We start from the raw sequence: 260,160 nt of genomic DNA on the forward strand, positions 1-260,160 counted from the left end.
TAGCTGCCATCCTGTGTGCTTCCCCACTGGTTCAACTACAGGAAAACAGAAATCTGCAATTGTTGTTAACACACGTAAATGTGCATAGAATCAGCCACATACGTTGTAAAACACAAATTTGCCTCATGGTATTCATTGTTTGTGATGGTTACAGTGAATACAGCAAACGTTTCCTGGAAGAAGAAAGTAAGAACCTAGCACCCCTCTAGCTGTGTAATTGGTGCCTCTCTCCTCCGCATTCCTTCCCAGGCACCAGATTACTGCCTGTGAGTCCCAAAATAGTCTGGTCTGAGCCCTCTAGCCTCAGGCCCACCCCCTTCTCTTTCCAGGGTGAACGGAGAGGCAAGGGCCCTTCCTCTGGTGGACTGGGACCCGCCTCCCGGGGGTCTCCTCACGTAAGGATTTCACAGCTCTAGGAGGGTGATGCTAGGGGTCCTTGGGGTCTGCCGAGACCATCACCTTCCCTCCCAGACCTGCTCCTCCTCCTGTTCGGTGAATGCTCCCCTGCCCTCCAGCCTCCTGGGCTCTAGACTATAGGGTCTTCTCTTGCTTCTCTCTGCCCCTGGCCTCCCTCTGCAAGGCGCCACATCTTCCTAGTTCTACTTTGAAACATGGTTTGCCTGTCCTCACAGTCCCCCTGCCCAAGTCCTAGGTCACAGCCCCCTAACTGGTCTCTGCTCAAAGCAGAGCTCTGATGTTGCCAGTTCCCACCCAAAACCATCACTGCTTCCCACTGTCTCCAGAATAAAGGCTAACCTCCCACGTGTGGCACGCGACGTCCTCCACAACACGGCCCCAAGGCACATTTCTGGCCTTACCTCCTACTAGTCCCCTTCCCCACTCCTGTGTTCCGGCTGAATGGAATGACCCATTATCCCCATCCCAGCCCAGCTCCAGGCCTTTGCTAACACTGGTTTCTATGTAAATGATTGTAGCAAAGGATGCCCTGTCTGCACAGAGCCCAGTTATTGCTAATGCATCTGTTTTAACTTAGTTTCTCTGAAAGCAGAGCCTGAATAACTTATTTAGGAACATAAGCCCGAGAAGCAGGGGTGAGGGAAAGGTGAAATGAAGCAGGGAAGAAGGGACAACCAATAAAAGGTGCGTTGTCCAGTTGGCCTCTGCTATGGCTGACTGGTTACTTGATCCTCTGGGACCTTCTAAGAAGCCTTACGAAATGTGTCTGAGAACCGTCTGTCCTGGGGATGAAACAGGAAGCATCCGTCCATCGGCTCCCATTCCCGTGGTTTATGGGTTGCTGCACGGGGCGAACTCTCCTATTCTTTGTTGCTAGTATGTGAGAGTTGAGCAGCTCCTGGAAGCACCCCAAGCCTTGGTGTCAGGGAAACCCTGGGGCAGAGGGTAAATGGTACATGGCAAGGCACTGCCTGGTTGCTCCTGGGAAACCAGTCACAGCAGCAGTGGCTGGAGTAGGAAGTGAGGTCAAGAGGACTTGAAGTGCTCACAAGGTGTCCCACCTGCTGGCTTTCAGGAACACATGCTTTATCCCTTCAGCTCTTCCAGCCTCAGATTCCTTTTGCCCAGGGACGGAGGAGTCTAGGGGAGAGACAGCCCCAGGCCCTGTTTGGGAGAACTCGCCTCATACATCCAGAGCCTGGGATCTCCCTTCCTTGACAGGAAGAATTTCCCAGGTGAGACTCTGTGAGATGTGGCCTCTCCGGTTGGGATCATCCTGTGGGCCTCATAGGGAGCCCAAAGATGCTCATTTGGGGGCTCTTTGCCCTTTCTTCACACAGTGCTCATTCTCCTTCCAAATGCTCAGAACCTCCATCTCCTCTCCTGTCTCTCCTACATCATCTTCTTATCCTGGCCAGTGTCCCCATAGTTAGATTTATCCAAACTGAAGAGACAGTTTCTGAGATGCACCAATACTGGCACAGCTTCCTCTCTCGTTGAGTGTACACGTGTGTGCACATGTGCATGCAATTTTTATTTCTACCTGGCCCTCCGTCTTCCCTCCCTGTTTCCTCCAAATACCATCCCTGTGAAACGCATTTCCCTGGCAGAAGCATCCCACCTAGGAGAAGCCCCGGGAAAACAGAGGGCTCCCTGTTATGCAAGTTAAAGTCACAAGAAGAAACGCACATCCGGAAGGTTGTCTAAAATTATAAGGAGCGATGATACCAAGTGTTGATGAGCATGTGGAGCAACTGGAACTCTCATATATTGTGGAGTAGCGTGAGTTGGCACAATCAATTTGGAGAACTGTTTGATCGCTGTATACTAAAGCTAAACCCATGTATATCCAATGACCCAGCAGTTCCACTCAAGACATAAACAAGAACGTCCGTAGCAGCTTTAATTGGAATAGTGAAAAACTGAAAACAATCTAAATATCCATCAATAGGAAAATAGATAATAAATTGTGGTATATTTATACAATGGAATGCTACCCAATGACAAAAAAGAGTGAAGTACTGTTACACACAACAACATGGGTGTCTTGCAGGCATAATGTTAAGAGGAAGAAGCCACACACCAAAGAGTATATATCAATGATTCCATTTATATGAAGTTCAAAACTAGGCAGAACTAATCTGTGGTGATAGAGGTAAGAATGATGGTTTGGGGGAAGGTATTGACTGGAAGGGAAGGCTGTTGAGATGCTGAAAATGTGCTATATCTCGATCTGAGTGGCAGATAATCCTAGGCGTACACACATGTACAAAGTCATCAACCCGCATTCCACTTAAGATTAGTGTAGTTTCCTGTATGTGGGTTATACCCTAATAAGAGAGACAAATGAGTAAATGAACAGAGGGGATTCCCTGGAGTTTCCTACGCTATAACCCAAGGAAACAGGGGTTAGGTGGGAAGGGGCCCATTCTCAAGTCTCCACAAACTTTGATGATTCTCGTCACCTCTCCTGTGGTAACCCCGCCTCACAGAGTCTCACCCACACAGTCTGGACGCACTCAACATTTTGAACATGTTAGAGACACACTCGGAGCCTCAGAGTTGGTATAAAGATTATTTTAAAGTGGAAACATTTGAGCTAAAGAAAATATGGGAAGAAATATTATCTGAACTTCCCGTAACTGACTAAAGCAAAGCCTTCCAAAAATAAAGCTGCCATTAATCCCCCTCTGAGGGATTTTTTCCAGCTAATTCAGTTGCCATGGAGACAGACTGCCCAAAAGAACCTATAGAACCTTCCATACTTTCCCATGGAAGCCCTAAACTGCCCCTCACCCCCTTGTTAAGTTTGATGTATAAGTCTCAACTCTGGTTATTCAGTGAGTTAGTCATCCTCAGCAACTCCCTGCTATACCTGTAAACAACCTTTGTCTTGTCTTCTGTTCATCTGTCTTTTCTCAGTTAATTTGCAGGCCTCCAATGACTGGACTCAAGTTGAAAGAGGAGAAACTTTTTCCTGCCAACAAACCCCAAACTCCATTGCTGTGGCCCATGGAGCTAGGCCACAGCTCAGAGCTCTAGCAGATCTCTAACCTGTATTTCAAGGACACCGAACCAAGTTAAGTCTTCTGTCAGCCCCTTAGCAGGCCAGTGCCCTGGGCTTGACTCGATACCCTGTCCTGAGTCAGATTCATCCTTACAGTATGTACTGGTCTCATTGTCGGGGGAGGGGTTCTAAATACTCTGATGGGAGAGCCGGACCCAAATGGCGCTGGTGAGAACTCCGTCCTTCCAGTTGTTCAGGCTGAGAAGTTTGTAGTTATTCTTGACTTCTCCCTTTCTTTGACATCCCACATCAGTCCGGCAGGAAATCATGTTGGGTCTACTTTCAAAATATATTCAGAATCTGACGACTCCCACTGCCTCCTCTGCTGCCCCTGTGGTCAGAGCCACCCTTACCTCTCGCCTGGACTAGGACAGATGCCTCCTGACTCCAGTTTTGGTCCCATCTTACACAGCTGCCCGAGTGACGCTTCAAAAACCTACCTGAGATCCGGTCACTCCTCTGCTCAAAAATCCCCAGGAGTGGCTCCTACTTCACTCAGTACCAGCCCCCCAACAACTGTTACCCCCCATCACTCTGCTCCCCTGTCCTCCAACTCTGTCTCCTTGCATGGCGCCAGCTGCAAGGGCTCTTTGGTGGTCCTTGAACTTGCTCCTGCCTTAGCCCTCTGGATTCTTCTTGAGCGGTTCCCACCACCCGGAATGCTCTTCCCCAGGTACCCACTTGGCTCACTTTCTCACCAATTTTGAGTCATTGCACAAATCTCGCCATGTTACTTAATGCTGCAACCTGCACCTCCCCCACCCTCCCCACATTCCAGGTTGCTTTTGTCTGTCTTTTTTTCTTTTTTCCATAGTATTCATCCCTGTATAATTCACTTATTTATTAAGCTTATTGTTTGCCCTCTCTCTTCACTAGGAAGTTAGTTCCACAAGGGCTAGAATCTGTTTTACTCAGTGATGTATCCAAATGCCTGGAACAATGTCTAGAATAGAGTAGGTGCTCCATGTATGTTTCTTAAATTAATACGCCTATGCTCATTCAGGGTAAGAGCTGAGTTTGGCTGAAGAAAAGGTCCAGGAAGGGCTGGCCCGGTGGCGCAGCAGTTAAGTTTGCACATTGCACTTCAGCGGCAGGGATTTGCCGGTTCGGATCCCAGGTGCGGACACGGCACTGCTTGGCAAGTCATGTTGTGGCAGGCATCCCACGTATAAAGTAGAGGAAGATGGGCATGGATGTTAGCTCAGGGCCAGTCTTCCTCAGCAAAAAGAGGAGGATTGGCAGCAGATGTTAGCTCAGGGCTAATCTTCCTCCAAAAATAAATAAATAAATAAATAATTAATAAATAATTAGAAAAAAAAAAAAGGTCCAGGAACTTTCTGGGTAAGATTTATTACTGCCCCAGGGCTAACAGTCATGTGCCCAGGCTTGGAAAGTCCCCCAAGATATAGAGGAAGACGGACAAGACAAAATTCAGCAAACCCAGGGAAGTATTCAGCCAGGCTTCTGTCCCAGCGGGTTCCTGGTCAGATCCCATCATAGGCAACTGGGCTGGAGCTGAGCTGTTATCACTGAAGTGGTGAAAGAAAGAGGAAATGGAGGGGGGAGTCCGTGCTGGGGGTGGAAGGCACCTGGAATACCTCAGTCTGTAGATAAAGCCACTGGCTGCTGGAATGAGGAAGTCTCTCTCCCAGCCCGGGTGGGGCAGAGCCCTGGCCCAGGAGGGGAGGGAGGTGGCAGAAAGGAGCTGCATTCTTGCTGGATTTCTCCTCCGTCTTCTCTAGAGGGAAGCTTCCTGCTAGATCACAGGCTACCAGACAGGGCTTGAACAGAATCCAGGTCACTGCTGTGGTCTGGCCTGCTTTCCCCACCTGAAACCCACCTTGGGGAATCCATCCTCCGTTTATGAAGTCAACGGCTGAGGTTGAATGGAGGGTGGAAGGACTCAGCCTGCCAGGAGTACTCTACAGATTAATAGTGTAGTTGAAACTGGGGTCCAAGATCCCGAACCTCAAGTGCTGGGTTGCATCTCCAATGGTTGCCCCTCAGCCTCTCGTAGGATCTTCTTCTCCCTACACCCTGGAATGGCTCCCTCCTCCTTCCAGGCAGCAGAGGTCTTTATCCAACGCAGGGCGAAGTTCCAGAAGACAGTGTCTCACACCCGAAGCAGAACCTCAGACTGCATGGCCAAGAGGACCAACAAGGAGCCCTTGTTGACAGAGGCCCAGAGAAGGCAAATAACTTGTCCAAGATCACACAGCTCCTGATCCACCATTAGGAAGGAGCTGGAAACAGAACTTAGACTTTCTGATTCCACTTTAAAGTTCCTTCCAGCTGTGAGATTTTGATTTCTTGATGCCGATCCAGCAAGCTTTCCTCTACCCAGAGCTGATTTCATCACAAAACTCTTGCCCTGAAATCCCCCAGGTACCTTGTTTGGCCACTAGGCTGTGGCCATAACAGCTCCTCACCTTCGCCCCTTGAAGGGGTACGAGTCTTCTCTAGGGCATTTGGAAATGCGTTCTGCAGCCTGGTTCTCCTTCCTGTGGTCAAATCCCCTAAGCTTCTCTAAGCCTTCACCCTCACACTTTCCCCCTCCCAGGCCCTGTTACTCAGACCAGCACTCTTACTCCTTCCCTTCTCCCAGCCATTGCCTTCCCCAACCCGCACCTCCAGTCTGGCCAGGGCCAGGGTCCTGGCTCTGACTGGCAGAGAGAACCACTGGATGTGAAGATGGAGGGATGTTAGGGATCAGACTCCTGCCCCACACTGGAGAGCTGTCTCCTCCAGACCTCAGGAGGCCGTCCCTTCTCTCTATTGCTTGAGGATCAGGGTGGATGTCAGGGCTCTCACTCACTGAGCACTTACAATGTATATGCTTTTGATGAGCACTGAGCATGTATCAGGCACTGTGTAAGAGCTTTACTATCTCATGTAATCCCCACAAAACAACCCAGGGAGGTAGGGATTATGCCCATTTTACAGTTGAGGTTCAGAAAGTTCTTTAATTTGCCCTAGATCATAGAAGAAATAAAGTCTAGGATTAGGAATGAAACCCAGGTCTATCTAACTAAAAGCGTAAGCCCCCCACACAAGGGGATGGGGTTGGGGAAGGGGAGATGTGTGAGAAACACCATCTTCCATGGCCTCCCGGGCTGCGGCCCCAGGGAGGTGAACATCACCGTAGAAATGATTCCATATCTTCAAATCAAACTTCAGAGTGGAGAGGTCACGGAGGTCACTGGGCAATGGGGACGGGTGATTAGCTCGCTGACAGCCCTTGACTCGAAACCTGCCAGCTCTCTCAGCCTGTGCCTCCGTGATCACCTGGCTGCGTCCTGGAAACTACCCAGTCATACCAGGCAGGTGGCTCGCCCCTCCTCCCGGGGTTGAGGAAGCAGGAAAAGGTGGCAGTGAGAGGCAGTGGGCAGTTCTGCTGGGCTATGGTGGCCGGATCCCCAGCTAGGATGGGCTCTCTCTGGGGCCTGCTGCTGCCCCTTTTCTTCTTCTGCTGGGAGGCCGGGGCCCCCAGGAGCTCTGCAGGTATGGAGGTGAGAGGGGGCCTGTGGGCTTCTCTCCTGATAGGGCTCTGGGGCTGAGTTTCTGTTCTGGCAGCCCTTTGTGGGTGAGAGTAGCTCTCTTGGGTTAATTATAATTAACCTTAAGGCTATATATGAAATATTACTATAGCTGATAAAGAGCGTGCAAATGGCAGTGTGTCAGCTTAGGTATTAACGACACTGTGGTCCGGTCTGTACAAATGAGCGACGTCATTGTGAGGTCGCTGTGGGTGTGTCTTTACGCCTGTGGGAGTATGTGTAAGCGGGGTGGGGAGGGTAGGGGGCGAGGGAGGGGTGGGCTGGTAATAAATCTGACTAAAGCCCAAGAATGTGGCTTGACAAGATTCTAACTCCTCCAAGTTTACTTTCCAGCGCAGATTTCCTTTAAAGAACAGTTTTTGCGTGAAAAGTCTGACTATCACAGACGGCTTGGGGAGGTGGATTCTGAGAGAGGGGGGGCTTTCATGGAAGAAGAGAACTAACACTGATCTGTAACAGGAACTGTGCCAACCTTGTCAAATGCCTTATCTTTTTTTAAATCGACTTTATTTTTTAGAGCCATTTAGGTTCACAGCAAAATTGAGTGGAAAGTAGAGTTCCCATATACCCTTATGCACTATCTTTTTAATCCTCAAAATAACCCTATGAGAGAGATACGATTCTTATTCTTACCCCACTCCCGCATCCTCCCTTAAACGTGAGGAGACTGAGGTTTACCAGGATTCAGTAGCCCGTCTGCAGAGCCAGGGTTTCATTCCAGGCATCCGTAACCATTGGACCACACCGCCTCCTGCAGGTTCGCACGATCTATACGCTTGTGCTGCACATTTTACGTTTAATTTAATTTAATCTTCACAACCCTATGAGATGGAAACCCCTACCTCCATTTCACAGATGAGAAAATGCAGCCTTGGACCCGGGAGGCCTGGCCAGGGTCACATGGTTGGGAAGAGGCAGAGCAAGCAGCAGAGAGGGGACCCAAACTCAGGTCCAAAGTGCACAGGCTTTCTTCTCCACCTGTTTGATGTGAGGAATGGGCCAGGAGAGCTGCAACATTCTGGAGCCGTGAGGGCCCGGCAGGCTTTGCTCTGTGGGAGAAGCCCCCTGGTGTGTAAGAGACTTGGGTGGGGGTTGTGAGAGCCCCAGGGATGAAGAGACTATGGTTTGGGAAGCATCAGGGGCTCTCACAGCAGGATGACACCACGGGGCTCCCAGAAAAAGAAGAAAATGTGTTAGGGGTGGTCCGTGGTCAGACCCCAAGAGCACCACTGTTTGGGCCTCAGGCTGTGTGGGCTGACGCAGAAAGACTGCTTCTGCTGTGTGGGCACCAAGGAGGCTCAGAGAAATGCCTCGGGCTTTGAAGTGGGGAGAAGAAAATATATTCCTGTAAAAGCGTCATTTGCGTGCAGTTAGATTGCACTGGACAGGAAATGCGAGTGAATGCCGTGACCCACTTAATATGCATGTGCGTGCAGTCTGAAATTCTCACTATAGTAAAATTAGGTTGTCGCTCTCGAGTGACTCCATGAGAGGACGTGGTCAGGGAGGGGTGCTTCATAACCCCTTGCAGGCTTTGGAATATGAGGGCTTTCCCACTCCCCTCTCCTCTGGTCCTCACCACCACGGCAAGGCAGGCATCGTGACCCTTTTCACAGGGGAGGAAATGGAGGCTGGAAGAGGTCCAGTGAGTGGCTGAGCTGGTAGGAGGCAGAGTCGGGATGTGAACCAGTAAATCATTAGACTCTAGAGCTCGTAGGCAACAGACCCGGGGCTGGAACCCTGTCTCTTGCTTCCTGGCCCAGTGCTCTTTCATCCTTCAGTGGGAGACACAGGAAGACAAGCTGAGGACCTGGGGCCCCGTCCTGACACCCTAGATAGAGGTGACCAAACGGTCTTGGCCCTCCTTTGGGTCCTTGGGTACTTTTGGGCCAGTAGATCTCAGTAAAGACCATTTTGAATCACCAGAATGCCAGAGAAGGGGGCTTTTATTTTGATCCTTTTCCTTCCAAAAGTAGGGTTACTAGATAAAATACAGGGCATCCACTTAAATTTAAATTTCAAGTAATGAAGTTTTTTTAGTATGTCTCGAATATCACATGAGAAATACACATACTAAAAAAATTATTTTTTGTTAAAGTTATTCCTTGTTTATCTGAAATTTAATTCAAAATTAACTGGTCATCCTGTTAATTATCATTTTTCTATTTGCAAGATCTGGCAACCCTCCCCAAGAGGCTCCTTGGCCCACTTACAGAGAGAGCCTGGCCCCCTTGGTAGACAGGGGAGGCGCCCTTGCCAGCCCACAAAAGACCCCATTGTAGCCTCCCTCAGGGTGGTGAGCGCCCGCTGGCCCTCCATTCCCACAATGTCAGGGGTCGGTCAAGTGAACAGAGACCCTCTGCCCTATGGAGAAATGCCAGGAGCATCTTTCTAAAAAAAGTGAAGTTTTGCCTCACCTGGCTCCCTGTTACCTATGGAAAATGCTTGGTACGTCGTTTCCACAGTTCAGGCGTTCTGTCGTCTTAGGCCTATGTTCAGGAGAGGCTGGGGCGGGGCTGGGAAACTTGCCCCTTTTCCCTTGCTAGAGCCCCAAGGCCCCCGCCTGCTCCCCTCCCTCCTGGAGCCACCACCACCCACACTGCCTCTGGAGGGTCTTCTCCGCCAGTCCTCTCAGCTGCCTCTGAGCACAAAACCACAGATGTTTCTTGTATTCGAAAAGTTTTTTACTTCCATGGGGAAACATTTGCTGGATGAGAAAAGTATCCAAGGGAAAGTGACAAGGATTCTTTCAGAAAGTTCTGAGAGTCGTGGTCCCTGCCCTGCAGTTCTTGGCTCATTTGGACTTCTGACTTCTTTGCTCCCCCTTGAAGCTGGATCCTGGCCCCACACATCCCCTTTGACGGCTTCAGACCAATAACCAACTAGATTCTGGGGCTTGCTTGCCTTAAGTGTGCCATCAGAGGACATCAGTCAGCGTGGTCCCAGTTACGTGGCTGCTGCACAGGACTTCCCGATACTGCCTCCTTCTTCCTTGTATATATAGATGAAAAATAGGTCAAAGCAACTCCCTCTCCCCACCCTCCTCCTAGCTGTGCCCAGGCCATAAACACAAGAGCTTGTGTGAAGTCAGTCCACTGGGACGCATGGCTCACAAAGATGGTTTTACCCAACACAGGCCCCAGCACCAGTGGACCAGGCCCTTTGGTGACAACGAGCCACACAGAAGTGCCTGCTGTGACTCCAGGAGTCAGAACAAGCTCAGAGGGAGCCTTCCAGACCACTGACCTTGCTGAGACCTCTGTGCCAAGCCACATCCCTCTGGAAAGTCATCAAACCCTGAGCACCCAGACCTCTCACAGTACCTTAATCCCAGGCAGCACCATTTCAGAAGCAGAGACCACGGAAACCAGGACCATTAGTCTTGCAGCAGAGACCAGGGCCCTCACAAAAAGAACACCTTCCAAATTCATGGTCGTGATGACCCCTCCTATGGAGACAACAGCCACAAGCGACAACCCCACGAGAACTGGAATGACCACAGTGCAGATTGTTACAGGCAGTGATCTCTTGGAAGCAGCCTTTGACACCCTTTGTACTGATGACAGCTCTGAAGAGGCAAAGAGGATCAGAACTAGTGCCTTGACATTGGCTCAGATCCTCACAGAAGCCAAGGCCCTTACGTTGGAGAGCAGCACCTCCTCTGACAGCTCAGTTCCAGCCATCACCACCTCACAAGTCCTGGCACCTCATGTCACTGCTCCGGCGAAAGCCTTGGTTGCCTCCACCATCTCTGACATTGAGGTTACCAATGGCAGCGTTATGGAAACGGAAACAACTGCCAGCATCCCTAAGACCTCAGACACAGCTTACAGCCCCGCAGGAGGAAAGGCCCTGTCCACTCCTGAGGTGTCAGCTTTGCCCGACCCCACGGAAGCGAAATCACACCTCACCGAGACCACAACCTCGGCGGAGGCCTCGTCTACCGCCAGCACCGCAGAATCGGCCACACATGAGACCACAGTTGAGACCCCACTCCCTGCTACTAGCACCACAGAAAGAGAAACAACAGCAGCTGAGGCCACCACCCCTAGTGGAACTTGGGCGACTGTCAGCGTGAACCCTGTGGAAGAAGTCTCAGCCCTCTCTGCTGAGACGACAAGCCACACTGAGGTCCCAGGAGCATTTACAGTCTCCACAGAGGCTGGGTCGACAGTGGGCAAAGGGACTTCCCTTGCTACGGTCTACAGCCTCTCCGAAGGAATTACCATCAAGAGCTCCACCCGCTCAGAGACTTCCACCACAGACAGCAGGACCAACGGGCCCATCCCCGACTGCACGAGGCCTCTTCCTTCTGTCCATCCGACTACAGCCGACAGCAGCCAAGAAGAAAACACCACCTTAGCCAAGACCACAGCCTCAGCGAAGACCTTGAAGACAGCCAGCACAACCAGAGGGCAGCCCCCAAAAGCCGCGCCCACTACTGCTCAGACAAGGGGGACCACAGAAGTTCCTGCAAGTAAGTGGCTCCCCCATGTGTGATCTTTGGGGTTTGGGGTTTGGAGTCTCCAGGATGTCTACATGCTTAAGGAACAGAAAGGAAAGAAGGGTCTGGATGACTATTCTGAGCCCTGTCTCTGATGTCGCCTCTTCATGATCTTCTAGTGGTTCTTCCCAAAACGAGTAAGAAGCAGAGTGAGGGTGGCGTATGAAGGGAGCGCGGGCTGCAAGTTTGGAGAAATAGTTTGAGATCTTGGCTCTGCCCGCAACAAGCTGAGCGACCTAGGACAGGTCCCTTTCCCTCTCTGGGCCTCAGTTTCTCCACCAGTAGCTGGAGGGGGTGCAGTGGACAGCAATGAGGTCCCTCCCAGCTCTGCCCTTCTATGAAGTTAACTGTTGAGTAACTACTGTGCGCCAGGCAAGGCCCCTAGTTTTGTTTAAAAGACACAGCCCTCGTGCTCTGGAAGCCTCTGTTTCAGCCAGAGCCACACAGAGGGGCCCCATGTGGGCGTCTGGCCCAAGTTGCTGCCTTCTGAGCAGCTAGGACCCCATGAAAGGGCGGCTCACTGGATGTCCTTGCTGGGTTTGGTGCCATAGAGGGTGACTGAAAATAAATAAGCAACCTGGGCGAAGGTTTGGGACTTTAAAGCTGCGTCTCTGAGACAACAGACGGTTCTCGGGGAAGAAGTCCCCTGTCAGAGGCTGCTTGGTCAGCCCAGCTCCTGGTCAGCCTGTAACCTCCGTCCCCGCTTCCATCGCTCTGTCCTTGTACCTCATCCCTGCCATAGCCGCAGCTTGCCCTGCCTTTCTGGGGAGGTGAAATAAAAATATTAATCACTACCACCTTACCGAGTATCTTTTGTATTCCAGGCAGAGGGGATATAAAAATATTTCACAACCAGGAAGCACTGGCACCAGCTGAATGTTCTCTCTGATGCCAGGCAGTGTCCTATGAATCTAGCATGTGATATCTCCTCTGATTAAATCTTCCAAACCACCTTATGAGGTGGCTGTTATCACCCATCTGACAGCTGAGGAAGCAGATTTAAAGATGGTAAAAGACGGCTGTGGGATCCCAAATGAAGGTCTGATTCTAAAACTTATAGTCTCCTATTGTGCTTTTATTTTTAAAAGTTCAATTATTAATATATTTTTATTTTAAAATGCTTTTCTTTATTATTTGTTGATTAGGTGATACACTGACATGATTTAAAATTCAATAGGTAAAAAGGGTACCCCATACAAGGCCTTCCTCCCACTGCGGTCCCCCAACTACCCAGTTTCCTCACGCACATAACCGAGGGTATCACTTTCTTGTGAATCGTCTTCTGGACGTGAAATATGCATTTGGAAGCATAAAAAGGAGGATGGTAGATATAGGTGTAGATAGATGTCTTTCCTCCTTTTTACACAGGTGGAGCATATGATAAACACAGATCTCTGAGATGAAGCCACTCTTTTTTATGGCTGCTCAGTATTCCATTTTGTTTTACCTTAATTAATTTTTTTATTTGAGGAAGATTAGCCCTGAGCTAACATCTGCTGCCAATCCTCCTCTTTTTGCTGAGGAAGACTGGCCCTGAGCTAATATCCGTGCCCATCTTCCTCTACTTTATATGTGGGATGCCTGCCACAGCATGGCGTGCCAAGTGGTCCATGCCCACACCCGGGATCTGAACTGGTGAACCCCAGGTCGCTGAAGCAGAACCTGCGCACTTAACCGCTGTGCCACCAGGCCGGCTCCTACCTTAATTAATTTAACCAGCCCTCTATGGATGGACATTTAGGTTGTTTTCAGTATTTTGTTATGACAAACAGTGTTGCATAAATAGTACATTTTTCACATGTGTGTTATTTTCCGGATCAATTCTACTGATGTTCTAATAGGAAGAAATGACTCCAAGGTGGCAGGTAAAGGCAGGCCAATTAGAGCTCAACAAAACGGAGAACTTGCCTACAGAGCTGCTAAGTCAGGATGGCTTCCAACTTAGAACTGGAAGAATTGGCTGAGGGCATCCCTCAGAAAGCCAGCCTCTCTCCATCATTCTCCCCAGCTGGGCCCTTTCCCAACAGCCCTATCCAGGACCTCCAGGCCTTGAGAACGTTCTAGATCCACTTTCATTTCTCCTTCCTCACACTAGACTTTTGGCTTCTCTGAATGTGAATGGAGCCTTTAACCATCATTTCCCTCACTCTTGTTGGGAAGACACTACACTGGGCCCGATTATTGGAGAGGGAATCCAGCGAATCCTCCTTCTCTTTGCAGTAAGTGTGAGATCCCACATGAACACAGACACATTTACACATGAGAGCGAGCACGTATATACAGAGGGGGGCTGGGGGCTGGGTAGCAGAGTCACGTCTTGCTTCCTGAACTGACTTACCCATATTTTCATCTTCCTACTGTTCTTAACTTGCAGGTGGGGATGGAGGCTTCCTCCTCCTGCGGCTAAGCGTGGCCTCCCCAGAAGACCTCACTGAGCCCAGAGTGGCAGAGAGGCTGATGCAGCAGGTGAGTGGGCGCTTCCTGGGCCAGGGGAGTGGAGGAGAGTGAGAGGTTCCTGGAGACCCCAGGGAAGATCTGCAGGATGAAGAGGAGCAGCTGCTGCGCTTGGGCGGGGTCTAGTTTCTCTCTGGGTGTTAGGAGCTAAATCTAAGGAGCCCTGCCTGACATTTCCTGAGTTCTGAATTTACCTTCTCTGCTTTGTAAAAAATTCTTCCCCTCATTCCCAAGGTCCTCAGGCCCTAGGAAGTTCAGGCCTTCTGGTCCCTGGGAGAAGGTCAATGATATTAATGGGCAGATAGGCAGGATTTTTGGTTGCAAATGGCAGAAATCAACTCAATGTAGCTTACACAGAAAAAGCAAGATATTGGCTGAGAAACCTAGAAGTGGCTGTTTCAACTTCAGTTGTGGCTGGATCCAGCAGCTCAACCATGATCATCAGGATTTTCTCTTTCTCTCCCTCCCTCAGCTCCACTCCCTTCGTTCTTCAGAGTCTCTCTCCATATGTAAGGAAAGATGGCTGTGACAACCCTAGATTCGCAAGGCACTTCCCTGTCCCAAGATCTGCATATCAAACTAGGGAAAGACTGATCTCACTGGCCTGTAGGGGCCCCCATGACTGACAGCCTGACCTGACCCACATGGAATGGGAAGGACAGGCCCCAAAGGAAATAGGGATGTTAGGCAGAAAAATCCCATGGGTGTACGCTCTAGATGGGTACCAAAATTGGGATGTATTTGTACAACAGGTTGGGAAAATTCTCCTAAAACCCAGATCACCGGACACAGCTTACAGTGGTGAAATTCAGGAATCAGGGCTTTGGGGGATGGTGCGAACCAATGGAAGGTTAGAATAAGCCAGCTCAGCCTAGCTCCTGTGCCCACATCTTGCTGCCAGGGGTGAGAAAACAGAAGATCTGGGCTCTTGAAGTTCTCTTAGTGGAAGGGGGGTCCACTGGGACTCCCATAATAAGGAGTTCTCTGAACACAGCATAGGGGTTTTGAAGTAGGACAGCCAAATATAGGACAAATACCCACTGCACATGATGACTAAAGTAGCAAGTGTGAATCCTAACCTAAGAGAGAAGCCAGGCTTGTGTCAGATCCGAGCCCCCCCAACTGGAAGCTATTTCAGGGGTCAGAAAGAAGCCAGGGAGATAGAAGCGGGTCAGGAGCTGAGGTGCAGAAACCAGGCCATGTGGGTGCCGGGCATCAGTTCTTCTTGGGCGCTGGCCACTGGCGTAGGGCTCAGGGGTCAGAGAAACAATAAGCTTTGGAGCCAGATAGATCTGGGTGTGAAGTCCAGTTCCTAACTGTATGACCTTGGGTAAGTGACTCCATAGCACTTTCCTCCCTTATAAAGTGAGGCTAATACTACCTGCTTTATAGGGTTACTGTGCGGTAATTCTACGACATAATGTGCATGAAGCACCCAGCCCTTGCCCAGCCCCCAGGAGGCTCAGGAAGTGCTGCTGGCCTCCTCATTCCTTCTCTCCTATGGTCCTTTCCTGTCCTTGGCCTGTGGTGAGCTCATGGGCCAGATGCGCTGGAGGTACCACCTGTTCCTTTTGCCCTCCAGCTCCTCCATGAACTGCACATCCACATGCCACACAGCCAAGTCTCCCTGCTGCGCATCAGGAGGGGCTGAAGAAGACCAGCTGCAGCCAGGCGTGCCCACGTGCCAAAGGGGGGACCTAGGGCCTAGGCCCCACCGCAGGCTGGAGCCACGTTACTGTGCCGAGATGCACCTGGAAGGTTCCCACAGAGGTCAACTGACCTAAGCTCTTACCCCAGACCTGGCAGCCGGACCCTGGCTCACATAGGCCTGAGTGCATGTGGGTGGGGAGGGGGCCTTCCCAGTTCCAGAGGTGTCCTTGGACTTCCCACAGCACACGTGTTGTGTTTAAGTAAAGAGTGACCTGATCACCTACCTGTCACTTGCTGCATGCTTCCATCCGACGTTAAAATCACATTCAGTGTGGCCTGGAGGTTATCTATTTCACCTGTACATTTCTTGACATTTTATGACACAAGGATTTTGTGCATCCTCACTGCTACCTCCCTCCTTCGTGCTCCCTGGCTGTTGGTTTGCACCTTGATGACAGCGCTGACTGAGGCTGGCCTGGAGCCTGCTGAACTGTGAGCTCCTTCAGATCAGGGACCCTATTTGTATCTCGGTGTCCCTTGAATGTAGGAGGGTGCCTGGCCTGTAGTAAGATCACAGAGAATGTTTGCTGAGTTGACTTGCGTTTCAAATTCTGGATGCAAGCAGATTTAAAAGAAGGTCTGTAATACTCAATTATTCCTCCCCCATAGCTCAAACTCATGTTATTATTTTTTTTAAATTAAAAGTGGCATATTTTTTTCTATTGTAAAAGTAAAACTTGCCCGAGATTTTAAAATTCTGAAAAATTCAAAAGGACCAAGAAAAAAAAAAAGAAATAGGAAGAGGAGGGGAAGAGAAAGAAAAAAAATTTCTAATATCCCACCTCTGAAATACAGCCATTGTTAATGTATATATTCAACCTCTCCACTTGGTCTAAGAGATACCCCATATTCAACATTTCCAAAATCAAAGCTCTAATCTTTTCCCCTAAACCTGCTCTGCCTGCATCTTCCTCATCTCAGTTAATGCCAGTTGCATCCTTCAGTTGCTCAAGCCAAAATCCTTGGAACCCTCTCTGTTTCTCTGTTTCTTTTACATTTTACATCCAGTTCATCAGGAAACTCTGTCGGCTCTACTGTAGTCAAAATATGCCCAGAATCCGACCCCTCCTCACCATCTCCACTGCTCTCACCTGGTCCAGGCTGCCATCGTCTCTCACCTGGAGTACTAATATCCTCCTAACAGTCTCCCTGTTTCTAACTTTGCCCTCCAGCCCTAGTCTAGTCCCAGCACATCAGCCAGAGCTGTCTTTTTATAGGGTCACACAGACCATGCCACTCCTTTGCTCCAAACTCTCCCCTTTCATTCAGAGAAAAAGCAAAGTTCCTACAATGGCCTGCAAAGCTGTACACGATCCGCAGCCCTCCACCAGCCTCTTGAACTTGCTCCCTGCCCTCCAGCCACGCTGACTTCCTTGCCATTCCTTGGATGCATGCTCCCGCCTCGGGACCTCTGCATGCGTTGCTCAGTCTAGAATGCTTCTCCTCCAGGTAGCCACTTGGCTAACTCCACATCCTTCACCTTCTCAGGGGGTCTACCTGACCACCTCCTCTGCTTTGACTTTCTTCATAACACTGATCACAGCCTAACGGAACACATATTTTTTGCATTTGTCTTGTTTATTATCTGTCTCCCTCAACTAGCATGAGTTTGCTCACTGCAGTCTCCCTAGCGTCTGGGACAGTGCCTCGCACATATAAGGTGCTCAGTAAATACTGGTTAAATGAAGGAAGGAAATAACAAGACAAGATGGATATTGCTCTGAAGGAGGGGAGAATGGCCCCCTTCCTCTTGCAGAGTAGGGCAGAATGAGTTCCATCAAGTAGGTTGGGCAAAAACAGTTCAAACCTTCATCCCAGCATGTTTGTTGAGCGCCTACAATGGAAGAGAAGCTATGCGGTGTGCCGTGGGGGACTCAAAGATGTCTCTTCTCAAGGGGATTACAGTTAGTAGGGGAGGTTAGACAGGTACAGAAATAACCTGAAAGAACTTATTTACACCATATACTGCAAACCAGAATGTCCTCAACATACAAAGAAAGAAAAGGGCAAAAATACCAGTAGAAAAGGGAACAAATGGCAAGAACAGATGATTTACAAAAGAAGGAATATAAATGCCTCTTTTCCACAAAAAAGAAATGTTGACTTCACTAGCAAAAAACGGTACAATGTGGTATCGCCTATAGTGTGTCAATAGGTAAAGATTTATAAAAATTATAATATCTATATTGCTGTGGGTGTGGGGAAAAGCACTCAAACACTGCTAGTGTGAATGAAATTGGTACAACCTTCTGGAGGACAATCTGATTATTTATCTAAAGCCTTAAACATGTGCATTCCTTTAAGCCAGCAATTTCATTCCTAAGAGTTTATCTAAGGAAATAATCAAGAATCTGTGCAAAGATCAACAAATAAATATGTTCCTTACAGAACTATTTATAATAACCAGTAAAAGAAAAAGACAAAACAAAACACAAAAAAGATATCCTAAGGGAGCCATTTGGTTAATAATAATGCTATTTTATACAATCTTTAGAAGCGTCGTTGGGAAGTATATTTATTAACATGGAAAGAAGTTCGTGAAATATTATTCTGTTCTCTTTTATTTTCCTAAGATGGAACCTTCTTTTCTTTTCTTTCTCCAAACTACTCTTCACGCTGTCTCCAGAGCTTTCCTCTCCAAAATCACAGCTGGTCCTGTGCCTACCTACAGGATGAAACCTCCAGCTTTGTGAATGAGGGTCTTTGTGATACGGCCTTGGCCAATTTTATCAGCTCTGTGTCCTATGGCCCCATTTCCTGTGTCGTATGTTCCTTCCACAGGGAACTTCTCACTACTTCCCAGTCACACTTGCTTTGATCCAGAGTGTTTGCACATCACAATTCCCAGCCCTGGAATGTTCTCCCTCCTTCTGGTCCCTTTGTCTGGAAAACTCCTATTCATGCTTAAAAGCCTACTTCATTTAGCACCTCCTCATGGTGGTTTTCCTCAAATTCCCTAAAGAGGAGCTAGTTTCTTAGTCTCTTTATGTTTCTGTTATATCACTTAACATGCTCTATCATGATTTATTTATTTACAAGTTTGTTAAGTCATATGTGCTTTAGAACAAGCACCATGCAGTATTCACCTCTGTTGCCATAGAACCTAGCACAGCCCTACACATGGAGGGCACTCAAATGTTTGCTGAATGATCAAGAGGATGGCCACATGAGCAGATGACCGTGAAATATGGGCACCGGGCTCTGAAAGTTAGGAAAATAACATTCACTGTTGAAGTCAAATGAAGTTAAAATTTAATGATATAATTATTATTAAGCTGCACTATAATTAAGCATGAATGGAGAGCAGTTTGCATAAATGACTATAACACCACTGTTATATAAATCAAATTCTCAAATAGTTTTTCTTTTCTTGCTTTGCCCTTATTCAAATCGGTGATACCTAGAAAAGTAGATAATTTAATCTTAATTACGTACATACAAGGACATACAATGCTGATTACTATTATTAAAAAAGAAACAAATGAAAATAAATAAATAAATAAAATGGAGTCAAGGGGCCAGAAGAGAGAACTCTCATGCACTTGACACTCAACACACACTGTAGAACCCAACAAGAAGAGAGGTACCTCGCACCTCCCACAGGAAGTGATACTACTTACACCCCAGCAGAAGGAAGGAAGGAATTCCTCCTCACCCAGTGACAGCTCAGCCAATGAGAGACTTCCGTAACTCAGCCAATGAAAAGCCACCACACTTTCCCCGGTCTCCTCCAACAGACTCTTCCTTTACAACAGCCCCTCCCAGCTATATAAAAGAACCTTTCTCTCCTTTCTTTCTCTGGACTCGCCTGTGATTCACCATAGACCATATGTCCTGAATTGTAATGGTTTGGTGTTCCTGAATAAACCCATTCTGCTGGTAAAATAACTGGCTGTTTATTTGTTTGAGATCAACAGTGCTTAATTCTTTTTACTTAATTTTTATTCTTTTTAAAATTAACAAATGTTATTTTTTTAGTAGTTTTACGTTCACAACAAAATTGAACCAAAAGTACAGAGTTTCCATATCCCCTCCCTCACACAGACTTAAAACCTCCCCCACTATTAACATCCCCCACCAAAGAGCATTTGTCAAAAATGAGGAGCCTACGTTGACACGACATTATCACCAAAGTCCGTAGTTCACATTAGGGTTCACTCTTGGTGGTGGACGTTCTATGGGTTTTGACAAATGTATAATAATATGCATCCACCATTGTAGTACCCTATAGGGTATTTTCACTGCCCTAAAAATGCTCTGTGCTCTTTCTATTCTCCCTTCCCTCCCCTCTAATCCCTGGCAACTACTGATCTTTTTACTGTTTCCATAATTTTGTTTTTTCCATTATGTCATACTTGGAATCATAAGATACGTAGCCTTTTCAGATTGGCTTCTTTCACGTAATAATATGCATTTAAGTTTCCTTTGTGTCTTTTCATGGCTTGATAGCTCGTAGCTTTTTAGTACTGAACAATACATCTCTGGATGTACCATAGTTTATTTATCTGCTCATCTACTGAAAGACATCTTGGTTACTTCCAAGTTTTGGAAATTATGAATAAAGCTACTATAAACATACGTGTGCAGGTTTCTGTGTGGACATGTTTTCTACCCCTTTGGGTAAATACCAAAAAGTACAATTGCTGGATCATATGTTAAGAGTATGTTTAATTTTGTAAGAAACTGCCAAAGTGTCTTCCAAAGTGCTGTACCATTTCTCATTCCCAGCAGCGATGAATGAGAGTTCTTGCTGCTCCACATCCTCACCAGCCTTTGGTACTGTCAGTGCTCTGGATTTTGGCCATTCTACTAGGTGTGTAGAGGTATTTCTTTGTTGTTTTAGTTTGCAATTCCCTAATGACATATGACGTTGAACACCTTTTCATATGCTTACTTACCGTCTATATATCTTACTTGGTGAGGTCTATGTTCAGGTCTTTTGTGCTTTTTTGTTTCTTTCTTTTTTGGTGAGGAAGATTGATCCTGAGCTAACATCTGTTGCCAATCTTCCTCTTTTTGCTTAAGGAAGATTGTTGCTGAGCTAACATCTGTGCCAATCTTCCTCTGTTTTGTATGTGGGATGCTGCCATAGCACGGCTTGATGAGCGGTGTGTAGATCCATGCCCAGGATCTGAACCCGTGAACCCCGGGCTGCTGAAGTGGAGCACACAAACTTAACTACCACGCCATGAGGCCAGCCACTTTTGCTTATTTTTAAGATTTTATTTTTTCTTTTTCTCCCCAAAGCCCACAGGTACGTAGTTGTGTATTTTTAGTTGTGGGTCCTTCTAGTTGTCGCATGTGGGATACTGCCTCAGCATGGCGTGATGAGCGGTGCCATGTCCGTGCCCAGGATTTGAACTGGCAAAACCCTGGGCCACCAAAGCAGAGCACGGGAACTTAACCAATCAGCCACCGGGCCGGCCCTCCACTTTTGCTTATTTTTTAATCAGCTTGTTCATTTTCTTATTGTTGAGTTTTAAGAGTCCTTTCTATATTTTGAATAACAGCCTTCTATCAGGTGTGTCTTCTGCAAATATTTTCTCCCAGTCTGTGGCTTGTCTTCTCATTTTTTTCAGGCTGTCTGTCACAGAGCAAGAGTTTTTAATTTTAATGAATTCCAGCTTATCAATTCTTTCCTTCATGGATCATGCTTGTGGTGTTGCATCTGAAAAGTCATTGCCACAGCCAGAGTCATCTAGGTTTTCTCCTATGTTATCTTCTAGGAGTTTTATGGTTTTGTGTTGGACATTTAGGTCTATGATCCATTTTTAGTTAATTTTTGTGAAAAGTGTAAGGAGGTCTGGGTCTAGATTCTATTTTTCTTTTTTGTGTGTGAAGATTGACCCTGAACTAACATCTGTGCCAGTATTCTCCCATTTGGTATGTGGGATGCGCCATGGCTTGATGAGTGGTGTGTAGGTCTGCACCCGGGATCCGAACCTGTGAACCCCAGGCTGCTGAAGTGGAGAATGTGAACTTAACCACTACACCAGTGAGCCAGCCCCTAGACTCATTTTCTTGCATGTGGATGTTCAGCTGTTCTAGTACCCTTCGTTGAAAAGGCAACCTTCGCTTCATTGTGGTACCTTTGCTTGTTTGTCAAAGATTAATTGACTATATTTATGAGGGTCTATTTCTGGTCTCTGTATTCTGTTCCACTGATCTACTTGGTCTATTCTTTTGTCAACACCACACTGTCTTGATTACTGTAGTTTATAAAGTACTTACTTAAAAATAACTCTTGAAGTTGGGTAGCATAAGTCCTCCAACTTTGTTCTTCTTCAATACTGAGTTGGCTATTCTGGGTCTTTCACCTCCCCATATAAACTTTAGAATCAGTCTGTCAATATCTACAAAAAATCTTGCTAGGATTTTAATGGGGATTGCATTGAATCTATAGATCAAGTTGGGAAGAACTAACATCTTGACAATATTGTCTTTCTATCCATGAACATGGAATATCTCTCCATTTATTTAATTCTTTGCTATCTTTCATCAGAGTTTTGTTGTAGTTTTCCTTAGATAGATCTTGTACATATTTTGTTAGATTTATACCTAAGTATTTAATTCTGGGAGTTGCTAATGTAAATGGTAATGTGTTTTTAATTTCAAATTTCATTTGCTCATTCCTGGTATATAAGAAAGCAATTGATTTTTGTACATTAACCTTGCATCCTACAACCTTGCTATAATCGCTTATTAGTTCCAGGAGCTTTTTAAAAAATTCTTTTGGATTTTCGACATAGATGATCATGTCATCTGTGAACAACGACAGTTTTATTTTTTCCTTCCCAATCTGTATACCCTTAATTTCCTTTTTTTGTCTTATTGAATTAGTTAGGATTTCCAGTACAATGTTGAAAAGCAGTGGTGAAAGGGGACATCCTTGCCTTGTTCCTGATCTTAGCTGGAAAGCTTTGAATTTCTCACCATTAAGTTTGATGCTGCCATAGGTTTTTGTTGTTGTTGTTGTTTTGTTTTGTCTTGCTGAGGAAGATTCATCCTGTGTTAACATCCATTGCTAATCTTCCACTTGTTTTTGCTGGAGGAAGATTGTCCCTGAGCTAACATCTATGCCAATCTTCCTCTATTTTGTATGTGGGTCACTTCCACAGCATGGCTGTGGACGAGCTGCGTAGGTCTGTGCCCAGGAACTGACACTGGGCCACCAAAGTGGAGCATGCCAAACTTTAACCACTGGGCCATAGGGCCAGCCCTGCTATAGGTTTTTTTGTAGTTTTTTTTTTTATCAAGCTGTGGAAGTTCCCCTCTCTTCCTAGTTTGCTGAGAGTTTTGATTATAAATGGGTGTTTGATTTTGTCAAATGCTTTTTCTGCATCTATTGATATGATCATGAGATTTTTCTTCTTTAATCTGCTCATGTCATATATTACCTTAATTCATTTTTGAATATGGAACCAGCTTTGCATACCTAGGATAAATACCATTTGATTGTGGTTCTTTTTATTCATTGTTGGATTTGATTTGGTAAATTTTTTTGAGGATTTTTGCATCTATGTTCATGAGAGATATTGGCATATAGTTTTGTTTTCTTGTGATGTCTTTTTCTGGTTTTGGTATTAGGGTAATGCTGGCCTCATAGAATGAGCTGGGAAGTATTTCCTCTGCTTCAATCTTCTGAAAGATATTATAGAGAATTGGTAGAATTTCTTCCTGAAATGTTTGCTAGAATTAACCAGTTAACCAATTTGGGCTATGCACTTAATTATTGATAAATGAATGCTGGGATAAAATGAATGTGGTTTTATATGGAGAAACTTGGTTACACTTTGGGGCACTTGACATAAAGCTATAGCCTTGTACATATGAGAGGGGATTCATCTGTTAGAAGTCATTCTCTATGTAAAGCAGACAGTTCAGAGTCTCTGCTCAGATCAAAGATCATGCTTCTCTGGGAACTTTCTCCAACACCACTTGTTCACTTACAAGAGTGAGCCTGGGCACCAGGTTTGTATGATGTGACCTCCTTTCCTACCCTATGGCCACACTTGATTGGACCAGGGATAGACAATTGACATAAGCTGGACCAGTCAGATTCTCTCTTCATGGACTTGGGATTTAGGACCAAGAGGCAGGTCCCCAGTTTCTGCATAGAGTTAGAATTGAGGTGCTCTAGACCACAGGAGCTGTGGACCAGTTGTTGTTGGAGTTGTTGCACCAGATAGGTGTAAAGGTCTGCCTGCTAAGAGAAAAGGACCAGGTGGAAACTGATCAGGTTGCTGGGAACAAGCACACAGAGTGGGACTGAGGAACTGTCCGGGGAAAAGCTCAGAAGACTCCACCTGGGACCCATGAAAGGTCACAAAAAGTGTATCAGGGCTTGGGTACCCCAGGTCTAAGGATGGGGTGGGTCGCATGCTTCTCGAGTTGGTTCCTGGAAAGGGAGCTCAAATGGCTTAACCCCTCCTCCAGGGAACACAGGCAGCGGGGACAGGAACCAAACAGGAAAAGGCACTGTGTATTTATGCTCCTGAAACTGATGGACAGAGCAAGGCAGGGACAGGCAGGGAGAGAGTTGAGGATACTCCATATGGGAGCATGTCTACCATCCTCCTCAGAGGGCACAGCTTTGGCTTGTGTTGGGAGGAGGGGAAGAAAGTGCTTTGGAGGCTGAAGCAAGGATCTAAGACTGGGATGGAGCAACTGAACTTCCCAATGTGGAGTAACTGAGGGCCGAAGCAGGACTGGGTCCCACCCACCTCTGCTCTTCTACACCCTGGGCCTAACCCTTCAGCCACCAGAGGAAAATCACGAATGGAACCCAGGGCTTTGGAAACACAAGATGTCTGGAGGCTTTTATTTAAGTAGACTTTAATTAGAAGTAAACTAAAGAGTTTTGAGTGCAAATGCATTTTGGTTTTTAACTTAGAGCCATCACCCCATTATTAACTATGGCATGTGTGTGTAAGTCGGCGTCCTCGTGGGTATGTTTGTGTGAAAATCCATTCATTTACGTAGTGGGTCTTCATGGCCTCTTCCTGTCCGCCTCTGTGTCTACTGACCAGGAGCGGTTCTGCCTTTATTATTATTCATTCCCATTATTCATTCTCTTTGAAGAATCCTGAATCGCCTTCAGTCACCTTCCTCTTTCCAGCCTTCCCAAAGCAAGGGCGCCTAGAAGTGTGCGGGTGAGGCTGGGGTGGGTCCTGAGGTATCTAGGCCACAGCTGCCCCTTTGGGGCGAGGCCTCAGCTTTCTGAGTCCAGGGGGTAGGAGTACGGGGCCTTGGAGCAGCCCCAGAAGCGAAGGACCACAAATGTCACGACCCCCAGCAGCAAGAGGGCGCCCAGGGCCCCAAAGAGGATCCCGAAGAAGGCGCCGAGTTTCATGCTCAGGTGCTCACAGCGCTCGCCCCACGACGTGTAGATGGAGAAGGACACACACCTGGGGACAGAGGGAGGGACGCGGTCAGCACCAGAGAGGCGGGCGCCCAGCCTCCCCACCCCTCCTCTCCGCCGGGCCAGAGGCGGTGTTGCACTCTCGCCTCCGGGGAAAGCGGCGGAGTCTGGCCCGGGGCGGGGCCGAACCGGGGCTCCCGGGCTCGGAGGCAGGCGCGGCGGAGAACCCACGCGGCTCGGACCCCTGAGGACTGCGGGAGGGGGCGGGGCTGGCCACAGGGAGCATGCGCAGTCATAAACCCAGCCCCGCCCCCGAGAGCTGCCCCGGCCCTCGGCTCCGTCTGCAGTCCTTGGACCCGGGAGAGGAAAGGGTTGGGTAGATCTGGAACTTGTGGGGTCGAAGGTAGACGGAGGGCCGTGACATGACGAGAGGGCCCGGGTGGCGCTGCCCTTGTCCTCCTTAGCGGGCCTGCAGACCTAGTGGGCCCCATCACGGGAGCCCTCAGACTTGATGGACAGAGGAGACCGTGCCGCGCCAGTCTCAGAGGGCCTCCCCTGACTGGTCCTCTTAAGGAGGGGCGGGGCCGGGCCCAGACACAAGACAACGCCTTCTTTTTGCACAAGGAGACAGCAGGGTGCCTACCCAAGAAGCAAAATGAGGTGGAAGAGTTTGGCTTAGGAACCTATATCCTTCCACTTCAGTTACTGGGTACCTTGGGTTCATTATCATCTCTGAGCTGCACTTTCCTCGTCTTTAAAGAGGTGATAATACTTACCGAGTAGCTAGTTTGAGTTTCAGAAGTAACATAGCATCCTTCTTCTCCACAGAGTGGGCACTCACACATCTTTTCCATTGTCCCTTTTTCTCTGATCCCTGTTCTCTCAATTACAGAGAGATCGATGCTGATTTTCAGACACTGAGAGGTCTCACGGCATTTCTGGACCCTCGCAGTATCTTTGCCCAGCTTGGATTCCCCAGCACTGCCCTCCACCTCCTGCCCCACTCACTTGCAGCTAGGCCCTTGGGGCAGGTGCTGGCATTGACCTCCGTGCTCACAGTAGCCCTGACTGCACGGGGACACGCAGGTGACGCCGCTATGGGGGCTGTAGACCAGGCGGTAGCCCTCGTAGCCATCGCATTTGAAGTAAGTCTCCAGCGTGCTCACGTTCACTGTCAGGGAGGACACACATGAACACGGAAAGCAGTCGATTAACACCAAATCTATGCCTCTTCAACCAAGAATTGCATTGTCACCCATTTAGCCTGAGAAATGATTGGAAAAGCCCACAAATACATTTGCTCACGGATGTCCAGAGCAGCATGGTTTATAATAGCAACAACGTTTAACAGGAGAGGTTTTGTTAGCTAAGGAATATTGTGCAACCAGCAAGCTCCACGGTGTGGAAATGCTTGGGTTAAGAGCACATGCTTTGAAGTCAGCCAGACTTGAGTTGACTCTACTACCAGCGAGTTGTGTGATTTGGGGGAAATTTCTTAACTCTTTCAGCCTCAGTTTCCTTATCTTTAAAAGGAAACAATAATAGCAGCTGCTGTGCTGTGAGGTTTAAATGAGATCGTATATGCAGAGCAGTCAGTCCAGTGCCTGACACAGTAACCACTTGACACAGGATCACAGTGCGCATAACACTGTTTAAACTACGTCATAACACACTGTATTAAAACATAAAATAATACATCCAATGGGACTCTGTACACAATATGCAAAGTAATATGCTCACAGTCGTTTAAGTAATGAGGAGGTTATGAAACATTAGGTACAATTTGATCCCTTTATTATAAAAGAATATTGATATGTGGGAAGGTTCCTGTGCATAAAAGAAAATTCAGAATGATATGTGCAAAATGGATTCGTCTCTGGGGACTGGTACTACAGGTGATCTTTTTCTCTTCTTTTTGTTAATTTGTGTTTCCTAAAGTTTCTACAATAACATATTGTACTTGTATAATAAAAATTGTGGGGTTTTTTGGTTTGTTTTCTTTAAGAAAAGGCAGAGACAGTTCTGGGGTTGTTGTTGCCTTATACCCAGCCCTCCCGGCGACCACACACACAGAGCAGTTCAGAGGATGTCACACTGCTGCCCCTGGAGGGCGGCGGCTTAGCCTGCGTGCTAGAAGAAGCTCTTGCTTGATCCCACGCCCAAGCAGCTTCTGTTGGGTTTGGCATGTTCTCTGTCTCACTACCCAAACAGGGTAAACTGTTCCTTTCCTTCTCTGGCAAGCTTGCCAACCTGTCTCGTCCGTTCTGGGATAATCAGGGGCTGTCAGAGCTGACAGGGACGTCAGAAATCTCATCCCATTTTCTGGATGCGGGTGTTGAGGCCTGGATTGGGAATGGATTTTGGACAGGGTCACACCCTTTCAAGGAGGGGATACCTCTGCCCCTGGCTCAGGTCTCCAGTCTTCAACTTAATATCCCCCAGCTGGAGGACAAAAGCAAAAGGGATGTCCTTGTTTACGTTTATGAAGTGCAATGGTGTTTTTAACAAAATCATTAACAATTTTATTAAAAGAAAGAAAACCATCAGCAGTGATGGGCAGGCAGGCGGCAGCTGGAGTAACTACTCTGTGAGACTGTACATGCGGGCATTTCTCAAGCAGTATTTTGTGTTCCTGCGCTTGGATCTAGAAAGCTGGTGGGTAAACTGTTCATAATTTCTCTCAAAAATTACACATAAAGCTAAATTAACTTGTTTCTTGCTTGTCTGTGGCCCTCCATAGAATACTTTTCCACCAGGGGTTTATGTGGGCTGAAAATCTGTGACAGGCTCCCTCCCTTTACCTCCTCCCCTCAGCTATGCTGGACTGTCCCCAATATAGTGACTCACGAGCCGTCACACTGCGCACATCTTCCCTGGAGAGGGGGTGGAAGACCACGTTGTTCCTGGGCCCCTCGCTTCTCTTCCACCTCCTGTTCGGGGCCTGGAGGAAGGCCTCCACTATTGCATCCACCAGCCGGTTATTCAAGAAGTCAATGACGGGACCCCGAGGGCGGTACCGGAATGTCGAGGTGACCTTCCAGTGTTGAAGGGTTCTTCCTGTGATGGGATTGCTGTGTGGGAGGGACACAGTGAGAGGCTAAGTAGAGGGGGAGGGGGAGAACCCAGGGACCAGGTGGGGACAGTCCCACTTACATGCGTTCCACTTGGCTGTTCCTGAAAAAGGCCCGCACTTCCAGGTTTCCCAGTCTGTAGGCCACCTAGGGCAGAGGATGGGGGTTGGGGGCGGTAGGGGTGAGGCCCAGTCCATGAGGGAGACCCCTGCCATTTTAATGCATTTATTCATCCCTGTATGTTTCCTCCGTTGAACGTGAGCCCCAGGACCCCAGAACATCTCACCCATTTCTGCATCCCCACACACCAGCCTTGCCCAGTGAGTGGCGTGGGTCCCTGCTTAATAAAGTTTGTGGGTGAGTGAAGGACTTTACATACCATCCCCTCACACCTGCCCCCCTGCGCTTACTATGAAGGGAGGATCTGAAGTGAATGCCCCCTACCTTGCCTCTGATCCCTGATTCGCCCACTCCTTCTCTCCCCAAAGGTCTATTGAACATTAACTATCTTTAACCAAACCTAGGGGGTGTTCGGGTGCTGGGCACGTCAAGGTGACTTAGGAATAGCCCATATTCCAAGACCCATAGTCTGGGGCAGTAGACAAATGTCAACAGATTTGACCACGCAGTGTGGAGGGCTGTAGTAGGAGGAGTAGTAGTAGGAATTTTTGAACACTTATTGTGTTTCAGACACCATGCTGAGTACTTTACATACATTATCATTTAAACTTTGACACAACCCACTGTCACATGTACTATTATTCTTTCGGTTTTTACAGATGAAACATCAAATAATTTGTCTAATTATTGCACCTGCTCTGGTGAGTGGTGGAGCCAGGATTTGAACCCAGGTATGTAGGATTCTAGAGTCTGGATAACTCAACTTCTGTGCTACTTTGCCTGTGACTGGGGAATGGACAGGGGCATGGGAGCCAGGAAGAGGAAGCACCAGTTGCCTCTGGGAAGTCAGGGAAGGCTTCCTGGAGGTGAAATTCCTTCTCGTGTCTCTTCCATGTAATATACCCAAGTGAAGGTCTCGAGGGATGCTCAGAAGGAGAGGCTGGGTGAGGCGGTCACCCTAGACTCTGCTCATTGCAAGTTGGTCATTCCAGTCCCCTCAGAGGTCCCTGTCCTGGGGCTTTCTACCTTTTTGACCCCCAACCCCCACTTCGCACCCCAGAGGGCTCCAGCCTCTGCTGGCAATTGAGTCAAGATGGATGATGAGATGCAGAATGCACAAGCGATGGCTAAGGCCCTGCCCAGAACCTCCCAAGACCCGCGTCCCCACCGAGCGGGCCTGCAGCACTGACCGAGGCGTTGACCTCTGCTGCAGAGGCATTTTCTTCTTCACTGAGCGAGATCTGGATGATTCTCAATGGAAGCTCTGGAGATGGGAGAAGCAGATGCATAACACCTCATGCTTTACCCAGACTTACCCAAAAAGGCCATTGGGCCAGTTGGGGAGACCACCACATTCTACAGGGATAGGTCACCAGAGGCAACAAGAGAAGTGGCCGAGTCTGCTGACCCTCACCTAGTGCTCGTTCAACTATGGTCACGGCTTCCCCGACTCTCAGCTTTCTGAGCTGTGAGGTCGTCTGCAGTCTGTGCTCAGCAGACCCCTCGGGCCTGGGGTTCATGCTGGGACTGCTGCCCCCCAGTAGCTCCCACAGCCTATAACTTACCACCACCGAGAGAAATTGGAGTTCTGTCCTGTGGGTTTGAGGAACTCAGCCCTGGTCCCCAGGCTCCCTCATCTCCCCCCAAGGCAAGAGGCGTGTGGAAGTAGGGATGGCGGGGGCATCTTGGGCTACCTAGACTGATGGTTGGAGTGAAACTGTTGCCGGCCAGGAAGCAGCGGGAGTCGGTGAAGGCTGGGGGGCAGGTGCAGGTGGGCTGGCAGCCCTGGGTCTGGGAGATGTAGCAGTGACCGTGGTTGTGGCAGTAATTCACAGGGCAGGACTTGTTCTGACAGAGCAGAGGGGTCTCTAGAGCTGCAGAGGGAGCAGAGAGGTCAGCAACACCATGCTGGGCAGCACCGGGAGCCCCCAGCCCATGGAAAGCTGCTCCTAGGACAGGCTTGGTTTCTTTCCCCCCAAACCCACTCAATCTACATTCTGCTCTGGGCCACTCTGAACCCCAAACTATCCTTCTCCCTTTGCGGAGCATTTCTCTGCTGGGCAACCCTCTTCCTCTGCTGGGTAGGTATTCTCCCACTTCTGCTGAGGGAATGGAGTGTTTATCAGACCCTCCGCATCAGGAAAGGACCCAGCAGGCTGGCGGGAGAAGGGCACGCCAGCCTGCTTTCTCCACTTCCATCCCCTTTCCTGCCTGGATAAGGCTGTGGTTCTAGCGCTCTGGCCTCTGCTCAGAAGACACAGTGGTCTCTACATTTCACTCGGGTGCTTTAGGGGGCTTGGTGGAGGCCTTGCTGTGATCTTGCTCATCATGACTCCAGTGGCTCAGAGGTTGAGGAACAGAGTGGTGGGAGGAGGACTCAAAGGGAAACTGTGGACCTCTGCCACCGGATGCCCATGACCGCCCCTCCAAATGCCCTGCCCGGGGAGATGCAGAGACCCTGGGCCTTGCATCTCCAAAGACCTCCAAAGAGGAGCCTGAGGGCCCCGGCTTGCCTCTGGTCCCCTGGCTGTTGCTGGAAGTCTCCACCCTTCTCCAGGCCGTCTGCAGCCTTTTAACCTGGATTTTCCCCATCAGTGCCTCAGGGCTGCTCTGCCCTGGCCTCCCCCGCCTGCCTGTACGAGGTCTTCTCCTGCCTCCTCACGCCTTACCATACCCTCCTATACTGAGCATCCTAAAGCCTTGCTGGAAAAGGGAGAAATGGTTTGCCCTTGGCTGCCATAGGCCCTTGAAATGTCACCTGACCCCAGAACCTCCTCCTGCTGGGGCCCTGTTCTGGCTCACCTGCACAGTGACGCCCATCCCCAGTCAGGTGTGGGGGGCAGGCCTCACAGCCCTTCCCACGAACGCATGTCACATTCGGGAAGCACGCCTCCTCACAGAGGTCCGTGGAGAGATTGCAGTAGGGGCCAAAGGTGTTCTTGTCACACTTGCAGCCAGCCACCTGGAATGGGTTGCTGATCACTGGGCAGCCAGGATGCTGAACCATTAAGGGCTTCTGGGGGTTTGTGTATTGACCCCTCTGGTCTGAGAACCCACGGACCCTGAGTCCTGTCTAAATTCTGCCAGCATCTACTGAGCACCTTCTTGACCAGGCCCTGGGCCTGCACGACCCCACCTGAAGGCATACCGCCCTCCAGCCCACTCGGCCTCCCTTGGCCACTCTTCCCCTGACCCCGTTCCTGGCCCCTGCCCCGGGATCTCAGCCTGTTCCTTCTCACACCATATCTCCTTGTCTGAAATCCTTTCTAGAGTAGGACGGGGGCTATATAAGCAAATATTCTACTCTCCCTTGAAAACTGGATCCCGTATAAGCTGCCATCATCTGCTGTACATTTTCTTGCCGACTCTCGAACCAAGAGGACAGAGCCTCACTCAGCACACCGAGAACACGCAGGAACCAGAACAACAACAGGGGAGCTCACGGTTCCAGGAAGCCCCCGGAGCTCCCTGGTTTCTCCTTTCGGGCTCCCCTACTGCGATGACTCTGGAAATCTCCCTACAATGGAACCCGCCAACCATCCTACTTCTGAGACTGCCTGTTTTAGGATATCTACAATAACATATGGATTTTAATCTCTGTTTTTCCCACTCTGCATTTTTTTCCTTTTCCCCCTGGGCTCCCCCACCTCTACCCCTTTCAAGTAGGAATCTCTGCTCAGGCCTCAGGAGACAGGTGAGTGTGTATAAGGGGTAAGGGGGTGGTGGGGCATTGCCAGCCAAACCTTTCCTTTCTAGCTCCCCCTATATAAAAAAATTAGAATTAAAAAAACAGATGGACCAAGATTCATGGACTTAGGCCAAGTATCTTGGCTAGAAACTTGAAGGGAGAAGGATTTTCTTCAAACTGAAAAGAGATGCTTCTTTTAGTTGGAGGGAAAGAGAAAACAAAGGGGTTTGGGGTGCCAAGATGAGAGGAGACCTGCACCTCTTTTCCCAACACCGTGATGACGAGACCCCAGAGAGAAATGGCTGTGAGGTGCTTCTAGGCAGAAGGGACTTTAAACCACCTTACAAAAGGTTTCCTCTGTCTGAGCAAGGCACAGACGCCGCAGAGCACCTCCCTGAAGAGCAGGGAGCATGGATCTTGTGATCTGCGTGGACTCAGCCCAGGGACCACACAGACACCTTCCTACCCTGCATCTCAATGCCTGTTCCAGGACTGTGGAGCTGGGAACCACTGGGAAACTCTAAGAAAGGCTGAGGTGGAAGTGTCCTGCTAGCCTGCCAGAATGAGAGCTGGGAGATAAAAATTCAATTGAGCTATAAGCAGTAAAGAAAGTTCTGTTTCTTATACAGGTAAGTTTGTGGCTTGAGATTGGTATCTGCTCTTCTCACTCACCACCCAACACACACATCACCACAGAGGGGCTGAATTAAGACATCCCTTCAATTCCCACTTCCTTTTCCCCCCAACACAGAAACTTCCCTTCCACCCTCCGCCCAACACTCACCTCCAAGGAGGAATTGCCCACCCTGCTGGTCTGGTTGTATAAACACTGGCTCTCTGCCTTGCAGGCACAGACCACTGTCTTTGGCTGGAGTACAGATGACAAGTTGTTCTTGACATTTCTGGCTAGAATCTCCAGAGTGAATGGTTCCACCTTTGTTGGTGTCCATAGCAATGTCCCATTCTCTGTCCCGGGGAAAATGAGATCATTGAGAGCTGGAAGCCTCGTCTGCTCTGCTGTCTGACATGTCCTGGCATCTGGCATCTAATACCCTGAGTGCTGATGCTGGACTTCCAGCACCTCTCTCAGACCATCTCTTACATCTCATCAGGCATTTCCTAGAGCAAGGCTGGTTTCCTGGGGTGATCCTGGTCACGCTCCAAGCTGGAGGTAGCACCAGCCCAACAAACTGATTGTAGGGTGGAACTCCACAGAGGGGAAGGCAGCTGCACCCTGAAGAGACCCCAAAGGGCAACCCTCCCTGGGCCTGCACTGGGATGGGACATCCAGGAGGGATGGAGGATAAAGGCCAGGATCCTTCCAACACCTCCCCAGGCTACACTGCAGGCCAAACTGGCTTCATCTTCACAGCAGCCCCATCTCTTGCCCTGATTTCTCACCCACCCGTCTCACTTCCCTGACCTTTGACCAGCCACCCCTTCAGAAACCAGACTATAGTGAAACACTGCTACATAGCAATAAGGACTCTTCTGATCAAACTTGTCTTACATTTTTCAAGAAAATAAGAAAGTCTCCTTAAAACAGCAGGTTGAGAGGAGCTGATAGTAGGGAACAGACAAGAGGAAGTTCCAGGCCACCACTCTTCAAGAGAGGAGACTAGTGGTGGAAAAAATCTCCTGATGCCGTGGTCCAGCACCTAGGAGGCAGCCATGTGGAGCAAAAGGGTATAGACAAAGCCATCCCTTCTTGTGCAGAGAAAGAAAATGAGGCACAGAGGTGCTCACAGCTCAGAATAAGGTCCCTAAGGGCTTTGGGTTAAGAACAAACAGATACCAGTATAATTAGTGCAGGCAACAGAAGTCAAGCTGCAACTGTAGGCTTTGACTCTTTGACCCAGATTGTGGTTACAGGCCTGGGGGTGCTCCATGCCTTGACTGGGAGGGAGAGATGAAGCTTTGCTTGGTCCCAGCACAGAAAAGCAGACAAGGAGCGACAAAGTTAGGTAAACGTGGTTGGCAAACATACAAATAGTGAGAAATGCACCAATCGAAGGTATTTGTATTTCTTTAAATCTTGTTTCACATTATATCCTTCTTTTATTAGATATGAAATGTTTTAAATTAGTATTTATTCATTGTTATACTTTATTCTAATAATTTGGTGATTGCATAAAGATGATTAAAGATGGCTGCATATTATTAGATTGAGATGAAGTGATCTTTGAATCAATTGTACGTGCCCGGAGTCAGTCTAGCTAGCTGGCCACATTGCCAGAAGCCCATCACTGCTATTCACTGGGGACACCTATTTGAATTATGAGGATCATTCCTAAGAAATGCTGGTCCTGGTTATTCCAGGGGGAAAGTGACATGAAGTTACACAGGGTATAATAATCCAAAATTACCCAAAGCTTGACTCTGGCCTTCTCTCCCACTCCCCCAGCCAAGCATTCTCACCAAAGAGCTTGCAGTCAGTGTTGTTGTCTCTGAGAATAAAGGTGACATTCTTAGAGCTGCTGGTGTACTGAAACAGCTTGGTCTTCCCGATGTGGGCTTCCACCACGCGATCGCCTTCAATAGAGGGTGGATACTGATCTGAAACACAAAGAGGGGATTCGGGGTCAGAGGCAGAACCCTCCGTTGCCTTAAGGGCATCCTCTCCCTCTCTCTAGTCCTCTGGCTTATGTAGGCATCCCTAAGGCTGTGGCCCACCACTGGAGGCAGGGGTTATTCTGTGTGCCTGCTCTCGGCCCTCCGCAGACTGGGGTGAATTGTCCTGTCCACCTGGCCAAATCTTTGTTCTCTTTATCTTCTCCCCAAACAGGATTCACTTCAAGTTCTTGCCTGATCAGAGTGCTATGCTGGGCATGGTACGAAGTGAATCATAGAACAGAGTTGTTCAGATCATCCCAGAGTTTTACCTTTGGAAGACGGCTGAAACCATGAAGGTAATATCTAGACGGCCACTGCATTTGTCAGGAAACAGGGAGTAAAACCTTTCACTGCTCTCTGTTTTTCGGAGCCCTGCTATTTCCAATTTATTGTTTGTTCATTCACTCAGTCACTTAACACATTTATTGAGCACCTACCATGTGGCTGGTACTGTGTTAGGTAGTGAGGACGCAGCAATGAACAAACAATAAAAAAGATACTTAGGAAAATTAGAAAATATGTTAGGTAGTTATAAATGCTAAGGAGAAAAAATAAAGCAGGGAAGGTGAATAGGAAGTGTGGGTGAATGAAATTTTAGGCAGGCTAGCCAAGAAAGGCGTTGCTGAGAAGGAGACATTTGAAGAGAGACTTGAAGGTGAGAGGTGAGCCTGTGGCTGTCTGGGGGAAGGGCATTCCAGGCAAAGAGAACAGCATGTGAGGAGTCTCAGAGTTGGGGGTGAGCCTGGCGTGTCTGAAGAACACAAAGAAGCCAGTGGGGCTGGAGTGGAGGGAAAGAGGCAGGGATGCTAGGAGGAGAGTTTCCAGAGGCAGAGGGGCCAGACCGGGAAGAGTTTTGAAGGTCATTGTAAGGACACAGTGAGCTGGGGAGTATGGGAGGGTTTGAACAGAGGAATAACAAGGGCAAGAGAATCTGTTAAATTTAAAAATGTGAAGCTGAAAGGAGTGTCCCGGAAGGCGGGCTGGTCATCTGCCTCGTAAGTGCAAACCCCTCCCTGGGCCTCGGGTCGCTTACTGAGCGTGGCGTTCATCTCCTGGTATTGTCTAAAGAGCATGCTAGTGTGCAGTCCGGTGCTTCTGCTTCCCGTGGCCAGGGTGTCGTAGATGCATTGCTGATTTCCGTTACACTCGGAGGCCAAATTTTCACTCAAGGAGTTGTTTCTCAACAGTTGGGAGAAAAAGACAGGAGTGAAGTTGGCAGGCAGCTGGTCGTCTCTCTTGCCGAGGAGGCTTGTTTCGTTGATTCTCCCTGTAACACATGAGGCGCCGCGGTGGTGGTCCCAGGGGTGGGACTCCAGCTCTATTTCTGCTGTGCCCACCCCTTACCCTCACTTTATGTGGCTTGGGGTGGTGGAGGGGGACGTGGAGGGAGAGAGGGGCTTCCTGCTTCTGGTTTGGAAATCCCTGCTTTAGGACGTGAGGGCCACCCACTTCCCTCATCCTCTCTTCTAGATAGAGACGCAGGTGGGATGGGGATGGAGGGGATAAATCTGGGGTGGTACCAGAATCCTCAGCATCTCCTCCTGGCCTTTCCACCCCTCCCTCACAAAGGACGGAGGCCTGGTTCCCACAGGCCTGAGGGAGACAATGCTCCCGGCTTTCTTCATCCGGGCCCTGCTCCGTCTGCCCCGAGGACTCTGAGGCCCAGACTCACAGGTCATTCCATAGTGAAAAAACATCTCTTCAGAGCTGCTTCGGGAAATGGTAGAGCCATTGGGCATCCTGAAGTCGTCATCTGGATTGTTGTTCCAGACCCCTGAGGGACAGAGTAGGAGGTCGGCCACCCTGCAACTGTGGCTCTCCCCTTCCCTGGGGAGCATCCAGTGGGTCACACTCAAGATGTGAGGGGACCTGGAAAGCCTCTTCCAGTTGCATCTGTTCTCAGTTCAGTCCTCCAAGAGGAAGGGAGAGGACCATAGCCTCATAGCCCGCCCTCTGTTTCAGGGAGGCAAGAGGAGAAAATGAAGGAAGAAATAGAGGAAGAAGGGAGGGAACGTGGGGGATGAAGGGAGATATGGGAGGTGTGAGGCTGGAGGCAGGGGAAGGGCAGCTGCTGGCCCCACCCTCCCCAGAGCCCCTCTTCCTTGGCCCCTTGGCTGCCCTGGAATCTAGCTTGGGGAGGACAGGAAGTGAGCCTTAAAGGTAGCTGAAGGGGCCCTTCCCTGCTGCTCTGTGCCCGCAGGGCTCTGCTCCAAGGAGGCTGAGAGGGCACAGCCTGGGATGTCACAGGCCAGTGGGAGAGGGATTTGCCTGCGGACTCGGGGTCCGAGCTCCTGCTGCTGCCTCAGCCTCAGAGGCGGCGCCGAGCCTGCTTCTTACCCAGGAGGCCCTCTGTGCGGTTTTGATACTCCTCTGGGAGGCTGCAGGAGGCGTGGAGGATGTTGGAGAGAGCGATCACTGAGATGGTCACTGTCCCATCGAAGCTGGCTGACACCAGCGAGCCATTGCGGGTCATTACGACTCCGGTGGTGTTGAATGTCTCCTGGCCTAGAGAGTTGGGAGACAGATGAGGAAGAATCCAGGAACCCTGCAGGCCCAAGACTTGGCAGTCATGAAGGTTCAAGATGCAAAGAGGACTTTAAGAGCAGCTCTGGGATGTCTTTCTCCAGAAGCCCAAAACCAAACTCACAGGACCCCCTCAAGGCCCACATCACCACCTTCTACCCAGGGACAGAGGACAGGGGCTGCCACAGAGAGGCTGTCACAGCCCTGGAGGAAGGGAGGAAGTGAGGAGGGAAAATTTAATGCCCGGCTCCTGGGTGAAGGAGATGCTCAGGCACAGCTGCTGAAGGGACAGCAGGGGTGGCGACCATTCTCCTCTGCCCTCCGCCCCAGTGCTGCCTCCATCCCCACACACTGCTCCCAAGTGCAGGCACCCCGCTGACCCTGACCCAGGGAAGCAGGAGAGGGCAGCAGATGGCTGTCCCCAGCCTACCTTCTGCGTCTTCACGGTTAGTCTCAAATGTCACAGTCTGGTTATTGAGCCGCGCTTGGATTGTGTCATTGGGCTTAAGGAGCCATTGAACCTGGAAGGGAATTGGAGGACGCCTAAGCCCAGTCTGCAGGCGGGCCCAGAGGCTGAGTAAGGAGGCTGCAGAGAGCTTAGAACCTGAGCCCTGGACAAAGCTGAAGGTGATGGAGAGGGTACGATGAGGCTATGCTAGCGAATGTGTATGGGGTGCTTAGCATGGGCCAGGCTCTGAGCCAGGCACATTTCTTAGATCATCTCACTTAAATCTCACAACAGCCCTGTGAGGTAGGCAATATTATTACCCCCATTTTACTACAGGAAAACTGAGGGGCCGGCCCTGTGGTGCAGTGGTTAAGTTTGCACGTTCTGCTTCTCGGTGGCCCACAGTTTGCTGGTTTGGATCCCAGGTGCGGTCACAGCACCGCTTGGCACACCGTGCTGTGGTAGGCGTCCCACATATAAAGTGGAGGAAGATGGGCACGGATGTTAGCTCAGGGCCAGGCCTCCTCAGCAAAAAGAGGAGGACTGGCAGTGGTTAGCTCAGGGCTAATCTTCCTCAAATAAAAAAAGAAAACTGAGGCACCAGCAGTTGTCATTTCTTAGTCACACAGCTAGTGGGGCCGAGACCCCAATCCTGCTGTCTCTAGGGAGGACTCTTGAACCCCTACACTGGTAGGATGCGTCCTCCCTCCTTCCTGCTCTCTTCTCTTCTTCCTTCTCTTCCTCCTCCTGGGCCTGGATTTCCAGCTGAAGGTCCCTGAGCTGAAGGCTCCCTGTGAGGGGAGCAGGGATGTCTTGGCACCCCTGCCTTGCTCACCATGATGGGGCCCAGGCTGGTGGAGTTGTATTGAGCGGCAAAGGCGATGAAGTTGGAGGCCTGGGCGGAGCCGGTCAGAGCCGTGCGGCCCTGTAGCAGGAAGGAGGAGTTTCCGTCCTTGGCCCGGACCAGCAGGAAGTCCCCCAGCCCATTGAATGTGTAATTGGCACCATCCAAGGTGGTGATGTGGGGGTCCCCGAACATCCAGGCTGGAAAGAAGGAGATGCCACATTGGCACAGTAGACCAGCAAAGGGTCTGAGGTTCCCCACTGCCCCCAGGCAGGGCATTGGCCTGGGTAGACTGAAGCCTGGGGAGGGTTCATGGAGTTTAGAACCCACCCCAGAAGCTCTTCTATACTTTTGTGCCCCCATCCCAGCCATGTCTGCTCATTATCTCCCCACCCCCCATTTCCTTCCCCGATGCCATGTATGAAGCCCTTCTGTTTGCCATTGGCTGTAATACACTGGACCCGTCTCCATCTTCCCTTGTGGCCACAGACCTGCCCCAGGAGGCTAGTGCTGCCCTGGTCCAGGCCCCAAGAGGCTGCCCCTCCCTGGATCCTCTGCCTCTATCCTGCCGGAGGGCAGGCCTGGCAGCCTCACCGGGCCTCAGGGGCCGGTACCCAGCACAGCCAATGCGGGGCCGCCACTGCTGGTACAGGATGCAGAAGGAGGGCTTGTCGTTCCAGCGGCAGCACCAGTTCTGTGCCTCCAGTTCTTGGTCTGTGGAGCAGAGCAGTGTGTTGAGGGGAGAGGAGGGCTGGCAGAACCTGCTGGAAGGTTTGGTAGGGCAGGGTGATACAGGAGATAAGGGCATGGATTGGGAATCGGGCACACCTCAGCTCAGATCCCACCCTGCTCAATGACAGGCCATTGACCAGTTACTGTCCCCCGGCAGGCTTGCTGGAGCCATGTGCAGCCAACCCCTCAGGGCGGGCACATGGTCAGGGCTGAGGAACTTCCTGTCTTGAAGGGTGGAATGCTAGTCCCATTGCTCTCAAAGTGCTGGGGGTGGGAGGGTGTGGCTGATGGTCTGGGGACTATGAGGGCTGCTGCGATTACAGGAAGGAGGGGGGAAGGCCCGCAGTGTCCCGGCCCCCCAACTCTGTGCTCTCTAGCTCCTTTGGAGGGTCTCTGCAGGAGATGACTCCATGTCTTCCCCAGGCAGCCTGGTAATCTGGGTCCTGAGGGACAGGGTCAGACTAGGCCCCCTCCGCCTCCCTAGAAGGATGCTGCCATTCTGGGCTGGGGCTTCAGGGCCAAGTGGAGATGGGGCAAGAGGCACTCAATCATAAATCCCTAGGATGTGAGCTGGAAGGGATGTCAGAAGCTTCCTAATGTTACAAGATCAGGAAATGGAGGGCCAGAGAAGGGAAGGAGCTGGGAAGGAATGGGGACAAGAGGCTTCATTCTACGGGTTCCACTGCTTGGTGTGGAGCCCAGGCTGGTCTCTGACAGGGAAGAGCAGAGAGCTCCAGAGAAGGTGGGGTTGAGATCTTTATGGACACACATACCAAACTGCCAAGGATTCTGCACTCTCCAGCCTTCGAGAAGCTCTCCCCAGGGCCCATAGCTGCAGCACACGCCCCCACGCCAGGAGGAGAAGCTGCACAGCTGCCTGCTGCCGAGGCCCCAGCCTGCAACAAGTCCAGACATGCTCAGGCCACTATGCCTGTGGTGGGAGTGGGAATGGGGTAGGGGCGTTTCTGGGGAGGGGCTGAGGGTGCCCTGGAAGGGACAGGTCAGGCACGACCAGAAGGATGGTGGGTGGCTTCTGGGGGACAGTGAGGATGCCCCGAGAGACAGGAAGGACGTGTCACCTATGCTGATGGGCTGGAATCGTAAGTCCTGTAGTCCCTGCCACCAGGAGCAAGGGCAGGAGAGCCGGTTCCAGCCCCAGTGGGGCCACTGAGGCTGACTCTTCAACCACTGCAGGCACCTGAGACGGGGGTTGGGCCTTTCTTCCCTGTGTAGCCTATAGACCTGCAGCCCCCTGACACCTGGGGAAGAAAGGAAAAGGGGTTATCTCAGGACCTGGGGCCACAGGCTCTGCTTTAGCTTTAGAGACAACTGAAACTCATAAATGCACCCTCTGGATGCCACTTCCCCCCATAGACACAGCTGTTTCAGAGATGGGACCCAGTCAGATTGGCAGTGATTTCTCCCCAAAGGCCCCTTTGATGTGTCCTCCAAAAGCCCTCAAAGCTTGGATCCTAGGGCGAAATCCAGGGATGAGTGCTAGGCAGGGAGGCCTCACCTGCACCCAACTCAGAGCCAAACCCTGGCCCTGATCTCCAGTCCCCTCATCTGTCCTCTCAGCTCCAACACCTTGCAATGCCCCCAAACCAGTTCCTCCTCATGCACCCATATCTCAGTGAGCGAGCCACCAGCCACCCTCTCAGACACTTGTCTTTCCTCCCTGACCCTCCCTCTCCCCCAGCACAGACATGTCAGTGGCCAAAGCAGCCAGAACAGAGGCCAATGCTCAGAGGGCAGCTGGGGAGCAACAGAGAAGGTGGTATGGGAAGCAGGGGCTTGCTCCAACACCATGAGGCCGAGAAAGCTTCCTCTGTGCCCAGACGCCACCCTTGGAAGGGAGAAGAAACCCTGATGGGGGGTTTCACTTTAAATAGACCTTTAATTAATCATAAGTTATGTACTGCCCACCCCAGCCGCCATGAGTGAGAAGGGGGCCTCCAGAGTCCAATAAGATATAGGAGGACATAGTGTGTTAGACTTTGACCCTGTTCCTATACAAAAGAAGAAATTATCAAGATAACTAGGATATGTTAAAGTTTTGACAAGAATAATCATTATTTGTGATTATCTGTTCGTGTATATTCTCCAGAATAGCGTGGTGTCAGGGGGAACACATCAGACACTCCCCGTTCAACATGTGCGCGCATGTGACACACAGTCGTATTGTGCCCCCTAGGTCACAAGCCGATGTATTTTGACAGAAAGGCCCTAATCTGACAGGGCAGCTCTCTCCACAAGATGGCACCCATGATTTGACTTAGCTTCTGTTTACCAAAAGTTCTTGCCACAGAACAAATAGAACTGAATTTATGATTCACAATTTACATGGCTGATTTCTAATGCTAAAATGTCCTCTGTTCTATCACATTTTGGAAACTATAATTTCTTCCCTTTTGGGGCCTCAGGACAGTACATGGAGTCATGGAGGAGGCCCATGGGGCCTAAAGTACTGGTCTTCTTACCAGAGCGAGAACTCTTTGGGAGCAAACATAGTTGGTCTTTTCTCTTTTTTTCATATTCCTGGTTCTTTGCACAGTGGCCAGCACACAGCAGGTGCTCAATAAGTGATGACTGAATGGATGTCAGACCTCTGGAACTCCTCTTGGTAGGTTCCCCATAAGGGATCTGGTCTGGGTTCTCCTTCCAGCTCTGGGACAGGACACTTGGAGTATTGCCTTAACTTCCCATTCATATCCCCACCTCCCGCCATCCCCCTGGCCTCACTTCCAGGCTCTGGGCCCCCACTGAGAGACCTTCTGGCTTTGGCTCATCCCAGGGAGAGGTAGCTCCAACTGGGACTGTATTGTGCAAGGGCACAGAAGGTACCAGCAGCTCCCTGGTCAGTGTCAAGTCCCAATTACACCCAGGGGAGGTCAGATTGTGCTGGGACGCCCTTCAGGATGGTGGAGATGCTAGGGAGCTGCCCCTCTAGGATTTTCACGGCACACAGAGTAGAAGACAGAAGAGGACTTGCGTCTAGCTCAAGTGTGGTGAGGTGGTGCTTTTACCTAAGCTGGAATTCAGGAACTGGTCTGGACGGTACTTCTCCCATGCTGGCAGGAGCGTCACTGGGCTGTTTTCGTAATGCCCGTCTCCACTGCAGGCAAAGGAAAGAATCATAGGCCTGTGTCACAAAAGGGTCTTTCCTCTCAGTCAGCAACTTATTCGTTCATTCAACCAGTCAGTCAGCCACTCACTCACTCAGTCCCCCTAGTTGTTATCAGTCAGTCAGTCAATTATTCAATCAGTTGCTCAGTGAGTCAACCAGAATCACTGGCTCCCAGCACTAAGAGGAGAGAGGAAGAGATGGATGGGGCAAGGGTGAGAGGCTCTAATTTGCTCCACGTCTGATGGATAACTGCAAGAAACTGGTCATGAGACAGGAGACAGGAGTGTGAAAACAACAGAGTTCTGGCCTCCTTCCTGTTGTTTTCCTTTCGGCTAGGGGTTAGAGAGAGGGTTCCGTAGGGGGCTGCTCGTTGTGAGAGTTAGGAGCTGGTGTCTGGAGCTGGGCAGTTATGGATTCAACTCCTGATTCCAGCACTAGCAGCTGGGTGACCATGGGCAGGTCACTTAACGTCTCTGATTCTTAGCTTTCACATCTGTGTAAGAGGGATTAAGGGGGCATCTACTTCGAGATTTTGCGAGGATTAAATGCAGTAATGTTTGCAAATCCCTCAGAACTGAATGAGGGCCGCATGCGATGCGTGCTCCCCCGCTTCGCCGTGGGGTTCAAAGTGCTGCTCCAGGAAGGAGGAAATGCCTCAGAGCAGTGACTCCTGATCTATTCTCCTCTCTGACACAGGAGAGATGATGCACACAGGCGGGACACCTTCTGTGGGCACACTCAGCATGGTGTGGCGTGAAATTCCTAGCTAGTTGGATAATTCCACTCCTTTCTCTTGAGCAGCACATCAAAAAGCAAGTGAAAGCGACATAATTATAGGGGCAATCCTGAGCGCTCTAGGAGAAAACCATCTATAGCAAGTACCAGTAACAAATTGCATGTGACCTTCACAACCGATTGCACACACCAGCAACTGGAAATACCGTGGCCAAGAACTGCTGTGTCAGAGACTGAGTCATCTCCACACCAGGAACCCACGGCCCCATCCACGTCCCCGTCCCTCCACTCTCCGTCTTTGCCACTGACCCCACACAAGCCATTGCTGCCCCCGAGTGAGGGGTTAATTCTCAGCCCATCAAAAGTCGGGAAGGCAGATTTCAGCCTCATACATCTGGGTTCAAATTCCTGCTTTGCCACTTCCCAGCCCTGTGACTTTGGGCAGTCACTGACCTATTGTACCTCAGTTTCCTTATCTGTAGAATGGGTAATAAATAGAATCTCCTTCGTGGGATTGTGGTGATAATCAAATGAAATAATGCGTATTGCATACTTAGTGTAATAAATGTTGGCTGCTCTTATTACAATATTTGAGAAGTCAAGAGGTCAGCCCACGTTTGTGGAAATCAGAGAAGTCAAAGCTCTGGGAATTATTACAAAGCACGAGGACTGAGATAGAGAAGAGAAGGCAAGGTGAGTAGAAATCTTTTCATCTGAAACAGAGAGAAGTGGGAACTGGAGTCAGTGTGAGGTAGACGTACCAGCAGGGAGCATTCATGCCTCGGCCTGGAAGATGGGAGTGTGTGCGGAACAAAACCCCTGCTCTGCCCCGTTTCCTATTATCTGCTCCGGGCTGACAGGCCCTCCCTGTCCTACCTGGAGAAGCCCATGAGGACCGAGTTGCTCGGGCGCTGGGTCACATCCCACTGCATACCACCGCTTTGATAGAGAAACAGGGCGTAGGACCGGCTCCCATCCGTGGAAAGGATGGCCTGGTAGGTGTTGGTCTAGGGGTTGTTTGGAGACAAACACAAGGATGCCTGTGAGACATCTGGGGTCTCCTCCCTGATGTCCCACCACCCATCCCACACCCCCGCCCCGACGCACACATTGCCTTTCCTGGCCTACCCAGAGCAAAGGCGTGTCCTTAAACTGCTGGCAAGTTTGGGATCACGTAGGGCAGCTTTCGGCCTGGGTGTCAATGCACCTACCATGGTGGGTTTGCCTTCTTTGTGCCTTCTTTCCAGGGAGGGGCGATAAAGGACTCTGGGTTAGAATCCAGTTAGAAGAGGGTTTGTGTGAGAAAGCTACAGGAACCTGAGAGATTAGCCAAGATGCCAGAGAGCTGGGAGAGGCCTACCGAGCTTCCTCAGGGATATTTAAGGCCATTGTCCCCATGTCCCCTCAGCCTGAATAGTGCGAGGACCACAGCCGGTGAGACTGGAGGTTCTCTGAAGGCAGACGCCAAGCACTGTGCTCGTACAAAGTAGGTAATCAGTGAACTTGTTGAACAAATGAATAAAAGAATGACTTCAGACCAGACACAAGGAGGAACTCTGTGATTGTAAGAGACGCCCTCTGTGAGTCCCCAGAGGGAAGACTGAGGAGAATGGTGGAGTGCCCATTTCCATCGATGGCACTGCAGTTAGGAACCAGAGTTTGGAATGGCTTTGTCATTTGCTAGCTGGGTGACCTCCAGCAAGTTGTTTAACTTCTCTAACCATCGTCTTCCCCACCTCTAAATGTGGGTAGCAATATCAAGTTGAGCCATATAAAGCTGCTAATAGCCAGCCATTTTTGACTTATAAATTTCCGTTTCCTATGTTTTACTCTCCTTATACCCAGTGCTCTGGACTGCTGTGAGGTCATGTACGTAAAGGGCTGAGGCAGGCCTGGTGTGTGGTGAGTGCTCAGCAAACAAGGTCGGGGGTTGGGAGTGGGAGGGTGGGGAAAAGGTTGGGGGTTAGGGGTTAGGGGAGTGGGAGTTGGGGAGGAAAGTGGGGTGGAGATGGGGGTGGCTATCGTCAGCAATCTTTCCTTAAGTCAGAGAGTTTAGCAGAGTGGCCCCTGCCTAGGATTCTAGAATGTCTGACTTCCAGATGGTTCACAGAGAGTTGTCTGTTGGTCCACTCACCCCAAAGCTCCTCTGGGCGGGATAGGCGCGGGCACTGTCCCATGTGACCTTTAGGGTCCACCTGGCTTTGTAGTCCCAGGTGTTTATGAACTTTTGGATCCAAGACTCCACCTGCTGGACTAGCGGATGGTATTCACCATAGAGCGTCTCATATTCCTAGGAAAGAAGGCAGATAAGGACGAGGAAATGGGAGTCCCAGCTCAACACTTGTGAGGGACCCCCCTTTCTGCACAGTGCTCCTGCTCACTTTAGTCTCACTCGTGTCTCCCATCCTTCCTTCTCCCAGCCCGCGTTTCCACAGTTAGCTCCTCTGACCTTACCAATTCACATTCGGGCTGCAGGGAAGCCTGGGATGTGTGGAGGGGAGGGTTGAGGCCCAGAAAACAGAATCTTCTGCAGTTGGACTCATGCATCTCTTAGCACAAGAGACGGCTTGGACTGCATAACACCCTGTGCCCATTTGTATCTCCCCGTGTCGGACTGGAAGCTCCTTGAGGACAGGCACATTTTCTCCATCTTTGAACCCTCTACAGTGCCTTGCCCATGGCAGGGGCACAATCCGCATTTGCCTGCAGTAGCTTTCATTACATACTCCCACTGATTGGAATCATTAACCCAGTGCAGGAACACACGCAGGAGGCTTGCTTGACTCAGGCTTGTTAGGATAGACCCCCTACAAGCTTATTCTAAAATCAAATGCTTGATTGCCAACCCTAATCCCTGTCTTCTCGTGGTTGTGTTGGCATATTCCTGAGTCTGTGTAATAGTCCTATTCCTCTAATAGCCTGCTTCCTCCCCGCGCTCATATTTAAGCATCAGTTCCTGCCCACAGTGAGCCCGGGCTCTGACAGCAGTAACACTTGCACTGCCCTCCACACAGCCTTCTGTCTCTCCTTGCTGGCTGCTGGGGGATCCTGAATGCCAGGCTTTGAAAGGCTCACCTGGTAAAATATGGTTCCCCTGCGGCTGGAGAAATCAGCATCGTCCCAGAATGGAGCCACCAGGGCCACAGGGTCCTGGCCTGTGAAGCCTCCAAGGGGAGGGTTGGGATAGGAGAAAATCTTGTACTCTGACTCCGGGAAAATGATCTGGCCATTATCTGTGAACTGAACACAAAGGTTCCTCCGGTGAGCATCAGGGAGGGAACGTCCCAGCCTTGGGCCAGCTCCTCAGAAGCGTGACGCCCGAGGGCCTCACTAAGTAGAACTGTAGAAATGTCAACACTCTCTGGAAGATCATCTCATCTCTCCCTGCCTGCTGGGAGAGCCACCTTTACATAGTTCTCACACAAATACTCTTTACCCTCAGACATTCCTTACCTCCTAAATCCTTCCTCAGGTGGTAGGTTTTCTCTTGCTTCAGTGGCAGATCCTGTCTATAGACCAGCCCGTCACAGAGCAGACACATTTGGGTAAATCCCCCCAGCCCCATCCTGAAGCATGTTGTGTGCCCCATCAGACAGGGCTAAAAGGCTTGATACCCTCACCCCATCGCCGTGTTGTGCTCTCATAGTGTCCTGACCCAGCACCTCTCACTGAGAGCCACAGAGGCCATGACTGCCGTTCCCTCCCCTCCAGGAGACGTGGGCTACTTGGACCAGGCAACCAGGAAATAATTACAGACAATGTCAAGGGCGTCAAATGGTCACATTTCCCAAGTAGAGCTTCTTCCTCATAAAAACGCCCCATGAAAACAGTGGAGAGTTTCCTGGGCCCCAGGACCTCTTTACTAAGGTAAAGACTCTTTTGTCCATGTGAGTAGGGGGAGGTGGGGGGGGTCTTGCCTAGCTCCCTGTCTTCCTCAGCTGGCACCCCAATATTAAAGGCTGTGAATGCAAACTGAGCCAGTGGCAGGGACACACAGGTGCCTAACAGGTGTTGTTTCCATTCTCCCTTCCTCCCAGTCAGTCATGGTCATGGTCACAAGGCCATCTCTGAGCCCTAGAGAGAGAAGCGGGGCCCTGGGAACACAGGTCACGGGTTCTGCCCTTTAGGCTGCAGCCAGGGACTCACATAGAGTAAATCGTGGAGAGAGGAGCCGAGAGGGAAGCCAATCTGGGGCTTGAAGAGCGGCGAGGTGAAGTCCAAAGTCCACCTAACGAATTGCTGGTCTCCAACTCTTGACCCATAGGGGAAGAGGGGAACACCTGGGCCGGTACAAAGAAGAGCAGGAAGTTCTCGGGAGCCCTGAGTTCATTAGGGCTCATGGGGATCCCCAGAGAGCCTCCCAAGCTGCTCCCCCCACCCACCGTGTCCATCTGTCCACAGCTCCCCAACAGGGAGCCATCAAGGACTCCTCTCTCTCCCGTCTCTACTTGAATTTAACCATTTCCTCATTTTAGCCCTTAACCTGGGACTCTCATCCTTCCCCACTTTGGAGAAAAACAGGTCCTGCTGTCAGAATACCAACAAATCATTCTGCATCTGTTGGAGTAGTCGCAACTCTGTCAAGGGTTAAAAAAAACTCCTCCAATGCAGTGACAAGGAGTAATTGAAAGACCGTCTCATAGAACGAGACTTGTTTTCTAAGACATTGTTTCTCTAGATAAACTTGAAGATGCCCTAGAATTTTTCCTAGGATCCCCTAGAGATTCTTGGGCTTTTTTGAGAAACCTTGTCCTAAACATTTCTCAAATGGCCCTCCTCCTTTCCATACCAGCAGCCCTCACCTGCTCTGACTTGGAATACCACAGCAGTCTCTACACTGCCTTCCTGGCCTCCTGCAAACCCCCACTCCGCACCAGCCACTATAGAACCATTCGTAAATGCAAATCCAGCCGTGGTTCCCACTATCTACGGGATTCCCTCACGTGACAACAGCCTCACTCCTCAACACTCTTCACCTTACTTCCAGTAACTCCGAATGCTCTGGGGATCTCCTCTCCATACATCCCTGGGACTACTTTTCACGCCCGTGCCTTTATTCCAGCTGTTCAGGCCCACCTGCCTGCTTGCTTCCCCTCCCCCAGCTCCTTTCCAGGAAGCCTCCTCTTCACTTTGAACCCACTCCCACATCCCCCAGGGGCCTTCCATTGTGTGCGCCTAATACCCTGGGCTTATTCCTCTAATTGTATCTACTGAGGCAGCAGATTTGTCTCTTGCTGAATAGTACCTTGATCATTTCTCTATCTTTAGCTCCTAGCCCAGTGCCATGCACAAAGCCAGCCCTCATCACCCAACTCAGATGCTGTTTCATTGTCCCCTGTAAGGCCCTTCTGACCAGAGTCTGTGAGCAAGGAGGCTGAGACAGCATTCAGTTACATCACCCCTATAAAGGGGATATGGGAGCAGCTGGACTTCCCAAGGCCCAGATGGGGCAGTGGAGACATGCACAGAACTGGTTCCCCCGACTACCCACAAGAGCCCTCATTGCTAGATCCAACCCGGCTGCCACAGCTATAAGCTCCACATCTAGCTCAAGCCTCTCCATCTCAGGGTGGAGAGGCCCCAGCTCTATGGCATCTCTTGCCTTTCTCTGTCTTGAGAGAGACTGGGGCAGCAGTTGAGGTGCCTGTGGAGGTGCTGGGCGTGGAGGTTGTGAGGGTCTTGGAGGTCGTTGAGGGTAGCAACGTTACTGTGCTTCTCTTGCTGTCTGTCCTCAGTGAGGTTGTTGATGAGGATTTTTAGGCTGCTTAATTTTAAAACGGTTTATGATGAAGATTTTTAGGCTGGTTACTTTTAAAACTACAGATGAGAAGCAGGCTCCAAGGAGTGGAATTTGCTTGTCCCTTTGTTGGGAAAGATTTACATTTCTAAGGAAAACCTCTATCTGTGAAGATGCCTCCCTCTCTGTGCCAGGAAGAAGGGGGATGGCCTTATCTCTAGAAACTCTTAATGCCAGAGGCAAGAACTTAAGTTGGTTACTGTCTGGCAACCTCATGTAACTGACCACCCCCACCCCCCCCCCCCCAAATCCTCCTTTGCCTTTAGCTAAGGATAATATTCAAGCGGTGACTTCTGCCATTTACTCAATCCGGTTTGATTCTTATCTAAAAGTTGTGGGACCGCCAACACTGATACCATTTTAACTTTTTTACATATTCTTTCCTTTGTCTTGTAAAGAGATAACTCACATACCTATGCCTTAAATTTAGCCTTACTCTCCACCCAACTTTGCAGCAGAAGCGGCAGCAGCAACATGCTGGCAGCAGCTCTGCTTGCCCATGGGTCCTGTCCCCATGCCAGCAGCGGGTGGCAGCAGCTCCCCATGCCAGCAGCATCTCTGGTGGCTCGTGGGCCCTGTCCCCACGCAGCAGCCTGACTGCCCATGGGTCCTGTCCCCATGCCACTGGGGGCGGCTCTGCCTGCCCATGGGTCCTGTCCCCATGCTATTCTATTCTCTAAATAAAAGAGCACTACTGCCAGATCTTAAGAGTCTAAGAAATCTTTCTTTCTACTCCTCGGCTCACCGACCCCTCATCAGTTGTGATTGCTCCTGGGCATGCAGGAAGAGAAGACGGCAGTGGGCCTTACAGTCAGAGAGCAGCAGAGTCAGAGAGTCACAGACTTTAGGGGCTGAAAGAGATAGCTAGAAACCCTCTTGTCTGTCTGCTGGTCACACCCAAACCAATCCCTGCAGATAAGTGGTTGTCTGCTGGGGCAGAGGGGCTGGTAAACCTCCGCTCCGTCCTCTCGGGGACCTGACCTCAACCCTAGCGTGGTATTGCTAACTCACTGTCTTTGCTCAAGCACTCTTCCAGGCTGGATTGAGCCTATGGGGCCACTGTAACAGACTGAAGCTGGAGTCCCCACCTACCTGACGTCCCCGTCTTCACAGTGGAGCTCGAGGATGATGTGGATGGTGAGAAAGTGCTGGCAACAGACAGAGGAGTGAAATGACCTGTGGATAGGGTGGTGGAGCTCCGGGTGACTGCAGGGCCAGGGGCTGATTGAGAGAATGAAGAATTATTGGCTGAAGTATAGAAAGTCGATATGGTCTGAGCTGTGCTCACATTACCAGAGGAAGGAGAGTCAGAGGAAGCATAGTCTGTGGATGGCCGTAGAGCAGGCAATGGACTCTTAGGATACTTAGATATTGAGGAAGTATCAGGAGTGGTCATGATCAGAGGGGAGGTTGTAGGTGGAAATGATAAAGTCGGTGTGGATCTTACACTCTTGTGATTACTCGTAGAACTCATGTATGCTGGCCTTGGAGTAGAGTTGGTAGCAGAGGTTACTGTTTGAACAGTTGTAGGATGCTCAGGGGTGGGTGTGCCTAACTTGCCCGCTGAGGAATTTGGGACTTGCGTGGTGTTTGTCAATGAGTCACTTTCAAAACCTACAGAGGGAGTGACCGCTGCAGTTATATTTTCGTGGATGACTGAGCTTGAGGTTGTTGTCAGGACTCCTCCACTTGTGGACAAAATGGTGGAAGGAGAATGAGAGGCTACATCACTTAGGGTGGTAGAACTGACTGTACTTGGCCCTTTAGTTGTCCCCGATGACAAGATTGGCATTGCTGTTTGGGTCCTGTGACTGTCACTGACTGGGTTTGAGATAAATGTTGTGCTGGTGTCTGAAGGAGACAGAGTGTGGGCCACGGTTTGTGGAGATGTGTGCACATTTGGTGTGGATGAAAGAGGTAGAGATGTGACTGTTGAGAAGGTGTCAGTCACAGGGGAGACTGAACCAGATCCTCTGGGGGTTCTTGTATTTTGAGTCTGAGCCATCTGGGAAATGACTGACGTTTCCTGAGGAGAGGTGCTGGGAGAAGTTGGAGTTGACTGTCCTGTTGGTCTCCCTGTTGTTGGGACCTCAGAGATGATGATTGAAGTGGTGATGCTGGGGGTTATAGCAGACACCATTCCCATGGTTCTTAGAGTAGTGTCATGACTGGTTGAAATCGAAAACAATTCTGTTGTTGACTGAGTCGTTTGGCTTTCCCTGGAAGGAGTTGGTGAGAAACTCTTGATCTTATCGGAGGTGGACATTTCTGGTGAAGCACTTCCTGGAGTGGTTTGGCTATTTGCTGTGGAAGAAGCTATAGCCGTGCCCACCAAGGTGGTATCTGCTACCAAGGTGGTGTCCATCACCAAGGAGGCTGGTGTGATAGTGTGTGATTCTCCGGTGGTTGCTGTGGCTTGAGTCTGGTGGGTTTGGAAAATGGCTGACGTGGTGTCAGATGAAGAGCTGGTAGCAGGGGATATTGATTGTCCTCTGGGACCTCTTGATGTTGAGACTACAGAGGTGGCCTGAGGAATGACACTTGTTATGGAAAATGATGTACCTCCTGAGGTTTCCAGGGTGGTGTCGGGTCTGGATGGCACTGTCCACAGTTCTGTGGTAGTGGTAGTGGCCTGAGTTGTGCTGCTGTCCCTGGAGGGCGCCTGGGTGAAGACTGTCACTTCACCTGCGGTGGATGTATCCTGAGGAATACTTTCTGAGGGCGAGTGTCCACTTGGTTTGAATGAAGAAGTTGCAGATGTTGTTGTCTTGATGATGTCAGTGATGGAGGAGACTAAACTCATGGTTTGGGCTTCTTGTGTGGTCTGCCTGCCTTGGGTGTGATCTATCTGGGAAACAGCTGAAGATTCTTGAGGAGAGGTGCTAATAGAGAGTGGTGTTGACCGCCTTGTTGGGCTTGCTGTTATGGTTAGTTGAGAAGTGTGTCCACTTAGCATGGATGAAGGAGATGCGGATGTGACTGTATTGATGGTTTGGGTCACATTGGAGATTGTGGTACTGACATGAGTTTCACCAGTGGTCCCTATGTCTTGTGTCCACTGAGTATGGGAAACAACCACTGTTGTTTCCTGAGGAGATGTGCTCTGATAGGGGTGTGTGGATGGCTCTCCCTCTTTACCTGTTGTTGAGACCTTAGAGGTAACCCAAGAAATAGTACTAGCTGCAGAAGTAGATGTGCTTTCTGTGACCAGCACACTGGTATCTATGGTTGGCGCTGATGATGGTCTTTTTTGTGACCGAGTTGTGTGGCTATCACTAGAGGACAAAGAAGCAAATGTTGTTGCTTTACCTGCAGTGATTGTCTGATAAGAAACATCTGTAGAGATTGAGCTACTGGCATGAGGCCATTCCAGGGTCTCTGTGCCTTCACTCTGGTAGGTGTGGAAAACTGTAGATGTTTTTGGAATTGAAGAACTGGTAGAGAGTGGTGCTGACTGTATTTCTGATCCTAATGTTGTAGAAAATTTAGAAGTGAATGGAGAAAAACTTCCAGTTACAGGCAGCTCCCCTATGCTTCCTAGAGTGGTGTCTGCTGAGGTTGCTGAGGTCAACATTTGGGATGTTGTCAGAGGTGTGTGGCTGACACTGGAAGGGGATGTCTCCTGAGAAATTCTCCCTGAGGGAGTAAATCCACTTGGCGAGGTTGAAAGAGTTGATATGGTTGCTAGTGTGATTCTGCTGGATTCTGATTCTCTGGTGGTCTGTATGCTCTGAGTCTGGTGTTTCTGAGCAGATGCTGATGTTTCCTGAGTAAAGGTGCTGGAAGAGGTTACTGTTGATTGTGACTCTAGTCCAGTTGTCCTTGAGTCAGTGGCGGTGCCTGGAGTGAAACCTCGAGTTGCAGTTAGTTGTATGTCCCTTGTGGTTCCTACAGTGGTGTCACCTGAAATGGGTGTTGTGAGTGCCCTTGATGTCATGGGAGGTGATTTGCTTACACTAGAAGGGGATGAAGCTTTCTCTGTGGAGGTTGGTTCGGTCAACAATTCTGATGTTATGAGAGATATAATGTTGATACTGCGAGTGGATGAAGTTTCAAAGACAGGGGATGTCTCCACAGAATCGCCCTCTGTTGGAGTGTGTCTGCTTGGGGAAGATGAGGCAGTTGATGTGCTCACTTCTGTGATGGTGCTGGTTTCAGATTCTGTGGTGGTCTGCATGCTCTGAGTCTGGTGTTTCTGAGAAGACGCTGATGTTTTCTGAGTCAAGGTGCTAGAATAGGATAGTGCTGATTGTGCCTCTAGACTGGCTGTCTTTGACTCTGTGCCCGGAGAAAAACTTCTAGTTACAGTTACTGGTGGAGCTTTTGTGGTTCCTACAGGGTTGTCTGCTGAAATGGGAGTTGTGAGAACCATTGATGTCATCGGCGGTGCGGTACTTACTCCAGAAGAGGGTAAAGTTTCCTCTGTTGTGGTTGGTGTCAACAAAATTTCTGACGGTGTGGCAGTTGTATGGCTGACACAAGAAGGGGATGGAGTATTGGCTTCTCCAGAGTTGGATGTCTCTTGAGAATCATTCTCTGTACGACTGTCTTTGCTTGGACAGGATGAGGGAGTTGATCTGCTGCCTACAGTGCTGGTGCGGGTTCGAGATCCTGTGGTGGCCTGCATGCTCTGAGTCAGGGGATTCTGATGAGAGGTTGGTGTTTCCTGAGGGGAGGTGTTGGAAGAGGGCGCTGTGGATGATTCCTCTAGGCCAGTTGTCACTGAGCTTGCTATGTTGTCTGAAGTAAACCGCGTAGTCCCGGACAGTGGTGTGTCCCCGGTGGTTCCCACAGAGGTGTCTGCTGAAATGGGTGGTGTGAGCAGCTTTGATGTCATTGGAGATGCACTGCTTACACCAGAAGGGGATGATGTTTCATCTGTCGAGGTTGGTACTGTCGACAGTTCTGATGTGGCCAGAGGTGTGCTGCCGCCACTGGAAGGGAATGGAGTGCTTGTTTCCCCGGAAGGGGACGTCTCCTGAGAAGGGCCTTCTGTAGGACTGTGTCTGCTTGGAGAGGGTGAGGGAGTCGACGTGCTCACTGCTGTAGTGGTGGAGATGTGAGATTCTCCTGTGGTCTGTGGGCTCTGAGTCTGTTGGTTCGGAGAAGACCCTGGGGTTCCCCGAGGAGAGGTGCTGGAAGAGGGCGCTGTGGACTGTCTGTCTGTTCCGGTCTTTGCGGAGGCTGCTGAGATGAGTGGAGAACTTGTTGCTACAGGAAGCGTTGTGTGCTGTGTGTTTTGTGAAGTGGCATCTGTGGAGGTAGGGTCTGTCAATGTTCCTGACGTTGCCTGAGGTGTGTGGCTGACACTAGAAGGGGATGAGGCGTTGGACTCACCTGCAGTGGATGTCCCCCGGGAAACGCCCTCTGTAGGAGTGTGTCCCCTTGGGGAGGATGAGGGTGTTGCTGTGCTCACTGCTGTGATGGTGCTGGTGTGAGATTCTCCTGTGGTCTGCGTGCTCCGAGTCTGGTGGTTCTGAGAAGACGCTGAGGCTTCCTGAGAGAAGGTGCTGGAAGTGGGAAGTGCTGACTGTGCTTCTGGTCCAGTTGGCACTGTGCTTGCGGTGGTGCCTAGAGAGGAACTGCCAGTTCCAGGCAGGGATGGGCCCCCTGTGGTTCCTGTGGGGGTGTCTGCGAAACCTGGTGTCGTGAGCACCTGTGATGTCATTGGAGGTGTGTTGCTTACAGTGGAAGGAGATGAAGTTTGCTTTGTTGAGATGGATGCTGTCAAAGTTTCTGATGGCGTGGAATTTCCATCGGTGAGAGTGGAAGGCGACGGAGTCTTTGTCTTCCCAGAGGTGGCGGTCTCCCGAGAAACGCCCTCTGTGCGAGTGTGTCCGTTTGGGGACGAAGACAGACTTGATGTGCCCTCTGTTGTGATGGTGGTGGTTTGAGACTCTCTGGTGGCCTGCGTGCTCTGAGTCAGGTGATTCTGAGGAGACACTGGTGTTTCCTGAGGGGAGGTGCTGGAAGAGGGCGCTGTGGATGGTGCCTCTGGTCCAGTTGTCACTGAGCTTGCTGTGTTGTCTGAAGTAAACCGCGTAGTCCCGGACAGTGGTGTGTCCCCGGTGGTTCCCACAGAGGTGTCTGCTGAAATGGGTGATGTGAGCAGCTTTGATGTCCTTGGAGGTGCACTGCTTACACCAGAAGGGGATGATGTTTCATGTGTCGAGTTTGGCGCTGTCGACAGTTCTGATGCTGCCAGAGGTGTGATGCTGCCGCTGGAAGGGGATGGAGTGCTCGGTTCCACGGAAGGGGATGTCTCCTGAGAAGGGCCTTCTGTAGGAGTGTGTCTGCTTGGAACGGGTGAGGGAGTCGACGTGCTCACTGCTGTAGTGGTGGAGATGTGAGATTCTCCTGTGGTCTGCGTGCTCCGAGTCTGGTGGTTCGGGGAAGCCGCTGATGCTTCCTCAGTGAAGGTGCTGGTAGTGAGAAGTGCTGACTGTGCTTCTGATCCAGTTGTCACTGCGCTTACAGAGGTACCTGGAGTGAAACTGCCAGTTCCAGGTACGGTTGGGCCCCCTGTGGTTCCTGTGGGGCTGTCTGCAGAACTTGTTGTTGTGAGCATCTGTGATGTCATTGGAGGTGTGTTGCTTACAGTGGAAGGAGATGAAGTTTGCTTTGTTGAGATGGATGCTGTCAAAGTTTCTGATGGTGTGGAATTTCCATCCGTGAGAGCGGAAGGTGATGGAGTCTTTGTCTTCCCAGGGGTGGCTGTCTCCCGAGAAACGCCCTCTGTGAGAGTGTGTCCGCTTGGGGACAAAGAGAGAGTTGATGTGCCCTCTGCTGTGATGGTGCTGCTTTGAGATTCTGTGGTGACCTCCATGCTCTGAGTCTGTTGGTTCGGAGAAGACCCTGGGGTTCCCCGAGGAGAGGTGCTGGAAGAGGGCGCTGTGGACTGTCTGTCTGTTCCGGTCTTTGCGGAGGCTGCTGAGATGAGTGAAGGAGAAGCTGTTGTTACGGAAAGTGTTGTGTGCTGTGTGTTTTGTGAAGTGGCGTCTGTGGAGGTAGGGTCTGTCGATGTTCCTGACGTTGCCTGAGGTGTGTGGCTGACACTAGAAGGGGATGAGGCTTTGGACTCACCTGCAGTGGATGTCCCCCGGGAAACGCCCTCTGTAGGAGTGTGTCCCCTTGGGGAGGATGAGGGTGTTGCTGTGCTCACTGCTGTGATGGTGCTGGTGTGAGATTCTCCTGTGGTCTGCGTGCTCCGAGTCTGGTGGTTCTGAGAAGACGCTGAGGCTTCCTGAGAGAAGGTGCTGGAAGTGGGAAGTGCTGACTGTGCTTCTGGTCCAGTTGGCACTGTGCTTGCGGTGGTGCCTAGAGAGGAACTGCCAGTTCCAGGCAGGGATGGGCCCCCTGTGGTTCCTGTGGGGGTGTCTGCGAAACCTGGTGTCGTGAGCACCTGTGGTGTCATTGGAGGTGTGTTGCTTACAGTGGAAGGAGATGAAGTTTGCTTTGTTGAGATGGATGCTGTCAAAGTTTCTGATGGCGTGGAATTTCCATCGGTGAGAGTGGAAGGCGACGGAGTCTTTGTCTTCCCAGAGGTGGCGGTCTCCCGAGAAACGCCCTCTGTGCGAGTGTGTCCGTTTGGGGACGAAGACAGACTTGATGTGCCCTCTGTTGTGATGATGGTGGTTTGAGACTCTCTGGTGGCCTGCGTGCTCTGAGTCAGGTGATTCTGAGGAGACACTGGTGTTTCCTGAGGGGAGGTGCTGGAAGAGGGCGCTGTGGATGGTGCCTCTGGTCCAGTTGTCACTGAGCTTGCTGTGTTGTCTGAAGTAAACCGCGTAGTCCCGGACAGTGGTGTGTCCCCGGTGGTTCCCACAGAGGTGTCTGCTGAAATGGGTGATGTGAGCAGCTTTGATGTCCTTGGAGGTGCACTGCTTACACCAGAAGGGGATGATGTTTCATGTGTCGAGTTTGGCGCTGTCGACAGTTCTGATGCTGCCAGAGGTGTGATGCTGCCGCTGGAAGGGGATGGAGTGCTCGGTTCCACGGAAGGGGATGTCTCCTGAGAAGGGCCTTCTGTAGGAGTGTGTCTGCTTGGAACGGGTGAGGGAGTCGACGTGCTCACTGCTGTAGTGGTGGAGATGTGAGATTCTCCTGTGGTCTGCGTGCTCCGAGTCTGGTGGTTCGGGGAAGCCGCTGATGCTTCCTCAGTGAAGGTGCTGGTAGTGAGAAGTGCTGACTGTGCTTCTGATCCAGTTGTCACTGCGCTTACAGAGGTACCTGGAGTGAAACTGCCAGTTCCAGGTACGGTTGGGCCCCCTGTGGTTCCTGTGGGGCTGTCTGCAGAACTTGTTGTTGTGAGCATCTGTGATGTCATTGGAGGTGTGTTGCTTACAGTGGAAGGAGATGAAGTTTGCTTTGTTGAGATGGATGCTGTCAAAGTTTCTGATGGTGTGGAATTTCCATCCGTGAGAGCGGAAGGTGATGGAGTCTTTGTCTTCCCAGGGGTGGCTGTCTCCCGAGAAACGCCCTCTGTGAGAGTGTGTCCGCTTGGGGACAAAGAGAGAGTTGATGTGCCCTCTGCTGTGATGGTGCTGCTTTGAGATTCTGTGGTGACCTCCATGCTCTGAGTCTGTTGGTTCGGAGAAGACCCTGGGGTTCCCCGAGGAGAGGTGCTGGAAGAGGGCGCTGTGGACTGTCTGTCTGTTCCGGTCTTTGCGGAGGCTGCTGAGATGAGTGAAGGAGAAGCTGTTGTTACGGAAAGTGTTGTGTGCTGTGTGTTTTGTGAAGTGGCGTCTGTGGAGGTAGGGTCTGTCGATGTTCCTGACGTTGCCTGAGGTGTGTGGCTGACACTAGAAGGGGATGAGGCTTTGGACTCACCTGCAGTGGATGTCCCCTGGGAAACGCCCTCTGTAGGAGTGTGTCCCCTTGGGGAGGATGAGGGTGTTGCTGTGCTCACTGCTGTGATGGTGCTGGTGTGAGATTCTCCTGTGGTCTGCGTGCTCCGAGTCTGGTGGTTCTGAGAAGACGCTGAGGCTTCCTGAGAGAAGGTGCTGGAAGTGGGAAGTGCTGACTGTGCTTCTGGTCCAGTTGGCACTGTGCTTGCGGTGGTGCCTAGAGAGGAACTGCCAGTTCCAGGCAGGGATGGGCCCCCTGTGGTTCCTGTGGGGGTGTCTGCGAAACCTGGTGTCGTGAGCACCTGTGGTGTCATTGGAGGTGTGTTGCTTACAGTGGAAGGAGATGAAGTTTGCTTTGTTGAGATGGATGCTGTCAAAGTTTCTGATGGCGTGGAATTTCCATCGGTGAGAGTGGAAGGCGACGGAGTCTTTGTCTTCCCAGAGGTGGCGGTCTCCCGAGAAACGCCCTCTGTGCGAGTGTGTCCGTTTGGGGACGAAGACAGACTTGATGTGCCCTCTGTTGTGATGATGGTGGTTTGAGACTCTCTGGTGGCCTGCGTGCTCTGAGTCAGGTGATTCTGAGGAGACACTGGTGTTTCCTGAGGGGAGGTGCTGGAAGAGGGCGCTGTGGATGGTGCCTCTGGTCCAGTTGTCACTGAGCTTGCTGTGTTGTCTGAAGTAAACCGCGTAGTCCCGGACAGTGGTGTGTCCCCGGTGGTTCCCACAGAGGTGTCTGCTGAAATGGGTGATGTGAGCAGCTTTGATGTCCTTGGAGGTGCACTGCTTACACCAGAAGGGGATGATGTTTCATGTGTCGAGTTTGGCGCTGTCGACAGTTCTGATGCTGCCAGAGGTGTGATGCTGCCGCTGGAAGGGGATGGAGTGCTCGGTTCCACGGAAGGGGATGTCTCCTGAGAAGGGCCTTCTGTAGGAGTGTGTCTGCTTGGAACGGGTGAGGGAGTCGACGTGCTCACTGCTGTAGTGGTGGAGATGTGAGATTCTCCTGTGGTCTGCGTGCTCCGAGTCTGGTGGTTCGGGGAAGCCGCTGATGCTTCCTCAGTGAAGGTGCTGGTAGTGAGAAGTGCTGACTGTGCTTCTGATCCAGTTGTCACTGCGCTTACAGAGGTACCTGGAGTGAAACTGCCAGTTCCAGGTACGGTTGGGCCCCCTGTGGTTCCTGTGGGGCTGTCTGCAGAACTTGTTGTTGTGAGCATCTGTGATGTCATTGGAGGTGTGTTGCTTACAGTGGAAGGAGATGAAGTTTGCTTTGTTGAGATGGATGCTGTCAAAGTTTCTGATGGTGTGGAATTTCCATCCGTGAGAGCGGAAGGTGATGGAGTCTTTGTCTTCCCAGGGGTGGCTGTCTCCTGAGAAACGCCCTCTGTGAGAGTGTGTCCGCTTGGGGACAAAGAGAGAGTTGATGTGCCCTCTGCTGTGATGGTGCTGCTTTGAGATTCTGTGGTGACCTCCATGCTCTGAGTCTGTTGGTTCGGAGAAGACCCTGGGGTTCCCCGAGGAGAGGTGCTGGAAGAGGGCGCTGTGGACTGTCTGTCTGTTCCGGTCTTTGCGGAGGCTGCTGAGATGAGTGAAGGAGAAGCTGTTGTTACGGAAAGTGTTGTGTGCTGTGTGTTTTGTGAAGTGGCGTCTGTGGAGGTAGGGTCTGTCGATGTTCCTGACGTTGCCTGAGGTGTCTGGCTGACACTAGAAGAGGATGAGGCTTTGGACTCACCTACAGTGGATGTCCCCTGGGTAACGCCCTCTGTAGGAGTTAGTCCCCTTGGGGAGGATGAGAGTGTTGCTGTGCTCACTGCTGTCATGGTGCTGGTTCCCGATTCTCTGGTGGTCTGCGTGCTCCGAGTCTGGTGGTTCTGAGAAGACGCTGAGGCTTCCTGAGAGAAGGTGCTGGAAGTGGGAAGTGCTGACTGTGCTTCTGGTCCAGTTGGCACTGTGCTTGCGGTGGTGCCTAGAAAGGAACTGCCAGTTCCAGGCAGGGATGGGCCCCCTGTAGTTCCTGTGGCGGTGTCTGCAAAACATGGTGTTGTGAGCACCTGTGATGTCATTGGAGGTGTGTTGCTTACAGTGGAAGGAGATGAAGTTTGCTTTGTTGAGATGGATGCTGTCAAAGTTTCTGATGGCGTGGAATTTCCATCGGTGAGAGTGGAAGGCGATGGAGTCCTTGTCTTCCCTGAGATGGTTGTCTCCTGAGAAACGCCCTTTGTGAGAGTGTGTCCCTTTGGGGACGAAGAGAGACTTGATATGCCCTCTGTTGTGATGGTGGTGGTTTGAGATTCTGTGGTGACCTCCATGCTCTGAGTCTGTTGGTTCGTAGAAGACCCTGAGGTTCCTTGAGGAGAGGTTCTGGAAGATGCCTTCTGTGTAGTTGTCGTTGAGCTTGCTGTCGTGACTGGAGTAGAAGTTGTGTTGCCTGTTGAGGAAAGTCCTGTCATCATTTCTGATGTTTTTCAAGGTGTTGTCTGACACTCTTAGGGGATTTCTCCTTGAACACACTACTGGTCATTGCGTGTCTATTTGTGGAGAATGTAGCAAGAATTGTCTTCCCTGTGCTGACAATCTCTTAAGTATTAGATGCAAGGACTCATGAGACATCAGCAGTTACCTCTGTGACAGTGCAGAGTTAACTCCTCTGGTATTTTGCACATTTACCACTGAAACACAGTGCTTCAGAATGACTGGCTTTCAGGATTTATTTACTTAATCATGGCTAAATTTTCCACCAACACAAGTGGCATCTAGTCATAAATAATACTGCAATGTATTTTTTTGTGCTAAGATTTTGTCCTCATTACCAATTATTTTGGAAAGTTAGTCCTGGACATCAGTCAAGTACGCTTCCTACTCTTCCCACATCCGGCCCAAAAGCCCTGCTCCACGTGCTTCACTCTCAGAACAGTGTTGTAATTAAAATACACGCACAGTTCATGCAGTCAAAACATTTCAGATTGTTGCATGTCCTATACACACTTTTCTCAAGCACTTCAAAGAGGATGAGTAGCCTTCTCTGTTTATCTTAGCCTCTCTTTCTTCTTAATCCAGTCCATATCTCTATCAGTTTTTCTTCTCAATTTATCTCCTAATCCCATTCCAAAAATCTTTCTATTTTCACCCCTAGTGATGTCTTGTGATCTTCTTTTCCTGCCTCCTTTCTCTCTATTACTCCATCTGAAAAACCCAAGAACATTGCCAGCCTATCAGGACCTTCTTTCTAGAGCAAGGGGAGGGAAAATGTTGTGAACTTGTGTATTTGAATGCTCAACGCGCCTAAATACATGTATTGTTGACAGTACATGTCAGCAAGTTGCACCGTCTTTAACAACCTTGTTTATTCAGTATAAAGCATTTGGGAGTGCACCCAACAATAGAAAAGAATTTATTAGGGCTCAAGTTTCAAGTGATTCCTTGTTCTCTTGATATCATGGGGTTCTTTTTTGGGGGGAGGAGGGTGTCCTCTGGATATTCACATACATAGTTATTTTTATTCATTTCACTTTCCCCAAAGACCTTCCTTGTGGGAGTTCCCTCCACTTACAACCCAGAACCTTCCCTTCCTTTGTCACTTTTTCTTTTTAATTGAGAGTAGAGTGAATTCTGCTTGTTTTTCAACATCATGTGGCATACTGAGCTCGGATAAGCTCCTTTTTACAAACCTCAGCAAGCTGCTTCTCAAGGCACCAGCCACCTTACAAATTGCCATCAGGGCCACAGATAGGTGAGGTACAGAGCCCATAGGACCTGGAGGCCAAGCTACTTTTGGGATCTTCAAAACCATTTTCATGTTAATTTCTTTTACAATCAGAAGAAAAAATCATGTAATAGTAATGAACATGTAATAATGAATCCAGCCTTGATTGCATTACTCCTGAGGCCAACACAGTTGTAAAATAGAGTTTTTCACTTTTTTTTTTAACAGAGAAAAAGGTCCAGGAAGGAAAAAGTGCCAAGAGCGTATGATAATCATCCTGTGACCCTTTTTCCAGACGGTCTCAACAAAAGTCTCAATCCTTTGATGAAGAGACAGGCATAGTAGGAGAAGTTCATCGGTGATAACCTAATTTCATTTTATATTTTACGTTAGTTCTTTATATTTTCTATGAGGTACTTTGTGCTGATTTTTTACCAAAAAATAACCTATCTTTAGCTTCCAAGAAAAAAGTTTCTTAAAAAAACACAGAGCTAACATGTTTTTGACTCAATCCTTATGTGGCGCTAAATTTTTTTCACATACAATTATTGAGATGCAACAACGAACCCAGTTTTAACAAATTTGCAATATTTGGTTCTTTATTGAAAACTCTTTTCCATTTATCAGGAGATGTTGTTCTCTTAAATAATGTGAACATCAAGGTTAAGACACTGCTCCTTCTTTGAAGAGAGCTCTTTTCTCCAAGGTGACAATAGTCAGTTTCAAAATACCTAATCAGAAGAAGGAGATTTTTCACGATTAACCAAATTCAAAACACTCAGAGCATTAATATTTAGAAGACAGTGCTTCGATTGGTGGTATAAGGTTCTGACGTACACATTCAGGGGCTCAAAAGTAAATTTGTCAACAACATGCACTAATTATTTTTTTTTAATCCTATCATGTGAATGTCCTTTTCAAATGGAAAAGGCATCATCAATATTTTTTCAAGGAATGAAATTTTAACAGATTTGATTTGATTTGAAGTGGCCAGTCTTTCTTGCTAAAGTTGCTAAATACTCCTTCCCTTAAGACAGCCCTGGGGCGCGCCCGGTGGCACAGCAGTTAAGTTTGCACACTCCGCTTCTCCGTGGCCGGGGGTTCGCCGGTTCGGATCCCAGGTGCTGACATGGCACCGCTTGGCCAAAGCCATGCTGTGGTAGGCGTCCTACGTATAAAGTAGAGGAAGATGGGCATGGATGTTAGCTCAGGGCCAGTCTTCCTCAGCAAAAAAAAAAAAGAAGAGGTTTGGCAGCAGTTAGCTCAGGGCTAATCTTCCTCAAAAAAAAGACAGCCCTGAGAGGTACAAAAGAGATGAAGACAAATTCCATCACTTGGGAGAATAAATAATACCTGTATAAAGGGAAAATATTCAGTCACACAGTGTGGTGCCCATCCCTGGGTAGCCAAGCAGCACAGGGGCTGAATGAGCCCTGAGGATAGGTCTGGTCAATAAAAGGTGCTCCAGGTCAGAAGTTTAGACATGCCTGGAGGGAAGCTTAAAGAAAAAAAATTCTACTATAAAGAATAAAGGGTAGGGGTGCAGGAGCCCTCAGAGGGAGGCATCTGATGAGGGCTGCTTCAATTGTTAAAAAAAAATCTCAGGCAGGAGCTTTTTTGCCAACCATGGGCGAGTGGTTAAGTTCGTGCTCCGCTGCAGGCATCCCAGTGTTTCGTTGGTTCGAATCCTGGACGTGGACATGGCACTGCTTGTCAAGCCACGCTGAGGCAGCGTCCCACATGCCACAAGTAGAAGGACCCACAACGAAGAATATACAACTATGTACTGGGGGGCTTTGAGGAGAAAAAGGAAAAAAATAAAATCTTAAAAAAAAAAAATCTCAGGAATATAAGAAGTCACAGTTGCCTTCCTTGTGAGGAAGAAGGCAAGGTTAGATTAGAATGGTGAGGAGACTGTTGTAAACCCCATGATGGCAGGGAGTGTTAACTCTTTCAATTGAATTATGGCCTTTTAAAAATGCAAATTAAGTTTCTACTTTGGTTTTTCATTGTTAATATTTGTCCCAATCTCGTGGAGGTCTAAGTGAGTGCATATACTCTAATTCTAGTTACTTCATAACGCGATGTTCATTTAATTGATCATGCCTTTTTTTTTTTTTCTCAATTTATTTGCCAGGCAGAATATTTAACTACCAATTTGTTTTGTTTAAAATATTTGACTGCACCCACACTAGCTACAGACAAAGGCTCCGTCGGCCAGTAGAGCGTACCGTCCTCCTGAACTTTATCTTCAGGGTCCTCCAGGGTTCCAAACCAAGAAACCAAGTCTTTGGTTTTCTTTAGGAACTTACTCTTTTGGGTTTTCATTAGTTCCCTAGCTGTCCTCAAACTTTTTTTTAACCTTAGTGCTCACCACTAGTTGGAGGGATGAAATTCACGGAGACCAACTCCTAGAGAAGAATTTATTTGAATGTATTTCCTGGGCTTAACTATAATTTCACCACATTCTCTTCTTAAGAAAGCAATTTAGACTTTTAAGTTAGTGAGAATGACTATGAATCAGGTCTAATTTACTTGAAAAAGAAGTGACTCACTTGCCAGCTTTTGTACTTTATTAATGGTAACTAATTACAGGTGACACGTTTCTAAGCTGGTGTGGACAATGCATGGCCTGAGCTGCAGAGCTGTGCTAGGAGAGTTCTGGATCCTTACTTAACCCCGAATGACTCAACTTTGAAGGGAGACGTCTTTTATTCGGAATTATGAGTAGATTTGTTTACAACACTCCAAATTCTCTGCCTGCCCTCTCCTCAATAAAGTTCCAAAACTGACTTTCTCCAGATGAGGTTTAGATTGGAAGACATTCAGTATGCAATTATTATTAACCTTATTTCATTTTTCTAAGAACATAAATAAGAGCATTGCTCTATCATCTGACTTTGAGTCACCAGATGGAAGCTGTTTACGTAACAAATTTACTAAACTTATTATAGATTCTTGGCAATTAATGTCTTTTCAGAGCCTGCCACACCTCTGTTAACGTCAATATCAGCAGCAAAAGTTTTATGATAGCACAGTCCAATTTTTTTAAGTAAAGATTTTTGTTTGTTTGTTTATAAAAGTAGTACAGCTCCATTTCCAGCAATACAGCAGAAGAGATAAGCCTTTAACCACAAAACCTGCAAACGCCAGATAATGTATTCTGCGCATGCAGAACCAAGATCAGAAGAAAGGGAAATACTCAGGAGTGAAGGAGTTAAAAACTAAGAGGATGTCAGTGCTCTCGCGAGATTTGCAGATTTCTGAGATCTAGAGTTTTGGATTTTAAGGGTTGCATGGGAAAAGGAGATATGGTCTTAGATCAGACACTGTAAATTTAATATCTTCTGCATAAAAGTGAAACTGTCAGTGAAAAGGTGGAATAGAAAAATCAAAAAGAACAAAGAAAAAGAAAGCTGAATGAAGGATACAATTAAGGAAAGAACAAAACTTAATGATATAGAAACAATTGAAAATAGAATCAATAACACCAAAAGTCGGTTCTTAGAAGATAAAATACACAAACTCCTGGCAAAGTTAATTGAGAAAAAGAAAGGAAGAAAAGAAGATAACAGAAATAAAGAATATTAGGACTAAAGCTAATTTTACAACTTAAGGAACCAGGAAAAGAAAAACAAACTAAACCCAAAGCTACTGGAAGGCGGAAAATAAAGATTAGAGCAAAGATCAATGAAATGGAGAATAGAAAAACAAATGGAGAAAATCAATGGAATCAGAAGTTGGTTCTTTGAAAAGATCAACAAAATTGACTTAGTAACTACAAGTGTATCCTCTTTTTTTAACTTTACCCGATCATGAGCATTGCTTTGTGTTTTTATTCTTTGTAAACATGGCCTGAGGGGAGACAAATCTTTTATATCTTAGATGGTAGTTCTTTCTCATCCTCCTTTTGGAGGATGGAAAAGCGGGCTCAGGGCTGGGTCAGCTAAGCGCCCTCCTGGAGCCCTTCCTCCCGTATGTCCAGCTACACCCGCCTGTCTGTGAGATAATGAGTTCGGGGTCCCGTGCCCTCTATTGCTTCTTTGCTCGTAAGTTCTCCCTTAGTAACCCTTACTTTATGCTTGTTCCATGTGCTGCTAGTGTGTGTATGTGATAGTGTGTGCGTGAGCCCCTTGTGGAACATTGGACATCACCTTTATACATTAAATAATATTCCATTATGGAGATAGCCCATAGTTAACTTTATACATTAAATAATATTCCATTATGGAGATAGCCCATAGTTAACTTTCTGTTGGACACAGGCTGTTTCCAATGTGTTGCTACTATAAAGGAAGCTTTCATGACGAACTTTGTGTATAATATTTTGTTTTGCTTCCATTATTTCAGCTCATTTCCTTAACATGAATTTCTGTGAGTGGAATTACTGGTTGACGCTGTTATAAACATTTCCATGTTGTTAGTACACACTGCCAAATTTCTTCGCAGAAAAGTCGTGCTCATTTACAGTCCCATTAGCGGTATGCGAGAAAGTACCTGTTTCCCCATATCCTTGCCCTTTGAAAAAAAATCTTCGCTCGGTAGTACCAGTTTTAAATCTTGTCAAACAGGGCTGTGTCCTCCTTTTGAGTCTTTATTTAAAGAACTTGCTAGTCATGGGCTGAATTGATTAGAGTCTCCTGCTCCAATGAACCGGAAGGCAAGCGAGCGCCTTCACGTCGATGACGTGGTTTTACTGTGTAGGGGGGCAGGCACAGTCTTAGCAAGTCTCTGAAACTGCTGGGCTTGTTGTTAGGATGCAGACATTAGCATTAGTTACAGCAAAACTTCAGTATTGCATTTGTCTTTCACTGCAATTTAAACAACCTTAAACAACTCCTTCAACGAATTACTCAACTATTTAGGAAAACAGTTTGCAGATAACCCAATCTACTAACCTTGAGAAGGTTATTCTTAGGTAAGAAATCCTGGTAAGGCGGTAGGGCTATAGAGAAGCTCTTTTTGGTAAGAATGTGGTCCACAAAAGATAGAGTGCACCCGAATCCCTGGCAGAGATTGTGAAAATGTATTCTGGGGCTCGCCGCCAGAATCTGCATCCCTGTGTGTGAGGCGGGGCCCAGGAATCTGTATTTGAACATGTGTCCAGGGTGATTCTGATACAGGTGGTCTACGAACCACATTTTTTTTTTTTAATTTCCCAAACAGGAATATCCCACCCCAGAAAAGAGGCCAAATCTCCACTGGAAGACTGTGCACACACGCACACAGACAGATACACACAGATACACACAGACACACAATCAGTGCCCGGTCTGCTCCCCTCTTCCCCCCTCGAATGGCTTAGTCCATCACTTCTCTCTGAGGGTCCCTTTCTGCATTGCTGCTTCTCTTCTGCTGACAATCACATTTAGGGCTCTCTTGACCAAAAAGAAAACTCTTTTATCCATCTTGTGTCTTCCTTATCTATCTTTTTTTCACCCACGAGCATCCTGAAAGAGGGGTCCACACTGGACACCTCTTCTTTATCATCTACTCCTTACCCTCTGCCCTCCACCTCAATCACTTTGCTGAAAACATTTTCCTCAAAAGTTACCAAAAAACTCCTTCCTAATCACCAAAAATAATTTTCTTCTCAATCCCTATTAGTCTCTATAAAATGTGGCACCATCCATTCATTCATTCCTTCAACAAATATTTATTGAGCATCTACCTCAATATTCTCCCATGACCAGTGTCCCCTTGATATTTGGATGGTGTTGCCCTCCTTGAAGCTGAACGGTTCTTCTCCGCCCAACACTTTCCCTGTTCCTTCTGGCCCCTTTCCCGCTTATCTTCTCTTCTCAGCTCCCAGGTGAAGTCAGTCTTCTTGGTGTCACCTCCAGCCCTTTCCTGCTCCTTCTATACTTTCTCTATACAAATTGCATCTACTTTCATGGCTTACAAAGCTACAAATCTACCTTGACTTTGCACCCATTTTCCAGACTCATCTTTGTAGTGATTTCCTGGCTGCCCTGTCAAATGCAACATGTCCAAGTCAAACTTCTCCTTGAACTGTTTCTTCTATCTTCCTTCCTTATGTGTGTTTTTTTTTTTTTAAAGATTGGCACCTGAGCTAACATCTATTGCCAATCTTCTTCTTCTCCCCAGAGCCTCCCAGTACATAGCTGTATATTCTAGTTGTAGGTCCTTCTGTCTGTGCTATGTGGGATGCCGCCTCAGCATGTCCTGATGAGCGGTGCCATGTCCCCGCCCAGGATCCAAACCAACAAAACCCTGGATCGCTGAAGTGGAGCACATGAACTTAACCACTTGGCCACAGGGCCAGCGCCTTCCTTCCTTATGTTAATTGTAACATCAGTCCTCCAGAGATTCAGGCCAGAAACCCCTGAGTCATCTTTGATTCCTTCCTCTTCCTTGTCCGCAATATCACAATTTGTCACCAACTATTGTTCCTCCAAGTTATTTCTCCTGTCATAGTCTCTTGTTCACTTTGCTGTTACTCTAACTATTGCAGCAGCCTCTTAACTGCTTCTCCTAATTCCTCTAGTCCTCACCCTGACTCTTAGCTTCCATCACCCACTGCTGGATTGATCTTCAGCTATGGGAACCAGGAAGGAGAGTTTCTCACATCATCTCCTTAGCAAGGATCACTTTAAATGCCTGTATTGTCTGCACGGAAGGCAGCTGCTTCGATCCTGAGGACGTGGGTCTAGTTGTCTTATTAGAGCCGTGAAGACTGGTGACTGGAATTTTTCCTGTCATCTCACAACTGAGAAAAGGAAACCAGAATCCTGAAGTATGTGTCCTCAGAGGGAGGCCATTTGGTGCTGGCTGACGTTCCTCTGGTTGTGGCTAAAGAGAGGGTTCAGTAGTCCTGTCAATGGGCCTGCCTGCACCGCAGAATGGTTTCTGTAATGAAGAATGCCCGTTACCAGGGCATTTCTACACTACAGGTGGTTTCTGTGGAAGTCATTGTCTTCACTTTGAGTTCTTGAGTCAATTGACTTGGGATTAACTGACCTATACGGTTGAGAATAGATTTATTTTGTACTTCTCTGACTAGGCCCGTTTTGACTCTCTAAATTATAAAAATGTTGATGCCACATATCTGTATAGTGCTTACAGTTTCTCTTAGTTTATAGTAGCCCCGTTTCACAGATGAGAAAGCTGAGATTTGGAGAGGCTAAGTGACTTGCCCCACTTTCCATACTTCATAAGTGACGGGGCTGGAACTCAAAGGTAAGAGTCAAAGCTTGGAGAGTGTGAGCTCTGCACCGCTGTGCGACTGTTGTCAAGTGCATGACCTCGCCACAGTTTGGGCTCTTCTAACCCGACTTCAAGAGAGCTGAAGTAAAGGATAGAGAAATAGTGACTGACTTGTTCCAAGTTCTTGGCCTGCTACATGTAGACTAGTCTGAGCCTGGGGACAAGTCTGCCATATTTTCGGGAGCAAATGATGTGACACCAGGCTATTTCTGCCAATTTTCCTGGTGTTTCCTTTTCTGTGATGATGTCAGAGTGAGTTGTGATGGCTGTTGACTGCTTGGGGTGACATGACTGCTGTCAGAATATGTGTGTGGTGTTGCCTAAAATGGATAGTTTTTAAGAAGTTCTCTCAGAGGAAGAATCTGCATCCAGGGACAGTGAGGGCACCACAGCTGGCACTGATGTGGGGCATTCCTCACTCTGAGTCCTGGAACCTTCTAGATTTCTCTTCTACCACTGCAGTCAGAGAGCTCTCAGCAAGGCAGTTAGTTTTCTCCCTTGAACTGCAACTGGTGGGAGATGTCCAGCAGTTGTCCGAGTCCAGTGAGGGATGCAGGTTGGCAAGGTTGATGGTGTTGACAGGCAACGTTTCTCCTGTGTGGGCCTCTGGTGACTCCACAAGTATGAGGAGGGGATGGGTGTGTTGTTGACTCAGGTAAAGGAGTGGTGACAGAAGTGGTGATGACTGGTGGGAGATAACCTTCCCACAGAGTGGCAAAGTCACTCCCTGAAGAGAAAACAAAGCCTGTGTCTTGTGTGCACGCATGCGTTGCCGGCAGAGGGTTATTCTTAGAGCCTGGTCTATTTGTCTTGAGTTATTCCTGGAACTGGAGGTGAGGAACCCATGAGCCACATCCACAAAGTTTCACTTTTCTGCTGTTACTTCCTGATTGGTGGGGCTCTTTGCCAGGCTGTGCCTAGGTCAGTGTAGAGCCAAGGAAAGCACCCAAGTGGAAGGATAGGCTTGAAGAGAAAACTGACTCATGGATGAGCAGCAGGTGCCCTGAAAGGTGTGATAAGTTGGAGCAGGGAGGCGGAACCCTGGCCTTGCCACCCTGTGTAGGGAGCCAAGGCCATTTGAGTTGTATCAGCCTTAGAACCAGTAGAGCCCCCATGCTCATCACGGTAACTGGGGTTCGGGATGCAGCCTCAGCCCCTCTCAGAGAGGGGGGAGCATGTCGTGGGAACCATTGCTCACGTGCAGCTGGGTCTGCACTTTCCACGACTGAGGATGAAGACTCTGTTGTTCCCTCAGAAATTCTTGGTGACTAAAGACTGAAATTTCTGAGCGGTTCCTGGGCTGTGAGTGATTTCAGGCTTCTGCTCCTCTGTAGTCAGGGTTTGGGAGCTGAAAATTTCCCAGAGCTGCCCCTCAAAGACAATGGGTTGGTGTGAGATGATGGATGTGATGGCTGTTGGAGCCACTGCTGTAGGGACTGTGACAGGTGACAACAGAGGTGGTAGCTATGGTTTGTGTTCCTGCTGTTATTTTAGAGGAAACAGAAACTATGACCAGTGTTGTGTCAGCAAACAGAAACAGAAACTGACCAGTGGTGTGTTGGCCAAGTAGTTTTCCTCCATTTTTCCTAGAATTCAAGATGGGGAAAGACACTAACTCAAAATGCCCTTAGGATAACTGATCTCATGATATCTCCAGCACCTGGAACAGTGGCTGGCATACAGGAATTACTTCACAGACATCTGTTGAATAAATGAACTCGTGTCCCCATCCCCTGGTCTTTGGTTCCTTCAGCTGAGGTTGGAGAGAGGGTGAGGTTGCACCTGTTTTCCTATGACTGTCACGGTGGTCCCGGGGCCAGGAGGAAGCCAACACGATGGTTGCAGCCTGGGAGGTGGGACCACCATTGTGGCAGAAGATAGCCAAACTCCTGGGGGCAAAGCTAGGCTCAAGGGTGTGCCTGCCTTGGATAGGAGCCAGGGAGAGCCGAGCTCCAAAACCAAGGTGGTAGAGGCTGGAAACTGAACTTCTGAGAAGAGGAAGGTGTGGGGAAAAAGAAAGTTGGTGCTGTGCTGGTGAGATATGGTCAAAGCTAGAGTTTGATGTTTCTTGGCTTGGTTCTGGAGCTTCTGGGGTTATCACCAGGGTAACCTTGGTGTTGCCACACCAGACGGTGGGAGAAATTGTATCAAATGACCTGTGGTGATGTCCAAGGTGAAGAAAGCCCTGTGGCTAAGCAGCGTCTGGGTGTGACTTCAGTGGGTATAGTTGGAAAGGAGAGAGACGATTCCTGCCTTGAAGCCAACTGTGAAAGGTGGATTCTAAATTATTTTCCTCTGTGTTATTGACTGGAATTTTTGAGGTCAGCTCAAAGGAGATGGCTCCATTTACGGAGGAGGAAAAGGAAGAAGTGCTTGAGAAAGCTGTAATGATGCCAGTGACTTTTCCGATACCCCAGTTCCCTCAGATCACAGGTCAGCTGGTCTTTGACTTGTGGAAGAAGAGAATGAAGTGGGAAAGTGGTATTGGAGTAACTGTTGTGATTTGGTATTTGCTTGGTTGTTTTAGCTGTGATTCCTGACAGACATGGCACTTCTGACACCCCCTAGCAAGGTCCTTTCTGAGCCCGACATGGACAAGAAACAGCAGAATCTGACAAAGCCATGGAGTGGTTAAGAGCGTGAATTCTAGAGTCAAACTGACCAACATTTGCTGTATGACTTGGGCAAGTTACTTGACTTCTCTGAGTCTTGGAGGCATTATTTATAAAAGCGGGATGATGGTAGATAATAGTAACATCAGTGGGGTAACCTATGTAAAGGGCTCAGTACCTATGCTCAGTAAATGGCACTCTGCGCTGCCTGGTATCTTGGTCTCTACAAAGTTCTGAGATCCCAGCAAAGGCAGCAATCCTGTGACCATGTCCTTATCAGGGTAGAACCTCTGCTTGCTGCTCCATTCCCTTCCCAGACCTCCACTGCTACCACCAGGCCAAGCCACAGCATCTTCTGCCTGGACATCTGCAGCCAGCTCCTAACTGACCTCTCATTTCACCCTTGCCCCCTTTCAATCCATCTTCCTCCACAATATCCAGAACGATCATTCCAGAGTTCAAATCTGATCACATCACTCCTTTACCAAAACCCCTCACTGTCTACCCATTTTAGTTCCCTAAAATCCACAATCAATTCCACAGCTTACAAGGCCCTGCATGATCTAGCACCTGCCTACCTCTTTAAAGTCCTCCAAAGGGCCAAGCTCTCTCCTCACTCTGCACATCTTCCCCCCACCTGGCTTACTACTTGGTGTTTAGGTCTCAGCTCAAATGTACAGCACTTCCTCAGAGAGGCCTTCCTGGACTTACTAATCTAAACGAGGTCTCCCTATGTTACTCTCACCATAATACTTGCTCACCATAGCACCACATTTGTAGTTGGGAATTTTGCAGTAATTCTCTCCCTCTGATACTAGATCCCAGCTCCAGGAGGCTACGCCCTGTCTGTTCCAGTTTCACTGTGTACACGCAGTGCTGCCCTAGAACAATGTTAGCTACAAGGTAGGCACTCCTTAAATACTTGTTTAATTAACAAATGTATAAATGAATGAGTGAACGCATGAATGGATGAATATCTCAGCTTCTGCTCTTCCTCCCTCAATGGGCTGTGTTGGTTTGGAGATTTGTTTGTAAGCAGTTTTGTGCTGCAAGGCAAACCTAGTGAACAAGGAATCAGGAGATATGGCTTTTGGTCCCAGCTGCCCTTCTTATGGGCTATGTGACCTTAAACAGGCTTTGGAGGCAGCAACCATGACTTATTCGTCTTTGTGTGCAGAGCACTTGGCACAAGCAGAAATTTAGCAAGTGAATGAATAACTCTAAACTCTTTCCTATTCTGAATTCCCCAAAACCCAGTCAGCAGGATTTTTGGAACTCAAACTGCAGTTTTATTTGGGAGTATTTAAAGAGAGGATAGATGTCTATGCAGAACTCAAAAATGCGTACTTGGAGAACTGAGCTGCCCACAACCCAAGCCTAACCCTAACGCTAACCCTAACGCTCCATCTGAACATGGCCACGGTTGTAGAGGCCTCGTGCACAAACACAGACAGGCACTCAGATCCTGGGGCCTCTTCAGAGTCTCAAGGAAAACGTTGAGTGTTTAAACCTCAATGAAGTGCCAACAAATTGAATTCACTTCAACTCAACTCCTTGATGCTTTGCTGGGAAGTAAGGACTAAGTATCTGCTTGCCACGAATTCAGCCTAGTAGAAGGAAAGATGAACACTCGAGGAGAAACGTTGGAACTGCGAGGAGAGATGGCCTATAACCTCTTCGGTCCTGGCCTTTGGAGAAGTGGCTTTGCTAGCTGTGTGATGTGCCTATCTGAGGCATCTCACGGTGCCATGAAACCAGGGAACAGACAGGGTAGCAAACCACTTGCGTGAGCACGTAAAGACCAGCCGCTTCTTGGCCTCTCCTGGCAATGAAGGCTTAAATCACTCCCGTGTCAAATACCGCCAGGACAGCCTCTGTGTCCGGAGCTGAGCCCAGAAACCAAGGGCGGGGAGGAGATTGCTGGGCAAGGAACCATGAAGTGGTAGTATCAGCTCAAGCAGGGCCTTTGCCCGATGGCAGAGCTGGCATTTAGGATCTGTTCACGCTTCATAAACTACATTCTGAATAAACCAAGCTGGCCCTTGCAAACCCACAGGAAGGACGAGGTGGCTTCTTAGAGACTCAAGGATCCTTGGATAAATGAAAATGCCTCTGAGCCAAGAGAGGTGCCCGCTCCATGTCTGGCTCCATCCCCCTCTTCACTTCCCATCTCCCCAGCTCTGAAATGGAATGATTTCTCTCTCAAACCAACTTTACGACTCTTCGACTTTATTCCAGAGACTACCTCATTTTACCCTCACCACAACCCTAGGAAATAGCCACGTCCCATTTGACTCATTTTGCCGATGAAGACACCCAGCTAAAGGGACTCGTCTCACCTTTCCTGGGCTGGTAAATGGCAACATGAACACGGGGCCTTCTGATCTCAAGTTCCTCCTCTTTGCTGTACATTTTGTTGAGCCGCTGGCCTAAATTTGATTGATTTTCTTGTCAGGACCTGTTCTTCAGGGATTCTCTCCTTTTGGGTGTCCCCAAGCACAGTGAGGGTTTCCTGGGCCGGGGGCGGGAGCTGATGGCCTGCAGAGGGTTTTGGTGCCCTCTGTGGCTAGTTGGTTAGTCCTCTCCCAAACCGACAGACAGACTGGAGGTTCTGTGAGAGAGGGACAGCAGGAGACCCATCCCTTTGGGGCCCTCTGGGACTGTGGACCGCTCCTGTCCTGCACTCACTACTACCCGGTGAACTCCCAGTGGCCGCGCAGGGCGACAGCCCCTCGGTTACTGGGCCACTGATAGTGTTGGAGACTGAGGCTTACTTTGACCCAGTTTCATTGCAGTAGGGAATGGAATCAGGGTTGCCTTGTGAGTCATTCCTGCCAGGAGCCACCAGTAGCCACTGAGTTTCCACTGGCTCCCTATCCAGCCCATCCCTGTCCATCCTCCTTTTCCCTTTCTCCTTCAAGAGCCAGGGCTTTTCCTTAAGGAAGCCCTTACCACTGCAGTGCCTAGGTGGAAACCCGGAGTTCCTCCCTCTGGCCTGGGCAGAGGCTCTGACACCTGCTCCAGGGATGACCCAGGTCTGGACGAGGCTGCTGGCAGCAAGTGTGGAAACAGGCTCTAGATTCAAATATAGGCAGGTCACCCATAAGCCCCCGTCAGGGATCCAAGGGAACAGGACGGACCAGTTTCCACTTTCCCAGAAGCTCCCCCAGGCAGGTGTGGAGACTACTTTTCCCTCCAAGTCCTCATGAAGCTCAATCAGATGCTTGGGAAACCACCTCCCATCCCATTCCCACCTCCTTTCCTAGCCCTGCTCCATTTTATCCCCCAACAATGCACAGGACTCAGAGCTCCAGGATGTCCCTGCACTTCCTCAGGGTCATCATGGGGGCTCCCTTCCACCTTCATGGTCCTCTGCCCCTTCTCTCGCGCATACCCTATCGCTCACCCCCTTGGCTTTCCTTGCCTGCTCTCACCCAAGTTCTTGCCCCTTTGGGCTCCTTTCCACAGATTTCCTGGCTCCTCCTGAGCTTGATGACCCTAATGCAGGGCTGAGTGCGGAGTTGGTACCGAACACTTTTCGTGTTGACTTTAAATCACAGAACATCAAAACTTAAGAACTTAGGGAACAGAGGTCACGCCGTTCACCACCCAGCTTTTTACACAGGGGAACCAAGGCCTTGAGAGAGATACAATAGGGCCTGGTCACAGGGACCAGATCAGTTAGCGCAAAACCAAAACTAGGCCCCAGGGCCCCTAAATCCAAGCCACATTCTCCCCATTGTCCATGGTCATGACTCCCAGAGACACTCCTTCTTCCACAGCTCTATATTTTACCCCCAGGACAAGACCTTGAGTGGCTGGCCGCTGCAGCCTCTGAAGGCTCCTTCCAGCCTCCATTTCCTTAGTGTGTAATGAGTGGGTGGGGCTGGGGGGTGGCGTGGGGGGAGGCTGTGCTGGGAGGGTGGGGAGGCGATGGTCATTTTATTGCCCTTAGCCAAGCCCTTAAACCTTTCAAGGAGGGCGGAATATTCCACTTCACTGGCATGTGTCTCTCACTCTCCTAAGAGAGTGTGCTCTTTCTGACCCTCTCCCCGTGAAATGATGCCTTGGGTGAAAGCCTCCCAGGCCTGTTGAGGAGGGGAAGGAGCTGTGATTGTTGTATCTTGGTTTGGGCTCCTGACCCCTCACCCTCTCCTGGGCCCCAGAGCCTCTGAGAAGACTCAGACATTCAGAAATACAGAATGAACCCTGGTCCTGGAGCCAGAGGGGCAGCTTGGAAGGTGGTGGGGAAAGGACTGGGCGACGCAGGGGGAACTTCTCCGACAGGCCTTGCTTCCTTCCCCACCCCCCAGCTCCTTACAGAGAGGGGAGGTGGCGTGTGTAGGAAGCCAAGGCCAACACCCAACACGGGGCTATGAGCCCTGCCCTGAGGGCTTGAGCCAATGAGCCAAGGCAAGAAGCTACTGCCCGCATCTCAGCTGCTCTCTAGTCCTTGCCTTGTTTCTCAGAGCCAGTCTGCCTCTTTCCTTCCTTTCGGTTCTGCCTGTTTGTTCTGATTTTCTCTGTGTCTATTTTGCTTTGGTTCATCCGTTCCTCACCTGTCTTTTCTTCTAACTCTACATCTTTATACACATTTTTCTTCCAGTTCTGTCACCCAGCTTTCCTGTTTTCCTGTGTCAGATCTCTCTTCAACTCTCTCTACAGTTCTGCCTACTGTCTCTTTCTCTCCACAAAATAGGCCTGGTTCCCCCGATGGGTTTCCAAAAACCAGGCCACTCTTGTCCCCCAGACATCTCTCTGCTTCTCTCTGTCTCTGTCTCCTCTTTTCTCTGTCTCTGTAGCATTCTCCCTCTCTCTCTCTTCCATCTTGTCCCATCTCTGTCCTTTCATCTCTCTCTCCAAGACAAAGGCCCCAGCTCCGCTGATGGGCTCCCTGACATCAGTCACCCTCGGCTCCCAGAATGCTGCCCCAGGTGCGTCACTTACCCAGGACCACTGGCCAAAAGAGGCAGGAACATAAGCAGCTCAGGAACAGCCAGGGGACCCTCCTCCAATGGGCTCCCCTCATGGCTCCAGAAAGAGTCCCTCAGGCTCCCCAGGGGAAGCTCTTCAGCACAGAAGCAGTGGTGTGAGGAGCAGAGGTGAACCTGTCCCCACCAGCTGCTGGCCTGAAATAGGTGCATTTCCCTGAGGGGCCAGAGTACCAGGGGAAGAGGACAAAAGAGGGCGGGGCCCGGTGCCAATCATCGTTGCTCCGTCTTTTCTTTCCTCAATCTCCACCCTCTTCCCCCACCAGGAAAAAAAAACATTGAAACACCCATTGCTCTGCTGCTAGTCAGCCTGAGCCAAGCAGGGGGAGGGATGGGGAGGTTGGCGATAGAAACTAGGGCACCCTGGAAATGAATGGGCCACCCTCCTGCTGGGATCCTGGGCCCTCTCCTCCCTCTCCAGGGGCTGCCCTTGTCCTGCCGAGCTTTGAACCTCTGCGGTGGGAGGCAGCTGGGTCATTTCAGAAGAAAGGGCAGGGGAGATGGGATAGAAAAGGGCCAAGAAGGGGTGAGTTTGGAACTGTCTGAATAGGACAGAGAGTGAGATTTGAGGAGACTCTAAGAAACATGGGACTGGGGCCAACGACGTGCGGTGAGAGATAGGAATCACAAATACCCTGTGTGCAACCTTTGGAAAGAAGTGCTAGGCTTAGAATATCTGCTCCGTGCCAGGCCGTGGTAGACCCTCACCGAAAGGTGGATGTCTTCTTTCCAGGAGAGGGAGCACAGAGCCAGGGTCCAGATACCCTGAGGCAACCTGGGAAAGTAGCTTGAGGGATCTGGGATGGGTAGTGAGGTTGAGGGTCGAACCTGGGGAAAGGTCATTGTGACCCCATGAGGAAGTGGGGACTGCTCCTGGAGACCTTGGAGCTCCGGTCATCCCAGTTTGATCTCATGGGACTCACAGGCACGACCAGGAAGGGACGGGAACCACAGACAGGGTGAGCTCGGCAGAGTTTGAGGGTGAGAGAATGCGGCTGATGCAGCTCTGCAAAGGAAAACCACGGAGATCTTCCTCCACACTCTGCCACAGCACGAAGCCCTGTTTCTGGCTCCTCAAGACTTGATTCCCTGAGTATGGGGTCTGTGGAGTGATTGGTCCCAGAGCAGGGAGCTCAGGCTCTCAGACACCACACAGCCCAGGAGGAGGAATCGGTATTTCCACATTCCCAGGCAGAGCCAGCCTTGCCCAAAGAGGAATAGACAGCTGGCACTGTGGTGCCATCTCAGAGGACCATGAAGGCTCCACCACCATGTTGGAAACTTGCTTTCTGAAACTAAAAGTCCAATTATAGCCAAAGCCCAATGGTTGGACCTTCCAGGTATAACGCAGATACTACAGAGGGGTAGCATGGTCCCTCCATCTGTCCCTCTCCTCTTTATGGGTGAGTTGATCCCATTATTTCCTGGAAGCAGGAAACTCACAAAGGTAAGAAGGAATTCAGGCAGAGAGCAGCTGGACAGGATGGGAGGAAGATAGCACTGAAGAGAAATCACATAGCCACCAGGTCTGTCTTGGCCTTCTTAATCACTTGTCTGTGTCAGTTCTTGCTCATGAGTTCTCCCTGTTAACTCGGTGTGTGTTTTGTTTGGTGACACTCTCTGGACTACAGTTCCCCATCTATAGAGGAGGAAAAAGCATCACGGGTTAGATCAAAGGAAGAGTTCGACATCTTGTTGAGCTCACACAGATAACCTCCCACCTTCCAGGGCAAGGAAAACCAGAGGCGCAGAACATTCTCCAGAGGCTACTGTGGGGGCCAAGACTCCAACTGGCTATCTGGACACCTGGACTTGAATCCCAGCTCGGCCACCCAAGGCAAGTCACAACCTCTTTGAGCCTTGTTTTCCTCTTCTATAAAATAGGGATGATATGTCAATGAAAAACCAGAGCTGGGGAGTAGTTAAAGTGGTAAAGACAGATTTTACTCAGGACTATTGCAATAGGGTGAAAGGGACCTCGGTGTAGAGCCAGGCTCAACTCTGAATACGGCGCCGGCAAGTGGGAATTGATAGGCAAGAGCAGGGTGGGGGTCACTGGATGGAAAATGACTAAGTGAAAACATCAGGAGTGAGGGGGATTCTGGTTCAACTGACCTAATAGGACATTTTGCTGAAGACAGGCCAGGGTGATCAGACATCACCCAGGGCTACTGGCAGATGCAGAACCTGGGACATGGAGGGTGATCAGATATTGAGGATGGGGCACTCTTGCCAAAGTGACTTAGTAGGGTTCTTGCTAAAGCTGGATTTTACAAGAAAGTACACAGATGGGTCTAGAAGAAGGTTTAGAAGCCTGACTAAAGTTTGGCTAAGCAAAGAATCTTTGTCAAATAGCACCTACCCAGAAGGTTTTGAGACTGAAAAGAGTGCATACATGTTACAGTGCCTTATAAATGTTAAGACACCTGTGGAGGTTCTTGGCTTCTCATTTCATCCTGACATCATCCCTGAAGGTAGAAAGGAACAAGGAAGCCAGGAGATAAGGAGGAGTCTGGAAAAGAATTTTCAGGCCCATCTTCATACCAGTCTTTCCTGAGTCCCTGCCGGGTTTTAGGATATTAGCATGTACACATCTAAGTCATCTTCTCCTGCCCTCCTCCAGTTCCCTTCTCCTTTCCCTTTGAGCCTAGCTCCTTCTCAACTTGCCCATTTTCCAGAGTTGAGATGCTTCTAGGTCTCTGTGACAAATGTCTCTCTCTTTATCTGCTTGTCCTTCCTTCTCCCCTCCCAAGGCATCTGATGGAAATTGAGAGGGGTGAGTAACAGGGGAGGAAAGGAGTGGATTCTCTGAGTTCTGTCTGGTGGAGACCTCCTAGGCCCGCAGACTGCTGGTTTCACCTAGGCGCAGGAATCTGAGACGAAGTTTAAGTTGATATTCCATGGGGTAGGGGGGGCAAGAGAGCTCAGTCTTGACTTGGGGTATAAGTAAATTGGAGCAAGGAAGACACGTGGAAGGAAGACACAGACTTGGTTTAAACAGACACAGCTTGGGTCCTGAGCAGCGAAGCCAATATCTTAAGAGGACATTTCTCTTCTAAGCTAACCAAAGTGGGAGGCCCTGGTTTTTTGGGGACCCCCTAAAATTGCTTACCGCCATAGAATTTGTGCCCTAATAGACTCTCTTGCTGCTAATAAAGTTCCTTCTGGTCAGACTTAAGACACCCCGACTGAGAAGGGGCAGGGAGTCGAGCAGGCATTAAGTCCAACTTACTAAGTCTTGAATCAAAAGACTTGCAACTGGAGTGCCGGGCCCGGTACATGTCTCCACTACCCTGTGGGGTGCATACCATCCTCCCCTTTCACATGGGAGAAAGCTGAGGTTCAGGGAGGTAAATATGTGCTCTCGTCATCACGGAGTCATGGCCCAGGTTGGGTGATCAAGTGAAACTGGAGAACACTAATGCCCTGATCACACTTGTCCTAGGCCACCAGTAAGTCACAAATGTGGAATCTGAGCCTAGATCTGCCTGGTTCCAAAGCAAAAGAAGGGAGTTAATATGCATCGAGTGCTTACTCTGGGCTGAACTATGTTACTTCCCCAAGGCAGACACGGAGATATGCCTTTAAGAAAGGATTCGCTGTCCAGCTGCAAGGAGAGCAATAGTTGACAGTATCCAGCTGTTCGCTCCTTCAGGGCGCACCCCAGTTTCAAGCCAACATCATGCTCATCTTGGGGTGACAGTTGGGACAATGACTGAGCAAGGCAGCAGCGCAAGGTCCTGGCTATGCCCCCTCCCCCGTCTGTGGAATTCTTCTAACAGGCAGTCTGTCCCCAGAGCTTGGCGCAGGGCCAACAGGGACGTTGAGAATTTGTCAGCTCTGCCAGCTCCCCCTGCCCAGTCCTGCCTCCTCCCTTTTCTTTTCATAGGTATTACTCCCTAGTATACCTTTTCATTTCACTCCATCTCAGCTTTTGCTTCCAGAAGGACCCAACCTGAGACGCTCACTTAAAAGAGGATGACCATTTCACAGACATGGAAACTGATCCTCTGAGCTGGGGTTCGCACCAAGATCTGTACAACAGCAAGTTCCATACTCAATCGTTCACCAAGAGGGTGTGTGAGCCTGGGGGGCCTGTTACCCTCCAGTGCACAGTCTCTGTCCATGAGAAGTGTGTGACCTGCTTGCAAACACAACATTCTCACACTACAAAAGATAAAGACCAACGGAATTGATGCTGGGGGCCCATGACGGGACCCTCAACAGGAGAGTGTTGTGTGTTGGTGTCAGTGCCACCGCAGAGGAGGGAGCCAAGGTGATGACGGCTCCCAGGCTGGCTTTGGTGAAATCAGGGGCCCTGGCATTTGGGCCACACAAAGGCCCCCGTCATTCTCCCAGGATTGGGTTTCTCAGCCCCTTTCTCTAAAACTGCCGAGCATTTTCACACCAATTAGCTCATTTCCCTTCTCATTTTACCTCCAAGGCAGAGGGGGGCCTATTCAAGCAACATCCTCCTGGCTTGGGGTCCCCATGAAGGAGGGTCCCCCTGAATGCATAGGCAGGGGTGAAGGGGCAGTACTGACTTAAGGTCCAGGAATCTAAGTTTTTCCATTCACTCAACTTTAAGGAGAAGAAAACCAAGGCCAGGAAGTTAGCAACAGTGCAAGTCAAAAACCCAGCACCAGGATGCTAGATTTGCTGTTTGTGTCTTAAGTTAGGCTTCCCTTTTTAAATTCTGAAAGAAAAAGAATCTCAATGTAATTTTAGAACTGGAAGAGACCTTGGCCATCATGTGGTCCACACTTCTCATTCTACCAAGGAAGAGGTGCAGGCCTGGAGAGAAGGGAGTGTCCAAGTTCACGCAGTTCGTAAGTGGAAGATGCTGGCCTTGACCCGATGTCTCCAGTGCACGTTCTGCCTCCCACGTTAATGTTAAGTGGTCTTTGCTACTCCTAGCACCCCAGTCAGAACCACTGGCCCCAGTCGAAGGCTCTGTCCACAGGCAACACCCAGTAAATGTTGTCACGATGGGCACCGAACAGTGATAGACTGTCCTCTCAGACAGGGCAGCAGGAAGAGATCTCCAACGCAGAGTTCTGACAGAGAGCCCAGCTGAGGCCTAAAATAGTCCTTTAAAATAAAGGTTACTAGTTGTGGTTTTTTTCCTGTTATGAAAGTAATTCATGCTCCTTATAGAAGAAATGGAAAATACTTACAAGTAGAGAAAAGAAAAACATCATCAATGTTTCACCACCCAAGAAAAGCCTCTCAGTACATTGATAGATTTCTAGCCTCTTCCCCATGAGTAGCTCATATACATAGTTTTAATCTATCATATTATAGATAAAATTTGGATTCCTGCTTTACCGCTTAAGGAACTTTAAACCTAAACATTTCCTTCTGTTGTTACAAACACTTCATTTGCATATTCTTAAGGAGTGTATAATATCCCATTGAGTGGGCTGCCACTGTAAATTAATTAGGTTGTACGCTTGGGTTATTCATAGTCATCTCTATTACAAGTAAGGCAGAGATGACATTCTTTGTGCCTAAAGGTCATTGTATATTTAGGCTCATTTCCTTAAGCTAGAATCAGGCCTGGTATGTTTAGCTAGGCCACTCTGACCTTCCTTATCCTACAGCAGGAAGTGAATGAACATGAATTAGCTAAGTCTACAGCATGTGGGGCATATTCTTGGACACTTAGGGTCCATTAAATCTCTTACGCTGACAGTGTAATGGTAGAGGCAAAATTAACGTGGAATAATTACTCGTGTACTCAGATGAGCTAAAAGTGATGGGTGGGTTAAGGACTCTATAGGTGGGTTGGGAAACAGGTGGAGTCACTGAAGGACACTTTCCTGGGTGGGCTCCCAGCCATGAGTCATTACTAACTGCCAGGCCTCTCATTTGCATATCTGAGCCTTGAACATAGCCCAGGTGAATATTCTAGAGAAAGTGATCCAGAAGGATTTTGAAAGAGAAAGGGAGAGGAGGGTCACTTAGAGGGTTAGGGCAGAAGAAAATGGAAATGGTCCTGGAGCAATAACAGCAAAACCTAGCTGGAGAGTGAGGCTTCCTCTCCCTCTCCCTGCTCACTGGGGAGAGGAACCAGCCAAAGATGGAAGGGAGAAGGCCAAAGGGAGAGAAGGGGAGCAGAGCCAGGAATCCCAGCAAGCCCGGTGCCCCGCTGTACAGTGGAGGGTCAGAACTCAGAAGGAGGGTCAGCCTGGCACTCTAACAGCCAAGTTACTCCGTGAACCTGTGTGCCAGGCACTGAGATGAGCAAGACACAGCCCTGCCCTCACAGGGTCACAATCTAGACGGATGTAGACATGGGAGGAGGCATTTAATGACAGGCCCTCTGGGTCTGTGGCCCTGAGGTCTGGGTGTATGTTGGGCCATGGAGGAAGCTCACTGAGCTCAATCTAAGGGGATTTCTGTGTTCATTTCCTAGGGCTGCCATAACAAAGTACCACAAATTTGGTGGCTTAAAAACAACAGAAGTTTATTTTCTCACAGTTCTGGAGGCCAGAAGTCCTAAATCAAGGTGTTGGTAGGAACATGGCCCCTCAAAGGGTCTAGGGAAGAATCCGTCTGGTGGTTGCTGGCATCCTTGGCCTTCTTTGGCTTGCAGCTGCATCACTCCAACCTCTGCCTCCTTCATCACATGACCATTTTCTTCCCTGTGTGTCTGTGTCTGTTTTCTCTTCTTCTAAGGACATGAGTCACTGGAGTAGTGCCCACTAATCCAGTATGACCTCAGTTTAATTTAACTGATTATATCTGCAAAGACTATATCCACATAAGGTGGCATCCTGAGGTTCTTGGTGACGTGAATTTTGAGGGAACACTTAGCCAAACCCTCAAAGAGGGAACTCTTTGAAGAAAGTCTGGGAAGGGTAAGTATATGGGTCATTACAATAGATGATGATCTCTACAGGGAAGCCCAGAGGCTGAGCCCACTTCACCCTGGGCTGGCCCTGGAAATGCCTAAAGACTTGCCTTCATCACCACTGTCACAAGCCAGGCCAGGTGATTAAGGGAAACCACTAGACTGATCCCTTGATGAAACTTTACAGGAAGCTGGGCAGGCCACAGACCCAGGAGCTCCCAGCCCTGCCTGCCTCATTATGTCCATTATGTCTGTCCTGAGACCGCCCCTCCACTGCCAAAGGAAGGCTGGAGTGGTGGCAAGAGGAGAGCAGGGCCCGGCTGGAGCTGATGGCACCTGCCCCCCATGGTTGCAGCCCTGCTCTCTTAAATGTGGACTTGCTGCAGCTGCGTGAAGCTCTTGCACTTCATGATTTCCTGCTGAACCCGAGACGAGAGTAAGGATGGGCAAGGGGAAAGGGATGGGACAGTATACCTAAAAATAAACTAACCCCGCCCCGACTTCGGGCATTCCACAGCCACAGGTCAGCCAACCCCCATCCCCCAGATGACCACTCCTGCTCTCGAAAGGTGGGGAAGCGCTGGACCTAGACGGTTTCTCTTCTGCCTACAATACGCAATCCCAGACTCTCCCTTTATCGGAAAATGTGACTCCTCGCCTTGCCCCGCCCCCTCAAAATTACTTCCTCAGGTGCCCTTGGAATGTTCCCTGCCCGCAGCCCTCCGCTCCCACCCACACTCCCTGGAGCCCTGGAGAGCTGGGAGGCAGGTGGGAGGAGGAGGCAAGAGGATTACAAGTAACAAGCCTGCGTCCCACGTGGGTGCAGTGACTCCAAGATGAAGTTTCCACTGAAATGAAGGTTCAGTTTCCAGGGTCCAGAGACTGCTTTAGCCATGAGGTTCCAGGTGCAAATTAACTGCCCAGGATGTGGCCCCAGGTCCAGGAGATGAGCCTGGGGGAGGATCTCTGGCTGGTTCTCCTTCAGGGGAAGGAGGGTGTGAGAGGGGCTGCAGAGTGAGTGCTCCAGGAAAAGAACAGGGCTTTGGAGTCCCCACGGGTGGACAAGCGACCGCCCAGCTGAACCTTCGTCTCCCCATCTGCACAATGGGAACGGCAATAATAATTCCTATTAGCTTAGCACATAGAAGGTTCTCAGTAAATGTTAGTGTCCTCACCCAGGGAAGGCGGACATGGAAAGGGAGACAAAAAGTTGTTTAGAGCGAGAGTCTGGGGTTCTGGGTGGAGGGACCAGCTCGTGGAAGCGAGGGGGTTACAGTATGATTCTTGCTGAGTGAATAGGGAGCCAGGGGTGGGGGACATACCCAGCTATAGCGCTCAGGAGGCTTCTGCCCCGACCAGGGTCCTGGTAAACTGGGAGATGGTCAGCTTGGCTGGACCAGGTGAGTTGGTGTTAATCATATGCTGAGAAGCTCATTTTATGCAATGATTGTGCAAGTCGGTAAGTGCTTCAAGGACTATGGTTTAGACGCTGGGAGAGAGGGGCCTGTCTGAGAGGAGGTTTTGAGAATCAGAAGCGATGGTGTTGAATCAACCAACTAAAAAGCATAATATGCAAGGACAAGGGCGAGGCGGGTCCTGGAAGGATATTTTTGATTTGAGGGATTTCTTATTCTGACACTAGACTGTCTCACAGAGGAGGGAAAGCCTGCGGGCTGTGGACACAACCGACTGTAGTCCAAGTTTAGGCGTAGGCTCTAATCTCTTATCATAATAGTGAATATATATTGTACAATAATTACTATATTGTGATATGTGATATAATAGCATATGTTATATATGGTTATTCTATTAGCCTAATTTAAGTGTGAGATTGGCTTTTTAAAAATGCTTTAAAAGCTTTCATGACTGTTATTGCCTGGGGAGCCCCTGAGTGTCTGATCCCCTTTGACATGTCCGGGCAGTTGACCCCGAACCCCCGGTCACCCTGAGACAATGAGGCCACCTGCCTCATTGGTTAGTTTGTTCCTCTGCCAAGAGGCAGGCAAGGACCTGGCTTTCAGAGGACTCAGCCTGAGGGAAGACCTACCCCACCCCCACCCCATGCCATCACAGTAAAGACCCCTGTACTTTGCCTGAAGAATTAAGAACACAACACCCAAACTCTTGTTCTTGGGTTAGAGCTTCTCCTTCTTTTCCCCACCAGCCCTCGGCAGGAAAGAGAGGCAAAATTAAAATTCACTTGTGTTTTTATCCATATCGGTGATCGTGCTTCTGTATAAGTGACCGATGCATTTTAAAGGAACAATGACTTTTTGTACCCTTCTCAGGACCTAAAGTCTGGCCTTTCATCAGATGCATACAGAGGGTGAGGGAGGCAAGGAGAAGATGGGGATGTCAGGAGGGGATGCCGAGCAGATTGACAGGTTGCAGCCAGGCATCCAGGCCAGACCTGGACCACCGGAAAGAGCCGCTGTGTGCAGAGTCTGGGACACAGGATGACAGTCGTTTTCCAGTCCCTGTGGATGCAGCCCAGGCCTGGGGGTGGAGGGAGTGTTAACCAGAACAACAAGGAGGTGAAACCAGAGCCCCCTCCGCAGGGTGTGAGTAGTTTAATGCTGCCAACCTGCATGCCACCATGAGAAATGTGAGAATTACTAGTGGCTGATGAACCCAAATTCCCTCAAATGTGAGTAAAGTCCTTTGGGTACTTGGTTGGAATCCAGAAAGTGCCTGCCTGGGGTGGGGGAACCTCAGAAAGGAGGAACATTGCAGAGAAGAGCCTGAGGGGCCGACAGAGCATCCCTTGTAAGAAGCAACATCTCTCATCTGCTGTGCTGGGAGCTGGGTGCTTTGTGCAGAGGGTGCTTGTGTTTAGGGGTTTCCTAGGGGTGAGTGTCTCTATTTTCTACCTGGGGTGGAGGACTCTGAGTTCACGGAGGGGAGTGAGAGAGAGAAGATGGGTGGGACCAGAATGTGAAAGTCATTACCTTGGGGAGAATGGGCTTTCTGCATGAACAACCTTGGCTGGAGACTTCCTGCTTCCTTCTGGTGCCCAAAGATTCTTGGAGACTTCAAGCCCTTCCTTTCTGGCTTTACAGCTACCTCCCACCCTCCTCAGGAAGCTCTGCCCAGGCCCTTAGAAGGCCTACAGCTGGGGAGGAGGCCAGCCCTCATGCTGCCCCGAAGGATTCCTGCCCCGGCTTTCTTCTCCCTGGGTCACTCTTCTGTTTCCTGCTCTCCCTGGCTGGTCTTCACAGTGCCTCAGGGTTTGACTAAAACTCATTCATCAGGTCTTTTTCTATCCCCTAGGCGAACTTTAGCTTCCTTACCTGCCCTCCTGCTCAGGTATTTCCTGAGACAGTCCCCCAGGTGCCCAGTGCCCCAGCCTTGTCTCTCCTTCGGCTCCCTCTTGGACTGCCCTGAGCACCATCACTTCACAGTCCATTCACTGAGCTGAAAAGATAGATCCACCTGATGTCAAGAACTGAGAAGGCCCTCCTGCCACAGTTTCATGGATGCTGGCAGAAGAAATGAGACTCCTGGGTCAGAGACAAAGGACTTTATTACTCCAGGCACAGCATGTAGCATGAACTTCGTGTTCACATTGGCTTCCCTTGCCCCCTAAGTCCCACAGGAGCAACACAGAGGCAGGCCCAAGTGGATTCTGTGACATGGTGGGTTTGCATCACAGCTGAGGAACCTAAGGTCAGGAAACCCCAATCTTTCTAAGGGGCTTCAAGCAAACCTGCCCAACCTTTCCCCAGAGGTAAACGTTATCTTTATTATATTGGACAGCAAACAAATCTGCCCCCTGCCCTACAGGGAGACACTATCTCTGTCTCCTAAGGCTGTTCACTGTGTTCATCCTTGAAAAGCTAGTCTAGAACAAAGGGCTGTCAGGGCCTCTGCTTCTGAGACTTGCAGAAAGGTGAGAGACCGACGGAGAATCGTCTCCCAACACTCATGACCCAGGGAAACGCAGGTCCAACTGGCATGTGTTGCTGGCTCTTCCCCCGCCTCGGGTTTACTGGGGTGACTTGTTCAAGTGCCATAAAGTCCCTTCACCTAGGTCTCCATGCCCAGCACAGTGCCCGACCCCTAATAGGTTCTCAATAAGTGTTTGTCAAATGGATGGGTGAGTAAAAGACTAGGTCTTTAGAGAATTTCTGATTTTCAGGATGAAAATAGCTAAAACATTAAAGAAACCACAATAGTAGTGACTAACATTGGTGAGTGTTTACCACATGCTGGTAGAATCAATTCCACTGTCACCAGAGCTGGCTTCACGGGTCCGTGACCTATACAGCCACACAGGGCCTCATGCCAAGGAGGGCACCAAGCTTGGTTAAATGCTCTGCTGTTACCATCTTGAAATTCTTAATTTTTGAACAAGGATCCCCATGTTTTCATTTTGCATTGGGCCCCACAAATTATGTAGTTGGTCCTGGCTATAACACTACACATGCATTCCTAAAAATTACCGTGCTATGTAAAATCATGCAATAAGAAGCAGAAGGCATATGGGGAAAATGGGGTTAGGGACACAATACTCAAAAACTTTGTTGACTATATCAAAAATCTACCTAGTAAAAACAGTAACATAGTTTTGCGCATTAAATGGTTAAGAAATACGTTAATATTACTATAAATATGGCACTTTTATATATTTATATGAGATTGAAAAATGAGATAAGCCTCACAAACCATAAGAAACTCTGGATTATCTGCTTCTGGAGTGTGCATTTTTTGGAGGGAGGAAAGAATAACATGCAAAATCCAAACATTATCATGTTTGGTTTTTGAATGCATTTGGCAATATATGTATATATATTTTTAAAGATTTTATTTTTCTTTTTTCTCCCCAAAGTCCCCCAGTACATAGTTGCATATTTTTAGTTCTGATTCCTTCTGGTTGTGGCATGTGGGATGCCGCCTCACCATGGCTTGATGAGCGGTGCCATGTCCGCACCCAGGATCTGAACTGGCAAAACCCTGGGCTACTGAAGTGGAGCGCACAAACTTAACCACTTGGCCATGTCCGGCCCCCATTTGGCAATATTTTAAAAGAAGGTTGACCCTGTATGTAAAACAAAAAGCATAAGTTAACTTCAAAGGCAGTTTTAAATAACTCAAGAAAAACATTTGCAATGTATTTGAAAGATATGATATCCTGAATATATAAATATTATATACTTATGTATTATATTTATGTTATTTATATATTCATTATTTATATATTAAATATTACATAATAATATATTATTATTACAAAGTAATAATAATAATACAAAATAAAAATAGGAGCAAAGGACACGAATAAACAAAGAAATACACGGAAGAAATTTTCAGTCCCACTAGTGTTTAAAGAAATGCAAATCAAAATGATATATCAGGGGGCCGGCACCATGGCTGAGTGGTTAAGTTCACGTGCTCCACTTCGGCTGCCCAGGGTTTCGCTGGTTCGGATCCTGGGCCTGGCCATGGCACTGCTCATCAGGCCATGCTGAGGCAGCATCCCACGTGCCACAACTAAAAATACACAACTATGTACCGGGGGCTTTGGGGAGAAAAAGGAAAAAAAAATCTTTAAAATGAGATTTTTTTTTAAAATCACATTCATAAAGATCTGGAATAAATAACAATACCCAGGATTGATGAGCATATGGAGAAATGGACATTCGTAATTGCTCTTGAGATTATAAATTGGTACATTTCTGGAGAGCAATTTGTTAACACATAGTGGAAGTCTTAAGATTTTACTTCTACTCTCCAAAAGTCACTTCTAGGAATTTATCCAAAGGAAGTCACAGACCAAGTAGACAGAGACACGTGTACACAGCAAAACCCAGAGACTGCAGGGCGAGTAAGCACTGGGATTTGCTTACGTTCTTAGCGCAATGGAGTGTAACGCATTCATTAACAATGATCTTTGGAAGAATAGACAGCAGAGAAAAGTTTATAAAACATTGTGAAGTAAAATGTTTGCAAAATAGTTTACGCCCTGTGAACCCAAAATCTTTAAAAGAGCTGTATACAATGAAAAAAAAAAAGCCTGGAATGAAATACACCCACATGTTAACACTGGTATTCTCTGAGGGGTGGATGACTCTTCTTTTTGTTTGTTGGTGTCTTCAACGATAAGTATTATTTTTATGATAACAGAGTAAATGTGTTGTAAGTTTTTTAAATGAAGGTTTACCTTCCTAAATGAGTTTTTCTCAGGTGAGTATTAACAGGAGTTTGAATTCCTTGAAAGGCAGCCACAGAATCCCAGCCCCGACAGGACCTTGGGGCCAGGCAGTGCAGTGCCTTCCGCAGGCTCGTGCTCAGCACCGGCCGGGGGGCCTCACGCCAGGGAAGCGGGTCAGCACCAGCACTTAAAACATTGTATGTGACATGAGTAGAAGACTGCAACGCGAACCGTATTTTTATGTGGGTTGTAGTTTGAACACAAGAAAGTTTGAGACATCCTACCCCACAGTAGCCCCAGCAAGTGCTGCCCAACCCTGGCTGAGCCCTTCTAGCAACGGGGAACTCGCTACGTTTCTGCTGAGTTTTGACAGTACGAACTGTTAGACAGTTTTTCTTTCGTTTAACAAGCTCTGGCTTCTCATCATGCCGGGTCACCCCCAGTTCCGACCTGCCCAGGCATCACTAGACATTGGAAAGCGGCCACCATGTCACGCCTGAGTCCAGGTCTGCCTCATCCTCTCCCCAGCCCCCTAGCCCATTAAACTATGACGCACACACACCCCTCTCCAATAGGACTGAGGCCACCATGTCTGGCCATTTGGCTCATTAATTAACCCATAGATTCATTTAATGATCAGTAAGTGAGCACCCACTGTGTGCCAGCTCTGTGCTGGGTGCAGGGGAGATACCCAGAGAGTAAGAAAAACCCAGCCGCCTGCCATGGGCAGTCCCTGGTCTAGTGGGGTGAGATGAGTTGACACTGGTCATCTTTGTCATGAGCGTTGCCCACAAGGGCTGGCTGAGAGCCTGCTGGACTCACATGCATCCAAGGTCCTCAGCCTGCCATTGTCCTTTCTGCCTGGGCAGAGAGAAGCCAGCTTCCGTGCCCTGTGCGGGCATTGTCTGCCATCTGCCCTCCAGCAGCTCTGGGCCTCGGCCAGCTCCCGGACCAGGCATTTCCCTCCAGCCACAGAGACCTCTGCCCTTCACCCACCCCCACCCGGAGCTGCCGGAGGCTGCTAAGGACCTGCAAGCTGTGCCACCTCATGCACAGGTAGGAGAATGAAACCGAACCATCCACCCAGGAGAATGTACTTGCCACTAACTGTAAAGCTCTACGCCAGTTCTTTTGTGCTGCTTATCTCATTTGGCTGTCATTTTTGTTTTTTTAAGCTACCGTTTATTGGGCTCTTGCTGTGTTTGGCATTTTGAAGGATTATCGGTAATCATTGGAACTTTTTGAAGTGGGTGTTGTTGTCCTGCTTTACAGATCAGAAAATTAAACACAGAGGTTAGTTTTTTGTACAAATAATGTCTATTGAGTTCCTATCTGTCCTAGATATGTGGCTAGAAGCAGAGATAAAGGCAGTGGAGAGCAAGACTGCCAGTCTCTGCCCTCAGCAGTCTGGTCCAGAAGCAGATATTCAACAGAAAGTCAAGCAAATACTTGTAATTGTGATAAGTGCTATGAAGGGAAAGTCGAGATTGTCCTACGGACATATAGCAGTAGCATTTACTTTGGTGGGATGGAGGACAGGCAGAAGGATACCTAAGCTGGGGCTAAAGGGGAAGCAGGAGGTAGCCAGGCAGAGGTGGGGCAAGACAGCTGTGAGCAGAGGAATGGCATGTGCTAAGGCCCTGAGGTGTAGAAACTTTGCCTGATCAAGGGTCTGAAACAAGGCCAGAGGGATTGAGGCTGAGGGGCAGGAATTAGTGAAATGAGGCTAGAGAGCTTGGTAGGAGTCAGATCCTTTGGGTTTTCAAACTCTATTGGCATAAGAATCTCCTGGGGGAGCTGATTTCAATGCTGGCTCCAGAGCCCACCCTCCACCAAGCCTCAGACAGAGGTCCTGCACTTTTACCTATTTCCCCAAGCGATGCTGAGGCAGGCAGCCAGAGGAGGACTCTTCGAGAAATACAGAGGTAGGCCTTATCAGCCATTTGGAGGATCTGGGGCTTTTTCTAAGAGGAGGGGAAGCTGTTGAGGCCAAGCCCACACAGCAGGCTGGCTGGCGCAGATTTGAACCCAGTATTGTCTGATTCCCAAACCAGAGGGACACTGTCTCTTCCTAAAAGGAAGGTGGTGTCAGATGGGTGCACCAAAGGCCAGAGGAAGGACCCTCCAGACAAGGGAACAGTGTCAGGCGCAGAGGTGGGTGGGGCAAGGCCGCCACAGAGCCGCTGGCCTAAGCAGAGCCAGATGTCCCAGATGCAGGTCTCCTCCTCCAGGACCTCGCAGGGCCCTCACACGCTCCTGCTCCAAGTGGTTTTGCATCTGAATCTTGGTTTGCATTTACAATACCACTGTGAGGAAGAAGGGTCTACTGGATCACTCTCCCCTTTCTGTGATGGATATACTGAGGCTCAACCAGGGGGAGCCATCTGCATGATATGGTCAGTGAGAAGAAACATGTAGCACTAGGGCCCAGGGAGGGAGCAGGACTGGACTTGTCAATGGGCAGCCAGTGTGTTCCTTGCCTATACCAGAGGTTATGGGATAGCAGCGACCCCTGTTATCATCAGCCCCTTGGAGGCAGGAGGCTGGACTAAATGACCCCCGGCTTTTGCTCACAGGGGCTCTCTGTGTGGGCGCTGCTTTGGTTCAGGGAGGTCATGGAGATCCCAAACCTGGGCCGGCTCACTGCTCTGTGACCTCAGGCGTCTATTCCCCATTCTATGCCTCGGTTTCCTCATCTGTGAAATGGGGTTGGACTAGTCATTTTCTACAGTCCCTTCCAGCTCTGATGCTGTCAGACTCTGAGTCCGCCTGGGTGCGTCCCTGATTCTGGAGGGTGCTGGCACAGCGGGCATTTTGAGCTGGGACAACAGTGACCCAGGTGCCAAGAGGAACAAGGAAGTAAAGGAATGTTTCGAATTCAGTTTCAATCTGAGCTGCTATGAGAACTGGGTGGGGAACAGGGTGCAGGGGGTGGGGGCGTGTCACAGGACTGCCCTCGCTCTTGTCTACTGGGCAGAGAGGAGGTGGCTGTGAGCTCAGGACCCTGGGCCAGGCAGAGGACACAGAATCGGCTGCCATGGTATCCTAGCAGAGGCAGGTTGGGCGGATCCTCTCGAGAGGGGTTCTCACCGGTTTCTACAGGCCCACAAGGAGCTCTCTCTCCTCTCACAACCAGGATGGGTCAGAGGAGCAGGACCAGAGCAGAGGCTCACGGAAGGGACGTCCAACAGGAAGATGGGGCATGGGAGGCTTTGAGTTCCCAGTCCCTAGGGCTTCTTGCCACCACCCAAGACGCAGCCAGGCCCTCACCATCCGCCGGTCCCTTCTCCCCAGGTGTGAGAGCTCAGAGCAGGTGTCTCCCCCAGGGATTGCCCCCGTGTTCTGTCCAACCCTGCGGGACTCCACGATGGTTGTGCAGACCCCCACCACCTCTCGGCCCTCCTGGGCTGGGACAAGCGTCTCCTCCTGGCTGGTTCTCCTGGGTTCAGCTTGAAGCTGCTCTGGCCTATCTCTCCTCCTCTTTGGTTTTCTGCCCCTTTTCTCACTTCTCTCCTCCTTCATGTACCTCAGGCCATAGCTGGTCTTTTGCCCATTGCTAAGATGGCTGACCCATGACAACCCCTTTCGCCCTCAGCAAATGTAACACTTATGAAAGATCCATGTTTCCTAAAGCCCACAATTCTAGAGTTGGAAGGTGCCCCGTGGGAGGTAACAAGGAGCCTACTGGTCACTCTGGCTGGGCCCATCCTCTCAGCCCAGTGGCTCAGCCTTTGGAGAAATGATTCCTGCTAACCGAACCCACAGGAGGACAACTGATGCATAAACCAGAATGCCAGTTTATTACCTGAAAATGTAAGACAGAATTCCCAAAGTGGCTGAATGCTTGATGCCTATTGGTTTACTCTGCCCTGTTCTGGCCTATTCGTCTTCAGTGGGGGCTGTCCCTTTGTGTCTGACGACAGGGTGTCTGGGTAACTGAAGACTCCATTTAGGCAGCTTGGTGAGCCTAGAGCCAGAAGTAGAGGAGAGGGAAGAGTGAGGCCACATTTCACAGAGCAGAACACTCTTGCAAGAGCAGCTTTCAAAATAAAGGACTCTTAAAGCCAATTAAGTTTGGAGACAGCTGCATACTTGACCTCCTCCTGGAAATTCACAATATGTTTTGGCCTACTCAAGGCTCTGAAATGAAGTTTGGCAAGAAATTTTCCTAATATATTTGACCACAAAACCATTTTCCCCTGTACTCCATAATACTATGGGATGGCTAGCGCTGGGCTACAGCCAGGGATGACTTCTGGGAAGTGGAGAGCCATGTTCCTGTACCCAGGGCCTCCCCCATCAGGCCGCCCCGCCCGGTTCAGCCTCTCGAGCCCCCTCTCTTGTTTTCCTTGTTGAGCAGCCTATGCTGGCAAATTCTTTCTTTCTTTGTGTTAGTTGCATTCTCTAAGCACTGACTGGTCTACACCCTGAGGTCAGCTTGGGAAGCCTTTGTGTGTTTAGTATGACTTCTATATCAGCAACAGAGGAAGAAAGTGCTGTTTGGAAGAACAGGTTGAAGGAACTCAAGAAAAAAAACACCAATTGTGGGTGTACTGAGCTAATAAAGGGGCAGATGTCCTTGAGGGATTTAGAAATGCAGATGTGGACCTGGGCTGAGTCTGGGGATGAGGTCTGAGCCCAGAATTGCTCTGACTTATACAGTGAGCAGGATCGGAAGTGTCAGGGGGATCTTGGAGGGAGGGGCAATGAGAAGCCTTGGAAAAGGAGAGGAAGCCAGATTTAACAAATCAAAATATAGAATGTTTCCTCTTTTTTTTTCTTTTTTCTTTTGCTTGAGGAAGAGTAGCCATGAGCTAACATCTATGCCAATCTTCCTCTATTTTGTATGTGGGTCACTGCCACAGCATGGCTGACAAGTGGTATAGGTCCATACCTGGGATCCAAACCTGTGAACTGGGGCTGCCAAAGCAGAGCGCACCGAACTTAACCACTAGGCCATGGGGCTGGCCATTGTTTAGTTAAATTTGAATTTCACATAAACCGTGGATAATTTTTTAATACATCCCATACAATATTTGGGACATACTTTACTAAAGATTACTTGTTTATGTGAGATTCAAATTTAACTGCGCGTCCTGTATTTTATCTGGCAACAACTAGAAATTAGCCCTGCAAAGAAAGGAGAGGGCTTTCTGGAAGAAGGAGAGGCCTGTGCAACATCTGAGAGTCTCCTTTCTCCCCGACACTGAGGGGGAGAGAGCTGGGCCTCCAGGTGGCCCCAGACCAGCCCTGGGCAAATTAATCACTAGTTGTCAGTTGGTTGGCTAAAGTCCTAGGCAAGTTTCTGGGCCTAACCCTGGTTTCCTGCCTTGTTGGATTCCCATTGAGAGAGGAACAGGGAGAGAGACTGGCTAATCAATCAAATCCTCAGAGGGAGGACCTGGAGTAGGGGCAGGAGGAACCTGGTGTGGAAGGAAAGGCGGCTGATGCGGGAGGGCCAGACCACAGCTCTTCCCTCCCCTCTGGGAGCTGGTGCCTGCTCATCTCCTTCCTGGAGGGAGTTGGGGTCCAGAGCCTATACACTGAAGGCAGGATTTCAGCGCTAGAGCAGAGGGGAACAGGCACAACTGTGCTCCCCGATAAGACAGTGCCCCAAATACCTGCAGCTGGGAGGTGTTCTCTCATCTCTTCCCTCTCCCCCCACCTCCATTCCTTCCTTTATTCTTCTTTTTTTTTTTTTTTGGTGAGGAAGAGTAGCTCTGAGCTAACACCTGTTGCCAATCTTCCTCTTTTTGCTTGAGGAAGATTGTCGCTGAGCTAACACCTGTGCCAGTCTTCCTCTACTTTGTGGGACACCACCACGGCACGGCCTGAGGAACAGTGCTGGTCCTGGCTAGGATCCAAACCCACGAACCCCAGGCCACAGAAGCAGAATGTGCGAACTTAACCACTACACCACTGGGCCGGCCCCCCTCCTTTTTTTTTTTTTTTTTGAAATAAATGCAATATGCAAGTGTTATAGAATGCCTGACGTTAGAGGGTGGAAAAGTCACATATATCCCATTTTCTCCACAGATAACCCTAATAATTTTTGCTCCTAACTTTCTCATCTACATATATATTTTAACATGACTGGAGGCACACTGTAGATATAATTTTATATTCAGTTTTTTAGTTTAATTTATTAAACATCTTTGATGTTACTACGTCTTTACAATCTTAATGGAAGAGTTTCATCAAGTAGTTATGCCATAATTTAATTAACTGTTCCTCTATTATTGAATATTCAGATTTTTTTTGTTTGCTTTTGGTTGGTTTGCTTGTTAAGTTATGATAAAGAGAGCTCTGGTAAATATCCCAATAGCTTTTCCTTCTACTTATCAGTTTCTTAGGACAGATTTCCAGAGGTGGTATTACTGAGGCAAAGTGCATAAATCCTTTATTGGCTGTTAATGTATGGCTAAATGACTTTTCAAAAGTGTTGTACCTAGAAATGTATGACAATGGTTGTATTAGTCAGGGTTCTCCAGAGAAACAGAACCAATAGGATTCATATATATATATACATATATATATGAAGAAATTTCCTTTTTTTTTTTTTTGAGGATGATTAGCCCTAGCTAACTACTGCCAGTACTGCCAGTCGTCCTCTTTTTGCTGAGGAAGCCTGGCCCTGAGCTAACATCCATGCCCATCTTCCTCCACTTTATATGTGGGACACCTACCACAGCATGGCATGCCAAGCGGTGCCATGTCCACACCCGGGAGCCGAACTGGCGAACCCCAGGCCTCTGAGAAGCAGAATGTGCGAACTTAACCGCTGTGCTACTGGGCCGGCCCCAAGAGATTTCTTTTAAGAAAGTGGTGCACACGACTGTGGAGGGAGGCCAGCCGGCTGGAGACTCAGGAAAGAGTTGCAGTTCAAGTCCAAAGGCAGCCTGCGGGCAAGAGCCTGTGCTGCAGGTGAATGACGGCCGCGCCGGAAGAGTCCCTCTTGCTCAGGAGAGCAGCCTTTGTTCTATTCAGTCCTTCCACTGATGGACGAGAGCAAGCTCCCTTACTCAAGGTCCGCAGATTTAAATGCAAGTCTTGTCCAAGAACACTCTCATAAAAGCATCCAGAAAAAACGTTTGACCAAATATCTGGGCACTGTGGCCCAACCAAGTTGACTCACAAAATGAACCGGCACCAAGTGCCACTTTCACCAACTCTTTGCAAGGACCGGGGAGTATTTGAAAAATTATTTTTATGGTTTAACAGTTTTAAAATCATACCATTATTTTAATTTACATTTTTTACCACTTCTGAGAATTGAACAACTGTTTTTTTCTTCTACACATATGCCGTGTATACATACATATATGTTCTCTTAGTGAATTGTCTATTCAAGTCCTTAGTACTTTTCTTATCAATTTATGTGAGTGTTTTTATTTACTATCGATAAGAACACTTAGACAGATTAGTTGCAAATATTTTCCCCATAATTTGTTATTTCTCTTTGTCTTCTCCTTCAAAACGTAAAATTTTGTGGGACCTGCAGAAAAAAAAAAAAAGATTTTGAAAGATGTTCTTAAGGAAAAAAACAGATGAAATAAACTAAAAAAGAACATTTTTATTTCTTTCCACAGAAAAAATAGCTAACGGGAAACATAGGCAAAAAACCAAGGCGTTGAAGTGGAAGTGGCCATGATCCTGGGAAAGATGGGAGCCACTGGATCGAACACTGGAGGGAGAAGCTCCATGCAGAGGGCAGCCCCGTGCTGCAGCCATCCAGGCCTGTGCAGGCAGCAGGTGGGGTGGTGTGCCCAGGAGCCTCGCCAGTCAGAGGGGTTAGCATAGCTGTGCACAGTGGAAGGCAGTTTTGTTTTGTTCTTTTTGGCACGTGTAACTAGGACAAAAATTGTCTTTCCTTCCCTAGCCGGCTGTGACAAATTTTGGCTTTGCCCACGTTACTGAGCAGCCCTAAAAAATGAGGGATGTGATCAAACTCTCTCGAGGAGGGAAGTCCTCTGCCATTTGCTAACCTCTCAGCTGAGCTTTTAAAGACTTAAGGGCAGCCTGGCCAAACCTTTGACAGTGGCCTCCAACGGCATATGAAGCAAAATCCCATAAGGAGGGTTAATATATATCTTTAAGGGAGGAAATATATTAGAGGCTGACATTGCAAATTGTTTGCAGGGCTTTTGTTGTGTATTTCGGTAATGAGATGAGACACCTGTCATAGAGATGTCCACTGAGGTGGAGAAACGGCCAGTTCCGTCTTCCCAATCAGCCTGTGACATCTCGAGCGCGGGACCGACCGTCTCGGTCACCTTTGCATCCCCAGCATCTGGCGCAGTTCCTGGAAGAGATCAGTGACTTGATCATTGTTGAACTGAACAAAGCCACAGAATATGATTAGGAGGGTGGTACAAGAATCGTTAAGGCAGATTTAGATCAAAACCTCTTCTGACTGGACAAGGCATAATTTTCTCCATCAAGACTGGACAAGAAACTGAAACGTTTTAGTGGAGGCCATGTGCGAGGAGGATAGCAGCATCTTCAACCAGGGCTTGGAAGGGGAAGAGGTGAACGACAGTCTGCAAATCCCCTCACCAGGGACAAACACCTGTCAGGATCTAGAGGCATGTCGTGTCCTCAGGCCAGGCTGGACAGTGCTGCTGATCATAGCACAGCCGGGAGGAGAGTGTGACGCAGATGCTCACAGCCAGAGAAGTAGAGCCAAGAGTGAGGTCTGAGGGGCACGTTGAGGTGGGCAGGAAATCAAGACCCAAGGGCAGAAGCTAGAAAGATCCAGAACAGGCTGAGAAGTTAGTTTGAGGTAGGTCAAGGCAGGCTGCAAATGATGGGAAATGATGGGGGGTGGTGAGGCCAACGATCTGTGGTGCCAGCAGCGTAAGACGGGTGTGAGCCACCAGCCTAAAGATGCATGCAGGACCAGGCGGCCACCAAGCAAGAGAAGAGGAGCAGATGTCAAAGATGGCCAGGGAATGGTGAAGGCAGGTGATGGCACTCAGGAGTCTCTCACTGGGAGGGACCAAACATTGGGGAGGTGCCCGTAAAAAAGTCCTGTTGACTCTCTCTGAGTGCCCAGAGGACAACCAACAACGAAATCAGCCTTGAGAGTAGGTGGAAGAGAGGGCGATAGATGGCTCCAAGGGTGTATTAGCTGCTTCCTCTTGCTTACCTGTAACCTCCCACTCAAACAGAGAGGTACATATGTGGTGGCCACCATCACCATTTACTTAATTGTCAACTCCAGTATACATGTGGTGTTATCAGAATTGTTAGCCTGCACCCCCACGAGAAGCAGCTTTATGTACAGTTTCTCTTGCCTTTAGTCTTCTATGCTCCACTCACTTGCAAAGTTACTGATGTCAGCACCATTTTCCCCAGCCCCGTTAGTGAGACTGTTGCATGCATTTGCGATGAGTTAGATTGCTTAGCTACATTCTGCATTCTACCCTGGGATTCCTGGCCTCCTAAATGATTCTTTTTTCATTTGCAAACAGTCGGGCTCACTCTATTGCCGCAAAGTTCTATGGGTTCTGACACATGCATAGTGTCCTGCATCCACCATTACAGGATCGTACGGAATAGTTTCATGGACCTAAAAACCCCTGTTCTTCACCTCTTCAACTCTCTCTCTCCTCCTTCCCCTTAGCCACCACTGATGTTTTTACCATCACTATAATTTTGTCTTTTATGGAAAGGATTGTATTAGATTTTGTAAAAAATCTCGATTTAGGATGAAATAAAAATTTTTTAAAAACCGAATTCTTCACCACAGATAATTTAAGAAGCAGTGAGCTAAATAATCTGCCCAAGGTCACTCCGCTGCCACAAGGGCAGAGTGCGAATTTGAAGCCAGATCTATCTGGTTTCCACGTCTGTTGCTTGATTATTCCCTATTCAAGTATTAAGAGGGAATCTCTCATTTTGAGCTCTGAATAACCACTATGAGATGCTTTAGGAGCCCGTTGGGCAAGATTATGGAGGAAAACAAAAGGGGGCAAGCCATCGTTACAAAGTCTTTATATGGACTCAGGAAGTTGAAGGAAGAAGGAGGAAGGAAACCAGGCGTTAGGTAAACCCCATCGAATTTTTGGGTGATTCTATAGCCCCACATGGGTAGCCTACCTGATGCTAGGCCTTTACTGGGTGTCTAGGATCTAGGACACAAAGGGACACTGTCCCTCAAGAAGTTCACAGCCTAGCAGAGTATTATCAACACATATATAACCTGATACGTTCTACAGAGAAAACAGGAGAAAACTCTTTCAAAACAATAAAAATGTAAGCCTCAGGAGAAGAAATGAGCGGCAGGATTTTTACCCACTCAACCAAAAAAAGATGAAGAGTCACATGAAAAGATCAAATATTTTCATTTATTGCACTTTCAAATGTGTGGTAATTGAATGACTGTAAAACTTTTGCTCTATTTGGTGAGGGGAGAGAATTAGAAATGGAGATATGAAATGTAGAACAGAGGCTCAGTCACAAGCACCAAAGACGTCAAAATAAAAATACTCTTGTGGGGCCAGCCCGGTGGCATAGTGGTTAAGTTCGTGTGCTCCGCTTCAGCAGCCCGGGGTTCACAGGTTTGGATCCTGGGCACAGACCTACACATCGCTCATCAAGCCATGCTGTGGTGGTGTCCCACATACAAAATAGAGAAACATGGGCACAGATGTTAGCTCAGTGCCAATCTTCTTCACCAAAATAAAACACTCTTGGTGATTACAATGAATGTGGGAAGACATTCTGATGGACTTTGGGTTTAATTTGACCCCAGAGAAACCAACCACTGAGTAATTGAGCACTGACAATGGGAAAAGCCAGATTCTGTCTTGCCATAGAATCGATCCGGGCTGGGCTCTGTAACAGAAAATATAAGTCTTGGAGGGCTTGGTCTGCCTTGGTAGCTCTTTTTGTTATACTGTGTGTACACTAAGTTGACCTCACTCCTCATATGAAAATACAAAAATCTGCATATTGCAAAGGCGGCTAATAATTAACCGGAAGGGTAGCCTGACCTTTATCTCTGTGGGTACAGACCGAACGCAGCAGCAGGATCTCCTGGAGAGGAGTGGACCAGGGGGAGAAGGACCACGTGAGGCTGAAGTGGTGTCTCTGTGGTTCCGTGTGTTGATAGCTCCATCTGGAACCTCTTTCCTGAGTCAACTGTCACAACAACTACCTGCTGGGAAATTCCGCTTGGATGTCTCGCAGACACTCCAAATTCACGTCTCCCAAACAAACTCATTGGACCCCAAAACTGCTTTTTTTAAAAATTAATTTTTTATTGAGATAAAATTCATCATTTTAACCATTTTAAAGTGTACAATTCATGGGGGCCAGCCTGGTGGCACAGCGGTTAAGTGCGCACATTCCACTTTGGCAGCCCAGGGCTCGCCGGTTCGGATCCCGGGTGCGGACATGGCACCGCTTGGCACGCCATGCTGTGGTAGGCGTCCCACATATAAAGTAGAGGAAGATAGGCATGGATGTTAGCTCAGGGCCAGTCTTCCTCAGCAAAAAGAGGAGGATTGGCAGCAGATGTTAGCTCAGGGCTAATCTTCCTCAAAAATAAATAAATAAATAAATAAAGTGTACAATTCAGTGTTTTTTAGTATATTTACGATGTTGTGTGACCATCACCACTAATTCCAGAACATTTTCATCACTTCAAAAACCAACACTATATCCATTAAGCAGATACTCCCCATTCCTCTCTCTCCATCGCTCCTAACAACATGAATTTACTTTCTGTCTCTATGGATTTGACTATTCTGGACATTTCGTATGAACAGAACCAGGCCACATACAGTCTTTTGTATCTGCCTCCTTCCACTTAGCATAAATTTTCAAGGCTCATCCATGTTATAGCATGTCTGAGTATTTCAGTCCTTTTTATGGCCACATAACACTCCATTGTATGGATATACCACAGTTTATTACCCCGAACTTGATCTTGCACCTATCTTCTGTATGTACTGAGTAGCACCCTTCATCCAGTGCTCCAAACAATAAATTGGGATGTCTTCCTTAATCTTCTTCTCTTTCACCCTCAAAATCCACTTAGACAAGATAGAAGTCTTGTCGATTCTATCCTCCTCTAAATCTCTCCTTCCCATCCCTTCCCCTATCCTCTATCATCATGGGCCCTATCCCAGTTCAGGACACCCTCTTCTCTCACCCCAAGCCTCTAAACTGTCCCCCAGCCTCAAGCCTTCCATCCATTCTCAATACTGCGGTGGGAGTGACTGTCCTTATTTTCAGAGCTGATCATGTCTCTATCCTGCTTAAAACCCTTCAATGCCTGCCCGCTGCTCTCAGGATGAAGTCCAAATTTCTCATCAGAGCTTATAAATCCCCCCAGGACATGCACCCTACTCGGCTCTCAGCCTCATCTTGCATCCCACACTCTGTCCCCTGAACATTCTGTCCTGAAGCAGCCAGGCTGTCCCCCTGTCCTGAACCAACCAGGCTGTCCTCCTGACCAATAGGAGCTCGTTGATCTGCACTCACCTCAGTGGCCGAGTTCTCTCTGCAGTTCCTCTTGATCTCTTGCCCACCCTCCAGACTGGACCCCACCCAGGCCTCCCCACGGCAGCTAGACCCTGAGCTGCACTCATGTTCACCTCTTTCTCTGGTGGTCATGTGCCTGACCCCTTCTCCTTGTTCAAATCTCCACTTAAATGTCACAGAGTCACCTCCACAGAGAGTCCTTCCTTGAGGATACCATGCCACCACCCACCCCAGTGCTCTACCACATTTCATTTTTAGCACTTACAGCTACCTGAAGTCTTATCAACCTGTTCGCTTGCTTATTGTCTATCTCCCCAAACTAAACTGTAAGCTCCTTGAGAGCTTTTCTTATTTAACTCTGAACCCCAACCTCAGATCAGGGCCTGGCACGCAGAAGGGACTCTATAACTAGATAATACACAATGTATATATATATTTTTTTTTAAAGATTTTATTTTTTTATTTTTTTCCTTTTTCTCCCCAAAGCCCCCCAGTACACAGTTGTATATTCCTCGTTGTGGGTCCTTCTAGTTGTGGCATGTGGGATGCTGCCTCAGCGTGGTTTGATGAGCAGTGCCATGTCCGTGCCCAGGATTCGAACCAACGAAACACTGGGCCGCCTGCAGTGGAGCGCACAGACTTAACCACTCGGCCACGGGGCCAGCCCCACAATGTATATATGTTTAACGTGAAAATAGCTTTTATTTTTTAAAAATCACATAGTGATTTTTTGCAAGTCACAAATCTGAAGCCACTTTGCAGAAGTGAAGCCCCACATCACTGCGATGCTGACCTAGCTTTGACTTCCTCCTCCTTTAAGAAATTCTTCTCCCTCTCTGACCTCTGAGTGCCTGGGCCCTCCTGGTTCTTCTCTTACGCTCTGACTGCTCCTTTGTTTACTTGTTTCCTGTTTGCTCTTTCTCTTTCTTCCCCTCCCAGTTAAGGGCTTTCCCCACCACCTGGTCTTGGTTCTTTCCTTCAGCATGGAACGCATCCCCTGGAGCGCGTCTGGGTCTCTCTGGCTCACTGGTCCATGCACCGGACCCTACGTCCTCCCACTACCTGCAACCTACAAGGTCCCACTTGGAACTCCTTTTGTGCCTTTAAATGTGGGATGGAAACTAGGTTCGTAATGACTACAGACTCACCATGTTGAAACCTCATGATAGCATCTTTACACGACTGTGTCCCATGCGGCCATTGAAAAGAATGTGAGCTCCATACGTATTGATTTAGAAGAATTTCCACAAAACATTATGGGAAAAAAAGCAACATGTAGAATAGCGTGCCGGGCGATGCTGTCCACTAGAAATATAATGCAAGCTGCACGTGCAATTTTAAATTTTTCAATAGCCGCATTAAAAGCAAAAAGAAACAGGTGGAATTAATTTTAACAGAATAGTTTATTTAACCCAATATACCCCAAATAGTATCATTTTAACATATCACTATGAAAAATTATTAATGAGATATTTAATATTTTTTCTCATACTAAGTCTTTGAGATATTGTGTCTTTGAGGTGTACTTTATACTTACTGTCCATCTCAATTTGGTCTAGCCATATTTCAAGTGTTCAAGAGCCGCATGTGTCTAGTGGCTGCCATACTGGACCGGTGCAAGACTGTCCCTTTGAAGAGTATGTGAACAGCAAGCACACAGCCAGAAACGACTACACAGCACACCCTGGAGAAGCATCCTCAATGGCTTCAGTCATCTTTCCCCCTGGAATGCCCTATGGGACTCTGGTGACTGACCGTGGGCCTCAGGATCGGTGGGAGGCTCCGCCCTGAAGTTCACACTCTAGCTCCCTCCCAGGGCCCTGCTTAGACTTCTCAAAAGGACCGCCATTCTATAAAGACTCCTGCCATTTTTGCCCAGAGGCCATGTCTTTCCTAAGAAGCAAGCTAGCTCCTCTCATCCCACCCCCATTTTCACCATCCTTTGTGCAGCCCCTCTAGGAGAATTTGTTCCAAATCAATATATCAGTCAATCAAAAAACATTCATTGAGGGGCTGGCCCCGTGGCCGAGTGGTTAAGTTCGCGCGCTCCGCTGCAGGCGGCCCAGTATTTCGTCGGTTCGAATCCTGGGCGCGGACATGGCACTGCTCGTCAGACCACGCTGAGGCAGCGTCCCACATGCCACAACTAGAGGAACCCACAACGAAGAATACACAACTATGTACCGGGGGGCTTTGGGGAGAAAAAGGAAAAAATAAAATCTTTAAAAAAAAAAAAAAACCATTCATTGAGCACTTATTATGCACCAGTTGCTTGCTAAGCCCTGGGGACATGATTCTTGCCCTCATGGAGCTCCCAGTCTCTCAGGAAATCTCTCCCCATCCCTCCAAGCCCACTCCCTCCTCCTGCCCCTCTTCTTGCCCTTGGCCCCCTTCCTTTCTCTCCCTGGGACTCAGATCTCTCTCTTGGCACCTGAGGGCAATGCCTAGGTTGCCAACCACACCCCTTTGGGCTTGGTTTCCATTTCAGAGTTCAGCCTGGTCTCTGCTCTTCTTGGGGAGGTTTCTGTGCATTAGTCACTCAGCTCAGGGAGCACAGGATGGCAGAGATGATGGGGTCACCAGGAGGACAAGGAGGAAGTCTGACCTGTAGAGCAAGGACATGGCTCGGGTCTCACAGCCTCTGGGCTGCTCTGGAACCACCATGGCCAAGCCTGACCTGGAGAGAAAGGAAAGCACAGACCGCGGTGGGTCTAGTTGCGGCTGGTACTGGGTGTGGGGTTCCAGCAGTGACTTACCTGATCTGCCCACACACCCGGAAGAGAGAAGCACTGGCTGCCCCGGGGTATCCAGTCCTGCACTGACTCTTCCCTCCCCTCAAGTCTGTCACAAACCAACACGCTTCTGGCTCAGCACTGTGGTTTAGGCCCTCAGACCTGCTCCTTGGGGTCATGCAGGAGCCTCCCCACTAATCACCCTCCCAGATGCCCCAACTCTGGTTCATCCTGCACCCAGCACCACATTAAACTTCACACAGCCCTCCTCTGTGGGCACCCCATTCCCGCTGAATAACCCTGCACAGCACCTTGCCCTGCTCGGGGGTTGACTTCAACCCAACCTTCCCAGATGTTTCTCCCACTAATCCAGGAACAATGGGACAGACCCCGTGTTCACCCCACCCCACACTCTTCCTGGGAGGGGTTCTTTAGGAAAACGGAGGGGCAAAAAAATAGAGATGCTCTTAGCATAGTAGTGCACCAAAGTTATGAGGCTGCCAATGGTGGCAAAGGAAAGGTTTACTGATCTTGTGGACGTGCTTCTGTGAGGCTAGACGTGCAGGGCCATTTTCCTTCATCCTCTCCCGCTCCTATATAGCTTCTGAAGTCACCTCGCCAACTCCAGGAGGAGGAAAATCTGATAGAGCCAAGACCCTGGGTTGATGGAAAGGCCTACAAAACCCAAAGGACTTGTCCATCTGTGTGTGTGTGTGTGTGTGTGTGTGTGTGTGTGTGTGTGTGTGTGGAGGGGGGTCATTGGAGTCAGAGCAGAAATTCCCCAGCGCCCCCAGCTCCCGGACAATGACCAGCTGTGGCAGGGATATTAACTTGTTCCTGAGAGCCTCAGCTCCAGGACTCCCCGATGACTTTGTCGAACATTCCATAGACTACCCAGTGGTCTAGGATGTCTCATTCAACCTTCCCTCCCTCTCTCCTTCACTCAGGTTCAGACTTGCACAGTGGGCTGAAGACTCTCCCAGTGTCTCCGGCTTCCTCCTGATTTTCTCTCACACTCTCACTTCCGCAAACAAAATCCCATTTGATCCCAACCCTTGGTGAGTGCTTCTTGGAGGATCTGGACGAACACAAGTGGTCTGTGCATTTCTTCTCCACACACCCTCAGCCCCAGCCAAACCCAACTCACTGAAGGAGTTGAGTGGGATTCTACCAGCAGGGGGCGTAGGCACAAAGAGAGCCCCTCAGCCCTTCTCCTCCACCAGGCCATCCAGGGAGAGCTCACTCGAGGAGAAGGGACTCCTGCCTCTGTCCCCACCTCCATGCCTTTGAGACACTCTCAGGGGTGCCTCCCAGATCTGGGCCTGCTGGTTTCTCCGGGATCTGTTGTGGTGTGTGGGCACGGACAGCCACTTGAGGTGCCACCTAAGGAAGGGGGCCTGGGTCCACAGTTCTATCTGCCCACCCAGGCCCTGAGGGCACAGGGAAGTTAAGGTGGAGGTTCCCCAGGGAAGCCCAGCTGCTCTCAGCCTCCAGTTCCTACAGTTGCGCTATGTCCACACAAAGGGTGGACCCTAAGTGTTTATTCTTTTCTGCTATAAACAAACCTGGTCACGCCTAGTGACCAAGCAACTCTTAATAAACTACAAACACCTCCAAAACAATCCACAGAGGGAAACATGATCTTGGTGACAGGTAGACTTGGGTTCAAATCTTGCTCACCCCCCTAATTACTAGCTGTATGAACCTGGACAAACTACTTAACTTCTCTGAACGTGATTTTCTTAGCTAGAGAGAGGGAATAATAATGCTTTCCTCCCAAGCTTTTTGGGAGGATTAGATGAATAACACGTAAAGTTCCAGCACAGAGTGTTCTCTATGGGACCGATGGTTCTCATGGAGGACAGTAGTGACCTCTAGGGGACAATTTGGGAATGCTGGGAGTGTTTTCAGTGGTCGTCACGCCAGGGGGTTCCTGGGGTAAAAGGCAGGGACCAGGGAGCTCCTGCCACACATGGACCGTCATGCACAATGAGGAAATGTCCTCTGTTCCAAATGGCAGAGTAGGTTTTTTGCACAATTTGAAGACATGATGAGTTTTCCAGGAACTCAACTGACGAAATTTCATAATGGGTTTTGTTTGGTACTTTACCAAGAGTTGATCACTAGTCTGAAAAATCTCATCACTGACGGTATTGCCACTTGTGGTGTTTGAGTGGCCGCGAGATACCCATGTGTCAGTCCACATTCGTAACCACGCATCAGACTCACGCGATGTCACCTAATGAGGTGCTTCTCACGCTCTCTGTGCGCACGTCTCCTGGGGACCTTGCTGAGGTGCAGATTTGGATTCCAGCAGGTCTGATGTAGGCCCTGAGATCTGCATTTCTCACATGCCCCCAGGAGAGGCCAGTGCTGCCAGGTCGTACTGCAGTCACGCCCGAGCAGTGACGTGCAGAGCACATGTGCTATTATAAATTACCCTTCTTGTATTCTTCCTTTGTATGACAGTTAGGGCATTGTCTTAGGTCAAGTTCCCCAGAAAACAGACTCAGAGGGAGAGTTCCATGCAGGCGGGGAACTGGGGTGTGCTCTGGGAAACCCCCGTGAGCAGTGGGCAGTGAAGGACTGGGCCGGGGAAGAAGTTCAGCCCTGATGCCGTCACAGCAGACGCATCCTTTATTTCATTCATTCACTCATTCATTTATTCATTAAATTCTTATGAAGTGCCTGAACCCCACCGGGGCCTCTTTCCCTCTGCAGCTGCCCCTCCACCGTGTCATTCTATACCCAGGCCCCCAGTGACTCATGTCTGGGAGAGATGTGCAGAGACTGGGGCTAGTCAAGGAGAGAAGGGGCAGGTCGCAAGCACGTGGCCCCCATGGTCCGTCCACAGCAACCTTGTCCTCCTTTGCTTTCGCTGCCCCCACCCCCCCGGGGGGCAAACCTCGCTTCTGTCTGGAGTCTGGGTCCTCAAGGCTCAGTCCCAGCCAGAGGGGCCCAAGGAGAGCCAGCTAAGGGCCCAGATGGAGGAACAGAGCTGTCATTTTCTGTGCAAATGGACGTGTGCACACTTTTCTGCATTTTTCTCACTGGGAATCTAGAAGCCTGGGTTTCTAGCCAGGCTCCTTGATGAACCTTCTGGGAATCAGGACCCATCAGCCCAAAATACCCACTAGTAACCACAGTTATTACAATGGGTCTATTTCTATAATGTTTGATTTCCTCTGAGTGTAAAATCACGCACACACATACACATGACTCGGAAAGTTGAAAAATTAAAAAGAAATATTGAGAAAAACTGAAGATCACCCACAATTTCACCACCCACAGCCAGGCACTGCTAACTTCAGGATGAATAATCTTTCTGGGTTCTTTTCTCGGCAGAGTTGCAACTGAACAGCTATTAGTAGCCATTACAATCGTGGCTGCATTTTAAGACCTTAGCATTTGTTCAAGGAACACGTGTTTCAGCAACATCGCTGTCCACTGATTTGCGTTCCACCACAGCAGCGAGTCCCCCGCCCAGCTGTCTCTCTGCATCCCCATCCTCCAGCTCCTCCAGCCCAGCTCTCTCTCTGCATCTCCATCCTCCAGCTCCTCCGGCCCAGCTCTCTCTCTGCATCTCCATCCTCCAGCTCCTCCAGCCCAGCTCTCTCTCTGCATCCCCATCCTCCAGCTCCTCCAGCTCCTCCAGCCTGCAAAGGAGAAACTGCTGTTCGTGCCTAGTGCTTCACATTCTTTATCTCATTGAATCCTTACAACCACCTTAAAGTATGTTTTATTATGCCCATTTTACGGATGACGAAACTAAGGCTCAAATGGACTAAATGGTTTGCCAGAGGTGGCAAGTAGAGAACCCAGGTCTGGGTTCCAAGGCTCGTGCCCTGTCCACAGCAGCACGCAGCCTGTCAGAAGCCCTCTGCGGATTCTCCAGGCTGGAGAAGAAGCGGCTGAGGGAAGATTCAGGAAACATCTTCTGGTCCATGTGGAGGTTTAATTGGAGGAGCTAGTGCCTGTCCTTTCTGAGAACAAGGCTGAGCGTGCAGCCAGAGGCATGGCTGAGCACCCCCCAGTGGTAGGGACGTTTTTGAGAGTGCTATTAGCAACACACAGGAGCAATGGGCATAAACGGGAATGTGCCAGAGAAACTGGGAAGGACGGTCACCCTGCTCAGTGGAGGCAGAGGGTGGCGGTAGGACTCTCTTAGGGGATGGCCCAGGGTGGCCGGAATGCACGAGCTCATCCCCTCAGGTGAGCTCTGGGCACCAGGAGAGATTCCGAGAAGTCACGTGGTCTCTTTGGCAGTCCTCTGACTCTCTTCATGGCTCGGTTCCCAGAATCCAGTTTGGCAGCCACGCTTGGTGTTTATACTGCAGGCGGCTATATGGGTGCTGGAGTCACCCAGATCTGAACTTGGGTTCCAGGGCCACCTCTTTCCACGGCTTTGAGAAAGTCACTAAACTCTCTCAGCCTCGGTTTCTTTGTCTGTAAAATAAGACCAATAAAATCTAATTTGTGGGGTTATTGTAAATAACACAATGAGATGAGGTGTGTGAAAGTGCCGACTGCTTAGCGTGTGCTCAATAAAGATAGTGTTAGCCTCTGAGTGGGGTTTTTGGGTGGGTAGGACTGGAAATGTCAGGGGAGTGTTAATCGACAGGGTCAGTATAAGCTTTCTAGGCCAGGGTAAATTCTTGGCCGGCCTGTGGCTTTCTTCTACATGAACACCCTCAGGAGTACTAACCTGGGGGCACATCCTGATTCTAGTCTGAGGATTCCTTTTTGAGACTCTGAAAAGTAAATGGTGGCAGTGGATTGGGGAAGAAGCCAGAACCTGAAGTAACATCAAACCAACAAGTGAGTTTTCCCTCTCCTCCTCCCCCACCCCTCGCCCGGGGCATCTCCTAGCCTGGACTCAGAGAGCTGAAAACTAGAACTGTGGTCTGGACACAGACAGAAAGAGCTTCAAAAGAAGCTCTCTATTTCTGGTTAAAGGAGCAGAAAATGGGGCTCCTATGGGTTAAAGTGGGTTAAGAGAATCTACATTTTTAAATGTTGTTTTGTCCTTTCTCTCCCATCCCAGTTTCCAGCAAACCGGAAAAACCTAACATGAGGAAAAAGACAACAGACACCAACCCCAAGAAGATGCAGATGTTGGAATTCTCAGAGAGAGGCTTTAAAGCAGCCATTATAACCAGGCTCCAAGAAGTAACAACAAACACACTTGAAGTGAATAGAAAGAGAATCTCAGCAGAGAAATACTAAAAAGGACCAAATGGAAACTTTAGAACTGAAAAATACAATAACCAAAATGAAAAATTCACTGGATGGGCACAATACCAGAATGGGCCACAGGACATGAAGCTCCACAGGTAGCCCCTAGGGTTCCTTAGGTTTGGAAGGGTAAGGTCGGGGCACTAAGGCCAGCACCAAACCAAGGGGCTTCGGTCCAGGAGCCCTTGCTGCTGCTGCCACTGAGGCCTACGTATGTGTAAATCTGCCCAGCCCTTTCTAGCCCAGCCACACTAGCTCCCCGCTCATGCCTGGCTGTGGTCGCCTTCCAGCTGCCATGATGCATTTGCTTAACACCCCCCGTCTGTAAGCACCCAGCCCCCTCCCATGTGTAAACCCCCTGCAGAAAGGGAATGGTGGTTTCTCTCTCTCTGTCTTCATAATGCTCCGCATACAGCAGGAGGCACACGAGGAGGTCTGGTAAACTGAGGACTCGCCTCCAACTCGGGCTGTGGGGGAGAGGCAAATTTGACAGGTCACCCGATCTTACAGCTGGCAGCCCTGACACAAGACTTTCTCACAATTGCTCACCCTCATTTCAAGATGAAGAAATTGATGTTCCGGAGAGATTAAAAGACAGGAATGAGGCTGGATGTGAGTAGCAGAGCGTGGTCTCAAACCAGGGCTTCTGCCTATAACCTGGGGCTTTAGCCGGGGAAGACGTGAGAGACGAGGGCGAGGAGCGCAGACGGAAGCTGTAACGAGAGTTGAAGCATCAGCCTCTCCTCCCTGGGAAAGAACGCAGAATATCAGAGCTGGCGAGGTGGGAAGGACCCTCTTCCTGCCCCTCCTTTATGACCTGGGAAACTCAGGCCCAGAGAAGGACAGGGACTTAGCAAAGGTCACACAACCCGCGGCAGCACTACCTGCTTTCCTGGACCTTCTGTATTTAACTAGAATTAAGTACAATAAGGTTTTTAGACGCTTCATTAAGCATTTCATTTTTACCAAAATGTGTACAGTTTAAGAAAAAAGGTACTTATGTGTAGATGTACTTAATAAATATTTTGTTAAAATAGTATGATGGGTAATTATTATTTTCCTCAAGGAATACGCCAGATTAAATGCTAAGCCCCGATTGGAGTTGATTAAATAGTAATAGATTTAGCACAATTAACTTTGGCAATAAGAACTAAAGAAAAAACAAAAAGGGGAACTACTCCTATACCCAACCAAGGAGGAATGATTAAGAATATTTCAGCACATGTATTCAACAGACTCTGTTTATGAATTTATGATGAAGTGAACACAGTAAAAAAAACAAAAAACAGGACAGAAACACCAAGATGTTCAACAGTGGTTGTACTCCAGTGTCAGGCTACAAATGAGCTAAAGATTCTATTCTTCTATGTTCCAGAAATTATACAATGAGTATGTTTTTTGGCAAAGAAGGAAAATGCTTTATTCAAGAAAAAAAAAAAAGGCCAGTCTTCTTTTTGGTGGGGGGACAATAACTGGAACAATAGCTTGTGTGACTTTAAGGAGCCTCCGTCCTGTTAACCCACTTCTGTTTTGCTCATGAACGCGCCTCTAGCTCCAAGTACCGTGCCTGGTGCACAATAGGCACGCGGGAAATATTTGGTGTTGAATACATGAGTGGATGGATGGGTGGATAAATGGACGACCTATTCAGAAATATTTAGTACTTGAAGTTGTAAAACGCCTAGTAGAGAAATAAAGGAGTTAAAAAGAAGAATGATTCCAAACAGGAACCATGTAATGGAAACAAAGATAAATAAGTGCACGTTGGAGGGAGCTGTTAGCCCGCTCCCCTGTGGCTCGGGCTGTGGTTTAACGGAGTGTGGCGATCAGACGTGACAGAGTACTCTTCACCCCAGAACTCTTGGCAGACAAACCACTTCTCCAAAACATAGGCCTGACGCTGATATTCTGCACTGCAGCCATCCCTCTCTGACCAGCACTCCCTTCCCTCCACGGGATGATCGACCCAAGGTTCTGAGGGGGAAGAAAGTAAGAGAGAGGCCGGCAGCTGGCAGGCCAAGACCTGGGGGCCCTCCCTCCAGGTGGAGTCCCTCCAGAGGCCTGCCCCCGGACACAGGCGGGATGCTCACTGCCCTGAGTGCCTCTCTGGTCCTGGTAGGGGAGGAAGGGACTGGGGAGCCAGGCATCTGCCATCATAGACAGCACGTCTCGTGTTAATGCAATTAAGGTATAGTGAGTACCCAGCAGTAGCCACTTGGCTACAACAGGGAGGGAGCAAGCGGAATAAAATCAAAACGCTGATCTGGAAAATACTGGAAGCAAAGGGGAAATCCAGTCAGCACACTTTCCTGGAGCACATAAGGGGGAGTAAGGACAGGTCGGCTCTCCAGAACTTGAAACCTAATCACGGAGACAAAACCATCCCGAGGCCACCTGGCCAACTTTTTCCCTGGGGCCGCTCCCCAGCCTCCCTGCACCCCATCCAGCCACCATGGCCTGCCACACGAGTGCCTCTGTGAGTCCAGATCTTTGCTCAGGCTGCTCCTTCTCACTTCCCTCTCCTTCGCCTGGCAACTTTTCATGCTTCAAGGTCCATCCACTTCTTCGATTGTGCTGCCAGGGCTCCTGGTCCCTGCCTGGCCAGTCAGAGCTCTTGGCCCCGCGTTATATAAAAATTGTGTGTGTGGCCATCTCCCCTCATTCACCGTGAGCCCATAAGAGGCTTGTAATGGTTCCAGAGGGCAGCTGACAGCTAGACAGGACAACTGCGGAATGAACCGAGAAGCGGGACATGGGCCCGCGGGAGGGGCAGGCTGGGCTGGAGGGACTGGGAAGACCCTGAAGAAGGCAGTGTTTCACAAGGGCTGGCTGCCACCAGCAGGACTGCAAACCGTCCCCAGACAGGTGTAAAGCCAGCCTAGATGGGGATGATGAGAAGCAATTCAAGGTGCTGCTCCTCCAAGAACAGGCTTAAATACCCAGAAACAAGGAAAAGCCAGGACAGAAGGTGCTGGGGTGGGTGGAGGGAGAGCTGGGCCCATATGTCACATGCTTGGAGAGAAGAGAAAGGCAGAGAGCAGGATTCCTAAGTCCAGGGAAACCAGACGGCGAGTGATGAGGCTCCAGGTCACAGGGTCTGGCAAAAGGGCAGTTAGGACAACAAAAAACCAAACCACCCAATTAAAAAATGGGCGAAGGGATTACCGGACACTTCTCCAAAGAAGACAGACAAAAGGCCAACAAGTACATGTAAAGATGCTCAGCATCACTAATCATTAGGGAAATGCAAATCAAAATCACAATGAGATATCACCTCACATCCATTAGGATGGCTGCTACTAAAAAAAGTTAATGTATATTTCACCACCATAAAAAAAATGTAAAAAAGTATAATAGGAAGAAGCCATTTTGCAATGTAACAGAATACAGAAGTTAAAAAATAGCCATAATCCCATCCCAGAAAGAATCAATTTTAATATTAATTGAATTTTAATTGAACACTTAAGGATGATTTGATTTGCTGTGCTGTTTCAATTCCGTGAATGAAATAAACTATTTCTAACCAATTCTCTAGTACTGAACATTTTGATGATTTCCAACTGTTTACTGTTATAAACACGGTTGCAATTAAATTCCTAGTATATATTTAAAAATTAATTGTTGGGGCCGGCCCCATGGCCGAGTGGTTGGGTTCATGAGCTCTGCTTTGACGGCCCAGGGTTTTGCTGGTTGGGATCCTGGGCGTGGACCTAGCACCGCTCATCGGGCCATGCCGAGGTGGTATCCCACCCGGCAGAGCCAGAGGGACCTACAACTGGAATATACAACTGTGTACTGGGGGGCTTTGGGGAGAAGAAGAAGAAAAAAGATTGGCAACAGATGTTAGCTCAGGTGCCAATCTTTAAAAAAAAAAAAAAAAGAATTAATTGTTGCAGCCAGCCCAGTGGCATAGTGGTTAAAAGTTCACGGGCTCCACTTCAGCAGCCTGGGGTTCACAGATTCCGATCCTGGGCATAGACCTATACACCGCTCATCAAGCCCTGCTGTGGCAGCATCCCACATACAAAATAGAGGACGATTAGCACAGATGTTAGCTTAGGGACAATCTTCCTCATAAAAAGAAAAAAAAAAAAGGGAAGGAGGGGCCAGCCCAGTGGCAGAGTGGTTAAGTTCACGTTAAGTTTGCATGTTCTGCTTTGGCAGCTCTGGGTTTGCCAGTTCGGATCCCAGGTGTGGACCTATGCACCACATATCAAGCCATGCTGTGGCAGGCGTCCCACATATAAAGTAGAGGAAAATGGGCATGGATGTGAGCTCAGGGCCAGTCTTCCTCAGCAAAAAGAGGAGGATTAGCAGCAGATGTTAGCTCAGGGCTAATCATCCTCAAAAAAAAAAAAATGGGAGTGAGTTAGGATGGGTGATGACAGGAGAGTGGGCAGGGAACAGAGCCTCTGCTTAGAGAGGACCAGGGGCTCCCTGGAGCCAGGCAGGGACACCCAAGGCCCACCTGTTCTTTGGGATTAGAGTGGAGCAGCCTTAGTTCAATGCTTTACACTTTATCATGTCCACAAATCCCCTGGGAATCTTGGCTGAACGAAGATTCCAGTTCAGTAGGTCCAGGATGGGGTCCAGGTTCTACATTTCTAACAGGTTCCCAGGTGATGCTGACACAGCTGGATTTCACGCCACCCTTTAAGCAGCAAGGCCTTAGGATGAAGGATGAATACATGGGATGGGGCCTGTGACGAGGCTGGTGATGACAGGACTGGAGATGTTTCCCTCAGAATTTGGTTCAGTGGTTTGTAAAGCTCCACCTTGTCTCTACCTCACAAAGGCCAGTAAAGAAGGGGATTCCGTCCACCTTGTGCCAGAGCCAAAGGGGGAAGCCAGGCATCCCTGGGGGCCATCCTGGTGGCATCAGCAGGAACAAAATGAGAAACCTCCAAAAGGACAACTTCAGAGAAGACAGCTGGACCAGTGGGAATGTCCCCACCTGGACATTTTAACTTTACTGTGGACAGGTTCATGCATCGTCTTAAGTAGAACAGAACAATGAGCCTCACATCCGACCACCAGCTCCAACAAATCCACTCACGGCCCATTTCCTCCAACTGTCTAGACCCTTCTCAACTGAGCATGTCACTCAGCAACACCTTGAAACGTATCTCCAGAATATAACTCCTCTCTTGAACAACATATATGCTCTGTTTTTAAAAAGGAGATAAATCTTTCTGGAAAGCCATTTAGCAATATTTGTTAAAATAATTTGCTACAAAATAAAACTGTCAACAAAATAACATGTTAAATAGAGAATTTCTCTATTTCTATAGAATGAAAACTATGCAGTGTTTATCCTTTGAGAAGATGAATTTAAAGATATAGAGAACTTCTAGTGGTATAATAAGTAAAGAATGGTTACAAAACAGTATGACAGGGATGACCTCGTTTTTATAAAACTGTAATACACACAACCTGGGTGTGCACAGCGAAAAAACTGGAATAAAATATATCAAAATTCAAGTGGCTTTCTGGGTAATTTTTATTTTCTCATTGTGCTTTTATGAATGTTCCAATTCAACAAGTATGTATGACAATCATAAAAACACTAAAAAAAAATACAGTGGTGGTGGGGCTTCCCGGAGGGCACCTGTGTCATCCCAAGATTTTTCACTGGTGAGTGAGCGCGTGCTCTCCCCTAGCCCCCAGCGCCCTGCCACGCAGCCCAGGGCTTTTTCCCTAGGTTTAGGGGTGGCCTCCTTCGGAGACCCCCCCGCCACTCCCTTTTCCTGGCATAAGGTCCTAGTGGCCCTCATCTGGCTCCAGATGGTAGGTGAACCTGTTCCCTCTTCTCCTAGCTTCCCTGGGATGCGTCCCTTTAAGCACCCATGGGCCTGGGCCAGCAGCTTTTTGTGTATGTCTTTGAGGAAGATTTACCCCTAGCTAACATCCAGTGTCAATTCTTTTTTTTTTTTTTTTTTTGCTTAAGGAAGATTAGCCCTGAGCTAACATCTGTGCCAATCTTCCTCCACTTTGTATGTGGGATGCCATCACAGCACGGCTGACAGTGGAGTAAGTCCACACCCAGGATCCGAACCTATGAACCCAGGCCGCCTAAGCGGAGTGTGTGGAACTTTAACCACTCAGCCATACAACTTTTAGACTTGATTTATTGGGCAATGACTTTACACAATCTTAGCCTTCTCTCCATCTGGAATTGAGCCTGAGAGACTGCAATGTCACATCTTGCCAATAGGTGGTGCTGCCTAACACAAGAGTACTTTTTGCCCAGAGTTTCTGACGATAGATTTCAGGTGTCATGAAAATAATAATTGCTGGAGAGGGCATGCTGACATCACATTGCAACATAAGGGCATGGGGACAAGTTTATCACCTACCAGTACCACCACCATCACCCTACAAGAATAGCCATTTCAAAACCAAACATGGAGGAAGACCAAAATCTGAGAATAAAGACAGTCCTTGAACTTGAATACATTTCATTGTAAGAAAAACTCAGTTGGGCTGGCCCCAGTGGCCTAGGGTTAAGTTTGCACGCTCTGCTTTGGTGGCCCAGGTTTGGGTCCCAGGATGCAGACCTACACCACTTGTCAGTGGCCAGGCTGTTGGCAGTGGCTCACATACAAAAAGAGGAAGATTGGCAACAGATGTTAGCTCAGGGCAAATCTTCCTTAGCAAAAAAAAGAAAAAGAAACCTCAGTTTTGTGGTTCATATTCTTATCATTTCACCTCAGACCAGTGAAAACTTGACCCGAGACCAGCACTGGCCCTGGACTGGCCTTCAGGAACCCCTGCTCTAGCCAAGGATTCCAGGAGTTGGAGGTCCCTCTATTCCCCAAGTTCACATTTCTGTAAATATTAATTTGCTTCAACTTAGGGACACCACGTGTTTCCAGTGTGCAGCGAGACACATCTGCTAGATCCTTCCTCCACTCGTGGCTGCAGTGGAACGGAGCCACCGACCACATCACTTCTCTGCTTCTCTCTCCTCGGCTGTCTCCCTTTGTCTACAGGGTCAAGAGAACTCAGCATTGCACACCAGCAGCTTCATGAGCCAGCCTGCCTCACTCACCAGGATCACATGAAAGCCACCTCCAACCCAACCTCAAAATACAGCCACAGGATGGGCTCCAGCCTCACCAAACGTCAGAGTTTAGGACAAGCCAGTTCCCTCTGCCCGCAATACCTGCGTGCCCCTCACCTTCCTGACACACGCCTATTCTTCCCCAGCAAGCCAGCACAATGCCACCTCCTCTGCTCCCAAGCTACCTGGCACCCAATGACCTTAGAGCACTCACCATCTTGCTATAACGTCACAGTCCCTGCGGCACAGACTGTCTATTTGGCTTGTATCCCCTCTTCAGGGCCTGACTCAGAAAGAACCCAATGAGTCCTCGCTGATTTATTGATTCTCCTTGTTGGCAAACAAGCCTGGGCCGGCTTTTTCAACATCTTCACTTAAGATCTTTTCAATAAACCCAGCAGAGGCTGGTAAAGCTGGCAGGCTGGTTAGAAGTGAGAAAAACAGCAGGAGACTCTAGGGTTTAGGAACTGTGTCCAGCAAGAAAAGCACATCGTGTTTCCTGACCCCCCGTGGGGCCCCCAGATGCTTTGGTGTCCGCCCTTGCTAAAAAAATCTTCCTGACATGTATTAGCTCTGCCATCGTTTACCAAAAGACAACATTTTAAAAATGGAGTCAAACACGTCCAAATAGGAATGATTTGTAGCAAAAGAACAAATTGCCTCCAAAAATATAAAATTAAGGGAAAACGGGAAAGAAGACAGTTGTACACAAAAAGTTGTGGTCAGTGTATAACAAAAGCAAGTGACTCATAGAGACACGCAGGAACACGAAGAAGTAAAATGTGTAACGATTACAGTTTGTTGGGTACTTACCATGGCCCATGCACTAGGCTCAATGTTTACCTACGGGACCTCACTGAATCCTCACCACCATTCTCTAAAGCAAGAATTACTCTCTCAGTTTCCAGGCTCAGAAAGGCTAATAACTTGCAAGATAAAACAGAGCCAAGAATGGAATCCAGGTCTAAAGCCCTAAGGTCACTTAATACCAACTTTTTCCCTTTTATGATAACGTGTTTTACTAAACGGGAGCCACAGACACAACGGAGAGCGACCGAGGCCCATCCTGAATGGCATTTGTTTTGATTTTACTAAACCTAAGACATCAGCTTACTCTCTCATGATTTACTCTTTTCCTAAAGTTCAGATGAGAAGATGGTAACGGCCCAAAGGGCTAATTTCCTTGATCCAGTAATTTCCTAAAACCCAGTAAGAAACCCAAGGATATTAATGGATAGTTCATAGAAATGGAAACGTAAAGGGCCCAACTTATTTTTTATAATGCTTATTCATTCATTAGAGAAATGCAAATTCAAACCAGAGAGACCCCATCTTCCACCATCAGACGGCAGAGCTCAGAGGGCTCCATTATCCACGGGTGGGTGTGACAACTGCAACCATGTCCTCCTGGGAGAGCAGTGCAGCACAGACCCATCAGGACCGCACACACTCTTCGAGGCGGGAGCGCCACTTCTGGGAACTCATCCTTCAGGCTGACTCGCAAGTGAAAAGTAAGCTACAGACGCCATCTACTGCAGCGATGGTTGTAACTGCAAAGGACTGGAAACAACCAAAGTCCCCCTTCACGAAAAGGGGCCAGGTTAAACAGCTTAGGATACAGCCACGCCACCCTACACAAGAACGGGGAGCTCTTTCAGTGTGGCCACGGAGCCCCTCAAAATACGAAGTGAAAACACAGGAAACACAAGAAACCGATGACAAGGGCAGCCTCTGGGGAGGAGGCAGGCGCCGGGGTGGGAGGCTCTACTGTTTACTCTTTAGTACCTTTCGAATCTTGAACTGCGTGAAATATTAGTTATTCAGAAAAACAAAATTAAAATATTTCTACATATTGCAGCCTTTGCTGTTACTGAAGTTTCTGGCCTAGCTCCAGCTGAGCTACGTAGTCTCTCCTGCAGTGCACCCCGCCTTAGGGAGCTCTATCGCAAAAACACAGGATGGTGAGTCAGTGACGACACCAGGTGGCGGCCCTGCAAGGGGTGAAACCCTTCAGGGTCAACCAGGCCTGCCCTTCCTCCCTCTGTCCACAGGTGGTGCGATAAGGCCTGCAGACCTGGGTAGACAGCAGGCACTTGGGGAACCCTCGGGCCTCTGGCTGCTGACCAAGAGGCAAAGAAAGAGGCAGGTACAAGTAAGTAACATAAAATAGAAATTAACTTTATTTTTCTGGAAGAAGCAGGTATCCATAGCTGGGGCAGTAACTTTGGCGACAGAGGCTGGTGGGAAAACACGGAACAGCACAGGGGAAGAGCTGGGTCAGAGAGGAAGCAGTGGTGTCCCTCCAGGGCAGCTGCCCCCTTGGTCTCCTTCCAACCCTGGGGCCTTGGGCCCTGGTCCCTGCCAGAGGACGATCTGGCACCCTTGCTCTGCTTCCTGAGCCACCTCAGGCTATTTCCAGGCACAAGATTCTCAGACCAGCCAAGTCCTGTAACATGTCCATGGCGAGGCCCTAAGTCACATTCTGTCCGACACTCCAACTGCCCACCAGGGGCTCCATGGAGAAGGGCCCAGCCCTGGGAAGGGCCCGCCAGGTGCTGGTCCACCTTTCTGTGTAGCCAACACATCCTCCCTGCCCAGGGTCAAGCCTGGCTTCCCCACCAGCAGGGCCTAGGGACACACTCCAGCCACAGGCCCTGCCGGGCCTGGAGCCAGAGGCAGGTCAGCCGCAGGGCCTACTGAGGCCACCCTCAGGCCTGCCTTCTTGGGGTCCCTTCCCGCACCTTGGCTGGGGGGCACCGAGGGCTGAACTGAAGTTGCAGGGACAGCGCTGGGTGAGGGAGGGACTGGCAAGGCAGGGCTCCCAGCCTCCTGCTGCCTTGGCCTCATTCTGCCACTGGGAGCAGCAGGTGGCAGCAGGTCCTCCCGGCCTGGGCAGAGCATCTCCCCAACCTTGTCAGCTGGACAGGCTCAAGTGATTCCTTCAGGGCACATCCTCGGCTCTCCAGATGTTTCAGCGCCTAAGGATGGGAACCAACCAGAAAGGCGCTCTGTCAACAGAGTACGGAATGTTCAGCACGGGTGGGCACAAGAGGACCTCTCGGTGCCAAGCAAATCAGCTGAAAACTGGTAGTTCTAGGCAATAATTCTGAAACATAGCATCTTGGGATGCCTTTTTTCTTTACCTTAATAAACTAAAAATAAGAGAACAGCAGTCCCGTGTATTAAAGCGTCCGAGGGCGACAGGGACAGTAAAGCCTAAGTTTATTTGGATGCAAGTTAGTGAGAATAAGCCCGAGATAATGGCTAACATTCAGTGATGGTGTCCTGTGTGCCAGACACATGCTGTGTGGAACGACGGACGCTGCCCTCCTCAATTCTGACCACTGCTGTGCGGTGGGCACTCCCACTCCCACACATTTATATACAAGAACACCGAGAAGTGAGCACACAGGCGGAGCTGACGCAATCCATGAGCAGAAGGCTGGGCTCTAACTCGGGACGTCCAATGCCAGAGCCCACAACTCTGAAACCCACACCCCACCAGCGCCTCTCCTGGGATATGCTGGGATTTACCCATTTCACTACTTTCTGATTTGGTAAAACTTTCATATGTATATATACTTATACTATATTATATCTAGACATTTTGTTATATACACACATATGAAAATTTTTTACAGGAAAGGGATTTTTTTCGCTAGACGTTCCTTTAAAAATGTGTTAAAGCTCTGTGTTGGGGCCGGCCCTGTGGCTGAGTGGCTTAGTTTGCGTGTTCTGCTTCCGCAGCCCAGGGTTTGCCGGTTCGGATCCTGGGTGTGGACCTACGCACAGCTCATCAGGCCATGCTGAGGCGGCATCCCACACAGAAGAACTAGAATGACTTACAACCAGGATATACAACTATGTACTGGGGCTTTGTGGAGGAAAAAAAACAGGAAGATTGGCAACAGATGTTAGCTCAGAACCAATCTTCCTCACTAGAAAAAACAAAACAAAACAAAAAAACTCTGTGTTACTTTAAACTGCAATATGAAATGAATAGATGAGAAGTAGTTGTTTAAATCAGGTCCTAAACCCCTGGAGCGGGCTCAGGGGCGCTGTGGGAGAGGCCCAGGAAGTGAGCCCCCCCTGCAATGGGAGGCTCCAATTCCCTTCTTACTCACTATTGGAACCAAGTGCTAGAAAGTCTAAACAAACAGGCTTAGGAGAACCTGTTTCCACCCAGAACTGTCTGCGTGCTGGGATCGGGGCTGCCTTCTCTCCCTCTGGCTGGGGAACCCTGTGTCTCCTGGCTGTGCGTGGCCTTCGAGGTGCTGGACTTTCCCCTGGAGTGGTGTGCCCCGGGACAGCCCTCCAGGGACAGGCAGGTGGCAGGGTGGGGCTTGCTCACTTGTGGTGGGCAGGGCCACAGGAGCCCAGGAGGTGGCAGCCGGCCTGCTCCAGGTTCCAGTCGAACATCTCCAGCACTTTGTGGCACTCGCCTCGCGGCCGCAGACCCAACCCAAAGAGCTGCTCCACCTGAGGAGCAGAGGGTGGCACCATGGGACACACTGGGGCTGAGGGGCACCGGACCAACATGGGGGCAGAGGAGAGCCAGAGGTGGGGGGTGAGGGCGGGGGAGAGCAGCAGAACCAGTCTTCAGGGTCCCTGAAAGCCAGAGTGGGCAGGAGGTGGCGGTACCTTCAGATACTGGGCAGCCCTCTGCACGTTCCAGCTGTGGCTCTGCAGGGCCGCCTGGCACTCCTCTGTGGTCACCCCATGCACCATGGCCTGCAGCTGGGCACACCCACCACCCACCGGTCAGCACCACTTGGGCCCGTTCCTCTGTGCCCCTCGGGCCCATGCCCCTCCTCACTGGCAGCCATGCCTGGCACTCACCATCTGGATCTTATCTGCTGGCCGTCCAGCCTCTGGTCTGTCCCCAGGGCAGCCCCTCTGTGGCAGCCGAGTGGTGGCCCTCAGGGCTGGTGGCCGGATCCCTGGGTTGCTGTTGTTGGTGGAGAAGTTGGCCTTGGGGTCTGGGGCAGCCTGTGGCATCGGTCGAACAGTAGCAGTGGGGGCAGCAGGGGCTGGGGTGCTGGGTGGGGGCAGCAGCAGGGGCACAGGCAGGGGGGCTGGCTCTTCAGGGCTCTGGGCCTCACGCAGGAAGCGCTGGTAGCGCTCCAGATAGGGTGGGCGCTCAGGCAGCAGGTAGTAGTGGGTATTGCTGACCTTCTTGCCATCACGGACGATGGGCAGGATGCAGGGACCAGCCCGTGGGCCAGGGGCCTGGATCACCTGGGGTGTGGCGTACTTGGGGTCCGAGGCGAAGCTTTGAGTGGTGGGCATGGTCTTCCCAGGTGAGCTTGAGAGCCGAGGTGGCAGCGGGGAGCTACCAGGTGGCACCAGGGGGCTGGGGGTCCTCGAGCCTTGAGGGGACAGGGGCTCCCGGGGAGGTACCCGGGGAGGGGAGGCAGGTCCAGGCCATCGCCCCATCTCCTCCTCGCCTGAGGGGGCTGGAGACAGCTCGCCACGTGGGCGTGTGGGCCTCGGGGGGATGGGCACCCGGGGGGGCACCTGGGGCTTGTCGTCACCCGGCGGGCTGGGGGAGGGGCCCAGCGAGCCAGCTGGGACCTGCAGTTGCCGCATGCATTCCTGCTGCAGTGCCTGGAAGATCTCTGCGGTCTGAGCCGAGTCAGGTGGCTTGCTCCCACCCTGGGGTGGGAGGAACAGGTTGTCCTCCAGTGGAGGGAGGAGCCGTGCCTGCTCGGGCACAAAGGCGTAATTGGTCTCGCCCTGGTTGGACCCAGCAGAGACCCCTGCATCCACCAGGGTGCTGTTGATGGAGCAGACCTCAAAGTCATCCTCATCTTGGGCCACATCGTCGTAGGCAGGAGGCGGGGGCAGTGGGCGCGCATCCCAGTCCACCACCGGCGTGGGATGCAGAGGCCGGGGCAGTGCCCGAGTGGGGCTCTGGGGCGGGGTCTTGTCCAGCAAGGAGCAGGCATCCATTGCCAGCTGCGCCAGCGAGGGTGCAGAGGGTCGTGGGGCTGGGACCACAGGCTCCTCGCCGAAGTCAATGAGTGCGACCTCGCCGCTGCCGTGGCCTGCCTTGGCACCTGGCACCCGGGCCGAGGGCTTCGCCAGCCACAGTCCACGGGGCAGGCCTGGCTTCCGCAGGCCCAGCCTCTTGAAGTCGCTGGACAGGGGGTCTTGGTCCTCACTCACAGGGTCGTAGGTTGGTTCTGCAATGGAAGGGAGACCCCGACAGGGAGGCAGCGTTAGGCACTGGGACAGGGAAGGTGGGCTGTGGGGAAGAAAGCCACGTATCCCCCACCAACTCCCCATTCCCAGTTCCCCCGAGGTCAGCCCTCAGCGGCTGAACGTCTCCATGCGCACCGACCCTATTCACACAGGAGGGCCAAACGTTCTCTGGACGCTGTCAGCCCTCTACACAGGCTGGTGACCCCTGCCTCCATCTCGGCTAGAACAAGCAACACCCCACACCTGGCTGCCTCAGATGCTCCCTCCATCAACACAAGACCCATATCCCCTGCTCCTGGGCCCTGGTTAGTAATCCCTCTCCCCACCCCATCACGGCACACCATTAGTGCAGGCAGGGGGCTATGGGGCGTCCCCTAGCATCAAGGGCAACAGAAGTCATCATTGGAGAGGACAGAGCTCATGACCCACCGCCATGAAAGCCCAGACACAGCCTCTGCAGGTCCCAAAGGGAGCGGGGCAGGGCCACGCAATGGCAGAGAGAGGCAGAGGTGGGCGCCAGGACCACACATGTGTTCCAGAGGCCCAGGCCTTTGGGGTGGGGGGCGAGGCAGGCATGCTGGGCCGGGTCAGCAGCCAAAGCTCCCAGCACATCTTTGCTCCCCTCCCGCCAGCCAGCCCGCCAGGGCCCTGTACCTTCCAGGAGGAGAGGAGGAATGAGAGGAGAGAGGGGGCGGGGGCCAAGGCACCGAGCGCAGCCCCACTTACTCTGAGTGAAGATGGTAGGCTGAGGTGGGCGAGGTGGAGGCTCCCCTGCAAGAAAGGCCATGCGGAGAGCAGAGGAGGGCCAAGCAGAGAGACAGAGGACAAGGGAGGGAGGACAGAGCCAGACGAGACGGCAGAGTTGGGAGGGGGGGTGGGGAGAGAGAGAGAGAAGGAGAGCCGTGAATAGGGGCGAGTGACGTAGAAATTCAACAGCAATGGGAAGCAATGGGGCGGCAGGATGGGAAAACCGTGTTCCGGAACGACAGTCCCAGGATCCGGGAGATGGATGAGGCTCCTGGCCAAGATGAAGGCCGTGGGGTGGTTTTGGCTCGGGAGAGGAGAACAGGATTAGAGGGCAGTGAGGAAAGCCAGGATCTGAGCACGGCGGGAAGGAGGAGGGAGGAGGGAAGCTGAGGCGGGCAGGCCAACGCAGGAGCAACCGACCGAGGATGCCCACCTCGGCGGATACAGCTGCCTCTCATCTTCCACCCCACGCCCAGCCAGAGCCAGGGACACAGCTGTCCCCCTGCTGCCCTGGCCCAACCATCCCAGAGCCAGAATAGCCGGCTCAGGGCGGCCTGAGGAGACAATGCCCCTTCCAGGGAAGCTGAAGCGCCAGGGGATGTCAGGGAGTCGGGCTCTTACTTTTTCCCCTTCCCAGATGCTGGGCAGGTTGGGAGGCGCTCAGTTCCACACTCAGCAGGTCAGGAGGGTCCATGGGGTTTCCCAGATACAGCCTGTAGGGAGAGAACCAGGTCAGAGGGTGGGGGGAGCATATGGAGCGGTGGCAGCGAGGAAACCCCTACAGGAGATGCCAGGCCTGTCCCCTGGGGTCAGGCAGAAAACAAACACCTGAGTGTCCAGGGGACCATCTTGTCCTAGACCCCTGCAGACTTGGGTCTGGAGCACAGGACTTTCAACTCCCAGTAGCTCCCTTCTGCGGATCTAAGCTGTCCCCAGGGAAGGGTATCGTGGAGAGAGGGCAAAGAAAGAATCCCTGACTGCAGGCTGAAAAGCCCAGGACTGCAGGGGCTCCAAGAACACCCTACAAGGGCAGAGCTGGCCCTCTGCAACCCCCCGGCCCCCCAACCCACACCTGGCAGCCACCTGCTGACACTCTGTTCTCTCCTGCCAGGTCCAGGGGCATCGGGGCTGCATTCCCCTGGTCAGGATGGGGAGGAGGCATCCTTTTGCCCCACTGCCAGGAGGTGGGGTAGGGGCAGGGCCACCTGTCCTGCTCTCAATTCACTCTCAAACCCTGTGCCGACTGTCAGGATCTGGGACTTAGTCACTAGGGCTGATTAAAGCCCAGAGGAATGGGGCTGGGCCGGCCACGGCGCCAGGAGCAGGGCAGAGGGCGCTGGGCCTCCTTCTGGGGGGGGTCGTCTGTGCTCTCCTGCCCCAATTCCCTCAGGCCCTCGCCTGGCCCTTGTAAGTGAGAGACACAGGCCACCCTCCAAGAGCTTAGTGTTCTGGTGTGTGGGGGCACAGGGGTCAAGGGCCTGCTCCATCATGCTTCTCAGGGCAGGAAGCTGTATCAGGAGAAGTCAGAGGAGAAAGGGCTGCAGAGAGCCAGGCATGGCAGCCCCCTGGGGCCAGCAGAGAGGCATGGCAGCCTGGGCTGAGGAGCTGCCAGGTGGCTCCCTGGGGCGGGGCACCCAGGAAGTGACTAATTCTTCTCCTCTGTGTCCTCCCCAGAGGCCTCTCCATTGACCTCATCCTTTCACTTAGAGGAGACGGAACTCCCCTCCCGGGTACAGAGTGAGCTGCTGCCTAATATTCCCTCTGAAGTGTCCCCACAGTGAGTTCTTTCTGCCCTTGTGCCCCTGGGCCTGACCCAGCAGCTCCCATCTCCAGGACTCTGGTACTCCCAGCAGGAGAAGGGAAACTGCCACTCAATTGCTGGGGTCACAAGGGAAACTTTCCTACTAACGCTTCCAAAGGCTATGCCCAAGTCCATTTCCCTAGGGCCAGTGTGCCGGGGTGCCAGGCTGTGGCCCCTGGAGGCCTGTCCACCAAATGGAGTGTGGGTCCATCCTTTGAAGCTCCTAACCCAAGCTCTGCCAACAGGGAAAACCTGCTGGACAATGACAGACTGTGCCCCATGATGTGACAGGGACCTCAGAAGCCTAGGGGTTGCTGGCTGGTGCCCAAGGCAGGGTCCTGCCCCGTACTCACTCGTCAATCTTGTCGGGGAAGCCCCAGCAGTGGCGGGGGTCGCTGTCACCATGCCCCGTGTGGATGAAGCTATTCTGCAAGGGCTGGCTGATGTCCTGGGCTGAGAGGCCGGCCACGGAGGTCACCACATTGCGAGGGAAGGGTCCCACACACAGTGTCCGCGTGTTCTGCCCACGCCACCAGTAATTCTCAGCCCTGCCCAACAAAGATGACATGGTGAAACCCAGGGCATGGTGGGATGGCCCCAAGGAGTGGGACCCTTTTCATACCAAGCTCTCTTTAGCCAAGATATCTGACCACCTTGGCAGAAGGGAACACAAGGGCTAAGGTCCTAGGATCGGTGGCCACAATCAGCCCACCTCCTTCTTAGCAGCCCCCCAGGATCTGCCTCTCCCCCAGGACAGGGCCTGGCTGTTTGCATACAGCCTTTTCCCTAAGCTACCTACGTGGGTCAGACAGCTTTTCCTACAGTTTACAAATAAGGAAACAGGTTCAAACAAGTGACGTGACTTGCCGACAGTGGCCAGAGAGATCGCAGCAGACCCAGGATTCAAATCCAGTTGTTGGTATGTAAGCCAGCACCCTTCTCACAGTACCACCTTCCCTCCCTCCTCCCCTCTGGCAAGGCCTGGGCCCCTGTCTTCTTCTGACCACCCAAATTCATTCTTCAACCAGTTCTGGGAGATCTGAACTGCCAGGGCCCAAGGGAGCACCATGCCCTTAGCACTGGGCTGGGGCCAGGCCCTCCAACCACGACCCATCTCCTGCACACAGCCCTTCACGTGTTTGGAAGCAATCTACGCCTTCATGCCACCAGTTTACACGTCTCCAGTGCGTTCCACCACCTCCTGGCAGGGCTGTGGGACCCTCGCCCTTGCCCCCATCTCCCTCATTGGGAGGAGCTCTACTCTTGTCTTAAACAAGGGGTCCAGAAGGGAGCCTAGCCTCCCAGTGTGGCTGGACTGTGGGACCACCAGCTCCTTGCACTGACCTCAGATACAAAATTAGTTGACTAGGCCTAAGCCTGGACCTGGGGTGGGGTTAGGCAGACAAGAAAGAACAGAGTGCCCTCCTGGACACTTCGAATGCTAAGAGCCAACAGGCTGTGAGGCTCCTGTATCCGCCACTGGGATCACTCACGCCTGACAAAGTGGGCAGAATCTGAACTCAGGCAGAGGTGGCGACAGCCTCGTGCTGCTGTGGTGGACACATGTGGCACCAAGCTGCATGCCCTCACTGCAAACCCCCACCTGTACGTCACCTGTCCACCGCCAGGAGCGTACAGAAAGGTCTCCTCCAAACAGCAGCCAGACCAGAGGGGCTGGGGGAGGCTGCAAGGCCTGAGAACCTGGACCCTCCCACTGGGGCAGCAAGACCCCCAAACAGCCTGTTCCAGAGACCAAAAGTCGAACCCCACGACACAGCAGTCCTTGGGGAGCCGAGAGGTGGGGTGGGGGAGGGGGAAGGGCCGAGCCTCCTTGTAAACAGGGCCACTGAGCGGCCCACCAGACACAGCAACCCTGTGATTACCACCCTGCCCTCGGGCGGGACGGGCAGGAAAGGAAGGAAGAAAGGACAACACCCAGGAAGGGACAAAGACCATCCAAAAATAGCAGGGCCACTCCAAGGAAAGAGCCCCCCACTCAGGGCTGGCTGAGGTCAAGGCCCTCCCTTGGAGCAGGGTGGGAGGAAGGCCTAGCAGCAGGGGACCCCGCTGCTGCTCTCCCGCAACACCCACTGGTGACCTGGGTTCCGCGTGTCCCTCCGCGGAACTGCCTCAGACACCAAGCCCAGGGCTGGACGTTGGACTCTGCTCTCCACACCTCTCCAGAGGTGCTCATTAATGGGGGCGGGGGGAGAAACGCAGCCGAGGCAGAGATGTAGCACAGAGCAGAAGGGATTCACGTTCAAGGCCAGGTCTACCCCATGACCACACCCTCCCTCTGTGGACCCTGAGCAAAGCCAGACTGACAGGAGGTCACTCCCTCCACTCTTTTCCTTTTGCCAACACAGCCACGCTCCTCACACAGAAGCCTCCTTTGGACCCCTCTCTGAGAGGCAGAGGAGACGCCAAGCCCACCTCCCTTATTAGAGGTATGGCTAAGGCAAGAGCCCCCAGTGACTGCTGGGAGTGATGCCACTTCTCAAAAACGTCTTTGCTCCTGGGGGAGGGGGAGTCAGAGCGCAGACTATGCGTATGGAAGAGACCGCCTTGGGAATCTCATCCCAAGCACACTCGGAAGCAGCATCCTCCTGACAAGGTTCCAATGTAACTTCTGAGATGGCCAACGCTACACTGCACTGCCCAGCAGTCCCCTCTGGGGCTCAAAGGGGCCAAGGTACCAGCAGCCAGAGAGAACCAAGGCGACCCCTTCCCACTCAGCCTGATCTGGCCACACCCTCTCTTTCCCCACCCCCAGGAGAACAGGCCAGAGTCTCCCTGCCAACAGGAGGGCCGGGCCATCTGGTATTCACCACAGCAAAGACAGACACAGACACGGTCCCCAGGGAAGTGAGCAAAGGGCCCAGCACCTCCAGCATGAGCTCTCTATTTCCTGCGGCAGCCTGTCAGCATCCTGGGACAAGCAAGATGTAAGGCAGCGCTGAGAAACCAAGGCCTGGGCCAAGAACTGCCTAAGGCTGCCATGCTCCATCAGGGACCACCCTCTGGAAATGTCAGCCCTTGTCCCAGTCCTGGCCTAAGGGAGTCCAGAAATGGCTGACAAAGGTTGCTTAAACTTTCTGCTCAAAACACCAGGCCACCCACTTCTCTGTGAGTGTCCCAGGCAGCCCCTGGCCTCAAGGGACAATACAGACCCTTGCTTCCCCCTCCCCCACCCACCACAGGAAGCAGAGGCTCCAGGCACCAGGCCAGGCCAAGGACCTGCAGATGGATTTCAAAACCTCTGTCCCCCTTCTCCAGTTCTGTAAAAACAGACCATGAAAGTGCTGCCAGCATCCCAGCCTCCAAATAAGACCCTCTGGAAAAGAGCAGCCACCACTGTCCCTCGGTCTAAACGGAGCCTCACACGCTTGGCTGACAGAGCATCTGGGTGTCCTCTCTCTGTCCCCTGCCTGGTCCCCCAAGAAGCACTGAGCCTATAAAGTACATTAGAGCCAAGGGCTAGGGGAATCCCAGACTCTGGACTAGGAAACAGATACTGGAGACAGATCCACAAGCAGGGATCCGAGACTGACAGCAAAGCACAGATATGGAGAAAGCTGAGAGCAGGTGGAGAAACAGACAGAGAGCCACATCTACAAACCCAGACTCAGGGACACACAACAACAGAGAGCCCATCCACCCGAAGACATGGAGACAGAGCCAGCCAAACAAACACAGATATTCAGACACCGAGAAAACAAGGAGGCAGAGGTCAAGCTGTGGTACCACCGACACACAGCCCCACTCCCAAAGCCTCACCGGCTGTCGTGGCCTCCTGCCCCTCACCTCCCACCTCCTGAGCAGCTCCAGGAACCAAGTGCAGGCGCTGTGGTCCAAGTCGGGCTGGTGGCCCTGGAGGAGGAGCCCAGCGAGCCCACACTGGCAGGCAGCAGCAGAGCCAGCAGCTGGGGCCCAACCGGAGCCTATGACGGAAGGGCTGGGCAGGCCACGCCCACAGTGGCCTCCCAGGAGGAGCGGCTCCCCTGACCCCTCCTAAGGCCTGCCTCGCCTCCAGTGGTGACCCAGCTCCAGAGACACACACCCCAAAAACACATGAAGCTCCTGAGTCACCCCCTGGGGAACATGGGGCCCTGGCACACAGGCCCCCACTGGGAGCAAGGTATGGAGGAAGTAAAGACCTGGGGACTACATGGCACTACAGGCGTCAGGTCCAAGGTCCTCTGGCTCCCGGAGGTGGGAATGGTGGCAGGCTCAGACTTCTGGCATAAGGTCCTGCCATGCACCTCCAGAGGGGCCCTCAGCCTAGTCTTCCTATTTCCAGACTGTTCCCCAGAATGCCACGCCTGCCATCCCTGCCTTGGCCCCTCCGCTCCAAACCACAGACTGTATTCCTTCCTGTCCCCCAGGCCTCTCTTCTTCTAGAAGCTTTCTGCTTCTGTCCACCACCACTGACTCCCCAACCATACCCCTCCCCCAACACAACTTGCTGGTATGTCATTCTTAGTCCCAGATACTGGGCCCAAAGGCAGGGGGAGCCCTTGGCTGGGGAAGAGATGCTGGGGCCACAGTGGGTGCAGGTCATGTTCCTCCACAACCAGCCTGATTCCAGGGCCTACTCCATCACTCTGACTCAGACCCAGAGGCTCTCCCCTCTCACCAACCCCCATGAGGCACAATGTCTAACCAAAGGCCCCAGACTCCCAAACCTGAAGTCCAGGGAGAAAGGGCTCTGTGGGAAGCAGCCGCTACCCTCATCCCTGTCTGGCTCTGAGTCAGAGGACCTGGGAACGCAGGGAATTTCCTCTGCCTCACTCCTCTTCCTGGTCCTCCATGCTCACCCCCTACCCCAAAGGCATCTCAAGCCTGCCCTGCCCCAACCAGTTCCTCAGACACCCTGGGGATCAGATAACAGAGGGTGGGGTGAGGGTGGGTGGGGCTTCCACAGTAGGCGGCTTGAACCGCAGGGGCTACGGGTAGGAGACAGTGACTCAGGAGATGCTGCCTGTGGGCAGAGATCCATGTTGCCAGGTGTGAGGAGGAGGAAGGGTTCAGGAATAGAGGCCCTGCGAGAGGAGCCTGGGCAGTAGCAGGGCGGGGGGCTGTGGATGGACAGCAGAAGATGGAGGGGAGCCCTGGGAGAGAGTAGTGGGGCTCAGTGGGAGGGCAGAGGCTGCCAGGAAGAGGGTGGGGCCGCTCTGGGTACTGAAAGGCACCCAGGTGGGCAGTCCAGAGTCTTTATCCTGGGAGGAGGCAGGGAGGGGAGGGGAGGGGAGGATTAGAGAAGGAATGTTAGGAGTTCCAGAGTCCCCAGCTGTGGCCTTGAGGCCAGGCTCAGCCACTTCCTATGCCTCACCTAACACCACAAGGGCAGTTTGGCCCTGACCCACACAGCCAGGGCTAGAGTCCAGTGGGAACAGGCGGTGGTGTGGCGGGGTGGGGGTGGTGATGGCAGCCAAATCCCCTGGGAGCGGCGGCACCTGGATACCAGGGGCGGACACAGGCCTGTCCTCCTCTCCCGTGGCATGGCTCAGGCCCACCACAGCCTGCGGGTTGCTGGGGGACTTTGGAGGCAGAAGAGCTCTTGCCCACAGGGCACCTTCAAGGCAATGCCGGTGCAGTCCCGTGCTCCCTACCTCCCCTCGATGACGGTGATGACATCGTTCATCTGGATATGCAGCTTGTCTGGTTCTTCAAAGTCCTGAAGGGCCCGCATGTCAGTGGGCTGGGCCTGGGGGCAGAGACAGGTCATTGCCCTGCCCAGGACCGACCCCTGATTGGGCCACCAATCCCAGCCACCATGGGCAGACAGGCCCCCACCTCCAGTAGGAAGTCCCGCAGGGCCACAAAGGTGGGTCTGTCCTCTGGCTTGTGAGCCCAGCACTGGACCATGACGTTGTAGATGTCCTGGGGGCAGTCCTCGGGCCGGGGCAGGCGTTCCCCTTCCTTGTCAATCTTATGCAGGATCTGGTGGTGGGGTGGTGCAGGCTGAGGACGAGCAGAGCCCCAGCTCTTCACTTCTCACCTTCCCTCCAGCTCACGGAACAACTAGAGCTACAGGCCACCATGCCTGCACCCCAAAGAAGAGGTCTACCTATGTCAGGGGGCCAATCCCTGGGCCTCTGACCCTTACCCCGTGGGTCTAGGGCCTCCCGACAGGTGGCTGCAGCAAGGGCTAAGAATGTGAGCAAAGCCCAGTCTGTCACTCTCCTGATCACTCGGGGCCCTTCTGTTTGCTCAGCTATCCAAGAGGTCATGCAGACACAGGGCATCGGGGACGGGACTCCAGCAGACAAGAGCCAGTTCCAAGGGGACCAGGTTGGAAGCGAAGGATCAAATCAATGCTTGCCCTCCCCCAACCCTGTGGGGAGCACATCGCCAGCCCCCTCACCTGACTGCCATTGAGGCCAATCCAGGGCTCCTGGCCATAAGTGAACATCTCCCACAATGTGACCCCAAACATCCAGGTGTCACTAGCATGGGAGAAGGTACGTGTCTTCAGGCTCTCGGGGGCACACCTGGCAAAGGCAAGGGTCAGACAGAAGAAGGTATCTCAGGGAACCACTCACATCAGCCCCAATGGACGTAAAATGCTCATTCAATAAGAGTGCTGTTGCCCCATCTGCCAGGCTCAACAGCAGGAGCTGGGGAAACAGTACGACGTGGACAGGGCAGGACTTCTTGACTGTGGGGGGCACAAACTTGGAGAAAATCATCTCTGCTCAGATCTCTTACCCACATGCAGCCTGGGATGGGGAGACGGTGAAGGTCCCAGGTGAGGGAAGCAGGGAAAGGAAGAAGGTCAGAGGCTCCGGGAGGTGGGAGGCGGATAAGGTCTCAGGCTGCTTTCTAATTGTGGTGGGAGGATGACAATTTCCAGATTTTGGGCAGGAGCCTAGGATTTGGGTCACTTCAGCAGGAAGGTGTGGGTGGGAAATTTGGATAGGGCCTGGGGAAGAACCAAAATGGGTGGGAACAGCCACACTGGCTTCACCCAAACATCCCCACACTCGGTCCAGGACTCCCTCTTGGGGGAGGAAGAGAACCACCACTGCAGGGAAGCCAGCAAAGGGGGTTCCAGGGTGGGCTGAGGCAGAGAGTAAGAGGACTCTGCCCTAGGTGGGGAATCAGAAGATCGTTCATGAGACTGGAGAACTGGCCCTGCCACACAAAGGGGTTGGGACCTAGGGAAAGCCACTCAAAATCTCTAAGCCTTGTGTTCCTTGTTTGTGAAATGGGAATAACAATAATCTGCTCACTTCACTGAGTTGTTTGCAGGGGGCTGCATAAAAAAATGTGACCTTGTAATTTACCATCTGAACCAGGACGCTTGAGTATGGAAGGGGGTGCTACTAATTACTCCAGGACAACAGGCATAATCCAGGAGGGACAGTCACCCCAGGTGTAAAGTCAGTCAGTTATTAATTAGGGTGACTGTCCATCCTGGATTAGAAGGGCCCTCTGGCAAGCAGAACTAGACTGACTCCTCCCACCCCAAAGCAGGGAGACCACACTCCTTCGGGTGCTTCAGACACCAGAGGACCACAACGGTCTCAGCACAGGATAAGCTCACACAGCAGGCAGGGCCAGGTACCACCCCAGCATGCAGGTGAACATCCCTGGTGACAGTCTCCAAAGCCCAATGTGGTCTGTCCCTGCCTGCCACTAGCTGTACCTGGAACGTGCTCACCAACCAGTATTTGCCTGGTTAACTTCTGCTGATATTTCAGGGGCTTAATGTTGAATTCTCCAGGAAGCCTCTATGAGTCCCCACAGCACCTATCCCGGTGCATTCCAGTACCTGGCACATGAGCCCTCAAGAATTCCTGGATGGATGAGTGAATGGATGGGCACACAAGAAGGGCAGCCCAGGCCCAGAACAGACAACGGCTGTAGTGAGTATAAAGGCCCTGGAAGCTCTGAGGTCTGGGTGTGCAGGGGACAGGGTGGGGCAGGGTGGGGTCCAGGCCCTGTGAGCTGGCAGCACCTGCCCCTCACCAGGCAAAGGGCACCTTGCGATGCTCCTGCATGACGTAGTGGTCGTCATTCTGGGGTAGTGCTCGCATCAGCCCGAAGTCCCCGATCTTGACCAGGTCACGGGTGGCCAACAGCAGATTGCGGGCAGCCAGGTCACGGTGAATAAAGCGCTTGGACTCCAGGTAGCCCATGCCCTCAGCCACCTGCACAGCATAGCGGCTCAAGGTACCCAGGAGGAAGTGGCCCTGATGCTTGCGCAGCCGGTCCAACAAAGATCCCAGAGGCGCCAGCTCTGTCACCTGTGGCCACAGAGGAGGCGGGAAGAAAAAGCGTGACTAAGCCCTGCCCCTCCCTCAGCACCCCATGCTGGGCTCCCAGTTGCTCTCCTGAAAACCTAGATCTGCTCAAGCCATATTCAATGCTCCTACCTAGCCTGTCCTCTGGGGACCTCTAGGAGTCCCACAGCTTCTCAATCCCTTCCCTCCAGGCAATGTGGGAAACTGAGGCCCAGAGAAGCAACCCAAAGAGCCTCAGGTTAGAAATTCCAAAAACTAAACTCTAGGGCCACCCTCTCCCACGAGTATAACTCTCTGCCAATGAACATGAGCAAAATCCAGAGGTATACGTGGGCTCCAGCGCACACAGTCAATTCTGGGCCAGGCCTGTTAACCCCTTTCCCGTATCAGGTGGGGACCAAAGCAGGATCTGGAGGACTTCTGACATTCGTCAGGATGAAGAGAGTGACCACAGCACAGGCAGGAGGAGGGGCAGACCTGGGGGCCCAGAGCCCAGAGCCCTTCCCCATACTCACCATCTTCATGGGCGGTGTGAGCACCACACCGTAGAGGCGAATGAGGTTTCGATGGTCAAGCGAGTGCATGGCATTGACCTCCCGGATGAAGTCGTCCATGGCCTCTGGCTGGCTCAGCACATCAGGCTTCAGGCACTTCACAGCCACACTCACCTGCCCAGAGTGGGACTGAAGGGAGTCAGGACAGGCCCTAGCCACCAACACTGAGCTGCTCCTCCCTCCAACTCAGCTCAAACATCCCTGCCTCAGATCTGCTCTTCCAGGCAGGTGATGGTGTCACAGGTGCCTGTGGCCTGGCTGACCCCCAGGGGCCATCAGCTGGGCCTCCCTTCCTCGGCAAATGCCCAGGTTAAATAGCGACCATAAGGTAAGAGATAACCAGTACGATGAAAGAATATTAAAATGTCATAACAAAATGGAATATTAAAAGTGTTTATGGTTTAAAAGTAAAATGTTTTAAATAAAATGCCCAAAAACTAGTCTATGGTGACAGACATCAGAATAGCGGCTTCCCTTGGAAGAAGGGGCTACACAGTGGAACAGAGATGAGGGAGCCTTCCAGGGAGCTGGAAATGTTCTAGGTCATGATCCGGGCAGTGGTGACATGGGTCCAGGCACACGTAAAAATTCACTGAGCTGTATCCTCAAGAACTGTATGCTTTATTGTACTTATTATTGTATTTTAAATACGATGCCAAGACCAAAGGGCAAGATTTAAAAAGTTGTATCCAAAACGTGTACCTTAACTAAATTCAACAATACACCCTAGGAGGGAGAAAAGGCAGAAATGCTAACTCTGCTTCCTCTGAGTAACGGGATTATGGGCAATTTTTTTTTCTTAGTTTTTAAATAGTCCCCAACTTTATAATAAGCAAATGATTTTTGTAATTGAAAAAAGAAACAGATGTGTCTAGTTAAACCGGAGCATGGACTCCAGGGTGAGTCACTTTGCAACCTATCACCAGCTCACTTCACAACCCAGCAGCGTGGACAGATCCACCTAGAGGGCAGAGCAGGGCCTCACCCCACAGGACCCAGAAAGCTCACCGTCTTTCCCGAGGGGGCGTCCCACTCGCCCCTGCGCACCACGCCAAAGGAGCCATCTCCCAGTTTCTCGAAGAGATGCAGGTCCTTCTCCCCAATGAGGCAGGTGAGGCTCTGCAGAGGCCCCTCACCTGCTGGGCCCCCTGGGGTGGGTGAGGTCTTCCGGAAGGTGCTCTGAGAGTGATGAGCCGGGAATTCAGCCTCCAGCCGCTTTCCACTGAACACCTGTTTGAAGGCAGCCAGGGGCCAGATGGAACACTGAAGCCCCAGGGCTAGTCATTCAGTCCCGCCCCACTGGGTCCTCGGCTAGGCCTCTAGATAGGTCCTGGCTTTGCCAAACTGGAGGCCCACGGACCCTCTGGACCACACCCCCAAATGGAACCCACAGTGTGGTCTCAGGGTGTGCACCAGAAATGGACTGACAGGCATGTAGCTTGTGGCCTCACACCCAGCTGTGGGGTCAGAGACAACTCAAAGCCACTCCAGGCACCACCTTCTGCCCAACCCGTCCCTCCCTGTCCCCCCTACCCCGCACAGTCTCCAGCCCCTAACCCGAGCAGATGGGCAGGAGCCTGAGGGGCCCTCCACAAACACCTCCCTGTCCATTTTTAGCCCTGGCCCCTTCTCTGAGTTGCCCATTTGGCGCTGTCTGTCCACCCTCCCCAGGGAGTCGGCTGCCCTTCATCCTGCCAGCGGAGAGGATAATTTGAGCCTGACACTGGACCGTGAGTGTGTGCAGGGCGGGTGCAGATGAAGCAAGGCTTTGCTAGGGAAGGGCCTGGGAAGACAACTGGGCCTCTGGAGGGACGCCTAGAGCTGAGGCTCAGAAAGAAGGAAAATTAGGGAGGACTCTGCAGCCTGGGGTGGAAAGGGAAGGGCTAAAAGTCAGGGGACAGGAGGAAAGAGGCCCTGAAGGTCAGAGCTGGCTCCATCAGTGGCCACTCCCACCAGGGCACACAAGGCCATGGCTTCAGGCTGCAGACTGTGCCCAGTTGGGCCCCTGCCTCCCAAGGTTGGCAGAGCCTGTCTGTATGGGGTAGGAGGCATCTCCAACCTGGGGGCCTCTACTGGCTGCTGCTCCATCCCTCCTCCCAGTAACCAAGATCCCTTATGTTTACAAGCAATGTTCAGCTGACAAGGCCCTTCACAGCCTTTATCTCAAGGGACCTCCCCCACGGCCCTGTGAGGTGAGCTGGGTGATGTGGCCAGCACCGTTTTACTGAAGACATGCCTCAAGTCTGGCCCAGGGACCTCCTGCAAGTCAGGGGTAGATCCAAGACCCTGAATCCTGGCATACCACACAGCTCTTCCTCCCACCATCACCCGCCCCACACACTCCTCCTTCCCTAAAACCTGGGCAAGGGACCAGGACAGTGTCCCCAGAAAAGGCCACAGGATCCCAAGAGACAGCCCCTTTGCCAGATGGCAGCCAGGAAACCTCTACTGCCCAATCGAGGTCCAGCTGTTCTGCCCTGCCCGCCCCCCACCCCAGCCCTGAGGCCAGAAGTGGGGAGGGAAGGCCCTGGCTGGTTCACTTCCTCCCACATTGTCTTCCAGACAATGGGCAAAGTTCCACTGAGTCAGACCAGGCACTCACCACTACAGAGACCAAAATTAGGGCAAAGGGCAGGGGGGTAGGCTGCGGGGAAGGATGCTGTCAGCAGGGCCAGATGACCAGAGAAACCTCTACAGACTAGGGAGGGGGAGGAGGGAAGCACAGCAAAGATGTCCTGGGTCCAGACAGTCCCCACCACCCCACGCTGGACACCAGCCCCAACACTCAGACAGAGCAACGGCTCCAGTTACAGGGCACTTGTCAACGAGTGCCCAGCACCACCGCACAGCAGGAGGGACGTGAAACCATGGCTATACGCAGGCTGCTCACATGCCGTCTCTGGCGGAGACAGACACTCAGCCAGGCAGCTCTGCAAGTACCCTGCCCGATAAGACCCTGGAGGAGGGAGGTCAGTACAAAGTGTGAGATTATACCTGCCCGGGAATGCGGGAAGGTTCCCAGGACTGACACCAGAGTGGGGCCCCACGAGGCTGCCCACCCCATCTCACACACCTTGCTCATCCAGGACTTGCGTTTGCACATGGCCTTTCTCCTCTTCACAGCCTCCCACAGCCGCCGCTGGCCTGTGGGGAGGGAAGGGGAGCCATGTGGTTAAAGTGGCTCACAGCCCACCAGGAGGCTGCTGCCCACCTGCAGGCGTCCTCGCTCCCCCTGAGGTGGGTCCACCACTACATACTGCCCAGCACAATGACACCAAGGAAACAAACCATCCCAACCAACCAGGGGCGGCAATTAACCAGACGGTCACTGCATTCCACTTCTACACAGGGGTTCTCAAAACTAGGAGGAGGAGTTTAACCACCAAAATTGAACAGAAGTGCTCTTTTCCCTACTCTCAAGGAAAAAAAAAAATCAAGGTAACGGATAGAATTTTCCCAATTTTGAGTTTTCTCTCATATAATTTTACTATGTTACTGCCATCAGCACCAAGTATCCAGGCCAAAAGCAGCATGAGGGTCTAAGTCAGCACATTATTACTTATTCAGCTATTTTAAGTTGAACGCACCCATAAGTTTCTAATGTTCTACAAAAAACACACTGACTTCTAGATGCACAATCACCACTCTTAGGATCAATACATAGAAAAGAAATGAGTTCAACTTAGAGAGCAGATCTTTGTGAGAGAGACAAAGAGAGAAAGAGACAGATTAAGAGAAAATCAGCAAACCATCTGAGGGCTTGTAATCTTTCCTTCTCCATAGAGATCGCTGGACATCGACCCCTCTGGTGTTCAGAATGGTGAAAAGAACAGACTCAATTCTACTAGGGAGTGGGGAGGGGGGTTTCTAACAGAGGAGGAGATGGAGGAAATACATCCTACAAACATCCAAACAAACAAAAAGGGGTGTGTAAGTAATTCTGAGGAGCCAGAGCTGTAAGTGACGACTCCTCAAACGCCAATTCAGCTTCACAAGTGCACACTGTCCTCACACACTCACTGTGGGCAGCATCTCCTGCTGCCCCTCCACCCCACCTCGGGGGTTCTTGGACAGCAGCTAGGCCACCCCATGGAATAAAGGGGGCAGGGAGGGCTCTTTCATGCAGTTGGTGGTCCTGAGGATAGAGGAGGTAAATGGCAACCAAGGCCAACTCAACGGCCCCACCTACCAGGCCGGCCCATGCCAATCTTCTCCAGGTCCTCATTCTTGACATACTCAAAGTGGGACAGGCGGGTAACATTGAGGTCGTCGCGGAGCCGCAGGAAGTACTGTTGCAGCTGCACCTCGGACAGCAGCTCCAGCAGCCAGCCCGTGCCCTCCTCCGGCTGCATGCTGCTGCTCCCCAGCCTCTGTGGGGAGGGAAGAATGGCTCAGGGACCAAGGGATGCAGGGAGGTAACAGGGGACGCTGCCTCGAGTGCCCCAGACTCACCCACATCCTACTACACTGCTGCGGGGAAGGACTCAAACCACCGTCTTGCTCCCCCAAAATGGCTGTACAGAATGCCTGGACCCACCTGCCCCGCTTCCTGCCAGCAACAAAGGTAGATAAAGGGCAGCGGGGATAGAGCCCCCGCCCTGGAGTCAGGGTCTTGCTCTCAAAACCTGTGATCCACGGCCAAATGACCTGAGGTTGACTCCTCTGTTCTCAGGTTCCCCATGGGCTCTTAAACTCTCCTGGAGTCACAGCCCTTTGAGAATCTGATGAAAACTATCGATTATGTCTCCAGGCAAATATATATTCTCAATCATAGAGTTTTAATGAAAAATTTGGGGGGAGGATGCAGTGGTTGCAGTGTCCCTTGAGACCCATCCATGGGCTTCCCAGACCTGATGGACCCCGCAGAAAGAGCTCGGGACTAGACAAGCTCTAGCTGAGTTCCTCCCAAGGCCTGACATTGCCAGAGCCTCTCCCCTAATCCAGAGACCACTCCACAGGCCAGCACTCGAGTGCCTCCAGGACCACGGGGAGGGGAAGACAAGAGGGAGGGCAGGGGCTCAAAGAGCAGCACTGCTCAGCTCCCGTCAATGGCTGACACAACAGACTGTGTGGCCCAGTGTTGTCAAAGCTTTCAACTGTTTCAAGAAATACCAGAAATCAATCTGTATGTGAAACCTCGCCATTAAAAGTTTTTTTGGAAAGGTAATATATGCACATGGTAAAATATTCAAAGGGCACACAGGAACCATAAAGTCTTATTCCCTCCCTCACTGCACAGCTGCCTAGCTCCCCATCCCCACAGCCGGCTGCCATCAATGGCTCTTAGTCTCCTTCTAGATTTCGCTTTTCCCCCACATAAATATTCACGTTACCCACACCATTCTGTTCTTTGTTTTCACTAAACATTATATCTTCCTCTTGACTTTTTAACTATGTCAACAAATTTATGTTTGAAATATACACACACACGCAATGTGCTGGCCAAACAGAACACACATGCAGGCCACAATCAGCCAAAGGGCCACCAGTGAGTGACCTCTGACTTACACTCTCTTGGGCCCAGAGAAAGAGGCCAGTGGCACCCTCAAAGCTAAGCAGCCTGACCCACCAGACACCAAACCCATCCCTGTCCAAATAAGACATTCGGAGCTCAGGACTAGGCCAAGGCCAGCCCCTGACCTGTGTTCAATCCCCACTGAGAAAAACAGGCAGGAGGGAAAAGGCTAGCTGCCCTGTGACCCCCCCTCCTCCCCAACTTGGAGGTGGCCTTGTTCCCCAGCTCTCAGCACAGGTTGCACTAAGAGAAGCAGGCGCTCACAGTCCAGGCCCAGCATGAGCCTCCTGCCCCGACAGTTCCCAGCGGTGCCGTCAACCCAGTGCCAGGAGTTCCGCCTTTCCCAGGAGCTCAGAACAGCACAAAGAATGACAAACGGAAACGAGAAGCCCTCCGTTCAAACCCTGGCTCTTCCACCAAGGCGGCTGGGCCAGAGGGAAGTTTCCAAACTTCAAGCTGTAACCCTTTACCCAGACGGTTCTCAGGAGGGCCAGACAACCCCCTAGGGGACATTTTTGGTTGTGACGATGTTGGCGGCCGCTAGTGGCATTTAGCGGGTGGTTGGGGGAACAAGAACACAAGTTATCCAGCAATGCCCCAGGACAGCCTCACACTGTCTCAAATCCCACACAACTGAATTCATGCAGGTGAAAAATTTGTTTATAATCATCTGAACCTAAAATCAAATTCCATTTTATACCTGAACGAGAAAGTACTTCTGCAGTTTTAACACACACTGAATTTTCCTGGAGTGGAACCGCTGTGTAAATGGAGGGAAAACTGGCCTCTGCTTTGTCCAGAACTTAGCAAAAGTTGTTCACTGTTCAGAAAAATGTCCCTGAAGGCAACTCATCCTTATTATTCCAAAACTCCCCTCTCACTCGGCACTTGGAGATGCTGCCTTCGAGGTTCTATGGAGGTCTCAGCACCTGACGACTTCATTATGTCATATGTACTGATGCACTGGAATACACGAAATGTTACAATTCTTTCCCTTTTATTTCTCCTTTATATCATAGGTGACATTATGTTGACTGACTATCTACACACGCACACAGTAAACAGGTCATATTTCAATTAATGTTTTTAAGAAGAATAACAATAAAAATAACTCCAACACTTCAACTACACTTACTGTATGCCAGGCAGAGTTCGAAGCATTTAGCTGTACTAACTCCCTTACCCTCAATAAACCCATCTGTTACCAACAAGATGGTGTGGGCTTCCCAGGGCAGGGCACCACTGCTTTCCAGAAGAAAGCCCCCAAGGTACACTGTGAGAACCACTGACCTAGGCAGCCCGGCCAGGCAGGGCCAGCCAGAATTTTCACCATCATTGCCCTGTCCCTGGAGCAAAGCGACCCTACCCCCTACACAGCTCAGGGCTGAAGGCCCCCTCCTCTTCTGCTCCAGTCCCAAGTCCCAGGGTTCCTGGCTCCCCAGTCTAGCCTCCTCTGGGGTAGGAGGCAGCAGCTCCTGGAACAGCTCAAAGCCTTGTCCTGGGTAGACGGGGCTGGGGGAGACCCAGAGGCCCTTCCCCTGAAGCTGCTTAGAAAGCACAGTCCAGCCTGTTCCTTTTCTCTGAAACATCAGCTAAGAAATCTCCCTGCTCAGCTGGACACTCCCCTCCCTGCGCCCCAACCCCAGGAACAGGGCTGCTCTGCAGTGAGGAGTGTGTGGGAAGACTGGGACGAAGCGTGGGATCCTGGGGAGAAGGCGGCAGTCAGGGTCCCGGTCCTGCCTCTACCACCAAGCCCAGGATGACCCTGGACAAGTCCCCTCCCCTCCCCTAAGCCTCTCTCCAGCCCAAGTTTCTTTGTTTGTGAAGCACAGAGCATGCCGCAGCCTCCCCCAGCTCTGACAGTCTCCAGTTGTGTGTGTGCCCGGCCCCCAGCACAGGCCAGAGCCCGTACACCTGTGTCTGACGCGTGCAGCTCTCGTGGCGGGCACGCACACTTCTCGCACACACTTTTCTAACACACTTGCCAACAAGAAGGCAGCAGCCGGAGAGGAGAGGCTGCTCAGCCCGGGCCCCCCGTCAAGCCCTCACTGGAGGGGCCCCTCAGCCATTCCCAGCCCTGCTCTCTGCCCTCAGTGAAGTGCTGGCTCTGAGGAGCTGGTCCAGCCCCCAGTCAGTCCGACCCCCGGCCCCGGCCCCCCACTCACTGTGTACAGTCGTCGCCGTAGTCTGGCCAGGAGAGGGAAGGAGAGCTCTAGGCCAGGAAACCGCCGAGCTGCTGGCATCTCCACGGAGGAGCTGGACCCCCTGACTGGGTCACTGGGGCTCTGGCCCAAGAAGTGGAGGAGCAGGGGCCTCAGCTCTTGAGTTTCAGGTTCTGCCCAGAAGGGAAGTGGGCCAGAGGTTTGCCCCAGGAGTCCCCAGAATCCCACACTAGGGGTGGGAAATGGGGCAGAAGAATAGGGTGGGCCCGTTCTCTCGGCTGCACAGCTGTTTCCACAGCTGGCTAGTCTGGCAGCGAGCAGGTTAGCTCTTCTCTGGGCTGACTGCAGCCCGGGTCCTCTGTCCTGTTTCTCTGTCTTCTCTCCAGTGCAGTGGTCACAGCTCCAGCCCTACTCCCTGGCTCCCCCACCCAACTGCCCGCCCTCCCTCCCTCCTCCTCCTCCCTCCCTCCCCAGCTGAGCAGCTCTGACACTGGCTGAAAAAGGACCTTTCTGAATCACTGCCAAGAGGGCGGCGGGAATGGGGGGACTCTCCCTCCCAGCCGCCCGCGCTAGCCCCCCTGCCTCCCCAGACACAAGGCCCCCTGTCTCTAGCTTCCATCCCAGCCTCCAGAGTTGCAGACAACTCCTGGGATTTTAGGTGGGGGCTATGCGAATCAAGTAGCAATGTTCAAAGAAGGGTTGCAGGCCCCCATATGGGTTTGTGTGGGGCTGTGGGGGCTAGTACACAGCCCGAGCTGGGGGCTTAGACCCCAGAAAATCATTCCTGGACTCTGCAGGCAGACCCTTCAGAGACCCTCCCCCATCTCCCAGTCCCAGCCTTGGCTGGGCGTCTCCTGGCTCAGGCCCTAATGTGGCCCTGTTACCCTGGTGCCCGACGGAAATAGGAGGCCGGCAGCCTGCCAGAGGAGGGCAGTCCAGCCAAGAACAAGGGGGGGTGGGGGGAGGAATCTCCTCCCCCTCCCTGGGGTTGCCTTGTCTGCTGCCCACAACACCCAGGGTGCCTCCTCCCCAGATCAGCTGGCCAACAGCCAAAGCCCCCTCAAAACAAACAAATATGCCCCTAGCTCCTGCTGGGATGCCCCCACCCCAAAGCTGTAGGATTCCACACTGTAAGATGTCTCTTGTATAGCACCCACACACAAAGACAACAGCCCCAGCTAAAGGGAACTGGAGACACTCCATCAAGCCCCCGTGGGCCCCCCACGTTCCTAGAGCTGACAAATGATCCCTCTGCCCCTCCTCAAGAGCGCCAGCTGCTCTTACACCCCGCCTCGCTACAGCCCCCAGACACACCTGACAGCTGCAGGAAGTCCTCTCAGGCTCCCTCGGCCCCCCCCAGCCATGCCCAGGGAGCCCCTGTTTCTTGCACACTGCTCTCTTGTCCTTATCCAGCTGGCCAGCAGCTCTGGGAGCCCCAGCTGGCCGGTGGGGTAGGCAGCTGGGGTGAGGAGTTTTGGGGAGTCAGCATCCCAGGCTCTTTCCAGGGCCTCTCTCAGTGCTTGACCCCCTTGACAGGGAAGTATCTGAAGAGACAGGCATTTCCTGCTCCGACCCTGGGGAGTGGGACGGGGGGTGGGACACCCTCAGCAATCAGTCCCTCTTCTCTATCCCTGTCATCCACCACCCAAAGCCAAAGCCTGTGGAGCCAGCCAGGTGCAGCCGCTCTCAGTCCAAATGAACCATGGTCTGAGGCTGGGGTCAGAGCTAACGGACAAGATGAGGTCAGGCCAAGGTCACACTGGAGCTGACTCTTCCCCAAACCCTGGAAGACAATACCCACAGCTCAGAGAAGCCTACTGCCTCCCCTCCCACCAGGCACCACCCTGAAGGAAACCCAGGGACTGGGTGTCAGGGGACAATTTAAGCAGGATTACTCCTTCTATTGCAAGATGGGGGCTGCTGGATTGGAATGGCTAAATTAAAAATTCTAGCCACCCTCTGCAAGATGTGCCCCAAATCTACCAGAACCTCACGCCTGACTCTTTCCTTGGATGTCAGGTAAGGACGAGCCTCAGCAGCTTGCTCAGCAATCCAGCTGGGGGAGGTTGTGAGGAAAAGCAAAGCATGGTCAGGACTCAGAGCTCAGGCCTGCTTCTGGACCCCTTCTCCCAGTCCTGGAAAACAGCCCCCACCTCTCCACCCCTCGTCCTGTCAGCTACTGCCCTCTGCCGGCCAAGAGAGGAAGCGCTTGACCTCCAAAGGGAAGGGAATGGCCCCCTGAAAACGGCCATCATATTTTGCAAAGCAAATCGGGACATTTGGCTTCATATGCCTATTTGAAAGGCGAGTAAGTGGGAATGTCCAGGGCACAGGGACTCAGGGCCCATAAAAGACTAAACCCAAACCCTGGCAGTGCTTGCGGGGCTCCCATGGGGCTGTCGAAGAAAGCCCAAAGGGCAGCTTAATTGGGTCCCAGGAGACCTAGAGACACTGAGCAAGATGTCAGCATCAGTAACTCACCATCACTGACTCGCCACACCCCTCCCCACACACAAACACACGACTCTTCTTTACCCAGCCTGGCAGCCCCCAGGACAGGGGCATAGACACCCTTCACTCCTGAGAGGCTGCCGCAGAGAGCAGGGCTGGGTCCTCAGCTCAGCGGAAGATGGAGTGTAGGGCCCGGCTGCCTGGCTATCCCGCAGGCTTCCCCCATTACCTGCTCTCCCTCCTCGCCCCCAGCCAGGCGCCGATATGCAGATCTCTCCCCCATGGAACCCCAACAGCAGCGTTAGGGCCAGGAGGGGAGCAGAGCCCTGCCGCACCCCCGCCCCTCCAGCGGCACCGGCGGCGTCACTGCCCTGCGTCCTGAGGGGCCGGGCCTCGAGCATCCTCTAGTAGGAGGGCAGGGGCCGCTAAAGCCTCAGCTGGGGAGGATCCGGTCCTTGGCCCCTGGGGCACGCACCCACAGCCTCACATCCTCCACGACGAGAGCCCGAGCTGGTGGTGGCAGTCTCTCTCGCTGGGCCTGCGGCGCCCCTCCCCCATCCCGTCCCAGCCTCCATTCCTGGGCGCCACCGCCTCTCTGCAGCGCCACCGGCTGACCCCCGGAGAGGCAGGTACCTGGGGCCCCACCCCCACTGACCACGGAGCCACAGCTTTCCTCAGCCCCTCCCCTCGGCCTCCTCCACGACCCCGGAGATCCACAGCCACCAATTAGGTCCCAGGGATTCAAGGGGCCCCCTTATTCCACTGATAAAGGGGGTCCATCCAAGAAGCTCACAGATGAAAAGCCCCGGCCTGACTCGACCTGAGACCCCCTCCCTCTAGCCAGTGGGGCCTGAAGCCTAACCCTCGCCTGCCCGGCTTCCACTTGGCTCCAAGGATGCGCCCACCTGCCGGGCTCCCTGTCGCTCCACTGCGCGCTCCACTGCTCCGCTCGCCCGGCCCACTCCCCCGCCCTCCGCCGAGGCCACGCCCCCGGCCGGCCCCCACGCCACTTCTCCACCTGGCCTTGACATCTCCCTGCCTGTCCCCCAGGACGGCGGGCTGCGCGTATGGGAGCTTAGGCAGGGCAGAGTCCTGGGGCTGACCTCTCTGGCCTCAGATGAGTGCCCCGTGTGCCCACACTCCCTGCCGGAGGAGCCCTCCAACACGCGCCCACGCACGGCTCCGTCACCCGGCCCTGGGGTGAGGCCACTGCTAGCGGAGGAAGTCCCACTGCAGAGGCTCCTCCTCTCCCTCCAGCCCCAAGGGCCCCAAGGCCCCACAGGCACACCCTCTCATTCTGCTGGCATCTGAAGCATCCACTGACTCCTTAGTACCAGGTATTTAGGGCTCAGCTGGGAGCACCTTCACCCCTTTCGGGTTGGGGCAGAGGAGGAGGAGGATGCTGAGACCACCCCCTCACACACACACATTCAAGCTCCAAAGTGAGGAAAGAGACCCCAGGAGGGCTCTAGGGGAGCTCCCATAAGGCTCACTTTCCTCACAAGCTCCTTCTCCACCTTGAAGCATGCTGGGGCGGCAGGCGGCCTATTCTAGGCAGCACCTCCTCTGCATCTCACTGCAGCTTTGGCAGAAACCCCTTTTGGGAGCAGCTGTAAGAACCCAAAGTCAGGAGGCTGTGGAGAAGGAGAGGCTGAAAATGTCAGGCCCATCTCTTCTTCCCCTGGTTGGAGGAAGGGTCTGATCCAAACCATTCCTCCTTCTTACTTTCTCTCTACCTCCTCCCCCAGACAGTCCCCTGCCTCCTATGCCATCAGGTTACAAGATATCCACAGGATCCAAACTGCCTCTAGGATTTGAGCAATCTGCCCCACATGTACAGCCCTATGGTCTACAACTTGCCCCCTATCTCTAAAGGGAGCCAGGAGCGGCCAGGAACCAGGCTGCCTCTGCTGTCCACTCCCCTCCCCCAGCCTCTCCAACAGCATCAGTGAAGTGACAAATCCACACTGAGGAGCAGACGTGACATGTAATTTCCGGCCAAGAGGATTTTTCCAAAACAATCTACCGTATTTTCGGGAATATATGCCAACCCTACCTCCAAGCCAGCCATCTTCTGCCTCTGCCCTCCCTCTTCTCCAAGCCCTGGACGGAAAACAACATACTGGGGAGGAGTGAGGGGGCTTAGAGCTCCTCTCTCAGCCAGAGGATTATCTTGCTTCCACATGCCAGCCCCACCAAGCCCGGTCAGCCTCAACTCACCCGTCTGTGTGCACAGGGCCCAAGCTTCTGGACCAAGGCCAGGCTGGGTCCCTTCGGGACCTCATCCCAGAGGGAATTGCACCAGACAACCCCACACCTTCGGGTCAGCCTAGGTCTGACATCACACTGGTCTGGGGAGGAGGCTGGCCAGGGGCCAAGGGAGAGAAGGGGGTGATTCAGACCCATACCATGGCTGTCCACACCCTCTCCATCTCCAGGACACAGGGGCCCACCCCCTCTCAGGGCAGCTTGGCAGCTGAGGTCCTGAGGACAGGCAAGGTTGAGGTGTATTTGCCAGTGGTGCAAGGCCCACTGGCCCCAAGTCCAGCCCTCAAGTCTTTCACTCTTCTCTTTCAATACTGGTACTTCCCAAGACTTTTGAACTCACCCTTCCTTCTCTTCTCAGTGGATGCTCCACTCCCTGGGGGTCACCTCCTCTCCTCCCAGGGCTCCAATTACCACCAGGTGCTGTCTGTCTCCATTCCGAAGCTCCTGAAGCTCTCGACCCACATTTCCAGACATTTACAGGACAGCTCCACCAGGAGGATGCACAGGTACCACAAATTCCACATGTCCAAACTGAGCTCATCATCACCCCCTTAAACTCAGCTCATGCATGCTCCTGTTTCCTGACTGAAAAAATCACAAGCCAACACCAGCCCCCAGGCTAGAAACCTCACCCCTGACCGCCCACCCATAATCCCCTACTTTCCCCACTGGGCAGGCCACAAAATCTTGTTGTTTCTGCCTCGTTATTCCTTCCATCAATACCATTGGGATCAAGAGTCAAACACACCTTGGCTGAAATCTTGGCTCTGTCACTTTCTAGTTGGGCACCTTTGGGCAAATGACTTAACCTCTAAGCCTCAACTGCCTCATCTGTAAAATGGGCACAAATAGTACCTCTTTCTAGAGGGCAGATTCAGTGAGGTCACGAGTAGTTAGGAGAGCACCTGGCACATGGCTGCCTACTGCTATTCTTGTCATCCGAACACAGACCTGAAGTCCTTCCCTGCTTACATCCTTCCGAACTCCTCACTGAGCCAAATACAAAGGCTTCCAGGATCCACTCCTTGCTTCTTTGTCCACCTCCACCTCCTATCATTTCCTTCAAATGTCTCCATGTTCCAACCAAGTCAAATACTTGCCTTTTCCTAAACACACCCTCTTCTTTAATTTTAATGTCTCTGAGCTATTCTCTTTGTTATACCCCTTTTCTTGGTCTACATGATGTACTACACACCTCTCAAAACCCAAATCAAATGTCATCTCCTCTGTAAATTCCCATTTCCTACCCCCATATGGTTATTTTTACCATGTTTCCCATGTTATTTTATTAAAATAATGTTTGAAAACAAGAGCGGTATAAACATATTATAGTACATGTGGAAAATAGCCAAAAGAATTAAAATTTTTTTAATTATCCATCATGCTCTGATCCTTAAATGGTCTTTATTCTGGCAACACTCTGTATTAATACATAATCCTATTGAGGGAGCCCTATGCAGACACCTCTATTGTGGTTTGCACATTATAAAGTAACTAACCATCTGTTTATATCTGTCACTTTGCAGGCACCTGGTCAAGAGAGTTTGCCATCATACTTCCAGGGAATACCAGGAATAAGCCTGGCTTTGCTCCCCACCCCAGTATTTCTAACCCAGAAAAGAAAGCACATAATGAGAAGAGGGGTTGCCGATCTTATTATGCCACTCCTGTCTCCAGACCCACTAAGCTACTTTGTTCCCACAAAGCCGTTTCAGCCCCAGGGACAACACGACCAGTCCCTCAGGCAGAGGGAGAGCCTTGAATCGGCCTTCCCCACGAAGGCCGCCCTCTTGTCAGACTCTGCAGGGAGAGCTGGAGTACAGGATAGCACAGGGCTGATGCAAAGGAGGTCTGGTTTGTGAGACATCCCAGCCTTGCCAAGAGAGAAGGGGACGGGGGAGTGGCAGGGTCGAAAGGCAGGGCGCAGAAGCAGAGGCAGACATACCCTGTCCCACACACAGGGTCCCTCCTACATCTCATCTCCTTCAACTCCCATGGAGAAAGAGGTGTAACTTTCCGAGAGGAAAGGAACAGATCTGACTAAACAGCACAACACAGACCCGCACTGAACTCAATACCTCCCCATGTACCAACTTGCTCTTGAAAGTATTTTGTAGTTGTTTCAAGCTCCGCGCTAAAGACTGCCGTGCCACCCCTGACACCCAGAGAAAGGACACTGAGAGCCCTACCACATTCCTGGAGCATCCCTCTCCTGCACACAAACGCCACTTGTGTGTGACAGGACAAATTCCTGCAGCTGTCTGGGTCCTGTGCACATGCACACCAGGCATGCCTGGGTGCCAGGGCTGGAACGCAGGGCACTGCAGAGAGCTGCCTCTCACCAGCCCTCTGGCCCAGGCATCACCACGGCACCGAGGCCCAGCAGTGACTCCCAGAAGGGAAGAAGGATGCAGTCCAGCTCCCAGCAGCCACACACTCCCGAAGCTCTTCCAGGGCTGGGCAGAGACGGCCCAGCTGGTCACCCTGCCTGCTGGCTCAGGCCTCAGCCCACCCCACCCCCTCAGCAAAAGCCTACATCTGAAGGGGCCTATTGTTGGGCTCTGGAGGTGGAGTGGGAAAGAAGTCAGAGCTGTGAATTGGACAGCATTTACTCTGCCAGACAGACTGCTCATCCCCTTGGGACCACATCCATACCAGAATACCCAGGAGCTGGGAACATCCAGCGCAGGGCAGGCTGCAGGGCCCAGGAGTGGAAAGCCCAGGGCACCTGGAAGTGAGAGAAATGTCAGGGCCTTCAAGATACTCAAGATACCTTAAATCCCACTGTATCTTGCCCAGCCATTTTACCAATAAAGAAACTGAGACCCTGAAAGGGGAAGGAAGTTCCCCTCGCCCTGGTCTAAAGCACTTAAAAAGCTGTCACAGGGAGGGGCTGGCCCCGTGGCCGAGTGGTTAAGTCCGCGCGCTCCGCTGCAGGCGGCCCAGTGTTTCGCTGGTTCGAATCCTGGGCGCGGACATGGCACCGCTCATCAAACCACGCTGAGGCAGTGTGCCACATGGCACAACTAGAAGGACCCACAACGAAGAATGTACAACTATGTACTGGGGGGCTTTGGGGAGAAAAAGGAAAAAAAATAAAATCTTTAAAAAAAAAAAAAAAAAGCTATCACAGGGAATGAATCCCCAGGAGCTGGCGGAGATCAACAATTCAGAGTGATGGTGATTCTGATCTGGCCATGGAGGGGCAGCCCTGCCAAGGTCAGGACCTAGTAAAGGTCAGGGGCACGGAGCCCCTGCCTCATTAGGAGACACAGCACATAGGGGACCAGCAGAGAGAGGAACTCAGTGTCTCACGTCCAGCTGAGGCCCTTGGCTCGGGGGCTCCCAGGAGGTACAGCTGCTGAAGGGAGGGACCAGGCCAAATCTCGCACCCCGCCCTGTCTTCAGTCACTCACCATGTACCTACCACGCGCTTACCCTGTGCTAGGGTTTGGGGGAAACAGGAAGGAGAAGTCACGGTCTGGATCCCCAAGAAGACACTATGTGCAGGTTCTTTACTAAAAGCTTTATTTCACTGACTGATTAAAAAACCCCGCTTATTACCTTACATTATCCCGTTTTGCAGATGAGGAAACTGAGGCTCTGGAGACATGACCAGGGTCACCCAGAGAGGAAGAAATGAAGCCAGGATTCAGTCCAAATACAACTGTGCACTAAATTGCTTAGCTCAAGGATGTGGGCCATTAGGGTAGAGCTGGAGTCTTACATGTTAAATATCTACTGAATACTGGATGAATTCATGGATTCTGTGAGGAAGCTTGAGAAGGAACAGAGGTTCCAGGAAAAGACAGTAAATTGCACACGTGAACATAATTTTACTCCTTCCCCAAGCCCCACCAAAACTACAATTTATAAAAGAGAAATGTTTTGAATGTCAGAAGTCCCTAAGTAAGGAGACGACCACAGCAAAACTGGAAGCTAGAAAGGACATAGGCTAGTGACAAGTGACAGCAGAGCTGACAAAATCACACATCCCAAGGGGAGAGGCGCCTGACTCACCCCACAGAATCCTGAAAAGCCTAAGAACCGGCAGCGCCAGAAACCTCTAGGAGAAGAAGAGGCGACAGAGGGAAGGGCTAAAAATACAGTGGATTAGTTAGAAGCTCTTTAAGCAGCAGTAAGACCCCCTGGACTCCCTCCCCAGAACAAACCCACTGGGTGACTGCCCCTCTGCCACCCTGCAAAGGCCAGGGATTTCCCTAGAAAGGATAAACGGAAGGTCTCTGGACTGGCACAGCAGGCATGGTTGAGAACGGGGGTGCCAGGCCCCAAACAAGAAGGGAAAGCAGGGGCCGGCCCCGTGGCCGAGTGGTTAAGTTCGTGTACTCCACTTTGGCGGCCCAGGGTTTCGCCAGTTCGGATCCTGGGCACAGACGTGACACCGCTCATCAAGCCATGCTGAGGTGGCGTCCTACATACCACAACTAGAAGGACCCACAACTAAAAATATACAACTACGTATCGGGGGGCTTTGGGGAGAAAAAGGAAAAACAAAATCTTTAAAAAAATTCTTTTTAAAAATTAAAAAAAGAAGGGAAAGCACCCACAGATGTTGAGACCCCAGCCCCCTTCTCTACTTGCTCCAGGAACATGGAGCCAGGCCTCCAGCTCCAGGCAGGAGACAAGAGTGTCTTTTCTGGGGCCTCTGACCAGGCCAGGAAAGATATACAGACACCAACATTGGGAGTTTCCAAAAAATGGTCCATCCAGGTCATGATACAAAGAAGCTCCATCAAAGGGGCCAGCCAGCACTGTAGCCCCCATCCTCAGTCAAGAGCAAACCACAGAAGGTTACCAGACCCCGAGGAACGCCTCTGACATGGAAGAGAGAGCAAAACATGCAGAAAAAAGCAACCGAGAGGAAAGAGACCACGCAGGGAGGAGATTTCAGACAGAAACCACTCACTGAGATCCTTGAGAGACAAGATGTTGAATCCACAAAAGAAGAACAGGATATTATTTTCTTTTAATTGGGGGAACAAAACAATTACAAATATGACAGAAGACCTAAAAAATTCACCCCACCCCATCCAGCAAAATCTGGCCCACAGCAGGTGCTTCTAAATATCTATTGAATGGACAAAAGGTAGTGTTTCTCAAACTTCAATGCACATACAGATCACCCGAGGAATAGAGAGAGAGAGTCGGAACAGAAAAAACATTTGAAGAAATAATGGCTGAAATACGCTCACAGATTCCAAAAGTTCAATGAATTCCAAGCATAAGACACGTGAATAAAACTACACCAATGCACATCGTAATCAAATTGCTGAAAATAAGTGATAAAGAGAAAATCTCAAAAAGTAGCTAGGGATGGTAAGGGAGACATTACACACAGAGGAATAAAGATAAAGATGAGGGGCCAGCCCCGTGGCCAAGAGGTTGGGTTCGTGCACTCCGTTTCAGCGGCCCAGGGTTTTGCTGGTTCAGATCCCAGGTACGGACATGGCACCGCTCATCAGGCCATGTTGAGGCAGCGTCCCACATAACACAACCAGAAGAACCTACAACCAGAATATACAACTATGTACTGGGGGGCTTTGGGGAGAAGAAGAAGAAGAAAGAAAGAAAGAAAGAAAAAACGAAGACTGGCAACAGGATAACAGCTCAGGTGTCAATCTCTAAAAAAGAAAAGATAAAGATGACAACAGATTTCCCACAGAAACAACAGAACTGAGGAAACAGTGGCACAACATCATTAAAGTTCTGAGGGAAGAAAACTACTGACCTAGAATTCTATTGGAATTATCTTTTAAAAATAAAGGCTAAATTTGGTTTTAATAACAAGTAATTTTATTTGTAAATAAACTTTTCCTTAAGATTGGCCCCAGAGCTAACAACTTGTCAATCTTTTTTTTTTTTTGGTTGCTTTTTCTCCCCAAATCCACCCAGTAGATAGTTGTATACTTTTAGTTGTGGGTCCTTGTAGTTGCGGCATGTGGGACGCCGCCTTAACATGGCCTGATGAGTGGTGCCATGTCGGCGCCCAGGATCCGAACCAGCGAAACCCTGTGCCGCCGAAGCGGAGTGCACGAACTTAACCACTCAGCCACGGGGCGGCCCCTGTAAATAAACTTTTTAAAGATACAAAAGCCGAAAGAATTCATCACCAGCAGACCTGTGCTACAATAAATATTAAAGGAAGTCCTTCAGATAGAAGGAAAGTAACACCATACAGAGAATATAGACAGTACAACCAGGCAAGAAATACAGGCATAAAGGTCAAAAAGGAAGTAAAACTGTCTTTATTAGCAGATGCCATGACAGTCTATGTATATAATCCAATGGAAGCTACAAAAAAACTACTAGAGTAAGTCAGTTCAGTAAGGTGGCAAGGTTCAAGGCCAACAGAGAAAAATCAATTGCATTTATATATACTAACAACAAACAATTGGAAACCGAAATCCAAAAACAATACCATCTTATAGCAGCATTACTGACAATAGCCAAAAAGTAGAAGCAACCGTCAATGCATGAATAGGGAAACAAATGTGGTATGTTCATACAATAGATTATCATTCAGCTTTAAAAAAGAAGTATATTCTGATACACGCTACAACACAGACAAACCTTGAGCACACTAGGGTAAGTGAAAAAAGCCAGTCACAAAAGGACAAATACTGTATGATTCCAATCCTATAAAGTATTTAGAGTAGTGAAATTCAGAGACAAAAAATAGAATGTGGTTGCCAAGGGCTGGGAGGACGGAGGACTGGAGAGTTATCGTTTAATAGGTACGGAGTTTCAGTTTTGCAAGAAGAAAAAAGTTCTGGAGATGGATGGTGGTGATGGTTGCACAACAATGTGAATGAAACTACGCTACTGAACTGTACACTCAAAAATGGTTAAAATAGTAAGTTTTACGTTATGTATATTTTACAATTAAGATAAATGAATTTTTTAAAAATAAAAAACCAAATACTATTAAAAAATACCACTTACAATAGCATCAAAAAATATGTAATGCATGGGGCTGGCCCTGTGGTATAGTGGTTGGGTTCAGCGTGGTTTGCTTTGGCGTCCCAGGTTTGCATGTTTGGATCCCAGGCGCAAACCTAACCCTACTTTGTTAGCCATGCTGTGGCAGTGACCCACAAATAAAGTGGAGGAAGACTGTACAGACGTTAGCTTAGGGCCAATCTTTCTTAAGCAAAAAAAAAAAAAAAGAGGAAGATTGGCAACAGATGTTAGCTCAGGGCTAGTCTTCCTCAGCTTAAAAAAAAAATGCAATACTTAAGGATATATCTGACAAAAGATGAGAAGGATCTGTACACTGAAACTACAAAACATTGGTGAAATTCTTAAAAATCTAAATAAATACAGAGACATATGTTGTTCATGGGTCAGAAGGTTCCATACTGCTAAGATGTCAATTCTCCCCATATGTTTTAAAAAAATTTTTCCTTCTTCTCCCCAAAGCCCTCCCAGTACATGGCTGTATATTTTAGTTGTGGGTCCTTCTAGTTGGGGCATGTGGGATGCTGCCTTAGCATGGCTTGATGACCAGTGCCAGGTCCGCACCCAGGATCCAAACCGGCGAAACACCAGGCCACCAAAGCAGAGCGCACAAACTTAACCACTTGGCCACGGGGCCGGCCTCTCCCCATACTGATCTATAAATTCAATGCAATCTCAATCAAAATCCCAGCAGGCTTTTTTGTAGAAATTGATAAATTGATTCCAAAATGCATATGGAAATGCAAAGAACCTAGAATAAATAAGGCAATTTTGAAAAGGAAGACCAAAGTTCAAGATGTTACCTTGATTTCAAGAGTTACTATAAATCTACAGTGATCAATAGTGTGGTACTGGGCTAAAGAGAGACAAATAGATCAACAGAACAAAAGAGAGTCCAGAATTAGATCTACATATATACAGACAACTGATTTTCAACAAAAGTGCAAAGGCAATTCCATGGAGAGACAAGACTTTTCAACAAATGGTGCTGGAACAACTGGATCTCCACCTGGAAAAACCTGAACTTTAATTCATACATTGTACAATATCTAAGAATTAACCCAAAATGGATCATAGACCTAAATGTAAAATCCATAACTAGAAAACTTCTGGGAGAAAACCATTGTGCTTTGGGTTAGGCAAAGATTTCTTAGACATGACACCAAAAGCACAATCCAATAAAGAACAAGGCAGTAAACTGTAGCTCATTAAAATTTAAAACTTTGGCTCTTCAAAAGACACTTAAGGGAGCCAGCCCTGATGGCCTAGCAGTTAAAGTTCACTGCACTCTGTTTCGGAGGCTTGGGTTCGGTTCCCAGGTGCAGAACCACACCACTCGTCTGTCAGAAGCCATGCTGTGGCGGCGCCTCACACAGCAGACCTAGAAGGACCTATAACTAGAATATACAACTATGTACTGGGGCTTTGGGGAGGAAAAAAAAGAGAGGAAGACTGGCAACAGATGTTACTCAGACTGAATCTTTCACAGCAAAAAAAAAACCCCAAAAAAACAAAAAAACCACACTGTTAAGAGAGTTAAAATGCAAGCCAGAGACTGGAAGAAAATATTTGCAAATCACATATCCAGTAAAGAGCTTGTATCCAGAATATATAAAGAACTCTCAAAATTCAATATGAAAAAAACCCCACACAATTAGAAAATGGGTAAACAATTTGAACAGACACATCACCAAAGATACACAGATAGCAAAAAAGCACATGAAAAGATGCTTAACAACATTAGTCATTAGGAAAATACAAATTGTGACCACGAGATACCACTATAGACCTATTAGAATGTCCAAAATTAAAGAGATTGATCATAGCAAGTGCTGACAAAGAAGTGAATGAACTAGAACTTTCATGCACAGCTGGTGGGTATGCAAAATGGTACCAGCACTTTGAAAAACAGTCTGGCAGTTTCTTTAAAGTTAAATGGACACCTACCATATGATCGAGCCATTCCGGTCCTAAGGATTTAGAAATCTAAGAGAAATCATATGTCCATGCACAGACTTACACAAATGTTCACAGTAGTTTTACTTGTAATAACCGAAAACCGAGAACAACCCACCAACAGGTGAATGGATAAACAGACTGTGGTATATACACACAACATACACACAACTACCCAGCAATAAAAAGGAGTGAGCCATAGACACACACGGCATGGATGAAGCTCAAAATAATTATACTGAGTGAAAAAGCCAGGCAAAAAAGGAGTACATGCTGTATGATTCTATTTACATAAAATCCTGGGAAATGCAAACTGATGTATAACAACAGAAAGCAGACAGTCTGTAAACTGGGGAAGGGAGATGGCAAAGGAGGGATGGAATGGAGGGATTACAAGGGGGCACGAAAAACTCGGGGGGCTTGGGAATAATAGGTATACTCATTATCTTAATTGTGGTGGTAGTCTTACATATGTCAAAACTTATTAAATTATGTTTTAAATATGTTTCCTTTACCATATGTCATTATACCTCAATAAAGCTGCTATCAAGAACAAAAACCAGGGCCAGCCCTGGTGGCCTAGTGGTTAAGCTTGGTGTGCTCTGCTTTGGCAGCCCGGGTTCAGTGTCTGGGCACAGACCTACACCTCTCGTCTGTCAGTGGCCATGCTGTGGTTGCTGTCGTGGAAGCTCACATACAAAAAAAGAGGTAGATTGGCAACAGCTGTTAGCTAAGGGTGAATCTTCCTTAGCAAAAACAAAAACAAAAAAGCACTTCATTTTCCAGAATAAAGTACAGGCCAGGGGGGTAGTCATGGGCTTAGGGGCCAGAAGAAAAGGTCTGGAAGCACTGAGCCCTCCTCCCCAACATCTGCCAGCCAGGGTTCCTGGGAAGGTGGGCACCAGACTGGTAAAGAAGGGTCTGAGCCCTCTAGATTCAGGACACTGTAGGGAAACCCATGGCCCCCTGCACAGATGAGGAACTGAAACCCAGAGACTTGATCTTGCCCCAGGTCACACAGCTAGTCAGCCAGTCTAAACCTAGATCTGTCAAAGTCCTTCTCCTCTTCATTTACCACAAATTCAAAAAAGTCAACCTGAAATAGAGTGAGGATGAGTGCTTGTGTTTATGTGTTAAGAACAGACAATTCTCTCCATTGAAGTCAGAGAGCCAGAACCAGTCTGGCCATCCCAGAAGAGCCAGGCACCGTGGACACAGCAGCTGAACTTCTGGTGCATGAGTGTTTGGAGTGGCAGTGTGACAGGCAGGCGTGGGATGAGGCTGACAGTCAGGTTTGGGTTTGCATGAGGAGCAGGCTAACCGGCTCCTCCAGCACAGTCCCAGCGGCTGCCACCACCACTCCCCCTGTCCCAACACGAGAGGACTATCTCCACCCAGTCTGGTTCGGACAGTGGTCTGGGGCCATGTGACTCAGGGCCACAGCTTGGGCTGGGGCAGAGATGGGTCCCAGCTAAGACCCTGAGGCAGGCAGCAACTCTGCACCCACCCCACCCAAGAGCTAGGAAGCAAGAACCGGGACAGTGCCAGGTAAGAGGTGAACAGCCCTAGGAGGATGAGGCCCACAGGCTGGCCAACCAAGCCACTCTGAGCCAGGAACGAGCAGGCCTGGCACCCAGGCTATGAGGGAGTCAGCAGGAAGCCAAATCCAGCTCCCGTCCCTGTAAGCCCCACCTCTCGGCTAGGCTTGGAGCTGGCCCTGGCTGGTACAGAACCCATGATGCCATGACTGCCCATCAGTCCACCTCTACGGGGTGGGGCTGAGGTCTGCGCCACAGAGGATGCCCAGAGTCCAGCAGTGCAGATACCCCACCCCCCCAACCTCTTTCAGGTTGGGGTTCTGAAAGCCCACAGGAGACAGAGCCCTTACGGGTAGCTCTCCGCCCTTCTGCCCACTATGCATCCTTGGCTCTGGGCCCACGGTGTTAATCAGCTATGACAAGAAGGTGTGGCGGGAGCACGTCAGGCTCGTGCCCAAGTCTCTGGCTGCCACACTGACATCTCAGCTCATGTGGCCAAAAGGGTTACGAGATAAGGTGCTGTTAATGCGGTGCTACCCCTTCGCTTTTCTGGAATGTGTTTTGAGAACCTGAGACAACTTGCTCTGATTGCACCATCCCAGCTATGGCACGGAGGCACCCTATCTCCAGGGGCAGGCGGGGGAGGGGCGGCTACCTCCTCTGCAACCACAGCCTGGGGCTACCTCTCCCTTCTGCCCAAGCCTGGCAGCTGCCCAGACAGTCTCACCTCCAGTCTAGACTCTAAGGAAATGCCCCATCACTCCACTTGGCATCCACAGTACTAGGGGGAAGGGTCCTGCCCCGCTGTTGAAAACTGCACGGCTTCCTCCCTGCCCAGTTTTAAACACCGGGGAGTGAACAAGGGCAGTGCGGAGCGAGACCACCCCTTCCTGAGGTAACTGCAGCCCCTTCTTCCAAACGCACCAATTCCAGCTGAGAAGAGAGCTGGGCTTCCTTACCTGCCGCCTTCTGCTGCCTTCCTGTGGACACAGCTTCGAGGATGTCCACGCTGAGGTGGCAGAAGAGGATCCAGCAGGACACACCTTGCTCTGGGGCTTCCCACGCTCCCAGGTTCACAGCGCTCTTCTGCTCCCCACTCCCCAAACCCCTACATCCTGTGCTCCCCACGGCCGTGGAGCGACCTGGCGCTGGGCAGCCGGTCTGTGGGTTACCACCTCCTCCGCCGCCTTCGCCTCCGGATCCTGTGCCCCTCAGGGGGCCCCCCTCCCTCCTGAGACCCCTTCTCGTCCAGGTATGTTTCCTGGACAGCCCGCACCACCTGTCCTTCCTGCACCCCGGGCAGCCAATTTGCTTCCTGCACCCCGGGGCGCCCTTCCCCCTCAGGCCCCCGGGGCCCCACAGGCCGGGCCCTCCCCACCAGCTCCAGTCTCCCGCGGCGTGCAGGGGCCGCTCCCAGGACCACCGCCTCCCGTCGGAGGTGCACGCAGCTTTCCCAGTACTGCGCCCCCTGCTCCCCGGAACTTTCGAGCCCCTCCCCGCGCTCCCAGGAGCGATCCCCGAACTCGGAGGGCTGCTCGGGCTGCTGCAGCAGCCTGCGTGGGCTCCCCTCCCCCCGCTCCTGCACCCCGGCGCGGGCCTCCCCCCGCTCCTGCACTGCGGGGCTGCCTCCCCCCTTCTCCTGGTGCTGCTTGCGGGGCCCCAGCCCCTCCTCCTGCACCACAGGCCAGCCCGCGGAGCCCGTCCACAGCGGCGAGCGCCTCCAGTCCGCGCGGTCCGGCGGCCCCCACACCACCCCCAGGCTGGGCTCGTGGCCGCGGCCGCCCCGCTCCTGCACCCCCGAGCCCACGCCTCCCTCCTCCTGCACGGCCGGACCCACGCCCCCCTGCTCCTCCACGCCGAGCTTCAGCCCGCGGAGCTGCTGCGGGCCCCAGCTGAGAACCCCGACCCGCTGCGGCTGCTGCTCCGGCAGCGCGGGGCTGAGCCCGCCGCGCTCCTCTTGCGCTTCGGGCCGCCGGCCCTCCGCCTGTACCGCCCAGCGCACTCGCTTGCCCCCCAGAGGCCGCGCGGTCCCGCCCCTCCAGATGGTGCTGCCCTCGGCGCCCGCTCACACCGCCCCCCGCCCGGCTCCTTCCGCCCCGTCCCCCGGGGGAGGGGGCCGCGGGGTGGCGCGCCCTCCGGCTCCGCCGCCGCCCCCTACGTCCCGGGCCCGACTCCCCGCCCTCGCCTCCGGGCGTCGACGTCCGCCCGCCGGGCGCCGCGCACCGCGCCGGCCCCCGCAGGTGCTGCGGCCCCGCGCGCCGGCCCGCGAGCCAGGAGCGCCCGCCCTCCCGCCGGAGTTCCTGGAGCCCCCCTGCGCCTGCGCCGCCCGGGGGGGTGGGGCCCGGCGGGGCCGGCCCGCCCTCTTAAAGGGCAAGGTCTCGCTTACTCCTCCCCTTCTCTCCTGAGTCCCTCTACCGCTCCCACTTCTTCATTCCATCCCCACCTCCCCACCTCAGGCCCTCCTTGAGCCTTCCTGTGCTGCCAAGGGGAGAAGAGGTGAAGCAGAAGGCAGGGCGTTCACACTGAGACTGTGCAGTCACCCGACCCAAGGGAGGAGTACTGAAATAGGAGTCTCCAATTCTGACCAACAGTTCAGCTGCTGCTGACTCGCGTGCAGCAGTGTAAAAACTCACTTCCATCTGGCCTCAATTGCTTCGCTTCTAATATGAAGAGGTTGGATTGGAAAGTTTCCAAGGTCACAATCTGGTGAATATCTGACTGCAGAGAAGGGCTCTAATCCTAATCTCTCAGCAGCTGCCCAGAGGTTTAGGAACCTGGACCACCTCCATCCTTTCCGTGGGGGAGACGGAAGCTGGGAAGATGGAGGGTGCTTGAAGGAAGGGAGAGCTGGTCTCAGGCCCGTGACACTTCCTGCTGGGAACACAGGCAGAAAGAGTCCCAGACAAAGGGGGCCTTCCTCCTGCACTGCTCCTTCTTGGGCCCTCTCCTCCTGGCACCCCCAAAGAAGGAGAAAATTCAGAGCTCCTCCTTGCAGTGACAGTGCAGCCTGCAGACCCAGACCCTAGCCCAGCTGGAGGCAGCCTTGGGCCCTGGAGCTTAGAACCCAAAGGCTTAGGGCCAGTTGGCCCTGTTACTGACTGTACCTCGTCTATAAAGTGAGTGTAATAATAAAACAACTCCAGACAGAATTTTCCCAAGGATCGGACATCAGAGAACTATGTAAGGATGGCTCTTTCTACACTTCCCTTGTCCAGGATTGGGCTCAAGGACCCTGGGCAGAGGACAATAGGGCAACGAGAAGGGAATGGGTTCTAGACCCATGGGGGCTGGACTGGGTGCATTTGGATCATGGCCTCCTGCCCTGTGAGGTGGGCAGGGCAACTTTCTACTAAATCGTTAGACAACAATGTGTGTGACAGCCAGGCCACAGAGCAGGAAGTGAATGCATCCTGCCTGGGCCAAGAGAGGGTCTAGGGTAGGCAGGACTCCTGACCCCATTTCTGGGCACAGCCAAGCTAGGGTCTTCCTCCTTGTTGCCCAGCCTCAGGGGAGAAAATCAGGGAGAAGGAATCTGAGAGGGGTCCTCTCCCCACCCTCCCTCACACTACCTCAGTGATGACAATTGCTAAGGTTTATGGAGGCTTCCTGTGGATGAGGCCCTGCACTTGGCATTTATTCTCATCCAACCCCCCGCACAACCCAGTGAGCTGCGTATTATCATCCCCATTCTACAGATGATAGAACTGAGGCTCTCCATGCTTAAGTAACTTGCTCAGGGTCATACAGCCGGTAGTAGTGAAGCCAGGATTCAGATCCAGTTTTTTGACTCCAAAGTCTGCTCTGAACCACTATGGCACAAGGCACTGTCAAACTCTCATTTTGGGAAGCATCAGGTCTGACTAGATTTTTGGGGTCAACAGATGCAAACAACTGATTTGAAGCAAGCTTCTCTGCCAGTAAATGAAGCTCCAAATCAAACAAAGCGGAAGGTCGGAGCACCTGCATCCTGCTCCATCCGGCTCGGCGATTCTCTTAGGGGAGCCCAGCCCCCCATTCTCCCCTCTGCTTGCCCTCAAGCCAGATCCATGCCTCTTCCATCCACAGTGCAGGGTTATCTGGTGGTTTAGGCTCACAGAAAGGAGGCCTCCTGCTCCTTTCCCCCATCCTGCCTAGTCCCAGCTCCTAGACTGTCCCCACCAGCACATTGCACACTGGGGCGATGCTGGGAGATGTCTCTGAAGCTGTCCCCTTCTCTGCATTGTTCCTTGACTCCGGTACAGGGAGAGACCTAAGGAGACTGCTCTGCCCCCAGGGAGCTGACAGTATAATGAGGAAATGAGACACAGTCTACAAGCACAAGGTTCAGGAGATGCAAGAGGTGGTTGCGGGAATAAGCCCTCTAACGTGTCTGTGCCGGTCTCTTCCCAGATCTGGAACTTCAGGAGAGCTGCCCACAGCAGAGTGACTGCAGCAAGAAGGCTTGTCAGGTCTAGTTCGGAGCAGAGGCGGACCAAGCTGCTTGAGGAGGCTTGTGGTGGTATCCCTAAGAATCTCCACTGCGGGGTAAGTGGGAGGACAAGGAAGGCACCTGTGGGAGGGCAGCCAGCCTGCCTCCTACCTGCAGGCAGGTGCTCAGCCAAGAGCGGTGGATGCTGGTGAGTGATTGGGCTGAGGTTTTTTTGTTCTGGTTTGTTTTTAAAAGTAGAGCAATGTTTTTAAATTAATGTTACAATCTTTCAGTAGCAGGTGAACTGAATTTAGTGGGTTTTGACTGGCTTTTTTTTTTCATCAAAGAGGACAATAATAGAATAGAAAATATCGGAATGTAATTTTTTGAAGTTTTTATTGAAGTGAAACATACATCCAGAGAAGTGCGAAAGTTTGCACACCGGCGCCCAGAGTAAGAAAACAGAATATAACGAGCGTCCAGAAGTCCTCCGAAATGTAACTTTTAAAAGAAATTTTATTATATTCATCTTGTATCAAGCTCTTCATGTTCATGATTTATTTTTAACTTTCTGACAACCCTCCCCTCATACACACACACACAATGTTAACTCCACAATGACAGGGACTTTTGTCTGTGAACAGACTGGCACCGGTGCCTTGAACAATGCCCAGAACACAGTAGGTGCTCACAACAACTACTGAATAAATGAGAGTGCATTACAGGGAGTAAAGATATTGTTTTTGTGACATTTTTGTTGCATTATATACACACATGTGGACTCTACGACTTGATATAAACTCTGTTTCTTTCTGTCGGTCACAAACACTTCGGAAAGCCACTGCTCCAGCTTGAGAAAGTTGTGGACACTGTGATTCAGGCTGGGGAAATGAGCATGGGTGAGGCAAACAACATACTAACTAGATCAGTGCTTCTCCGACTTCAGTGCCACTGAATGACCTGGGGATCTTGTTGAAAATGCAGATTGTGATTCAGCAAGTTGGGAAGAGGATGCTGAGATTCTGCATTTCTATCAAGCTCTTACACTTTGAGGAGCAAGGCCTTGGATCCAGAAATTCTCAATAAAGCTACACATTAAGAATCATATGTGGGGCCAGCCCTAGTGGCCCCGTGGTTAAGTTCGGTGTGCTCCCCTTTGGTCAGGTCCTGGGCACAGCCCTATACCACTCGTGAGTGGCCATGCTGTGGTGGTGGCTCGCATACAAAAAGAGGAAGATTGGCTCAGGGTGAATCTTCCTCAGCAAAAAGAAAAAAAGAATCACATGGGAAGCTTTGAAAAACATTGATGTCCAGGCCCCACCCTGGAACAATTAAATTGGAAGCTCTGGGGTGGGGCTCAGCTTTCGTGGTTTTTAAAAGCTCCCCAGGTGATTCCAGGATGCAACCAGAAACAGCAGGTGCTTGGTTCCATAGTGCACTCCCAGTGCCTAGAACAAAGCCTGAGCTGAGCGGGGAGGGAAGTGAGGTGTGGGGTCAGGACTGGTAGAGGAGGAAACAATCTGATTTGACAAAGGGCAAAAGATTTCTTAGGAAGGGAGCAGTTGCCTCTCAGTGGAGGTGAAGGGAGGGATTTCTGAAGGAATTCTTAGGCGTGGGGCTATCTACTAACCCAGGCCACGTCCTCCCAGGACCAAGAACAGACCGTGCCTTCACCATATCGAGCGAGTCAGAGCTCCCGGAGCTGCTCAGAGGCTGGGCTCACACGTCCCCAAACAATTCAGACAGTTTCAAAACCTTACTAGGACATTGGGAGAAGGCACTGCCAGCTGCTCCCGAGGGCCTCTCCCCTCCGCGCAGCTAGAGAAAGGACCAAATGAACTAAGAGCTGACAAGCTGTGGATCAACATGGGCTGCCCAGAGCGGAGTGCCCTCGTCCTGGGTTCTGATGCCCCCTGGTGGACACCTAGAGTTGAAGTTGGTAACCAACAAATGGACCAATGAGTGCAGGTCCTCATGACCTATGATATGTCCAGCCAGTGTCAGGCACAATCGTGTAAGACACGGCCCAACACGCATAATTAAGAAACTGCCAGTGGGGGGAGACAAGATTAAACATATGAAGGACTGGCTCCTTTTATTCTTCACCTACTTCTTTACAAACCTGAAATCTGGCTTCCTCTGGAACTCACTGTACTAAGTTTAGAAATGAGGAGCAGTCAGGGCTTACCCTTCAATGGGGAGGTATTTTTTTACTTTCGTACTTCCCTGCTGTTCCTCTCTCCTTCTTTGTTTAAATCTCCCCATTTATAGTGTAGACACAGCACAGTCCGTAACTGACTGTTCCTTCTGCTCCAAAGATGACCATCCCAGGGAAGCCCATACCTGCTGCCTTTTTGGCCGCCCTCTCCAGCTTGGTAAGCTCATTTCCACTCTGCCCCCCCCACCCCCACACACGTCTGAGTCCATTAGGCACACGTGGATAGAGCTCACCGCGTCTGTGGCTGTCCTCCTGAGCAAGGATATCCATTGACTGCCAGATGCTTCCATTTGGTCACACCGAACTGAGCAAGTGGCAACCAAATCTAAACTCTCAAGTCCGGTCCTCTCTCATGTACTCCCCTGGCTCTCTCATTTGCCCAGAAACCAGACTCAGGTTCTTAGCAGCCTCTTTACCCATCTCCTCCTTCAGCAATCTACGCAGGCCCCCAACACTTCAGAGTTCCATCTTCCTGCCTCCATTCCTGCCTCACTTCCTCTCAGCTACTACCTCAGTGCAGTTAGGAGAACCTGGGTCTGGGTCTGACCTTCACCGCACCATTTCTTCACTTGAATTTTCATCAAGCCCCTTTGGAATGCCACTCACCTAACTATGGAGTTACTTCCCTGTGAGGTGGGACAAATCTTTTAATCAATGGGCCTCTGTTTCTCCCTCACTGGGAGATTATAAGGATTAGATGAGGTAATAGTGTGATATTTATACCCCTGAATGGTGTTCTGCTGTAAACGTTCTTTTGACGACCTTGCTGACTTCAGTCTCTGTGCCTCCACGTTAATTCTCCATTAATCTTCCTAAAACATCGATTCAGCACTCATGTCACTCCCTTACTCGAGAACTTATCATTGCTCCCTAATTCCCCCTGGGTGTTCTGCAAATCACAGCTGGTGATTCATCAAGATAACGGGGTGGGAAAGTGGGTTCAGAAGGGCCACAAGCTGAAACTAGAAATCAGGATAGGTCTGTAGATTAGAACCCAAGGAAATTCTGTTTCCAGAAGACAAGGCGGTCAGTATGTCAGAAATCAGGGAAGCAGCTGGAACAGCAGATACAAGTCACCATCAGCAAGGATACTGACCAACACCTCCTGCGATGGTGGGTGTGTCCATAGTAAAAAGGCAAGTTCCGGGAACATTAGGTTGAGTTGTCCAAGACACATCAATAGCAACAGGAGGTGATCAGATAGTTAGACCAAGAGGGACAAGAGCTGGGGAGACCCAGGGCACCTGTGCAGTACTGAAGAATGTCTATGAGATAAGCACAGATTGACATAGTCTCATTACATCTGTGCTATTGGCATGGGGAAGAAAGGACTGTAAAGGTACCCTAAAAGGATAGAATTGAATCTGGGTTTGAAGGAGGAAATATACATTCTCAGTGGAAGAGGTATTTTATGTTAGAGCTAAAAAGGATCTTAGAGAACATCGGGCCTAACCCCCTCATTTAGAAGGGAAAAACTGAGGTTCTGAGAGGTATGGCAGGTTACCCAAGGACACCCAGCAATTTAAGGGTGGTGCCTGGACTTGGATTAGAATTTCCATGACCCAGATACAAATCCGGGGCTGCTACTCCACTAATTCTCTTTTGCCCAACTCCCTAACCCCACTAGCACATAAAAATATACTATGCCAGAACTGAACTGCAAAAACAAACCGAAGAGAGTCAATGTTTTAGTGAATTCTGAGGACTTACATGTAGGGATTATATATGGCCCCATGAGAAAGAACCTTAAGGAATTAGCTGAGGGCACCGGCTGGATGTCAAGAACGGCTGGGACGGAGCTCTCGCACAGGCACAGGTTGGACTGTTAAGCCTCCTTGTTACCTTCCGACTCGCACATGCGTGAACTCACTTGCACACACTTTTTTCTTGACTACTAGAAGCCCACATGGATACCAGTCAAACACATTTTGAGCTGATGAGATTCCTGGTCCTTGGTGTGAGCACTTCCACAGGATAGACTTTTCGGCAAAGAGAGGAACAGAAAACAAGGCAGCAAGTACAGAAGAAAGAAGGGGCCTTGGGAAGGATGCTGCCTCGAAAAGGTATGATAGAATCTCTTCAGGTGTTGAGGAAGCCCTCTATGTGTGGAGAAAATATTGTTTGTCAGTTTGTCAATTACCTTATGATTTGGTTTATGCTATTTCTTTGCCATGCAACCCCGATAGTATGAAATCAGTTACCAATCTTTTCCCACACGGCGCCTGAGGTTTTTTTGTCATACTTTGAAAGACCTTCCCTCTTCCAAGATTATTTTAAAATTCTCCTGTATTTTCTTCTAGAATGTTTATGGTTTCATTTTTTTCATATGAATCTTTAATTCCTATGGAATTTACTTTGATGTCTGAATTCAAGTAGGAATCCAATTTTATTTTATTTTTCCACATGGCTACTGTCAGTTCTGCTTTGTTTTAGGGTTAGAAACTCTCAGAAGGACTTTTTTTTCCTTCGCCAAGGAAGATTTGCCCTGAGCTAAGATCCGTTGCCAATCTTCCTCTTTTTGCTTCAGGAAGGTTCACCTTGAACTAAGATTTGTGCCAATCTTCCTCTATTTTGCATATGGGTCACCACCACAGCATGGCTACCAACAACTGGTACAGGTCCATACCCGGGAACCGAACAGGGCCGCCAAAGTGGAGCATGCCAAACTTAACCGCCAGGCGATGGGGCCGGCTCCTCAGAGGGACTTTTTAATCACTATAGAGGGGAGATAACAGCATGGTTGCCAGAAACCAGAAGCTACCCTGAGGTCTTCATAGTATTAGAGAGCAAAGGGGTTAACTCAAATAGAGAAAAGAAAACCAAATCCAGGATATGCAGGTTGGTAGGTAGTCTTTATCAAGAACCCCTAGATCTGCAGATTGCCTTCCCCACTCCACCTAATCAGGTGAGTATCCCTTCCCACCCAGGCAGAAGACAAGAGATTTACTGTCCAGAAATGATGAAACAGAGGGGCTCTGAGTGGGGACACCAGGCACACTGAGTGGGAGTGAGGCACAGCATTCAAAGCATTGAATGAGTGTGTGCAGACTGAATGCTCATGCCCTGGTGGTCCCTCCTTGGGACTCAGAGTGTTAGGAACCAGCTTGTAACTCCCCAGATAAAAAGAAAGTTTCCCCAGAAACTTCTCTCTAAAGAAATAGATCAATCCAGGAATCAGTCCTACAGATACTGACCTTTGGGAGATGCCCCAGTGAAACGTCAGAGTCCCTACCTGATCACTCTAGTGAGATGTTCCCCAGGTGACAAATGCCACCCACGCATACACAGCATTTACTCTCTCTCTCAAGTATAAACGGACCACCAAACTTCATACCACGTATTTGCAGAAAGCTTCAACACGAAAGACAGATTAAAAAAAAAGAATTCAGAGGATAGAGAAACAATGGGAACAGGAGAAAAAAATTAAAAATACATTAATTTTGTCTGATGAAATAATATTGTATCCATGAGACAAGAACAGAAGGCTATAAGAAGAAATATTTGGAGAACAGGAAGGAGTTTTGGAAATTAAAAATTTAATAGCAAAAAGTTAAATGGAAGAGTTAGAAGATAAAGTTGAGGAAATCTCTCAGAAAGTAGATTGAAAAGTCCATGAAATAGAAAATTGTAGAGGAAAGATAGCATTAGAGGATTGCTCCCAAAAGACCAATATCCAAATAAAAGGAGTTTCAGATACGACAAAATAATGGAAGGGAAGAAATTATAATTACATGTGAAAAAATGTCCCCAAAATAAAGGCCACATGGTTTTACATAAAAGAGTTCACTAAGTACTTAGCACCTTGAGTAGAAAAAGACTCACTTGAAGGTACATCACTGTGAAATAAGAGAACCCTAGGTAAAAACCTAGGTAAAAGCTTCCAGAGAGAAAAACAGATTATACATTATTAGGAGTCAGAAACAGCAACAATGTAATATAGAAAACAAGAGCAATTACTTCAAAGAAATTATTTTCAATGTAGAATTATATATCCAGCCAAATGTTTAATAAAGTGTGATAGAATAAAGGCTTTAAGACATACAAGGCCCCCTAACATTTACATCCCATGCATCCTTTCTTAGGGAATTATTGAAGGATGTACTCCCCCAATATAAGAGAAGAAATCAAAAAAGTAAAAAGATAGGGAATCTAGGAAACAGGATAATAGTTGTGTAGCAATCCAAAGAGCCGCTAGTCAAAACTGGAACAGGAGGATGGAAGCCCCTAAAGAGAGAATTGTAGGAATAAATATGAAACTGATCAATTAGCTGATGGATCTGAACATATGGAGGGGAGATTCACGGTTCTGTTAAAGAGTTTGGGGGCGAAATAATAAAAGGTACATAGAAAACAAAGCAAACAAAAATTTGTTATGGTTAGTGCCTTCCAGTCTTTTTCTGCCATCCTCTTACCTTCTAGCACTATGTTAGACATTGCTCTGCTGCTCATCATAGGGTTTTCGTGGCCAGTTTTTTGGAAGTGGGTGGCCAGGTTCTTCTTCCTAGTCTGTCTTAGTCTAGAATCTCTGCTAAAACCTGTCCGCCATGGGTGACCTTGCTGGTATTTGAAATATCGGTCGCATAGCTTTCAGCATCACAGCAACATGCAGCCGCCACGGTGTGATAACTGACAGATGGGTGGCGTGGTCCCCTGCCTAGGAAATGAACCCAGGCCTCAGTGGTGAGAGTCGAATCTTAACTATTAGACCACCAATAAGGGAGTTAGGATGAAATTTTTGGGGTTGAGGCTCAGAATAGAAACCCTCTTATATCACTACACCATTAAGACCTCTCAAATAGAATTTTTGTGCAAATTAGAAACCAGAAGTAGGCGAGAGTACAGTTATGCATCGCTTAATGATGAGGATATGTTCTGAGAAATGTGTTGTTAACTGATTTAGTCATTGTGCAAACATAGAGTGTACTGAAGGGAAACAAAATTTGCCACCCCAAAAATGTTTCTCTTTGACATGAGGATGTTTTTAGGTAGATTATTTTTAAGAAACAAAAGACTCAAAGTTTTCCTTGATACCTCCCCCTTAGCCACCTAAAAGAATTCAGATTAAAAAAACCTGTCTCACGGGGGCAGGCCCAGTGGCATAGTGGTTAAGTTCACATGCTCCACTTCAGCAGCCCGGGGTTCATGGGTTCCAATTCGGGGTGTGGACTTACACATCGCTCATCAAACCATGCTGTGGTGGCATCCCACATATGAAATGGATGAAGATTGGCACAGATGTTAGCTCAGTCAGCTCACCAAAAAAAACCTGTTTCAGAAAGCAGGCTCTCACCTTAGCATCACATGAACTAGGTGGTGGACAGGGAGAAAGCTAGAAAAGCCTGTTTGTTGGGCTCCCTTCTGTGTTCTTTTGTTTCTGTGCAGCCAAACACTTGTTTTCCAAACATTTTCTCCCTTCCACCTACCTGTGAATTACCTTCCTTCCCTTTGAAGTCCCTGACTCTCCCCACCCCAACGTCTTCTTTTGTCTTTAGCTGAAAATGGTATTCAAGGTGGGGGCTTTGGCCATTTTGGGCAGTTCCTCAGTTTTCCTGGGTTTCTCCCACGTATAAATGTTATTAAACTTTTGGGGTTTTTTTCTCCTGTTAATCTGTTTCATGTCAATTTAATTCCTAAACCAGCCAGAGGAACCTAGAAGGACAGAGGAAAATTTCTTTCACCCTGTAGTACCTACATGGTGTAGCCTATTACACACCTAGGGTATCTGGTACTGAACTTATGGGACCATCGTCATATATGTGATGATTTTCAAAAAGGGAATTAACAACTAGTTCAAACAGTCCATTTGGGATGGACTAAGCATTAGGCAGTTTAAAAAGACAGATGTAGCCAACTGTAAAGGCTTTAACTCAAGTGCTTAAGGAGGTAAACCCATTGATAGCTACAAGAAGATATTCCCATCTGATGTGTTACCTTCTAAGCCAAGGTGTATCTTACAGATAATCAGATGTCTTCAAATATTTGTTTAGGGCTGCCTCCTGGCCCATCACCTTTCACATGGGCAATTCTTCCTGTAGAAAACAGCAGCTTAATTACTGTCTTGCTTCTCCTCAGGGCTATGAATGTGCCTCCTAATTCTGACGGAGGAAAGCCTGGACACAGGTGAGGCAATTAAAAGGCTTCCCAATTCTCGTGGCTGCAATTCCTGCAATCATACCAAAGAATCTTGGCTGGCACTTGTAGCAATGAGATTAAATTGTATAAAGACTTTTTTGGGGATTGCATAGTAGAAAGGCTGTAAAAGAAAACCCTTACCGATTATGCCTTTTGCTCTAGAGGAGCAATGTCCACTAACCATAAGTAGCTATTGAGCACTTAAAATATGGGTAGGCTAAATTGAGATGTGCTATAAGTACAAAGGATTTTGAAGACTTAATATGAAAAAAAGGAATATAAAATATCTTGGTAAGTTTTAAGGCATACAGGAATTGACAGTATTTCGGATATACTGAGTGAAATATGTTAAAATTAATTTCACCTGTTTTTAGTTTTTTAATGTGGCTACAAGGACATTTGAAATTACATAGGTAGCTCACATATTTTTGGGGGGACAGTCCTGCTAGAATATTCTTAACAAGAACCAATGACCAATTGGACATCCACGTGCAAAAAACTGAATCTAGACACAGAACACATACCTTTGACAAAACTAACTCAAAATGGTTCACAGACCTAAATGTAAAATGCAAAACTAAAAAACTCCTAAAAGATAACATAGGAGAAAATTGAGATGACAATGGATTTGGTGATGACTTTTTAGATACAACACCAAAGGCACAAGCCATGAAAGTAATTGGTAAGTTGGACCTCAATAAAATTAAAAACTGCTCTGCAAAAGATGCTCAAGAGAAGACAAACCACCAACTGGGAAAAAATATTTGTAAAGCACATATCTGATAAAGGACCGTTATCTAAAATACACAAAGAACTCTCAATAAGAAAACAAACAACCCAATTAAAAAAGGGGCAAAAGGTCTTAACAGACACCTCATCAGATATACCCTTGGTAAGTAAGCATATGAAAAGATGTGCAACATCCTGTCACCGGGGAAAGGCAATTTAAAACAAGATACCACTACACACCTACCAGAATGGCCAAAATCCAAAACACTGACACCACCAAATGTTGACAAGGATGTGGAGCAACAGAACTCTCATTCATTGCTGGTGGGAACGCAAAATGATACAGCCACCTTGTAAGACAGTTTGGTTTCTTATAAAACTAAACACTCTCACCACATGATCCAGCAATTGTGTTCCTTGGTATTTATCCAAATGAGCTGAAAACTTATGTCCATGTAAAAACGTGCATGCATATGCTTATAGGAACTTTATTCATTATCGCCAAAATTTGGAAGCAATGCAGATGTCCTTCGAAGGCAAATGGATAAACTATCTTACATTCAGATAATGGAATACTATCCAGCACTAGAAAGAAATGAGTTATCAAGCCATGAAAAGACATGGAGGAACCTTAAATGTATATTATTAAGTGAAAGAAGCCAATCTGAAAAGGCTACATACTTCTGATTGCAACTACATGATGGAGACATTAAAAAGATCAGTGGTTGCCAGAGGTTAACGGGGAGAGAGGACAAAGAGGATTTTCAGGGCAGTAAAACCCTTCTGTGTGGTACTATAATGGTGGATACGTGTCATTCTACATTTGTGCAAACCCACAGAACATACACCACCAAGAGTAAATCTTAATCTAAACTACGGACTCCAGGTGACAATGATGTGTTGGTGTAGCCTCATCATTTGTAACAAGCGTACTCCTCTGGTGGGGGATGGTGACAGTCCGGGAAGCTGTGCCAGGGGTGGGGGACAGATGCGCAGACAGGGACTATATGGGAACTCTGTACTTTCCGCTCAATTTTGCTGTGAACCTAAAACTACTCTAAAAAAATAAAATCTATTTTAAAAAAATGACAACTCAGTGTTCAAGCACTTTATTAAATCAGATAAGAAATCTCCACAATGTTACACATACCAGATTGTATACAACTATAAGGGCATATCACTTGTTTATAAAGATACAGCTGAGCCGTACGATGGCAGGTCTAATAAGCCATCTCTAGCCAACTAAAATTTAAGAGGAAACACAGTAAAGGTCATGCAAGTTCTAGAATAGTGAATCATGACAGAGCTCACTCATTTTATCCTTTACCTTCAAAATGCACATGATATCTATAGCAGGTTGTCACTAGTGAGCTATACATTTCATTCAGGAATATAAACCTCTTACCATTTACTGGGTCGTCTGATTGTTAATCACTCAACCCTGACCACAGAAAAGAGTTTTTAGAGATTTACTGCTGTAAAATATATGCCTGTTATTCATACTATGCCTTGAAGTCATTCAGCTTTCATTAAAGTATGATGAAGCAAGATGCCCAAACTAGGAATCCCAGCTATGAACTGATCACTTAGCTGCACTCAACATCAGTTCAAGATAAAACACTGTGAAGACTAAAGAGACAGTAGTGAAACAATTCAGTGAGGCTGTAATAACCTAGATCTATTTTAATTTAGGTAAGTAACACTAAGTACTAGAAAATAAAGTCTTTACTCCTGTAGCCTCAAACTTATTTGTTCACAGCTACATTTAAACTTACGATCACCATATACTAACGGGTAGGTAGACATGATCAAAGATCCTGTGGCAAGCTTCACCTCCCTACACCCCTCGCTCCCCCCTCCCCGCAAGCCTCCTATACAAGTTTCCCCTGCTTTAAGCTAAAAGGTCAATTTTGGATTTAAACTTGTATGAACTAAGTTTATAGGAGCTAACATGCAAATAAAGGGATAAAGTTAAATTCATTTGCCAAGAGCAAACATTATAAATGTATGCTACTATCCTGCTAAACAGAAGATCCAGAGAAACCACAAATATAACAAACACTGCATTAGGTTTCAAAACAAAGAATCTTGAAGGAAGTAATTTTATCTTAGAGTGCTAGAATTTACCCACCAAATGCTATTGACCACAAAATGTTTCTGCAACTAAAACTAAAAGATAGAGAATTATAGGGAGCTGGGAATACATGTTAGATACTAACGATCTTCAAGCTTTGAAGATGTCATTGCATGAAGAAAATTATGGGAAACACTGTTCCCGATAATTATGTACACCCTTAGTGTAACATATGGAGATCACTGTCTCCGATATAGACACTGTGGTAGGCAAAAACTACCTTGTTCTTTATACATTATGGAAGACACTGCTCCCGATAATGTGAGTTAGGTTTGTGACAAAGGTACTGGAAATTTTGCAAAATTTGAATTAGTTACACCTTGGATAAATTGAGCTGTAACACATATGGGTATTATCACAGCCTGTAAGTGACATTAATTTATAACTTGATCACAATTCATTGCATTTAGGAGAACTGCCATTTTTATCTGGTCGGGTAAACAGAAGTCTAACTTGATTAGCAACCCCTAATTAAATTTAATCTTCTCCAACACTTAGAGCTTTATAATTTTATTTAGCTTGCGGCTGTTTTCTAAAACCCTCAAGTGTTGACCATAAATGCAAAACTTCCAGTATCTGTTGGGTTTTATTAGCAGATGCTGCTTTTATTAAAAAAAAACGACAGTATAACTGTCATAATTATGGAAGGCACTGCTTCCGATAATTATCTTCTATAAAAAAAACACCATTTATAGTGAACTCTGTCACTGATAAATAAACAATAAATATCTCAGTGCCAAAATGATAGAAAGCTTTTCCAAAAAATTAACACTTTGGCCAAAATTTGGCAGTGTGTTCTTTAAAGTCCGACAAACTGAGTTTGAAATTAAACACCTAAAACTGGTTATTTCAAAATACTTTGGAAAAAAAGAAAACAATAAAAAACTAAACAAAGGCTTATGGGGCAGGGGACAGAGAAAAAGAAAATATACTAAGTCTTTGGCTTCTGGTCTCCTCTTTTCATAAACAATCTTGAAGTTAACATATTAAGGCCTTACTCCTGCGATAAACAGTTGAACCTCAATTTATCCAGCTGAAGGACCTCTATTTCATACCTCACTGGCAAGAACACAAGTCCCATCTCTTCTGAAAGTTAACTGTTTCACGCAGGAACGTGGAAACCAGCTAAATCCTTAAAGGAAGGAATACATCTCACTTGGAGAATCAGGTCTTACAACCTGCTATCTCCTGTTGAGCGTCAAATGAGGGTGGAGGATCACAGGGAGCCAACACTCAACCTTCAGCAGTTACTGCCTCCCTCCTCCCGCTCACGAGATGCCAGTTCACATCCTCAGGACTTGGAGCAATGGTTCACGCCACTGGCTCTGACTTTTTCATAACTTTAACAGGAAAGAGGCCGTTACCATTACAAAACACTTAAAATTCTAGAGACGATCAGAGAAAATATTGTACGATGAACATCTTAAAGTGGTTATTCACTTTAACTTGAAGTGCAGGTACCTACCCTGTATTAAAAGCTGCTGCCTAAAAACATATAGGAGTACCAAGATGACTGGGTAGAATTTTAACAACATTAGGTTGAATAGCCCCTACTGAAAAATGTTGCACAACCAGCACAAGTCTAAAAACCACACTACCCTGATATTCTCACATAAGTTATGGGTATCACATTTAAAACTCATTGTCAATGTCCCAAATGTCGCCGGAGAGGGCATTTGCAGCTCCCTGAATAGTCCAAGTTGCTAGAGCCAACTGGTTTCTCAACAGAGTTTCATTGAAAGCACCACTGTTTTTCTGACGCAGCTTCAAGTGCTCTAGCAAAGCCGACAGAGTGTGAGAGCCAGAGCCCCAGAAGATATGCCGGAAAGGAGACTCTCTCGGAGACACATAGGGAGAGAGGAAGTGATATTCCACCTAGAAAAACAAAGCACACAGGAGCATCAGCACAACGCTATGACTTCTGTTGTGAGGAAAGGACCTGACAGAGGAAAGCAACTGTCATTCTCTCACTTCAAATGTTAAAATCTCCCTGGATTTAAGAATGTTGAGAACCACGACACTAATGTTCTAACATGAAAATTGTAAAACAAAGTGTCCATTCCTTTGTAAAAGTGAACTCTAATTGTACTGGGTATTTTTTTCGGTTGGGGCATAGCATAGATATGGAAGGTTTACAACAAGTTTCCATGTAATGAAGTCTCTGCTTCTCCCAAGCAGACTAAGATAAAAGCAGTTAAGGGCTGAATTAGCATAAATACAGAGAAAATGACAGCTAAAGGTCACTAATGATCTCTTCTTAAAAATGTTTTTAGGGGGCCAGCCCGGTGGCGCAGTGGTTAAGTTTGCACCGTCTGCTCCTGCGGCCCGGGGTTCGCCAGCTCAGATCCCAGGTGCGGACATGGCACCGCTTGTCAAGCCATGCTGTGGCAGGCACCCCACATATAAAGTAGAGGAAGATGGGCATGGATGTTAGCTCAGGGCCAGTCTTCCTCAGCAAAAAGAGGGGGATTGTTGGCAAATGTTAGCTCAGGGCTAATCTTCCTCAAAAAAAAAAAAAATTTTTTTAAAGCCTAAAAAAATTAATATGAGGTCAAATGTCTCTTGTATTTCCAGTTTAGAGATGTTGGCTCCAGACTGTGCTAGTAAATAAGTAAGAGTCAAAATCTGTGCTGAATTCTAAAGCAGCAAAAGATTCCAGGCTCCTAGAGATATTACTGTACTTTTTACAAATCTCAAGATTTACCAATTAAAAATTAACATACTCTAGTCCCTCCTTTTCTAAGAGTTTACTTACTTTCATGATACGGTCGTTGATTTCCCTCATGACAACTCTGTTTGCTCTCTCCGCATTCTTATAATCTGTTGTTAGTCTGGATGTAGCACGGAAAAAGTCTCCACGAGCAGAATATAGCCACTGTAGATTCAGACCCATCTCCTGAAGCAGAAAGACATTAAATTCACTATCGGACGCTGGTTTCTAAGGATGTTATTCTATATACCTGCCTAATTGAAGCATAGCAACTGAGATGATTCTGATAAAAGGAAGCGACTCACAGACAGGCTCAAGACTCGGGGGAGCAAGACTTAAACACCTTGTACAGCAGGTTCCAAGCCCTATAAACTACAGTAACACACTCATATTTCAACCAGCAGATAGTACAATTATCTGTTTTTAGCCTCCTAAGAAAATCATCCTCATCAAGAAATTTAATTTAATTGACTTAGTAAAAGTATATAATCCTGGGGGCCGGCCCCATGGCTAAGTGGTTAGGTTTGTGTGCTCTGCTCTGGCGGCCCAGGGTTTCGCCGGTTTGGATCCTGGGCACGGACATGGCACCACTCATCAAGCTTTGCTGGGGCGGCATCCCACATAGCACAACCAGAAGGACCTACAACTAGAATATGCAACTACGTGCTGGGGGGCTTTAGGGAGAAGAAGAAGAAAAAAAGAAAAGATTGGCAACAGATGTTAGCTCAGGTGCCAATTTTTTTTTTTTTTTTTAAACTTTAGGTTTTTTCCTTTTTCTCCCCAAAGCCCCCCGGTACATAGTTGTATGTTCTTAGTTGTGGGTCCTTCTAGTTGTGGCATGTGGGATGCCTCCTCAGCATGGTCCAATGAGTAGTGCCATGTCCGCACCCAGGATTCAAACTGATGAAACACTGGGCCGCCTGCAGTGGAATGCGCAAACTTAACCACTCAGCCACGGGGCCGGCCCCCCAATTTTTTTTTTTTTTAAAGTATATAATCCTGTGTAGTTTATCATTTCCAGTTCAATCTCCCTATGAGGGAAAACTTCAAACATTGTTGTTCAATGAACTTCAGAATCTAGTTATTTCCATGTGCTAAGTCGCATTTTCTTGATCAGTTACAATTAGTTTCAAATTTCAAGAGAGCCATAATAATTAAGATGTGGTTATCAGTGATTTACCTCATTTAAGGATCTGCTAAATTGACTTCGAGGACCATAAAACCAGTTGGAAACCAGCAATTACTACTTGCTGTGGCCTCTCCTAGATCTTATAACTCACAGCCTCTCAACCTCCCTTTCAAATGAGTTATGGATTCTAAGTAAAACTAGACCTCGGTTCACTTTAAACCGTACTTTGGCTGCCAATCATGTCCCCTCCCCAGGAACAGCTAATGGCATTCTTCAAACTGCTTGACACTTGAGCAAGAAGAACTTGACTTTAACTGTGCTCACCTTTATGTCTGCTCTGAATTGGTTCATGTCCTTCACAAATGAAAGTATTTTGTCATTATACATATCATAGTTCAGGTTCAATTCAACATCGTAGCTAAGTTTAATTAGGAGCTGACCAGCTACTTCTGCTGCTGCACGTGTCAGTCTGCTCAACTCGGGAACGTTCTGACTCAGTACCTCATAGGTATCCATGGTAGTACCCAAGTAAGGATACTCCGTGTCCTGGAAAACAAAGCCAGGTTAACATATTCAGGTGGGATACAGGACTAGGAGCCTCACATCCCAGTTTCACCGTCAAGGTAACAGTAATGGCAATTCTTCCCTTGCTTCTAACGTATTCCTCCTGCAATGTTACCGCAAACCCACTACTTTAAGAAGACACCACTTTTGCTGCTTCCTTTGAACCTAACCTACTCCTAGAAGGACTACTTTCTTCTCGGTTCTATAGAATCCCTGTTCTATCACATCATATACCCTGAAGAGATTTCTAGCCAAACTCCTTGAAGTTATATCCTTGTTCTCTTCTCTCTGGGAAGTTTGGCCCACATTAATGAGGGAAGAGGAAGGCATGCATGAAAGGTACTTTGAATATAAAGTGTTACTCTCAGACTGGAATTTACCTTCTTCCTAATCATGCAGCACTAGGTCCGCTCATACATTATTACCCCTCTAACAATGTCTGATGCTCACGACAACTTCTCTGTGCCTTCATTAGACAACTTTCGTAACTATTTCTTTGACTCTATTCCCTACCATTGACCTTGGTGACAACCTCACTGACAATCCTTTACTTTTAGACTGTACATCTCTGTTTCATTACCTGTACCTCTGAACCAGCACTGCTAGACTTCTGACATCTAAGAAGTCATTAAGAATTTTTTAAAAACATGACTTCTGAAGGTCAACAGAAAGCATCCATAAATTTCCTTGAGCACAGGACCCAACACTCAGTTCTTCCTAATGTGCTACATAGACATCATGACCGCCTATTTCAACACCATTCGTACGGCTGCTCTGGCAGAAGGTCAAGAGAATGCCAGCTAGGTGAATCTCCAGATGCTGATCTTTCATCACTCCCTCACTTCAAACCTTTCCCATCCTAGTCCCAGACTAAGATAACAGGTATTAAGAAGCCTAGTAAGGACCTGGCCTCTACTGGATGAAGAATTTGAGGCCATTCTGAGGCCAAAGTCAACAGCTTCCATCCTGACCCCCTACACTGACATTAGGACCTCTTCACCCCTCAGAAGAGCTGCTACAGGGCTGGTTTTCCATCTCTAGCAGTTCGGCACAGAAGCCTTCATCATTCTGTTTTCTCTGATTAGCTTTCAGGGCCTTCTAACTGGCTCTAGTACCAAGCCAATCTTGTCTCCCTACAACTTGGTCAGTTCAAAGTTCTGTCTTGTAACAATCTTACTTCTGTTTGGTTTTTGTGCTTTAACCCATTATCCTTGCTTAAGAGACCAAAACACCTATAGACAAACATGTGGAACCATATTTCAGCAGGTATCAAGAAGATCACTGTCCAGTAGAACTTTTCATTTGATGGAAATATTCTATACCTCCCTGTCCAATGTAGGCTTGTTATAAAAACTCATCATACTTAATTGAAGAAGTTTTGGAAAATAAATTCAAATGCTAATTAAGCTCACTGAGATAACAATTCTATGTTAAGACTGATAATGAGGGAGCATGCAATAACTGCATATGTCTACCTTCTTATAAAACACATTAAGCACTCTAGGAAACTTGGTCCTATAACTGATGAAAGAAGATCTAAGATGTAACACTCTAGAGTTCTTCAGACTTACCTCACAAAAACAGAAAGACAATGCTGGGATTCCAGAATATGCAAGGAAAGGGAATGCAGCATTATCAAAGGAAAGTTTCTCGCTGCAAGGAAAGCAAGATGTGTCTTTAGAAAGTTTTCTTAAGAAAAGACTGTGCTACCATGCAACCCTACCCTTGCCCCGAAATAAATTCTTCAACTGAATCTCTCTAGGTACAGGTACGCCTACGGCAAGGTTAGGTTTAGATCTCTACCTAACAGAGTAGGTGCTACTGGGTGATTCTGCTTTTTTATTAGCTGTGCATTCACTTTTCTCAACTTACACTTTGTTGATCCAGTTGCTGTCCCGATACAGAGACAACCCAGTAACTGGATGTTTCACCTGTAAAATAAGAAATTAATGAATGTATCATTAAAATGAACCTTTCTCAACTTATTCAGGCTAGTCACTAACATGTTTCTCTATAAACATTTATACAAAATAATGAATTTTTTATCTTCTTGAAAAAAATTTCTTTAAGACAATTTAAACTATCTCAAATTTCTGAAGTTATTCCTATTAGCCTTGTGCTGTTGGTTCCTTTAGTTATGGTGAGGAAAAAATGTTTTCCTCCTTAATTAACATCTTAAAGGTGGCTTAACCACAATTTTAAAAGCCTTCACTAGCCTTCATGATATACCCATCTTGTTTATGGTTTCTTCGTTCTAGCACGTTTTATACTACTGCCAGCCTAACCTGGAAACACCTTACTGCCTTGTTGGAGACCCTATCTAGTAATCCCTAGTTTCCCATGGGATCAAGGTCAAGTTCTCTGAGCATTATTTCCCTCCAACTTTAGCCACTCCAGTATACAGCCTCTAATCCCATTAGGCAAATACTGTTCCTCTCTCATTCAAAACTATGGTCATCCACATGTCTGTCTTTATTCAATGAATATTTTATCTGGCCTTCTTAAGTCTTAGATATATATAGTTCAAGTCCATTTAAACCTTCCTTAACATTCTGACTCTACAGAATGCCCTGTGGGCACCTACACTACAGCTTAGGCCTCATGGAATTCTGCTACATATTCTTAAATAGACCACAGATTGTTTGAGATGAGAGCCCTTCACATACCACCTCCCTCATCTCACATGGTTCAGTGGGCTGGGGGCAAATAAGCCAAGAGCATGACTTAAATAATGCTGCTATAGAATTTATTCCAGATTTCTGCTATTGGTTACTTATAATGGTTTAAATATCAATGTTTTCCATCTTACGTAAATTAGATAAAAAATTAAGTTATACAATTTTATAATTAGGTATATACTCACTTCTTGCATTGTTTTCTCAATAAGTGAATACAGCAGTGGGCTGGCAGAAACCTTGAAGTTCTTGGCACCTGCAAAGAGATCATTTTAACATTGCCCCGTCTCTAGTCGAGCAATTTTCACACTGCTACTTCTACAACTAAAAGCATTTGCCCAACTGGAACACCCCTAGATCAGTGGCATATGCAATTATCCTCCAAGTAGACAAAAAAGTGATTTACGAGTCAGGTTCTTTTGTGACTGCTAACCCTAATTTGACTCAACTGAAGTTCTTACTCCTTGCTTTTGTGTACTTTAATGTTAATGATTTGGTTTGGGGTAGCTTTTTGCTTCACCCAGCAAGCTTGCTATATCCAATACATTCTGCTGTGTAGGTAAACGGCAATGACGACTAATCTAATAAAGATTCCGTTCAATTGTAATTCCTTCCCTTTGCTTCCCGATGTAGATATTTCACTATTCTCAGTTCATCCAAAGACTATATGTGCACTTTTAATAACATTCAAACTCTTTCAGCAGTTTGATTATTTGGTATTTCTATCTGTGATACCACAATCTAGTAAGACGTGAATTAGTCTCCGGAAGTCCTATTCTATATGGTATGGTTTAGTTCCTTCTGGTCTGAAATATAGCCCAGCCTAGTGGTTCCCAAACTTTAGTGCATGAGAAGTGCCTGCTGTGCTTGTTAAAATAGTTTGCTGGACCTATGCCCCAGCTCCTGACTCAAAAGGTCTGGGGTAGGGCCTGAAATTTTGCATTTCTGACAGTTCCCAAGTGATCCTGATCCTGCTGATCTGCGGACCACCCTGAGAACCGCTGCTCTAGACAAGGCAATCTGTGCCCATTCTGTCACTGAAAGGCCTATTAAGAGAAAGCTACGTCAATCTTTTGATCCAGGTATGGCCAATAAATATATAACAAGTGCTGCTTTAGAAAGCTTTCTTCTGCTGTTTTGTAAGTAGTTTACCGGAATTCACAAACAGCTAACGGAAAGGGTACTTACCAAGAACAGCTTTATCCAGATTAATGTAAGTGAAAGCCTTTAAATGCAAGGAGGAAAGGTATCCCTGGAAGAGAAGGAAAAATACTGATGTACCAATATGTAGTGATCTATACCTATTATTAGGAATTTCTTCTTAAATTTGGATTCTATTGAGACTAAATATACCAAGGCAAAAATGACGGAATCAAATCCAAAAGAGCATGGTTTCTGGAGAACAAATTAAGCCAATACAAGTTTGGGTGCCCAGTCTGGGTATGGATAATACATAGACAATACCTCCAGCCATTCAGTGGCACCAATAGCTCCGAAGTCTCCAGCACCCCAGCTGGCAAAGACAATGCTTCTGCTGGGTTTAAACCCACCTAAAAGAAAACAAACAGTTTGATCTTGGGAAAGGTTATAGGTAGGCAACTGACTCAAGATGAAATCAGAAACTTCTAATTCAAGGCAGCAGGTTCAGCAATATTTCTTTTCCTTTGAGGACCCAGGTGAAGGAACGAAAAAAGGAACAGGAATAAATTTTAAAAGTAATCTACAAAGAACAGGCTAGGAGATCATTTGCAGATAAGATTTCAAGTACATAGTAGTGACTGGCTTCCTGAAAGCCACTTTTTTCCAACTCCATTCTTTGAGTCCCTTAACTTCTGGATCAAGAGATATTTGCCATCGCAGTGTAAGTATGATATGTATCTTCTTTGAAAATAATTCGATTAAGGGTAAGTCATTTAAAACACTGGATTACTTTTAAAACAATTGGCATGAAATAGACTAAAAATTCTCAAATTTAAGTTACAGGAAATAGTTTTCAGAGAAATTACATTAGTGACAGTTCCTTTTGGGGCTATATGTGCCACTGCCCTCCATCGCTCGCCCTTCCCTGGGTACGTATTTTTCTGCATTACTGTACTTTTGTATAAAAGTTAAGCACTATAACTTACCCTATGACCCAAAGATTCAAGAATGTGATAGGGGCTTGGGGGAGGGGGAGCGGGGGGAGGCTGTAGAGGAGTGGCAGAGTACCATGGAAGAAAGGCTTGAAAGAAGACCTTTATATAAGTATAATATATAAATATATATAAACATATTATATATTGTATTTATAAATCAAATATATTCCATATTATACTTATAAATATAATATATAAAATTATATGTTACAATTTTATAACAAAACTATAGAACATTAGTACACAGGGATGCCACTGCTTGCTTTCAAATAGATTCCTTTGGGACAATGTCAGATCTGCCATATCATTCTAGATACGTCAAACTAAGAATTAGGGCCCAATATAACACTTTCTGTTGTCTCAAAGAAATTCACGATTCCCAGTACAGTGAAGATGCTGCATGGACAGCAGTTTCAAAGTCGAAGGCAGATACAACAAAAAACAATCTACTTTGTACTTAAGAACTCAGGGTCTGGGGCCGGCCTGATGGCGCACCGGTTAAGTGTGCACGTTCTGCTTCTTGGTGGCCAGGGGTTCGCCAGTTCAGATCCCGGGTGCGGACATGGCACCGCTGGCAAAAGCCATGCTGTGGCAGGCATCCCACATATAAAGTAGAGGAAGATGGGCATGGATGTTAGCTCAGGGCCAGTCTTCCTCAGCAAAAAGAGGAGGTATTGGCAGTAGTTAGCTCAGGGCTAATCTTCCTCAAAAAAAACAAAAAAAAAACCAAAAAAAAAAACAGAACTCAGGGTCCAGCACGAGTGAACCATAGGAATATAGGCAAAAGTGAGCACAGCCTATTACAACATTTAGAACTATACATTGCACACAGATGTTCAAATTCTCAAAATTTGTACTCTACCTTTTGAGACCATATCAGAGAATATCCGGGCAAGTTCCAATAGGAGAGCTGTTCCTACACTGGACTTTGCAGCTCCAGGACCCCAGGCATCCCTTTGGGCCCCTATTACAACATAGCGATCTTAAAAAAAAAAAAGAGGACAAATTACCCAATCAATTTTTAAACTGTTTTCTAATGTTGAAGTCCTGAATAAGTAAGTTAGTAGAAGGGTAAAAATGTAGTCTAAGTATTAAGAATAAGAGGGCTCCCTGCAGTTCTGACTTAGGACTCGAGGGATTAAAAGTTCACATGACAATACTCATCTCTTTAGTACTGCTACTCTTTTTCTACATTACCATTAAGTTTAGTCACTGACTACTTATTTGTGCTAATTGTTTAATAAGCTATTAAGTCCAAGGGCTTTCCTTATTAAATGATATGACTATTTGACTGCATTTAGATAGATAGATTGCCTATTCCAGGGACTGGCAAACTACAGCCTGCATGCCCATTCATTATGTATTGGCTATGTTGTCTGTCTTACAATGCCAGAGCTGAAGAGTTACAACAGAGACTGGGTGGCCTGCAAAATGTTTATTATTTGCCCCCTTAAGAAGAAATGTGGGGGCCGGCCCCGTGGCCGAGCGGTTAAGTTCACACACTCCGCTTTGGCGGCCCAGGGTTTTGCTGGTTTGAATCCTAGGCGCAGACATGGCACCGCTCATCAAGCCATGCTGAGGTGGCATCCCACATGCCACAACTAGAAGGACCCACAACTAAAAATATACAACTATGTACCGGAGGGCTTTGGGGAGAAAAAGGAAAAATAAAATCTTTAAAAAAAAAAAAAAAAAAAGAAGAAATTTGCTTACCACTGGTCTACTTAATAACTTAAGAGATTTTTCTAGTGATATGGTGATTTTTTGACAAGTTAATTTCCTAGGGCCTTATTAATTCCCAATAAAACCGATCCCTCCACAGCCCACTTTGGGACAGACAAGATTTAGCATTTCATGAAACTGAGCCAAGCCAGCCTTGCTGCACTCCCTCCTCTGGCCACATCCTTAAGAAGTGAGGAAATCAGAAAAACAAACAAAAAACCAAGGGTCTTTACCTGGTTCTTCAAAGCCTTTAATAACTCCAAAGACGTTAAAAATTCTTATCTCTTTCAGCTCATTGTTCACTGTGAGCTTCACATTCTTATCCCCCGGGAATTCCAGCCGACATGAAGAGTCTGTTTTCCAAGAAGAAGGACAGTCTCCTTTCATGTTTCTAGTAGGAGAAAACAGAGATCAGAGTCTGACTTACTGCTACGTCCAGCAGGTTTATAAAGTCAGTCATCCTTCCTGTCCAGGAAAGTTCCAGGGTAAGTGAACAGATAAAGAGAACACACAAAATTTACTCCCCAGAGGCCAACATTTGCATCTTACTCTGATCTGCGGGCAGTCATTTGAAAACCATGAGTTACTTCCTAGTTTAATCAATGTTTTCAAAAAATTTCTCTACCTATTCTCACCTGTTGTGTGCCTCTCTGCCAGAGATATAGCTGTGGTTTACATTTGAAATAGATACCAAGACGGACTCAGAAATAAGCTCTTATATAAAAGTTCATTAATATATTTTCATGTTTCCTGACTCCCTCCACTAACAAGGGTAGCATACCTTCTTATCTCAGTTATAAAAGAGTATTCTCATGCCACTCGTAGTTAGATCTCTTTCCCTATCCAATTCCTCGTGTTATGCAAACAATCACTGCTCTAACTATGTCAAAACATAATTATCCCTCACGACACAAGGATGAGATAATGGGCTGGCTTCACAGGTTAGGAAAAGACTTGTAGGTGATGGGAAGAATTCACTGATTTTAAGTTTGGTATGAGTCAGTAAGAATCATCTATTACAAATGCCTCAGATAGCATTATTAATATCATATAAGGGGCCGGCCACATGGCCGAGTGTTTAAGTTCGTGCGCTCTGCTTCAGCAGCCCAGGGTTTCGCTGGTTTGGATCCTGGGCGCGGACATGGCACCGCTCATCAGGCCACGCTGAGGCAGCATCCCACATAGCACAACTAGAAGGACCTACAACTAGAATACACAACTATGTACTGGGGGGCTTTGGGGAGAAGAAGAAGAAAAAAAAGAAGATTGGCAACAGTTGTTAGCTCAGGAGCCAATCTTTAAAAAAAAGAAAAAACAGTCACATAGTATTTTACAAACTCCTTACATGTAGATGTTCTTCATTTAAGACCAGTTATCCTGTTAAGTAGAATCCATTTCAGTGACCCAATAAAGTCCAAGAAACATGATCAGCAGGGTTAGAGTAACTCGTTCTACGTCACGCAGCAAACAAATGCTCACATTAGGTGTCCGAAACTAGATCTACGTCCTGTGCCAATACCAGGTGCAAAATATGTCCAGACCAAGATAAAAATTAATGACGTGCTCTAATTAGATGGCTCTATTTTTAAAGAGGGACACTAATATACTAGAGAGGACATCCAGAAGGACTAATCATGACTGTAAAGCATCTAGAAACTATCAGGAGAACTGAGGATATTCAATCCATAGATAAGGAAACTTGAATCGTTCTGTTGTTAAAAAGAAAATCCAGAACTAACGGGTGTTACAGGGAATAAGATTTCAGCTCAACACACATTCTAACAGATCTTCTCTAATAACTGAACGGGTTGCCACAGGCAACAAAGTGCTTTGTAACAGGAAGTACTCAAACAGAAGCTATGCCAGGAATATCACACAAGGAATTCACTGGCTGAACTGAAAAAGGACTCTTCAAGTTTATAAATTTAACGTCTACTATTAAGATCATTTTATGGAGGATAAATTTCATTTTTGTCTACACCATGTTAAAAGCTATCCATCCCCTAAATGACCCAAATGTGAAAAATTACAGCCAACACTTTTAACATTTTATCAAATCAACTTAAACATATCATTCCTCCTCTAATCATGAAACCTCACCCTGCAAGACAACTTTCAAATAAGAACTTACGCAAACAGCGCTTCTGCAGCGGCTCTGGAAATTGTTTGGACAGGTATATTAGGCAATCCTGATGACTGAGATGGTGGAAACTGTGTGTGATTGAAAGAAGGGAATCCTGGTGTATAAGGGTCACCGGTTCCCAGATGAGCCTAGGAAAACAAAAAAGTAATTAGCTCCATCAGGCACTTATGCAAGAAGGTCCCTATAAGATCCAGATTCAGTATGAAGCTACATCCCAAGCTTAGCTGAGCACCTTAAAGTCTGAAAGTCTGAGTGGCTCTATGATATGTGACTCGTTTTTATATGGCATAGGCCAAATTCTCAATTCAAGACACTAGTGATAAAATACTTTTAGCATGGGGCCGGTCCAGTGGCGCAGAGGTTAAGTGCACACATTCCACTTCGGCGGCCCGGGGTTCACCGGTTCAGATCCCGGGTGCAGACATGGCATCACTTGGCAAGCCATGCTGTGGTAGGCGTCCCATGTATAAAGTGGAGGAAGACGGGCATGGATGTTAGCTCAGGGACAGTCTTCCTCAGCAAAAAGAGGAGGATTGGCAGCAGATGTTAGCTCAGGGCTAATCTTCCTCAAACAAAACAAAATTTTTAGCAATAAGTAATAACAGTCTCACAGTCTCAGTCATGTAATCCATATTCTTGCTTACTGTTAAAACTCTTCCAAAAAAAGAGCTTATTTAAGGAAGGCACAGTTCTATTTCTATTAATGTAGATAGAACATAGCAATAATTTGGAAAACCCCAAAACTCATTTACTCAAGAAATAAGAACTCACATGTCCAAAGACTGGAAGCTTTGCATTGACAATGGGAAATTTAGCCTGGTCCATGTATATCAAGACACCAACTGCATTTAAACTTTCAGCATTTGCAACCTAAAGAGAAAAGGTAAAGCTCAAAAAATGGAAGACCTAATCATACAAAGCTAGAAGAATATATCCTGGAATTTACACTGTGGACAAACAGTTACAGGGGACTACACTGAAATTCCCAAATGTTTCAAATAGCTTATATGTTTAGAAAAAATATGTGTCTTAAAACTCATTAAGGAGAGTTTAAAAGACAAGAGAAATAATAAAAAACCCATCTGGGACAACTACTATCTTGATATGTTCCATTCTGTCCCTTGTGTAGTTTGACCTGTAACTTCCCTTTTTATAAAACATAGTTATAACTGAATTCTGTATGTACATAAAGCTCAGTTACACAGACACAATTTCACTTACACATTTCTGATTACTTCATTTTCACTGAAAGACAATGGCTGCAAAATACTCCAAGCGGATATGCCATAGTTCTGAAGCATCCTGTCACTTCAGATAATTGGAACTTATTTGATTTGTTGAGCAGTTTAGTAAATTAAATTACATTAACAGGTATGAGCATTTAACACTGCTGGTTTTCAGAATGTAATAAACAATGCCGTTCAACTAAAGAATATGATACCAATGTATTTAATAAGCCATACTCACCTTTTGAGCAAAAGTGATTTCCCCTGCTCTAACAATCACTAAAGATCCATTCACGGGATAGCTTAAAGCCTCATAGTCTTCTTTAGTGCCAAAGTTAGCATGGACCAGTTTACCCTAGAAGAAAGACATTAGATTTAATAAGCATTATGGCATTAGAACAGCCATAGAGTCTGAGACAGAATGGTCTTACAGATCAAACCAAGAGAGGAAAAAAAAGGAGGTCAAGGCCTAGAAAGGATGTGAGAGTTCCACAGTCAAACTGGCCAGGGCTACCAGGAGTTAAGCCAACATTTCTGGCCTCCTACACTCATGTCTTTCATTATCTCAGGCTGCCTTTAATCTAATTTCCACTGATCTATTTACATTAATTAATTTACATCTATTTTACATTGCTTCAGATATTTTGGGGACAGAGAAAGGATAATAAACACAAAGGATATGTTAAACACAAAGACATATACCAACAGAAATATTATAGGTTAGCCATGGCAGCACCAATTACATGTTTCCACACTTGAACCCCAGAGTTGAGGACATACATAGGAATAGGTCTTCACTAAAATTTCTGATAATAAATCTGTCCAAAAATTACTAAACACTATTACAATAAAGTGATTGCAGAGATCAACTTTTAGATATTTACATAAATTGTCATCATAATGTTCCTAAACACTATTAGAGTTCGATGTACAGCCAACATTAACAACCAAATGTCTAAGTATAGAAAGCTTGCAGGTGAACTAAAATCCTCAATGTTCTGTAACAGAACAATCTACCCACTTCCAAACTCCTGGCTTGTAAGCAGTCAGGGAAAGTGATACAGAACAGGTGACCAGGAAGACCAAAAATTACCACAAAAGTTCATCTGGCTCAGAAAGCATCCACTACATAGACCCCTGACATATAAATATGTGGTTTTTAACCTAAAAAACCTAGATACATCTATTCTATTAGCTATTTTTTAATTTCTATGGTAGTTTGGTCATACTTGCCTAAATTTTAAAAGATCAAACATCACAGAATCAAGCTAACACTAAACACCAGCCAAGATGGTTATTGATACCTATTTATATCCACATAAGGGGAATCTGATATATGCATTCACCCAGCAAATACTACCACGTGTCAGGCACCGTCCGAGGCTCTGGGACACAGCAGCAAATGAAACCAACCCCAGCCCTTCGCGTAGCTTACATTCTAGCATGGAAACAAATGAATAATGTCGGGTGCTACAAGTACTATGAAGAAAAATAAAGCAAGACAAGGGGAAGAGATTAGAGGAAAGACATCTTTGATAAGATACTCAAGGAAGACTTCGCCAGGGAAGCAACATCGGAGAAGAGACTTGCCCATGACGAGGGGACAAGCCACGCTGATATTTAGAGGAAGAGTGGTCCAGGCAAAGGGAAAGGCCTCGAGGTGGGAGCAGGCTCGAGTCTGAGAGTGTTTGCGGAACAGCAGGGAGGTCAGAACACCCAGGGCGGAGTGAGAGAAGAGGAGAGCAGCAGAATTACTTAGGGCCTTGCCAACCAGGATGAGGACTTGGGATTTTTATTTTAACTGAGCACAGGAGGGTTGAGAACAAGAATATCTCGTGACCAGCTCCATTTTACGAGAACAGTAAAGACAATGAGTTTTTGAGCTACTCAACCGGGAGAAAAAAAGTCATGCAGTGTTTTGCCTTACTTACAGTAACTGTTGTGGCCTTACTATATGCCACGTAACCAGTGGGATTCTCCACCAGGGATATCATGTCACCACTCCCGTTCACTACGGTCACCGAGCTCTGAGCATTGCTAAAAAAGATTAAGTTAAAATGAAGCTAAGGGCAAGCTTAGGAAAAAAAATTAAATGGCTTCAATACATTTAGTACTTGACTTCATTATTTTGAAAATCTTTGCTATATTTAGCACACCTAAAAACAGCTTCTTCTGTAAGTTTACCATTGTTCAACATACCTGCCTTTGACCTGAATCTTAACAAAATGTTCATCACGCCACACTTTGTTGAGCTTAAATTCACGGAATTGATTCTCAATGAAAAAAGCCAGGCTTTCATCTTTTTGAGATCCAGCCTCACGAGGGACATAAGAATTTCCATTCAGCCGCCTGGAAGAAAAGAAGGTCACTGTTAAATGAACTGAAGTTTAATTTAAAATAAACATTAAACTCAAATATCTGTTTTAAAACTGTTTTAAGAGCATAACTCAATACTATCCATTATAGTTAAGATAAATTAACTGTGACCCAAAATTTCTGGATTGATCAGATAGAGACAAACTTAGAAGAAGAAAAAATTATGCCCCACATCTGAAGGAATTCATGACTTCAAACTTGTTAAAATTTCTTTTCCACTGTAAAGCATTCCTTTAAGAGCCCCATCACAGTACAGCATATCTGCTTAGGGTAGTGTCAGGGGGAATCAGTCGCTTCCAGGAGATCTGTTGTGAGCAAAATGAAGGATAATAGTATTGTTGGTGGACTCCAGATGTGCAGCTTCAATTTTCACCTACTCTGAAGCATTTTGAATCCTCTGGAAGCAAAATTGTTTCTTCTTCTGACTCCCATGGCTCTTTGTAAATATACACATCACGTTATATTAGTTATCTTTTTTTTTGGTAGACTACACTCTCCCCTCACCCATAATGCTTGGTGTGTGTATAGTATACACAAAAGCACTCACTAGATGAAGTAACAATGCCAAGATTTCTAATTAAAGACTAAACGAATTATTATACCATTGAAACTGTAGGAAGGTAGCAAAAGGTAGAAGATGAATTTATTCTTTACACAGAGTTAAAGTACGTGCCTAAGGAAGATCTTAAAAATCTTAGGGCAGGGGCTGGCCCTGTGGCATAGAGCTTGGGCTCAGCATGCTCCATTTTGATGGCCCAGGTTCACGGGTTTGGATTCCAGGCACACACTTACACCACTCATCAGCCATGCTGTGGCAGCAACCCACATATAAACTGGAGGAAGACTGGTGCAGATGTTAGCTCAGGGCTAAACTTCCTCAGCAAAAAAAAAAAAAAAACCCCAAAAAAACTAACAGCAGAAGCCTTAAGGACACTTCTTAGGCTATGCATTAATGAGTGAGAACTGAAGAAATCAAGGAATACTAGAGACATATCAAGCTGGACAGTCAGTCCTGATCTAGAGGATGAAGATAGTTACTGATGCCCTTGTGAATAGCAGCAAAGCTCAGCATGACTTACACAGGGTTAAGATGGAAACCCCAGAGCAGAAGAAAGTGACAACAAGCAACAAGCTACGAAGAACCAGATGCCCAAAATGATCAAGGACCTATGGAATTTTTTTAAGAGAAAGGAGAGTCCCCACAAAACTTCTAACTTTTTTCCTATCAACATAGTTTAAATTCTTTACTGACTCCTTACCCTCTAACTCCACATGGGAAGCCTCCCCTACTCTAACAAGCCTTTCCTCCAGACTGTCACCTTCGTTTTGTTTCCCTGTAGCTAATCATCAGTATCTGCTTAGGTGCTGAGGCTGAACTTGGGAAGAAGCTAGAGCTTACTTGATGGTGTTGGTGAATTCTGTGGCAGTCAGTCTCTCTGACAACATCGTCCTTAGGTCTGTCCAAAGTAAGCGAGACGGTGTTTCAGGGAAGTACTCTTCCGTTTCTGGTGGTTCTGTTCCCTCTATCTCCTTGGAGTCCCCTGATCTGCCACATTCAGATTTTGGTTCAACACGTTTACAATAGCCCAAGTAGCCAATCATAAATCCTAAGGATAAAAAGTTTCAGAGTTGAATTTATAGAATTCCATTTATAATCTATTCATATAGGAATTGTTAATCCTTGCTGATAAGCCTCGAAAATACTGGTTTTAATCAAATTGTAAGCAGTCTGAAAGTAAATAATGCATCTCAGTTTTGTATATTTTAAAGCATTCAATCTAATAAATTATATAACTTTATTTTAAACAGTTCCTTTTGCAAAACATAGGTATTTTTCCCCCCAGAAGCCTTTCCTGAATACTCATATTCAATGCTACAAATAACCGATGCGTTATTTCTGGTGTAACATTTGCACATTACACTGAAATGATTCGTGTGTCTCTCTTCTCCCACCAGGCGAAACTCAAAGGCAGGTATAGAATCTTAGTCATCATTGTATTCCTAGTGCCCAGCACAACAGCACATAAAAAGGTATAAAATAAACATTTGCTGAGTTGAATGAACAGACTTCTAGAGTTGGTGACAAGCAACATTTAAGTTTTGAATGGCCACTCTTACCAATCAAGAAAAAGATGATTACAGCAATAACAGCATAGCAGAAAGATCCATTAAACCTTTTTGGTTTTGTGAGGCTGGCGTGATTACTTCTCACGTTATTGTCAACATTTTCTTCTTCATCTACAGCTAGTTTCATCTCCACATGACTGTTATCGCCATCTACTTGCCGAGCCAGACTAAATCGGGTATATGACAATGGTGCTCCACCAAACTGAGATTTTAAAAAAAGAGAAAAAGAAAGCATATGAAGGAGAGGATAGTGAATAGGAACACGTATAAAACGTTTGGTCAGCTATGTACCGTCTACTGGGATAGTCTGATCAGGGCTTTCTTGAGTTCATCTTCTGTGCTTGGCTGTCCCTCTCCACGGCACCCAAAATGCCATGAAACTTCTCTTAAGATTTTCCATAATTAACTCCACTCAAGACTGAGTATACCCTTGCTTTGTGGGATTAGTTCCGCCTCAAGAACCCCACTTCTAAGGTAAATGAATACCGGATAATAACTTTGGGTATTATTTCAGGCTTCCTGGGAGACAGTCGTTCTGTTACACTTCACATTCTTGCAAACGGGTGACCGAGAAATACCACTTAAAATACCTTACCAAGTTAGAGAACGCCGATCTGGCTTGATCCATCGTTCCGTGCTGTCACACTGATGAGCCTCCTATTAAAAAAGAGAATTCATAGAATGAGATAGATACCACTGTATCAGATTAGCGAGGGCTTTTCATTACCACACCAGATTAATTACTATATATCAAATTTACTCAAAAATATATTATCATCTTTCTAGAAAGGGTCTTTAACCAAGAGATTTAGTTTACATGACGACTATATTTAGTGTGATCCTTGATTAGATACTGAATTGAGGTGGGGAGGGAGCAGCTTGAAGGACATTATTGGGAGAAGTAAGAAATTTGAATGTAGACTAACTCCTGGAAAACAGTATTTTATCAACGTTAGATTTGGGTAGTGTGATAATGGTATTGTCTTTTTGGAGGAGAACGCCCTTTTTCTCAGGAGATCGATGGTGAAGAATTTAAGGATGAAGTGTCGGGAGGTCTGTAACTTATTTTCAAACAGTTCCAGTTAAAAAAAGCAAATGTTAACTGTTAACATTAAAAGTAAACTGTTAACAACTGGTGAAACTAGGCAAAGGGTACATGAATATACACAGTACTATTATTTCAATTTTTCCTGTAGGCCTGAAATTTTTCAAAATTAAAAATGTGGGGAAAGCTAATTAGAATGTCATCAGGGTAAGTAGATTTAAGTAACTGAATTTGGTAGGCAAAGAAAAGGGACAAATAAAAAACAATAGACTAGCACCTGAAAAAAAAAAACAAACCCAAACTAAAATAGAATTAAGTCAAGACTGGCCGTGCTCCATACACCAGTGACAAAGCATCTTCAATGGAAAAGGAGAAAAAAACCCTGATCCTTCTGATTAAAATGAACAGTTCCTACAAATGATTTGACAGACCTCTGATGTAAAAAGAGTTGACAAAAGAAAAACATAGAGTACGCTATTTTACAGATAAAGAGGCCAGTTATGAGAGGTTAAGTGACTTGTTCAAGGCTGAAAACTGATAATCTAAAAATGAAGTTCAATGGGTTACTGGGTTATAGAAACTGTGTTCTCATCTCCAGAAATTTAAGAAATTAATCTTAACTTTTTCCAAAGCAAAGTACACCTCTGTAACCAACAGAGCGAATCCTAAGTTAAGGCATAGACATTAACTGAAATCTAGATTTTCTAGTTAATTTGGTTTGAGTGCATCCAGACACTTGAGAGTGATTATGTTGAGCTGTATAAAATGGCTATTTACTTCATACTACCTATTTCAAGGCTTTTCCCATGCTGCAAGTACACTTACAGCACATTTAACACCCACATGGCACAAAGCAAGCTATAAGATATATGCAGACTATGAAACAAAAGACATTATAGAAACTGGCATTTGAAAAGTCTCCTATCAAAAATCTATTAACAAAAAAAATTTTTTTTTAATTCCCAAGCTTTAAAGACCAGAGCCAATAAGTAATAGGTCATATTCTTAGAAGCACAATCTCTTGTTCCATCTGGTACAAAAAGCTTATCACTCTCGCTGCACCAGAACGGTACAAACCCAATCTCTGGAGCCAGAACTAGAAGACCCCACCCTGAACCAATATCAACCATCCTTTTCTAGGAAACAGCAGCTCACAGGTTTAATACTCATCTGAACCAGCCATTTCTCAAGGTTTCTAGTTTGAAATTAATTTTAAGACTAAAGTGACAACATATTTAAATAAGTGATCTAAATAAAGAATTTAAATAAATGATGAGGAGACTGAGTAATTCTAAGTCTGCAGGAACAGGCAGATAATAGAACACGTAATTATGATTTTGTATAATTAAAATCTAAGTACATTTTTTACTGAGAGGACAGATATGTTTAGTTCTGTTTCAACCCCAGCCATAAAATTAAGACTATAACATAAAAGAAATCAAGTCAGAGGAAATTGTGACCTAGGCAATTCCCATGTTAACCTCATCATTTAACCCCACACCTGTGAAGAACATGATAATTCTATGATATCCACAAAAGTTATTCCTGAAATTATACATAACAAATTTAAGTCAGTCTTTCAAAATGACCCCACACAGAGTAAAGCTTTCTACTTAGGAGAATCCCTTAATGAATTTTCTTCCAACGGAAATCACTCTATGCCCTAAAAGCATGGGAGACAAACTTTTCATACCAGTTGTAACACTATCCTTCTACAAACAGGCAGGTCTGTTAAAAGACCACATCTAAAGGCCAAACAAATCTTACCGGGCTTATTTCAAGATGTCACCAACGACGTTAATTATCCATTACAAGACACAAACCAAATATCACCTTGTGTATCTTTGGTGTTCTCAAAAGTAACTGGAAAAACTATTCCGTTTCTCACGTTAATAATGAAAATTAAAGTAAGCAAAATAGAGCCCCACCTGTTTTGAACATAAAATAGAAGGAGGATCTTAAATGTCTTTAACTGAGCCATGGGATGGAAGACAGGAGGCAGGCAAAGGAACTAACTACAGCCTCAAACTTCTTCAGAATTCAAATCATCTTATGCCTACCTTCCTGAAATGTGGCATTAATTTCTCTTTAATTTTTTAAAATACAGTAATTATCTTGAGGTCTTAAGCTACTTTGGGGTGTCTCAAAACCAGGGGTCTGTATGCAATACATACAGCTAAACAGGGGTGGGATGGGGCATCAGGTACCAAAATACACTCTCATCTGTGTATAACAGACCCAAAGCTGCTATTCTATTTTACCCGAAATAAGAATAAGCCCCTTGTTTGTTACCACTGACAAGTCCACTTCCATTTAGAAAACAGGCCACAGTTTCAAGTCCTTGGAGCTCACATGAAATAAAGTTCCTCTGCCTGCTTTTGAGGCTCTGTTTAGACTTTCATTACCTAATAGCTTCACTGCCCTCTACGTTCTCCAAAATAAGACAGAACCCAGCCCCTGCCTTTACCCACCAGCATTCTTCCTTTGTCCTTGAAGTCCTACTCATTCCTTCCAGGCTCAGCTCAAGGGCCATCTCTATGAAGCCCTCTCTGACTAACTGCCCTATAACACTTGATATGGAATTATGTAGTAATCAACAAAGAGTAAAGGTATTTTATTTCTTAACAGTATTGGGGCATGCTTAATGTATATGAGGTTCATTTTTCATATCATTTGGAAACAATACGAAAAAGAATATAATCAAACCCCTGGACCTGGAATCTTTCCCATCCTTGCCACTATTCTGGTTTATCCTGAAATCACTGGGCAAAGCTTGGGTAGTAGGGAGATTTTTAAAAAGCAGAAAAACTTTAAAGTTTAGGGCTCCAAGATCTCAAACAATTGGTTACAGATACCCATTTTGCAAACTACTTCCCTAGGCAACTATGCACTTGCAGGTGAAAATGAAAAGATTACATGAACTTACAAAACCTCTGCAGGGTCCTTAGAACTCACACACTTGTGTACACCCAGAATGACTTCTGCAGAGACAATCAAGGTCTTCCCTAGCTTTAAATGAAAAGGCAGCAGAGGAAATCAAAAACAAGCAGAATCTTCATTGCCATTCAGCTTTCTGAAAAAAGACTGACCAATTTGAAGGTCACCCCTTGAAGTCATGGCAGCCTATTGGTGTAGTGCTCATCTAGGAGAGCAGACAGAAGGCACATGCACAGAAGAGTGCCAAAAGGCCTCAGAAGATCATTTTTAACTAGCTTTCATTGTTGTCTGATTCAAATTTAGCTGAGAACATTGCTCCAATATAGGTAAGTACAGTATCAGAAGCGAATAACTGCCACGCCTAGGGCAGAGTTAGCCAAGTCACTCCTTCCTATCCAAGGGTCTTCAGCACAGGCTAGAAGCACACCATTACTTGACAAGAACATTCCATTGAAGAAAAGCTAAAGGGTGCTATGCTATATATAGACTTCTGGAAAATATTTCACATCAGTGACAAATAATTCTGGATTTTCTTGTGAGGCACACTGAGTTTATTATAATCCAAAACTGAGGGAAAAAACAGCAGGGCCAATAAGTACTTCAGATAGCCTAGGTTTAATTTTGACAGTAGAAAACTTCTGGAAACCACCTTAAGTGTCTCTGTCAATAAGGTCAAACTCCCCAGCCCAGAGACAACTGAATCAGCCTCTAGTATTGCAAATTCATATCTAAGCCTAGAATAAAGGTATCAGGTATCAGGTATCCAAATACTCCTGTAACAGGACAACTATTTCCTACTTCAATCCTCTTACTACTCCCCCTAAAACACACACAGGCGCGCGCGCGCACACACACACACGCACACACAGGAAAAAGCAGCAATAATCGAGTTCCCTAATATACCCAAGGTCGCTACCAGCAGTAGGCAAAGGGAAAATGTTGACCAAAAAGAGTCAAGTCAAAAAAGCATGACTTTCTTACCCACTCTCCCCACTGCCCGCTTAGAGAGCTGACCACCAGAAACAGGGACACCATGGGCTTCTAAGGCGTTTGTCAATACAGCACAGCTCTTTGCCCATATCGCTAATTTTCAACCGTTTTTCCTTAGCCTCCGGACCATCGCTTCCACGAACTATCTGTCCTATGGTCTCCCATTTTATAGTGAGGACAGCCTCGCAGCCCCAACAGTCTTAACGTGAACGCCCGCAGCGTTCAGTTGGCTTCTGACCTGGGAAAACTGAGAAGCCACCCACGAGGCCAAGGGGCACGCCGAGAGATCAGGGTGTACAGAGTTCAAGGGTACAGCTTACAGAACCCCCACCGCACGCCCACGACACACTCTTAACCGAATCGAGGACAGCTCGGTCCCCTCCAGCGGTGGAGAGACCAGAGCCCGCACGGGACCCGAGGAAGCAAAGGGCTCCGAGCTCAAGGTGACCTCCACCCCCAGCGCTGCGGGGACGCTTCCTGGAGCGGCCACGTGCTCCTCCCGAGGACCCGCCAACGCTGCGGCAGCGCGGCTCGCCCGGCGCGGACTCCTCGCTGCCGAGCCCGCGGCCTAAGCCGTCCCCGGAGGGCCAGCATTTAAGGGCGAGCCACTGAGAACAAGGGACGCAGGGGGCCAGAGGAGTCGGACGCAGAGTGGCGGGGTGCAGAGCGACAGCGCGGTGGCCCTCCTCTCGCCCTCAGAATCCTAACAGAGAAACCATTCGCCGCTCCGCCACCGAGCCCGGGAGGGCGCAGAAAGGACGCGAAGTAGGGCAGCCGCTCTGCACCCCGCGGCTCCACCCTGTGCACCTGCAGCCCGCTCCTCGCGCCGCAGCGTCCCCTTCCCCAGCAGCACGCGGTCCCCGCTCCATCCCGGCCACCCCACCCGGAGGCGCCCCTGGGGCTCCCCGACGCTGCTGGACAGCGCCCAAGGGAGCCGCGCCGCAGACCGCTCGGCCCAGCGCTGCAGGCGGAAGAGAGGACAGCAGGGCCGCGGCTTCTAACAGCGGCGCGTCACTCACACAGGCGACTCTTCGGTCCGCCCCTACCCAAGCCGCCGACGGCCGCTGCGGACGCCTCGCCAAGCAGACTACGGGAGGCGCCTGGCTCGCAGGCTGGCCCTGTCTCTCCCGACCCTCCCACTTGGGCAACTTCCGCTACTGCGCGCACCAATGGAGGCGCCGGAGGAGGGCTGCGCAAGCGCTCGGGCCGGCCGGGGCGGGGGAGGCAAAAGGCGCCAAAAGGCTGAGGGAGGGGCTGCGGGGCACTGGCTGCAGCCCTGCGACCCGGAGCCTTCTGTCTAACCTTGACCGATCTCCAGCCTCTGCAGTGCAAGGTCAAATGCTATTAGCGTTTACTCCTAGATGCTGGATGCTTACACTGAAATAATTCCTTAAAGCGTGTGTCCTTGATGGAATATTAGGTAGCCGCTAAGGCCTTATGGTGAATATATATTTTGCAGCCTCAGAAATACTTAGGATAAGCAGAAAGGAAAAAGAATGAAAAGCAAAGTGCAAATTTGTATTTACGTTGTGTAAAAGCTGCACAGGAACCAAGATTGGCACAGTGCTTTGCCTAAGGTTTAATGCATGAGGGACTGGAAGGGAAAATAGAAACAAGTGATTTATTAGGTGATAGAATTGTAGATGAACTCTAATATTCATTGCCATTATTGATATTATAGGATTGTGCCATGCATAACGAATAAAATTGGATTCTTGTCACTTTTTAAACTGTTTCCAAACATTCACACCCTCTCCCTCCCTCTAGTCGGTAGCCTGCAGTCCGGTGAGGGAGATTGGACAAGTTTACAAACAGCTACAAACGATCGGGGCCTTAAAAGGGTTACACGTAAAGCGCTTTCCAGGTCAGAGTCCTGAGGGACGCAGAGCAGTCCTGCCGAATGCAAACCTGTTTCCAGGCCTCAGGCTCCTGCTCCTCCCCTTATTCCGTGCTGCAATAGAAGAAATACACGGGGTCTGCCCACCGCCTTCTCTTCATCCCCATTCCCTAAAATCTCTCCCCGGGGAGAAATATTTAAAAATCTTATAAGCAGAAGCATCACTGGACGTTAGGGAATCTACGCAGGAAAAAATTAAAGCGAGGAACGGATACGGATTAGCTGTGGAGGGGCCGCGTTGAAATTCAGACTGGGCGTGCTGAGTCCTCTCTCCCTTTCCTTCACTGACGGGATCTTAAAAAATAAATAAATAAATAAATCAGCCCTAGTTTCCTGGTGTAACTCTTATTACAACGTGGAGAAAATGGGTTTAGGAGAGAGAGGTTAGGACCGAACCTATGAAAAATCCAAACAAAAAAAATTTGCATTCACTAAACTGAAACAAGAAAGAGGACACTAAAGAGTGTGTCACTTATATTTTTATTTTCATGCTTTTATGAGTAATAACAGACACTGTGCAATTAAATTCCCTTTACTATCCCTTTCTCCCTAGAAGCTTTGCAAGATCTCTCTCCTCTGCCATTTCACGTAGGTGAAAATAAATTTGTCTTGCTTTGTTGCAGAATCTACACATACTGAGCAATTTCGCTTCGTCTGGTATTCCACACAAATGTTCAAAGATTTCATGTTTTTAATCTGATTTTCGTTGTTGTTGTTGCCATTATTACATACCATTGACGAGATTTTCACATATGGAGGTATATGCGGTAACTATTCGGGTTCACAATTGATTTGGCTAGAACTAAAGAAGCCTGATTTCTGGTCGGTCAAACATCCATTTTACACCTGCTTTAACCATTAAAGTAAAGAATGCACACCTCCCTTCCTACACCCTATTGGCAAAGCCCTGCTGGTAAACTCCTGTATTATTCCTTCTCAGGACACCAGGGTCCTGTTGACCTGCTAATTTGCAACTGAATACTTCTTTGAAACTTTGATGGATATGTATCCTGGGTGTGTTTAATGTATGTTTCTTGTTCTAAAAAAGTATAAGACTGTACTGAAAACCATGCTTCTCAGGAAAGATTCTTCCTTTCTGGAAAAGGGCTTCTTGGATTATAATCTTCACCTTGGCTCAAGTAAAACTCACTCTGTCTCTCTTATCTACAGAATAGTTATTGGTAGTTTTGCATCGACAGCATTAGCTCCTGCTTCTGGAGACCCGGTAACATGGATGCTTGCAATGAAATAAGTGTTTGGTACCTTTATTTAAACTATAACTGAAACAGGTATTATTCGATTTCCAACCTTCCACAGACTGTCACAGGTACAAGAGGGAAATTTGCTGCTTGCCCCTAAGATCAAAATCAAAACATATACGTCTGACCTTGGTTACAGGAACCCAAGAGGAAAAAAAGGGGGCTGTAAACCCAAACCTACAAAATGATGCAAGTTAGGGGTGGGAGGTTTTTCGTTTTTAGACAAAGGCATTTAATACTTTGTCGCCTACATTTAAAAACATTAATCTGTTTATATTATGTATATTTTAATCACAATTTTTAAAAATATGTTAATCTGTCAACTCAGTAATAGAAGATTCAAAACCATTTGTGCTTTCTGGGGTCCTATCTGTGGCCCAAATGCCAAATGGGATCTTTTAGGTCAGCGTTTCTCAAACATTTTTGTCTGTGCTTCATGGTAAAATGCCCATTGTACTTCACAACTCGGTACACACGAGTGTGTGTATATGTATCTATATGTGTGTGTGCATATTCACATGACACTGAATCAAAAGTTTCATCAAAAATAATACCCTTGCTGTGTGCAGAGCAGTCTGGAATTTTCTATTTAATTTTTAAAATGCTGATTTCAATCTATTAAACTGATTTCTCCATGGGCTATGATGGTGTTTGGAAACCGCAGTCCTAGGACATCTCCCTTCTCAGAGTTTATGTCTTTTTAGTGAACAGGACAAATGACTTGCTCAGAGTTAAATATCAACCCCCAAGGTTTCTCCCTGTTACTTTGCCCACTATTTCAACTTTCTACCACCCTACACTTCAGCAAATATTGATTGAGGTTTTATTGGTTGGGAGGCAGAGTTAGAAAACATAGATAAAGTCTTTTCAAATACCAGCAAATACTTTGGTCAGTCATGGCAGAACTCTGCCTGCCACACGGCGGGTCCTCACGGCCACCACCACGGAAGCCTCTATGACTTACATTCACCTCTGACCACAGCTTCTATTTGACAGACTATCCATTTTCTTTACCTTGGAATCCTAAGCATAGAGCAATCACTTTAGGACCAGAATCCTAAAATAAAAATGTGGAGCTCTGCACATTGGGACAGGATGCATTCCAGAGAACAGAGGTGGACTGTCAGCTCATATATTTGAGGCTGATACTATTTTCCGATTTATTTCACATTTCTTTTTTTTTTTTCTTAAACATGTACTTGGAAGCCTTTGTTTCCTGTCCTGATACTGCTGACTAAATTATTTTTTGTTTCCCCTGTGCTAAAAGAAAGCTCACACTGGAGAACATAGAACAGGAACAGTATCTAGGTTAACATGGAGGAATTTGCCCCAACTTTATTGTAAGTGGCAAAGGTTACTCAGGGCAGGGAAAGCAGAATAATTAATTGTTGTGTTTTTTTTGAGGAAGATTAGCCCTGAGCTAACATCTGCTGCCAATCCTCCTCTTTTTGCTGAGGAAGATTGGCCCTGAGCTAACAGCCGTACCCATCTTCCTCTACTTTATATGTGGGATGCCTACCACAGCATGGCTGGTCAAGTGGTGCCATTTCCGCAGCCGGGATCCGAACCAGCGAACCCCAGGCCGCCGAAGCAGAAAGTGTGAACTCAACCACTGAATGCCACCAGGCTGGCCCCAGAATAATTAATTTTAAAATTAATTACAAAGATACGTATGCCAATGAGTATAGTGGTCAAAGTCAGAGTTTTGAGCAGGATATGAGCTCCTCTTTAGTCCCATCTGGGCAAAATAGAACTAGTTTCATAACAGAATTTCAAGTTTGGGAGGAATCTTAATTCATGTACCATCCCTGGCCTATAACAGATGTTCAGTAAACGTGTGTTGAATTCGTTGAACAAAGTGCCTCTACTTCACCCCATGAAGTGGTTGCCTAGCTTCTCCTCAAGTTTTCCAAATGAGAGCAAATCTATCACTTCCCAAAGCAAAGAGCCTAGGATAGTTCAGGCTGTTAGAAAATTTTTACCTCTATTAAACTGAATTCTTTTTACCTCTACTTTCTATAAATTGGTTGTCATTTGAAGAATGCTCTGAAGTCCACAGCTGTCTTCTCTTCTTCAAGCTAAATATCCTAATCCTTTCTAAGGGCCTCTACAGGACACAATCCCACGTCCCCCCACCCATTGGTCACTTTTGTTTTGTCTTGTTTTTGGGTAAGGAAGATTGTCACTGAGCTAACATCTGTGCCCATCTTCCTCTATTTTGTATGTGGGATGCCACCACAGCATGGCTTGATGAGTGGTGTATAGGTCCACACCCATGAACCCCAGGCCGCTGAAGCAGAGTACACGAACTTAACCACTATGCCGGTCCCATTGGTCCCCCATTGGTCACTTTTGGAATCGTGGTTTGACCAGTTCAGATGGAGCAGGGCCACCGGTCCTCTGTTCTAGAGGCTACAGCCTTTACAAATGCCATTTGTCTGCCACTGCTTTCACTACCTCAACAGCTACTGCACATTGTCAACCCATGTGGAGCTTTCAACAGGGTTCGATGGAAACAGATTCGCCTCTGGAGCAGAGAAATCTGGGTTCAAAATCTAGTTTTGCCATGTACTAGCTAACTGTACTAGTATTCCATATTTCTCTCGTTTCCATGGATAATGTGATATCCACTTATTGTTGCAGTCTGATACTCTGTACATAGACCATCTGTCCCACTTTATCTTGAGTCTAGTCATCTAATGATGGAAAAGGGTCTAGACTATTTGGTTGGCAACATCCTTGACATTACAGCTGAATGACAACAACTAAGATTTATTGAGCATTTACTGTGTGCTGGGAACAATTCTAATCTCTTTACAGTAATGGCTCATGTAATCCTCATAATAATTCTTAAAAATGAGAATTAGGGGCTGGCCCAGTGGCACAGCGGTTAAGTGCGTACATTCCGCTTCGGCGGCCCGGGGTTCATAAGTTCAGATCCCGGGTGCAGACATGGCACTGCTTGACAAGCCATGCTGTAGTAGGGGTCCCACATACAAAGTAGAGGAAGATGGGCATGGATGTGAGCTCAGGGCCAGTCTTCCTCAGCAAAAAAGAGGAGGATTGGCAGCAGATGTTAGCTCAGGGCTAATCTTCCTCAAAAAAATAAACAAATAAGAATTAATATTTTCCCCATTTTCCAGGTGTGGAAATTGGTATTATGCAGAAATTAAGAAAATTGCCCCAAGTTACATTGCTAATAGGTGGTGACAACCAAAATTAAAACCTAGGCAGTCTAGCTTCTGAATATGGCCCTAAACAACTCTACAGCACTGCCCCTTTACAAATCTAACCATGACACGGACTGACCACATATGTACATGGCTCTGCAGACTTCTCCCCAAGATAGAACTTCTCTTAAAGCAGTTCAAGGACCAACCAAGTGGGACAATTTGAGAAGATTGAGTATTTGGGGGGGATCTATGTATTTTTCATTTCAGATTTCATTTCATTTCACAATTTGGATTTATATTCACATTGAGGGGAAAATCCCACATAATTCTAAAAGTAAGACTTTGTAGGGGCTGGCCCCGTGCCCGAGTGGTTAAGTTCATGCACTCTGCTTCCGTGGTCCAGGGTTTGGCCAGTTTGAATCCTGGGTGCGGACACGGCACCGCTCATCAAGCCATGCTTAGGCAGCATCCTACATGCCAGAACTAGAAGGACCCACAACTAAAAATACACAACTATGTACCGGGGGGCTTTGGGAAAAAAAGGAAAAATAAAAATCCTTAAACAAGACTTTGTAGTATAACTGATGCTTCAGAAATCTAGGTACATATTTGACATAATATGTCAAATATGCATATTTGGCAGTACATTCATATTGTCCCTACAAGACAGCTGATTTCTTTAAATTTTCAGAATGTATACCTACTTTTGCTAAGGAGGGTTATTGAAATAAAAGAATTGTATTAACTTTGTTTCCAAAATATCAGTGAGTCAGTTTGTTTTTTCTTATTTTTGTCCTCTTCCTTTTGACATCTATGGCTTGCAACTCTTTCGCTTATCTCTGAGTTTCCCTTCCTCAAATGGTGTAAATCTGGCATCTCAAACAACAATACTTCTGGTAAATTGTGTGCCATATGGCCAAATGCTGCCTAAGTTGAAGACTTAAAAAAAAAAAAAAAAAGCTAGAAAAGAGACCTTTGAAAGAACATTGTGAAGTGCTGGGTGGCTGCTGATGTAAACGGAGAAAATGAAGAAATGTGTAAAGAAAACATTTGCAAACAGATGATTCCATCTAAATCCCAAGTCAGCAAATCCAGTGTTCAGGAAAAATACCACGTTGTCAGGAAATTTTTGGTTTCTTCAGCTTAATATACACAAGGAGACAAATGTTCCCTTGGTTTGGAAAATGATCCTGCCTAAAGTTTTATTTCTCATGCATGGAAATGTGGTCAAGGAGGGAACTGTTTGGCGGTTACCCAACAGTTGCATCTGTGAGGCGGTGGTTACGTCTGTGAGGGCTGGCTTAGCTGCCCCTGGTTCATCTCACAGTCTCCTAAATAGGAGGAAAGCCGTGTCCCAAGGCTAGGGTTCCCAGGTGTCAGTCTACCAACATTCACAGAGCTACTCTGTCCAGATGCTGGGCTGGGTGCTTATACTGTGTCATCTAATTTTGGCCTCCTAACAATTCTGTGAAATAGGTATCTTACCCATTTTATAGATGGATGAGTGGAAGTGCAAAGAATACAAAAGAATTGACTCCACGTGGCACAGCTTTTAAACGGCACAGTCTAGCTTCAGATCTTTGAGATCTTCCATCTTAAAACCATCTTTCAGCACATCTCAGGGACTGAAATACTGTTCCAGCAGGCAGATGGTTGGAGCTCTGTGCCCAGGGAAGAGGGATTTACTGCCAGACTCCAGCCTGGACCTTATTACCACACCCATCTCAGCAAGAGTTGAGTCCAGCTTATAATGGAATCTGCTGTCACAGGCACAAAATAAAAGACCCCAAAATATAAAGAAAAGGTTGTTAGGTGCAGAATGCTTCCTAAAAGTAGCCTATGCTAGAGTGAGATTAGGAATTTGCTTAACTGTTGAGCTGAAGGTCCACAGGCCCCCGCCAGGTAATCAGAAAGCAGCCAACCTAAAGGGTAATCAGGATAAACCATCTCCAAATGTTGTCAGATCACTGCATGTAAGACTGGGTTCAAACAATGAAGCACATGAAGAAACTCACTGGCTTGTGTAATAAGTCCCTCTCAGGACTCAGAGATTGCAGTGGCAGCAGAGAGCTCCAAAGGGAACGAGAATGTCAGGAACAGGAGGCAGTTCTGCTGAGGCCAGTGCGCCCACTCCATGTCAGGAGGGAGATCCGAGGTCTGAGGTCGGGCATGGTCCTCTGCAGGTGTTGAGATGAATCAAGCTGAAGTGGATTTTGAGATCCCCATGGAGCCTAAACTCTAGCCAAGGGCTTCTTAAACGTCAACGTGCACGTGAGTCTCCTGGGCTTCTGTTCAAATGCAGATTCTCACTCAGAAGGTCCAGGTGCGGGCCCAGCATTTCTAACAAGATCCCTGGTGATGCCCAGGCTGCTGATCTTCAGAGCACACTTGAGTAGATTTTATAGGAAGGACAGGTTTTTGTTAGCTACTTCCCCAGCACTCCCCACAGAGAGGGCACACTGTGTGGCCAGCTGGCATGAAAGTGGTTTCTGCTTGACAGCTATTTTTGTGTAGCTGTAGTGGCCTACTATTCTGCAAAGCTTTTCAGTGGACAAGGGCAATTCCTGGGGCTATCACAGCTTAAGCAAAACAGCTTTTCAGACCATTCAGCTCCTTTGCTGGGACTCCACAATTGCCAAACAACCCACTCATCCTTGAGAGGGTTTTCCCTCCTGAGAAGACATTAAACCCTGATGTAAAGATTTGGCCTAGACAGCAGTTCTCTTGCTCCATACAAATTAGTAAACAGGCCTTATGAATCAGTGTTTCATGCCCTTGGCTAGCAGATTAACTGATGACCCTGGATAAAATTTAATTTCTGAAACTGAAAAAGAGGAATGACCTAGGAATGACCTGTAGTGAAGTTCCCCAAGGACCAGGGAAGACCAGCTGAGCAGCCAGCCCCTGCAGACTCTGCTCCAGAGCCCCCCAGCCGGGGCTGGAGAAAGGGTAGGATTTTTCAGAAACAAACACCGTCACTAACTCCCCCCACCCCAAAACAAAGAAATAAGCAAACAAACTCTTACTGAGAACCTAAAGGGAGGGGCTGGCCCCATGGCTGAGCGGTTGAGTTTGTGCTCTCTGCTTCGGTGGCCCAGGGTTTCACCTGTTTGGATTCTGGGCGCAGACGTGGCACCACTTATCAGGTCATGCTGGGACGGTATCCCACATAGCACAACTGGAAGGACCTACAACTAGAATATACAACTATGTATTGGGGGGCTTTGGGGAGAAGAAAAAAAACGAAACTAAAAGGAAATAAATACTAAATCACTACTTTGTCCCCACCCCCAACCCACTCACACATTCACAGGATATGAAAGGAACGGATCACAGAGTGTGCATTTGGAAACCTAACTTTGGAGTCGAGTTAAAGGTCAGCTTGAGTGGGCACCAGCCTTGACCTGCTTCCTTTTCCTTGCCTCTCTGAGTCGGAAAAGGAAGGTGGCCTCCAGGCAAGGACACTCGCACCGGAAGCTGCAGAGAGTTGATGCTGGCACAGTGCAGGTGGCATTGTTGGCCCATGGTTGGGGATGGGCTCTCAAGAACATCCTTTCTGTGCCGGGTAGCCCTGACCTGAGGCATCCCTGGCCCACCCAGACCCTCCCCTAGAGCCTGAGCCTCAGGTGAGCCCCTGATTCCTCCCCGGAGGCCTTGCCCTGCTCCAGTGAGCCTGCAGACCCACTCCAGCCTGGGTGCATATCTCTGAGCCCTTAGCTCCTGGAAGGCCAGCCCTTACACTGACTCATTTCTCTCTGGCCACTTAGCAGTCACTGGACTGGGTCATGAATGGCCCTAAACCAGATCCTGCCTGAGTGGCAAGGGTACCTGTCCTGTGCTTGTCTGCGTGGCATCAGCTCCCTCTGCCAGAGAGACTGCATTACCTCATCCTGTTTCTGAGCCAGAGTCTGCTTTGGGGCCATCTGTCAAGTTCATACTCCCTTGTCTGGGGGATACCTCGGATTTCTCGTGTGTTCATGGAGGAGAGCGACCCTGAGTCTGTGAATGCTGAGCCTTTATGGGCTCGGGTTCCCGTTCTTCTCATCTTATTCACAGTGTATTTCATGAACGTTTCCTCTGGATCTACTGTGTGTCAGGAGCTCTGCTGAGCCCTGGTGATAAAGAGCTGCCTCAGAATGCTTCCCCTGGGTTCTCTCTGAACACTTATCCATTTTCTAGAAGCCTGCCATTCCACTTATACAGCATCAAAAGCCTTTGAAACATTAAGAGAAGCATTTTTGTTTCATATTTAGATATCAATTAAAACAGACAAATGGCCAGCACAGAAGTTCCCTAGACGTGCTCCATCATTATCTATTTCCAAGAATTTTTGTAAAAACAAACTAGGCGATGAATGTGCAAATACCACGAGTTATCCGAGAGAAGGTATGTGAAGAGTTGTAGGTCAGGTATCCACATGCTCTCATCTGGACCTCTACAACGGGATTCCTTCTGCTGTCAGTACGCATACCAATTGATGTCCTCTCTAAACGCCAGATCTTTATTCTCATGTGCCTGCTGGACACCTCCACCTGGATGACCCACTCAAATTCAACCTGTCCCAAAGAAAACCCATATTCTCCTCCCCAAAGCTGGTGCTCCTGCCTCCTGTCTCCCTTGCTCCTTGACACCATGCTTTACAGATTCAGGGGACAGCCCTGACAGTACTAGGGGACTCTCCCCCTAGCCACATGAAGGTGCTCAATAAATGTCTATTGAATGGACCTCCTTTGGCATCAGTTTGGTCATGGGCTCAGATGAAACCAGCTCATTTATTGGATAACTTCTCCAAACCAGCTGTCTTGAGTTAGAGAAAATCACAAAGCTGGGTGCTGCTGGTGATGTGCGTCTGATTCCAGCATCTCCATTTTTGTTTTTGTTTTTATCAGAGCTCACTCTTGGGACAGTTTCAAGTTTCCAAAAGGAAGGAAAGAAGATATTGACACATCCTGCTTCGCTATCTCAGCACGTCACCCCAAATCACTGTCCTTCTGGAGGAAAAGCAAGGACTTCACCTTGGCCAAACTCCACATCACTCGGCCTGTGTTGAGTGATGTTTCTCTCTGCAGAGCACGGGGCTAAGTTCTGAGGAGGAGGCTGAGACACACCAAACAAAACTGTGTTTCTAGAAGTACATTGATGTGTATATAAGTACACAGAAGATGGTCGATAGGGAGACGCACCACACTAACAGGTAATGATAATAGGGAAAACAGTGTGGGGGACATACGGAAAGTCTGTACTATCTTCACAATGTTCCTGTAAATCTAAAACTGTACTAAAACAACAAAGTCTATTTAAAAAGAAAAAAATATTAAGAGAAAACCAAAATGAAAATGTGAATTGTTAAAATTTCAACAGTTGAATGATAAATGCAAAAGCCAAAACTCAAGGCAAGACGTGCTTGCTGGGGAGTCATTAGACAAGGGCTTCTGGGAGTTAAGAGGAGGGAAGACAGTGACCAGGGTGATGTAGGGGGACTCCTGGAAGAAACAAGAGCTGGGGAGTGCTGGTCCGGTCTGGGTCCCATCTGGGCAGGCTGCGAGCACTTTGATACCCCATCACTGGAGCACAGGTATTCAAAAGAGTTCAGGACACAAAGAAAGCAGCTTTGGAGCCAAACAAGCCTAGGTTGGAATCTCAGCTTAAGCTCTCTAAGTCTCAGTGATCTCTTATCTATAAAAGGGGAATAATAATGCTCCTCACACAGGGTTTAAATGAGATAATGCGTGCAAAGGGTTTAGCAGGATGTCAGCACCTTAGAAGGGCTCAAAACATGTCAGCTGTTGTTGATGCTGCTGTCAAAATTTCAGGTCAGAACGACTCCTGAACTAACTGCACCCCCATTTCTTCTCCCCATCTGTCACTCTCAGCCCCTATTCAGGTCAGACTGCATTTGTCCGGCCCTGACTTTCTAGCCTGACTTCCTGCATCTTCCTCCCTCTCCATCTCCTCCATCCAAGCCCATGGGGCTCTCCATCATGGGGCTCACCCACTCCTGCCATGAGCCCCACCCTCTTCCCCAGATAGCTTCTTAATTCTTTTTGTCTCTCCCCATCACTGATAGTGGCTTCCTGACTCCTTTTCCCACACTTGCCCTAATACCTGTCAGTGCCACTGGGTCTCTTTAAAGTCAGCACTCCCGGGGCCACCCCCATGGCATAGTGGTTAAGTTCAGTGTGCTCCACTTTAGCAGCCCAGGTTCACAGGTTCAGATCCCGGGTGCAGACCTATACTGCTTGTCAGTCATGCTGTGGTGGCATCCCACCTATAAAGTGAAGGAAGATTGGTGCAGATGTTAGTTCATAGGAAGCTCAGTGGAAATGAAATAAAATAAAGCCAGCACTCCCAATGCTATATTTATTTGCCCCTACCATAGCTGTATCTTAAGATTCATCTCCAAATGGAAATCAAAATTAAGAAGAAAAGGACCATCTGATCCTATGACGCTTCAACCTGAATGTATACTTTTCCTACACAACAAATAAACAACAAAATCAAAATCAAAAAGGATAGCTAGGGGCTGGCCCGGTGGCGCAGCGGTTAAGTTCACACCTTCTGCTTCAGCGGCCCGGGGTTCACCGGTTTGGATCCTGGGTGCAGACTTACCCACCACTTGGCAAGCCATGCTGTGGCAGGCATCCCACATATAAAGTAGAGGAAGATGGCCACAGATGTTAGCTCAGGGCCAGTCTTCCTAGCAAAAAGAGGAGGATTGGCGGCAGATGTTAGCTCAGGGCTAATCTTCCTCAAAAAAAAAAAAAAAAAAAAAGGATAGCTAAAACATTTTCTGAGAGATATAATATCTGTAGTTCCCTATAGCGTGGTACCATCTGGATTATTTTTTGGGAAGGGGTGCAAAGTATACACGGCCTGGGGGAAATCTCACATGAAAGGTTGAGATTATCAGTTTACTGAGGAAAGAACCCTTCCTCTCTGTGAGAGTTGCCCTTTACTGTTAGCAGAATGAGACGTCCTTGGACATCTGGTGTTTGTAAGGTTAGCCATTGGCCAGGAGACTGATAAAACTAATCAAAGGGTACATATCTCCCTCCCAGGCACACCCTTAATTTCCTGCAGTTTCCCATGGCCTTAGGTTTATCAGAGCAGTAAAGAGTAAATTAGCAGAGGGCCATAAATTTAGATTCTGGGTCATTTTAGCTGAAAAGTGCTCTGTCATAGTGTATGAGAACCCTCATTCATTGCTGGTGGCAATGCAAAATGGTTTGAGCCACTCTAGAAGACAGGTTGATAGTTTCTTATAAAGTTAAACATAGTCTTGCCATATGATCCAGCACTCATACTCCTATGCATTTACTCAACTGATTTGAAAATCTATGTCCACGCAAAAATTCGCATGGGACTGTTTAGACCAACTTTATTCATAATCTCCCAAAGCTGGAAGCAACCAAGATAGTCTTCAAAAGGTGAATGTATAAACAAACTGTGGTATATCCACACAATGGAATACTATTCAGCAATAAAAGGAATGAGCTATCAATTCATGCAGCAACACGGAAAACATGGCTAAGTAATATATGGCTAAGAAATGTGTATTGCTAAGTGAAAGAAGCCAATCTGAAAAGGCTACATACTGTATGATTGCATTTATATGACATTCTGGAGAAAGCAAAACTATAGAGATTGAAAATACATCACTGGTTGCCAAGGGTTTGGGGAGTGGGGAGGGTTGGGTAGGTGCACTATATTTTAGGGCAGTGGAACTATTCTATGCTACACATGAGACTGTGCATCTGTCAAGACCCACAGAACTTTACAGTACAAACAGTCAACCTTAATGCATGTAAATTAAGAAAAATAAATTAGCAGGACAGGGGAATCCCAGAGTAGAATGCAGACTATGCTAAAAGAATCTGTTATTAAAATGTACGATATACCTCATTGAAGGGAGTGGAGGGCAAGTGCTGACCTCAGTGACTTTGAAAATGAGTGGAGATTGTAAGATTAAAGACAAAAGGAACTGTACATAAGCACTGTGTTCTCCTTGGTAAAGTTGTTTCCCGTGGGGGGATGGGTTAACAAATCTGAAGCCATTACGCAGGTATACTGGGATTAAACAAATAAGGAAACAGATGGCAGAGAGTAGGAGCCAGACTTCTCACTCTTGGAATGTGAAGTTACAGATGTCAATGCAAATAATCCATAACCAATCTATACATCGAAATTGAGATGAGTTTATTATGAGCCAGATCTAAGGACCATATAGCCTGGTAGAGTCCTTTCACAAATGAATGGAACATTCCGAAGAAGTGGAGGTGTACAGAGTGGTTACATACCGGGTCGAAGAGCGTGTATCACATATGATTGGAATGTCCCTTTTATAATATTCATGAGATTGCCTAGCCTGCACAGGAATTCTCACAGCAAATGATGAACACAGCAGGTAGCAGGTCTGTGGTCTCCAGCTGGGTGGTCACAGGGTGAGCACAGCAGGCCAGCAGTCAATTCCTAGCCTTGGGAGAGATGCTTATCCTTAAGGAAATGCCAAGGTGGGAGAAGTTACATCTTTATCTTTAAGGGCACTGTTCTTGTCTTTGGGACATAGTAAATACTTAAAGCAGATATACAGCGCATGCTCAATGGCCACATCAGGCCTTTTTGGAAAAAACTAATTCAGGCCGAATTAGTTTTACACCAAATGGCCTCCTCATATACTCCAATATATTCTTTTGCTTGCCGTTTATTTATCACAGATAAACAAGGGGGAAGGCTGGAATGAATAACGTGATATGAGATTAGAGGTGGAGACAGTATGAACTTGTGCTTTGTTTAATGTAGATACAGATGGACATATATAGTAAAAATTATGCATGTGTGTATATACACAGATTAGTATGCATACATAAAAACAGTAGAGAAAATCAACAAAACCAAATTGGTCCTTTGAAAAGATCAACAAAGTTGATAAATCTTTAGCTAAATGGACCAAATTAAAAAGAGGAAGAACTCACTCAAAATATGAAAATCGGGAATGAAAGAGAGAACATCACTGCCAACCTTATAGAAATAAAAAAGATTATAAAGTAATACTATGACCAACTGTATGCCAACAAATTAGATAACTTGGATGAGGTGGATAAATTCCTAGAAAGACACAAACTACCAAAACTGACTCAAGAAGAAACAGAAATATAAATAGACCTATAGCAAGAAAAGAGATTGAATTAGTAGTTTTAAAACTTCCCCCAAATAAAACCCCCTGCCCAGATGGCTTCACAGGTGAATTCTAACAAATATTTAAAGAAGAATGAATAGCAATTCTTCACAAACTCTTCCAAAAAATAAAAGTGGAGGGAACACTTTCCAACTCATTCTATGAGGTTAGTATTACTCTGATACCAAAACCAAAGACTTTATAAGAAAAAACAAAGCAATGTCTCTAATGAATATAGATGCAAAAATCCTCAACAAAATGCTAGTAAACTGAAACCAGCAACATATAAAAAGGATTATACACCATGACCAAGCAGGATTTATCCCAGGAGTGCAAGGTTGGGTTAACATCTGAAAGTCAATTAACATAATCTACTGTATCAATAGAATAAAGGACCAAGAAACACATGATCATCTCAATATATGCATAAAAAGTACCTGACAAAATCCAACACACTTTCATTACAAAAACATTCAACAGACTAAAGGGAACTACCTCGACCTGAAAAAGAGCACACACAAAAAACCCACCGCCAACATCTTACTTAGTAGTGAAACACAGAATACTTTCCCTCAAGATCAAGAACAAGACAAAGCTGTCCATTATCACCACTTCTACTCAACATTGTCCTGGAGGTTCTAGCAAAAGCAATTAGGCAAGAAAAAAAAAGTGTCCAGATTGGAAAGGAAGAAGTGAAACTGTCTATATTTGTAGATAATATGATTTGGTATATAGAAAATCCTATGAATCCATAAAAAACTATTAGTGTACACATGTATATTTCCTAGCTCTGTCCACCAAGAGGGCCTAGAAGCTATAGCACCCAGGTGCAATGAGCACACCCAGTGCCCAAGTCTTGGTTCCTAATACCATTCTTCAATAAAAGGAAACCAGGCTCCTTGGAGAAATGGCTGGGGCAGGGAATGTACAAGATGAATCTGGAGCATCTGCTAGTGCCAAAAGTCAAGGAAGCGTTCAAAGAAGAAAACAAGGGAGTTATGTCTATGGCACAAGAGCCAAATGAAGGAGCTCCCAATGGCCAAAGCTGGAACAATCTGAGTAACAAAATAAACAGTATAATACTGGATTATAACCCAAAGTATAAAATAGACATCCATGAGATCCTACTGATATAAATAAATGATTGACTAAATAAGTGGTAAAGAATAGACAAGTGTCCTGTACAGAAGAATTCCAAATCATATATGTAGATACTGTTCCACTAAGGAAGTGGAGCATAACTTCCTGTCCCTGAAGTATGGGCTGTGCAAGGTGACTTCCTTCCAAAGAATAGAGTATGAAAAGGGGAGACAAAAGAAAACTTTACAAATAGTATCTCCACTAGGTGATCAATGTCAACATCAACAGTGATAAGTTAGGGAGTGCAAACTGGTGCAGCCACTACTGAAAGCAATATGGAGTATCTTCAGAAAATTAAGAATAGATCTACCATATGATCCAGCTGTTCCACTGCTGGGCATTTATCCAAAGAACTTGAAAACACAAATGCATAAAGATATATAGACCCCTATGTTCATCACAGCGTTATTCACAATAGCCAAGACTTGGAAGCAACCTAGGTGCCCATCAAGGAATGAATGGATAAAGATGTGGTATTTATACACAATGGAATACTACTCAGCCGTAAGAAATGATGAAATCTGGCCATTTGTGACAACATGGATGGAACTTGAGGGTATTATGCTAAGTGAAATAACTCAGAGGGAGAAAGTCAAATATAATAGGATCTCACTCATAAGTAGAAGATAAAAACAATGACAGGTCGGCCGGGCGGTGCAGTGGTTAGGTGTACACATTCCACTTCGGCAGCCTGGGGTTCACCGGTTCGGATCCCGGGTGTGGACATGGCACCACTTGGCAAACCATGCTATGGTAGGTGCCCCACATATAAAGTAGAAGAAGATGGGCACAGATGTTAGTTAGCTCAGGGCCAGTCTTCCTCAGCAAAAAGAGGAGGATTGGCAGCAGATGTTAGCTCAGGGCTAATCTTCCTCAAAAATAAATGAATAAATGAATAGATGAATAAATAAATAAATAAAATAATTTTAAAAAAATGACAAACACATATCAACAGAGATTGGATTAGTGGTTAGCAGAGGGGAAGGGGGGAGGGAGGAGCGTGAAGGGGGTGATTAGGCACATATGTGGTGATGGATTGTAATTAGTCTTTGGGTGGTGAACACGATGTAATCCACACAGAATTCAAAATATATTATGATGCATACCTGAAAGTTATATAATGTTATAATCCAATGTTACCTCAATAAAAATAATAATAATAATAAATTATTATGGAACAGCAACACTTAACGTCGCTAATGACAAAGGGCCAGTTGAGGCACCAATAGGAATTGTTCCATTGTGGTAGGGCAGGCCTAAATTTAGACTGCTTTTATTACAAATGAACATATACATTTTAAATATCAAAAAGACCAGTGATACTGCTGGTGGGAATGCAAACTGGCGCAGCCACTATGGAAAACAGTATGGAGATTCCTCAAAAAATTAAAAATAGGACTACCATACGATCCAGCTATCCCATTACTGGGTATCTATCCAAAGAGCCTGAAATCAGCAATCCCAAAAGTCCCATGCACCCCAATGTTCATTGCAGCACTGTTTACAATAGCCAAGATGTGGAAGCAACCTAAGTGCCCATCAACAGATGATTGGATAAAGAAGATGTGGTATATATATATATACAATGGAATACTACTCAGCCGTAAAAATGAACAAAATCCTCCCATTTGCAACAGCATGGATGAACCTTGAGAGAATTATGTTAAGTGAAATAAGCCAATTAGAGAAAGACAGTCTCTGTATGACTCCACTCATATGAGTAATTTAAAAATGTAAACAAAGAGAACAGATTAGTGGCTACCAGGGGAAAGGTGGGGTGGGGGGTGGGCACAAAGGGTGAAGTGGTGCACCTACAACACGAATGACAAACATTATTGTACAACTGAAATTTCACAAGATTGTAACCTATCATCAACTCAATAAAAATTAAAAAAAAAAACAACCTATGTACTAAAATCTACAAGTGGGCCAAATCATCTTAATTAAGGTAAGAAACTCAGATGTATGAAGATAGACATATTAACTAAATAAAAGTTAAAGTATTTTAATGGTCAAAAAAAACCCACCAGTGATAAGTCATATTGATAGTATCCTTGATATGATGTAATGAAAATGGCACTTTATTTCCTGGTTTTCCTCTCAGAAACCCAGTCTAATCACGAGGAAAATATGAGGCAAATTCCAATGGAAGAACATTCTACAAAAAACTTGACGAATACTTGTCAAAACTGTCAAGTTAACCAGAAACAAGAAAAGTCTGAGAAACCCTCACATTCTGGAGGTACCTAAGGAGCTATGACAACTACATGTAATGTGGTATCCTGAATGAAATCCTAGAACAGAAATGGAACATTAGGTAAAAACAAAGAAACCCAAATTAAGTACGGACTTTAGTTAAAAATAATGTATCAATATTGGTTCATTAGTTGTGATAAATGAACCTTAGTAATGTAAGGTAACAATAGGAAAAACCGGGTATAGAGTATATGGGAACTCTGTATTATCCTTGTGACTTTTCTGTAAATCAAAAAATATTTTAGGGGCCGGCCCAGTGGTGTAGCAGTTAAATTCGCATGCTGTGCTTCAGCAGCCTGGGGTTCACCAGTTCAGATTCCAGGCGTGGACCTACACACCACTTATCAAGCCATGCTGTGGCAGGCATCCCACTTATAACATAGAGGAAGATGGGCACAGATGTTAGCTCAGGGCCAATCTTCCTCAGCAAAAACAGGAGGATTGGTGGCAGATATTAGCTCAAGGCTAATCTTCCTCAAAAAAACAAAAATTTATTTTAAAAAGTACACACAGACATATATATATACACACACATAGTTGTAGAAAAGGAATGGAAGAAAAAAATACCAAAAAGTTAATAAAAAATAATTTTTAAAACTTTTTTCTTTTCTTTTTTTTTTTTTTTGACATGCCACATTTTATTTTATTTTATTTTATTTTTTTGGAGGAAGATTAGCCCTGAGCTAACATCTGCCAATCCCCCTCTTTTTGCTGAGGAAGACTGGCCCTTAGCTAACACCCATGCCCATCTTCCTCTACTTTACATGTGGGACACCTACCACAGTGTGGCTTGCCAAGCAGTGCCGTGTCCGTACCCAGGATCCAAACCGGCAAACCCTGGGCCGCTGAAGCGGAAAGTGCGCACTTAACCCCTGCACCACTGGGCCAGCCCCAAAATTGTTTTCACGTTAAATGTTCCTTGATGAATATGTAGTATCTTTTCTTTCTTTCTTCTTCTTCTTTTTTTGGTGAGGAAGATTGGCCCTGAGCTAACATCTGTACCAATCTTCCTCCACTTTGTATGTGGGATGCCACCACAGCGTGGCTTGATGAGTGGTGTGTAGGTCTGTGCCTGGGATCCGAACCAGTGAACCCCAGGCGGTGGAAGCAGAGTGCATGAACTTAACCACTATGCCACAGGGCCAGCCCCGAATATGTATTATCTTGAACATTTAAAAAAAAAGCTTTGTTGTTTTTTCCAGCTTTATTGAGGTATAGTTGATAATTTAAAATTATGTATATTTAAGGTGTACAACTTGATATACATATACATTGTGAAATATTCACCATAATCAAGCTACTTAAAATATCCTTCATCCCACACAGGCACCATTTTCTTTTCTTTTTGTGGTGAGAACACTTAAGATTACCCTCTTAGCAAATTTCAAGTAAACAATACGATATTGTTGGCTGTAGTCACGTTACTGTAATTAGATCTCCAGAATTTACTTATCTGGCATAACTCGTTTTGTACCCCTTGACCAACATCTTCCTGTTTCACTCTCCCATGACTCTTTTTTTAACCATGAAAAAAAGAAAATGATTATTTGTTTACAAACTAACCCTGGCTTCTTCACTTCTACGTTATATCTCTAGGAGGCACATCTTTCTCTTATGAACATGATGCAGATAATAGATTCTGTAGAGAGCTAACTCATACAGAGCCACACACAGTGTGCATGTCGTGTCATTCTCATAACAACCCAGTGAGGTGGGTACTACTGTCATCATCGTGCTCATTTTACAGCTGGGAAAACTCAGAGTGGTTGGGAGCTTGCCCAGCTAGTAAGGGGTAAAGTCAGGATTTGAATCCAGGGCCATTGACTTCAGAGCCCATGTTGGCGTGTTACGATGAAACCTGCAGCCTGAGGGCTTGCTGGTGGTGATTATGCCGGGGAGGAAGAACTATTCCTCTACCCTCTGGGTCCTTCTGGCGAGTTTAAGAATCAAACTGACATGAAACAGAATAACGGGAGAACCGCCCTGGAGAGAGCTGAGACAGCGGGCCTGCTCGGGAACCCTCAGGAGTGCTGTGAGGGGCCATGGAACGATAAGGAGAAAGAGAACACGTTCTGTCTTGGGACCACACTGTTGACATCTCAGGCCTTCACTAACTTCTCCTTCAGCATCATGCCATCTGCCTTCATTGAGGGACAATTATGAAAAGTCACATGAAACTCAATATTGAGCTTATTGTAGGAGCTATTAAGGAAGACGGCCATTACCACATCACCCACGTGTCTCTCTTGTGAGGCTCATGGAATTTTTCCAGGGTTTCAGTACCAGAAAAGGCTGAGCTTGTCCTGATCAACTGGGTTGTTTTATTTTTGACACAATTTGATAACTTTTTTTTTAACTGAAGTATAACATATAACTTCAGTATAACTGAAGTTTAGTATAACGTACTAAAGTGCACAAGCCTTAAGTGTGCAACTTTTACAATGCTCATACATGCTTACACCTGGGTAACCACCTCTTGGGTCACAGCGTGGACCATTCCCAGCCCCCAAGAGCCTCCCTCCTGCTTCCTCTCGGTCAATACCCTTCCCGCAAAGGGCATCACGATTCTGTTCTTCACAGCGAGGCACTGCTGTGAATCTTGTTCCTGATCGTGTTTCTCTCTACGGAAGCGCCAGGAAACCAGAATCAATTTTGGGGCCCTATTCGTTGCAACTGTGCTGAACTTTAAGGTTTTTAGATAGGGGCCCTACCTACCTGGTTTCATACATTTTTCTATCATCCTCAATAGGATCCAATGGTTAAAACATGAGACTGACCTTTTGCTTTGGCATTCACCAACTGTGAGATCTTAGGCCAGATACGTCACCTCTTTGAGTCCTTGCCTATAAGATAATAGTACCTGCCTTACAGGATTGTTCTGAGGAGTAATAAAATAACAATAATAAAACCATTAGCCTTATAGTAGTGCTTAATAAATGGTAGCTAATATAATAATTTAAAATTTGTATTTATTTCTGTCACCACAGCAAATCTTTTGAAATGACAAACGAGTAGAAACAAGTATAAAGATAAAACTCTTAGGTAGTCCAGATTTTTCCCATGTGCCCGTGTGGGACATTCTGACAAACACAGAGGAAACCAAAATGTAATCAGAGGGGTGCTTAGGGAATGGATTTAGGACAAAAGAAGTCTCTGGAGATTACCAGAGGCTGAAGAGGCCTGCCCCTCCCAAGGTCATGCCCTCTTCCCCTTGCAGGTTCAGTTGAAGGCCTTTATTACACCCGAAACCCACAACCTGGTCAATCTCTCCCAATCCAGCTGCCCTTCCTCCTTGCTGGTGTTAATCTGAGGGCGTGTTTAACAAACTTCCAGTGTGCAAATCTCCCTCTTGGTCTATTTCTCAGACACTCTACCTGCAATAGTTGTAAGATTTGGTTATTAAATGGCCCCATCTCTGACAGTCTGGTGTGTTTGTCTCCACAGTGGGCACGTTCAGGAGAAAACCACAGGCCCCCAAAATGGCGTCAATTGTGCTAAAGCCCATAATACCAAACTTAGATTTAATACCTAACCTAACTGCAGTTTCAGCCTCTCCCAGAAATGTAATCTTAATCAACCAGCCTGGAATTTCCCAGTCAGCACCAATGAGGTAATCGGTCACGTAGGCCCTCTCCAACCCCAGAGGGAGAAGAGACAATCTACATGATAAAACCCTTGCTGTTTCCTTCCCTGCAGAAAAGATATCCTGCCCTAAAAATAATCCTGTGTTGTCTCTTGTTAACAGCTCCCTGGCCCCATCCCTCTTCCTATAAAAACCTTCCATTTTGTACAACCCCTTAGGGTAGCTTTCTGCTTGCTGGGTGAGATACTGTGCAATTCATGAATCACCTAATAAAGCCAATTAGATCTTCAAGTTTACTTGGTTGAATTTCGTTTTTTAACAAGCACTACCCTCCTGGTTCTCCTGACAAGGCACTGTCACCTCAGGGATGCCTCTTGACTTGGTAAGCTGTGGAAACTGATCAAAATTAGAGACAGGGAGAAAATATAGAAATCCTAATGTTTCGTCCACTCCTCCCCAAGTGAAAACAAAAAAAAATTGTTTTTAAACAATCCCACAAACCGGTAAAGAGGAATATTCCCAATCATACTTCTCAGAAGTACTTGGCCTTGATGTTGCTTCACTCTGAAAGGCTCTTTAGCAAAAACTGAGATTTTTGTTTTCCCCTGGAGTCCCAAGTTAGGCAGAAAGGAAAAATCCACTATTTGCTCTGGGTAAGAAAAGGTGCGAAAATCTTCAAGGCTAATCAAGATTTTAAATTTGAATGAGTTCCTCAGTGGAGCTCTAACCACAGGGATTTGAGCAGAGAGGGAATGTGCGCAGAGGTGTCAGATTCCAGCTTGCCAAATGAAGCTTAACCCAAAACACCACATGAACTAATGCCTGTTCTGAGTAACTCGCGGGTCACTGACTCAGCTGTAGATATTAAAAAGAGTGCATCTGTGGAGGTTGAGGTGAGGGGCTGGGTAGTAGTAAATCTTATGCGACTCAGAGACAACTTCTAAATTTCCAAAGGGAGTCCTCAGAGGTCCTTGATCAGTTTATAATTGTGTACACATCCGGTGTGAACATCTTTCAGTGTATATTTCACCACTGTTTTGCGGGGAGGCCATCGTCGTAATAATACTCATTTACCTGGGCAAAATTTTCTCCAGTATATAATTGGGGTTCAGAGCGAGTGCTGGCAAGTGGAGGAGCAGGTGAGAGAAGCTCTCTTCTCTGTGGAAATGACTCGCTGTCCACTGGTCAACCTCGCCAGTTTTAGCTTTATCTATTTTTAGAGGAAGCCAGTCTTGGATCTATTGACCAAGCTCATCATGATAATCTGTTGTCAGATGAGAAATGGTCTGGATTTCCAACTGACACCATGTGTGATAGACATCAAGTTTCACACGTAAAACTACTCCAGTTACCAAGATCACGTCAGCTTTATTTTATATAACTTGATTTTATTATTTGCTTCGATTCCCACCAGAATCACGTATTTGTTCGCTTTCCTTGTATAGGCTCTAGAATGCACTTAGTACTTAGGTGGGATATTATATTAGCCTTTCCTCTGCATTCTACACTGTATTAAATATCCAAGTAGCCTTTCTTTTTTAAGGATTTATTGGTCTGCAGTAACTTTTTGTTGGTTATTAAAAAAATATTTTTAGATTTATGCCCATAATTATATTTATTTGCTCACTTAGGTCCCTTGAGCATCAGAGCCTGGAAGAAAGATCCTTCGAGGCCACCTCAACCCTCCCCTAAACGACAGATGCACAAACTGAGGTCTAGCAAGTCCCTTTGAAGAGGGATAGCTCCTGGTACAAGATTTTAGAAATATTGTATTTGTTGGTAAGATTAAGAATGTTTACTTTCTCTTCATATGATTTTTTAGTAATAGCATCATCTTCCCTAGATAAAGTGGGAATTTCACTGGACTGAGCAAAGGTGGCCAAACACAACCCAAGGAGGGATAAGACCAGAGGTCCAGGCTGAGGCGGAAGACCAAGGGGCTTCATGTTGAGACCCTGCCCTGTTGTCACTTCAAGTTTAATCTGTTATATTGATATTGTTTGTAATTTTTTAAATGGTAATATCCCTAATGTTTATCTACAAGGAATTTGGATCCATCCATATCGTGCATACCATGCAACTGCTTAAAGGAACAAGGTAGAACTCTGTGCACTGAGAGCGAATCCCATCCAAGAGGGATTCAGTCAAGGGAGCACGCTGCCGTGTGGTTGCCCTTGGGAGGGCGGGAAGTAGGGGCAGTGAGAACTGACTGGAAAGGGGGCCTGAGGAAAACTTCTGGGGGTTGGAAATGTTACATATCTCATTTTGAGTGGTGGTTACAGGGGTGTATATAATAGTCAAAATTCACCCAGTTGAACAGTTAACAGTGAATTTTGCTCTGCATAAATTACACCACAATAAAAGAAAGCTGCTGAATAGCATATTTAATATGATTCCATTTGTGTTTAAAAGGAAATATAAATATTTTTTTGCCCATATATGCTTAAAAATAATTTCTGAAAAGACACATAAGATGTTATTGATAACGATTAATTGTAGGGAGGGGACCAGGAAGAAATTTTTCTTTCTTTCTTTCTTCCTTCCTTCCTTCCTTTCTTTCTTTCTGATGAAGATTAGCCCTGAACTAACATCCGCACCAGTCTTCCTCTATTCTGTATGTGGGATGCCGCCACAGCATGGCTTGATGAGCAGTGTGTAGGTCTGCCACTGGCATCTGAACCCGCAAATCCTGGGCCACTGAAGCAGAGCATGAGAACTTAACCACTGTGCCACTGGGCCAGCCCTGTTTTTCATTTTATAGCCTTCTGTAGTATTTGAGATGTTTTCTTCCCCTTTGTGTGTATATTATATACATATATATTATATATGTATATTATACAGATATTTTTTAAGTGCCACTTTTGTTGCATTAGAAGTCTGGCTGCAAACTCCTTCCAGAAGCCTCTGCTTAAACTCTCACAATAGTGACTTTAAAATAAAAGGAATTTTTCATATTGCATGAGAAAGAACTTCCCTAACTACCTCTGTTCTAGAAATTTGAACCTGATGGACTATCAGCTTTGAGTGGTTTTTCTAGACTAGCAATGGTAGGCTTATGGTAAGCCAACTCTTTGGGCCTAATGACCCAAAAGTGGCCCAACTGATTTTAACCATACTTATATCTAGTTTTTGAAGCATTGAGCCACATGGGTACCATACTTGTTCATAAACACCTCTTTCTACTTGTGACAAAGTAGAGGATCATTAGGATCTTAAGAAAAATTTCTGAGGGGCCAGCCTGGTGGCACAAGGGTTAAGTTGGCAATGTTCCGCTTCGGTGGCCTGGGGTTCGCCGGTTTGGATCCTGGGTACAGACACAGCACTGCTTGTCAAGCCAGGTTGTGGCAGGCATCCCACATATAAAGTAGAGGAAGATGGGCAAGGATGTTAGCTCAGGGCCAGTCTTCCTCAGCAAAAAAGAGGAGGATTGGCAGCAGATGTTAGCTCAGGGCTAATCTTCCTCAAAAAAATTAATTAATTAAAAAAAATTAAAAAAAAAAAAGAAAAATTTCTAGACCATAGCATATCTCTGTAACAGAATAGAATGTGAGCAAGAACCCAAGGCTTACCACACCACACCAGTGTTTACCAGACTCATTTCAAAGGAAGTGAGTTTCAGAATTCCCAACAGCCCACAAAAGCCATATAAACCTCTCTTTAGATGTGAAAATAATGAATCAGGAAGCTAGAAAATATGTGGTGTTCTCCTTAACAGTAAATTCCTTATTAATGATTCAAAACTTTGAATTTTTTCAAAAATTTCCTTTCATTGTTTTTTTTCCTATATAGGACCTACTTCCAGATAGGCCCACAGTAAATACCATATAAAATCTTGTGAAATTGAATTGAAAGAAGTAAGCCTTGTTTGTGTAGTTCCTGTGTGAGTCTAGAAAGCGCACACACCGTGTCTAACTTAGTATTGTGGGAAGAAGCAGCGCCCTACCTTACGTCACGCTCGGGAAAAAAATTCTAGGAGGTTTAAAGACATAAATGTGAACAGCCAAACTAGAAAACAATTCAGAAAAACATCTTTATGACTTTGGAATACAAAATGATTTTTTAAAAAAGATATAAAAAGGGCAAACCATAAAAGAAAATATTGATAAATTCCATTCCGTTAAAAGTAAGAATTTGTTTTTATTCAAAGATCCCGTACAGCAAGAAAAAAACAAGCTACAAACCTATTTCTAACATAGATCCCCAACAAATTATTTGTATATGAGATATATATTACAATTTGTTAAGCAATTTATATATGTTATACATACTTTTTTTGAGAATCTGTTTTACAGTAAAAAAAAAAAATCAAGAAAGGCAAAATGTGGATTTGGAGGTGGACTGAACTTGGCTCTGTGACTCAGTTACGAATCTCTCCAACCTCAGTTTTGTCATGTTATACATGACCTTAGTAGTAGTTCCTTCCTGGTAGGGCTCTCAAAGGTTTTTTTCGTGTGTGTGTGTGAGGAAGATTGGCCCTGAGCTAACATTTGTTGCCAATCTTCCTCCTTTTGCTTGAGGAAGATTGTTGCTGAGCTAACATCTGTGCCAATCTTCCTCTATTCTGTGGGACGCTGCCAGAGTGTGGCTTGATAAGTGGTGTGTAGGTCCACACCCAGGATCCAAACCTACAAATCCCAGGCCACCAAAATGGAACATGAGAACCTAATTGCTATGCTACTGGGCTGTCCTCTCTCAGAGTTTTTAAATGATAGTATGGGGGCCGGCCCGGTGGCGTAGCCGTTGAGTTTTCGTGCTCTGCTTCAGTGGCCTGGGGTTTGCTGGTTCAGATCCTGGGCACGGACCCAGGCACCACTTATCAAGCCACGCTGTGGGAGGCATCCCACATATAAGATACAGGAAGATGGGCACAGAGGTTAGCTCAGGGCCAATCTTCCTTAGCAAAAAGAGGAGGATTGGTGGCGGATGTTAGCTCAGGGCTCATCTTCCTCAAAAAAAATAAATAAATAATTAAATAAAAATTAAGTGATAGTATGTGGACACACCTGACACACAGCAAGAACACAACAAATGGTTATTGATGACAACTATAGATAAATAATAGTGTCAGAGCAGGAGAGGAATCAAATTCAGCTCCTTCAATCCTCCTGATCTGAAGCAGGATTGTTTCCAGACCATGTGGCTAGAACTAAGTGGAGGCTGTGGAGGGCAGAGGCAAGTAGGTATTGACGGATGGAACTCTCCGTGTCCACTAGGCTGCCTCTTACACAGCTGATGATGTAAGCTCCCAGGTTATTTCTCCTGTTCTTTCTGCTTGCTGGCTCTGAGGCAGGAACTACTTCCTCCAGACAACACCTCGCACAATGAGTCCCTGCAGAGAGCCACCAGTCAAGCCCGGCCTGTGCGGGGCAGCGGCTGGGTTCTGGGGGTAGACACCTAGGAGGAGAGACCATCTCAGCTAAGACACCTTTCTGGAACAAACTTCCATCCCTGAGGCTGTGAGCCTCTCTCATCAGCAAAAACACTCCTTCCTGGGGGATAACCACCTTACATTTTTAAATAGGAGAGACTGGCTTATAAAACTTGCTGGGCCCTGACTCAGCAGCATAGGAAACAAGAACTCTTAATCTGAGTGGGTTTAGCTTCTGAGGGAAATTCCCTCAAATTATTGGCCCATTCTTAAATTGTCTATTTTGTTCATAATTACCCTTAGAAATGTCAAGTAAGATAAATATACAAAAATGAAAAATAAGGGATTGACCAAAAAAAAAAAGAATGGTGCGAATGAGGCTGGTTTCATTCCTGATGCCCGCCCAAGACAATCAGGGCTGGGCCAGTTGAAAAAGTCCAGGGCTCCAGGGGCCACTTCTCCATGGATGGCCCAGAACCAGAAGTGCCCCTCCTTGCTGGGCCTGTGGAGCCAGGTGTCCCCTCCTCTTCTTTCTTTTTTAATTCGAGTTCATAATTGTTTACATCATTGTGAAATTTCAGTTGTACATTATTTCTTGACTGTCACCACATAAGTGCTCCACTTCACCCTTTATGCCCACCTCCTACCCCCCTTCCCCTGGTAACCACTGAACTGTTCCCTTGTCCATGTGTTTGTTTATATTCTGCATATGAGTGAAATCAAGTGGTGTTTGTCTTTCTCAGACTGGCTTATTTCACTTAGCCTAATTCCCTCCAGGTCCATCCATGTGGTTGCAAATGGGAGGAATTTGTCTTTTTTCTGGCTGAGTAGCGTTCCATTGTATATATACACCACATCTTCTTTATCCAGTCATCAGTTGATGGGCACTTGTGTTGCTTCTGTGTCTTGGCTATCGTGAATAACGCTGGGATAAACATAGGGGAGCATATGTTACTCTGGATTGTTGATTTCAAGTTGTTTGGGTAGATACCCAGTAGTGGGATGGCTGGGTCATATGGTAGTTCTATTTTTAGTTTTTTGAGGAATGTCTAGACTGTTTTCCATAGTGGTTGCACCAGTTTGCATTCCACCAGCAGTGTGTGAGGGTTCCCTTCTCTCCACACCCTCTCCTACGTTTGTTATTTTTAGTCTTAGTGATTATAGCCATTTTAACAGGCATAAGGTGGTCAGGTGTCCCCTCCTCTTAATAAAAACCTCAGTGCTCAGTGGCTGGGGCTGGATGGAGAGTGCTGCCCCATGGGGGCCGGAGCAAATGACCTCCATGGAATGAGCAGAGACAGCCCCATTCACACCACAAATAAGCTAGGTCTTATCTGATCCTGTCCGATTTTTTTATTCCAAAAGTATAGTCACCACGTCCCTTTCATTCTAAGGCTTTCTAAGGAGTCGTCTGTTTGTGTAACAAGAGCTTAGGTCAGGGAAGTTTGGTTCCTCTCCAAAACACTGAGGGAAAAATGGGCTTATTGTAAATGGTCCAAGCAACTTTGGCCCCAAGAGCACAGGCCATACAGTCCTAGAGTTCCGTGGCCCCCAGTGTGGACAGTGGCCCTATCCACATTGTCCCACTCTCACAGTCAGGGGCTCAGAGAGCTGGGTGGGATCAGCAGAATTTGGGAGTAGAACCACTTGGCATGGGGTTTCAGCTGGGACCAAATAGTTTCCCTCTCTTGTCCCCTTAACATCTTCACCCTAACTGCCTGCCACCTTGGCTCCCAGCCCTGGCAGGCCCCCAGACAGAGCAAGGATCAGACACGTACAAGGGAGAAGGGGCATCCAGGCTGGGTCTCCCCAGGAGGTCAGGAAGGGGAAGCCCAGTTTCTCAAAATGCACATGGCAAATGCCCGAGGGGCTTCTTCTGGGAATTTCATGAGAGGAAGTTAATCCACAGAGACATGAGTTGGTTAACTTCCTTCCTATGAGCCTCTGCTAGCATTTTGCCACCCTCCCAGTCTTTATCCAAACCACAAAGCATTGCCTTCTATGCCAGGAGAAGAATTCGCTGTATCAGGAAAATTGATTGCAATACCGTTCTCAGCATTAACACATCTCTTTATTTCAGATCTTTCTTTATGTCTCTGCCAGGTTATTAAAGTTGGACCTGAAGAATTATCCTCAAACTCCAGAGACCTGTCCTTGTTTCTCAACCAACTGGCCTTAAAGCAAGCGCTGAGTTGTGCCCCAAAGACAGAACGATAGGTTACGGTTTAAACTCTGACATTTTGGGGAAGTACAGGCAAAATCTGGAACTTTCACTAGAATATGTACAGAATTATCTTTCAAATTCTTCCCAATGGATTCCTTCCTCGATGGTTAAATTTGGAAGTGATCCCACAGGGAACTCTTCAAGGAGAAAGCAGTCTTTAGTTTTATCCCTCTGCCTTTGAGCAGTTAAAGAGCTCTGGAGCGCCGTTGTTCTAGAAGCATAATGCAGTTCACACATGTAATTTCCAATTTCCTCACTGCCACATTTAGAATAAAAAACAAAACAAGAAGAAACAGGTCAAATTAATTTTTCTAAAGTATGTTATTTCATGCAACATATCCAAAATATTATAATTTCAACATGCAATCAATATAATATTAACAAGATGTTTTACATTCTTTTTGCCACATGAAGTCTGAAAATCGGGTGTGTATTTTATACTTGTAGCCTATCTCACTTCCGAGGAGCCACATGTTAAGTGTTCATTGCCACATAAGGCTGGTGGTTACCATATTGGACAGTGCAGGCTTGGAGCATCAAGTCTGAATTTCATAGCTCGGCCTTCCAGGCCTTTCTTACCTTGACGTCTGTTTACCGATTCAGGCTTATTTACCCTTACTCCGAAACAGAGAGAACAGGTTTTAAAGAACTTCCCTCATTTTACATCAAATCCCACGTGAGCCCAGACATGGAGAGTGAACTGCCTGAGGTTACACAAATATTTAGTGGCAACACCAAGGTTTTCCTGACTTCTAGACCAAGTGGTGCCGTTGGAGTCAGGTAAGTAAAGTACAGTCATCTCTAAAAAAATGTTACTGGAGAGAATTACCAAATGAATGGTTCCCTGTCTGCTCGGCTGAGGGTTTTTAGTTGACCCCCAACTTCTTGGAATTAGTCATCCGCACAGCCAGCCCCATGACTGTCCAGTGGCAGGGTGACTGGCCTTGCACGGCTGTTAGGAAAGCAGCCTCGAGTTCTACATGCCACAAGGATTTGTAGAAGGTCACTCCCTGGGCAAAGCTGGAGGCTCCACAGAAGAGGCACCACCAACTCTCTGTCCCAGGCACTCAAGGCGAAGCCAGGGGCTCCTATGTGCTCCAACCTATGGATCCAAAGCAGAGAAAGGGAAACAGAAGTGACATCCAGACCTGCAGAAAGTGGGAGTCAGCGTCAGGCCCCGGGCCAGGCATCTCGAGCAGGCAGGAGGGAGACATGACATGGCAGCTCTGGAAGCCCTGGTCTCAGGACCAGGAGGGCCCGTGGGGTCCTGCCTGCAAAGGGGCCAAAGCCCCTCCACTGGGAGATGCCTTCAATACTCATTTCAGCGGCCTCTCCCAATGCTCCTAAACTTCAGCGCTCACCTGAGTCCCCTGGAGATCTTGTTAAAATGAAGATTCTGCCTCAGTAGGATCAGGGTGGGACCCCTGATTCAGCCTTCCTGACCATCTCCCAGCTGATGGTTGCTGCTGGTCCAGGGACCACACTTAACCGCAAAGGCCTATCCCACCTACCCACGGGTGGCTGGCTAGTGACTGAGGAGGCCCGGGCAGGCTGGGTACTGCTGGGATGTGTTTCTGCACCGAGACCCACGGAGCTAATAATGAGAGCTAACACCGCCAAAGTGCACCCACCGCTCTAAGCCCTTACAACAACTCATTCAATCTTCACATGGCCTGTGAGCTAGTGACAATGATTATTGTCCCTATTTTCAGATGGGGAAACCAAAGCACAGAGAGGTAGGTGACTTGCCTCCAGCTGGTGAGTGATGGATCTGGGATTTGAACCCGGGCAGTCTGGTCCTTCTGCACATCAGGGCCGTGTAACCGAGCAGCCCTGAAAGACTCCGAGGCTCGGGCACCTTGCCTCAGCAGGGCGGTGACAGAGACATCTGCAGCCCATTGGCAAAATCCTTGTAAAATCCCTGCGAGCCTTCCCTTCACCAGCCTTGGCCCATAAAATACCTTTTATCTTCAAATGACTTCAAAGTTTGTTTGTATTTTTTTAAAAATAGAAGTTTAGTTTTTTAGGAATTCTGGAAGGGTGCTAAAAGCCATCAGTATGGGCTTAAGGAATTTTATCTCTAACTTCCTCACTCTGGGGGACAGGCCCTATTAATATGCTTCAAACATTGTTGCTTTGTCTTCTCTTTGCCGGGAGGCAGGGCTGTGTCATCCTGTTGGGCCCAGAGTTTTCTCGTTTGTTCTCTTTTGATCTATGGGCAGTTGTAGTGATGAGAGGAGCTGAGCGGTGGTGGGGCTGAGTGCTAGTCCAAGGACCAGGCTAACTGGGCTCCAGGCCTGCTCTGCCTCCAGTCAGCTGTTTGGCCCCGTCAGCTCACATCCCTTCTCAGGGCTCAGTTTCCTCTTTTGCGCCATGAAGAGTCTGGCCAGATGCTCTGAAGTGCTAGCACATGGCATCTTCTTTTTGAGGGTTCCTGATCTTTGGTAGCATTTTTCCAGCAGCTGCTGTTTTTTGTGTGATTGACAGTTCCCATCATCAGGGTGACTGGTTCTTGCAAAACGAGGGGTCCCTAGAGAAGGTCAAAAACAAAGGTGAGAACATTTTTGGTGAAAAAGTCTTGATACTGATTCTGGCTCCCTCTCAATGTCTGGGTCACTTTGATTTGTTCCCAACACTCATCCTTCCTCATGGAGCCCAATCGCCTGGATATCTTGTAACCTGCTTGACTTCTTCCAGCTCCCACTTCTATCCCCTTGCCTCAATTCCCTCACTGGCTCCCTATTGCCCACTCAACCAAGTCCACACTTTTCGTCCTGGCTCCAGGGCCCATTGTGTTCTGCTTGTGTTCTTCCAGATGCCTCTCACTTCTCAGCTCTCTGTGAGTGAGCCCTCCAACCTGCATCCTCCTTCTTCCCTCTATGCCTTTTTCATTGCCATCCAACTTCCTGGCATGCCTTTCCTTCCCCTGCCTGTCTAGCAAACTCCTACTCGTCCTGCAAGACCCTCCTCAGGGGCTGGCCTGGTGGCGCAGTAGTTAAGTTCGCACATTCCACTTCAGCAGCCCGGGGATTGCCGGTTTGGATCCCAGGTGCAGACATGGCTCGGCTTGGCCAGCCATGCTGTGGCAGGCGTCCCACATATAAATTGGAGGAAGATGGACATGGATGTTAGCTCAGGGCCAGTCTTCCTCAGCAAAAAGAGGAGGATTGGCAGCAGATGTTAGCTCAGGGCTGATCTTCCTCAAAAAAAAGGCCCTCCTCAGGGGTATCTTCTGAGAAGCCTTTTAGGATCCAGCTGGGTAAAACAAGTCATCTGCCCTTTGTGCTTCCACTGCATCTCACACTGCTCACTTTCATTTTATCAGTGTGGACCATTCAGCTGCAAGTAACAGAATACCTGATTAACAGTGGCTTAAATAGTAGGAACTTTTCATTATCTCTCAGACAGCTGATGGTGGACTCTTCAGGGTTGGTTGAGCAGCTCAACTCTGTCATCAAGGACCTAGGCCCCTTTCCTTTTGTCATCCTCAGCATGTTGGGTGTGTCATGCCTCAGGGCCACAAGATAGTGGCTGTTGCTCTAAGTGTCACGTTATCACACCTCAGCATCCAAGAAGGAAAAAAGGGAGTAAGAGAAAACGAGCCTTTTTCTCCTACACTTGCTCTTGGCCTCCTGATGGCTGTCCTTTCCTATTCCTGGTCCCCACACTCTATCAGAAGCTCCAGTTTCAACTACTCAACCTGACCAGGCACCTTTAAATATCCATACTCAAGACCTTACCCCTTCAAGTAACTGAGGTCAAAGACCTCTTTTGTTCTTAAAAAACAAAATCACTCCCACGATATGAAAATCTTGAAAGGTTTTGACTGTCTGAGAGTTTTTTTGCTTTCCAATAGTTCTCTTGCATGTATGGCTTTTATTGTGAGCCACCTCAAATATGTTTTGGAAGTAGGTGTGGTATAAATAATAAATAAAGGAATGAATATCTGGAAGTGGGGCTGTTTTTATTTAATCTTGGGAGACTGTGGTTACCTCTATGATAAGCCCCTCCAGGCTGAGAGTAAACAGGATGGTCTGGCCCCTGTCCAGAATCTCAAAGCGACAAGCTGATATAGGGGATAAGGCTGGTAGGGAGAGGAGGTGGAGGGGGAGGGGTATTTGGGACTCGACCTTGCTTTTCTGTGCAGCTTGTTGGATGCATAGTGTGTGAATTTTGAAGAGAGATAAGGTCTGAGGCCTCATTGCTGACTCCCTGTATAATGGAAGCTTCCCTCTCTCTGGGCCTCAGTTTCCCAAGTGTATGACAAGGAGTTTGGGCTAGATAGCTTCACAGGGCCCTTCTAACTTGGGTCATATATATGTATTGGGGGAGGGAGTCTACGAGGTGCTTCCCAGAGGGGTGGGACTGTCCCTCGGGAGGTAGTGGAAACTGGCAATGTGGTTTCCTCTCAACCACTGTGGCCTTGGTCCCCCCAGGAGCTGGGAAGAGGGTCCACTGCCCCCCTGCCCATCTTGGAAGGAGGGTCCCATTCTTGAGGCTGTTTTCTCCTTGGCAGGAGGCTAAACAACAGAGTCCCTGACACTCCCGCTCTGTGCTTTCAACTTGGGAACTGCCCCCACCATGCTCCAAGTGGCTCAGGGGTCACGCCCTTCCCCACCCAGCCTCAACCAGGACAGGGCAAGCAGAGAGGCAGGGAAAGGGGGCCAAGTGGGGATGCCAGGGTCAGCGGACAATTCCCAGGTGCCTGGGGATCCAAGGGGATACCTTACTGCAGAGAGAGCAGCAGCGGAGGCCGGAACCACAGTGCCCTGGTGGAGGCAGGGAGAGCCGCTGTCTTTGCCTCCTCCTCCTGCTTGGCAGGGCTGGCTTTGCTGAACTGAACTGAAGCAGGAAGAGAGGGGAGGGGCTGGGAGGACTGTCTGTCACAAAACTTCTGTCTCCTCACCCTATCCATCTCACCTCAGCTCACTTGGGTGTGGCTACTAGCAGCATGGCTTTTCAGGACTAAGATGGAAGGGCAGCCAGGAGTGGGCTCATCAGCCGCTCTGACACAGGCCATTCCCTTCCCTGCAGCTTTGGCCCCAGTCACTGAGGAAGAGGCCACACTTTGGACTAGCTAGAATCCAAGAATCAGAGCCCTTCACTGCTATTCTTTTCTTTTCTTTTTTGAGGATGATCAGCACTGAGCTAACTTCTGCTACCAATCCTCTTCTTTTTGCGGAGGAAGCTTGGCCCTGAGCTAACATCTGTGCCCATCTTCCTCTATTTTATATGTGGGACGCCTGCCACAGCATGGCTTGATGAGCAGTGCATAGGTCTGTGCCTGAGATCCCAACTGGCGAACCCTGGGCCACCAAAGCAGAGTACACAAACTTAACCACTATGCCACTGGGCTGGCCCCGCTTCACCACTATTCTTGAATGTACCTGGAGTTCTGGTCCTTACCACATAACTGGCTAAGCTTCCCTCTCTTTGTCTCTCTCCAGGCTGAGAAATAAGCCTGTGGCTCCTAAGGGGCGGAATCCTCCCAACTTACAACCTTACATTGTCGAGTACTCTCCAGCTTACACAGCACCTTCTACTTGTTATTTCATTTGGTCGCTGCAGCAAGTCAGCAAGACGGATAGTATGATCATTGTCTCCATTTCACAGCTGAGAAAATCAAGGCTCAAAGAGAATATTCATTTTCTGTTGTTGCTGTAACATATCAACACAAATTTAGCAGCTTAAAACCACACAAACGCATCATCTGGATGTTCCGTAGGTCAGATGTCAGGGCACAGCACGGCTCAGCCTGTTCTCTGCCTTGGGTTTCACAAAATTGAAATCAAGGTGTTGGCAGGGCTGTGTTCCTATCTGGGGACTTTGGAGATGAGTCTGCTCCAAACTGATGCCTGGAGTTTGGCAGAATTGAGTTCCACGCAGTGTGGGATGAGGTCCCTGTTGGCTGTCAGCTTGGGTCATCTCAGCTTCTCAAGAGAGCCTGCATTCATTGGCTTGTAGCTCCCTTCCTCCATCTTCAAAGCCAGCAATGATGGCTGAGTTCTTTTCATGTTGGGAATCTCTCTGACCATCTCTTGTGCCTCATCTCTCTTCTGCTTTCAGCCAGAGAAAGTTCTCAGTTTTTGAGGGCTCATGTGATTAGATTGGGCCCACAGGGAATATTCAGGGCAATCTTCCATCTCAAGGTCTGTAATCCTAACCACATCTGCAAAGTCACCTTTGCCATGTAACGTAACGCATGCACAGTTCTGGGGGTTAGAGTATGGGCATCCTTGGGGACCACTACTCTGCCCACCACAGAGGGTTTCAAAACCTGTTACACAGCTCGTAAGTGGCAGAGGTGGAACCTGAACCCACAACATCTGGCTTCAGAGCTTGTACTTTCCCCACCGCATCCCAGCTGCCTCAGGAACTTTTGGGGCATCATTTAATTCATCCTGTTTCTTTCAAGTAAGACACACACGGCTGGGCCCAGGAAGACAAGCATCACCAGAGAGCGATTCTGCAGGCCCTTGGTCATCTGGACTGCCCCTCACTCCCCGGGGCTGTCCGGGAAGTTATCTGAGGTCGAACCTAATTGGTCCAAGATGGGGCCTAAGGCAGGCCAAGGGCATCTCTGCCTGTTTATCTTAGACGTCTCCAGGAGGGCCTGGCATCGCAGGTAGATAGATGTACAGGGTACACGCAGAGCACACTCCCTCCTCATTCCATGCTGGGCGGAGTGGGAGAACGAGCTGAAGATTCGGAACCACACTGGGAACTCAGGCTGTGATGGACACGTTCCACCCTATTTCCGCCTCTGGCCCGAAGTAAAAGTACGCTTATCCTTCCCCATTGGGAACCTCCTCCCATAAACAGAATTCCAAAGACCTTTTGTTCATTCATTCAACACCTATTCATTGTGCACCTGCTCTCTGCAAGGCACTGTTCTAGACACTGGAGATACATCAGTGAAAAAAGACACAGAGATCCCTGCCCTCAGGGAGCCTCCATTCTGGCTAGTGGGGGCTGGACAGCAAAAAATAAACATAATAAACTAGTTGATTTTGTAGTATGTTAGAAGGTGATAGAACTATTGAAAAAAGAGAGCGGAGCAGAATGAGGGGGGTCGGGGGTGCTGGTGGGACTGCAGACTGCCGTGTTAATGTGGGGACAAGGGGGCCTCGTTGAGAAGGTGAAGTTTGAACAAAGACTTGAGGAGGTGAGAGAAGTGACCAAATGAATACCTGAGGGGAGAGCATTCCAGATAGAGGGGACAGCTGGGCAAAGGCCCTGAAGCAGAAGCATGCCTGATGCATTGGAGGAACAGCCGGGGGCCCAGTGGAGTTGGAGAAGATGGCCTTTATAAGGACTGGATTTAACTTTGAGTGAAATAGAAAACCACTGTGAAGTTTTTGATCAGAGGAACACCTTGTGAAAAGATTCTGAGTTTCCACGGAATGCTGATACAGGGGGCCAGTTAGAAAGTAAAGGTTTGGGGATTGTGATGGCAAACCAGAGGCAAATGGGTGGGCTGGAGTAGAGGCTTTATGCTTTGCATAATGTCGCCTTGGGAGAAGCGTGAGAAGCTGCGGAAGGTGGACCCTGGCCTTGGGCCCACTCAGTGAGATAAAGGGGTGGGTTGCTGGGCCTGCGTAGACTAGGCCGGTGGGGCCCGACTGGGGGTCTGCGTCAGGCTGCACGCCCTGGCAGCACTGAGCTGTCTCAAGCACACTGGATGGGGAGGACAGAGACCATACACTCCAGGGTCTCACAAGCTGAGCAAGCTGCATAAATGGCCTGGCATCCAAGCCAGGAGGCAGGAACCACCTGCTCCCGAGTCAGAGAATCAGGCACGGGTCAAACTTGGTGAGAGGGACCCTCTAGCTTCTCCTATGTGAATTCCCAGCCACAACGCCAAACGAAATGGCCACTGTTGTTGGAACTGTAAGTGAGGGAGATCCCGGGAGTCTGCGTAGAACCAGTTGTGGACAACGGTAATGTTGCGGTGCCCGTTATGCGAAATGCAGGCCGTGGCAGTGTGATTGGTGTTCCTCTGTGCAGGGCTGTCCTGACTTCGTTATAAACCAAACCACACGGTTACAGGGGATTTCACAGTCTTAATCCCAGCTCCACGTCCTTCTGCTCCTACTTCTGCTCCTACTGTTCCTCCCCAGGAGAATTTAGTCTTCAGCGAGGAAGTCTTCTTCCTCAAGGGTCATCAGGACAGCGCACACTGAGGGGGAGAGGTACCCACGTCTCCACTGGCAGGCATTCCAGTCAGGGGCCTATCAGCTGCCTGGGGAGCCAGGCCCCAGGGATGAGGCTGTGCAGCCTTTCTCCAGGGACTTGGGGACGCTGCATGCTTGATGGTAAATGAAGAGATCAGGATCCCCCTGGGGGCAACAGGGTGATGCCAATTATGCTTATATATATGAATTGCAGTGTAGAAAGACATCTAAAAAAAACGACTGGTTATATTTCCAGGGCATGGTTTTAGCGGTGATATTTTTTTTCCTTATGATTCATGCATATGCCAAGCACGTATATACGTTTTTATACCCTTCAATTATCCTATAATCAGAGGAAAAAATGAAAATATTGTATTTATAATTATGATGGCAGAAAACTTAATTTCGTTTGGGAAAGAACTCCCTGAATGGCGGTTGAAAGGGGATGGGTCCCCAGGGAGGAGGCTCTGCCCCCTGGGTCCCTGAGAGGGTCAGACACCTCAGGGCCTGGAAGGGCTGGCAGTTGCTCAGAGGCCTGCAGTGGAGCCGTTGATCTCTGCCCCTCACTGCCTGGAAGGGACCCTGTGGTTCTGAAATCAATTTTGCATTTCTAATCTCATTGTCCCTGCACCTGGCAGGCTAAGCCTGGAGTGTATGGAACGAACACTAAGCTGATTAGAGTGAGTTGATTGGGTTTCAATACCTTCCCTGTTCGGGGAGGATTTCATTTCCTCTGAGGATGGACGGGCACTGAGGTTTCTCCCCTGGGGATTCTGCTCCCTGGATCACACATGCTGTTCCCTTCATTCAACCCACACCTGGCAGGTCATACCGCCTCACCCTCATCTCCAGAGGATAGCCTAGATCTTATTTATTTTCTTTTCATTTCTATCATCCAAGTCATTTATATTTAATGCATAAAATTTAAGACAAAAAAATCAGCAAAAAAGGACAAAAATTACCTATAGGCCCACCAACCAGAGATAACCAATATATTTTTGTCTCATACATAGATAAAAAAAATTGCCAAAATGAAGTAGCATCAAGCACACTGCTTGGGAATGTGGTTTGTCATGAAAGATACATTTTAAGTGCCTTTTCAAAAGTATTCAAGGCCTTTGTAGACGCTGGCATGGGCCAGCTACGTGGCATAAGGGTGTGGGTTACTGGGCCTGTGTAGACCAGGCTGGTGGGGTCATGGATATGTAGGTCTACACACGCATTTTCATGAGCACACACCATTCCATCGCAGGACTCAACCACATTTCCCCATCCCCCTGTGGTTGGATGACGCTTTTACAGCTTTCTGTCATTATCAACAATGCTGTGATGAACATCCCTGGACTCATCTTTGTCCTTTTCTTGTCGTTATTTGCTTAGGCCAAAATATACGAGATAAACTGCCAGTTTGAAGGGAAAGCAATCTTTTTAAGTATTTCTCTGTAAAACAGGTGAACTCTAAAGCCATGGGACACCCACTGCCTCCCCCCACTCCTCCTGCAAAGTCCAGAAGCTGAAGATGTTAAGAGTTGGCCTAGAAGAGCTCTAAGCCCCGCCCCACCCCACTCCTCCCCCACCAGACCCTCTGGTTCTGGTTTCTCTGTGAAGTCAGGGCTGGAGCCAGGATCTCTGGCTGTAAACCCTGTGATTGTTGTTCCATTGCCCCAGTCACCTCTCTTCCGGGTTTGAAGGGTCTTGAGTGTGTTCATGACGGGAGAGTGAATGGCCATGGAGAGGTGCTTTGGATAACAAGGCCCAGCACATGCTCTCTGAGGAGGTGATGTTTGGAGGAAGAAAGTATTTCATTATACTTCTCTGTTGATGTGTATTCCTCCCTTTGTTAGACAAGGACCATGCCTTGTTATGTGTGTCCCAGGGGTAAGTGCCTGCCTCATAGAGTGTTCAGTAGATGTGCATGGAATGAATGAATGAGCAAGTCAATGGAGGTGGTGGTCCCACCATTCTCTGCACTGTTCAGATGCGTGTAGATCTCTGAGTCCAGATCCAGGGAGGTGAGTGTCTTCCCAGGGCACCTCACCTTGTTACCTGAGAGTGAATAGGAGACCAGAGAGGTTAGCGAGCTCACTCTACTGCAGTGCAAGTCGAGGGGCAGAGCCCGGAGAACCTAGCACAGTGGCTAACAGCAGAGGCCTGAATTTGGCTCTGCTCTTTATCCACTCTGTGACTTTGGGCAAGTTATCCAACTCGCCGTGAGTCTGTTCTGAAATCTAGAAAATGGAGATAATAGCACCTATCTCACTGAGTTGTTGTAAGGGTTAAATTGAGATACGGTATGTAAAGAGCTTGGCGGGGAGGCGAGCTTGGCAAAGGCGAGCAGCTGCTGGCTGTCCCTGCAGTGCCCTAGGCGCCAGGGCCTGCTACTGGCTGAGAGAAATGGAGCGGCCGGCTGTCCCTTCAGGACTCTCCCAGGGGGTGGGGAGTGAGGGCCCGGCAGGAGGTGGAGATCTGGGCAAGACTTCAAGAGAGGGAGGACACAGCATGTGGGCACAATTCCTGCATCATTCCAGACTCTCACCCACGTCCTGACTTCTTTCAAAAAGAACTAACGTAAAAACAATATAAAGACATTAAAGGAAATTTTAGAGGAAAAAGAAATCACCAACGATCTCAGCATTCCAGCCCAATGATGTTATTTTTTTCTCTGTCCATTCCTTCCTGTTTGTCCAAATACATATCTATTTGATATTGCTGCACTTACAGTAATCTATTTTATATTTTGCAGGTCACTTAACATTTTTATCCTAGATGCTCCTTCATAATCCTACAGTCTTCATGCATAGAATTTTTAATGGGAGCCTGATCTTCCATCAAGTTGATGAACCATCATTGATTTATTCATTTTTTTATTGCTGACTATTTAGTTTGCTTCTTTTTGCTTTCAAAGATAAACATATAGGGGCCAGCCCAGTGGCGTAGCGGTTAAGTTAGTGTGCTCCACTTCAGCAGCCTGGGGTTCACGGGTTCGGATCCCAGGTGTGGACCTATACATGGCTCATCAAGCCATGCTGTGTCAGCGTCCCACATAGAAAATAAAGGAAGAATGGTGGAGATGTTGGCTCAGGAACAATCTTTCTCAAGCAAAAAGAGGAAGACTGGCAACAGATGTTAGCTCAGGGCCAATCTAGGATAAACACATATTTATTGATAGCTTTTTAATTCCTTATGGCTCTGTTGTTCCCTAGTGGAACAATTTACACTTTTTGAGCAGTGTGTGAGCAGCTCTCATCAATTCTGCAGAGAACTTTGCTGTTTGTTCACGTGGCTGAATCTTGTTAACTAAATCTGGTACCTCATAGTGTTTATTTACTGTTTAGTTTCCTCTTGAAATAAATTGAGTTCATATTCTTTGCTCTTTATCAGTCTCTATTAGCTCTTTATGAACCTAATCTTTTGTCTTATTTGCTGCAAGCTTTTTCTCCAGTCTGTCATCTTTTCTTTTTCTTTTTCAATTTACATTTTTAAAAAATTATAAAAGCAATACGTGTTCATGGTAGGATCTCTGAAAAATAGAGGAAAGTATTAAAATATATGTTACCGCTTAGAATTAACTTTTATTATCCTGTTTCAAAACCACGTGGAAAAAGATATTTTTGAGTTTATTGGGAAATGAGAATATGGACTGGTTATTAGATGATTTTAAGGGATTATTGTTAATTTTATTGGGTATGTCGTAGCAGGGTAAATATGTAATTTTTAGAATTAGCTTATCAGTTAAGATGCTTACTGGAGCATTTATAGGAAAATTGATGTGAAATCTCGGATTTGCTTTTAAAAACCCTAGGACAAGAAAAACAAGTAAAAGGTTGGGGAAAATTAGACAAAGCCATATTGGCAAAATGTTAATATTTGTTTAAACTGAGCAATGGATATATAGGTATTCATTTTATTATTCTAACTTTGCATATCTTTGAATTCTTCTGTGATGAAAAGTTTAAAAAGTTAGCTTCCCAGGAGGTCTTCCAGGTGCCCCGATCTAAAATTCCAACCTGTCTCCTTGACTCTCATTTTGTATTTCAAATCCCTGAGTTTTGTTTTTTCCTCAGCATTTTATTACTCCCTCCCCTACTAACTGGGCTCTTGTTTCATCTGCGTAGTTTGGCTTATTATCCCTCCCAGCTAGAAGGAACCTCCATCAGGACTTTGCTCTGTTTTGTTCACCTCGTGGTACAGTGGTTAAGTTCGCATGTTCCGCTTTGGCGGCCCGGGGTTCGCCAGTTCGGATCCTGGGTGCGGACATGGCATCACTTGGCACACCATGCTGTGTTAGGCGTCCCATGTATAAAGTAGAGGAAGATGGGCATAGATGTTAGCTCAGGGCCAGTCTTCCTCAGCAAAAAGAGGAGGATTGGCAGCAGTTAGCTCAGGGCTAATCTTCTTCAAAAAAAAGAGTGCCTGGAGACTCAGATAATTTTTGAATGAAAACAAAGTCACTGTTCACATTTTAAAATTACAGGTATTCATTTTAACTTTAAATTTAACCAAAGGAAAAAAGATACTGTAGCAGAAAGAAAGAATTACTGACCATCAGATTACAGTTCCTAAAAGACTCTTCTGAAGTCTAAGAAAACATATATGAAAACCATGTTGGAGGCATTTGATTCTTGTCTTTATTTTTTTTGCTCATTTCTTAGTCGACGTACGTTTAAGTTTCCAGACAGTGAAAGTTAGAAACTGCTTCATAAACGTCAGCATAAGTATCACTAATATTTAAAGAAACAAACAAACCTTATTTTTTATTTACACATACACCAAGAACAAAGTAGAAAATGTAGGCCTACTTTTAGAATGACTCTCTAGATAAAACAAATAGGCATAGACTGATCTGTGAGCAAAATAGCCTATAAAATATCCTAGCTGAGGAGACAAGCCACCTGTCATGAAGAAATGATTAGAGCTACTGTATTTCCTCTGTGGTTCCTTTTATTTCTTTTTTAAAGAAATCCATCACAGGCCTTCAATCTCCGGCCAGTCTGGAAACAGTTGTATCTCTGTAGACCCCGTCAAGAAGCAGGAGGAAAACTCCTTGCTTCCCAGTCACCAGCTTCTTCCACCTTCTTCCCCTGCCTCCCCGACCTTGGCCCAGCCAAGTTTCCCCAACGGGGGGTTCTGGCTTTGTCCTCCCGCCTCCCAGCCCACCCCCGGCTCCTTCCCTCACCAACACACTGGTTTCCAACTCTAAGGGTCGGGCTCACGTGAGAAGCTGTAGAAAGACACTACCCCTGCCTCCCTGGCCGTCTTTGCAGATCCTGACCCTGTAGGTCTGGGCGGAGGTTGGGAGTTTGTCTTTTTTGAATCCCTCTGTGTAATTCTGATAGGAGGTTTAGGAGCCACTCCATAGGTGTCTTCCATTCCTCGTTACATACCTCAGAACTGGCCACAATGTGTGGAAATTATAAGTGTTTAACAAATGAATGACATGAAGGAAAATTTTTTAAATTCCTTGTATATGTGTACAACAGTCAGTGTCGCCTCTTTTGAATCTCACAACTATGTTGTGAAGCAGAAGGTGAAGTGGATATTATTGTCTCCATCTCACAGAGGCCCAGAGAGGTGAAGGGACTCCCCCAAGGTGGCAGAAGGAGGGACCAGAGGCTGCCTCCTTCCACTACGCCAACTCCCAGAGGCTTAGGGCGAGGGGAAGAGTTTAAGGACGGGATAAGGAGTTCCCATCCCCATTACTCAGTGGGTAGAGGGGAGTGGAGAAAGGAGGGAAAAAAGAAGAAAAGAAAGAAGGGACCAGAAAAGAAGAAGTAGGGGAAGGTTAGAGGTGCCTAAAAGTGTGGAAAGGGAACAAGATGTCAAAAAAGCAAGACCCCAGTGCAGATGCCGGTGGAGACTAGACGTGATTATGGAGGAGGCAGAGCCAGAGGGGGAGGCAGGGGGAGCAGCACAGGTTCTAGAGAAAACAGTTCAGAGGGTGTTAGGCACAAAACCTGTTTCTGGGGAGCAGGCTTGTGCCACTGGTCCCTGAGTTTGATGTTCCCTTGGTGTCACAGCGCTGGGCCCAAAGTCCCTGCAGAAAACATATCTGTCTGCTGCGCGTGGCCTCGGCCCCTGGCCTCCTGCCCTAGGACTGTGTGTTTGGGCAGCAGCACTGCATTTTTAAAACAATTTTTAACTTGCACATTCTACCTGCAGAACCAGAATGTCTGGTCAAGACCAGTTATATAACATCCTCCACCTTCTGCGTGCCAAGGGCAACTGGAACTCTGTCCTCAGGCAGGTGTGGATTAAGCCTAGCCAGAGAGGGCAGGAGATAAAAAGATGGGGTCCCCTTCCTATCTGGAGGCCTGAGCCCCCACTTCAGGAGGGGGAAAGCTGAAGCTGAGTAGGGCAGGACCCACCCTGGGTCTTCTATCCAGGAGCCCTTAGAATGTAGCTTTGTTCTGTTTTAAGGATTCCTGAAGGATTTAGGCTAGAAGGAAGAAAGAACTCACATTGAGGATCTGCAAAATATGAACACGTTACCACGAAGGTGTAAAGTTTTCTTCCCTATTTATTTAAAGATTATCTCTGATGAATAATGTAGTCCTGCCCAGGGCAGGCGGATGGACTATATGACTTCTGGAAGGCTCTGTCTGGTTCCTGGCGTGCTGGGCAGGTCCCAGGCCAGGACAGCCTGGTCCTAGTACTGTGCTCTGCTGCGAACAAGACCAAACCTCAAAAAAGTTTTGCAGAGTTAAGATGAGGAGCTGAGCTCATTGCAGTCTCCACGGCTCCCCGGGGGCAGGCCTGAGCAGACAGAAGGAGGGAATGCAGACAGCCATCAGGGTGGCTGGAATGCATGTAACAGAAACAGCCCAGAGCCCACACAACCCAGAGCGGTGGGTGGGAGATGGAATCCCAGCAAGCCAGCACGGGCAGGGACAGCGGGGAGCAGCTGGTCCCACTCTCTCATTTTATAGACGGAAGCTGAGAAGTGACTCACCTGCTCACAGTCACGTAGAGAAGGGGTGGGGTGATGAGGCTGGTAGATTAGCGACAGGAAGTTAGTTCAAGTTCTTAAGGTCTTCCATGAGCTTCAGAATGGCGAAGGTGGGCCTAGCTCTGAAGGCTGCTAGGATGGGTTTGAGGGAGGGTTCGAGAAGTGCCTGCAGAGTTCTAAGCCCCGGGTCTGAAGCTAAGCCTTGGCTGCACGCCACAGATGGGAGGGCCTCTAAGAGGTGTGGAGGAAGAGTAATCAACGAGACTTAGAGATGGACCTCCTGGGGCCAAACCAGGGACCCAAAATGGCGGCTGAGATCTCCACCTCGACCTTTCTTCCCAGTCTCCCAAAGTTACCACCCAACCCTGCCAACTTTTCCATAATGCAGGAGCAAGACCCTGCCTGCTCGCCATTTGCCTCACCAGTCAACAGGCAACCCTGGAGGCCGCTCTGGGCTGCGCCGGACCTCCTTCCATTCATACCTGTTTCTTCCTCCCTCCCTCCCTTCTTTCCATTCACCTGGCTCCCAGACAGGCTGGATGCCTTTTCAGTGACAGTGTAAAAGTCCCATTGGTCACCTTTACCTTGCCGTAGATCAGCCCCCCACATTCACTTGGACACCTGCCACAGCCTCCTCCCTGGTCCCCTGCCTCCCACCTCTGCTCCTCCAGTTCTCCTTCACTTAGCTGGCAACTACGGAGTGTACTAAACCACAAACCTGGCCATCTCACTCCCCTGAAAGCTAGTCATGGCTCCCCAGAGCCTCCAAGATAAAGCACCAACTTCTGGGGAGAGCAAGCGAGTCCCTCAGGAGCTGGCCTTGCCCACTCCAGTGTCACATCTCACCCCCCCCCCCCCCCCCGCCGCTCCGTGCTTTGCTGTGCTGCTCCAGAGCCCACCAAGCCTTGTCCGCCTCTGGCTTTTGCACATACTTTTTCTTTGCCTGGGATGCTCTTCTACCCCCAGGTCCACGTGGGATATCTCCTACTCAGTCAAGTCTCAACCCGAAGCTGCTGCTTCTGGGAAGCCCTCTCTGATCTCCTCAGGCAGAAGCTGGCGTTTCTTTTCCTGAGCTCCTGCAACAGCCTGCACTTTCCTCTCTTGGCGCTCTCCATTCGCTAATCCCATTCGCCTGTTGGGCTAGGCAACCTCTAATAGGATGGTTCTCAATGATCCCTATCTCTTGGTATTTCTCCTGCGTAATGCCCTCCCCTTGAGGGTGAGTTGGGCTCATTGACTCCCTTCTAATGACAAGAATATGGTAGAAGTTAAGGGATGTCACTTCTAAGATTGGTTACAAAAAGACTGTGGCTTCTGATTCAGTTCCTCCCTCTCTCTCCCCCTCACTCTGAAGGAAGCAAACCACCATTTTGGAGTAGTTCTTTGGAGGGGCTCATGTGGCAGGGACCAGATGTCTCTAGCCAACAGTCAGCAAGGACTTGAGATAAGTCAGCTGCCACATGAGTGACTTGCAAGCAAATGCTCCCCAGTCAAGCCTCTGAGGTGACTGCCGGCCCAGTCACCACTTGGTTGGTTTTGTCATGGGACACTCTGAGTTAGAGGCCCCTGGATAAATGCACCCAGATTCCTGACCTGTAGAAGCCTTGAGATAACAAATGTTTGTTCTTTTCAGCCTCTAACTTTTGGGGTAATTTGTTACATGGCAACAGATAACCAGTCCACCTCTTCTCCATTGGCCTTGGAGCTCCTTGGGGACTGACTCGGTCATCTTTAGATCTGCTGGAGCAGCTCTCTGGGGACAAGGAGAAGATCCTATAAGTTTTGAGGAAGCAAAACCAAACAAAAGCAGAATGACAGGTTTCATACAACGGATCCAGAATCAGAATGACACCAGGCTTCTCAACAGCTGCCCTGGAAGCGAGAACACAATGGAACAAGATCTTCAAAATACTGAGGGAAAATGATATCCAGCCTCCAGCAATTACGAGTGAGAGCGAAACATTTTTGAGAGGATCTCAAAAATTTACCTCCCATGAACCACTTTCTCAGGAAGCTGCTTGAGGATGTGCACTGTCAAAACAAGAGAGTAAACCAAGAAAGAAGAAGGAACAGGATCCAGAAACCAAGAGCCAATAAAAGAAGGAGCAAAGGGACTGTCTAGTTGATGGTGAGGGGAGACCCCAGGATAACAGCTGGGGCCAAGGCCTGGAGGGGGCTCTGTCCAGGCTGGAGCAGACGCGAGGCTCTGGGACAGGCTGTTCAGGAAGATGCAACTGACAAGCCACCTAAGGTTTTGAACATATTGACCGGAGATTTACACACACGAGGGAGATTTTGGGGTTGAATTAGTAGCAAATACATAGAATACTTAGCAAATGAAAAAAGTAGGACAATTATTAACTCTAGCAAAAACCAAGTGTTGTGCAGGAAGAGTAGTTGTAGTATCCTGCACGAGCTGTGAATAGAGTTTACAAAGTCGAAAATATAAATAGTGAATATTGATCCAAACAAAATTACAACATAATTAAATGAGGAGGAAGGGGGTTGGGAAGTGTGCTGTGTGGTGGGGACACAGAGAGTGAAAATGAGCTAAATCCTAATCTTTCACAGTGAGAAGTCAATAGGTAAAGAACAAGCTGAAAATGTTGTAAGTAATTGCCTCAGGAGTGGGAAATGGGGTCTGAGTTGCAAAAGACAGTTGTTCTACATAACAAGTCTTACAGAACTATGTAACTCATTAAACGATGCGCAAGTATAACTTTATTAAAAATTAAACTTAAAAATCTACCACGATTTCTACATATAGAAGGTGCCCAGTGGGGCTGGCCCGGTGGTGTAATGGTTAAGTTTGCGTGTTCTGCTTCGGCAGCGCGGGGGTCCACCAGTTCGCATCCTGGGCATAGCCCTACACACCGCTCATCAGACCATGCTATGGCAGCATCCCAAATAGAAGAAGAACTAGAAGGACTTGCAACTAGGATGTACAACTATGTACTGGGGCTTTGGGGAGAAAAAAAAGATGAAGATTGGCAACAGATGTTAGCTCAGGGCCAATCTTCCTCAAATATGAAAAAGGAAGTTTCTCAGTAAATGTTAACTATTACAGATCCTTCTGGATGACATTATCAGACAGCTTGCTATTCTTACAGGTGGGTGTGATGTCTTAGGACAGTTGATTGCAAATGACAAAGCCTCACCTCAAACTAGTAAAAGCATAAAAGGAGATTGTACTGTGTCATGTCACAAACAAGTTTCAGTCATGGCTGGATCCAGGTGTTCACAAGGTGCCAGTAGAGATCTTTCTGCCTCCATTTCTTGGCTCTATTTCCTGTGTTGACTTCATTCTCAAGCATGTTCATCTCACTTGTTGGCAAGCTGGCCTCCAGCACCTCCAGGTTTCTATCCTACCAGCTTTGTGATCCTAATGAAAGGAGACAGTCTCTGCCTGGTAATTATGACAAAATGCCCGGGATAGACACTCATTGATCTGGCTTGGGCCGTGTGCCCATCCCTGAACAGGTTGGTGTGGGCAAAGGGATAGAGCACTCTGAGGGGCTAAGTCTGAGTCATTTGCCCACCCCTGGAACCATGGACAAAGTGGGGGTGGAGTGGTCTCACAAAGGAAATCTGGGTGCTGTTATTAGAAAAAGAGAGAATTAATGCTGCAAAATCAACAGTGTCCCCTCTGCTGAAGAATGAGACTGCTGCTTGCCATCATCAGTGCAGGAGCCACTGGTTAGGAATCTTCTGGAACACTATACAATTGGCCTATTTCCTCTCCTTCATGAGAGCCATTCAGCATTTAAAGACATGTCCCAGGTTCCCATGTCTTCTCATCTCCAGGGGAAATAAGCCTAGATCCCCTGATTTCCTTTCTTTCTTTCTTTTTTGTGAGAAAGATTGGCCCTGAGCTAACATCTGTGCCAATCTTCCTCGATTTTTTATGTGGGACACTGCCACAACATAGCTTGATGAGTGGTGTGTAGGTCCATGCCTGGGATCTGAACCTGTGAACCCTGGGCTGCTGAAGCAGAGTGTGCAAACTTAACCACTACTCCTCAGGGCCGCCCCCCACCCACCCCGATTTTCTTTGCATGACAGTTTCTGGACCCCTCACTTTCCTGGCTCTCTTTCCCTGGATGCTGAGTAGTGTCAAAACTCTAAAATGAGGTACTCAGAGCTGATTGAAGCTCCAGATGTGGCCTGACCAGCTCAGAGACCTACGGGGTGCTGGTCTCATTTCTCCTTGTCAGTGGAGCACCTTAAATGTGCACTAGCTTTTTTTAATGACTGCAATGCATTGTTGGCTCGTACTCAGCTGTGGCCAACACCTTTTATTATATGAGCTGTCATTAAGCCAGAGGTTCCCCATTCCACATTCATGCAGTTAGTTCTTTGAACCTAAATTAAAAACTTTGTCCTAGTTAAGTTTCAGTTTATAAAATGTGACCCATTATTGCAGTTCATTGAGATGTTTTTGAATATAGAGCCTGTCTTCAGTACTCACCATCTCTCCAGGTTTTGAATAATCCACGTATTTGATTGGCAGACACTCTCTTTATTTTTATCCAAGAGGATAATAAAATAAATTAGGGTCAAGGACGAAGCCCTCTGTCCCACTGCGCAAGCCCACAGGTCATGCCGGGATTGCCCAATCAGCCGTGGAGCAACCGGGCTGTGTTAGTTTCCTAGGGCCGCCAGAACATATTGCCACACATGGGTGGCTTGAAACAACAAAAATTCATTCTCTCCCAGTTCTGGAGGCCAGAAGTCCTAAGTCAAGGTATCGGCTGGGCCACGCTCCCTCCAAAGACTCTAGGGAAGAATCCTTCCTGGCATCTCCCTAACTGTTGTTGGTGGCCGGCAATCCTTGGCATCCTTGGCTTGTAGCTGCATCACTCCACGTCTGCCTCCATCTTCGCATGGCCTTCTTCTCTGTGTGTGTGTGTCTTCATTGTGTCTCTGTGCCCAAATTTCCCTCTTCTTATAAGGACGCCAGTCACTGGATTTAGGGCTCACCTTGATCCAGTAGGAGTTCGCCGTAACTAGATTACACCTGCAAAGACCCCATTTCCAAATAAGGTCACATTCGTAGGTACCGGGGTGAGGACTTGAACACATCTTTTTGGTGGACACACTTCAACCCACTAAACAAGCAGTATCAGTTTTCATCTCCCATGTCTCCTTCCTGACCTCCTGGCCCTGAAGAGCATCTCGCTCAGAAACCTGGCTGCAATCCAGGTGCCCACAGGATTCCGCATGCCCCGCCCCCAGCGTCAGTCAACCTGATCCACTAACCCAGTCTAGAGAGGTGGTTGCCACTTTTCAGAGCTTCTGACAGAATCTCCCCGTGAGGAGGAGGCCAGAGCCTCCCTGGTGTGGGGCGGGTGTAGGTGGAAGAGAGAGGCCATAGGGTGGCATGGTTAAGACCTCGGATTTGGGGACAAGACAGACCTGTGACTTTGGGCTGGCCTACTTAACCTTTCTTGCCGTCTCATTTTCTTCACTTGTAAAATGTGAGTAATAAAATTTACCATCCTTGTGAGGATCAAATGACAGCCCAGGGTGGCAGCAGCTGTTGTCCTTGCTGCTGCTGCTGCTCCGGCCCTTAGCTGCCTGGGATCATTTGAATCTAGATCTGAACCCAGATCCCCAGCGTCCCCCGGAGGCGAGTTTCCTAACCTCACCAAACCTGGTTCAGGTTGCCCCGAGAAACCTCTCGGGGTGGTGGGAACTCTGAGGACACCCAGCACAGAGCTGGAGTCACTGGAAAGCCATCATAAGTGTTTGCTTCTTGCCCTTCCCTCCTCCTGTGAACAGAGGAAGTAACGTTAGTCTGACATGACCTGCTCTCAGACTCAAGGCGGCTCCTTCGTGGCCACTCTCTTTTTTCTGTCCTTGGGGAGAGACATTGGATTTTATTTTGAGTCTGTCTTTATAGAGACTCTAAATTGTTTTTAAACACAAAATGCTACTTATAACTAGCATATGTATATCTCCGTCTACCAGGCCACTTAGTTCTTTGGGAAGCCCTCTGGAGTCACTATGTTTTTATGCCCATTTCACCCAGGCAATAACCAAAGGCAGGCAGTTAAAGAACAGCCCTACGGGCATGGAGTATCGAGGACTGGAGCAGGGCTTCATTCTCCTCAAACTCTAACCCTATGCTTTGCCTTTACCCCAATGGTTAGAGTTTTAAAAATAAGTTTAATTACATACATAAGTGAACTTTCTTTAAAAAATTAAAATATTACTGATAAATCTCAAGTTTCTTTCCCTGTGACCTTCACTCCCTGTCTCCCTCTCCACTCCCCAGGGGTAACTACTCTTTAGGGTTTGATACATATGCTCCAGAACTTTTAAGAATGTAGACATTTCCATTCCTTTATTTATATGTACACCTACACAAAACGGATTGTATTGTTTCTGTGGAAATGTTTTCGCATAGTTGGCATCCTGCACCACACGTGGTTTGGCAACTTGCACTTTTTTACTCCACAGCACATTTTGAGAGTCCTCCCTGTTTAAAACACATAAATCTGGTTTGTACCTTTGTTCCACTATCGATGCCATGCTTGACTGATCCCGCCCGGTCGAGAGCCCTGGGCACTTGCCCATTTCCCTCTGCTCCTGGGGGCTGGCGCCTTTGTTGAACAGGTGCTGAGCAGCCTTCCGGAAGCCTCCTGGACTCACAGACTTCCTCAGCTGGAAAGGCCAGAATCACGGGGAGTTCACTTTGAAAGCAGGGCCACCTGCAGACTCCAACTGTCTGGGTTCAAGATCAAGGACTTCCCCCAGGCCGCCTGCCCCCAGAGCAGGAAAAGTCCCCGCAGAGCCCCAGGAGCTTGCTGGGCCCTCAGTTCCTCCCTGCTGGGTCAGCCTTCCTCACCTCTGCCTGTCAAGAGGATCTGTTAACAGAAAAGGATAAAAAGAGAAGTAAAATAAACACGACAGATAGGCTATAGGTCATTGACTAAAATGGCAGCAATAAAACAAGAAAGACAAACAACTGGCTACAGTGTAAATACAAAAACAGAGAGAGATTAAACCTTTTTTGACTAGGCCTTGATCTAAATTAAGACTCACCAAGAACAAGGCCTGAGGCTGGAGGCGGGGAGCACTTCCCTGAGGGAGCACCTGGGCTGGGTTCCTCTTCAGCCGTAGTCCCTGTCAGGGCCCATCTCAGTGGACTCCCAGCCCTGAACTTCTTCCCGGTCAGCGGCTACCCATTTGAACCACCTGCGAAGATTTAAAAGAAACAAACAATTTCCCAGTGGTTGGGGGTAAATCAGTTGCGGGCTGGGGAGCTGTGAATTAACACTACATTGATCTGAAGGGTGTGCCGATTTCCATGGTGTAAATGCTCCCGCCATGGCCCATTTTAAGATGCTAACGGTTTACCAACTGGCTTGCAAATTAATTTATTCAGTACTCAAGACTGTAGTTTCGAAACGGCACTACCTTTAGAAACTCTTTGTAGCTTTTCTCACTTTCTAAGAATTTCCAATACACACCATGATCACTGAAAAACAGCCAATCAAAATTCAATGTTATTTATAGCCAGATAATTTATAAAGCAACTTTCTTTCAAAAAGTTTACAGCAAAAACACACAGCCACAGCGGGCTGTGGGAGTGTATTACTATGTTCGATGTGATGCGCAGGAAGCTTCCCGAGGAAGTATGCCCAGGGCCTACAGAGGGAAGAGAAGAGGAGGGGAGTCCAGCTTGTGGGGAGGTGGAGAGAGAAGCACCTGCTGACCGCAGGACTAGCGTTCACAGAGCACTTTCAGAGGGAATGAAGGAAGCTGAGATTCTGAGAGGTAAAGCAACTTGCTCAAGGTCACACAGCCAGGTCTCCACTCAGGACAACTGAAACCAGAACTATGCCTCTTTCCAAAACATACTGGAGGCCCTCTAGTGAAATCTGAGAGCCAGGCTCAGCTCTGGAACCTTTAAAGGTGGGGTCCATCCTCCCTTCGCCCTTTTCTTGACCCTCAGCCATGCCCTGCAGGGCCGACCTGACCCACCACAGGTTGATCCCACCTGAGCTGTGAGTACCCAAGGGGTGGGGAGAGTCTGAGCCTGCAGCCTCTTGACACGCAGGAGAAAGGCTTAATTCCCCATCTCTCTGCCATCCCCGGCAAGGCTCCCCAGGACGGGAGAGATGCAGGCAGGGTGGGGGGACAGGGGTAGGGAAGGCAGGAAAGCTGTCAGACTTTGTGCTGAGGGCTCGTGTGCTTTAGGACCCAGAGCTGCTGATCGTCAGGGCAGGCCCACACGGAGGAGCTGCTCCTTGCAGCCCAGGTTGTATAAACTATGAAGTCGCCAGGCAAGGTGGCAGTTCTCCTGGTGTAAGCAGTCTCACAGGGAGGAGGGCCATTCCCCCCCCCCCCCAACCCCTGCAGTGAGCCATGCACCCAGGGGCTCCCTACAGCTCACCCCTTCAGTAGCAAAGCTACCGTCCCCCTTTCCTGCACTGGGGAGTGTTGAGCACAGTTACTCTCTCCAGTCTTAGCTACTCTGGCTGGCTCTGGGCCTGCTCTGGTAGGAGGGGCTGGGACGGGGGGTGTGGGGTGGGGTGTATCCCCAAATAGCACTCAGCGTGGCCTGGGAGTTCTGACCTCCAAGGTCAGCACTGAGGCTGAGAATCCTGGAAAGGCTGTGCTCTGTACTCTCCTTGGCATGTCTCCTCCGGCAGGCCAGCTCTGGCCATAGCTGGGAGGAAGGAAGGGCAGGCTCCCTGTCCGCTGGTGAGGGGTGCCCGGTCCCTGTGGCAGCCTCTCCTGTCTCTAAAATTATATGTGGATTAAGAACACTCCATCTGGCAAGAGCAGATGGAATCAGGCAGAGGCATAATCAGGACACTGGGTTTTAGGTCTGTGGCTCTCAATATATCAAGAAGACAAAAATGAAAGACAAAGAGGCCAGGAGAGAGGTGTGTGACGTGGGGGGTTGTGTGTGTGGCGTTTATGTGTCATGTGATGTGGGGAGCAGACACTGACTCAGTGTGTGAGACAGGAAGGTGATTTTGCGGGGAGGAGATTAACCAAAAGAAATGGAAAATCGAGGTCAGCCTAGATGAGAGAACTGGAAAGTGGGGCAAACAGTGGGTGGTCAGAGAAAGCCAAGGACGCCCCCAAGGCTCCGAGAGCGCACAAAGGTCTGACAAAGTCTGAACAGGGAGAGGAGAGAAGCCTGCAGCAGGGAGTTGCTGGAGGGCCTAGGGGCATCCCTCCCACCGGAGACCAGCATGCAAGAGGGAGAGCAGAAGAAAGTGCCACGGGTCAGTGAAGAATAAACACGGCTTCAAGCAACAGAAAACCTGACTTGCAGGCACTTAAACAAATAGTGGTATCTTTGTCTCACATCATAAAATACCTGCAAGGGGGTGGGGGCTGGTGCTCAGCACTGCCACGGCTGGCATCTCCGTGCTTCTCTTGGCCTTTCCTGTGGAAATATAGTTACTGCACTTTCAAAGATCAGGAACTTTCTCAAAGCAGGAAGAGAAGGGAACTGTGCCAGGCAGCCTGTCCTAGGAGCGCTCCTTCCATTGAAGTCCCATTGGCCAGAGCTGGTCACATGGTCTCCCCCAGCCGCGAGGCAGCCTGGAAAGCACAGGGCTGCGGGGACTGTGGCTCAGCCTTGCTGGCCACTCTGTTGCCCCAGGCAAAATCAGAGTTCTGTTATCAAGGAAGAAGGGGAAATGGATGTCAGGGAGGCAACCAAGCCCAGAGGTGAGACCCTGAGTGGCAAACATTTTTGATAAAGACTAAATTAATATTCCAATGTTGAGCTAAAAGTCTCCAGAAAGAGCGAGGTCCGGCTTTGGGAAGGGCCATTCAAGACCCCACAGCCTGGCGCCTTGATGCAATCAGGTCAATCATCACTAAATGTCTTAATTACTCTTCACAGCAACCCCGTGAGGTAGATGCTATTATTTCTCCCACACTGCAGACAGGAAAGGAGAGCTCCACCCTTCGCAGGAACACATCTGAGTCAAGATTTTTTAGGCTCTAATCCAGACACTCAGCTTTTTGGTCCTAAACTCTGCCTGCTCCTCACAGGAAGCTGGCCTGCCCCTCCTTCCTCGAGTTCCCGATCCCTGGCCCCTCTCCTTCCACCAGTAAGGAGGCCTTTGAAGTCAGACAGACCTGTCTTCAAATCCCCATTCTTCTCCTTGTTAGTGTGTGGGCTTGGGCAAGCTGCCTGGCTCTCTGCGCCTCCTCGACCTCAAGAGGTTGTTGGATTAAATAGGAGACGATGGATTCGAGTGCCCAGCAGGGTGCCGAGAAAGAGCAGGTGTTTGATGATATTGGTGACTTCTAGATGTGCAGCAATGTGGAAATTCAGCCACAGACCGTCTCTGGTTTTGCATAAACAAGATCACATTATTTCCCACATGCTTTCCTGACAAAACCTAACTCTTTATAATCAGGAGTCAAGAAGGTTTGTTTTCCTTTGCCATTAAAAAACTGACTTGGTCCGAAGTCTTCAGTAGTTACTTCAGTGAACATTTATCGAGCATCACCAAGTACCAGGCGGTCTGCTGCCAGGAGGCCTCGCCCTCGCCCTCTGGGAGCTTCCAGCCTAGCTGCAGAATGGCACGTGCTGGTAAATAACCCTAGAGCAAGGTGCGGCGCAGTGAGACAGCTGCTGTGAGAATTCAAAGTGTTGGGACTCCGGAGGTGGCGGAGGTTCTGGGTGTGACATGGTGTGGTCATTCCTTCCTTGGGGAGCAGCCCTCCAAGGCTGCCGTGGAAGAGGTGCTGCCAGGTCGCATGCCCACGCAGCTGGCCCTGGGTGCCGCCATTCTGTGACCCCCTCGCTGGCCCCTCAGATCCTGCGGGGAATGCAGCTGCTGCCTCTGGGAGATTCGAGCACGGCGTAGACCCTGTGGGAGATAGCCTGACAGGCCTCCTCCAAGCTAGTGACTGTGTGTCATGGCTCCCTACTTCCACCTGAGGAGAGTCAGTTCTGTCAGGTGAGAGTCACCAGGGGTGACTGTGGGTTTCCACAAGCTGAAATGGATGGCAATTTCCCCAGTGTGAGAAAGAGCCACCCTGGGATAGTCTTGAGGGGGTTGATAACAGCCTGTCCCTCAGTGTGTCTTCTGCCTCACCACAAGCCACCGGCAGAAGGTTCAGGGGCTAGGTGAAGGGGTGGGAACCACAGTTTGCTAACAATCCCAAATAAGGGAGTTCCAAGGACCCTCTGGTCTCAGAGACAGGCACCATGGACAGGAACCAAAATGAGATATATAATAAACTGTATTGTACACAGAAATATTTATGCTGGGCACCAGCATGAACGTGAGACATTGAGTGACATCCTTGGGCGGGTTGGGCCCTCCAGAGGTCACTTAGGCCATCTCTCTGCCTCTAACTATTTCAAAGCAAATGCAGAAAGTTCTGGGGCGTGGGGCATCACTGGACATCAATCGTCTGGGAAGCCACCTCGCAGGTCTGGCTGGAGATGTGCAGGGCTGACATTGCTGCTTCCCGCCTGCTGCTTCGCTGCCCGATGACAACTTATTTTGACCTTCCTCAGAGCCTAAGAACGGATCTGTGCCAATGCCCCTGTTTGGTTGGAGGCCTCCATTTCTGTGCGCTGCCTTTGGGAGCAGATCTGACTGGGGGCAACTCAGCCCCACTTCTTCTGCTTCGGCCCCACCGACCAGGCCAGAAAGATATAAGGCCAGACATGAGATTCTGCTGGCAGCTGTGCCAGAAGTCAGGAAGCTGTAATTGTGCCGTGGTTAACCCTGCTGCCCTTGCCAGGCCAGACCTGAATGTACCCCTTTACAGCCCATGGTCACAGGGTGGGTCACAAACCCTCCTCTGGAGCTCGGGCTCTGGCACGAGGCCTTCTCGAAAGCCCCTCCTTTGAAATGAGTTTAAAGTGTGTGTCCAGGTCCCTCCAGTGGGGTCCTGAGCGATGAGTTGCAGCTAGAGCCGGTCTCCTGGCTTGTCCATAAGCTCCAGGGAGGCTGGAACTTTGCAATGAGCCTCTGTGCACCCTCTTTGCACAGAGCCCAGGAATTAGGCATTCAGAGGGTATGGGCAAAATTTCAGCTTGGCCTGTCCTCTTTTAAAAATGACATTTTTTGGCTACTATCAGAAAAATGGAAAATAACAATATTAGCCAGAGGAACTGGAACCCTAGTGCACTGTTGGTGGAATGTAGAATCGTGCAGCTGCTATGGAAAACAGTATGGTGGTTCCTCAAAATGTTAAAAATAGAATTATCGTATGATCCAGCAATTCCACTTCTGGGTATATACCCAAAAGAACTGAAAGTAGGGTCTTAAAAAGATATTTGTGCACTCGTGTTCATCGCAGCAAGATTCACAATAGCCAAAAGGTGGAAGCAGCCTGTGTCCACTGACAGATGAATGAACAAAATGCGGTCTATACAGACAACAGAATATTATTTAGCCTTAAAAAGGAAGGAAATCTGACACGTGCTACAACATGGATGAACCTTAGGGACATTATGCTAGGTGAAATAAGCCAGTCACAAGAGGACAAACACTGTATGAGTCCAACTATATGAAGTACCCAGTGTAGTCAAATTCACCGAGGCAAAAAGTAGAATGGTGGTTGCCAGGAGCTGGTGGGAGGGGGAATAGAGAGTTGCTGTTCAATGGTGATAGAGTTTCAGTTTTACACGATGAAAAGAGTTCTGGAGATTGACTACATAACAGTGTAAATGTACTTAACACTACTCAACTGTACACTTAAAAATGGTTAAGATGGCAAATTTTATGTTACGTGTATTTTACCACTATTAAAAATGTTACCACTACCTTTTTTAGAAAGATTAGCCCTGGGCTAATATCTGCTGCCAATTCTCTTCTTTTTTGCTGAAGAAGACTGGCCCTGAGCTAACATCTGTGCCCATCTTCCTCTACTTTGTATGTGGGATGCCTGCCATAGCATGGCTTGACAAGCGGTGGGTAGGTCTGCACCTTAGATCTGAACTGGTGAACCCCGGGCCACCGAAGCAGAACATGTGAACTTAACTGCTGTGCCAGCAGGCCAGCCCCCCAAATTTTACCGTTATTAAAAATAAAAATTTCTAGAGACATTTTTGTTGTTTTTCTGCATATAAAAGAAACATTTATTAAAAATCTTGAACTTATAGAAAAGTGTAAAGAGGTAAAGATGTAATAAATCTCATAAAGAATAAAGAAATACAAACTCATAAAGAAATAAAAATTACCCATAAACCCCACTACCCAGAGACAACAGCTGCTAATAACATGATAGATCCGTCTGTATTTTGAACATGTGTGTACATCTATCTATCCATCTATAATTTATATCATTCAATATATACAATTATATACACTACTTTTTTCACTCAATGTATTATAGTATGTTCAAAATCTCCTATAATAATATGACTTTTAGTTGCTTCCTGGTATTTGATCATAGGGACATGACATAATTTATTTAACTAGTCTCCTATTTCTGAATATTTAGGTTATTTAAAGTTTTTCAATATTTTAAGCAATGCTGTGATGAACATTCTTATGTATATATGTAATCCATATTTCTGATCATTGCCTTAGGATAACTTCCCAGAAGTGAAGTTGCTGAGTCAATGACTGAGAATTTTGAGGAGGATGGCTCACACTGACTGGGGCCTCATCTAACGACCCAGTCTTATTCACAGGGCGTGGCTCACCCCATGCTCTATGCTTTGTCCCTTCCAGTGCTCATAAGACCTCAGACTTTCTCTCCTTTGACTTCGGTTAGATTTGACTCCTGCAGGTGCTGGGGAACTAAATGCTCTGGAATTTAAGCAAAGAAAAACAGGGTCCCTGTGCCCTATGGGCAAGCTCTGTGGGTTCAAGCAACATCTTACAAAAAGTCCAGAATCTCCGCTGTTGAAAGGGACTTAGAGATGGCCTCATCCAGCTTGTCATTTTACAGAGCAGAAAAATGAAGTGTACAAGAGTACGATATTCCCTTTTCTTGGTGGATGGACTGAGCTAAAACTGAGCTTGGTCCATCACCCCAGGGATTGCTGGGTCGCGGCCCAGAGCAAATTCCCCAGCTCACTGCACGAAGCACCATGTCCCACAGCAGCTGTGGGGTAAGTTGGGGCCATCTTTTGACTCAGCCTGAGTGACAACCTCCTCATGACCACATGCTGGCACTCAGGAGCAGCCAGTAAAACTCTTGCTCCAGGCCAGCAGCTCAGAGCCTTCTCCTACAGTAAACTCAGAGACCCAGGTCTTAGATTTACAGCAGAGGCATCTCCTCCTGGGCGGGCACGTGGGTGGGTGGTCTGCACGTGGCCAGAGAGAGGCAGAGAAGACCCAGAGATGCCCTGTGCAAGAAATGGAGTCGGGGAGGGACAGGGATGGCATCCTACCTTCACTGAGCGCCTACCCTGCGCTGTGCACACACCTGATTTCCTCAGAACCACCCTAGGATGTAGGCATCAGCCCCCTTTTGCAGATGAAGCTGAGGAAAGGTAAAGAACTTGGCCAAAGGTCAAACTGATAGCAAATGGCAGTCAGGATTTCAGCCCAAGTTGACCGGCCAACAGCTGCAGTGTTCTTACCACAGGGCTCGTTCCCCGTGAGGACTCTGAACACGCTTCAGCATACATAACAAAGAGATACACGTCATGCACAAGTGTGGAAACTGTTTCACGTCACAGTGAGAGGGAAGCTGAGTCAAGTGTGTCAAGAGGCAGCAGTGTGGTCCCTTCTAGCTCCAAGGCTCCATGAATCCTGGAATTCTGGTAGGAGTAGGAGGACCAATCCGAGGGCCAGTGTTCCAGGACCCTGATGATGAGCACAGCAGCTGTGGTGGGGGAAAGGGCATTGCCCGGGGGTCAGGGACCTTGGTGCCACTCTCAACTGAGTCAGGCCTGTCGTGTAAAGCCCTTTACCTCTCCTCAACTCTCCTCCCTCACCCTCCTCTGGCCATCACACTACTCACTCATTCCCTCTACAGCAAAACTCCTCCAAGTTTTGTCTACACTTGTCTCCAAGTCTTTTTTCTGATTCTTTTTAAAAATTTGCACTTATGAATTACTTCTTAATAAAAATGACGCGGGCCGGCCCGGTGGTGCAGGGGTTATGTTTGCACGTTCTGCTTCGGCGGCCCAGGGAGCAGACATGGCACTGCTTGGCAAGCCATGCTGTGGTGGGCGTCCCACATATAAAGTAGAGGAAGATGGGCATGGATGTTAGCTCAGGGCCAGTCTTCCTCAGCAAAAAGAGGATTGGCAGCAGATGTTAGCTCAGGACTAATCTTCCTCAAAAAAAAAAATGTATGTTACATGTTATAAAGAATCTTAAAGCAAACCTATGTACCTGCCAGTTTAAGAAACAGATAATACCAAGACGTCTGAAGTCCCCACTCACATCCCTCTCCCCTACATCCAAGAGTAACCACTATTCCAAATTCAGTGTTTATCATTCCCTTCCTTTTCATTAAACTTTTAAGTATTTATTTATTCCTAAACTTTATATAAATGGTATCTCCTCATATGTGTTCTGCCACTTTTTAAAACTTGTTATGGATAGAATTGTGTCCCCTCCCAAAAAAATGATGTTATGAGTCCTTACCCCCACTATTTCAGAATGTGACCTTTGTTAGAGAGGGTCTACACAGAGGTAGTCAAGTTAAAACGAGGTCATAGACTGGACCCTAATCCAATATGACCGGTGTCCTTATAAAAAGGGGAAAATTCGGGCACAGAGACACACACACATGGAGAATGCCATGTGAAGGTTGGATCACGCTGCCAACAAGCCACGGAACTCCCAGAAACAAGGAGAGAGGCTTGGAACAGATCCTCCCTGGCTCCTTCCAAGGGAGTGTGGCCCTGCCGACGCCTTGATCTTGGACTTCCAGCTTCCAGAACTGTGAGAGAATATCTTTCTGTTGTTTAAGCCCCTGAGTCTGTGGTATTATGGCGGCCCCAGGAAAGGAATGCATCATTCAATACTATATTCTTGAAATGCACCTGTTAATGAATGAATCTGAGGTTTATTCATTTTCTCTGCCATGTTCCTTTATATGATATACCACAATTTATCCATTTTACTCTGAAAAGCTATAGGGCTTGCTTACAGGTTTCTTGACATTGCAGCCACACTGTCCTGAGCCTCCCACACAGCATATCCTCCAGGAGCTGCAGCCCGGCCCAGCGTGCAAATCCAAGTCTTGACTGGTAGCAACCATCAGGGCAATAACCTACCCTCAAGATAACCCTAACTGCTCTCCCCTTTCCATCTGCTGGATGTAAAGTGGTATTTCCTAGTGTCTTTAATTTGCATTTTCCTGATTCCTAATGCAGTTAAGCATCTTTTTATGCATTTACTGATAATGTATGCTTTCTCTCTCTTTTTTATTAAAGATTGGCACCTGAGCTGACATCTGTTGCCAATCTTCTTCTTCTTTCTTTTTTTTTTTTCTTCTTCTTCTCCCCAAAGCCCCTCCCACCCAGTACATAGTTGTATATTCTGGTTGTAGGTCCTTCTGGCTCTGCCATGTGGGATGCTGTCTCAGCATGGCTTGAGGAGCGATGCCAGGTCCGCACCCAGGATCCGAACTGGGGAAACTCTGGGCCGCCAAAGTGGAGCACTTGAACTTAACCACTCGGCCTCGGGGCCAGCCCCTCTCTTTTTTGTTTTTTTGAGAAAGATTAGCCCTGAGCTAACATCCGCTGCCAATCCTCCTCTTTTTGCTGAGGAAGATTGTTGCTGAGGTAACATCCGTGCCCACCTTCCTCTATTTTGCATATGGGACGCTGCCACAGCACAGCTTGATGAGTGGTGTGTAGGTCTGCGCTCAGGATCTGAACTGGTGAACCCCGGGTTGCTGAAGCAGAGCACGCGAACTTAACCACTATGCCACTGGGCCGGCCCCCAGCTTTTCATTTCAATGTAGTAGAATTTATTTGTCTTTTTTTTTTTTTAACAGTTAATGCTTTCAAGAAATTCTTTGTACCCCAAGGTCACAGAGATATTCTCCTGTACTCCCTTCCTAAAGGTTTATGTTCTGTCTGTCACATTGTTAACCGACCTGGAATTGGTTTGGAAACTGCTGTGTAGCCGGGATCTAAAACGGGAAGCAGCACCTGCTCTGCTTTTCTCACAGGGTTGTTGTGAAGATCAGAAGAGAAAATGTGTGTGAAAAGGTTCTGAGGACTGTAAAACAAGATACAAATCCAGGTGTCCATAATGCCAATTTGATGAAGAGTGAGACAGCCGTTTAAGAGAAGGGGGCCCTGGATTTGCTAACAAATTGGTCTCAAGTTAGGCTGTCAATAGGCCAGGCAGAAATACAACCACCATCCCCCTTCTGAAACCAGACGACCCGTTTGACTCTTACAAGAAAGCAAGTTCCAGTGAAACTGCTGGGGCTGGTCTCCCCTCCACCCACACTGCACCCTCCACCTGCTTCCTTACATTAGCAAACGAGGTTGCAAATATGGCCCTGAGTCATAGAGAAAAGATTAAATTACACTCAGGAAACCCCGCTCACCAAATAGCAAGAATAAAAAGAGGCAGAAAGATGCCTGTCAAAAGCAGCAAAAAGTGAGCGTGGGTGCTTCACAGGGAGCCTGCGGCAGCCTCCCCACAGACTGACGCTCTGCCACAGCGCCTCCTCCACCTGCAGAGGCCACAGCAGCTGCAGACGTGCCTGGCGACACGACTAGGGTCCTCAGCAACCTTCCCAGAGCCCAGGGGGGTGGGGCTAACTTCTGGGAGCTGGAAGATTCCAAGCAGAGGAGGCAGGTTTGAGTGAAGAGGCCTGGTTGGAGGTGAAGGGCCGAGAGCCCGAGGGAGGAGGGGAGCAGGCCCACGGGGGAGCAGAGGAGGAAGCTGACAGAATCAAACATACTGTGGCCTGCAGAAGATGGCATTGTTCATGCTCCCTGAAGCACAACATGACTGAGAGCCAGAGCTTAGGCAAAGTCCCGGGCCAGGTGCCTGCTACCCAGGCCTGTGACGCTGGCCGGATGTACCTGAGTTCCAGGACGTCAGCCTTGGGAAGGGACTGGAAGGAGGGAAGGATACTAAAGGAGCTCCAGGAAATGTCTGGGGGTGACGGATGTGTTCAGTATGTTGACTGTGGTGACGGCACAGGTGTACACATATGTCAAAGCTTATCAAATTGTACACTTTCAGTATGTCTAGTTTAGTCAGTTCTATCTCCATAAAGCTGTTAAAAATCACAAAACAGTGTGGTGGTCATTTTTATTACATACACGTGTTGACAGAAGAAAGACTGGAAGGATGTTCCCCCCAAATGTTAATAGCGGTTAGTTCTGGGCTTTGGGATTACAGAGGATTTTAATTTTCCTCTTTGTGTTTTTCTTTACTTTTAAAATTTTCCAAAATAAACATGTTTGACTTTTGTAATCAGAAAAAACAAAAAGTGTTTCCTTCAAAATAAGAGCAATCTCTAAGTCGCAGGGATCTTGCGAGGCCGGGCCACGGGGGAGCCGAAGGGCTCCGGGTGTGGCAGGTCCTCT

At 48.2% G+C, this 260,160-nt stretch overlaps 4 protein-coding genes and 2 long non-coding RNA genes across 51 annotated transcripts; 2 read left to right on the forward strand and 4 right to left on the reverse strand.

The window, feature by feature from the left end:
- Nucleotides 1–6,820: 6,820 nt before the first annotated feature.
- Nucleotides 6,821–20,648, forward strand: MUC20 (mucin 20, cell surface associated). Its single transcript, XM_014830713.3, has 4 exons — nucleotides 6,821–6,985; nucleotides 10,178–11,518; nucleotides 13,920–14,011; nucleotides 15,582–20,648. Exons 1-4 carry the CDS (start codon nucleotides 6,886–6,888, stop codon nucleotides 15,648–15,650), a joined length of 1,602 nt encoding a protein of 533 aa, XP_014686199.1. The 5' UTR covers nucleotides 6,821–6,885; the 3' UTR covers nucleotides 15,651–20,648.
- A 3,879-nt stretch (nucleotides 20,649–24,527) lies between these two features.
- On the reverse strand, nucleotides 24,528–76,304 carry MUC4 (mucin 4, cell surface associated). Of its 7 annotated transcripts, none has more exons than XM_070509049.1 (25): nucleotides 76,101–76,304; nucleotides 55,852–60,039; nucleotides 49,861–55,695; nucleotides 47,118–47,251; nucleotides 46,047–46,211; nucleotides 45,106–45,261; nucleotides 43,848–43,978; nucleotides 42,136–42,224; nucleotides 40,189–40,368; nucleotides 39,883–40,005; nucleotides 38,972–39,091; nucleotides 38,369–38,577; nucleotides 37,516–37,606; nucleotides 36,900–37,067; nucleotides 36,235–36,336; nucleotides 35,596–35,829; nucleotides 34,368–34,505; nucleotides 32,734–32,915; nucleotides 31,064–31,223; nucleotides 29,956–30,135; nucleotides 29,452–29,525; nucleotides 28,224–28,288; nucleotides 27,918–28,141; nucleotides 26,079–26,241; nucleotides 24,528–25,116 (listed from the first exon to the last, which is right to left on the reverse strand). In XM_070509049.1, exons 1-25 carry the CDS (start codon nucleotides 76,180–76,182, stop codon nucleotides 24,921–24,923), a joined length of 13,389 nt encoding a protein of 4,462 aa, XP_070365150.1. In that variant the 5' UTR covers nucleotides 76,183–76,304; the 3' UTR covers nucleotides 24,528–24,920. The 7 variants fall into 7 exon arrangements, with proteins under 7 accessions (XP_070365150.1, XP_070365149.1, XP_070365148.1 ...); XM_070509048.1 differs by having other exon boundaries at nucleotides 49,861–55,698; XM_070509047.1 differs by having other exon boundaries at nucleotides 49,861–53,952; nucleotides 54,106–60,039.
- Nucleotides 76,305–89,995: 13,691 nt separating this feature from the next.
- LOC139045401 (uncharacterized) lies at nucleotides 89,996–103,844 on the forward strand. The gene is made up of 3 exons (XR_011503729.1): nucleotides 89,996–90,207; nucleotides 96,741–96,903; nucleotides 103,203–103,844. It is a non-coding gene; the product is annotated as an uncharacterized lncRNA (long non-coding RNA).
- A 14,986-nt stretch (nucleotides 103,845–118,830) lies between these two features.
- On the reverse strand, nucleotides 118,831–158,321 carry TNK2 (tyrosine kinase non receptor 2). 39 transcript variants are annotated; one of them, XR_011503206.1, is made up of 18 exons: nucleotides 145,262–145,293; nucleotides 138,418–138,598; nucleotides 137,302–137,372; nucleotides 135,237–135,458; nucleotides 134,190–134,342; nucleotides 133,400–133,677; nucleotides 131,793–131,919; nucleotides 131,222–131,368; nucleotides 131,038–131,132; nucleotides 125,779–125,973; nucleotides 124,246–124,337; nucleotides 123,604–123,648; nucleotides 122,467–122,858; nucleotides 121,846–122,376; nucleotides 121,513–121,621; nucleotides 121,315–121,410; nucleotides 121,025–121,152; nucleotides 118,831–119,651 (listed from the first exon to the last, which is right to left on the reverse strand). XR_011503206.1 is itself a non-coding variant. In XM_070509066.1 (17 exons), the coding sequence occupies exons 2-17, from the start codon at nucleotides 138,578–138,580 to the stop codon at nucleotides 119,645–119,647; spliced, it is 3,075 nt and encodes a 1,024-aa protein (XP_070365167.1). In that variant the 5' UTR covers nucleotides 138,581–138,598; nucleotides 145,262–145,293; the 3' UTR covers nucleotides 118,831–119,644. The 39 variants fall into 39 exon arrangements, 35 of the variants coding, with proteins under 35 accessions (XP_070365167.1, XP_070365158.1, XP_070365181.1 ...); XR_011503203.1 differs by having other exon boundaries at nucleotides 121,846–122,858; nucleotides 123,532–123,648; XM_070509066.1 differs by having other exon boundaries at nucleotides 121,513–122,376.
- Nucleotides 158,322–171,676: 13,355 nt separating this feature from the next.
- On the reverse strand, nucleotides 171,677–197,667 carry TFRC (transferrin receptor). 2 transcript variants are annotated; one of them, XM_014830695.3, is made up of 19 exons: nucleotides 197,516–197,667; nucleotides 192,120–192,181; nucleotides 191,516–191,726; nucleotides 190,797–191,004; nucleotides 189,221–189,370; nucleotides 188,953–189,058; nucleotides 187,263–187,376; nucleotides 186,567–186,665; nucleotides 185,784–185,923; nucleotides 183,886–184,043; nucleotides 182,793–182,912; nucleotides 181,260–181,345; nucleotides 180,984–181,047; nucleotides 179,984–180,051; nucleotides 178,993–179,051; nucleotides 178,692–178,773; nucleotides 176,881–177,102; nucleotides 175,473–175,613; nucleotides 171,677–174,592 (listed from the first exon to the last, which is right to left on the reverse strand). In XM_014830695.3, the coding sequence occupies exons 2-19, from the start codon at nucleotides 192,150–192,152 to the stop codon at nucleotides 174,350–174,352; spliced, it is 2,304 nt and encodes a 767-aa protein (XP_014686181.1). In that variant the 5' UTR covers nucleotides 192,153–192,181; nucleotides 197,516–197,667; the 3' UTR covers nucleotides 171,677–174,349. The 2 variants fall into 2 exon arrangements, with proteins under 2 accessions (XP_014686181.1, XP_070365187.1); XM_070509086.1 differs by lacking the exon at nucleotides 197,516–197,667 and adding an exon at nucleotides 196,735–196,947.
- Nucleotides 197,668–245,962: 48,295 nt separating this feature from the next.
- LOC106824427 (uncharacterized) lies at nucleotides 245,963–248,891 on the reverse strand. The gene is made up of 5 exons (XR_011503208.1): nucleotides 248,739–248,891; nucleotides 248,542–248,560; nucleotides 248,203–248,357; nucleotides 247,345–247,462; nucleotides 245,963–246,708 (listed from the first exon to the last, which is right to left on the reverse strand). It is a non-coding gene; the product is annotated as an uncharacterized lncRNA (long non-coding RNA).
- Between the last annotated feature and the right edge of the window lie 11,269 nt (nucleotides 248,892–260,160).

This window comes from Equus asinus, chromosome 5 (genome assembly GCF_041296235.1).
Source record: "Equus asinus isolate D_3611 breed Donkey chromosome 5, EquAss-T2T_v2, whole genome shotgun sequence".
NCBI classification, from domain to species: domain Eukaryota; kingdom Metazoa; phylum Chordata; class Mammalia; order Perissodactyla; family Equidae; genus Equus; species Equus asinus.

Bases quoted from the DNA above. Each gene is read 5' to 3' on its own strand.
- TNK2 (XM_070509055.1), bottom strand. From the start codon at position 144,639: ATGGGGGAGAGATCTGCATATCGGCGCCTGGCTGGGGGCGAGGAGGGA. The intron at 131,369-131,792 runs GTGAGGGGGCTG...CCCCACCACCAG, and splicing joins TTGGCCTCAATGGCAGTCAG to ATCCTGCATAAGATTGACAA. The intron at 124,338-125,778 runs GTGAGTACGGGG...CTCTCCCTACAG, and splicing joins TTCCCCGACAAGATTGACGA to GCTGTATCTGGGAAACCCCA.
- TFRC (XM_014830695.3), bottom strand. From the start codon at position 192,152: ATGGATCAAGCCAGATCGGCGTTCTCTAACTTG. The intron at 187,377-188,952 runs GTAAGTAAGGCA...TCTTTCTTCTAG, and splicing joins GTAAGGCCACAACAGTTACT to GGTAAACTGGTCCATGCTAA. The intron at 182,913-183,885 runs GTAAAGACCCTT...TTTTTTTTTAAG, and splicing joins TAAAGGCTTTGAAGAACCAG to ATCGCTATGTTGTAATAGGG.
- MUC20 (XM_014830713.3), top strand. From the start codon at position 6,886: ATGGTGGCCGGATCCCCAGCTAGGATGGGCTCTCTCTGGGGCCTGCTG. The intron at 11,519-13,919 runs GTAAGTGGCTCC...CTTAACTTGCAG, and splicing joins GACCACAGAAGTTCCTGCAA to GTGGGGATGGAGGCTTCCTC. The intron at 14,012-15,581 runs GTGAGTGGGCGC...TTTGCCCTCCAG, and splicing joins CAGAGAGGCTGATGCAGCAG to CTCCTCCATGAACTGCACAT.
- MUC4 (XM_070509043.1), bottom strand. From the start codon at position 76,182: ATGAGGGGAGCCCATTGGAGGAGGGTCCCCTGGCTGTTCCTGAGCTGC. The intron at 36,337-36,899 runs GTAAGAAGCAGG...TCTGTCCCTCAG, and splicing joins CCGCACAGAGGGCCTCCTGG to GGGTCTGGAACAACAATCCA. The intron at 28,289-29,451 runs GTCAGTGCTGCA...CCTCTGCCCTAG, and splicing joins CAGCAGAGGTCAACGCCTCG to GTGGCCTACAGACTGGGAAA.